General features: G+C 38.1%; 9 protein-coding genes and 1 long non-coding RNA gene across 14 annotated transcripts; 7 read left to right on the top strand and 3 right to left on the bottom strand.

Annotated features, from left to right (window-relative positions):
• The first annotated feature begins 3,032 nt into the window (after positions 1-3,032).
• LOC133528452 (uncharacterized) lies at positions 3,033-7,827 on the top strand. The gene is made up of 6 exons (XR_009800998.1): positions 3,033-3,467; positions 4,813-4,886; positions 5,392-5,460; positions 5,757-5,816; positions 6,425-6,498; positions 7,742-7,827. It is a non-coding gene; the product is annotated as an uncharacterized LOC133528452 (long non-coding RNA).
• Positions 7,828-11,179: 3,352 nt separating this feature from the next.
• On the top strand, positions 11,180-30,104 carry LOC133528705 (C-1-tetrahydrofolate synthase, cytoplasmic). Of its 2 annotated transcripts, none has more exons than XM_061866177.1 (15): positions 11,180-11,332; positions 14,779-14,977; positions 16,827-16,963; positions 17,629-17,863; positions 18,528-18,639; positions 21,180-21,405; positions 22,777-22,950; positions 23,582-23,747; positions 24,135-24,438; positions 24,698-24,915; positions 25,143-25,353; positions 25,648-25,796; positions 27,168-27,271; positions 27,950-28,235; positions 29,424-30,104. In XM_061866177.1, the coding sequence occupies exons 1-15, from the start codon at positions 11,295-11,297 to the stop codon at positions 29,664-29,666; spliced, it is 2,802 nt and encodes a 933-aa protein (XP_061722161.1). In that variant the 5' UTR covers positions 11,180-11,294; the 3' UTR covers positions 29,667-30,104. The 2 variants fall into 2 exon arrangements, with proteins under 2 accessions (XP_061722161.1, XP_061722159.1); XM_061866175.1 differs by lacking the exon at positions 11,180-11,332 and adding an exon at positions 13,672-14,406.
• Positions 30,105-38,250: 8,146 nt separating this feature from the next.
• On the top strand, positions 38,251-49,136 carry LOC133528257 (G-protein coupled receptor Mth2-like). Its single transcript, XM_061865562.1, has 9 exons — positions 38,251-38,554; positions 41,066-41,389; positions 41,625-41,798; positions 42,544-42,659; positions 43,562-43,640; positions 43,714-43,871; positions 46,463-46,601; positions 47,122-47,211; positions 47,644-49,136. The coding sequence occupies exons 2-9, from the start codon at positions 41,109-41,111 to the stop codon at positions 47,855-47,857; spliced, it is 1,251 nt and encodes a 416-aa protein (XP_061721546.1). The 5' UTR covers positions 38,251-38,554; positions 41,066-41,108; the 3' UTR covers positions 47,858-49,136.
• LOC133528254 (RNA helicase aquarius) lies at positions 49,123-160,991 on the bottom strand. 3 transcript variants are annotated; one of them, XM_061865557.1, is made up of 27 exons: positions 160,817-160,991; positions 159,318-159,418; positions 157,496-157,649; positions 154,914-155,124; positions 153,697-153,889; positions 151,350-151,503; positions 103,710-103,823; positions 100,253-100,356; positions 99,545-99,656; positions 97,568-97,781; positions 96,157-96,205; positions 94,851-95,086; positions 93,843-94,060; positions 93,254-93,423; positions 92,624-92,755; positions 86,999-87,136; positions 85,990-86,081; positions 84,548-84,746; positions 78,164-78,347; positions 75,667-75,791; positions 69,979-70,139; positions 69,166-69,433; positions 65,015-65,186; positions 63,675-63,845; positions 58,575-58,772; positions 50,115-50,291; positions 49,123-49,711 (listed from the first exon to the last, which is right to left on the bottom strand). In XM_061865557.1, exons 1-27 carry the CDS (start codon positions 160,901-160,903, stop codon positions 49,556-49,558), a joined length of 4,290 nt encoding a protein of 1,429 aa, XP_061721541.1. In that variant the 5' UTR covers positions 160,904-160,991; the 3' UTR covers positions 49,123-49,555. The 3 variants fall into 3 exon arrangements, with proteins under 3 accessions (XP_061721541.1, XP_061721542.1, XP_061721543.1); XM_061865558.1 differs by lacking the exons at positions 157,496-157,649; positions 159,318-159,418; positions 160,817-160,991 and adding an exon at positions 157,308-157,406; XM_061865559.1 differs by lacking the exons at positions 151,350-151,503; positions 153,697-153,889; positions 154,914-155,124; ... (1 more) ...; positions 159,318-159,418; positions 160,817-160,991 and adding an exon at positions 103,899-104,033.
• Positions 61,280-62,879, bottom strand: LOC133528260 (uncharacterized). Its single transcript, XM_061865564.1, has one exon. It carries the CDS (start codon positions 62,717-62,719, stop codon positions 61,766-61,768), a length of 954 nt encoding a protein of 317 aa, XP_061721548.1. The 5' UTR covers positions 62,720-62,879; the 3' UTR covers positions 61,280-61,765.
• Positions 105,383-116,050, top strand: LOC133528125 (G-protein coupled receptor Mth2-like). Of its 2 annotated transcripts, none has more exons than XM_061865355.1 (9): positions 105,383-105,562; positions 107,157-107,527; positions 108,302-108,478; positions 108,684-108,799; positions 108,974-109,052; positions 109,483-109,643; positions 110,036-110,174; positions 110,568-110,657; positions 111,019-116,050. In XM_061865355.1, exons 2-9 carry the CDS (start codon positions 107,220-107,222, stop codon positions 111,224-111,226), a joined length of 1,278 nt encoding a protein of 425 aa, XP_061721339.1. In that variant the 5' UTR covers positions 105,383-105,562; positions 107,157-107,219; the 3' UTR covers positions 111,227-116,050. The 2 variants fall into 2 exon arrangements, with proteins under 2 accessions (XP_061721339.1, XP_061721338.1); XM_061865354.1 differs by having other exon boundaries at positions 105,383-105,566.
• On the top strand, positions 123,045-138,946 carry LOC133528259 (G-protein coupled receptor Mth2-like). The gene is made up of 9 exons (XM_061865563.1): positions 123,045-123,221; positions 133,104-133,330; positions 133,704-133,892; positions 134,136-134,254; positions 134,339-134,417; positions 134,830-134,993; positions 135,866-136,010; positions 137,072-137,164; positions 137,688-138,946. The coding sequence occupies exons 1-9, from the start codon at positions 123,216-123,218 to the stop codon at positions 137,893-137,895; spliced, it is 1,230 nt and encodes a 409-aa protein (XP_061721547.1). The 5' UTR covers positions 123,045-123,215; the 3' UTR covers positions 137,896-138,946.
• Positions 142,457-150,791, top strand: LOC133528256 (probable G-protein coupled receptor Mth-like 5). Its single transcript, XM_061865561.1, has 8 exons — positions 142,457-142,850; positions 143,492-143,636; positions 144,430-144,598; positions 145,418-145,715; positions 146,208-146,286; positions 146,747-146,934; positions 147,389-147,524; positions 148,289-150,791. Exons 1-8 carry the CDS (start codon positions 142,670-142,672, stop codon positions 148,548-148,550), a joined length of 1,458 nt encoding a protein of 485 aa, XP_061721545.1. The 5' UTR covers positions 142,457-142,669; the 3' UTR covers positions 148,551-150,791.
• Positions 158,931-182,804, top strand: LOC133528255 (zinc finger protein 271-like). Its single transcript, XM_061865560.1, has 11 exons — positions 158,931-159,372; positions 161,338-161,718; positions 161,891-162,074; positions 162,200-162,298; positions 162,525-162,700; positions 163,404-163,606; positions 164,412-164,553; positions 165,080-165,205; positions 170,776-170,900; positions 176,479-176,598; positions 182,443-182,804. Exons 2-11 carry the CDS (start codon positions 161,347-161,349, stop codon positions 182,519-182,521), a joined length of 1,626 nt encoding a protein of 541 aa, XP_061721544.1. The 5' UTR covers positions 158,931-159,372; positions 161,338-161,346; the 3' UTR covers positions 182,522-182,804.
• Positions 182,805-184,932: 2,128 nt separating this feature from the next.
• LOC133528662 (uncharacterized) lies at positions 184,933-216,554 on the bottom strand. Its single transcript, XM_061866124.1, has 2 exons — positions 216,001-216,554; positions 184,933-189,238 (listed from the first exon to the last, which is right to left on the bottom strand). Exons 1-2 carry the CDS (start codon positions 216,022-216,024, stop codon positions 188,504-188,506), a joined length of 759 nt encoding a protein of 252 aa, XP_061722108.1. The 5' UTR covers positions 216,025-216,554; the 3' UTR covers positions 184,933-188,503.
• Positions 216,555-227,087: the final 10,533 nt, after the last annotated feature.

Below are 227,087 nucleotides of genomic sequence, written 5' to 3'. Positions count from 1 at the left end.
CGCTTCTTCAATTACCAACAGATTTCAATGAGTAAGGATTACTCCTAATGGTCCACACGTGAGACCCTCATATCCCTCTGTCAGACCTTGAAGAGAACGTAAGAGGTATAATCGTCACCTGTGTTGGTAAAAAGGCTGACGCCAGGCCCCTCTCGCGACCTGGACCTAACTCTACTGGATTCCCGAGTAAACCTGCTTGTCACCGTCAGGTTAGGTGTACTCGGTAGGTTGACCATGCAACCTGACACTGAACTGGCTCTAAAATACAAAAAATCCACAAAAATAAGTAAGTATTGACACTAAAATAACAATTGAACAGTTTGACAAAGAACAGCATAGTAGCTACGCAATGTCAAACATTCAATCGTCAAAATAACAACCTTTGTTTTTACGTCTACGAATAAGCCAGAGAAAGTGACAATCCGACGGTCAAAAATATAATGGCGGTCTTGGCTTAAAACTGAGCTATTTATAACTTTCATCAAACGCTCCAGAAGTGTAAGACGCGTCTCTCGTACTTATCGCAGGGTAAAGGCACCAATAGTCAACCCCTCCACGAAATTTCTATATTCAAGAACGTCTCATTTGCCCACTAATTGATCAATAAGAATTATGAATGTTTTTACTCATCAATAATTTATTAAAGTTTAATTTTTATACAGAATAAAACGTAATTTAATTTAGCTTATGGAAATATTTCATTAAATATAATGCAAGGCCCTTCCGCCAGCAATCAGCCTTCCGTCTACCAAGACACAGCCTTTAAGTACCCAGTCTACAGCCATCCCATTTTAACGCCTGGCTATTGGGTTCCGAGTTCCGTGATTTCAGTGTCCAGTGGTCAGCCACAGGATGACTACTGAGTATTTGATGTATTTCAATGAAATAAAGTCATAATAATGTAGATATTTAAAGGTGCTTGATTTAACGACTTACATTGCATTTGAAAATAAAAATAAATCTTGAAACCTATGCTCAGCCTCTATCGGCTGGCCTCTGAGTCCACGATCCCTTTAAAATTACTGCCTCAAACCCAGTAATCGGCCAGGGTTTACTTTAATATGGATTTATATTAATTTTTTACTTTTTCCAGATAAATTAAGTATTAATTACGTGAAGCAGTGCACATGCTTTTAAAAAAACATCACAATTCGGCTGCTAACGTATGATCAAAATACCATGTGACGCTCCAAAAAAATGGCGCATATGGCATATCCCTTAATGTCAGAAGACAGCACTTCTTTGAAGTAGTGTTGTGGTTTATGCTAAACAATTATTTTAAAAATTAAGTTACTTTTCAATTCATACTTTATTAATCTATAATAACACCTACTTTTGGCACACTGGTGCATGTCTGAGCACTGATGCCTTTACCTTATACGTTTGACTAGTTTATTACCCTTTAAACTCGAGTACCAATCTCCTTTTCTGATTAACGACCCACTACGAAGCATGATTTAGTTAAAGTCTTTGTTTGTTGTTTAAAATTTCTCGTGAGAATATTTTGCTTCTATTCCATTAAACTTACGGAATTAATTTATTAGATATATACATACTATTTACTAGTATTTTGATTAATATTGGAACATAATAATTGAAGTTTTTAGTTTATGAAAATGATATGGACCGATTATTTGTGTCAATTATTTTTATATGTTAACTAGATCTGCTAGTGCGTCTAGTTACAATCGCCCCCTCGAGAATTAGCATTGTATTGTTCCACACATACATGTATAATTCTCGAACCCTTATTCCAATAAAACTGAAAATTATATCCTAAATTTGTTGATATTATCCCTTTCCTCCCCCCCTTGCGTAAATGTAAACGTGTGGTGTATGGTGTGTGTTTAAACCAATACTCATTGATTGTGATTGATTCAGTATAAAACTCGGATCTCTGAATTTTAATAATGTATCATGATTATCTTTTCGTCACGATTTTCCTACCAGCACAGGATATTGGGTCGTGAATCCAATAAGCTCTAGTAGCTCGATCTCATGGTTTCATCCTAGTCTATGGATCTTTCTATCCGGCGACTTAACCACATTGCCCGGTTAATAGATGAACCAACAAAACCTCCCTTCACAAAGTAGGAAAAACATTTGGTATAAGTACTGGGATATTCATTCTCCATTAGTCAAAACTCAATCCGAATTCTATTACCCAATCACTCCTTCCAATCAAGTTTTCTTGGAGCATGTCTCATACATGAACCAGATATTTGACTTCAGACTGACTTCCATATTAACAGTAAAATGTTAAAAAAAAACTTAAATTATACCTTGATAACATCCTAATACTTGTATCAAAACATTATCTTTACAAACATAACATAGATATAAATTAAAAATACTATGTAATGTCTGCAATTAAATACTATTAAAAATAATAAATATTCATCCAGACGAACCATTGAAAAATAATAAAATTTAAAATTATCTACACTACTGTAAACACTTCACCGTTATGACATATGAAAATAAGTCTTACTTGTGAACCGTTTAATACTATTATCTATCTTTTTATTTAATAATTAAATACATATAACCATTTCACACTCAAACCCATATTTGAAATAACTTGATAAAATTTATTTAAAAATAATGCATTAATATCTCTTTAGAATATAAAATTGTGATAATGCATGTTCATTGACATGTCATCATCGTGTTTTGCTGTCAAAGATCTCATTCACTATGAGGTGTGTAATTAGTCATGGTCTTAGCTTCTTGTGAAGTGTATAGTCAACAAAAACTACCCTTTGAAAATGGGTCGAATCGTCATACGATTTTAGCCTACTGATAAGAATTTGTTGACTATTTTGTGTATTTCTTTGTAATAAAAAATATCAACAAATCCAGGTTGATTGCAATCCGACATTTGTCTAATTGTAAAAATCCATATATACAAAAATATTACAAACTTTCACACACTTCTTGCAAAAACATCAAATACCCATTAGTCTATTCTTATAATTAAATAGTTAATCGTCTTTCATTGACTTTCATTTCCCAATTCACTCAATCTATCCCAGACCATTTCTACAGATAGCCAAAGTCACGATATGCAACCAGAGTTAAAATGCATCCAATAAAACTTACTTTAAAAAACAATATTTCAAACAACTCCAAGCTCCCTCCTATATATTGTATAACAATATCAAACGTAATGTGTATTGACAAAACTGTTTATATTTAAGTTGAAGTTGTTTGTTAAGATAACGTTAATACCGTACCGTTTTATTTAAGGTTACGTTATTACATCTTATCATGGCAACACTAAAACTCAATATTTTATCATGGCATCCCCGCAATTAAGCGTCCCGGAAGTGACAGAGGGGATGTGTTAAGCTTCTCTCTGATCAAACTGACCGTTGTCACTGGCTCAGTTTTGAATTTCACCCTGTGTCGTGAAGTGAAATGTAATTGTGAAGTGTAATGAATTTTGTTGCTGAAGAAAATAATTGGTAAGTTTTGAATGTATTACTTTTTTTTTTATATCATATCTAATCTTGTAAATTGGTAATTTTTGTTCATTTATGCTAAATTATTTTTTTCCGCCAATTCTAGCTTAAAATCTTATTTATTTAGTATTATCTTCGAATAATACCATGAATATTATAATTTTATCCTCTCTTGCTTTGTAGTATCAGATAAATATTTAATTAACATACTAATCATATTTTATGATAATGTAACAAGTGTATTTAAACGACTTAATTAACTTTTAAGTAATCAAGAGTAATATTTTATTATTATTTTACTACCTATTTCTAGACTGTTTAATTTTCTTTTTTTCATGTATGCTATAAATACTAGAAATGCCACAAACATATGATAACTATATGGTATTTGACCTATTCGGCCACTTTTGCTGAATATTCAGTATTCGGCCAATACCACTATTCAAATCATTTTTATCAAATACTTGTGTTATTTGTATTCTGTAGGTCAATTAAATAACATTCTATCCTTTACTTGTACTCAAAACCACCACGCATTTTACAGTCCAGGTAGAGAAACCCTCGACGCATCGGCAATTTTTTTTTTTTAGAGACCCGAACATGTGCACTCAACTTGTTCTTAAACTTTTACGTCTATTGTCTCAATTTTTTTATCACCGGCCGCATTGTCGGTCGCAACATTCTAAGTTTTATTATTTCAACATGTTTTTGTTTTAATGAATATTTCCATTAACTTAAACCCGAGTTAAAAAAAAAATCTCAGTAATAAATCAAAGATCATTATTAATACATCGGTAAATGTTTTTTTTTGTACAATGAATTGTATTTAATATTTTATTTCAATTAATTTCTTTACTGGCAACATCAGTAAATACTGAGTATTTCCCTTGTTTTGTCTATGGCGTCGCTAGAGTATAGCGCTAGTGGCGCCCCCTAGCATAAACCACAGGTCAATTTGTTATACACAAAGCCAAACTCCTTTTGAAGTGCTAGCTTGTGATTGTGACGTGTACATTATTTTTCTTTAAAATGAGACTTACTAAGATTGACCTTTTAATTTGTGAGTTCCCAATAATTTGGGATAGTAACGAGTTATATACTATGGAGATAAATTTTTGGCCGAACTTGCTCGCCAGGACTTACTAAAACTGTGCAAAAATGATAAACCTTTTTTTTATTTTTATTTAATATTTTGACTATGAAAATAAGAAATTTCAAGGATCGTCTTCGCAGATTTAAGGTATAACTACAATTATATGTATGTTTTGTCAAATATTTTATTTTAATAATCTTTTAATTATTATTCCAAAACTCTTGTAATGTTAAAAGAAAACATTTCTTATTACAGAAAAATGAAATCGCCAAAAGAAAAATGAATCCGGGTTGCTGGATGAGTTGGGTGACCCTGAATCTACCCTTTAGGTAAGTAATACACTATTTTCTTTACTCTCTTTTTTTCAGAACATTTTTTCCTAAAAATGTCAACTAGGTAGGACACGTTCAGTTATTTCAGTATATATTAGTTTACCGTAATGTTAATTTAAACTACATATTTAGTTTATATCTATGCTATAATACTATCCTGTTGCCATTATGTTATTAGTTCATATATATAGGTATGATGAAAAAAATTTAACTCATTGGCCTACAATCTATTCTTTTTTCTTCTGAAGTCTGTTCTGTTTGCACTATAGATACTGATAAGAAAGTGTTGTTACGCCTACTTACTTGTTTTAAGTGAACTCTATTGCCTATATAATATGAATGAAATTTGATAACACAAAACAAGACGTATTAAGGAGTACCTGCGACCCTTTTTTTCCCCGACCCTTTAAGTGGCCAAACGCGTCTCGCCTTGAGCGTCAGCTATTTTTAACACATGTATTAATTTTACGGTTTTCAAATTTTTGCTTAAATATGATTTCAGATACGTAAGGCGTTTTTGAGTAAGCTGATATGTAATTAGTCCTCCTAATTATATGACGACATTTTATAAGTAAGTATACTTTTCCTAACCTAGCAGTTTTTTTATTTCATTTTGTTCATTTATTTATTAAATAAAACAAACTTAATGAATTTCATCGCAATAACCAAATATTTACTGTAATTATTTTCAAACTAATTCCGCATAACCAAATTTTTTTTTGTTCCAAAAAGTGATATTCTCGTATATATAATTAAAATTGTTTTGATAATTTTAGTTTCTTTATGATATATTGAAATCTTAATCTACGAAAATAAATACAAAACGTCTTTGTTCTCTGTTTAAACTGGATACTTTCCAATTTTCAGATGTTCCAAGTAACGAGGTATCGAGTGCCACTGAATGCTGTCCTGTTATTTTATTTTGAGGTAATTAAATTGCTTACTTGATATTAACATAACTTTTTTCCCAGATAATATTATGTAATATGATACTATGTATGATTAATATATATTTTTAAAATCATTTTATGAACTAAAAATCATTACTGCTAGTCTTAGTCTCTCTTTAGTTTAAATATATAAATTGTTAATTGAAACTATATATATATATATTTTTTTTCCGAAAATTCCACTAACTCTATTTGTGCCTTCGGGTAACATAAAGTAGCCCAACTCTTTAATATACAAGCTTATAGGGTAATATATGTATTTTTTATGATTAATACACTCCATTTTTATGAACAATACACAAATCAAGTTCATTCATTTTATTTCCTACGCTGTGTATAATTGAATGAAGCGACTTGTATATGTGAATAGTGTTACTTCCACACATACAGACTACTATTAAGCCGGATGTGGATTGAAGACCCTATTCTAACCTACCTATTTAATTTACATTTAAAAAAAATTAAACCTAATTTGTCGTTTGTTATTTATTTTTATAAGTAATTATTAAAAGACTCTATAACAATATTACTTTTGTAAACATTTTTGGTAACACTAAATAATAATAAAAATATTAATAATTTCAGCTAAACTACCACATTCAGCATCTCTACACTCGACCCGCGACCCCAAGAACCAGTGTTCTTCTACTCTAGACTTGGTAAGTACAAAAATATTACTTTTATTTTTAAGGATACAAAAATATGACTTAATATCTAATACACTTATCATTTTAATATTTATTCTATTTTATAACTATTATTTGATTCTAACAATTATTTTTCTAGTCTAATCTTTTTATATTGAACCACAACAATATGAAGTATAAATGTTTTTATTTATAATCATTAATTTCAGTCAAACATTACGTTCGCCGGATCAGCTATTTTTACTCAATTTACCTTTATAATATCTTGACAAATGAATTGCATTATATTTCCCTCTGAATAAATTCGTGTATGGATCAACTAGAATATATACGTTTGAATAGGGAATTGCTGCAATTACATAAGGACCTTCATAAATTGATTCGAACTTTTTTGTAATCTTTTGCTGAGCATTTGATTTATTTAACTTTTTTATTTTAACCCAATCCCCTATTTGAAATTGAATCAGTCTAAAACTTTGATTAAACTTGGGACGTTCAATATTTGCGTTTTTAATATTGTATATAATAGTCTTCTTCTCTTCAGCAGATAGCTCGTTTTCACTGCCTGAAACTATTTCAGTACACTGTGTATCTTCTAATGGTTGTTGTGATGTTGTATCTGCTGTTTCTATAGCTTCCACTTGTACAGGACTAATTGCCGTTGCAAGCTCGTTCCGTAACTGACTAAGCCCCTCTGTCATTTTCTGTTCAGTCTGTTTCAGCAAGTGATAGAACAATCCACGTCTTACATCCGATTTCTTTTTTATAATTCCACGAGCTACTCGTGCTTTTTGATTAATACGTTTAGTAATGCTTTTCTCGACAGATGGCGTAGCTTGTTGTATGCTTTGACGCGTAGATTTTGATTTAGCTGCGGCCGTTCGCTTCCTTGTGGCCCTCTCCATTTTATTTATTTTTAATAATTTTATTCACTTTATAACACTGATTTAACACTTATTTCACTTATTTAAACACTTATTAAACACACTTATTTAACACTTATTTTATACATGAATTTTTAATTTTATAAACTAAAAACATAATTTAGTCACTTTTTAAACACTCACTGGATTTCTACACTGTGTTGGTAGAAAAACGTATATGTATACATCCGTACATATACATATATGCACATTTGTTTAATGAAAACGAAACTATCGCACGCTATCTTTTTGTTTGGACTCGCATAACGCATTTTAGTTTTAGCAATTTTTAATTGACTATTTATACTAATGTATTTTTTTGTTTGTTTCAGGTAATATTAGTCCCTACAATGCAAGTTACATCGATAGAGTGAAGCCAAGAGGAGAAAAAATTATATTGATAATATTATAATATATAGATATAATTTAAAAATTTCAAGAGAAATCCAAATCATATTGTTCACATTCTAGTTTTCTTATGGCAGCAAAAATGTAGCCGACGAGGCTACTCTATGTAATAAACTATTTATATATATATAATCCTGGTCATTCCGGCACCAAAAATGTACCTTACCCCATCTACTACTAAACTAATTAACTAAAATTCAACCAGGATTAAATAAAAATAGGAAAATAAATAAATTTGGCCATGTGATCGTCTAGTGTATTTACGTTGTGAACCTTAGTACCCTTCGTCTTTTATGTGAAAACTGATACGATTTGGATTTTTCAAAACTATCCCTAAATATCCTATGAATTTGTAAATATTCCTACTGTATATTTTTATTAACACTAGTTAGACAAATAAAAAAATAGTAAATAATATATATTTTTTAGAATTTATCTCCTACCGGGCCCTACCGTGACCAGTTACCGTGAACAGTAGTAAGCCCTTTTTGTTTGTAATTTAAAAACTTATATTTTCCTTTTAATATATCTCTTCGCTAACCTAGCTAGCTAAAGGAAAATATGTATATGTAACCATTGTAACCATAAGTAAATATTGCAAAGAATAGTACGTACAAACATACTTTATCTACTGTCACGCCCGGATGAAGACGGGTCTCTAAGCTAATTAATACCCATTTTATTTTATTTTATTTTTAATAGGTATTCCTAAGCACTATGTAATATTACTCTACCAACGTTTCGTAACCTAATTTCAGACGAGAAGAAACGCCAAGAAACTCATCTGAATGTACTATTAATGTATGGAATACTGAAAACAATCGTCTATTAAATATGACTTTATTTACCCTTTAATTCCCCAGTTATAGAAAAGCTCAATTGTCACTAGTGAACTGCTCCGCCGGTCACTAGCTCCCTATAACAAAATTATTTAGTATGTCCTCAAATAACTTTGTTCCCCTATCTCACCCAATGTAAAAATATATAAACCTTCAATCATATTTAATGTACGAGCCTCAGTAACCCATCCATATGCTACTGAAGATAGATTTTAATTTATTTTGTAATTAAAAACAGTTAAAACTAATGATTTTAGTTTTGTATACAATCAAACTAAATGTGAAAGAAAATAAATAAACCTAACACCCAAATAATGACTCTACCCTAACTCTACCCCAAATTCACCTATTCTAATGTGTGTAAAACTAGAGGCGAACCTCTATTTTTACAGGGAGGAGTGTGTGTGTGAGGGACCCTAATTTAAGCTCTAAACGTTCGGCCGACAAAACCGAGGTATAGCAAACCCTAGTGTCTGTGTGATTGCCTCCCTCCATCTGTGTTAGCCGAAGCCTGGGTACAGATGAATAAGGCGCCCTAACCATGTATATAATGTGTATAAATAAATATATTTAACAAGACAACGCTTCTTCAATTACCAACAGATTTCAATGAGTAAGGATTACTCCTAATGGTCCACACGTGAGACCCTCATATCCCTCTGTCAGACCTTGAAGAGAACGTAAGAGGTATAATCGTCACCTGTGTTGGTAAAAAGGCTGACGCCAGGCCCCTCTCGCGACCTGGACCTAACTCTACTGGATTCCCGAGTAAACCTGCTTGTCACCGTCAGGTTAGGTGTACTCGGTAGGTTGACCATGCAACCTGACACTGAACTGGCTCTAAAATACAAAAAATCCACAAAAATAAGTAAGTATTGACACTAAAATAACAATTGAACAGTTTGACAAAGAACAGCATAGTAGCTACGCAATGTCAAACATTCAATCGTCAAAATAACAACCTTTGTTTTTACGTCTACGAATAAGCCAGAGAAAGTGACAATCCGACGGTCAAAAATATAATGGCGGTCTTGGCTTAAAACTGAGCTATTTATAACTTTCATCAAACGCTCCAGAAGTGTAAGACGCGTCTCTCGTACTTATCGCAGGGTAAAGGCACCAATAGTCAACCCCTCCACGAAATTTCTATATTCAAGAACGTCTCATTTGCCCACTAATTGATCAATAAGAATTATGAATGTTTTTACTCATCAATAATTTATTAAAGTTTAATTTTTATACAGAATAAAACGTAATTTAATTTAGCTTATGGAAATATTTCATTAAATATAATGCAAGGCCCTTCCGCCAGCAATCAGCCTTCCGTCTACCAAGACACAGCCTTTAAGTACCCAGTCTACAGCCATCCCATTTTAACGCCTGGCTATTGGGTTCCGAGTTCCGTGATTTCAGTGTCCAGTGGTCAGCCACAGGATGACTACTGAGTATTTGATGTATTTCAATGAAATAAAGTCATAATAATGTAGATATTTAAAGGTGCTTGATTTAACGACTTACATTGCATTTGAAAATAAAAATAAATCTTGAAACCTATGCTCAGCCTCTATCGGCTGGCCTCTGAGTCCACGATCCCTTTAAAATTACTGCCTCAAACCCAGTAATCGGCCAGGGTTTACTTTAATATGGATTTATATTAATTTTTTACTTTTTCCAGATAAATTAAGTATTAATTACGTGAAGCAGTGCACATGCTTTTAAAAAAACATCACAATTCGGCTGCTAACGTATGATCAAAATACCATGTGACGCTCCAAAAAAATGGCGCATATGGCATATCCCTTAATGTCAGAAGACAGCACTTCCTTGAAGTAGTGTTGTGGTTTATGCTAAACAATTATTTTAAAAATTAAGTTACTTTTCAATTCATACTTTATTAATCTATAATAACACCTACTTTTGGCACACTGGTGCATGTCTGAGCACTGATGCCTTTACCTTATACGTTTGACTAGTTTATTACCCTTTAAACTCGAGTACCAATCTCCTTTTCTGATTAACGACCCACTACGAAGCATGATTTAGTTAAAGTCTTTGTTTGTTGTTTAAAATTTCTCGTGAGAATATTTTGCTTCTATTCCATTAAACTTACGGAATTAATTTATTAGATATATACATACTATTTACTAGTATTTTGATTAATATTGGAACATAATAATTGAAGTTTTTAGTTTATGAAAATGATATGGACCGATTATTTGTGTCAATTATTTTTATATGTTAACTAGATCTGCTAGTGCGTCTAGTTACAGCGCTACATTTTCTCAAGACGTTTGGGCTGTAGAGTAACAATTAAATAAACAATCATACATTAAAAACGCACAAAATCGTATCTTCACTTCACATCGGCATTTAGTAAAAGCATTTTTCGAATATTCTTCATTTGTTTCACTTAACTGTCGGGCTTCGATTTGTCATACAAACTCATTAGTAATTTCTCATTTACACAAATGTCGCGTCCACGTTATGGCCTCCGTCGGAACCAGTTTGTTATAAACTACCATTAAGGTAATGTAGGCGATCAATCTTCCGCCGGCGGACGGCGCTCTCAAACACCTTGTATATTGTTGTATTAGTTTTTTTGGTGTTTTACGGTTGCATTTGAAAAGCATACAAAAGCATGTGGAAGACTGAAGGAGACGTGGAGGCGGTTGTAAGGTAAGACAGATTTATTTGTATATACCATCATCTTTTGCTAGTTTTGAATATAATCATGGCATCAATCGCATATAATATTCTTACCTTCATTATGTATGACTTAGCGGGTAGTCTTAGTAGATATTTCTCGCCGGTCAATGGTAAGATTAATAGTTTGTACCTATTTGTTTGCATTATCGTACCTTATTTAAATTACACATTAGTTTTCTTTAAAGTAGCTATTTGTCTTCAAGGTGCTAAATAATTAGTAGTAGCTGACAATAAAGTGTTAATACTTCCTGTGATACGATTTATTCATTACCTAGTACAGAAAAAGAGAGTTCAGGGGCAGATTGTATTGTAACTTTTTGTTGATTATTAACAATGAGAAGTCTTTCCAATAAAATAATACAAAGACTGGAGTAGTTTTAACAGTTATAAGTCCTCATCTCAACCCGTACTTGCGACAGCGGCATTAGAATTAGGGATGTACGGACTAGTCGGATAAGCCGACTATCCGGTCACATTTGTAGTCGGTGGGTCCGTCTCGCACTTGGGAGGTTTTTAAATATTCCTATGCCGCCAATCTTTGGTTCCTCCTATGTTGTTACAATTTGTTAGTGTATTCTGAATGAAATAAAACTGACAAAATATTGAAAAAAAAATTTTTTTTCTGGTTCGAGCATTTAAAAAATAAGAAAGCATAAACCATCAAATGAAGTTTATATCGTAGGTACAGGAGACTAGAGTCTCGCATTTTTAGGGTTCCGTAACAAAAGGGTAAAACGGGACCATATTACTAAGACTCCGCTTGTCGTCTGTCACCAGGCTGTATCTCGCGAACCGTGATAGCTAGGGAGTTGAAATTTTCAAAGATGATGTATTTCTGTTGCCGCTATAACAACAAATACTAAAAAGTACGGAACCCTCAGTGGGCGAGTCCGACTCGCACTTGTTCGGTTTTTGTGTACTTTCCTTCAGTTCGGTCGGTTACAAATGGTATCAATACTTATACCGATAGTAACTGATGTAATTCATAAAAAGCATGATATGTATATATCATAACGCGCTAATATCTTTCCCCCTTATTCATAAACGTGTGCCGCTAATAATCGCTTGTCCCTTTCCATCATACCGATACGTCGGAAAGGGACAAACGGTTATTAGCGGCTTCGTAACTTTAGTACACGTTTAGGGGGTTTAAATGTACGGCTACAAACTTCAGCTTGCATACTAGTTTAGAACTTTGTATAATTTTTAAACGAGAACTGAGTCCTTAGCTAATGTGCCGATCGTTAACGCTCCCTAGCGTAGCGTATACGCTATGCTATAGTCATCTTTCTCTATCATTTCCACATTAGTGCGACAGTGACGTTGCGTTTCGTTCGCTACGGGGCGTTAACGATTGGCACGTTGGCTACGCACCCTGGCTCATTGTATGCTGTTAACTCTTGTGTTAGGGTAGCTCCATATTATAAATATTGAATACTGGTAGCTCTAAGTACATCGTCGTCGTATCATAGATACTTTTAATTTAACACATAGTTACGAGGCACAGAAAGAATATTACGAGTATGAGAAACCCATAATTAAGCAATGCATAATTGTAATGACGAGATCGTTAACTTACTTGAACTAATTTAGGTATGTAAACATCTTAAAATCTGATGTAAAAACAAAACAATATTTTTAGTTCATTGTTTATCACTCTTTAAATATTAGTTCGGGCAAACGTTCAGTCAGCAATATTCGTCCATGATTGGATCACATTAACGGTTCAGCTCGTAAGATTACAATGATTTTTAACTTAGCAAGATTAAAACCTTTGAAGTTGGTTAGATATTTTTCCAAAGACACTGTAAGGTAAGTTTTTTTTAATTATACCTATATTTTAAGCGTATATGTATAGGTAATAAGTTGAGTACTTACCTATTTATATGTTTCTTACTATATAAACCGAGCAAAAACATACGGCTGTGATATCGGTAATTATCATTTTTCCATTGTTACGACGTTTGACCCAGGTCTTCTCGATTAAAGGAATATCATGCATATCTTTACCGTGGTTGTTTAAGATAAAGAGTAAATGTATGGAGATTGACTTATTCTGAGTACCATAAATGGTGTAATTGTTCAAGACTGTAACGTACAAGACATACTTACCTAGTAAATTTCTTAGATATTCTTATATATATTATTGTAGGTAAGGTAGAAGTACTAGTGCTCGACGCTGCACTAGTCACCGACACGGGCACTTTATTTCATGGAAATACAGGTTTAATTTGATCAACGAAGATTCTTCTGTATTCGAACTTAATCCTTGTCACTTTGACATAAAGTGCCTATGTCGAGTATTAGTGCAGCGTCGAGCTCTAACTGTAGTTTGTTCTGTACATAGTGTAGTGTTCATATTGTTTAATAGTTGTATGAAGTCTATTAGTTAGTCGTAATTTGTATTTCTTTGCAGATCGGATACTCCACCGAACACTGTCTATGACCGTAATAAGATTCATATACTAGCCGTGTCTTATCCAACCTCGACATTGGCAGAATCATCAACACCTTGATGGAGCCATAACACGAAAAATTGATTGATTAGTACTTCTACCTTACTTGGTCGTCGCACGTTAGCCTGTCTAATCGTAGAGAAAAATACACCTAGGGTGTATATTTGTGTGTATATATTTTATCGGTCAAAGCATTTCGCTATTTGTGGGGCTTCTTATTATCAGTAGTAAGTAAGTTCATCAATACCAAATATAAGTAGGTAGGTATCTAGAACACGTTACATAACGTTGATATCTACACCATATCCCATCAGTATGACGACAGCACCATGATTGCGGGTTCTAGCTCCGCCATAACCTGGGGGTTATCTCAGGGATGTTATCTGTAACCTGCCCCTCAACAATATTATCTCATTTACGAGTCTTTCATCTCTTTCGTACTTACGTCTTGTAAGAGAAACGGGTGTCTGCAAAACGGTCGAGCCAAGGGGTCTGTGAAGTTGGGAGTCACAGTGGACAGCTGGCTCTCGACCGGGCAGTGGCTAGCAAAATGACGGCTAAAGTGATTTCAGGACGCGATGTGGCACGGTATGCATATTTCTATTAACATGCATATTGAATTAAAATAATTCCTTAGATTTTTTGCTAAACATCACAGAATTTTATCTATCTCCTGCTTACAAAAACAGACTTAGACCATTAGTTACCTAAATACATTTTAGTAAATATACCCAAAGAGGCTTTCATTCACAAATAGGTACCCATCTATTACAATATTTAAATTGTTTGCTTTAAGTGATAATGAGGAAGAAAAAAAATACATTAAGGTACAATTTTAAATATTTATACTAAAGGATTAAACCAAGATCCATTAATTTATTGTTCTACGTTAGATTAGTTTATAAATAACCACCGTTCATTAAGTTTACAACTGCAGCTTCACATTTTATCCATGTCCAGAGCTATTGAAGATGAGCTACGGCAGCAGGTCACCGAGCTGCGCGCCGTCAGCGCGACGTTCAAGCCGCGCCTGGCCATCGTGCAGGTCGGCGGACGCGAGGACTCCAACGTCTACATCAGGATGAAGCTCAAGGCCGCCGAGAATATCGGCATCACCGCTGAACATCTACGTCTGCCACGTGACATCACTGAAGGCGAGGTTAGTCCAGATCATGACCAGAATGGTGGCTAAGTCGAAATCAGGAGTTTGGGCATTGTCGTCGGTAATAAACGCTTAACAAACCTGCGGTTTGCTGATGATATTCTCCTCTTCTCCGACACCGCATCTCAACTGCAACACATGCTACAACACACACACACACACACACACACAATGAACAGAGCGAAAACTCAATTGATGACCAATGCAGCAAAACACGGGGTCACGGTTGATGGGCAGTATATACAGTATGTTGATGACTACATTTACTTTGGCCAAATATAGATAGCCTCCTTCGAATACAGGCAAACCATAGAGGTCAATAGATGCATTGACAACGCCTGGAAGAGCTTCTGGTCCATGACGGCGCTATTGAAGGGTGACATTCCCCTGTGTCTCAAGCGCAAACTCATCGACATGTGTATTCTGCCTATCCAAACCTATGGCGCTCAAATATGGTTGTTAACGGAGGCTCTAAAGTCCTGGACTGGAGATGTCTGCCGCATGCGCCCTGAAAGGTGGGCCAAAATGGTTAACGAGTGGGACCCACGGAACACCATAGATGGTGCTGGCCGGGGTACAGGCAGGCCGAAAAGGAGATGGTAGGACGAATTGGACGTATTTTATCCGGATTGGCGAGAAACTACAAGAGGCAGGGTTGAGTGGAGAAAGCGAGGGGAGGCCTTGCCCAGCAGTGGGACAATAAATTAGGGAAAAAAATAGTTATAACACTCTCCAGATATTTTTTCATATTATTTTCCATAACTTTCTTTAAAATCAGATAAATTATGATAAAATCTTATCTTAGGTACTACGTATCTAAATATGAAGGTGAATCGAAATTTTTTTTCATGTGCGTATTCCTTATTACAGGGGTCATGATGATATTACTTATCATCATGACCCCTGTAATTCTAGCAATTTTCTAACAATTTTTTCAGTTTTTAGTTTAAAAATAACGAGGAAGAGTACCTTGGTACTTCAATTAAAACAAAAGTCGATCCAAAATTAAAAAAATATGCTTGCCTACTACCTACTAATTTTTTACTATAGTTTTTACTTAAGATTATCTAATTTCTCAGCGTAACTGATGCAAACAACGTATGTAGTTTGTCTCGGTAAACAAGTTTTCGATTTAGCATTGTAGTACATGACCATCTGACCTGTGATAACGGTATCAGCTGTTTACGCTTGTTATTGATGTGATGTAATCATCTCATCATCTTGCTTATGTTATGGAGAATATCAATGGCGAATTATATGTAGAATGGAATATGCTAAAAAGGGATCTATGAATAGTTTAGGGTACGTTTTTGTATACGAATAAAATACAAGTAAGATTGGGCTTTTTGCAAGTTCAGTGAGCTGCGATATTGCATGGAGAGATAAAAATATGAATTAATTAATTCATAAAGTCGCCATGCACTTTTACGGTTAGTGGTACTTACCTATTACCTATGAAGCCTAACTTAGGAAATCTGCCAGAGCGGAAACATAGTAAAGTGTATGACTACATTCTTACTAAAGCCCGACCAGAAATATACCTATGATCATTGTCAAGAGGGTGCTGTTATGCTCATGTGCGAGGTGACGGTTCAGATTAGTATGAAAAATTTAGTTCCAATGAAATTCCGCAATATGGCGTGTGATCATAAATAACTGGTCAGGCTTTACTTTTTTTCATGATCCATATAGGAAATAAAAAACTAGGTACACTGAATATTAACCTATGCAAGTTTTCAGTATAAAGAAAACAAAACATTTATTATTTTATTAGGTTCTTTACGTAATTTATTAATTCTAGGATTCTATCTTCATACTTGGTTAACAACACTATGTCTTTTCACAGTTGCTAAACCAGATAACGGCGCTGAACGAGGAGCCGTCCGTGCACGGCATCATCGTGCAGATGCCCCTGGACTCCACACACACCATCGACGCGCACGTCATCACAGACGCCGTGTCCGCCGACAAGGATGTGGACGGGTAAGTTCATCACGCGTATGTATCTTAGTGTACTTATACATCGTGCAGCCGCTGGACTCAACAGTATGAAGTCCAGTCATCACCGACACCGTGTCCGACAAGGAAACCAAACTTTACCCGTGCACGTCATTGTCGTGCAAATGCCTTTGAACTTCTAGCTGGGTGGTCCGGCCGTAGGTGACGAGTGCTAACCGAAACTTGGCTTATATCAATAGCCTGGAAAGCATTGTAACCGTTATAGTCTGCACTTTCTTTGCTCACCGCAAGCTGGCGGTATTGATTTCTAATAACCGCACAATGTTGTTTAATTAAAACAAACAAAACTTGAGGTGACTACGGAACTGTTAGGTACGTTATCATTTTAGTTTCATTCTGTAATATATTCTTCCAAAAACATTTTAAGTAAAAAAAAAAAAAACCCGTTTTTGCTAGCCCCTTCACGCTACGACCTTCCTATGTATGTACCAAACCAACAATGGATTGGGTATAAAAGGTACCTAAACCTTCAAGTAATTAAACTATACCTAGTCCATTACCAACTTACTTCCGTAGTTTTTTTCTCTTTCATTGCCGATCCGTCATACCAAAATATAGGTTTTTTATGATAACGAAATCTGTAAAGATTGTTTTTATTTTAAGCTTCATTTTCTCCTTCACAATTTCAGTTTAAACACCATCAACGAAGGTCGCGCTGCAGTGGGCGACCTGAGCGGCTTCATCCCATGCACGCCGGCGGGCTGCATCGAGCTCATCAAGCGCGCCGGCGTGACCATCGCGGGCAAGAACGCGGTGGTGCTGGGCCGCAGCCGTATCGTCGGCACCCCGGTCGCGGAGCTGCTCAAGTGGGAGCACGCCACCGTCACCGTCTGCCATTCTAAGACCAAGGATCTGAGCGAAATTGTAAGTTTAACGGAATTAATAATAATGAGTTCAAGTATATGAGTTTGTAAAATGTCGGACACTGTGCGGTTTCAATGGAATTTCCTTCCGTGAACGTTCCGGGTGCGGATAGAACTACTAGCCGAGTTTACAGTTATAACTGCAATGTGGCGTTAACTTAACCGCTTACTATCAGACGTATTGTGTTTGCTGCCGATGATGGTATACATATAAAATAAAATAACTAACTTGCACAATTTTATTTCTTTTGTTTCTACACGCTAAGGTCAATCTCAGGCTGACATCCAGCTTCGACAAATTTTACAGTAGTGAAAAAAGTTTAGCTTAAGATAAAGATGTCAAATAAAGCTACACCGGCTCTAACCCTACACCTCTGACCCGAGAAGATTTAAATTCCTCCTAAATTGTAGGAGGGTATCCCAATATGGACCGGCATGAAGCTCGACGGCACACCTCTTTTCAAAACATTACATCTTATAACATGTTTGTTTAAGTATTAAATAAATAAAAGTACAATTTAAATTAATATGGAAAAAAATACATAACATAACATACAGTAGGTACTTTCCTATAGAAATTTGATGCACTAGATTGCTAATGCAGGACGTTATCTTTGCCTGAAAAACGAACCCTCAAAGTCTAAATTTTGTATTGTGTGTTACAGACGAAGACCGCTGATATCTTGGTAGTGGCAATCGGACGCCCTGAGCTGGTGCGCGGCTCATGGATCAAACCAGGCGCCGTAGTCATCGACTGCGGCATCAACCCCATTCCGGGTAAGCTCATTAACTTGCATCCATTTGGCATTTCTGGCAAGTATGCCTGCTTGTGTAAGATTTGCATGCATTACCTACGCGCAATGTGCAATTTTGCATATGGTTCGCTAGCGCATGTGCAGAGAGTCTTCACTCGCCTCTGAGATCGTTCCTCGTGAAAGTGATCCGTAGATTGTTAACAACATTATACGTCCTGCCGGAGTAGTCAACATCCCAATCGTTAATGCTCCGTAGCGTAGTGTAGTCATCTCTCTCTATCACTCTTCCATATTAGTGCGACAGTGACAGTTGCGTTTCATTCGGCAATCGCGCAGCATGTTGGCTACGCGGGCTGGGGATTTAATAATTTACGAGTCCGATGTACTTTAACCCCCTTATTCATAAACATCTAATAAAATTAACAGCCGCTAATAATCATTTGTCCCTTTCCGACTTATGGTTATGACAGAAATGTACTTTAATTATATTAGGTATACGTAAGTTAAGTTTAAGTCACATACATTGCTTGCAGGGCGCATGATGATGTATTGTACAACATGTGTGCAAAGAAAGAACTTTAAATTTATAGTTTATACAATTTGAACCGTAATGAGATTTAAAGATTTCAGTACAATTGTTAGGAGACATTGCCACAGAAGGACTTTGCTTTAACACTTTCATGCCTTAATCATATCTGATTCATTGCGGATTGATCCTTTAATGTTTGTTTTTGTAATTCAAAGTACAATAGGCGGAACCAAGCACCGCATTGAGTCGGATCAATGAACCAATGTAAACAGCCATTGTAACGTACAGATCAAAGTGCCTTCACAGGTCGTGCGCTCCGAACGGTGATGATAACCATCCGATTAAAACTTGTCATTATTGATTGCAACTTAATGGCATACCTCAGATTATACACATAGGTAAGAGTTTTGTAGACTTTAGCATAAGAGCCCCGCGGCAGTGTCCTATGCGCGAGATAGACTAAGTACCAATTTTTCTAACTGTATTAGTTAGAGAGGGACGGCTAATCTCGCGGGCGAGATACTGTCGAGGCGCTTCTGTGCTAGGCCTAGTGTTGGTTGAGTGCAATGACGTAGGTTTTGTTATCGTGGTGGGCTATCGGATTTCGATTTCTCATTCCCAAAGTCGGTTTGTAGAGCTAGAACGGCTTGATATTGGGACAGGCATTTCCTATGCCTAGATTTAATAATAGGTACTTATTTTTATTACATTTCAATTTGTGCGATTAATCTATATGAAAAGAACACATACAGTAGTAGTAAGTGGAACTTGCATAAATCCCGTTATGAGCAATGCGTTGGCGGAATTGGATAGTCTTATATTTCTGGCCTTTGTCTTGCTGTCTCACAAACAATTTTAATTAGAATAGAAGCCTAGCCTTACTTACTTACTTACTACTGTGGCGCAGCGACCCGAAGTAGATCTTGGCCTCCGATACCAAAGACCGTCATACTTCTCTGTCCAAAGCCGTTTCTGTCCAGTCGACGGCGCCGAGTTCGCTAAGGTCTTTTTGCACTTCGTCTCTCCAGCGGTACCTAGGCCGTCCAGACGGCGCGGTCTTTACTGTTATATGTTCCTTTGTGCCATCGATATAAAAATACCTCTATTTTTTACCCGAGAGCTAGGGCCAGGCCTCCTGCTCTCGGGCTTCCTTTCCGTAGGCCGCATAGTAAATTAAACGGGTGCGGTTCACTCTATGTAACAACTAATGATATATTATTTGGTCGATATAACGATCAAGGGATATAATTATTAGGACGTATACATATTCAGAGGGACATATTCTTATCAGATAAAACTCTCATGCTCATGCAAACTCTCATATCAGGAATTTGATATATCTTTAAGATTAATACTAAGGAAGTAGGTATAACGCACATTATAGCAACTTTCGATATAACATTTACTGGCTGTTATATCAAAATCAAAAATCAAAAATCAAAAATATTTTATTGTATGGTTATGGGTTCTACAAAGATCTTAGGTAAATGAGTCATGTTCTCCATATCCTGCCTTACACAGGCGTACAATATTTGGTAAGGTACTTATCTTAGATCTAAATTCAATGTAAAGTACATTTATTAATTACAGTACATTTATTAAAGTACAATTATATTTATAGACATATTTTTTGATTCCCATTCGAGCGTCGTATCGAGTACGGTATAGGTTAGACAAATATACACATGTATATGTATAAGGTATCCCTAAAGGAGAAGAGGGGCTTGTTTAAGCAAAGAGGAGCAAGTACAATCGGTATTTAAGTTGGGTTGGTTCATTAGTTGGAGTTCATTAGTTAAATATACCTATACTTACCTAAATGTTTTTCTGTTACTTAGTTAAAAGATAAGGGTAAAATACGTTTTCTGCCAACAAACAGTTTTACAGTTTGGCAGATAGTGGTAAATGTGAATGTAACACTTACTTTATGAATAAAAAAATAAATAAAAAAAAGTTACCTTTTGTCCCTTAGAGCGGAAACCGTAGTTTGAAGACCCCTGCAGTCATGAGTAACACACACCCTTCACCCACAGACCCATCAAAGAGCAGCGGCCAGCGGCTAGTGGGCGACGTGGCGTACGCCGAGGCGCTGCAAGTGGCGGCGGCCGTGACGCCGGTGCCCGGCGGCGTGGGCCCCATGACCGTGGCCATGCTCATGCGCAACACCGTGCAGGCCGCGCGCCGCAGCCTGGACCGCCTGCGCGCGCCCGCCTGGCCGCTCAAGCCGCTGCGGCTGGTGCCCATATCACCGCCTCCCAGGTAAACATAGGGACAGTGACAAGCACTCGGATGTCGGATGGACTTACTCCTTACCCCTTTTTACGTATAATAAACAATCTCTACAAAGGCGTTTGATGTTGTCACCATATTCTATAATGTTCAGGATTCACGTATCTTAAATACTACTTAAATGTAATGCCGATGGAGATTGTCAATATGCTCAACATGCTATAGAGCATCATTGTTCAATTCTCACGGAGACCGAAGCGTAATTCAGCATTTTTTTTTACCTCTGTCTACCCAGATTGAACGACACGAGTACCTTCTCTTTGAAACCGGCTTATAGCGGAAAAAAAAACGCAGCTGCATACGTAAATTAAGCATTGCAACATCTGATGGATACCCACCTCTAACCATCCAATCAAGCAATTTTCCAATCTAGATACCTATTTGCATCAACATCCGCTTGAACCTACCTATACCTATTCGTTTGACATATTTCAAGAAACACTCTCACGGTCAGCATATAAGACAGTAAGGTTACACGATGTTTTCGTAATAAACGTGACCACTTTACAGGAAGGACAATCATCGAATTTGTGACCATTTCTTAGAACTGCTTTAAAATCCTAAACTCCGAATGACGTCATGAATAGCATGTGTGTCTCCAAGAAGTACGAGTAAGGCAAATTCAGTTCTTACTTGTTAGATGACAGAATTACAGAGTCATCTGAAATTATGATTAATTGGCGGGTTTCAGGAAAAGTCCCGATCGTAAATAAGTTCAGAACAAACTATCAGTAGAATGAAATTGTTATTTGCGTCGCCAAAACAAAAGCATTTCGTTTCACATACTAATGAGATCTTTAATGGGGCCCTGTAATATTAGAGTTTTTTTCTTACCCGATTTGAGTGTCCCCCTGCTGGGCACTCGCCCCTTTACCGATATCCACTTGGTGGGTATTAGAGTTACGAAATATAAAAAAATCTGATTTTCGCCCCTTTTATATATTTTTTTATTTATTTTGCGGTCTAAGTAGTTTCTTTTCTATCTTAACACGAGCCTAATGACATTCTTAAATAAATAAATATTATAGGACATTATTACACAAATTGACTAAGTCCCACAGTAAGCTCAATAAGGCTTGTGTTGTGGGTACTCAGACAACGATATGTATAATATATAAATATTTATAAATACTTAAATACATAGAAAACACCCATGATTCAGGAACAAATATCCATGCTCATCACACGAATAAATGCCCTTACCAGGATTTGAACCCGGGACCATCAGCTTCGTAGGCAGGGTCACTACCCACTAGGCCAAACCGGTCATCAAAATTACATATACATTCTTAGATATGGTATATATAGGGTTTAACAAAATGTTAACTTCTCTTTCTACAGCGACATCGTCATTGCGCGCTCGCAGAAGCCCAAGGACATCAATCAGCTCGCGACGGAAATCGGTCTCGCGCCGAACGAGGTCTCCCAGTACGGCCGCACCAAGGCTAAAATCGCTTTGTCCGTGCTGGAGCGGTTAAAGGACCAGCGCCCCGGGAAATATATCGTCGTTGCTGGGTAACTACAACAATCCTAATAATACATACCCATTTTATTCATAAAACCTCAAGGACATCAGCTTGCGGTGGAGATCGGTCTCGCGCCCAACGAGGTGTCTCAGTACGGCCGCACCAAGGCCAAAATCGCCTTGTCTGTGCCGGAGCGATTGAGGGATCAGCGCCCCGGGAACATATCGTCGTTGCTGGGTAATTCATACATTGCTACTTATATATGACTAGACTGATATTCAGACAGACAATGCCATACTTACCATAAATAAAATATTCAGAAAATAAGTAGTAAATTACAGTACGTAATCCTTAATCGGCTGTCTTCGTTTTAGTAAGAATGACGAACTACAAATTAACCTATCAATTGCAAAATCGGGTCCTAATATTGCATGATCAATGTGAAAAATACTCACTCTTACCATGTATGACATTTGAGTTACTGTATGTGTAACGCCTCATTTGCCTCCGCTGTTATATTTGTTGTATGAAATGCAATACCTTAAAATCTAGAGCACGCTCCAATGATAAGTAACTTCCAACAAGCTACAGACTTTTTGTAACACTGTAAGTAATATCTATCGCCTTTAACTTTCACGGATTTTGCTTTTGAATTTTACCAATTTATCGTTACATAACAGGATCACCCCAACGCCACTGGGCGAGGGTAAGAGTACGACACTGCTGGGCCTCGTGCAAGCTTTGTGTGCTCGCCGTGGACGTAATGCGTTTGCCGTTATGCGTCAGCCAAGCCAGGGGCCTACGTTCGGCGTCAAGGGTGGTGCTGCTGGCGGTGGATACTCGCAGGTAATACAACAATGTCGTCAATGTGACATAATGTTACAGTTAGTGTAGGTTTAGTGTTGACGCAGCAGCCCCGGCTACTGGTAGATATTTACACTTACATCACGCTGCTGGGCCTGGTTTACCATAAGCTATTCTTTTAAGCAGACGGTAGCTTAAAGCTCTGGCTTAAAGAGGTCAGTCTTTCTTGGCTGGCAGCAGCTAGCAGTCAACCTGCTTTACTAATATACAAAAGTCAGTTGTAAACGTTTTAAACCTAAACCGTAAATATGCAGAAGTAATCTAGCATACCATTTAGTACTTTCACAACAAATAAGACACCATCAAAACTATCCTTCACAGCAGTCCTAAACAGCGAAATTAACCTTGTACTTGTACTTTTTTGCGCAGGTTATTCCCATGGAAGAGTTCAATCTCCACCTGACGGGCGACATCCACGCCGTGACGGCTGCCAACAACCTGGTAGCCGCGCAGATGGACGCACGCATATTCCACGAGCTCACGCAGAAAGACGGGCCACTCTACGACCGCCTGGTGCCCCGTATCAAGGGCGAGCGCAAGTTCTCACCCATACAGCTGAGAAGACTGCAGCGACTGGGCATTAACAAGACCGATCCGGATTCTTTGACTGATGAGGAGAAGACTAAGTTCGCGAGGCTCAATATAGATACGTCCAAGATTATGTGGAACAGAGGTAAACGTGAGCGGTGTAATCTTATAGTTATGATGGTGTTGGAGGCCAATTTTATTGTTTGTGTTGTTTTCCTATGTTTTCCTCTTTAATATACTTATGTAACTTCCTATGTAATGTTTGCGTGGTTCATACATCGATTGTCATGCTCAATGCCGCTGTATTCAAAGATTAATTTCTCCAAGCAGACCGCCTATCTATCGCAGTCTAACGATTGAGTTGAGTGATACCACGTATATAGTGAACATCATCGTTGTTTCAGTGGTGGACCTGAACGACAGATATCTGCGCAAGATCACTGTGGGCCAATCCCCAACGGAAAAGGGATTCTCACGCGAGACCGCCTTCGATATCTCCGTGGCCTCCGAGATCATGGCAATCCTAGCGCTGGGCACAGACCTCAAGGACATCAAGCAGAGGCTGACTAACATGGTGGTCGCTCTCGACAAGAGTGGTAATCCCGTTACTGCCGACGACTTGGTAAGATTTCTTCGGGTCAAGACAAAAAAATAAAATACATAGTCGAGCCTCGCTAATTCGATGATCGCTGTTATCCGGACGGTCTCGTCGCGGGCGCTAAAACATTTCCGGTATCAAACATGTCATTAGTCACAATGCATCAAAACCTCGATGAGAGTTCAAAATCATGATCGATTTTTTTTATTGTCAAGCTTATTCAGCCCATTAAAACGTGACATGTGTTTCAGGGCATGACTGGTGCGATAATGACGTTGCTCCGCGACGCCTTCGAGCCAACCCTGATGCAGTCCCTCGAAGGCACGCCCGTGCTCGTCCACACCGGGCCCTTCGCCAACATCGCGCACGGCTGCTCCTCTATCCTAGCCGACAGGATCGCGCTGCAACTCGCCGGCCCGGCGGGTTACGTTGCTACTGAGGCTGGTTTCGGCTCCGACATCGGTAGGTAACATGATGACTAATTAGTCAAATTCTTCCGTTTGAGGCACAGGCATACCTATTACTTCGTAAAGATGGGCCTTACGGTGATGGGCCAGTAGTATTGTTGTCAAGTCGTGCAAAAAATCATTTATTAAGTAATTACACTCCATATCCATGTTTTTTTGATCCTAGTTTTCTACAAGCAACAAAAGCAAGGAGTTTTTAGTCCTTCACGCGACAAAAAAGAAAACATGTGAAAGTAGTAAGCATTTTCAGCCGTTGCTAACAACTAATGTCTAAACTGTATGTACATAGGCATGGAGAAGTTCTTCGACATCAAGTGCCGCGCGAGCGGTACTACGCCACACTGTGCAGTGATTGTAGCGACAGTTCGCGCCCTCAAGATGCACGGCGGAGGCCCGCCCGTGTCGCCCGGCGCGCCGCTCCACGACGTCTACGTCAAGGTAAGTTAGACGTCAACGGACTTTATGGACCTCTACGCTGCATCTTAGCGATAGTGCACCATACGAGGACGGTCGTGAGCTCCACACCGGGCTACGCACACGCAGTGACCGACAGTGCGCTATTCAACAACGTACGTTCCACGTCAACTCAATGTGAGCGTACGCTGTTGCGCGGTGATCGTAGGAACGATTAGTAGGCAACGCAATCTACGTCCTATGTTGAGGCGTATTCTGATTGTAATAATAGGTTATAAATTTCATCTGAATTAGTTATGGACAGTGCCGGTAAATTTCATTCCGTTGACAGAAAAATGACGTCACGCTACATAGAGTATGATTCCAATTAGTATTTTCGTAATAAATTATCATTTGTCAACCTCTTTAGGTAACTAATACATATACTTGACAATCAGTATAGAAACGTCTAACTGACTTTCATTTTATTGTCACACAAATAAATAGTAGATTATTAATTTATGAAATAATACATATTTTTGGTTTTTAACAGCGTAACAAGCTTTTATTCACGAAACAAGTATTTATTATGATACCCATCAATAAGTAAGTTATCTAAATTTGTAGTAACTCATGAAACAGGCAACGGCATGAAAAGTACGGGCTCTGGTTATGGATATGATCTGTCAGTGTCAACAGTGACATTTATTCAACCAACAACTTTTTGACATTAACGGATCATATCCATAACAAACTCATAACCTGTTATTACGATCAGAACACGCCTCATGAAGTCCGCGTCAGCAGATAGAAAAAACGGATATTTTACATGCATTTGCGCATCGAATAGTGATTAGTTTATTGTTTAGTTAAATAAAACTAACCACGTTGTGTCCTATACATTCCTTATATGTAGTTATATAGCTTTGATGCTTTGCCTCATCATTGTCGATTCATGTTTAATCCCAATAAATTTGATAATATCATTGCGCAAATAAGAAAATCAACAACCGACCACTTATTTGATCGTCCGATTTGAAACCATTCATAATTGTATGCAGACGTCAGCACTTACTAAGAATTAGTTACCTAACAATTACTCAAGTCATTGACTCAGTGCCTAAACTGGTTCTAACGACCTATCCAGCTATAGGTACCTACTACGTACATCGATATAAGTCGTGCTAATATTCGATGACACTAACATAAAATCGTTAAAAGTCTTAGGAGAGATTTTGCCTACTTGTTAGTTTTCTACCGCTCAGATACAGTACTATGGCTTCTATAGCTTGAGAGAGTTGTAAGAGAAGTTTATCTGTCTTCAGCACTAACAGGATCAGAACAGTTGCCTAATAAAAATTAACATAACTTAGTTCTGTATGGTTTTTTATTTATAAAATTAAATACCGTTATCAGGAAAACCTGGAGCTGCTGGAAAAGGGTCTATGCAACCTGCGCAAGCACATCGAGAACGGCAACAAGTTCGGCGTTCCTGTCGTCATTGCCGTTAACAGACACGGGTCAGTATTAAGTCTCTCCCTTTCTCTCTCTTATCTTAGTGTGCAAACCGAGTGTAAGATCGCGTGAACATCGTGGCGTGCGGCGCGGCGTCTACTTATTTGAAACAAACGCAAACGTATGCGAGGGGCCGCAGTGCACGCTACTCAAATCCCTTGGATACTCGACGCCACTCTGCACGCCCCGCTGGACGTTCATCGTCACTGACGTACACTACGTTACAAACCCGGAAAAACCATGATGATCTTGCAACCTGATCACGCCTCTTAAATTATACGCCAACGTTTTCTCAGATATTATTTCTTACTAATGGGTCGATTTGATATTATACAATATGTAACTTTTCCTTCCTTGTTTTCTATTTAGCCGAATGCTGCAACTTGTATTAATCATAATAACGGAACTCTCAGTTTGTTATGCTTTAGATATATATCTATATTCTGCTAGTGCTAAGAGTACTAAGTCTTCTAAACTTAGATGTATTTCTTTGTACCATTACGGTACGGTACGGTACTTTGTACGGTCAGGTAGCAGTAATCGATGTAGAAAAAGGTATAAAATATGATCAATGGATTTCATATTGTAAAATAACAATTTCAGGCTTCACAAAATGAACGAGCCTAATTTATTTTAACACGATAAGATCAAGCAATACGAGTAATAGCCTAGTTTCATTTCAGAAACGACACAGAAGCCGAGCTGAAGCTCGTCCAACAGTTCGCCGAAAAGAACGGCGCCTTCAGAGCGGTGGTTTGCGACCACTGGGCCCGCGGTGGAGAAGGCGCGCTCGACCTCGCCGACGCCGTCGTCGCCGCCTGCGACAGACCCTCTTCCTTCCGCTTCCTCTACCCGCTGGAGGGCTCCATCCAGGACAAGATCCTCACCATCGCCAAGGAGATGTACGGTGCTGGAGACGTGCAGTATACGGATGAGGTGCTTCAGAAAATCAAGATGTTCACCGAAAAGGTGGGTGTTTACAAAATGTTAATATTTAGTAATTTAACAAGGAGGATATAAGGATGTTTAAAGTCAAACTGTCAATCTTCTGACCGTAAAAAACAGATAAACACAAAAACGATAAACTCCAAATACCCTTTGGGATTACTACTTATTTTAGGCCTTCGGTGGAATTATAGTAGTGGTTGGCATTATAGTTGTGGTACTGATGATCTTACTGTGGGTTGAAACATTTTTTTTACGCTCAGGATAAGTGTATCTATGACTGACGATATTTTAATCATGACAGTTGGTAAACCGCATATTTGCATGTTGTCCGATACATCATCGATACACTGTGGAGAGGACGCCAATAGAACGCGTTACGGGGGTGCGGGATCTGGGCGTGCACTTCACAGCTGATCTGTACTTCAGAGATCACGTTGTTACGATTTGTAAAAGGGCATATAGAAACTTAGGTTTTATCATGCGGCAGGCACAAGGTTTTTCGAATGTAGTCGAGTCGCTGTACGAGCATTATACGAGGCTCTCGTAAAAAAGCCACCTCGAGATGAATGCTAGTATCTGGAGTCCGCACGAATCCAAATACAAATTTATGCTGGAGCGCATACAGAATAAGTTTGTGAGGATTCTATACCTGAAATGTTATGGTGTTTACCCGCTTTACCTTCTTATGTATCCAACTTTATTTGTACTAGGAATGGTAGGGTATAACCAGTTGGAGGTTAGGAGGGAGCTTGCTCTAGCATCCTATATATTTAAGTTGTTGCGTGGTAGGATCAGTAACCCAGGGGTACTGGCCGCGGTGAGATTGTGCGCGCCCCCACGGTATGTGTGGCGCCGGCGCCGACCGCCGCTGCTAGCCGAGCCGCTCGCGCGCACCGGCCTCCTGCGCGAGGCTCCGCGGACGAGAGCCACCAGCACGCTCAATCAAGTTGCTACACGGATTGATGTATTCCATTGTTCTGAGAATGAATTCATTAAAGTCGTTTTGTTTTTAATATGTTATAGTTCTTTGAATTAATTATATTTATGCACCTAGGCTAATATTTGCTACACTATCGCATTGGGCAACTGTCATGATAGCTGTAACGTTATTGCAAATAAAAAAAAATGTTCGAGATGTGCGAGTTCGTGGACAGTTGAAACATAAGATTTATGTTAGTTCCGTCATTGGAATATTAATTCCTATTCCAGGGCTACGACAAGTTCCCAATCTGCATGGCCAAGACGTCCAACTCACTGACGGGCGACCCGGCCATCAAGGGCGCGCCCACCGGCTTTACGCTGCGCATCAACGACGTGTTCGTCTCCGTCGGCGCCGGCTTCGTCGTTCCCATGGTCGGCGAGATCTCCAAAATGCCTGGCTTGCCCACCCGTCCTAGCATATACGATATCGATCTAAATACTGAAACCTTGGAGATTGAAGGGCTGTTCTAAACTATCTTCTATGGGTCGCGGTTTAATCTCTTATTGCTGTTGATGTCTTCTGGCTGTCACTCATTTGTCGGGGACGGATCCACAAGATAAGCGACAAAATCGCTAATGTCAAATCCCTCCAAAGCTACTATCCGCATACCAAACTGACGAGTGCGACTTAATTACGACCGCGAAGGTGCGAACGAGAAGTTTCCCGGTCCTGGTCGTCAGTTTGGGTTGCGGGTAGTATAGTATAACTGTCCACATTTTATCCTCGGTTCCTTTTTTGATGATTTTTACTTAAAATTAAAAAAAACGGTCAGTTTTTCTAGAAAAGCGATATACCTATAGGTAAGTATTCGAGCGCTTAAAACCTGAATATTGTATGTGTCATGTAATCATTGCTATTAGACGTTTTGTAATGTATCAAATAAAGCTATTTGTACTTGTTTATGTTTACGCTTTGTTTCTTTTTATCCTCTAAATTTAAAATGTATGGGTATAGGTAGTGGTAATAAACTCATCAGCCGTCCATTAGTACTAAGAACGGTACTTACCCAAACACTAAATAATAAAAATGGCAACTAAGATTTGGATCTTTAAAACTAAGAATAATATTGTATAGCATATTTATAGTTGAACAGTTATAAAAACTCGTTTCTTGTAGCAATTCGAAGAACCGTTTAAAAGGCTTTGCAGAAAAACCGGTTGGTAATAAATAAACAGTAGAGGGTTCCTTCCCCGCTTTTCGATAGTTACCTAGTCGATTCCATTCGAATCTTAAAATAATATACAACAGACGAACATCACAAGAAACAAGTACCTATGCCAAAAAAAATTTTATTTGCCCATTGATATAAAATATCATGGATACAAAATGTACTTCATTATTTACTGGTAAGTATCTTACAATGAGCACAACAGGAATATGATACCTACTGACCTACAAGGTTTTCTGCTAGGAGGCCGAATCGGACATGCAAATTGATGTCAATGTGATTCTTCGAGACTCTATAACATAGTGGTTAAGGGAGATGTAGGTACCTATATGTGACGAGTAAGTAAAGTCCGCCGCAGCTACATGTTGCTATTACCGGTAAAGAACCGCGGCGTTACTGTACGCCTAAGTACCTAGTTAATCTGTTTAGTTGAAAATAATTATTGTACCCACTGCGAAGGCTAAAAGAAGTATAACCATTACGATTCTTACAAAAAAGTAATACCTCTACACTGTACGGACCCCTGCCCAATTGAGTTTGAGGAAATTATTCTTTAAAAAGTTTGTGAGTGGGTAATACCCCGCACCTAGACCTGGAAATCCCCCAATGGAAACACGAAAAACGAAATAGATTTTTTCATAACACGAAGACGTGATATACGCTTTTTAAAAAATATAGAGGTGATAAACACAACTCACCCGACTGATCACAGATTAGTACGAGCGACATGGAGTTTGAATAGTAAACAAAACAAATCTAGAGCTCACTTTAGACGAAAACAATCCGAATTTCTACCAATCGAGAAGGAAAGTCTCAAAAACATGTTTTTAGAAAAATCGGATATAATACCTGACCTAAATAATATTCAAGAGGCCTATACAACAATAGTAGGCACCATTAAAGAATGCGTCAGTATATTGCCCCCCTTACAAAAGAAAAACAAACTGGATCTTATCGTCACTGACCATGTAAAATGCTTAATTAAAAAAAGGTCAGAATTAAAACAAAAATCTAATTTATCTACGCTAGAAAAGAAGGAAATCAAACGGCTGTACGAAAAAATCAGAAAAAACCTAAAACGAAACAAATGTCAGTATAACTACAATGTACTTAAAGAAGAGCTAAGCAATAGAAGGTCAGTAAAAAGAGGATACAAGAGAATAAATAATGCGAAGCAATGGATCCCGGCACTGAAACAAGTAACAGGACAATCTACAACAAACCGACATACTATCATACAGGCAGCAACAACATTCTACCAAAATTTATATAGTGACAGGCAACAGTCGTCAATGTATACCTTAGAATCAAATCAAGACTCGAATAATAGTGAAGAAGACATCCCCATTATACTGAAAAGCGAAGTATGCCATGCAATAAATTCTTTAAAAACAATGAAAAGCCCTGGAGAAGACAACATAACCAACGACGTTATCAAAGCGCTAAACGAGCCATTAACTCCTTTTCTGACTAAATTATTTAATGAGATCCTAACACAGGAAAAAATACCTAAACAATGGGAATCGTCTGTAATAACCCTACTCTACAAAAAGGGTGACCCCCACAATATAAGCAATTACCGTCCAATAAGTCTACTTCAAAGCACATATAAGCTCTTCACAAATATCGTGCTCTCGAGAGTGAGGAATGAACTAGAGTTTCAACAACCAAAAGAGCAGGCTGGGTTCAGACGCAATTACTCTACCCTGGATCACATATTCACAGTTAGACAAATAATTGAAAATTATACAGAGTATCGTAAACCGCTCTACCTATGTTTTATAGACTACTCGAAGGCGTTCGACTCTATATCTCATCAAGCGCTCTGGGTCGCCTTAAAGGAACAGGGAATACACAAAAAGTATATAAACATCCTGAAAGTTATCTATCAAAGCAGCAAGGCGCTGGTGAAACTTGATAAAACAGGGGATACCTTTGAAATACAGCGAGGAGTCAGGCAGGGCGACCCCATTTCACCAAACCTTTTGTAATTCTCTCTTAGAGCACATTTTCAGGAAAGTAGAGTGGTCAAAAATAGGAATTTATATCTACGGCGAGTATTTAAATCATTTACGCTTTGCGGATGATATTGTTTTACTATCTGAAAGCCACAAAGATCTCCAGTACATGATCGAAACGTTAAATTTTTACAGTAAGGAATGTGGCCTGGAGATGAACTTAGAGAAAACTTGCGTCATGACAAATAGGAAGAAGGAGAGTATACATGTAGAAAATACCATTATCGAATACGTGACCGAGTATAAATACTTGGGACAAGTCATCTCTTTTAGTGGTCACTATATAAATGAAGTGGAACGTAGAATTCAGAAAGCTTGGAACTCATATTGGTCACACAAACATATTTTTAAATCCAAACTAGAAATCACACTAAAGAAAACAGCTATCGACACTGTAGTGACACCGACCCTTCTTTACGGATGCCAAACTTGGGCAATAAACAAAGAAATTATTGACAAAATACAGAAATTTCAAAGAGCCATAGAACGAAGCCTACTCGGTATAAAATTAAAAGACAGAGTAAGAAACACTGACATTCGTAAGAGGACAAATATAATGGATGCAGCGGAAATGGCATGCCGCCTTAAGTGGCGATGGGCCGGACACACAGCGAGAGCAAAAGACGACCGATGGAGCAAAAGGGTTCTGCACTGGTACCCACCAGATGGCGGGCGAGGGCAAGGTCATCCGCTCCGCCGCTGGCGAGACGACATAACCGAGCAGGCAGGAATAGCCTGGGCCAGTCTGGCCGCCGACAGAAAGCTATGGTGTAACATGGAGGAGGCCTACGTCCAAAAATGGACAAACCCACATAATGAAACTTAGTTTTAATTTCTTTTTTTGTATTGTAAATAAATAAAAAATGTGTTAACTCTATAATATATTTGTAACATTTATAGTTGGGTAATAAAAGGCTTTTATTATTATTATTATTATTTTATTAATACCCCGCACATCAATTATTCTTTCGTATCCTTTGTTTCCAATCCAAAGCCATAACCATTTAGGTTTTAGACTTTAAAATAGTTCTAGGTAGCTTGTTTAAACTATATGCACAAGTTACTCGTGTATTGTATATCAGTGTAATATTCGAAAGATTCGAGCGCGGATTCGATGCTAGCGGCGTGCGGCGTGGAGAGCAAGGCCATTAATGGCCGCGCGCCGCTTGCGTCCAGTCCACGGCCTTAGTGGCGACTTGGCCGCCAAGTCTTGGCGAGAGTTAATTGCGTAAGCTCACGCACACACACGCTCGTAAGTACATGGGGAAGACCGGTAAAGCCTAATAGGCAGTACTTAGATGGCACTTTTCCAGATTCTGTACGATGGTGACAGGAGTGGTCCAAATTTTTTACGAAAACCATATATAGGTAAACCGTATATCAGACTACAATCAGAGGTTTTTCTTAGGTACAAATATTCTCTTTAGCCTTAATAATTTCGGTAGAACCCCATTTCTGAGCAATTAAAGACGAAAAATTGAATAATTATCACAAAAATACTTACATAATAAACTTGTACCCACCATAAAAATTACCTTTACAGTACATAGGTGTTTCTTTGAGTGAGCACTTTCCGTGCCTATGTCGAAAGTTAAAAGGGCCAAATGTACTGTAAAATGTTGTACGATACACGTGCGAATTTCCTACTTTCCGCATTTGTATCATACATATTTTCGCACTGTGCGCGCGGGTTGCGTGCTCGACTATTACTACTTTATTTATACCGTTGTTTATACGAGACGATGCATTACAGAACCTGTCTAAGTACTCCAACGTGCGCGAGTTAATTATGCCATGTGCAAAAGGCATCAATCAATTTAATTTAATATTTGTTTATGGAAAAACTAATGTAGGAGTGGTTCTATATATTTACATAGCAGTTTTTCCACTTCTAAATATTTTCTCCATGCTATTTTAGTATGTTATTGATACAATTAAAAACTTAGAATAAGAAGTTTATTTTCAAAATTAGCCACCCAAAAAAAAATTATTTTACAAAATATAGAAATCTATAAATCTAGAATATGCTGAAGCGATCGACATTAAAATCAAAGTGATTTATTAAGATTAAGTTAGTGGAAACTATTAGGTTTCAAATGTTAGTTCAAAGAGGTTTTATCACACCAAACATAATTTATAGATTAAATTATCTCGTAAATTACATTAATGAATAAACGTAACATTTTATCGATTTGATCTCCATCCGTCGAAAAGAAATACGAAAATATTAGCTTTTTTACATTTTTTTAATTGGCTGTTTGGCGAATTCGTGCGCGCCTTTGCCTTGCGCGCGCATTGGAATCGTGCGTAAAAAAAATAACGCGCCAGCCATTTTCCGTTATTGTCATAAAATTGGAATAGTTTTGCATGTTTTAGTGTATATATTGACGAACATGTCATTTTCAAGCATTGAAAATGAATAACACATAAAATTGACGCTGGCAGTAATACCAATAGAGGCAAGAGCCGAGAACGATAGCTTTTTACCATCAAAATCGGGTGAAAAATAATTGGCGGCATATGAAACTTTTATTCAATGGAAAATCAGCAAAAACGCCCAGTCTTTCTTGGAAAACGTGTTGGTAGCTTATTCCAATGAACTGGCGAATAAGTGCCTACAAGCCCAGCACGCTTTGCTGCAATTATTCGATGTTAAGACTGTAAGCCACCATTTTGAAAATTGTAGGTACCTTTACTGTTTTGACAAAAAAAAAACTGATTTATTAATTTTGTTTTTTCCTCGCAAGTGTGTTGAAAAACGTCGGTCATTACCCACATCGGCGTTCTTATTGCGCGCTCGCTTACAGCTCGCGCGCACAATATCGCCTCGTGTGTAATGACCAACTTAGCACACTTGTATCATAATGTACTATTACGATACAAGTGCGAAAAATAGGAAATTCGTAACGAGTGGCGATAAATTAAACACGACCGAAGGGAGTGTTTTAAATCGACACGAGTTGCGAATTACCTATTCGCACGTGTATCGTACAAAGTCTTACAGTACATATTTATGGCTCTTTAAAGTTTCGACATACGCACTAGTGCGGAAAAGTAGCACCATATGTACTGTTACTACAATCAAATTTTGACTTTACTCTGTGCGTAGAGCACTGAGGGCCTACTGCGAACCACGTTCGACTAGTTGCCTCTATGTCGCACTAGTAAATACGTACACAAGTGTGACAGGACAGGGAGGTAACACGTCGAACGTGGTTCGCGGTGGGCCCTCTGTACTCTCCTCGATTTAAATACCTCCCGGGCGGGATGTTCCCACTTTTTCCATCACGGCTTGCCGTCCTTTGTGATAAGGAAATGAATCTTGTTCAAAGAATTCTAGGTAATTTGAATTTTAAGAACTTCGGGGTAGGTATTACACTCAAACACTTGTCTCACTGAGTCATGTTTCGATTGTTTCGAAACAATAGCTATGTAACATTTATATTCCAAAACCGTTTGATATATGGATGTTCGTACTATAGCAGAATTTGTAAAATAGCTGGGGGCCTAGCTAAGATGACAAACTTAAATAATGTAATTGAAATGTCCATGTTACTTTTCTTAGCATCTGTCATTGTATTACATTTTTTCTTTTCGTTTGATGTTCGACGATTTACGATTCTCATTTCGGGTAGTCCAGAACCCCTAGTGTAAATTTATTCGATAGCGTGACGTGACGTACGCGTTTGCGTTAAGTCTCATTTTGTATGGGATTTAGCAACAGCGCGCCAAGCGGAACGTTTTGGAAACTCAAAATCCCATACAAAATGAGACTTAACGCAAACGCGTACGTCACGTTACGCCATCGAATAAGTTTACACTAGGAGTACTGATTACGGGCCTGATAACTGTTTTCCTTTTCACTGAATATTAGCACATCGGTAACAATATTTGAAATGTAAATAATACTTGTGTCTAATTGCCAAAAATGTTCAATGTTTGATGTTTCTGCACCATTTTGAACATTTAAAATACTGTTAACGATGTGCTGATATGTGGTGGTCGGGCCTGATATCAGGCCTGGTAAAATGTGGATGTAATTGGCACATTATAGAAAAGATGCGTAACGCAAACGCAGGAGGTTACCCACTGTTGCAACTGTTGCAAGTGTTGCAACGGCACTGCTGCAGCGGTAACGATGTCACTGTCATTGATCAATTTCGTTGCTGTAGTTGTCGCATTGCTGTCGCGATTAGAACACTTCGAAACGTTACGAACGTTAACAAAAAGATTCACATTATATACCTAGTGACATCGCCCACACATATGCACATACGGGGATGTATAAAAGTTAGTAATTAGCTAATTAGGATAACGTATAAAAAAAATTAAAAAAACATCTGTACATAGAGGAGGGGTATCGAAACCAGATTTACTTACATAACGAAATTAATGTTACTTATCTATTTTGTTATTATAGGTACTTAATACTAGAGATACCACGAATATATTATATATAGTACCGAATAAAGGTAATTTTTATATACTTATAGGTACATATAACTTTACTGTATTATGATTATTACGCTATAATTTAATTTCTTTCAGCAGTAATCAATTAATACATGCAGCGATACAGTCAACCGGGGTGAATTGGGATGAAAACGGGTATGACATTTACCTATTGTTGTTTTCAAACTGCTTACAGAAAAAAAAAATTATGTACATTATTTTAGGAGATTTTGCATGATACAATTTGTGGGGGTTAAGAGTTGAATCATTTTATTCGGAACTGAGGACGGGGGGTTGGGGCAATCTTCACATAGCTTTAACTCGCAAGTAACAAGGTACAACACGTAACAACAAGGTGGTTACAAGAAATTAGGAATACTACAGCGGCATTGATATACGGGACAAAAACGGGAAGAGAAAAATACGGGACGCGATACTTATGCGACGGATGGCAGCACCCAACTTATCTATTATCTTATATCTTATCTATTACAATTTCCATTAACGTGTGATCAAAATAAATACATTACGGACATGTTTTCTTAAGGACTACTAAGAAATATAAAAAAAAAATCCAAAAGACCGAATACCGCTTAGTCGCCGAATATGTATTCATGTGGCATCTCTTCAATACGCCCATCACGACTCGTATTCGTATAATAGGTATATTGAACTGATTATGTATGTAAAATAGATCAGTTCCGTTACATAGAATGCCGATAGACAATACACACTCCGGTAAAGACTACTACTACTACGGTAGAAACTAATATTATTTTTAATGCTACATCTTATTCAGTAAGAAACATTATTATCCACGAGAGTGACAAATTTTGAGTTGTTTCCTCATTTTAATAACTGGTGGAATTGACTTTTAAGAAATGATATTAAGTGATAAATATTTATTAGTGTTCATTTGCATTTGATTTCTAATATTTTACAGTTAGTATTTTCCTCTCGTTTTGTGTCTCACTCGGTGGCAAAGTTTGTTTAACCCTCGAGCTTCGAAACCTTCGCAACGCTCAAGATTCCATTTTCGAACCACTCGCCACCCTCGTGGTTTAATTGTGCAATTTTCGCTTGCTCGGATATCAATATTAGCAGAATAAGATTATACGACAAAAATAACCACTCTATTAATTAAAAGACACATAGCGATTTATAAGAGTTGGAATTTATTATCGCAAAATTGAAAGGAAAGATGTGCTCCTATTCATAGCTACCAAAGGCGATTTTATTCAATAGTTTACACGTGTGAAAGAGAAAGTATAACAATATTCTTGTTAGAGTAAGATAGCTTTAGTTTTGTTAATTCCAGCACCTACCTATAACATCATCCTTTTGTATTTTTTTTTGTTAACAATCTACTTTTGTAAATTCACTCTATTGGGGTGAAAGTCGCCCACTGCCGCAGCAGCCGCAGGCGGGGGCTAGTATTGCATCTATATGAATCAACGAGGCATTATTATGGTAATGCACTTGTTCAAGCCGCTACATAGACATTAACGACTCTGAGAAGTCTGAGTCCAGTCCGCCACAGCCTATCTCGACAAGTGCACGTCAGTCTAAAACATAATTGTTACAGATCAGTATAAGTATAATCATATTATAGCATTGTAGAAAGTGATAGGTATGCAGTGGTTTTTAAATTTTAAAACTAATAAAAATACTGTATTATTATTTGATTTACTTTCGAGGAAGTTTACGAGAAAAAAATAAGGTATGTAATCTACACGGCTGTTGTATTGTTATCAAACAATCACTTGGTCTTCTAGCCTCCTTAATTTTATTTGTACGAGTATAGTAACAAATATGGACTGTATTAATTGTCTGAGAATATATATATATATTTTTTTGTTTTTTTTTTGTATAGTGTAAACTAGTACCTACTGTTTACTGACTAGTTACTCGTACTTTTGTTTATTGGCCTTTGGATTAGCCGGCTGATTCGAACATAAAAATTGACATCATTTTGATATATGCGCGCTTCTCGTCGTACCTACCTCATACTTCAAAATGCAGATATATTTAGCGACGGTCTTGGTGCGTAGCCAACATGTCAATCGATTACACTCTGTAGCGAAACGAAACGCAACTGTAATTGTCGCATTAATAGAGAGAGATGACTACACTACGCTATGGGGCGTTAAAGATTGTTAATTTGTTATGTTGGCTAAGCACCCTGAGGAGAAATGTGAGGTCGAAGTGTTAGGACCTATAATAAAAATAAATAAACTGGTTTCACCGCCGATTAACGCACGTGGCAAGGTCATTTACCTATAACATGCTACGGATAACGTGCAATAGGAATATAACGAGACCGGTCTAGCGTAGTGGGTGCCCATGAAGCCGATGGTTCTGGGTTCAAATCCCGGTAAGGACATTTATTTCTGTGATGAGCACGGAGCACATTTGTTTCTGAGTCATGGGTGTTTTCTATACATTTAAGTATTTATACACCGTGTTTTTAATGAATTCCGTTAACTCCGGGGTATGGATAAGTACGTTTAAGGAAACTAAATGGAATAGTTAATTTTCAAAAAAAAAAAATTTTTTTTTTAGTTTTATAAAAAGTAATATAGCATTGTTGTGGCAGGAGCATTACATTTAATTCAACCAAACAATTTAAAAAATCAATGTCATTTCGAACATCAATTGTCCGAGATAGTATTTACGTTTAGTAGCAAATGTACAAACTCGTACTAAACACTAATCAATTAATATGAAAACAGGCCCTAAGACAAGTGTATACGGTCGTGAGCCTTATAAGATAAAAATAAATTATTGATTATCTCCAAAATGGAGTTAATTAGAGTACCGGTGTCTTTGAGAAAGTTACTTAATTTAAGCTCAAGAATGCACCCTTGAAATTAACGAAAATTTAAAAAAAACACGATTTATATTATACCTATATATTGTTGTTTAAGTATAGTCGTTCAATTTGAAGCTGGCCCCGAGCGGCTAATCTTTTGTCTATTGTTAACTAAAACCGCGCGTGCCACTACCTGCAAAAAAAGCGGCCAAGTGCGAGTCGGACTCGCCCATGAAGGGTTCCGTACCATTTATGACGTATTAAAAAAAAACTTCTTACTAGATCTCGTTCAAACCAATTTTCGGTGGAAGTTTGCATGGTAATGTATATCATATATTTTTTTTAGATTTTTCATTCTGTTATTTTAGAAGTTACAGGGGGGGGGGGGACACATTTTACCACTTTGGAAGTGTCTCTCGCGCAAACTATTCAGTTTAGAAAAAAATGATATAAGAAACCTAAATATCATTTTTGAAGACCTATCCATAGATATCCCACACGTATGGGTTTGATGAAAAAAGTATGGGGAACCCCCAAAATTTATTGTTTTTTTTCTATTTTTGTGTAAAATCTTAATGCGGTTCATACAATACATCTACTTACCAAGTTTGAACAGTATAGCTCTTATAGTTTCGGAAAAAAGTGGCTGTGACATAATCGGACAGACAGACGGACATGTCGAATCATATGGGTTCCGTTTTTTGCCATTTGGCTACGGAACCCTAAAAAGTCACGTCAAGATAGCTTACCTCTTTTCTAATGCTGAATAAAACGAACAACAACAAGCAGGACAATTAATTTACTAATTTATCGCCTTGTAACTGGACCGGTCTACTTTTACTGTACCGGCGATCAGATTTTAACAATATCTTATTAATTTGATATTAATTACTCTTTGATTTTTCTATTTTGATTCGATATCTCTCATCAAATTATTTTAAAAAAACACGACACCTGCTCGTAAAGGCTATCTTTATTCTTCAAAAACTGGTGAGAAAGTTGCGTTTAATCCACCAGAGTAGCAAAGTAATTTAATGCAAGTTTTAAGTTATTTCCTAATCAGCCATGTTTATTTCGATTTTATTTGTAATGTTAGTTAGTGTCCATATTTTGTGTTTCACTCAGTAGCAAAGTTTGTTTAACCCAAGTGCCTTAGAACCCTCGCAACGCAACGCTACAGATTCCACTTTTCGTACCACTCGCTCTCGTGGTTCAATTTTGGAATCTTTCACGTGCTCGGGTCAATATTAGCACGAGGGGTTAAACAACAACTTTACCTCCTTGTAAAACCAATTACTATTACAAATCTGATTTTGCCGGTATTGTTTTTGCCCCCCGCTGCGGCACTCTGAACTTTTCGTGTGTTTCGTATACTTAGTTAAATAGATGCATTTATTCATGTTTTCATTTATATTTCAGATATATTTAACTAGTCACTAGCCGGTAAGAAAAGTGGTAGAAAATGAAGATAATTATTATTAATCTTATGCTGATTAGTTCTTCACTGGCACTTAATGGCAGCTACTGTTGCTCCGAAAAACATGAAATATGGGTTGATGACAACAACTTTAATCATTGTTTGGACACGAGGACCAACGCCACCATGAAGATTACACTGAATTGTTTTGATAACTTGACATTTATAGTTTCAAACGAGTTCTTGCCATATAAGCTGAAGCCAGATGGAAGCTTAGGTATCCTAATGGGAGAAATATCAGAAGTCACATCAGTTGCAGTTGGCGAGTAAGTAATTATAAGCATTTACATTTTTGACTTCAAAAAACGTCCATATGACTGACGCTGATCTGACACATATCACTAAAAGTTATTGCTTCTCCATAAATGTAGATACCCCGCCCGCAGCACTGATCCAATACACAATTTCCTGCTATTAATGATTGGTCAATAAAAGTTTTCATTGGCTAAAATAAATCCGTACTTTCCCCCAACTAAATAAATACACCACTCACAATTTTAGCTTCTGCGTCGGGCGTCAGACTAATGACGGGGAAGAGTCTGAGGTGGCGATCATATGCCTGAGTGAGATGGAGCCTGAAATAGTGAGCGAGGAGGTGCTGGGGTACTGTATGGCGGTGTCCAGCGTTTTCCTCGCATTCACGGCGCTCGTGTATATGGCGTTTCCAGAGCTCAGGTAACCAAAAATTTTTCCACTCACATTTCTAACTCAAGCGTCGGGCGTCAAACTAAGGACGGGGAAGAGTCCGAGGTGGCGATCATATGCCATAGTGAAATGGAGCCCGAAATAGTGAGCGAGGAAGTGCTGGGGTACTGTATGGTGGCTTCCTCGCACTCACGCCCTTCGTGAATATGGCTTTTCCAGGGCTCAGGTAAACTCTGAATGTGACTGTTCTATTAGCTGTGTCAGAATAATATTTCTAATTGATGGCCACTTTGTGCGTGTATTGCAACCGAACCAACAAAATACAAGTAACAATTTTACTAGTCAAAAGATTCGCTGGTCTGGTCAAGTACCTACCGATGTACGCAGAGCTGGTAAATTACATAGGTACCTACTTTATAAATATAATTAAATTATAAAGTACCTAGATTTGCACTTTTGCAGCTCGCTTATACATGATAAAAAAAAATTCTCTCGGTGCAATTTCATGAAACCATACCTACAACATTAATGTGATTACACTCAAGGTTTCGCTCAACGAACTCCTAACCTCAACGATGCTTATCTAATTAAACCTTGAGCGTTAAGAGAGTTCAAAAACACGATGTTAGATAATTATCGTATCTATATGTATGTAAAACGTATCGTATTATCCTAAGCGCGACTTTTATTAAAAATAAAATAAACACAGTGCTTTGTTTGGTGACTAGGAAAAAATACTTTTGTGTAATAAGGGATAAAATTATTGTTGTTTCAGAGATCTACAAGGAAAGAGTATCACATGTTTATGCAGCACGCAAGCTGTAGCCAATGCATTATTTTGTGTGATGAAAGTGATGATATACTCTCACATGGCATGGTGCGCGGTGCGAGGTAAGAAAATCAATCAATAATCGGCCAATATCAATTAATTCAATACCTGGGATGTAGAAATTTATTCCCAATAATAATTTTCATCCCATAATATAAACTAGTGGGTATGTAAGCTGTAGAACTCGTGAAACCGCATAGTTTTGACATAAAAAAAAACTAAATATTGAATCGATTTTAAAATCTATGTAATTATCCAACTTGCTCACCAAATTTCACGTGATTCGGTTGAAAAATGCGACTGAAACGGAGACCTTCTCTTTTGTTCGGTTAATAAAAGAGAAAGAAGAATGGTGACTCAGGTCGGAGTTTTGGGATTTCCTGAGTAATTTGAAAGCTGAATCGAAAAAAAACCATGAGTCAACCGATGTAACCTTCACTGGTGAAAACACGCTACGACGTTAAAATACCTCTAAAAACTAGCTCCCTTATTCATAAACGTCTACTAAAGTTGACAAGCCGTTAATAATAGTTTGTCCCTTTCCGACGTATTGGTATGATGGAAAGGGACAAACGATTATTAGCGGCTTGTCAACTTTAGTAGACGTTTATGAATAAGGGGATTTGTCTCTATTTCTGGCTTTCTACACCTTAATCCTATTTAAAGAACGAAGTAAGATAGTGGAGTGCGGGTACTAAGCTAAGCTCTAAGAACGAATGGAAAATAACAATATACGCGATAGCAAGGGCGGATCCTTGGGTTGGGAGGACGGAGCGGTCAGGGAGGTCATGACCCCCCTGGGCTGGGTCTAGGACAACAGTAGATATTTTATTTGCGAAAAAACAGTAAGAATTTGACCGTGCAACCAGGTTCCTGACTATGAAGCTGGATCCACCCTTGAGAGATAGTTTGACTAATGCTCAGTGTTTTACACATTAGTGATCAATGTAACCATTGTTTTCAGGTTTCCTGGCCTATTACTTTAACATCTCAACGTTCTTCTGGATGAACGCATTAGCTGTACAAATTCTTATCAATATAAAGTAAGATTAAATATTTTTACCATTTCTTATGTTGTTGTTGACTTCGGAATTCAAAACAATATGTTCTTTTTAGGCATTCGTCGAGTAATGAAAGTTGGAGAAAGTTTATGTGGTACGCTTTGTATGCGTGGGGTGCGCCCGCCGTCCTCACCGCGGTACTGATCATCGTCAACTATCACCCTGGAGCCCCCATGCGGCCTGGAATAGGCCACAACCAATGTTGGTTTATTGGTACGTTGAAGCGCAATCAAGAAAATAACACGACTAAAAAGAACCGGCTTTACTGAATAATTTCAATCAACAGTTTCGCCTCACCAAATGGTGATAAATGACGATAAATATCTACAAAAACTATTAATAAAATATCAAACCACTATAGCTGAATACTTGCCTTCGATTTCTTCAACACCATAAGCACCGTAATCAAACCCTCACTGTATAATTTAAAAGATACAAATCGGTCCAGCCATTTTCAAGTAATTTGGGAATATGACATAAAAAAAGAAAAAAAGCGGCCAAGTGCGAGTCGGACTCGCGCATGAAGGGTTCCGTACCATTTAAGACGTATTAAAAAAAAAACTACTTACTAGATCTTGTTCAACATTTTACCACTTTGGACACACATTTTACCACTTTGGAAGTGCCTCGCGCAAACTATTCATTTTAGAAAAAAATCCGTAGATACCCCACACGTGTGGGTTTGATGAAATTTTTTTTTTTAAATTTTATGACTTATTAAAAAAAAAACTACTCACTAGATCTCGTTCAAACCAATATTCGGTAGGAGTTTGCATGGTAATGTATATCATTGTTTTTTTTTAGATTTTTCATTCTCTTATTTTAGAAGTTGCAGGGGGGGGGGGACACACATTTTTTCACTTTAGAAGTGTCTCTCGCGCAAACTATTCAGTTTAGAAAAAAATGATATTAGAAACCTAAATATCATTTTTGAAGACCTATCCATAGATACCCCACACGTATGGGTTTGATGAAAGATTTTTTTTTTAATTTTATGACGTATAAAAAAAAAAAGCTACTCACTAGATCTCGTTCAAACCAATTTTCGGTGGAAGTTTGCATGACAATGTATATCATATATTTTTTTTCGTTTTTTCATTCTGTTATTTTAGAAGTTACGGGGGGGGGGGGGGGACACATTTTACCACTTTAGAAGTGTCTCTCGCGCAAACTATTCAGTTTAGAAAGAAATGATATTAGAAACCTCAATATCGGTATCTATACCCCACACGTATGGGTTTGATGAAAAAAGATTTTTTGAGTTTCAGTTCTAAGTATGGGGAACCCCCAAAATTTATTGTTTTTTTTCTATTTTTGTGTGAACATCTTAATGCGGTTCATAGAATACATCCACTTACTAAGTTTGAACAGTATATCTCTTATAGTTTCGGAAAAAAATGGCTGTGACATAATCGGACAGACAGACGGATATGACGAATCTATAAGGGTTCCGTTTTTTGCCATTTGGCTACGGAACCTTAGAACCTTTTTAAACTGTGTACATATGTAAGAATTCTCAATATAAAGTCGCGTACCTCAACTGGTTGTGCTTCATCTTTTATTTAAAGCGCAGAAATAGCGGAGGTTAGGTAGTTAATTCAAGCCTTCGTGACGCTCGAATGTACTAATGAGATGTCCTATGAGAGTCAAAAGTTATAATAATAAGCCCCCAGGGCAGCCTGTGGCGAGCTGAATGGAAAGTGACGTCCCTTGGGTCCCATACCCCCGAGAGTCGGTCAGGCCCCTCTCTCCGGCTTGCCTTCATTGGCCGGCTGGAGTGAACACTGAGCAGGGGCCGCAGGACTCTCACCTCTGGCTTGCCTTTACCGGCCGTCCAGAGTGGGGTGTCAGAGCTATATGCTCGCAGGGTGGAAATGAAATATGCATAAGATGCGAGTTGGCACAGTGGCTGTAAACAGCCACTGGGTAGAAAGCGGCGTACACCTCTCCACACCCTGAGCCGCTCACGCAATGTTGTCCCCTTGTCGCTCTGTGCGAGCGGCCGTTTTCGGGGACTCATATTGTGAGTTGGCGAGTCACCACCTGTCCATTTTTTCGTGTTTTTTAACATATGATTAGGGCAGGTGCCATAGTCACCTCCATAGTCTTGGTTACCAGTCCACTAGCTACTCAACCCAATAGCCCGGTTTCTCTTTGTACCTTTTTCTTACAATAGTCCTACACTAACCGGGGCTTTTCCTTGGGTGCACTACTATAGTGCAAACAGAGATAATCGTCGGTTGGTGTTACATTACTTTTAGAGTAAATTTTCTTATTACAAGGGGCCTCTATGTGTTGGATTTGTCCCCACGCACGCCTTCCAAATGCCCGGGAATTTGTAAGATACATACAAATAATAAAAATAAAATACTTTTTTGTACACTACAAAGAAAAATACATGTTACAAACAAAGAAAGGACATAAGTGAGTAGGTAACAACAGGCGGACTTATCGCTAGAAAGCGATCTCTTCCAGACAACCTTCAGATAGCGATTCAGTGGCTAGAAATAAAGTTGTTGGGCAGTGCAAAACCACATAAGTGTAAAGTTTATAAAATAAGTAAATATAAACTACAAACAATGAGAAATAAACTACATATATTATATAGGCAACAATAATACACTACATATACCTACACAAAATACATAATGAGAATTCAAGCAAGAGAAAAATAACGACCAGGTAAGATAAAGATATGAGTGTAAGGACCATGACTAAGACTATGACCGAGTTATATTACTTAATTCTAATTTACATTGCGAAGTAAAGGGTTAAACCTAAGTCATCCTTCCTTATCTTTCCAGATATGAAACGCACGTGGATTTACATGTACAGCGTGCTCACGATTCTAATGGCGGCCAACTTGGCGATCTTCGTCTACGTTTCCGTCTTCTTGTGGAAGCACACGTTCTCGTCCTCTCACCTGCAGGCGCTGAGATATAAGTAAGTACCTACTACCGGCATCATATTACAAATATAAAATGTCTAGGAGGAACCCGAAGGATTTTATTCGTGTATTTTCGCTCATGTGCCCAAGCATTTCTCTCACCTAAGACGCGAATTATGCAGAGTCGGCGTAAGATGATAGTGCGGTGCAGGCATGATGGCGCTTCAAAATTTTCGCTTATCGTTATCGTCAGTCGTTACTTAACTAAGAAAGGTGTGTGAGAATTGGGAGTATACTAACACATTTTTTCAGCGCGGAATTTCTATGTAAATATTGACAGCTCAGTACAAAACTTAAGCAACTATCTTTCGCATTTCTTGGTATTTGCTGCTACTGTGTTATCGAATTGGATCAAATGTCGAATTGTGGGCTTAAAGTACTACCTCATTTTATCTGACTTAGAAGTCTAGATCATGCAGTTTATTTACGAATATAAATAAGTATGTATCAGATATTTGTAATTTGATCAAATTTTATTTATAATTTCAACTATTTCTATGGTGAACATGATTTCAGGTCATGGATGATGTTTCGACTGTTTATAATCATGGGTTTACCGTGGATATTCGAAATGGTCACCTCATTGACGCCTGTTCACACGTTTTGGTAAGTTTAAACTTTGTTAACGATTAGTTTATGCTTGACAGACTGTTTTTTCCATTTAATATTCCAACTGCATACAATGAAATGAATATATTTGGTGTATTCTCATTTGTGTCTATCCCACGTGATCACCGCCATACGGGAATGATTTATATGAAAACACCGATTCCCAACTTTGCTCGGCGGGGAAAAATGAGGATACACTGAATACTTGAAGCACGCCGCCGAATATATGATGCTCGTAATATATATTGACTTTATCATTGTTACAACAACCTCTATATGAAGCATATAAAAGTAGGTACTCAAAATTATTCCCCTCAGGCGGCGTACGTTATTTTTAATCATTGAAATGTCAACTTTAATTCAATATCTTATGGTTCAAATTTGATCAACTGAACCTGCCGCTCAAATAACAATAATTTAATATTCCAGGGTTATAGTCGACATCGTAAATTGTCTGCAAGGCCTGATTGTATTCCTAATACTAGTCGTGTTCCGTCGGCGCGTGATCAAGGCGCTGTACAAGAGGAACGCGCTGCTCTGCCTGGGCGGTCTGGCCGAGACCTACCTGAAGGGGGCAGACGATGAGGAGAATATCGTCACACCCACTGTAGGCGTGCCTATGGACGAAACTGGAGCAATATAATACGTTGCCTAAAACACAAGTTATCGTCGTATCAATGAGGATAAACGCAGAACGCTTAAAAAACATGTCATTAAAATCCAAATCCAAAGAAACATACACCACAAACTACAGACTTTTGGGGTGCCGATAGTAGGAGCCGTTTATAACCTCATTGTAAAAACCAATGTTATGTATGTTTCTTTGGATTTGGAGTTTAATGACATATATGTTTTAAATGATTGCAGCGCCACCTGCAGTAAGCTTTGCGCATTTGACCTCATTAGTTTCAGTGTCGCGAAGTTGCGCCGGCGGAAAAGTTATATCTGCCTCCCGTCGTGGCGTATCGTATCACTCCATTTCATACAAATATAATGAATTAGAGGTTTATGACATTTAACCCTTTAACGGGCAAACTTCAATTTCATATGGCAACAATGATCACCTTACAACAATGATTTTAAAGTTAATTTCAAAATGACTGGGTTACATTTTCCGTAATTACTGATACTCGTAAGACCGTTAAAGGGTTAAAAGCTCCAGGATTTGATATGATGCAGCTAACTCTACACAGACTGTGTAGTGACGGAGTGTGGTGGTGCCACCATAAACGCCAGGCCTGTTAAAATAGGATGTAATATAGTGGGAGTCCACACTTTGTTACTTCAAAGTCTGCAGAGTTAACTTGGTGCCACTCTAGTAGAGGTCTATCCTCTGACGCGCTTGCGCTATACCTATTTGGAGTACTTATTTGAGATAAACTTTTAAACTGTGTGCCCCCTCTATAGCATCTAGTGGCGCGCGTTTAAAAATAGTCCATCTCTTTCAGTATATACGTATTGAACTATAGATAAAACAATACTAGTCGCATAAAATAGTGATAAATATTAAAGGGGCCATAGCCAAGAAAAACTAATGCTAATTGAAAAGCAAGACTGTTTCGGATTGACGAACGAAAAGTGACGGTAATTTCCATACACACATTTACGATAGACATTAACGAGTGCTGGGAACCCGCTCAGTCGGTTCTCTGTTCGTAAGTAGCTTTCCTCTAAAAAGCGGGAAAATGCTTAAATCGGCTACGAGCGTAGCGCTACGAAAACATTGGTACTGTAATGTAGCAACGATATGTTTATATTAAATTAAGTGAAACATGGCCTCATGTTTTTCCCTGATAACATATAAAATTTTTATATGCTAACCTGGTAAGTCTAAACCGACCTTTGCCTTTTATCGTATAAAAGGCAGCTATTTGAGACAATTCCTCATGTTTTACAAATAAAAACCTATTTAAAAATGACAATGTTTATTTATTTAATCTTAAATTTCTATTTATTTCTAGATACAGCACACAATACAAACAAGCATGAAAATCACTGAATTAATATTCTAATCAGAATTCGTACGAACAAAACAGAACAAGTTTTAATCAAGTTTTAGTAGCAATGCTACTCACAGCTGTGCTAGGTAAGGAATGGTCTATGCCTTACTCGAAGCGTCAGTTTCGTCGCAGAGTCGAGTAAATCGTAGGCAATATAGGCATCTGGTCATAGGAAACATGCTCACAATGTGAGCCACAATCTGATTACGTATCGTATGTTGTTCACTGTCGGACTGTGCATTTGGTATTACCAAATATGTGAGACTTGGAGAGCATTTGCCTGGTAAAAGTTATCTAAGTACCTTGCCATTCGTGGGCCTAGGCTTCTCCGCTCATGTGGTCTAGTTGGGTTCGGGTTCATCGACCTCGTTGACGATCTGTGTAGGCTGGAAGTCGTCGTCGTCGTCGGCGCCGGGGTGCGACGGCACGAAGTGTCGCGGCTCGCGCGACTTGGCCGCGCGCGCCGTGCCCGGCGCCGACCAGGTCTGCTGGGCCTGCTGAATATTTAATCATATTTAAATAAGATATTTCACATAAATAAGACAAGATTTGGCACCGCAGGCAATTTGACATTGCAAACTATACTGATGTGCGACACGCGTTTAACGTTGCTCTAACAGCGTTGTAATAACGCAACGGCATTGCGTACTTAACAACACGTACTATGCTGTCATAGGTTTCCTATACTAGCACAGATGTGCAGAATTGGAACTAAGTTATAATTACAATATAGTAGAACATAATTCAACCCCGCAGTGTTGCTTTTTACGTTTTTACACTATTAGAAGGGAATGGCGCCCGTAAGTCAGTCAAAAACGGCCGCCTTTTTAAACTTAGTCGTTATTGGTCCGATTGCGTTTATAATGGAAGTGCGTACCAATTAAGTGGTGGAGTACGTACCTCTTGTCGTTGGTGATCACGCACGCGCTCGAGGTACATGTCGTACACGAAGCGCGCCATGTGCGGCATGTCGCGTGCGACAAGCGACAGCTCCTGCGGCACGGCGGCGCCCGCCGCGCGCTGCGCCGGGTAGCGCTCGCCTGGGACTAGCACCAGCTCCAGCGGCCGGGCTACCAACTGCAAACAGTTATCACATTGATATGGTTTTCGGATACGGCGCCAGTGTGAGAACCGCTTTATTGTACATTGTATGAAATGAAAAGACAAGCAAATAAAGAAACGTCTTGTTTCTTGAAGAATTCCTTCAATATATGTTAGTAGTATACAAGCATATGTTATAACTGACGCTGGAGCCATGTGAGTGTCCAGAACCAATTATATTGAAAAAAGTGCCCAGACATAACAATGTGGATTAATCAATGTCAATTGTTTCAACGACGCATAAACGTTAAATTAGGGTTAATACTCGTTGCAATGGAAATTGTTTTGGTTGTTTCGTGTAACTGTTTTGAACATGAAAGTTTAGGTATATGTAAGGTTGCCATACATCCCGTATATACGGGACTGTCACCGTATATAAGTATCGCGTCCCGTATATCAACACCGCTGTAGAATACGTATATAAATTGTCACAATTATCTCTGTTTAACCAAATTGTTTCTATACCTGCACGGTAACGACAAATTTTCCTGATTACTTCCCCATTGACCCGTATCCATTCCGAATAAGTATGGCAACCCTAGCTGTATATGCACCTAGACACAGACGAATTGACGACACGAATAGGCTATTTTACTAACAAACCAAATTACATACTATTTAAAACGATTTTTAAGGATTTTTTCAAATTCAAAAGAATTACCTAGTTTCTTCATGTAATCTTCTTGATTTCATGACTGCTGCGTAACTCTTCCTTCTCGCGTTATCCTGGCATTTTGCCTAGAGGGTAAATATAGGCCTTATTGTACCGTCTTCTTCTTTGTCCTCGCCTTTGTCCCGCTACACGTGGTCGGCTTTCTTAACCATGCCACGCCATTTGTTGCGGTCATATACGTCATTGCATCCTAATGAGAGAATTTTCATGTCCCTTTGGACAGTCGTTAGCCATGTGGCTAGCGGTCTACCACTTCCCCTTTTGCATGTTGCGATGGAAAGGCACTTCTTCACGACATAATCGTCTGGCCTACGCATCACATGGCCATACCATCTGAGTCTGGTTTCTGCGAGTTTATCAGCAATCGGAGCCACCTTTAGACTACCTCGAATATATTCATTGCGAACTTTGTCTTTTAGCGTGACACCACTCGACCATCTTAGCATTCGCATTTCGGCGGTGTGAAGTTTCTGTGTGTGTATATTCTTAGCAGCCCAAGTTTCCGTGCCATATAGTATTGCCGGTCTTATTGCAGTCTTATACACTTTGCCCTTGGTTCTTACTGGCATCCTTGCATCACACATAACTCCAGTAAGTTGGCGCCATTTGTTCCACCCTGCTGTAACTCTGTGCGTAACATCCGCGTCTATCGTACCATCGTCTGATATCACCGATCCAAGATATTTAAATTTGTTAACTTGTGGTAGCTTAATATTGTCTAATGTGATATCAGTATCGGTTGGATGCACGCGGTTAAAGTGGCAGACCATGTATTCTGTTTTTGTCCTACTTATTTTTAATCCATTATTTTCCAGGGCTTCCCTCCATTGTTCCAAACTTTGTTGAATGCTGTGCTTACTGTCAGATATCAACACAACATCATCAGGCCTTATTGTACCGTACCGTACTAATAACCGTAACCGGCTGGACTAATGTCCGGTTTCCTTCACCGAAAGCGACTGGTAAATATCAAATGATATTTCCTACAGTTCCGAAAACCTCATTGGTATGAGCCGGGGTCTGTGCCCGCGCCATTGCTTATTGCTTACCGCTAGGCCACCAGCGCTTTAATATCTAAAGTCTGATATATTAAAATTATACACACAGATTGCATATGTAAATATTTAATATGGTTTGATATGACATTTATATATATATATATATTTACCAAATTTCTATAAAGAGAAGTAGCTACTGTATGTAATTGCATGATTTCTATAGTAATCTAAATTGTATTTTTTTTCTTATTTAATGCATGTTAATTATAAGATGTAATGTTTTGAAAAGATGTGTCCCGCCGAGTTTCTTGCCGGTCCATATTGGGATACCCTCCTCCAATTGAGGGGGGACTTAAATCTTCTCGGGTCAGAGGTGTAGGGTTAGAGCCGGTGTAGCCTTATTTGACGTTCATAAGCGCATTGTAATATGCCTATTTGAATAGTAAACTATCTTTATCTTTATTTCTGTGATAAACTCCAAGGTCATACAAAACCAGTTTGGCTATGATAGCTACACCCAAGTAATTTAAAAAAACATGGACAAAACGATGATGTAAGCTTATATGACTTTGCGAATTCCTTTTGCGAACGGAGACGCACTCGTAGATGGTGTGTACATATTTGTAACAAATGACGCCGCTATAATAGCAACAACACTCTTAACTGATCATTGCTGTCGCTGCAGTAAGGTTTATTGGTCCATTGTCAGTTCACGAATGTGGTTGAAAGTACAGTCAGCATCAATAGTAGCGGATGAAACAACTCGCCTAATGTATCTGCCACCCTGGATAACTTTTCCAAATAGAGATAAATCTCTACACTTCGCGTTCAAAAGTATGTATCTGTTACAATCTAATTGCGCCTTCAGTTAATTTATTCTCAAACACATGTCAATTGGTTCTGAATTAAATACAATACCAATCCACAAAGCAGGCTTCGTCACACAAAAGTAGTATCCACAACAGACTTCGTAAAAAAAAAAAAGTTTTCTAACGGCCCAAACGTCCATATATCTACCTGCATATAGAGACCATTGACGTATATCTAAGGACGGGTCTTACGGGTACGGGAATTCGAGCCAATCGTGCAGTCTAACGCCACAACGCGATTGGTTGATGAGTTCGCATCATGCGCGCGATTGGTCGCAACGCGTTAGACTGATTGGCTCGATTCGTGAGTAACTCCACTGAACTACCATTCTTAGGCACGTAAGGCCCGTCCTTATATACATGTCAATGTTAAGGACATATTTTATTTCATTTTGTTACGCTGTTATAGAACAGTAGGTACTTTTGACGTAGGGTAATCCACTACCTTAGATGCTGCCTGTACATGTACGGTAATATACATATACTATAAACAAAAGTATGTCGGCCCTTCCCAACGAATGTTTGGGTTTATTCGGCAACGAATTACGTAGCAGCGACTATTTTCAGTTCAGTACGTCCGGCACTGTAAAAAATGTATATTAAACAATTTTATCTTCTGTAAAATTTTAACGCTTTCTAGTAAGTAAATTAACCCATACCAAGGCAGAGCCAATGTTTAGGCTATTATATATTTCTTAGAAATCTAATTCGATTAATCTAGGTACCAAAACCATGCTTTCTGACGTGCGCGCCTAACGCAAGTTACACTACCGCTTTGATATGATTGCTATATTTGGGTGTGACTGAATAAAAACAGGACTTGTATTATTTAATCAATTGTATTCAAATGACAATTAATATACGCACCCGTAAATGTTAGTTTACATAACTATTCCAACTAATTGAAAATACGATTGTACAAAATGACCTCCCTATTAATCTCTCTTTAAACTTTATAAGACATTCATAATTTATCTACTTAAATGTACAGTTAGTATGCTAACTTAAAAAGCTGTTTTCGATTTGATACTACTGCCATTATTACCAGTGAAGCACTAACACCGATAACGCCGAGTAATATCCAGAGTCCAAAATTATTATGGTATTTTTGAACTGTCATAGGGAGTTCTCATTTATCGACTTCCGAATCTTCCAATACACATCTATCGATACAATGTAGAATAACAAACATTAAAAAGTTATAATAGTTCACGCATATTTGACTGTAAAAGAAGTAATTTAAATAGATAATATGGAGAAAAGGGTGAGTACTATTTTTTTTTAATTTATTCATATCACAACAAATCACACAAAGGACTTAATACTAAGATACACCACTGAAACTTGTTAAAAGAAGTTTATGCGTGGTGCAAATGCATCACTCCGCTCAACTACATGCTTAATGTGTAGTAAATACGTAAGTACAATTAAGGAAGGTGTAGATATATAGGCAAACAAACGTATAGCAGGCAACACTCGCCATCACACATTCCCGTCCGTTATGTAAGATGAAAATTCTTGAATCCATTTTAGAAGTATTTTTATTGCCGAGGCTGTTTTTATAAATATCTTCTGGTAGGTTATTCAGTATACTAGGTTCTATAAAGATATTAATGGAATATTTGCTAGCTCTAAATATTTTTAATGTGAAATTGAAAAAGAAAAACACGGAACTGAAGTAATTAAATGTGAAACTATAAACTATAAGTTTTCATTGCTTTTATTGCACATCTCTATTTCGCATTTTCAACTACTTAAAAGTTATCTGTAAGAGATCGCTCTTCGGCGATAAGACCGCTTGTTGTTTACGTTTACTTTAATCTTTTTAATGTGTTGTATTCTATATTGTATCGATATGAGTATATCGAAAGTCGATAAATGAGTTGTCCCTAATAACAATTCAAACTGCGACGCGAATTCTGGCCTCTGATAATATCAAATCAAGTTCAGGTTTTTATGCGTCTGGTGCCGCTTCTACTCAAAGATAATAAGCTCGATGCCGTCACCGCCTGAACTAAGACTGCCTGTCATGATTTTACGGTTATTACTCTGACAGAAGAATATAAAAACCGGCCAAGAGCATCTCGAGTTATTTTTGAAGGGTTCCGTAGCCTCTAACAAACCAAACTCCGAAAACATACCACCGGGCACAACCTAAAGGTCCTAACAACCTAACCTAAAATGCCGGGACAACGCGAGGAAGATGATGAGAAGTATTAGAACAAATTAAAATATTTTCAGGAAATAGTAGAAACACGACTATATAAATTATGAACTGAAATAAATGTCATATACCAAGAAAAAGTGACCAAACCCTCCAGTGCCCCAGGTTGGAATTGAACCAGCGTCATCTGCTATCGCGGCAGGTACCTGAGCCACTCGGCCACCGGGGTCACGGCGGCAGAGGTCGAATTACTTTCTGGCTTTATTTTATTATTTAATCTTTATTGCATAATACATGAAGGTACAAATGGCGGACTTAATGCCTTACGGCATTCTCTACCAGTCAACCAATGGGTTAAACCAGAAAGATTAAGTAGGTGCAGTGTCTTTTATAAGGCTTATGGCGCCTCTGGCCATTAACAACTCGGGTGATTCCGACCTGGTGACTCAGCGAGTAGACTTGGTGAGCGAGTGGCTCAGGCACCTGCCGCGATAGCAGAGGATGCTGGTTCGATTCCAGCCTGGGGCACTGGAGGCCTTGGTATTTTTTTCTTATTATATGACCTTTATTGCAGTTTATGATATTAGGTATTGCTACTTTAAATTCTATTGATTTTCCTGGGCCCTGTGCTGTGAGAAGAGAGGATGGCAGTTTTAGACTCCGCAAAAATTGAAGATCTTGTGGCTACACCCAATATTGTCGGCGAAACAAAAGCTCACCGTCTCTGCTGGCTTGGCCACGTTTTGTGAATGGAGGAGGATCGCGGCGCTAAAAGGGTATACCTGGGACGCCCGTTAGGGCGCAGGCCTATCGGATGTCCCAGATATCGCTGGGGCGATGCTGTTGAAGCGGACTTGCGTGATCTCCAAGCCGATAACTGGCGGGAGATGGCACAGGATCGAGACAACTGGCGTGTACTCGTGTCGGAGGCCAAGACTCATTTTGGGTCGCTGCGCTATTAATTAGTAATAGTAGTAGATTTTCAGCAGAACGAGTGGACAGTATTTTTTTTCCCATGAAAGATAAATGAAACAGTAAGTGTAACCATGTAACAGAACCCTTAAAATTAGATAATCAAGAATTTGGCGTGCCAATTTGTAGCATGACCCAAAGGAACTAAATGAATAGGGAGTATTACTGCAATGTTTTGCCGCCAGAGTGCAGCACTAGCACCTTTCGTAAACCATAGAGTAACTTATACATACTGTGCCTTAAACTGTTTTTGACAAGTTTTCACAGATAATAAAATATGACATTGATGCATCAAGGCGGTTCGTTTCCACCTACAGGGAAACGCGAAATCGAAGTTTAGTTATCTGTCTCTTCATCGCTCGAATACTCAAAAGTGATAGAGAGGTCAGATAACAAAATTTCGATTTTCTTGTTTCGCGGTAGACCCTCACATTGTGATGGATTGTGGTAATGGCGCCAACTACGCAAGAGTTTCGCGTAATATTTATTCCCTATTAAGGTGTAGCGGGGCAATCCTGACTGCAAGAAATTTCAACTAATAGAAATATCTTCCATGTTTTAGGTTAATAACCACAGTGCCATATAATACGAGGGTGAATAAAAAAATGTGACCGCTGACTGCAAAACGTCCCACTTTGTCGCTTGCCATAAGGACCAGATTTGCTTGTATGTTTATACGAATAACTTGTCTAAGCGTCCTTATGGCAAGCGACAAAGTGGGACGTTTTTCCGGACACGGTCACAAATGATGAATGAAGTATGAAGGCAATTAATTGTCAGTAAAAACACTGTTCATAGTAGCTAGCGGTACTTTATAACTTACTGGTCGAAACTGCCCCGCTGTACCTTAGTCATCGGGTACAACATTATTGAACCCTAACTTTTTATACATTACGTGGAAGACGAAAATAACTAGTCGTAATCAAATATTTACTGACCGACTAAAGTGCTTAAAGTTCATATGCTAGTTTATATTTTATACGTGGAAATACCACGAACAGGCATCTGGCATTTAAGCAACTTCTAATAATAAAATAATAATTCAGGCTATATACGTCCTACTACTGAGCACAGGCCTCCTCTCATGCGCGAGAGGGTTTGGGCTATAATCCCCACGCTAGCCCAATGCGGGTTGGAGACAACACCTTTGAATTTCTTCGCGGATGTATGCAGGTTTCCTCACAATGTTTTCCTTCACCGAAAAGGTAGTGGTAAATATAAAATGATATTCCGTACATAAGATCGGAAAAACTGATTGGTACGAGCCAGGATTTGAACCCGCGACCTCCGGATTGAAAGTCGGACGTCCGATCCACTCGGCCACCACCGCTCCAAACAACTTCTATTTGAAAATATCATGATATCATATTGCATCGAAATGTGGCGATGGCCGTTTAGTGCCGTTATATATGAACTTCCTACAAGCCATAAATAATGATTTGTCGGTCCTCATATGTTAACACTCCTTGTCCTTATCTAAGATTTCAAAAGTAAGGATAGGCGCGGATTCATATAATGCCGAGCGAACATGCGCACCAAGGAACTAGCCCATTTCGTAGTGTTTTTTTTTATACTACGTCGGTGGCAAACAAGCATACGGCCCGCCTGATGGTAAGCAGTCTCCGTAGCCTATGTACGCCTGCAACTCCATACACATGCGCGTTGCCGACCCTAAACCCGCCCCCCCTCGATGAGCTCTGTAAACCATCTCACCAACCAACCATCAACCAACCAAACCATCGGTCAACCATCTGATGATGTGCTGTGTGATGGTGTGTTCGTAAGGCGCATCTTTACGAAGTAATATATAAGTCAATAGTCCTTATGTTACGTTGACATGTATGTTTGTTAAAAATAAAAGGTCAACTAATAGAGATTATGCGTTTATCCAAGGACGGCGCACCGACGACTAAGGATGCGTCATGCGTTTTGTTCTTTTATCAAGGAGTTATAAATGGTAAGAGATCTAAAGTTTAAGATGATGTCACGAATTTGACAGCTGATGTGGATGGCGCTCAATGGCCAAGTACATTTTACTGTAGCTCTGGTTGTCAAAAGTTGATGTTTGTTAATTCCGTATCTACCACAAAACATGGCACCATATGGAATCAAAGCATCATGTAGTTCAGTTGTCAAATTCGTGGTCGGGGTATTTTATTTTTGCTAGAATTTACACCTGCTTCGTCGTTGTATTTGGCGTCGGCCTCTGCTCAGGCTCCCCAAAAGACTGTCCCCCATTAGATCGTAGGATTACTTCTGATCCTTGTACTTAAGTCTTCCTTCGCTTCAAGAACACATTTTCCCAAAAGTCCATTGAAATAACGCTTTATTGTAAATGTATGAAATATGTGACGGGGACTTTCAAGGGGCTGGTGGAGCTTTCAAACATTAAAAAACAACACACACAAGGATCGAATAATTAATCATACGATGCTTTTCTGAGGAGGTCATATGATCCAGCGCTGCCTGCTCCTTGCATTTTTCAGACCGTTGATCTTGGCTTTTACAAGGGTATAATTGCGCTGCGCTATCAAAGCACAACGGTCTCAGTTCCTGACAATGATACTGGCACTCGGTACTGACCTGGTTAAAAGTGGGCTGCAGTTCGAAGCAGTTCCGGAACAGGTTGGCCCGCGCGAAGATATACAGTCCTAGTCGGGCGCGAGACGCTGCCACGATGAGACGCCGAAGGTCACGCACGTGGCCCACAGCCTTCGTGCGCACCAGTGACACCAGCGCGATGTCGTTCTGCTGCCCCTGGTATTTGTCCACCGTCGTCACCTGATACAAAAATTATGTAGCTGTTAACAAAAAGGGAACCGATATAACGAAATGAAATATAAATATTTTATTATCTACGAGTACACCAACAGTTCAGTCAGCAACAGCAAAGAGGAAATGCTACTATGTATAGGAAAAAAGCTAAAGGCGCGCACTCCCATCCCCCTCCCTGCGAGCGGATCGAAAGCGTGATGAGTACATTGAGCACACGAAGCCTAAATCGCTATTCGCTATGTGCACGACTGACACGCAACCTAGCAGCCGCAAATTTAGGGGAAAACGTCAATTCACTACATCTTATAAAACTACTCCAAAACCAAAAACTACTGAACGGATTTTTATACGACTTTTATCTATCAATAGAGTAATTCTTGAGGAAGGTTTAGGTATATAACTTGTTAAGGTTTTGTGTAACTTGGTTGAAATATAACGATGTTGTCGGTAAAAATCACACTGGCTGGGAGCTTTAATCGTTTAATCGTAACAACATAATGTATGGCGGGGTTGTCTCTCTTTTATGGGTCTACAAAAAAGTCGCGATGTTGAATGTCTATCTTTTAAGGAAAACATACTATACTCATTCTTAACTTCTAGATAATAAAGATCACATAATATGTGGCGTTTGCAAAAAGAAATACGTTAGTTATATTAAGCATTCCAAACAGGTTACAATGGTCCCCTACACCATACAATTTAAATGAATATTTCAGGAGTAATTGTAAATTAAAATTTCATTTCGAGCCATATAACTTGTACGAAACGTTAAACACGCTATACGCAGTTAGTTCTAATTTTTAACACCTTATGCGCTGGGATCGCTTTATACTTACCCCCACCATGCACTTCGCACGGTCCCAATAAGAGTGACTATAATATTTGAGTATAAGTTCATTCGAGTTTTCCTGGAACCCGTAAGACCAGAAAATAGTTATTTACGATACATGTGCAGGAAATAGGAAATTCGCACATGTATCGTACAACGTTTTACAGTGCATATGACCCTTTAAATTTTCGACATAGTTACATAATATGCTAATTTACGTACTAGTGCGGAAAAGTAGTAAACCTGTAAAAGCTTTTTTCAAATAGTCCCGCCGTTTTTCGGGGACTATTGTCTGAATTAGCGAATATAGAATCAGGACGAAACGAGTTAAAATATTCTGAAGGTGGCTAAAAACTTAATCACGTCAACACACACGTCAATAAAGACATAGACATAGGTGCTAATTGATGCGATAATATGGATGTTTACAGTAGTAATTTTCATCATAAGTTCTTGTTAATTTCTTTAAGTAGGAAGTGCCTTATAACAAATTCATACTTTTTTGGCGATGGGTAAAGTCCAAAGGAAATAAGCATTGTTGTGTGTTTTGTACTAATGTGACTAAATAAGAAGTACACGTGTCAAAATTACCTTAATCTAAAGGGACTGTCTCTCATTAAATGGGTAATGAATGAAAAAGTAGCTTTTGTGTTATTTGAAACCTTCCTGTTACACATGACTGATAAAATCATGCATTATTGTAACCATATGTATTTTTATTTTTACAAATAAAGCGCCGGTAAATATTAAAATTACGTGTGGGGAATTCATAAACCGACCCGGGAAAGACCTAAGTATACCTATATCATTAAACCATCGTAATGAGTGTTTTAAATAAACAAGAGACATTTCGGATAAAAATATGCATTATTGTTTTTTAGTCAAATTAATTAGGTTGACCGGAACGGCAATAAAACCTCAGATAGCGCTATCCACAGGAATTCCTAAACTCAGTATAGTTAATATTTTCCTTTTAAGTATGTATGTAGTGATAATATAAAATGTAATAATTGAAGTATTGCAATTGTGACTGTTCTTATAGGGAGAGCCCCTAAGGGGGATTTAAAAATATGGGACATATAGTTATTACAGAAGGTTAATGATACGAGTATATGTGATTTACATTTATTGATCGATCTTGCATTTTTATATCGCGGAAAAAATAGTCTTTTTACAAGCATAATCCTACTAATATTGCAAATATGAAAGTTTGTATGTTTAATAACGTATGGCACATAGATAGTATATAATCTAGTAAACTTTATGCCGAGATTCATATCCTAAGGGGGTTACAATTTGGTAAGAGAGTTCTTAGGTCTCTCCGCCCCTTAGTACTCTCATGGGGTGCTAATTAACGACTTCTACGAGGACAAAGTCACGGGTAGAGATAGTTATCTTAAGAACTTATCTGTGTTTTGAATTGACACATTTTTAGTTAGGCAATCTGATAGAGCTGGACACCACTAATCGAAAAGTTAACTTCGTTAATCGTTAATCCGTTAAATAAAAAGTTAACTTCGTTAAACATTAAAACGTTTCGTTTCAAAAGTTTTATCGGAAGTTAAAGTTAATCGTTAACTCGAAATCGTAAATATCCGCACAATAGGAAATAAAACTAGTAGATATAATGATAAATTTTGATTTTAATTAACGACTATGGTCTCGAATAGTAAGTAAATTTAAAAAAATCTTTATTCAACAAAAACACGTAAATTATGATCAAAGCGATGGAGCCTCCCTGTAAGCAAAATAAATGCTTGTGTTGGTTAAAGTAAGGTAAGTAAGTTGTTATATTTGCCTCGCTCGCACCCGTGTATCTTATATGGCAACTTCTCAGGTTGCCGCGATCGACTCTGTCATACTCTCGTAATAACAAAATTAATACGGCGCACGGGGTAAGCAATATTAGACTCTTAGTCAGTAGTACAAGCGCGCGACGATTCGCGCTATGTAAAGTTGCATTGCATACAAACCTAACGCAAACTAGTCGGAACGTGATATTTGTGTGAGTAGGTACTTAGGTATTCAATTCAATTCAATTCAATTCAATATTTTTAATTCGAATAATACAATCCATATTAGTGTTAGTACATAGCACAGCAAAACTTATAAATCTATGTTAGTGTCACCTATAACAACAAACAAAAATAAAAATAATAATAAACATTAATTAAAAGCGGCGCGGTGCGGCGAGCGACGGCGCGTGCAGCCGTAGCCGTACCCAGCGCGCGAACAAAGGCGAGTCCCAGCGCTGCGCCAGCACGTTTAGAATACTGTTTGGGCTACTGCGAAGACGGTTTAGTAATGACGCACACCGCTTTCTAACTATTGCGTCGAAACTATCAGTGTGCGCCTCAGCAAACATAGTTGACGCACTGCAGTAACGCGGCAGCCCAAACAGCACTCTAAACGCGTTATTGTATTGCACGCGCAGTGCGTTGTATGCCCGCTGCGTGAAATTGACCCACAGATTGCACGTGTAGAATGTTTGGCAGTATGCTTTAAAAAGCGTTAACTTCACTTCAGTACTACAACGAGCAAATCTGCGGGCCAGCATGTTACTACGAATACACAACGCCCTGCGCTCCCTCTCCATGTCATCATTATCTGACATGTTTTCTGTTACCCAGTGGCCAAGGTACTTAAACTTCTGTACAACTTTTAAAGCGGTACCACAAAGGGTAACAGGTGTCATTTTGTATGATTTTGGTCCGGCTTTAAATTGCATTACCTCGCTTTTCGAGGTATTGTACCTTAACCCATGGGCAACTGCATATGATTCACATGTCTTCACCAATCTCTGCAGTGCACCAACCGAGGGGCTCAGCAGCACCATATCATCCGCGTAGCTGAGATTATTAACACACACCCCGTCTACGTGACATCCGACATAGGTACTGCTGAGCTCCTCGATTAGCTCGTTCATGTATAGATTGAACAGCTTAGGTGAGCTCAACCCCCCTTGCCTAACCCCGCAGTTCATCCTATACACGTCAGAGTGCACGCCGGCCCATTTTACAGTATTCGACTGGTGGCCGTACCAATATTTAAATAAAGCTGTGACCTCACGAGGTACGCTGGTACGTTCGCGTAACTTATGCCATAGCTTGTCATATGCCACCATGTCAAAAGCTTTTGACAGATCCAAGAAGCAGGCGAAGACTGGCGTCTTACGAGTGGTGTAGTAATGGACAGTCTGCTTGAGACACAACACTGCGCTTTCAGTAGATAAGCCCGGCCTAAAGCCAAACTGATCATCATGAATGTTCAAATGGTTGGTGGTTGGTTGGTGGTGGATGGTATTAACGATTAACGGACTTAAGGAAAGTTAACGGAAGTTGACAAGTCCATTACAGTTTTTTAAAGTTAACTTAAAAGTTAATCGGTTACTAGAAAACTTAACTTCGTTAATTAACGATTAATGGATTAACGGACTCCTGCCCAGCTATGCAATCTGACTAGCGACAATGAGGTCGACCAATGATGGGATTGTCGACGCAGCGCTTGTCGATAACGTCCCGTATGAGGTGTGTCTGTGTGTGTACCTGGTCTACAGATGAGGTAATCTGACTAGCGACAAATGTTACCTTATGAGGTCGACCGATGACGGGATTGTCAACGCCAAGCTTGTCGATGACGTCCCGTATGAGGTGCGTCTGTGCGTGTACGTGGTCTACAGATGAGGCAATCTGACTAGCGACAAATGTTACCTTATGAGGTCGACCGATGATGGGGTTGTCGGCGCAGCTCTTGTCGATGACGTCCCGTATGAGGTGCGTCTGTCCGTGTACCTGGTCTACAGATGAGGCAATCTGACTAGCGACAAATGTTACCTGATGAGGTCAAACGATGACGGGGTTGTCGGCGCAGAGCTTGTCGGTGATGTCCCGTATGAGGTGCGTCTGTCCGTGTACCTGGTCTACAGATGAGGCAATTTGACTAGCGACAAACGTTACCTTATGAGGTCAACCGATGACGGGGTTGTCGGCGCAGAGCTTGTCGATGATGTCCCGTATGAGATGCGTCTGTGCGTGTACGTGGTCTACAGATGAGGCAATTTGACTAGCGACAAATGTTACCTTATGAGGTCGACCGATGAGGGGGTTGTCGGCGCAGCGCTTGTCGATGACGTCACGTATGAGGTGCTTCTGTCCGTTGTACGTGGTCAATATGGATATCCTCTCTGCGGGCCAGCCGATGATCCGCATGTACATGAATACTGCTACGACATATTCTGCTTCAGCCAAATTCTGGAAAATATTGATAATACATTATTCACCGAAAAATACCAGCGATGGTAGCATGGTCGTGTTTTTTTTTGCCTGTCGTGTCATGACACGACACACTCACCTCACTTTCGCACTTACATACACATACTTGTTAGAAATACGAGGCGATGAAATTTGCGACCATGCTACTGCCGCAGAGGGCGCAGAGTAATATTATTCTGGCTCTGGACGCATTTTACTGTCCTCTACGTTTTGGTTTTTTAATTTTAAAAGATAAATTGTTGGACGCTTTCCGTATTTTATTTACGAATACAATGTGGATTTTTCATAACATAAGAAAAATAAAATCTTGTTCGTTTGAAAACATCTTTGGCGACGTGCATCTTGACATGTATACACTTGTATAGATATACATTTATATACGTGATTCATTTTAAGGCTTATCAGGAACAAAGGCCACATGTTACCCAGATGGAATATCATATTTTCATATCTATGACTTTGGTGCACGGATATATTTATGTTGTGATAGTCTGAGTATTTTTTAATTGTTTTAGAAGATTACGATGAAGTGTAAATCTATTAATGTTGGTTATATCTAATTTAATAACACTAACGATTTGAAACTAAAGCCATTAATTTTAGACGTGAAAATAATAAGAAATCAACATCAATAACATCGATGTTTAAATAATTGTTATACAACTCTAATAACTGTGTTGTTGTACAACTGTTGAATGGGGGAACATTTAGGTTTAAATTGTCTAAAGGAGCCCATTTTAATTTAACAGAGCAATATCCCAGGTGTGTACTTAAACTACGTCCAAAAGAGAGGTATGGGCGCTTTGTGTGGTAGGGCGCAGCACAGTGGATGCCATTCCAGATCTAGAGCAACTGGGGAAGTGCCTTACATAAAACCGCAGCCGATTAACACTAGACCCTACTCATAGTGTTGTGTTCCTGCCGGTAAGGTTGCCAGAGCTCAACGAGCACCTCTGCACCTCACGCTTATCATCAGGCGGACCGTATGCATACTTGCCACCTACGTTGTATAAAAAAAGGGTAATTGTATGCACCACGGCTTTCACTTTACTGTATTGTTGTGTGTAACTATTGTAGACAGTTGTGTGCTATGCTGGTACTCGAACAGTCGCGCGACGTGGCCCAGGATGTTAGTGACTAGCACAGACCTGATAGAAGTACGGACTGGGCTCAGTCTCGCCAGCCCCATTGAAGTCCTCCACGTTGACCAGCTGGAAGTCGTATCGGAGCCCGGCGTTGGCTGCGCGGTACTCAGGTAGTCGGGTCACGTGGCCCAAGTCACCCAGCGCGCGGTACCGCCATCGGTATAGGTTGCATATGCTGTATGGAAAGGAACAATTGTTATAATAGGATCAAGACATACTGTAACATGGCAAACCTGCATGGTGCAGTCACCTCGCGCACTGGCCGGTAATAAAAAAATATGCCCTTTTCGCTCGTCTTTTGTTTTCTTCGGTTGAAATTGCTGCCAGGGTTCATCGTTTTGCTCGATGAAGATTCATGAACGTTAAGGCCAGTGACGATATTTTATTGTTTTAGAGTAGACTCGCGCACTGACAGTAGTATATTTAATAGTAGTAGTAATAGTATTTTATTGTACATATTTTTACAATTATATTTTTACTATAAGAACCTGGTTTCATTTAGTTATTACCGCTTTAGTTAGCCGGCTACATTATTTGTACTCGAAATCTAATTTCTATGGTAACTGTCGGCGTTACCATAGAAAACTCAATTAAGCTTTCAGGCCGTCTAGCTCCTTGGGTAGGAAGGAAGTTTATTGAAATCTCAAGGTTTGAAAAAACACTTAGATATTAACCAAGCCTGAAAGCTTGTAAAAAACTGGGTATATGACACTGGAGTCATTGTGTGGTGAAGTTTGATTGTTAAATGACATAAAATGCTATTAAAGAAGAAACAATATTTTACGCTTTTATATAGTTTTATCCGTTAAAAACCACTGGCTTAAACACCTATGATACCGTTAAACAGAAAACTCCAAAGAAAATAAATTTTAGTTGTCTCATATATTATCAATAATTCCCAATACTGTATTTCCTAATTTAAAGTCGAAACTTTTATGGGACACAACCGTCCCGAGTTTTTGCCTGTACCAAAATTGTAAGCATTGCAAGCAAGCACTATTCCCGTTCTTAACTTTCAGGAACAGTAGAATAAACTGATACCCAATTTATATGACCACAAGGGTCATTCGTGTATTAGTGACGTTACAACAACTTCTCCCGTTTTCGTGTGCGACAGTTATCAACATCTGCTTCGTGGATGGTTACGTTGAGAAACCAAACAATAACGATAAATACTTATTGAAACGAGGAAAACTGGGACTGTTCCGTGTATTACCGAAGCTTCGTTGTAATGAATAGTAGTAAGTAGTATTTGCGAAATGAGATGCAATGAATCTACAACTTTATTGCAAATAAAACTATGTAAGATCACATACATAATATACTGATGATAAAACCTAATGTTAGCGTAAAACAATACTAGTTTAGAGACATATGACCGGTTATTATTAAGCTGTCATGAAATTAGTCAGATAGGATAGCGCCCAGGTTATTTTTCGTATTTTACGAGATAATAAAAAAAACATCTGGAAGTGATGACGTCCATTATCCCGGCTTCGTCTCGAGATTTAAATTTACCATGTAGTAGCTCCGCTACGCGCTATTCCACTCACCGTCCACAATGACTCACTAAATACGCAAGATTATATCATCTCTCGTGATATTTACTGAGATGATTCAGCTCAGACTTTTACACTAGGTCATTCTTGCAGATATCATTCGTGCGATGAGATTTAATTAATAAGTTAGTTCAAGATGCTAATTAATGAGTAATAACTTGATCAAAGATCAAAGAGCGAACCAGATGAAAATAAATCACTGTGGTTGTATTTGATTCAAAATAAAAAAGTTAAAGTGAATCATTTAGGAGAATTCATACGAAAATGTCATTGAATGAGAATTTTAGTAAAATGCCCGATTTTGAGTATTTTAACCTGTCATTGAGTATAGGAAAAATAGGGAATAAATATATATGCTTGCTTGCAGAGTTGTGGGTCGACCTTAGAGTTGGCCGTTGGCTTAAATACGAGGGCTGATCCGAAAGTTGTTAGTTGCTTAGGCTGTACTTATGCAAAAAAAAAAAAATATTTATACTATTGTGAGGGATATTTCAATGCTACTTATGACCAGCATTTTTATTTTTATTTAATGCAAATAGTTTTTTTATTATTATTTTCAACTGAAAGCTGTTTTGTATGGAGTTACGAATTGCTTAGAAAAAACGGCAATTTTTGGCACAATTAAATGAATTTCGTATTGAAATCTTTGAAAATTGAACTTAAATTTACCCAGGACTGATTATTATCTTCCTTCTGATATTTTCAATGTATAAATAAATAATTAATCTTATGTGCATATATATCTTTTTTAAATATCAGAAATTTTTACTTTTAATGAAAGGACTCATCGTTGACACGTATTAAATCATAATAATATTTACTCAATCAAAACAATTTATACGTAAAAGAACGGCCGAGATTCGTCATTAGTAGCACCTAAAAAACTTTTGTTTTTTTTTTTACAAAAACTGTCTACAAAATGACAGCGCATATGGAGTCTCAATTACTGATTTTCATGACTGATGGTTAGGCTTCGACGCCTCGAAGTAGAAATAAAATAAAAACAAAAATAAGCGTTTTCTATAAATGTATTTACACCACTTTAATAAGTACTGAAAAATCCCTCACAATAGTATAAATAAATTTTTTATCGCATGAGTAGAGCCGAAGCAACTAACAACTTTCGGATCAGCCCTCGTACGTGTAGTTTTTCAAGATATACGAGAAATTTTAAACCATGTTGCAGTGACCCGGCTGGCATAGAGGTTATGACGTCAGCCGCGACTGCTGAAGAAGCATATTCAATCCCTGCCCTGGATACTGTAGGCCTTAGTCACTTTTTGTTTCGTACAAGACATTATTTTAGTTTAAAGTTTACAAGAAACGCTTTATTATGTGAAGTGAGTACAATGAGGTATTTTAAATATGACCGCATTGACTCATTGTCAAATTAAAATAAGTAAGCGGGTTAAGCCCAAACAATAATTAACAGAAATAGCATCATGAGTGATATCTTCTCACCCTTTTCACAATGCACTGCATTGTAAGAGCGGTTTAGTCATACAATTAGTGTACTGTGTTGTTAGTAACAAAGGTAACGACTGTGGTTAAGATAGCCTTGCTGTAAAATATAATTATACAATATTAGAGACCCATTATTAAACATAATTATGCTTTACAAGATAAACGATTTTTTTTATCTACACTCCTATTGTTAAATCAAAAATTATTGGTTAACTACCAGCATTAATAATTGTTTGTAGTAAATCAGTGCGAATTTATCACTCATTTACAAAATTTATATAATGTATTCGAACCACGAGCCATTAATTATAATGATAACTAATGCACCATACTAATCGCATATCTGGTTTTTCTCCGAAACGTATTTAAGGATTCAGCTACATACCTACTGAGTTTAAATTATTTATTATCTACACACGTAGCTACATAAGTATGCATGGCTATACAGATACACTCCGTTTTTTTAAATTTACAACAGATTATTTCTAAAAAGTAAATCAATCAGGTGTATCTATAAGTATTCAGTACCAGCCGTGAGTGGTGTATCTATAAGTATTCAGGACCAGCCGTGAGTTATCTTAATTTATACAATACAATACAAAATATACTCTTTATTGCACACCTCAATACAGAAACAGTACAAATAATACAACACATAAAGAAGAGGTAAACAACTGGCGGTCTTATCGCTAAAAAGCGATCTCTTCCAGACAACCTTTAGAAGACAGACAGCCTTTATAGTTCAATATTTAGGTAAGGTACAATGTCTAAGAATGGCATGTTTCTTAAGCTCAACAAGGCTTGTGTTGAGGGTACTTAGACAACGATATATAAATATATAAACACATAGAAAACACGCAGGACTGAGGAACAAAAATATCCATATGTGCTCATCACACGAATAAATGCCCTTACCAGGATTTGAACCCGGGACCATCAGCTTCGTAAGCAGGGTCACTACCCACTAGGCCAAACCGGTCGTCACATATCGTCAGTATATTTCAATAAATAGGATCAGGAACCAAGAAGCATATCCTCCGGAAATGAATAGCCCAGGGTACCTATATGTGACCCAAACAGACCACTCCAGAAATAATACATTTGTAAATAGTAGGTTAGGGGATATCTGACCTTGGCCTCGCGCGGCCCTGCGCGTCGAGCTCCACATAGGGCACGCCCAGCCGCACCATGCGCGTGAACAGGCTCTGCTCCATGTTGCAGTACTTCTGGAAGGCCATGTTCTTGACCACGGGCGGCAGCTGGTGGTGGTCGCCGATCATGATCCAGCGCTTCAGGCGTGAGCGTCCGTCTTGAGGGTTTTGCAGTAGGAGCGGGATGAATGTTTCTATCTCGAGGATTTGGGCGGACTCTTCCATTAGGATGTTGTCGTATTTGAAACCTTTGACAATGTACGATTTTAGTATTTATTTTTTTGCGATTTTTCAGTTGCAGCCTAAAGGGTTATTCAATTTATAACGAATTATTTACATGGTGTACCAGTAAATTTTCGGGGACGATCGAAAAAAACTAAAAAGAAAAAAGAAAATTGGCTTTATTAAATGAAAATGGAAACTTGTATTAGAAATTCTGGCAATTTACAGGTTTGATGTGCCTTTCCAAACATTCAATCAGAACTTAATCTCTTTAGACGCTGAGTTTGGGTATTAGTTTAGATCAAAAGATCTTATTAGACATGGACGGTCTTTTCGAACAAAGCAGTTTAAAACTCTCGGAACTGCAGCTCTTCAAAGATGTGGTTGATCATGCAGGAACCGCACCCGTACGAACCATATTTAAATAAGATAAGATAAGATAAGAAGAATTTATTTATACAAATACGAACTGTATTTATTTATTTACTTATCCTTGGGGGAGGCCTTTGTGCAGCAGTGGACGTCTTTCGGCTGAGACGACGAACTGTAAACCTTTCCTAATAAGACTCACCCATCTGCACGAGCTCTGAGCGCTTCAACGCAGCATGAGTACAGGTCATGGCTATGATCTTGGCTTCCTTGACTAGAAGATACTTGGATCGATCCAAGCCTGAGCGAAGCAGTTCGAATGCTCGGAACTCCTCCAGCTCTTCGAAGATGTGGTTGATGTATCTGCGAACAATATTTTGATAGATAGCGGACACGTTCACTTTTACGTCGTTATACTACTACGGCAAGCTACGTTACCTTAGCATAAGGGTGTCTGCAACTCCAGAGGTGTGACATGTGTTATGAGGGACAAAAGCGGTTGATCCCTATGACACTGAGTTATGCAGCATTGTCAAGACTACGTTGTAACCACAACTGGTAAAGTAGCGTTAACAATGCATAATATTTTCATATGTTATTTTTATGGCAATAATAACGGATGTGGAGTGTCAGTAAAAAAAATGCTAGTACCTGTGTTCCAAATTAGACTTAGATTATTTTCCTGTTAGGGTGTCAAGCGTTTGATAATCTAGTTATAGTATGAATTAAGTATGTCAGATTTTTTCCAGGTTCGGCCTCTGATCTGTTAAACAAATCCTAAGATTCTTTTAAGAGCGGTCGTCAGGGCGTGGCAAAGCAACCATTTCGTTTAAAAAACAACTATCGTGATAGTAGGTATTAAGGTCCAAATTTATGTGACAGTTCAATCAGAGAGCAACCAGCCACCATACGGGTGGTCATTGTTTTGGAGATAACACGTGTTATCTCCGAATGGGCTGTTACATGAATTTGAACCATATTAATAGCGTTGTAAATTTGCTTTTTAAACGGGCTTTTTCCAGTTACTTATGTCGGAGTTTTTAGCAGTAGCCACTGCATAAAGGAAACAATACCTTTTGTTTTACAGATTAATTACAGATTAACAACTATGGCGCCGGGTAGTGTCATTTCTTCAGTTGATGAATTTGCATGTAGGCACTTCAGTTTACATTACGCATCTTAAGTAGTATTTACCTCTAGGAACGGGTCCATATTGGCTCATATACAATTTATTATTCGAATATTTTTAATGATACCGCTTTGTAGTCATAATCATCGTTTCTCCGAAAATTGTTACTCATATATTTTTTTAATGGTTTTTTATACTACTACCTACATTATTCATAACGATACATATTCCGTTTTTTTTTACTCATAATGTTATTACTGAGAATGTATCGGTGCCCATAATGTTATTACTGAGAATGTATCGGTGCTCATAATGTTATTTGTATGAATTTCTTGATTTATAAACTTATTTCATACAATTGTTTGATCAGAAGTTATATTACTTATTTTAAGTGAACGTATATCGGAACGTACACGGAGATTATGATTTACATAGGAGGGTATGCACTACATAATTCCAACATAGTCTAGTTTGACAGCGAGTCAGGTGTATTGTGAACGCAAGATACCTAACACTCCTCCTCGCTTCGCTCGTCGTCGTACCTAACGGTGACTCTGGCACTGTATTTCGTTTTTGTCAGCGAGTCAGGTGTGTTGTGAACGCAAGATACCTAACACTCCTCCTCGCTTCGCTCGTCGTCGTACCTAATGTTGACTCTGGCACTGTATGTCATTTTTAAATAGCAATATCCTATATCTGTTAGCATAAACTTGATAATGTTTAATGAATATACTATTGTGAAATGTTAAAAAAAACCTTATTGTTATTTACCCAAATATTCATAAACAATATATGCATAAATTTTTATGTATGCATAAATTAGGATCCAAAATGTTATTGCTTGAAATCGATATTTCGAGTAATAATATATGCATAAATTTTAGTATTAGAGATATTTATGTAGAATGACATTATGGATATAATAAATTCGAAGTTCCAATGAGTATTGTTTAAAATTAAAAAGTATAATGATCATTAGGATGTAAAATTGTATGAGATACATTTTCGGAGTTTCAATAATCGAGTTTGCAATTTTATATGAACTTTGGCGCACCCTCTAGGAACACAACATGATATGCCTATGTTGATCTAAATTTCTAAGGTTCTACTCATTTACATATACCTAGGGACGGGCCTTACAGGCACTAATGAGGCAGGAATGTTGCTATTTCAGTGGTGTCACTCACGAATTCGAGCCCATCGCGCGCGCAACTAGTTGCAACCAATGCGCGCGTGGTGCGAACTCATCAACCAATCGCGTTTTGGCGTTAGACCGCACGATTGGCTCGAATTCGTGTGCGTGACCTTGCTGTACTAGCCACATTCTTAATACCCGTAATAGGCTCGTCCTTAGATATATGTCAATGTATCTAGTACAGTCGCCATATCGGAGCGGTCAAGGTGCTCACAAACATCTAAACACGCCTCTATTGTCAAGGCGTTAGAGTGCATGTTCTGATATTAATGAGCACTTAGGCCGTTATATTTGATAGCGACTGTACGTACAAATTTGAAACTTTAATGGATGTCGTTCTTTACTAACAATATAATAGGCCTGTCACACACATGACAACACCATGCTTTGTCTATGTAAACTTACTCGTACCTAATAATTAAGTACTTAATTTTAATTATAATACTTAGATCTATTATTATAAGTGGACCTTTAACGTGATTCCCTCAGGCCATAGACTAAACAGACACCACATTAAGAAGCGTTTACGAAGAGAACTTGTAAAATGCTCGGCCACTAGCAGCGTTACTTACCCTAGACTATTTTATACTAAAACACCCCATTATCCCTAAAACACGATTTGTTTAGATATATTTTTAACCGAGCGAGATCGAATATTTCCGCTTCAGCTTGGGCAATAATGCTCGTATATCTGTATGTCTGACCGGATTTTTTTCTCTAATACATGACGCTGATTCTCGTGAAATTGAGCGAACAGGTTCGATGATTGTCGTATATTGAATTTTTTGTCCACTAAGTTTTTGGCAATTTTTAAAAATGGCGGAGCCATGGGGGTTTGTCTACAGTTCAAAGCCACTAGTTTATGTACAGGACATAAAACTGGACTCGATACTATCGCGTGACCGCGATTTGTTTTGCTCCATCTTATAGTTGAGTTACTTGAGGTGAGCAACGCCTAAGGCGGAGTCTTATGCTAATAACTTGCTTACAAATCACTATCAATAGTACATGACGTCTACCTCGAGATGTTTTGTACATATCTATTGCGAAAAGCGTAAATTCTCAGACATTATTTATTCAGCTTGTTACGAAACATATGCATGAACGTCACGTGCGAATAGTAAAGTTGCACTCCAATACAGATATGGCTAATAACGTTCATTCTGATCTTAATATGTTAAATCAATCAGTGATCTCATCGTAGCTTTAATAAGTTGAAAATTATAATAACGATATTGCTCACATCTCTAAGAAACGCCCACATATTTAGTGCGAGTAATCTTTATAAGTGTCAATAGAGTTTGACTTATATATTATATAAAACACAGAAAACAGACATAGCTCGTGTAAAGTCTACGACGATGCCGGGCGCTCATTTGACAGATCACGCAGAAATGTGACATATGCTAAAGTAAAGCTATGAGACGAGATAATGAATCTGACCGTTACCGAGTTACTCCTGAGTCTATCCTAGCCGGTAGTGACCTGGCCTATTAAGCTTGGGTAGTAGATTAGTTAGTGGGTAGGAGGAAAGAATAGACTCCATAATTAGACAGCTGAATGATAGAAAAAGCCCAGGTATTGATGGTATTCGCCCAGCAGACATTAAATACGTTAACTCACAAATCACGCCGATCATTACTCACCTAATAAACGCGTGTATAAAATATTCATACTACCCAGACGAACTAAAAATAGGAACTATAAGACCCATTCATAAAAAGGGATCATACAGCGACATAGACAACTATAGACCCATCACGCTACTATCATGTATCGATAAAGTGATTGAAAAGTACCTGGGTGCCGAGATTAACGGATACCTTACTAAAAACAACATTATACACAACAAACAATACGGTTTTCAAAGGAAAAGAAATACGTCACAATTATTAAGTAAATTTACTAACGAGATTAATCAGCATCTAAATGATAAAAAGTATGTATTAGCCATTTTTATTGACTTTAGTAAGGCATTTGAAACTCTCCGGTATGATACACTTTACTCAAAACTTCAGGTAGTGGTATACCCCCTACTTGATTTTTTCAAAAATTACCACCATAACCGTTACACTACAGTAAAAGTAAACAATATATTAAGTGATCTAATTCCAACCGAGGAAGGCACAGCACAAGGCTCGATTTTTGCTCCAACCGAATATTTATTGTATGTAAACGACATGTGTAATATATTTAAAAAAGGATCGGTATACCAATTCGCAGATGACACCTGCCTCCTAGTGGCGGACAGGGACATGGAGAAGGCCAGATGCCTTATGCAAAATAACTTTGACCTCCTTTGTAAATGGGCCCACGACGTGGGTCTCGTCCTGAATTACTCAAAAACGAAATTAATGAACATTCATTCAAACTATATGCCCAAAAAATCTAATCCGGTAATTAGAGCGCACAGACATCAATGCTTCCATAACAAAAATTCTAACAATATAACAGGTCCATGTAACTGTGAATCATTAGAAATAGTCACTGAACACACGTACCTCGGATTAATCATTGATAATCACTTTAATTGGGGGCCACATATAAACTACGTATGTAACAAACTAAGAGCACTTATGGCAAAATTTGTAGTGTTAAAATGTAAGATACCGTACAAGATACTCAGAATGTTATATCTGGCACTAGCACAATCTGTTATTGACTATGGGCTAAGTAGTTACGGTAGAACTTATAAAACATACATAAATAAAATATATAGATTACAAATAAGTTTATTAAAGACGATAGTTCCAAATAATGTAAGAGATAAAATAGGCAACCATGAAGAATTATTACAATATTGTAAAGTCATTAGTATACACAAGAAAACCGATATAGCAATAATCAATGATGAGATTGTAAACATAGGAAGTTTAAATAAAAACCGTAGGCCGCAACATTTACGAAAGTTATCATACTTGCCTCGATTCGTATTACCAAAGTGTGCCAATGCATATGGAAAACGACGATGGGAATATTTGCTACCACATATCCTCAACGAATTATCCGAAGTAACTTATAATAACATTAGTAACAACCCACATAAATGTAAACAAATATTGAAAGCCGCATATCTTAGGTAAGATAATTAAATGTATGTCACACTTATAAGAATATCTCATTTCACGAAGGCGGGTATAAGCGGAACCGAGATCCTAACACCTTAGAATAGGGATCAAGATTGCCGACTTCGTGATATGAAACACTCCATGGTTTTTAAATGTAAATAATAAACCTACTTATATAATATTATAGAGTGTAAGAGCGATTACAGCGACAGTTAAGCCCTAGGAGGCTTTGTTCGCTGGAATTATCTTGAAAATGTATAAATTTTTCTTGTGTTAATAAATAAAAAAAAAAAAAAAGTTTAGAGTTTTAGTAAACCAGGGCGGGTTCAAATAACGGTAAGGGCATTCAGTCGTATGTAGTTATGGATATTTTCAATGTATATGGACAAGACTGTTTCCAAATTCATGTATATTATATTTAAACAGATGTCCAGAGAAATTGTCACTTAATATTGTAGGCCATAGTATATCTATATGTTTTAGTGTTATCTCAATTACCTGTAGCAGCTAAGTGCGATCTCCAGGTCTTCATCATAAGACTTCCCGGGGAACAGAGGTTTTGGGGCGTCATCGAAGAACTCATGGAAAGGGAACTCTTTGCTTATGGTCTCGACTGACTTTGTCTGAAACAAAATGTCTGAATGTAAATAGAACATAAAGTACAGAGGCCAAGAATTAGGGATTGCCGGCCAAGTAGTTATTAGATAGGATAGCGATTAGAGGTTGGCGGTCCCATTTCACGTCGAGGTATAGTGTATCTATTTCTCAATAAAGTGCTCGGAAATACGATTTAATAGCTAATACTTTATAACCTAAAAGGTTCATGTTCGACATATATGTAGAAGTTTGATGTAAGCGAAACAACGTCTTTGCTGGTGGGTGGATATATCGGCGCAGGCACACATGACCGGCTCGAGTCTTCGACCAACAGAGCACATGTCCAGCGAGGGTCAATATTGCTGGCCTACGCCGGAAATCTATTTCCGACACAACACACGAAATAATTACAATACATATTTCTGCGTATGTTCGTTTTTATTTGAAACGCATTCGGAAAAAATGGTAGGTATTATATTTCTAACAATCTTGGATCTGCAACAGAGCTTAAAGCAAAAAAAAGCCGTAACAATTACTGATCACGGTTCAAGAACCATCCTCTCGAAATCAATTCGGATAATCGATACTTCATTCAAAGGGAGTCTGGCCAACGAATGACGCAATGACAGACGTCAATGCATAATTCTAAAAATATTCTTAGGCGCGGCGTCGATATCTGATGTTGCGAGGTCAGTCTTTAATGCATACATCGATCGCACGCGCGCCGCGCCCCTCCAATGTTACCTACGTGACGGGGTGCACGCGCATCAGCTTCCGCGTACTTGACTGATAGATTACCGTAATATCGCGATAACCTACTGACTAAAATAAATGGTGTAGTGCATGATTATTTGTGACATTACATGTTTACGCATTATTATTTACTGTCCACGTAGGTTTAACATCCGCAGCTTAATACAGAACAAATGGGATTACCACAGAAAAAACAACAGCTTCCTAAAGATAAACTGTTATTCTTGTCAAACTGTCACCCATTAGAAGGTTAGCCCTTACGTTACAATATAAAACATATTCTAAGAAAACCCCTACCGCTTGCCAAAATCCGCAGAAACAAAAACGACCAATAAATCCTCTGGAAAGCGTCCAAGATATTTTTTGGGATTGGAAATACCCTGTAACGTGATCAATAGGTATGTAAACAGGTGTGGGTTAGATAGGTGCATGTGGGTGGATGTTGATTTTAAGAGGAAAAGCTCGAGTTGGATGTACATTGTACAGCGAGTAGCAAAATTCCATGGATACTGGACACATTATGAATGGAATACATTCATAAAGGGGCCATGCGCTTTTGGTACCTGGGTGTATGTTCAGCTACAGAGATAGTTAACCCCATAGAGTAAAGATATTATCAGAGGTAATTTGACTTGTGACAAACTGTGACACTGGAATGGCGGATGGTTTTAAAGTGTGCGTGTAGACGAATGATACCATGTAAAACATATTCTCCCTGATTAAATAATTATTTTTAAGATAAAATGCGTAATGTTACTTTGTGCAAACATATTTAAAATAATAATATTTAGCATCGGGATGGTATCGGTTCGTTTTTTTTTTATGTATACTTGAAACATATCTTTAAACCATAAGTTTTAAAGAAATATATGTTGCAGATTGGAAATTATGATAAATTATGATCGAAAATGTATAAATATCGATTATTTATAAATTTATAAAAGCATAAATAATCCTGAAATATGTTTTAATCAAATATAGACTAAATTACAAATATATACGTAGGTATATGCTTTTATAAGTCTTAACACATGCGCACCATATCTACGGACTCAAATTACATGCACCGCGTGCAAACACGTATAAAATCATAATATTTAACATTAGATGGATCCAATTGTTAAAAGACATTAGAGATATTTGATTTTGAACAAAAATATAATATACGCAACAAACAAAGGTTTACTATCAAATATTAGTCATAAAAGTGTCTTTAATCTCATTATTTTCGGGAAATTACCATACGTACTTATTTGGAAATACGCAATAAGTACATAACGATTTAATAAGAAGGGCATCAATTACCCTACTTTCGAGAAATTACCCAATTCAACATACTGGTCATAATCCTGTTCTGCAGAAATTGAAATTAAAATATCTTGATTTTACGTACGATAACATGGCTGTCAACACCGCCTGCCTACCCCTGTTGACATGCCCTCATCCCTTGTATCAAATCATGAGAAGGCCAGAGCCTGTTTTATCACGTTGCAAATTTATTGTTGCCTGACGATGACAACTCACCGTATTTTCCAGTAAACATTGACCTAGCGCCTGAGCCAGCTCACACGACGACCCTGCGTCTCCACCGACGTTCAGCGTACATTGCAGTCGCCCTCCACCTTTAGCTACAGCCTAAGCCTACCTTATCCCGCTGCACGGCGTCCGTGAAGGTTTGCCACCTGGGCCGCACGTGGTACACGTGGAAGTGATGCGCCAGTTCACACGTGGCGCCTGCATCTCCTCCTGCATCGAGTGTGCGTTGCAGTCGCCCCACTACATCTAGTAGCTCTAAACGCTTGGCCAACACGTAGTTCACTCGGCCGTATCTGTGTGAGAAACAAGCACGTTAACGTTTCACGCAATGAGAATTTAATCAAATACGTTTTATTTGGAAGACCGGGGTTCCGCTCAGGGGGATATGGAACAAATACAGATTTGACGGTTGACGTCTGTCAAATGGTACAAAAATGTTCTACCACACCGTATATTGCTGACGCTTACATTTCCTCCACCAAATTCGCATACATCCAGTACTGAACCGCAAACTCACGGGGTCAGGAATATGATTAAGAAGGCACAACCATAACTCAACCAACACATCGATATCTAAGTTGACGAATACGGCAAACACACAACAATACGTACAACTGATCAATATGAATACTCTATTATGTGCCAGCTAGAAAGATCATATCAAACAATAGCTATCAATCCAACTTGTATTGTGTTGTTTTTACTTTTACGGCCCATGAATTTGCGCGATGACCTTAATCTGACCAATGGGCCGTGTCAGTATACCTCCAGCCGGGAAAATGCAGTGACTGTATTGTTCTTAGATATGCGTTGAAATATTGTCACGACATTACATAAGTAATAGGCTGCGAAACACCGCGTAGCCCCATTTTCCTCTCTGGATGAGAACATTTTAGAAAGTATTTGTCTACAATTTGACGTAAATTAACCACAGTTATGCCTCTCTGTTTGATTTGTTTCCATTTTTTTTTATTGTCAGAGTTAGAAGCAATAAAAATTTTGTATGGAATTTGTTTGTCGCTTCTCACTTTTATAGTAATAAAAAAACCGAATAAATTCAAAGAGGTATTGCTATGGTTAATATACGTCAAATTGTGTAAAAAAACCCATCATATCTTGATATCCTGAATATCCGCAGAAGAAAATGAGGACTACGTCCGCCCACTTAATGACTGCATCTGGATGGCGGTTCGAGCATGCAAATTGATGCCAGCTTGATCTCAGTTTGACATCACTCTCCCTTTCAGCTCTCTCGTATTTATATATTAGTGAGCTACGACTAATAAACACATCAATAACTGATTTCAAAAGTTCGAATGCCGATCTAGGACTTTATGACGGTGTAGGCGCACTGATAAATTGTGCATTTTCGTGATTCAAATGGAACTGCCAAAAAAAATATTTGAATAAATATTTATTTCCTTATCAAGTAAAGGTTTACAAATTGGCATAAGTGGTTGGGACTTCCTTTTAGGTGAATGAACCTGTATCAGGATGCCCCGCTCCTACAAACTCTATTAATCTCTTTTGAGCAACAGTTTTTCTCCCAAACATATTTTTAATACAAGGTTTTTTTTTTGACTTGCCCTGTTAGTATGTATGTACATATGTACATAATGTATGTATGTATGTATGTTAGTGTGTCTTGGAAGCTAAATTTGACCCACTTCCCGATTTTTGATTGAGCCGAAAATTTGCATACGCATAAATATGCAGGTAAGTCGGGTGACAATGCAATATTATAGTACCGTCGAGCTGATCTGTTAATGGAGACAGGTGGCCATAGGGACTCTGTGATTAAACAAACCAATCTAATATTTTTTTCGCCAAATTGCTTATGCAGTTTCTTGGCGAGACAGCGCTCTTTTTTTACATTTTTATGCACCTAAAAAGGTCAAGTAGGTACCGTACTTAACTTAACCCCTTACAGCATATGCAACTATATATTCAATGTAACCTATTAACTATCAACATCTCGAAAACGAACTATATAATTTTTGCAGCCAAAAATAAAAAAATACCGGAATTTCAACCTCTTAAAATAAACAACGTAGCCATTCAAAAAGTAGAAAAAGAAAAATATCTTGGGTTAATACTGGATAAAAACTTAAATTGGAAGCCACATATTGATAAAGTAAAATCCAAACTGACGTCATTAAGTGGGGCCTTGCGGAGCTTTGCAAAAAATATTCCAACTCAAGTACGGTACACCATATATAACTCGCTTATAAAACCGCACATAGACTACTTAATTGAAGTGTGGGGTACTGCCGTTAAAACTAATCTTGAAGCACTGCAAATTGCCCAGAATAAACTCATAAAAGTGCTATTTCAATATCATTATCTCACTCCAACAAAAACCTTATATAGTGAAACGAAACTCTTGAATATAAATCAAACCTATGTGTACTATAACTGCCTATTAGTAAGAAAAATACTTAAAAACGATATACGAACTCAATTAAACTTCACTAGGAAGCACCATGTGCAAATAATGAAATTACGTAATGCCAACGACTTAATTTTACGTCCATCGCGAACAAACTACGGGCGAAAAAGTATTTTATACGAAGGTGCTCAATTGTTTAACAAACTTCCTATAGTTATTAAAGAAACAAAATCAATGTCCCATTTTAAATCCTTGCTTAAAAATCACGTTTTAAAGAATTTCTAAATTAAAATATTGCTATATGCACCTAATACTTACTTGTATATAATTTCATAAATCGAACTTATCACTGCAGCCATAAAATATACAATTCAATAAACATAATTAAGATACAATGACATAATAGTATGTATTTAAAATATATTTATAGACCTAAGTAACGCAACTTACCTATGTTATACTCAACTACGCTCAGTGTATGCATGCCACATCTAGTATTAACCTTTCTGTGTACCCAATAGTAAACTTGTTTCGCATAGATACTCGTGCGTTATCGCCGCCCGCTTTGCGGGCGGTCGGTTATTAATAAGTATTTTGTAAAACTACCTGTTTTAGTTAAGTTAAATGAAATATTTAAGTTATTTGTGCGCTCTAAACAAAATTTAATATACTGTTTTGTATTTATCTCGATAAGTGAATTGTAAATTCTTATGAGAATAAATGATCTTAAACCTAAAAAAAATATATGGCTGACATAATATTCTACTCTATTGACAGCTATTCAAGTTCAAATTGAAATATATTTTTATGACATTCGTTAAGGGATTATGTTGCTATCATTCTATGCTTACCCTAAATTTTACAAGTACATAATTTTACAAAAAGATAGACTGTGCAAACACAACCAATCTAATAATAATACACGGTAGCTGAGGTCAAGGTAAATTATCTAAAAGTATTTTTTTTTATTTGTTCTTTACTTCCATTATGCTATATTTCTTTTCCTCTCTTAACCATTCTATTAATTCCATTGTGTGTGGTGGTTTTTAGAATTGTCTCGATGAGTATTAGTTGCCTGTGGTAAGAAAGGTACAGTCAGCGATAAAAGCTTGTACTAAAAATGGAATTTTTACCAAAAACTGATTCCGCCATACACTGCTGCTCTTTACAAAGACATTTACCTCTGTTTGGTTTCTTCGATAGCATTGGCTACGGCCCGAATTGGCTAGCGAAACCATAAATTTGTGTTTGTTTAGGTTTTGTGGAGCAGTGGAATTGATCTAGTTGCTAAATATAGTTAATTGGGAACATTCGCATGGGTTTTTCAGGCCACGAGGCCAGTGACGGCTGATGATGAATAATGAGTGATGTAAAACAGACTAGCTGTTATCATGTTTCGGAGAATTTTAATACAATAATTCGAGGAAGAATTGGGTTGGTATAGTTTCATGTTGTTCGTAGCATGTTTTTTTTAAATGTATAAATGGAAATTTATTAATTACAAACAAAATAAAACACACTGTTATAACAAAAGCACAAAGTGACCTAGATTTTCTCAATGCGTGGTTTCAACGTAATTTACTTACCATCAACACTACAAAGACTAACTATATCATATTCTTAGCAAAAAACAAGAAAATTAATGAATTTCAACCACTTAAAATTAACAATAAAATAATTGAACAAGTAGACAAAGAAAAATATCTTGGACTAATTTTAGACAAAAGTTTAAGTTGGAAACCACACATTGAAAAAGTAAAAGCTCGAATAGTTTCCCTGACAGGAGCCATACGGGGAATTGCACGTTTTCTGCCCAAACTAACGCGTTATATGATTTATAACTCCCTCGTTAAGCCGCATATTGATTACCTTATTGAGGTTTGGGGCTCGGCGGCAATAACAAATCTACAGTTACTACAAGTAGCCCAAAACAAATTAATAAAAGCATTATTTCATTACGACTTTTTAACACCAACAACTAAAGTATATAAAGACACAAAGATACTAAATATAAATCAGACATATATATACAATACATGTTTATTAGTACGAAAAATTATCCATAAAAATATACGCACTCAAATAGGTTTTTCGGAAAAGAATACTATACAAAAAATGAAATTGAGGAATGCAAATGATCTAATTCTACGACAAACCAGAACAAAATTCGGTCAAAAATGTATACTTTATGAAGGCGCTCAGCTGTATAATAAACTTCCCAAAAAAATTAAAGAAAATAAGTCTATGTATAGCTTTAAGAAACAATTGAAAAAACACATAAATAATGATTTGTCATAAAACCAATCTCAATATTCAGAAAGTACATGTATGGACACTTTAAAAATATGTTATAATGCTGTTATAAACTGCTTATCAAACCTAGATAACAGTCGTTTAAAATATAAATCCGGACGTAAATAAATAAAAAAAAAAATAAAAAAAAAATATATAAAATAAAATATCAAATAACATTGTTTCGTAATGGGTAAAAATACAAAAATAAAACATTTTAAATTTACTTATATTTATAAATAAATAAATCATAACACCTTTATATTATTATTTTATCTATATTGCACTATCAAGAAAGCTCAGATTAACAAAATAAAGTAAATAAAACCAATAACTTAATACTTAAATTATAATAAAAACATTACCACTTCCAGTATCTGTAAGTCAGCGTACTTGCTGCACTGTATTATAATATTATAATACATGTCTATTACAAAAAAAGACCCTAACTTAAGTAACTAATAGGATCGATATTTGCATATTTAATGAGCTCATGGCAACTAATGAACCGGTCCCAATATTCGTAATACCTACCATCTACGGCGTCTACCTACGCGGTATATTGACCAGTACAGGGATGATCCCCGCCGACGCTTAGATATTACGAATTTCGGAAACAAGTTGCGCTGGCATTAGCTTACTAATAATTACAAAATGTTTTGTGTATATCTGAACAGACGGAGTGTTTACCATTTACCATCCATGCACCACTAATCACCTTGTTTTGTTTAAGTGTATCGGCAGATTTTATTTTACTGTATGTTTAAATACCCTCTATATTTTTAGTTCTTTCGCTAATTTCATGCAAAATAAATGTATTTGTATAGCTTTAAGTTCTCATGTAAGTGAATTGTCAAATTCTTAGTGAGAAATAAAGAATCTTAAACCTAAAAAAACATAAATACTAAAACAGAACCATCGTCTAAATCAACAGCACCTGATTTTGTCCAAAGCATAGGTACTAAACAAAATCCGCAACAAACCTCGTTCAAACTACATAAGTGGTAATCAAAAATGTACAAGATAAAATTCGCAACAAGCTTTGTACAAGGGAGAATCAATTTTTTAGCGTCACTCATTGCCATGGTTACGATTAGTTGTCCAGGGGACAAAAGTTCATTGAAATACTGATTTTATGGTACTTAAATGTATCAAACTTGTGTTTTTGTGGTCGTTATAACCAATGCCCATAATGGGCCCCCTACTAAGCATGTTAATAGAACGGCATACAACGTCTCTTCAAACAAACTGTGCCACTGTTGTCCCTTGGACAACGGGACAGGATAACAAAACAAAAAAAGTTGATTCACCCACAAAAACCTAAATTACATATTTTATCTACATCTTGGTTACGAGCAAAAATAAGGAAAACATAAATTCTTTACCTATATTAATACAGGGTGATTTTTAAGTCGTGAATAGTAACTACATTTCCCGATAAAGCTTCCTTAAACTAACGTCGAGCGCTCCAAATAACAATTTAATAGCTCCTTTTCGGTACTGCTCACCTCTAGTAGGTGGTTGAGTTATTGTTTAATATTCGTCACCATCATGCATGCTGTACCGCCAATTCCCTTCGACAGAGTAGGTTCAGATCCTACCGGCTGCGCCATTTAAACTAAACATTTTGTGGAATCAGTCTACTTGCCTTGAAAAGTCTACAACTAGCTCTGTCATTTCTTGAGCTGGTGGAGGGCCTAGTTACTATTTGTCAGCACTAGGGTGAGTTAATACGAAAAGTCATGGTAAACAATGCACCACCATAGCAATAGCGAAAAGCATTTATAACTTGTGTTGGACAGATCGAATTACCTTGAAAAGTCTTTATCAGTCTGTAACGCCTCTTCTCCGTGACCCAAACGCAGCAAATGCCGTTCATCAACATCCAGCTCTGCGACCTTCTCAAAGAGCTGATTGAGAGCCTGGTTACTGTGCGTTACCACGAGGGTTCGTTGCCATGGGAAGTTGTGGTAAAGGTTGGAAATTATTTGTACGGCTACGTCAGTTTTTCCTGTGGCAAGAAAATGAAAATGTTTGTAAACATTAATAGGCGGGTCCACAGGCGAGGTGGCGCGCGCGTTTTCCTAGCCAGAGCGCGCCGCCTCGGCAGAGGCACGTCTGCACTGGCCGGTTTGTGCGTGAGGAAATTGACTCGCGCGTGTGCTCGCTCTGTGTGGACCCGCCTAATAAATAACGGCATATGAAGTAAGGCCTCATGACTCCTATTTTACTAGCAACAGCATACAGTACCTCAGTCATGGAGTATATAACAGAGCTGGCGGTAACCATACATACTCTCCCGTACTAATTTAATACGGCAACTCATGACTGGCTGCGACATTATGTTCTATTTTTAAAATATCTACAAAAATGGACACAGGGACAAAGGTTGTTTAACGATATGAATAACAAGTGTTATGTCAAAAAATATTTAAATTGTATTTAGTGGTGTAGGGTGAAACTATTATATCGCTAATAACTTGGTGAAATTAATGAATACGACCAGATAATAAGCTTTATTTTTGAATATATAATATATGACAGATACCAAAATCCATAATGTCGGAAAACTGCTGAGTTGCCAGCTCCTATATCAAAACTCAGTAGTGCTGCACACGGCGTAGCATTTTACAAATAAAATTGCAACGATCTCGGGCTCTTTGTTATACGTTAGCAGAAGTGCAATCTTTGTTACCAATCCAAATAACCCAATCCAGACGAAACAAACAAAAACTAGTAATAAGCGCAGAATATAAAAACTGAGAACTTCACCAATGTATACATTTCGTGGAGCCTGTTTCAAATTCTTTAGATTGAGATAAATCAGTGCTTCTTTTTTGTTTAGTTCTTAAGGGGCTCGCCGCGGCTTTCATCGATTTTTGACTAGTTTTGCGTCGTTAATCCGACATTTGCAATAGATAAGACAAGCGGCTATCGGTTTTTCAAATCTTTTATCTCCATTTTGCTCTGACGGATTTTGAAAGAAATGAACACTTATTTTTATTTATTTTTATGAACAATGTCTAATAAAAACATTTTTTTCGTTACTAAATTGCTGTGAATGATTTTACATGTACGAAATCTACACATTTGGGTTCGTCTTTGACGTCTCTAAAAACTGGTCAGAGATTTTAATAGCCTTTACCGTTAATATGATAAGCAACAAAAAACATTAGAAAACTAAGGGATTCAGATCGAAGGTCATTGGCGTTAGGGACCCCCTTAAACCTAAAAATAAGGTATTTATACAATACCTGTTCCCGGCGGTCCGACCACTAGCGTTAGCCCAGGCTGCATTCCCGAGCGTATGGCTTCCAGTTGGGTTGGCGTGAACAAAATGTTGTTCCTGTTAAAATATTGACTCATATTAAAACAATCAAGTTCTTAAAAACCCTAATCGTACCCATCCATCTCCATTTAGGCTCCATTTAACCTAAAGAGTGAGGTTTTCAATGTCAGTTAGGTACTTAGTGATTCATAGTGACGTAAAACTTACGTGCCTAAAACAGATGAGGTTAACGAATTAGGTACTTCCGAGTGGGATGTGACTTGTTAACCAAATAGTCATCAATTTAAAGTTACGAAGGGAAACCTCAAATTACGCTAATGTAAGTATTTTAGAGTAGTAATAGGCCAAAAAAAGAAAATAGATTATCGAAGAACGATTTTCATCTTGTTCGGTATTCAGCAAGATGAAAATCGTTTTAATACCTTCATTTGGCACTAATAGTAGTAATAGTCGGTGTGCAAAAATGTTTACTTTTTTTCCGTTTTTTGCTTATAATCTAAATGATAGCTAGCCGAGTTTTCACTTAGTGCTCGGAGCAAACATTTTGTTTTCAGCAAATGTTCACTCTTCCCATTTACCTACTATTGGAGAAAGAGTTCTCATTAACCGAACGAACGAACGGTTGCTTGCTCAGAACTGTTCAGAACACTAAGTGAAAACGCGGCTTTATGCGTCGCGCATGTGTGCTTCAGACTGCGCGCCTATTGCACAACTTTTTTTTAATACCACGACGGTGGCAATCAAGCATACGGCCTGCCTGATGGTAAGCAGTCACCGCAGCCAATGGACGCCTGAGGTCCAGAGGTGTTACATGCGCGTTGCCTATTGCACAACTCACATAAAGCGTGCAAGCGTGCGCACTCGCACCGCATTCGCTAAATTTGAACGCGCAGTGCACCAGTGCGTGCAGTCAGCGCCAAGTCGGTACAATATAAACTTAGCGTAGACGGAAGTTATGCTGACGATTTACTCACTTCTTCGGTTCATTGTATAAGTATGGTCCCCGTTTCGGCTGCACGTGTGGTTCCACGATGATCGACTTAATTTCCTCGTCTTCATCCATTGCATTTTCGCCAAGCTCTTGCTTGCGCAGAACGTTCTCAAACGTAACTCTGAAAAATAATTACAATCAAACAAATTGTTTTAACTGTGCTGTATGGATGTGATAGTCGTATTTGTCTACGTGACAGCGTGATAAATGACAGTATCTGTCTTTTTTGATAGCATGGTGTAAAACGTAGTGATTATATGCTCTTTGGCGTGGTGTTACAAAGAGACACTTATTTTATCACGTGGATAAAGCCATACACAATACGCCTGCTGGTTCATTAACGCTAACCCATTATGTACAGCTTTTTATTGCATGTGTTTCCAAGAAAAAAATACATTTCGATAAGTGCTAAGTGTTAAAAAACTAGTCCTTCAGCAAAGTTTGACCAATATGCTTATCATAAAACTCAACAAATGTTGATTTTTGTGTCGCATATGTATGTCGAAGATAACGAGGTTTTTCCTTAAAGCAGCAATATAAGTCAGTATATGTTTTTTTTTATCTTAAACAAAGGTAAAATCGTATGTCCAAAGCAAGTCATTTGTCCAATTCACGTCTATAGGTATTATACTTTATACATAACATAAGTGTTAATAAACTTTCGCATGGTGTTTATAGTGCCTGCATTTCATGACAATCTTTTATCATTGACATTAAGGTATGATCTCACCTGTGTGGCTCCCACCAGTTCGGCACTGAGATAAACGCTATTGAGAACGTTACTTACTTTCTATACATCTCGCTCGTACTCGCATATAATTGCGAGCGAGATGTATAAAAAGTAAATTACGTTTTCGATAGCGTATTATGTCAGTTTTGACAATGTCAGTGACTCATGGTACGGGTACAGGATATTTTAATTTTTTTTTAAACTACAGTAGAGGTTAATCTTATACCGCAGACCGCAGTAGATCCTGCTATTTTCATGCGTGAGATGAATAATATCGGCATTCCTTTGCTTAGTGAACTATTAAAGGCAGACGGAAAGAAGAGGATTGGCTGACAAAAGGCAAACCATGCATATATTTCATGTTTCGTAAAAAATGCGATGTAATACAGGGTGTTTATTTAGTCATCTGCAATAATTTACAGGATAAATATATAGGTTATACGTGGTTATACTAAGCAAATTTTACTATGGCACCAACCCCGAAACGCGAAAAAAAAATTGGCCGTTTCATACATTTTGGCTGTCTAATCTTGACATTTTCTATGGAAGAGTAATTTTTTGTTCGCGATTTCGGGGTTGGTCCCATAGTAAAAATTGCTCAGTGTGACCTATATATTTAACTCGTAAATTATAGTTTTTTTATACAGTAACGTAAATTAAAGTAACATTTCAATTATCCATGCTGGTGCCTCTTTATAAGTATTCAAGATACCTGTATTAAGATAAGCGACATTAAGATTACAGACTCACTGTAGATGATATCTTTCGGCAGGCAATAGTGTCCTAAATACTGATTTAGGGCACTCTATAGTCTATAGTCAACTATTTGTGCCGTTCTCGAAAACGTTATCTGCAAGAGAACATTCCCGAGAAAACGTTTTTCCACTTCTAAATATTTTCCATGATTTTTTATTATGTTATTGATACAATGAAAACCTAATAGGTTTCGCTTTAAAAACCTAGGATATATTATGCTGAAGCGACCGACATCAAAATCAAAGTGATTTGTTAAGATTTAGTTAGTGGACGTTTTCTCCAGAAATGGAATTTCATAGAAAAAAAATACCTTTATTTCGCTAGGATCGCAAAGCTAACCTTCCCTCTTAACGAATGCGTGTGGCACGCACCGTAAGCTATGTACTATGACGTGCTCCATTACACATGTAAGTGTGAACACGCGTTTACATTACTTGCAATTTCTATTGAAGTATATAAAGCGGATACTTTGAAATATAATAATATTGAACATTGAATTGACTGCTTACGTTGAGCTACAAACTAATTGTGACTAGTTATGCCACTCCTACGTGCAGCTCTAATCAAAAATAATACGAATTTGATGACAAAAGTATAGGAACTTACGGAACAAGTAGGTAATTAACTAAAAATGAGTCACAACGGATGAGGGATATAGTCTACAGTTGAAATAACAGTCATTCAGTGTCTATATTATCGTGCAACGCTCCCAACATGTAAGTTTTAATATTTACAATTTTATTATAATCTCCAGCGTCCCACACTCCTAATTAATGCTAATTAACATTAAAATAAGTCCTAATTAATGCTTGAGGAAGGAGACCTAAGCTCTCCGAAACATGTCGCGCGAGTGACTAAAAACACGTGAGTGTAATCCGTAGAATTATTTTAACGTTTATTAGCTAGTACAGACCGGATGGTGCAAAGAGTGCAAAACGCCTGCACACGTTACTGTTTTGGAGTCGCCCCACGAGAGCACGTGACGCCATATTTGAACTCAGCACGTATTCTTAAAATGTCATTACGCAGAGAATTGCATCTTTCATCTCTGTTATTTGGTGTTTTTAAAACGTCTAAACCAGAGTATCTATTTAATAAGTTTAAATTTCGTGGTAGCAGGTCAAGCTTGTATGGAATCAGATCGGTTTGCGATGATTTGTTACTGCCTCGCTGTCACTTTGCCGTTTTCAAAGGTAGTTTTAAATACTCAGCAACAAAATGCTGGAATAACTTACCGCCACCTATCAAAAACTTAAATACAATTAGTACTTTTAAATTAAAACTCAAACAACAACTTCTAGAATTTCAAAGCATGCTACCTCCTGGTACTAGAGTAAAGCCGTCGTATCTGTAGTGGTCGAAATCGTTCTTATGCGCCGTTCAACTTTGTTAATCTCGGTACTTACTTATAGTAAAATTATTACATTCATGTTATTTATTTCCTCAATATATACTTTATTACCCAACGTATTTATTTAGCCTAAACATTAAACCTACTATCACATATGTCATAGTATCATACAGTATAATCTTATAAATATATCCTTAAACATAAACATATATTTGCATACCTATATTACTTATTTTCTACACAAACTAAAACAGTCTTAGCCATACAGTTTCCGACAAGCAGCAAGTAAATTCGTATTGTACGAAGGGTCGGCCTGAAAACCAGCGTTGTAGTAGGTAAGCCTGCTGCAACACATGCTGAGGTTCGCTCCTTTTTAGCATCATAATTTTAAAAGTTTAGTTATCTACATGTAAACATAAATTTGTGCCTAATTAAGTTTCATTTTAAGGCTTGTAATGTTTTGTAGTATTGCCTGTAAACATGTTTCAATGTGGTGTTAAATAAATAAATTCTATGTCTATGTCTATGTCTATGTTAGTATGTCTCACAACAGTTTAAATTCGATTAATGTTAATTGACTTGAATGCGATTTAATTTTTGAAGTTAGAACACACTCGATTTTTTTGCTTGTTTTTAAAATAGAACAAATCAACCCGAATTTTTTTAAATAATTATTTTCACTGTCAATTGTTCTAGTATCTTGCACCGCTAAATGATAATGCATTTGTAACGTAAGTATTAAGAATCTAAAGCCTCGTCCTCATTTGAACCACAATTACAGTATCTTATCCTCATCGCGTAATGTAAGGGCTCGTTCACATTACACTCATAGTTCGCGCTATACGTCTATCAACGCCCAGTACACAGCGAGCCTAATTTCGATAGTTTGCTGCTTACTTTAGATACCGTAAACTCAGGTAACTATCGTCCTATAATACAACTATGGTCCAATTTTTTATTCTTTGTTTACTGGAAAACTTATTTGATTTATATATATTATATTTATTTTAGAACTTATATATGTATGACTTATTCAACATAATTTCATAAATCGAAATCTGTCGATGGTTATCATGGTTATCATGATATATCGTTGTCTAAGTACCCTCAACACAAGCCTTATTGAGCTTAATGTGGGACTTAGTCAATTTATGTAATTAATTATGTCCTATAATATTTATTTATTTTATTTATTTATATATAGAGTTAGAACAAGCTAATTGGCAACCATTTTGATAGCACATGACGTGCACGTGACGTGACGTGACGTGTATTTCATAAATATATATACATGTTTTACACGAACTTGAAGTTGGACCATATTATGTGATGTAGAGTAAAATTACCACCTGAGTTTACGGCAAGCCTAATGTGAACGTTATAAAAATACGCGACCAAATCATACAACGCGCCGTGGGTATGTGAATGTGACCCGCGTGTCTTTCCAAACAATCTCCACATTCCTGATGACAGTCGTCAGTGCGCACGTGTTCTTACACGTTGCAATTACTTATATTGGGGAATAAACGCAAATTGGCAAAAAGTCTCAGGACATAAATACTACATTGTGCAACGAGGGGGGGGGGGGGTGAAATTTTGGATACGAGGGTGATAATTTAAAAAAAAAAGACCCGAGTTTGCAATATTCTTACCCCCGGAGTTACACACAATGTTTTTCATCACAGTTGCGAAGAAAAAAACTAAATTTCAAGCGAAATAATTCTTAAACACGGTGACATATCAAACTTTTGTCCGCCATTTTGTAATTTCTCGACAGGTTAGGCATCGAAGGCACAGTAGGCAGACACCTGTTTGGCATTCAGCCACAATTGAAAATTATGTAAAAATATTTTAAACGGCTGTTAAATTAATCAAATTAAATAATTTTAAACATAAACAAAAATATTAAATTACAAACGTCAGTATTTTAAAAGTAAAACTCGTTTATGCTATTTTTTTTGTATGACTAGGGAGTTATAGCTTTTTTCACAATCCATAACTCCCGTGGGAACAAAATAGACCATTGTCCTTCAGTACACCTGCATGAAATAAGATCTTTTTCGAGCAAGTGTGATGATAAAACATTTATGTAACTTTTCTTGTATGGTGGACACTAGTAAGATAGAATCATGTGTATGTAAATCATCATAAATCATAAATCATAGCATTTATTCGTGATAAACTATGACATACAAAAGTATAACAACATGACAAAAGGAAGAAACATAGAATAAATAAATAGTTTACCACGAAATGGTCCCGCCTCAGCATTAATGCTAACCCAAAAGTCAGCGCTGATCTTCCGGCGAGACCATTTGTGGGTCACGAACGCAGCTGTACGACACGGCATAAACATAAAACATAAAACTGAACGCGGCTTTGCGGCGGCGAAAGGGCGGCGATCAACGCCATCTAGTCTGACGGCGAGACGTCATGATGAGAAAAGAGGCCATGTCGTACGCGTGCTGATAGATACAGATAACAACGATAACAAGACCATTTATTACTTACTTTTTTAGTCTATTACTTACTATTACTTACTAGCATCAGTGCAAAACATGAACGAAAATAAACGTGTTTACATGGCAAGAAATTAAACAGAAATTCAATTAAATCTTACAATATTAAAACTAAGGATACTATGTGTGTGTCATTCGGTATTACATGGTCATTCTGAAGTTTTCGGAACTACCCGAATACACTTTACGTTTCTGTCTGTTTGTAAATAATACTTTTCCTGCAAAATTAATTATTTTGCTATAGGTACTTACTTGAAAGGTCTCACTAGTTTCCGTGGGTCGTCGGTTTTCACTTTGACCTCGTAGCCCGGAAAACTGTTTCTCAAGTGTTCCATATCCAGAAACGTGTCATTGAAATCCAACGTAGGGATTTCATTGGGCATCCTATTATGAGAAAAAAACAACAGTTTATTATAACATCAGTAAAAATCTGCGAGCTCAAGTAGATGTTTTTATTCCGAGGAAACTTGATACATATTTTATTGCTATGTACTTTAATCATTGAAACCGACAACAATTAATCTAATCGTCAGTCATGCCGTGTCAGGCGTGTGGGAAGCAAGCAAAATGATTTAAGCTAAGACATTTTTTGAGCACTGCAAATTTTCAATTTGGTAGCAGCATTGAATTTAAAGTGCTGAATATTATTTAGTTCAGCCATTCAACTCAGATAAAAAAAAACCAAGAGCCTTTCAAATAAATAAAAGTGTTGTGGGTACGGCAAACATTTATCAACATTCACTCAAAGCTTTGTCTTGTTCAGATATTTGTACGCACTTTATTTGCTTCGATGTAGTTACATGAGCACGCGAGATGTAAATCAGGTATTACAAACGTAATTTTACGAAACGTAGCTTTTGAGTGTATAATTAGTTCAATTACCTTGTATAATGTGCTTGCCCCGGATCGCCATATCCCAGCACGATATCATGTAGCCACTCCGGGACCACGCATTCCGTATTCATCAGCTCCCTGATGGTCTCCAGAACTGCTTTAAAGTTGTTCTCCTTCGGTTTTCGGCGCATTACAATGTTAAACGTTTCATACACATCCTGTCGGAGAATTATTATAGTACGTCAGCGGAAGACAAACTATTGTTAAGTAAACAATAAGACAGGAAGACAAAACATTGTTTAGCGTCTTAGGAATTCTGAGAATAAATTACGTGCTAAATGGACTTTGTGGAATAACAAGAGGAAATTCTACATTAAGTATTTCATTTAACAACAGTAAAACTTTTACGTAGTGACTCTGCTTTTGATAGTAGTGCAGAAAAATTTCGTCAATATTTTCTTCCCGAAGATTCTGACTCCAAGAGCGGCAGGCGAAACGTGCCCGAATCGGCGCCCAGCAACTGCCGCGGTTTAGTGATCTAGAATTGCAGTCTAAACATGGACTTCCTTCTTCTTGCTTGCGTCACGGTCCAGGTTAGGTTAGGTTAGTCCTAGTTGAAGTACATGCCAGAACTCACCTCTTTTCCCTTACTGGCGCGGTCCAAATCGAGCCGGTACTGGTTAGGGTCCAGTAGCAGCCGGAAGGTACGCGAGTCGCCTTCAAGCTGTGGGCGAGGTTCAGGCCCCTCCTCAATGACACGCCCTGCCGCGTCAAGCATCCCCTCTACTTCGCACCCTCGGACGTACACGATGCCTGCTTGTTCTACCATGCTTTTCCGGTAGTCATATTTTGTACCTAGATGAAGAGAAAAACATAAAAAGGTTACTTTTATCGTCATGATAAGTGGGATTTTTGGAAGTTAAGCACATATATTATACGGTAAAAACATATTTCCTTATTTGTTTTTTTTTTCAAATTAAGCCCGAGCTAAAATTCTTGAAGGAACTGTATGAGAGTTCAACACGCAATTTATCTTAGAATCTTCAACACTTATTTTTCTAGAGTGTGTGAGTTCCCTAAGAACGATTTACTAGGTTATGTTAAACATAAGCATGCATTAGAGATTTGTCGTGGTCCGTTGAAAGCTGTATTTATCGTTTATTATCTATTGTTGTCTATGTGTCATATCACGACATAACTTCGATGGCTATTAATTATAGACCTTTGCATAGTGAATCATAAGGTAAATCATCTTTTCATAAATCATTGAAGTGATCTTGTAAGCATAAGTTATTTCCATTTATTGGTATTGCTTGGTTTGAACATTAGCATCTTCTTTATGTAATTAAGTTATATATTTCCTAAAATATCAGCGATAATATGCTATGATCTAATGGATTTTCCTTACTAACTTTCTAACTTTACCGTAGACTTAAATACGCATCTCTTTCACGTAAATAACTTCAAAACCTAGTATTCTTTATGGCTCGTCCAAGGTACATGACAGGCCAAGTTACCCAATTTGGCATTGGTTTTCAACCCCGAACGCCGATTACTGTGCGTCATTCTACTTCCATTCCATTTATCTCGTCCATTCACACATTTGAACACTAACTGTAGCAGTGAATTACCAAGCTCGAATTACCTATGCCTTGCGTGGGTCGCACAGTGATTAAGAAGCAGACGTCATGTTTCCGAAGACTCTCCCACTCGTGTTTGATCTCGTTCCGCACACTGAGAGCCACGGTGACGTCTGCCCGTACTCGCGAAGGGGCTTTATCACCGATGTTTGGCTTGGCGACTTCCACGACAGCAAATGTTTGGATCGGGTGCGCCATGCGCGCCCAGCCGCCGAAAAATACGCTGCCATCTTCTGCTCGCCTGTTGAAGGAGTAGATGTGTAAACATGGTCGTCGCCAAATCGGGCAGGGGGGTGCCCCCTAGAGAACAAAATTTCTAACTATATGTATGCCCCTCCCCCTTGGCCATTGACTATATGAACTATCCCAGCAGCATGGCGACGCCCTTGTGTGTAAATTTCGTCGGTTTGTACTATTTGTAAGAAACGCCCTCAAAGATTGCCAATTCTTTTATATGGGATTTGACAGACTGTCAAAGCCAATTCTTGACGGTACTCTCAACAATTTATGGATATCGGCAATGCCATGGGCAATCACTTCACATTACTATTTACTAAAACGGGATTAAATCGCAGCGGCTTGTCCCCGTGGTGTCGGAGAAGACTGATAACGCCGTCCTCGAAATGTCGGACGCAAACTTAAATATTTAATTATACGCGATTAAGCCCTGTTTTAATAAATAATAACGAATAAAAATCGTGAAATATTAAATCATTTTAACAGTTGCGTTCCCCGTTGAGCAGGGCGGGGTTACAAAATGGATTACAGACTTTTGTTTGCTTCCAAAGAACTGTATCTAACTGACATCATAGTCTGTAGTGTTTTAACCCCAGTAACATTTGTATGCGCGCCTACTTATAATTGTCTGCAACTCTGCACTTATTCTATTAGCGGCTGTCGTTATTTGCATAGTATTTGCATTAAGATAATACTCGCACTCTTAAGATTTTTATTAATCTCACATACATGCAAATTGCTTATCGTTTTCACATCAATGTAGTACAGTCACGGAATTAAAAGGTTTGTCACTTTTAAACTTTAACGCCATTACATAGAATCGAAAAATGAGAAACTTTCAAATTCCGTGACTGTACATTGAAATATTTTGTTTTAACCATCGTAAAACAATAGGCTATGAACATGTCTGCAACTCTGCATAGGTAACTGAAGGCTAAAAATAATTATAAACCGTATGTTTACAATAACTGATTGTGTTAACTAAACGGATCGTGAATAATGGTAGTATACTTACATATCAACATACACTGATATCAGACAGGCAAACCGTGAATAATTATACGTAGTACTTACCATGGAGCCAATCTGTACACAGCATCCTCGATGTCTTGTCTTATTTCATCTGAAATAAAAGTTTGATTAAATATCTAAGTATGTTTAATTCGCTGTCTTCGTTGCATCTTATGACAGTAAAGAAAATAAATTCAATTTATAGGCGTGGCCATGAGAACATACAGAAAACATCCGCATCTCGCTGCGCACTCAGCTCGGTCGCAACGCATGCGTCTCGTCCGTCTAAACTAGTCTAAAGGCGCGTCCAGATCTTGCTAGCACGCGCGCGTGCCCGCAAGTACACAATCCCCCTCAATACATCCCCCTGGCGTAGCGCAGCCTGTGTGGTCAAGACTTAACTTATTTCATTTGTTCCTAGACGTAATTGATTTCTCTCCATGTCGATGTCCGGTCAAATATATCGTTAATTGGTTTGTATCAAGGCACCGCCAAACCGCAATGACAAAAGATAACGCAATGAAAGGGGTTAATAGCTTCAACGTACCCAATGAGAGTAAATACAAACCAATTAAGGGCAAAGACGTTAATAGGTAGTAACGATGAAGAGCCCAGGTCTACATTTTTAAGCACTTAACAGTGCATGAGTAGCGCGCAGCGAATGCAGCTATCGTGAACGTGAAATACTGAAGTATATTATTTAAAAGTGGAAAATTTCAGTCTTGGGCGAGACTCAATCTCGCGACACTGGATCACTAGCCCATGCTCCGCCAACTGAGCTACCGAGACCACACCGGAGGACAGCTAATGTTTTCCCCAAATAGTGCCTTATGGAGGCGCCCCTAGCAAAATCTACCGTAAGAGCTTTACACTTCTTTAACGTCTACCGGAGTTACATTAGTAACGATGCGCTACCCCATACTAAAACTAAAAAAATAGAAATGTTTCAGTTTGAAAACGTTATTTAATTTAAAAAATACGTGATATAAACCGTAAATTTAACTTAATGTTAGTCTGACTCAAGACAGCTTGAATTCGAGAGACGAAACTAGTAACAAACGAGTAAAACGTAACAACTGCCCAAATACCTGTGTAGAGTGTGCGATTATTCTAAAGGTTCCCGCCGCTGTATATATTCATGGGCACCACCTCGGGGAAGTTATACCACGGCTTAATTTAAACTTACATGTGTTACATCAGATAATCGTGTAGCGTGAGAAACTGTAGGTTAAGTACCAGCAGCGAGAGGTAATTTTTGTGGGCAGCACCTCGATGGGGTATACGGAGGGTTCAGCTTTGAAACTTACATATGCTCTCCAACTGGAACAGACTGAAGTTCCTCAGGAGACAATCGTGTAGTGTGAGGAACTGCAGATTAATTTCGGCAGTGCGAGGTAATATTCGCCGCTGTATATTTCCGTGGACAGCAATCGGTGAGGTATGACAGGGAAATGATTTTAATTTTTAAACTTACATGTGCTCTCCAATCGGAACAGATTGAAGTTCCTCAGCAAATAATCGTGTAACGTGAGAAACTGCAGATTAAGCTTCGGCAGCGCGAGGCAGTTCTCTCCGCTGTATATTTCCGTGGGCACCACGTTCTCGTCCCAGATGACTTCCTCGGTGGGGTACAATGGCATGGAGTTTAGCTCTTCCAGCTGTGATATACGCCGCTCGTGTCGGGAGATCTAGGGAAGAATGAGATTATGTTTTATCCTTTTCTATCAAATACTTTTTGTTTTATTTATATGTATTTGTTTTATATTGTTATTTGTTGTATATGCTGTGTGGTAATTCTCTATACATATATCTATTCTCTGTACACTACATGTTCGTTATTATTAAAATTAGCCTTTAAAGTAATGAGAAGAAAATACCAAACATTGTGGGTGGTAAAACACAGCCTTGGTGTACACCCCTCTGCATTTCAAATTGCTGGGATGTTTTGCTGTCATAAACACAGTGCCCTTCATGTCACCATGAAAAGAATTGACTATATGCAAAAGTTTGGGGGGAAACCCAATATTCTCAAGTGCCTTATACAGTCCCTCAACACAAGCCTTATTGAGCTTACTGTGGGACTCAGTCAATTTGTGTAATAATGTCCTAATATTAAAAAAAAAAATTAAAAAAAAAATGAACTGATACTAAAATAGAATGAAAAAACTGAATTTTGCGTCTAAAACACGATAAAAGCATTATTCTTTTGGGAACAGGTGGAAAAACAGAAAAATCCTAATTAGAATATTTATGTATGTACCTACTCGCTTTGAAAAAATTAGCAACAAAAGTGATACTTAGGCTACGTCCGGACAGACAGGCGCCTTGTTTAGCGTCTAGAGCGTAGCGAGTACCTTAGTAAAACGAACATTCTATAATCTTCGCGACTGGTCGCACTGCGCGCTTGGCGCCTAATTAGTCGCTTAGCGTGTACCGAAGTAAACAAACGTCTAGACACTTAGTTAACTACTTGCGCTGTTGATTGTAAATATTTAAGTTAGTTACAAAATATCACAATTCAGGTGCAATGAGCAGGTAAATAAGACGGTTACATAATATGAGCATATTATGTGACAAATTTTAGTATTCATATAAATTTTAACCTTGAGTCACCTGTTTTAGTCAGTCTCAGTATAAGAGTGTCGTTATGCTTGTTGATTTCATAATCTATATATATTTTTAAACATAATTGTACTCTGAAAAATAACTTGAGTTTTTTTTTCTCTAACTACACGACAGCATTTACAAGTTCAACGGCGGTAAACTTTGGATCTGATTCGTCATCGGCGTTAATATTAAACAACATATTACTATGAATTATATACAATAATTTTATACCAACAGTCGATCATTCTATCAACTTGGAATTATTCGAAAATCTGAGTTAATTATGGGCCTTGCACGGTGTGTAGATGTCAAACACACAACATCGGCTGTATAAACATAAAGTGCCAGCGTCATTTTCAATTATTTTAAAAATATTTCTTATTTAATTTTATCAAGAGCGCTGTTGGCCTAGCGGTAAGAGCGCGCGACTTTCAATCAGGAGATCGCGGGTTCAAACCTCGGCTCGTACCGATAAGTTTTTCGGAACGTATGTACGAAATATCATTTGATATTTACCATTCGCTTTTCGGTGAAGGAAAACATCGTGAGGAAACCGGCCAAATCCCAATAAGGCCTAGTTTACCCTCTAGGTTAGAAAAAAAGATTTTCGTAAAAACTAGTGCCTACGCCAATTATTAGGGTTAGTTGTCAAGCGGACCCCAGGTTCTGATGAGCCATGGCAATGCCGCGATAACGCGAGGAAGATTTCTTATTTAAATATTATTTTGACGCTTATGTAAATTCACTCATTTCAATCACCTTTCCAAGTTTCGATACCTATAAATTCACGCTGATTCAGATTTTACCTACGCTAGGTCGAATTAAAAAAAGAAAACAAATATACCAGCAACTCCTTGAGGAACTCCTTGTCCACTCGATAGTGAGGAGCTTCATGCTCCTTCCCCTCCGGAGGCACGAGGTTCAGGTGCGTAGCTATAGCTCGTAACGCTTTGTCACTAAACAAAAATAAAATAAAAACAAAATTAAATTCAAAACTTTACTGACTGTCAATGTCATTTAAGTGTATCGGCGGTGGCAGCATGGTTCCATTTTTATCACTTGTCACTATGCCCATTACTATCGCGCTTGCAGACTTGTTAGAACGTGACAGGCACGGTGACAAATGATAAAGAACCGACCATCTTAGCACTACAGGTCGTGATACGATTTACTTTATACCCACTAACTAACATACCTACATACATTAGGAACGTATTTAATTGTACCTAAAAGTGTTTGTTTAATACCTATTTTTAACTTATTTAATGTCACAATAAAATACCGAGAGACTTACGTATAGTGTATGCCTTAATAAGTGATCATCATACAAATACAATCATCATATAAAATCACCGCACTGCGCGAGCGCGCAACGAGGATTGACGACTGTATAAATGAGTGTGAATGTCTACGGACTGATTTATTTGTCTATGATTTCTGATTTTGAAGAGACGATACATAATAATCACATTTCAGAGACATTAGATTCTAGTTTTTATATTAAAATATCACAATTTTTAATTAAAGGCAAATGCAATGAAAAAATGTTTACCTTAAGCTGCCGAAGTGCTTCTGTAATGAGTCGCGAGTGTCGACGCTGGCAACATTGGCTAGAGCGAATAATCGCAAGTCAGGAAATTTTGCAAAAGCTGCCTTCTGCAACAAATTATTACATATTTTAATAAAAATTACGTATTGTACTAAATATTAGCATTAATAAAACTGAACAAAGATAGCCTGACTGCCTGTGTTTCAGAAAAATTATAACTAATTTATGAATGGTTATTTTGTTCGTCCGTATTCAGCCCCCATGTCATGATGGTCAACCTAACGACGATGCCTGGTTTACCTCTTTAAGAGAAACGCATGAGGCGCCACGAGCAGGCCTCTAACCTCCGCCCACATGGGGAAGCATACACCTGCCGCGTGTGTGGACGAGGAATCCTCTCTCGCATAGGGCTATACAGCCACCGACGCAAGTGTCGTTACCAGGATGCTGCTTAAACATCTGATACAGATGAAAAGGCCTCTTACTATCCAGAGAGAAACTGCAAGTTTAACGAGGAACAGATTTATTGCTTAGGGTATACGATATTTTACTCGAATAAATAATTGAATAATGAGTCACCCGGACCCGGACCCCGGGTATGTCCTTAAACTACGTCTAAAAGAGAGGTATGGGCACTGTGAATGTCACCTCGCTTTGTGTGGTAGGGCACAGCACAGTGGATGTCATTCCAGATCTAGAGCAGACCCCAACTAGGGAAGTACCTCCATCTTACAGAAAACTGCAGCCAAATAACACTAGACCCTACTCATAGTTTTGTGTTCCTGCCGGCGAGTAAGGTTGCCAGAGCTAAACGAGGGTTCGGAGTGTTAGGGTCGGCAACGCGCATTTGACTCCTCTGGAGTTGCGGGCGTACATAGGCTACGTAGACTGCTTATCATCAGGCAGGCCGTATGCTTATTTGCTACGGATGTAGTATAAAAAAAACAGTTATTCCTTGGCAGTATAGTCGTAGCTCTATCTAACCATTCCTGTACAATCAGAATGCAATTTGAAGCATAAAAATGGGCAGAAAATGAAAAAAAAAGGCTTTAAAAGGCTTGTTTTCGATTATATTTTAAAGTTACTAAGTAAGGAGTTAGGAGCGTACTGCTGAATAGGTGGTTGACGTTGCGAGTTTGAACTAAAAAATAAAATCAGGTAGCTTTAAACAGACATGACCGTTTTTTACCCCAAGATGTATACGGAATCAGTAAACATTTTCTTGATGACAAACCGACATTTTATGAAGCCGAACAGTTAAAACTTAGTTTAAAAGATCCTATTAGTCGTATATATATATAATTTTCAAATGATATTGCTTTAAGAAAGGAAACACCAAGGTAAGTAACTTGATCTACATACTTTCATTATACCTTACTTGGTGGTGCCCAGACTTTTCTTGGAAAAATCAAAACGGTGCAGAGTGGAAGATGGAGCGTGAAATATCCCGCTCATTCATATTTGCTCAAGACAGCTTTTGGCAGGGATGACATTACCATGGCTGTAGTCGCCACGTGGTACAGTCAGCGTCAAATACTTTGTAGCAGTCAAAGTGGCCAAATAGTTCGGTACACCATACTAAATATATGGTGTACCGAACTATTTGGCTACTTTGGTTGCTACAAAGTATTTGACGCTGACTGTACTGCGACTACTTTTATTCTATTAAGTGTTTTGCGAGCATGAGCGAGGCGGCGAGCGCTCTGGATTATGAAACGAAACGACCTACTCGCCTATTTTCTGTAAGTAATTGGAATTGCACGTTGCTTTGCCTTGGCTTTGGCCTTGCCGAATTGGCCACATGGCGTAATTCTATTTGTTTTATTGATAACTCGCGCTACAACCGTAAGGCGATAAAAAATATAGACACTTTTGACAAACACTGTGACGTAACCGGTGGTCTACCGGGTTTTGATAATCGAAAGAAGTGTAATAAGACCTAAAGCAGACATGTGGCTTGGCTCATGTGCTACCACGACCTTGACACAAAATTGGCGATGCCACGATGTCCACGATCTATCAGGGTGCTTAGCCAACATGCCAATCGTTAACGCTCCGTAGCGTAGCGTAGTCATCTCTCCTTAGTGCGACAATGACAGTTGCGTTTCGTTCGCTCCGGAGCGTAAACGATGTTGACTACGCATCCAGAAAGAAATACGACGCGTTGCGGCCTGCGGTTTTGCAGCATTGTATTTTTTGCACGCGGTGCGTAATGCGATAGCGAATATTTGTTCAGATTCATTTTTTGATAAGAGCATTTGTCACATGCAGCGATACTATAAATTATAAATGGAACGTCATACAAAAATGTATGACTAAAACTGCCAAGATAACGGTAAAGAGGTTTATTTATTTAGTCGTATGGCATATTTCAATTCTTGGTCGCTTTACAAATTTACAAATTAATATCTAAGGTCTTCACCCAATGGGCTGCGTTTTCGCTTAGCTTAAGTAACTCCAGAGGATCTCCCTTGTACTTTCTTTTTGGACACTCATGGACAATGTGGTAAATGGACTGTACAGGTGCTCCACAGTCGCACTTCGGTGTATCTCGCCACCCACACTTAAACATAAATTCTCCGGATCGCCCGCTTTCAGTGCGAAGTCTATTTAGTTGGCACCATTGCCGTCTCGGAGCCGAAAAGCCCTGCGGTTTGCTGGTAGGATCGTAGCTGGCATGGGATGCCCTGGGCAAGTTAGCAATCCAGTCCTCCCTCCATTTATCCTTGATGTTAAAACTGCTTTCTTTAAGTTCCTGTGCCGTATTGGCCGGTGGACGTCGGGATTTTAAGCGTAGCCTAGGCGGACAGAAAAAATCAGAAAAGACGGGTAGCTTTGGATTTGAGGCAATTTTGTTTGCTTCCTTTAGCAGGGCTTGTTGTCTCCTGAGATGAGGCGGGGCAATGTGGCTCAGAGCCGGCAGCCATTGTGTCGGAGTGGACTGTATGGTACCGGTTATGCACCGCATGGTTTTTCGGAGCTGGACATCGACCTTCTCCACATGTGCACTATTGAGCCATACGGGTGCGCAATATTCACCAGCGGAATAAACTAGGCTGAGTCCCGTCGTACGAAGCACGTCAGCGCTGGCTCCCCAAGTAGTTCCAGTCAGCTTGTGCAGAATATTATTACGGGTTCCTAGTTTTTTGCTCAACTTACAGAGATGGGAACAGTATGTAAGAGAGCGGTCTAAGGTTACGCCGAGATATTTTGGCTGTGGATTGTACACAAGGGTTTTACCGTCAAAGTTTACTGAGGGGGTGTATGAGGCCAGTCTGTTATTTAGGTGGAATGTGGAAATCTCTGTCTTGCTAGCATTTGGTACCAATCTCCACCTTTTAAAGTACAAGTTAAGTAATTGCAAATCTGTGGTGAGTTGCGTTTCGGACGATTCAAAAGTCCGATAAAGAGTCCGGTAAAGAGGTAAAGAGTGATAGCTCAGGAAAGTTGTGTGTTTTACCTGTAGTGAGGTTATTCTTGAGTAGTGGAGCAGCGTCATATCACGGTCTGTTAGAGGGTCCCCTGTTTCATCGCTGATCTCAAAACGTGTGTAAAACTTGAGCATTTGCAACAACTGAAACAAAAAAGAAACATTAATACCAATATCAATGACCAATAGGTCAATGAAATGTATATAAAGCAAAAGAACCTGCCACAATTGGCTACTTGACAGTTTTTTTTTATAAATAATATAGATGATAAAATCTCTGTATAGGACTCGTGGCATTTAAGCAACACAAAGGTCAGAAATGAAAGTTAAAGTCTGACGCTCGCACGCGACGATTGAAACGCCTCTAGCAAAATGATTGTATGTAACATATATGGGTATGCAAATAAAGATCTCTATCTATCTATTGTAATGTGACGTCACATTACATTAGTCTATCCTAAATATATGGAAGATCAAGAAAATTACTATTTCGACCCTGAAATATTGCGTTTATGTATATAGTTGTCATACAATTTATTTTTCAATAAAATGTAAGGAATCGAATGGTACCATTTCTTTTTGAAAGTATTTTTTTCTGTGACTTTGGAGCCTTGTATTTTTTTAAATCTCAACATGTATTTTTATATTCCACTTTTTTTATAATTGATGGCTCATTTTCTATCCATTTAGCTAAATTTTGTTATAATATTCAACATGCGTCAAGTACTCAATTCTATTTGCGGCGCCATAACAGCGTGTTAACTTATTATTGTGGGGTTTGTTGTGTAAGATATCATTGCAGGTGGCCAAGTGTTTCTATGGTGGCGGGGCTGACTGTACTGGCTTTCGGTTAGCATACATACGATTGCCGGAGCAATCTATTTTTTAAAGCTTTTATTTAACTTGCTCTGTAGTATGTATGTATGTTATTTTGTTAGTGTCAAATCTTGGAAGCAAATTTTGACCCACTTCTCGATTTCCGATAAAGCTGAAAATTTGCATAGGTACATAATGTAAGTCGGGTGACAATGCAATATTATGGTACTATCGAGCTGATTTGATGATGGAGGCAGGAGGTGGTCATAGGAACTCCGTGGTGAAACAACGCAAGCTAATTGTGTTTGGGGTTTTTAGAATTGTCTTGATGAATATTAGTTGCTCGTGGTAAGAAAAGTTAGCTACAAAAGCTTGTACCAAAAATGAAATATTTGCCGAAAACTTTGGACCCGGGTATGTCCTTAAACTACGTCCAAAAGAGAGGTATGGGCAATGTGAATGTCATCTCGCCTTGTGTGGTAGGGCACAGCACAGCAGATGTCATTCCAGATCTAGAGCAGAGCCCAACTGGGGAAGTACCTCCACCTTATAGAAAACCGCAGCCAAATAACACTTGACCCTACTCATAGTGTTGTGTTCCTGCCGGTGAGTAAGGTTTCCAGAGCTCAACGAGGGGGGTGGGGTTAGGGTCGGCAACGCGCATGTGACTCCTTTGGAGTTGCAGGTGTACATAGGCTACGGAGACTGCTTACCATCAGGCAGGCCGTATGCTTGTTTGCCACCGACGTAGTATAAAAAAAAAAAAAAACTTTTTTTTATTGGAAGATATTATGTTATTTATATTTAGAATTACGCGCAAGCTCCTAATTTAATACCTAGCCTACAGGAAATTTGCATACCATAATCGCGATTACATGCCAATCCTGTTGCGTTCAGTCTAGAACTTATAGTGTTCGGCATCGGGCGAGTGTACCGCTCCGCTTCGTAAAAAATACATCGTTAATAAAAAACAAAACACCTTAATTACAAAGGTTTATTTTCATACAATTATTATACAGTTGTACTAAAGTGTACTCAAGTGATTTTAAAAGGAAATATTAAACCACGTAGGTATGTTTTAATGATTTATTTAAAAACTTTGTATTTCACCAAATAACCTAATTGCAGTTCATGACGGTAACAAGTTGTTTGTTTTATCTGTGATTTTCGAGGTTAAAATATTTTAAAATATTGTTATTTTTTAGTAATTTTTAACAAAAAAAAGTTATCGGTGACCTTGATTAAAAGTAAAATTGCGCATTTTTAAAGCAATGTTCAGTTTTAGCTATTGTGCAAATATTGTTACAAAAAATAGTGCGTTTTAGACCTATGTTTGTGATGTTTCCTATCGAGCGAAAGTTGTTTAATCAGGGAATGGAGTTACTCGTACAGTCACGTCTGAAAATATCGATACGAAAAAAGTGCCAAAAATAGTGTATACCAGTACCTTAATATATGGACAATAAAGTCGTGTATACATATTTTTGGCTGACTTTTTTCGTATCGATATTTTCAGACGTGACTGTTCTAGAGAAATGCATTAAGATTGCTGTTCATATTTTTTGGCAACTAGGTCTCATTCATTTATTACGTAAGACGATTTTTGCCAGTTTTTAACCCCATCCCACTCTTATATAAGAAAAATAAGAATAGGGCGACCCCTCCCCTGTATATTACGTAAGAACCTAAATGTATGAGAGTTTTCAGACCCAGAGTGTACCCAATTAGCGTGAGTTGTTAAGAAAAGTTTATCACTGTCAGTTTTGTAACGATATTTAAGTATGAAATCTTTATGGGAACAAATTTTTATACTGGAATATCGTTTATAGTTTATGACATGAACAACAAAACCAAGTTTTATTGTAACTTAATGCTTAATTATCGTTACAAAACTGACATTGATTATTCTTAACAACTAGCGCTAATTAGGTAGACTAACTTTCTATGATCTGAGGTAGACTATTATCTGCCGTATATACGTTTTGTTTCTTTCAGCATTTATTTTTCAATAAAATTATTTTTGGAAAATGTATTTGTACTTACAAAGGTAATGGAGCCCGTCTTAGCTAATTCTGCACCGTGTTTGATAGCATGGAGTGTGGAAGTATTATTAAAACGTCTCAATTTCATAGAAATTTAAAATTTTCGCATCTTTGCGATCCTACGCAAGAACTATGAAAACCCCCTCCCCCCCCTTGTAACAAAAATAACATGTTTGACCCCCTCCCCCCAAAACGTCTTACGTAATGAATGAATGGCGCCTTAGAATCTAAGAAATCACAAAGATTTTTCAAAAACTGCTGGCTGAATCCACGGCACCTTAACAAAACAAAATCTAGAAGAGAAAGTGTACAATTTGTTGTTGCAGTTGTTTACGAAATTCTATGGCAAAAAATTGCCGGTATGAACTTGTATGTCTGGTTTCTTTCTATAAGTAACTGTATATATTGTATTATATATTAAAAAAATAACATTACATCCTTGTACTTTTTTCAATACTTAAAAAGATTCGCTAATATTATTACAGCCGAAAATTGTTACCAGCGTTCGGTGACTATTTTCAGATATTGGGTCCTGATATTCCTGACTGACTGGTGACCACCCGCGTTACATTTCTCTCCCAGACACGAATTCATAACACGGTTTATTTATGCATTACAGATTTCCCTGCCAACGTCAAAAGAAAGTTATAAGCAAAGCAGCTAAAATATTACTCACTTAAAAATGAAGAACCGTATGATTAGAAAAGTATGCTACCTTCTCTTGACGGCCATCAGTGTGACGTTGGGAATGAATAACAGTTCCAGCTACTGCTGCTCCGGGGATGAAGAAATCTGGGTGGACGACGATGGTTACAACCAATGCTTAGACACCAAAACGAATGCCACGACGAAGATAACTCTCGCGTGTTTTGACAACATGACTGCGATATTGACAAACAACTCACACTTCCCAGTGAAGCTGGGGGACGAAGGTAGACTGATAATTATGGAGGATGAGCTAGCTGAATTAACTAGTGTTGAAAAAGGCGAGTAAGTATAGGTAATAAGCATGCAATAGAATTAAGGCATCGTAGGCATCTGCCTGTACTAAGTATTATTGTAATGACATACCAAAACATGGCAAACTTATCATCATCATCATCATATCAGCCTTTTATCGCCCACTGCTGAGCATAGGCCTATTTTGCAGTACGCCACTTATCCCGGTCCTAAGCCAATCTCATCCAGAAATGACCCGCAATCTTCCGAATATAGTCCACTCAACGAACACAAACCAAACTTATAATAGTTATAATGTCCATATTTCACACGTAACATCTAAAAATACGAAATTAAGGTAAATGGCCAAAAATAAACTACGCGTCGTCGTTGTGATCGTGGAGAAAGCAAACAAAGTACCGGTTTTCTGATTCATATTCCCGTACTGAGGGTCACAAGGTATCTAATATGACCTTACTGGTGACATAGATTTTCTAAAAAGTAGTTTATCTTCATCGATTCTTGCGTCAATGGCTCAAACGCATCATACGCAAGAGAAGGTCATAGATTATATTGAGATAAGATATGCCATAATTTTGTTTAATAAGATTAATGCTCAGACATCCATCATTGTCCTTACTTTATTCCAACTTAATTGGATTCCCTTTTACTAGATAACCTTTCACATAAAAAAAAAACTGAAGCAGCCTATTTGAAATTCAATTAGTTGACATAAAGTTATAGTTACAATAAGATTAAAATGATGTGCGCCACCTGAAAGCTTACATTTCTAATTGTAATAACTGTAAACGTTTACTCTTCCAGTTTCTGCCTAGGACAGCAGACGGACAATGGGACCTTGATACCGTCAGTGGTCCTGATCTGCTTAGACGCAGAAGAAGAAGAGGTCGTCAGCCAAGACTTGCTGGGTTACTTCATGGCAGTGTCCAGTGTCTTCCTTGTACTGACTGCTCTAGTCTACTTGGCTCTTCCAGAACTTAGGTACGCAGGAAAACTAGTACCTAAGTAGTTTTTAGATGTATTGTTGATCAGATATAAATACTCAAAAGTTGACTTGGTAATTGAAAATAAAAATATGCGTGATATTGTAAGCTAAGCCAGAAGAAGAAAGGAGAATAGTTAGATATATAAGGAAGGTAAATTGAGTAGCGAAATTTAAATAACGGTATGATTATATGCTTTTCAGAGACCTGCAAGGAAAAAGCATAATTAGCTTATGCATCAGTCTCGCCATTGCAAATATACTTATGTGTATACTTAAGGTGATGACCTACGAGAACATGGCGTGGTGTGCAATCAGAGGTAAATAAAATGTAATAATGCCTAAAAAAATTACATAGTCGGCCAAAAATACACTCTTTAAATTCAGGAATTAATAAGAACAACATAGTATGGCATGTTTTGTATATGATGCTTATATTTTAGGATTGTCAATGAGATGTTAACAATTCATAACTTGAATTTCTTATTTTTCAGGATTTTTTGCATATTACTTCATAATATCAAGTTTTTTCTGGATGAACGCGATAGCTATACAAATTTTACGTAACATCAAGTAAGTTTTCAAAGTACGTTATATCTAAGCTAATAATTATTTGAGTACTGAGAATCTGAACTGAGATCTTAAATATATAAATATATATTACAGGACATTATTACACAAATTGACTAAGTCCCACAGTAAGCTCAATAAGGCTTGTGTTGAGGGTACTTAGACAACGGTATATATAATATATAAATACTTAAATACATAGAAAACACCCATGACTCAGGAACAAATATCCATGCTCATTACACGAATAAATGCCCTTACCAGGATTTGAACCCGGTACCATCAGCTTCGTAGGCAGGGTCACTACCCACTAGGCGAAACCGGTCGTCAAAATATTAAATATATTGTTAGCCAAAAGCCAGATTTCAAAGCCAAATTAAAAGAAACAATGTTCAGTGCAGTAGTCATTATCACTATTTTTTTTTTTTTTAAGGCGTTCAACGATTTGCAGTTACGGCTGGAAGGATTTCTTATGGTACGCCCTATACGGGTGGGGGGTTCCCGCCCTCTTTACAATTATATTACTTATCGTCAACTACACTCCAGGTCGCCATGAGAAACCGGGCATAGGACACACTCATTGTTGGTTTCATGGTATGTTTCAGCTGGTATCAAATTTACAAACTATCTTGATCTTAAAATATGTATCTAAACTGTCAATTGCATTTTTTTGTTGTATCAGTACACTGCCCGAAATCTCTCCTTTGTCATAAGTTTTACTGGTAGAGAATGCCTTATGGCATTTAGTACGTCTTTTATACCCTAACGTTTTTCTTTCATACAATAAGTAAATAAAATTTGTACGAAATATATCCTTCTTGCTTCTCAAGTAACGGGATCTTTTCAATGCTCGACTTGTTTATCGGTCTTTGAACTCTTATGGGGGCAAAACATTCCCACTAACGTTCACTTTAACTTATAGGGGATAAAGATACTTTAAATTACCTATACAGAAATCTAAACAAGTCTGTTATATCTCTTCACAGATCTAAAACGCATATGGATTTACATGTACAGTGTTATGACGATCCTCATAGCGGCGAATGTTGGCATATTTGTGTACGCATCAATCTTTTTGTGGAAGCACACGTTCTCCTCGACACACTTAAAGGCTTTGCGATACAAGTGAGTTTTAAATTGTATATAATATTTTATGCCATGTTTTCCAGTAATGTCACCATACACCGACTCTGGACGCTGCATACGGGGATAAATCGTAGAACAAACCTAAAAACCGACTAAAAACGTAAAATGCGCTGCTTGGTAAACAAAACGTCCACCGCTGTGGTTTTTGATGTTTCGGTCACCACTGTCATCCGTGTTAGAATCGCCGGATAAGGGCAAACATGTTGGTTATAGTTCACGCTTCGACTCTTTAAAGATGGATATATTGTCATCTGTCTAACGCCAACAATATAATGCTCAAAACCACCACACAACCAGCTAGCGCAACTTCAGTCACATGTAAAAAAATTATTAAAGAAAAGCATTACTAAAAAACATTAATTATAATTTCAGGTTCACGATGATGTTACGGCTGTTTGTAATCATGGGTTTACCGTGGATATTCGAGATGGTCACTTCATTGACACCAGTTCACATTGTTGGGTAGGTTCATAGTTTAAGCGTGTGCTCAATTTTGTTCCGCGGAAAAATCTCTTTCTTTACACCGAAACTCAAGAAAAGAACGGACTCCAATCTTGATGGCTCGCAACGCACTTATAACTCCTCTGGTGTTGCGGGTCTCCATGGGCAACATGGGCATGGGCATGGGGTCGTTTGTCTCCTATATCAATAAAAAGAAACTCAAATTTACTTACGGATACTAGATAATTATATCGTATTAGTTATATCGATAAAAATATTTGGAGGTTAGCCTGACATTGACGCTTATGACACATGTTACCTATTTTTAAAACGCCTAAAATATACAATCACGTGTAAGCTATAAAAAAACTTCTCATTTCAGGGTTGTTCTCGACATAATCAACTGTCTTCAAGGGCTAATAATCTTCGTGATACTGGTGGTGTTTAGACGGCGGGTGATCAAGGCACTTCATAAGAGAAAAGCACTGTGTTGTCTGAATGAATGGGCTGAAAAATACTTGGCATTGGCAGACGATGAAGAAAATGATATAGTAACGCACACCATAGTCGTGCCTATGGAGGAAAAATGATATTATACAATATTTATTTGACATGAACATGTTTTAAAAAAACGGCATAGGAACGAATCGGAATGTAGATACACTACTCGTACCACGGATGTATCTCTATCTATCATACTATTCATACTCGATGTTTGTCAAGAATTACGCCGGTTACTTATCTAACAAAACATATGCTGTTTTAGGATTACAAAAGGATTCTACGCAATCCGAGTTTATAATATCGTCTGTCGTCTGTAAGACAGAGTTCGAGATAGAAGAATTTCGAATATAGTTTTAACGGGTGCGGGTGAGTTACTACAGACCGTAGCGAATCATTGGGTTCAAAATGTTGTTTTAACACAATGATAAATATTACCAATGTTAATTGTATCAAAATGTCAATAATAAGTGCGGTACCGACCGTTTGAATGTAATGAAAACATAATGTCGATAACGAAACACAATTGAATATTTAAAACACTAACAAAAAAAACAAATACCTAAGTGAAGATGTTGAATAATCTAGCTGACTGATGGTAGCAACGATAACGACAACACTCAAAAAGCGGCCAAGTGCGAGTCGGACTCGCCCATGAAGGGTTCCGTACCATTTATGACGTATTAAAAAAAATACTTACTAGATCTCGTTCAAATTAATTTTCGGTGGAAGTTTGCATGGTAATGTATATCATATATTTTTTTTAGATTTTTCATTCTGTTATTTTAGAAGTTACAGGGGGGGGGGGGACACACACATTTTTCCACTTTGGAAGTGTCTCTCGTGCAAACTATTGAGTTTAAAAAAAAATTATATTAGAAACCTAAATATCATTTTTGAAGACCTAAGATACGTATGTGTTTGATGAAAAAAAAATATTTATTTTTATGACGTATTAAAAAAAACTACTTACTAGATCTCGTTCAAACCAATTTTCGGTGGAAGTTTGCATGGTAATGTATATCATATATATTTTTTAGATTTTTCATTCTGTTATTTTAGAAGTTACAGGGGGAGGGGGACACACATTTTACCACTTTGGAAGTGTCGCTCGCGCAAACTATTCAGTTTAGAAAAAAATTATATTAGAAACCTAAATACCCCACACGTATGGGTTTTTTGACGACCGGTTTGGCCTAGTGGGTAGTGACCCTGCCTACGAAGCTGATGGTCCCGGGTTCAAATCCTGGTAAGGGCATGTATTTGTATGATGAGCATGGATATTTGTTCCTGAGTCATGGGTGTTTTCTATGTATTTAAGTATTTATAAATATTTATATATTATATATATCGTTGTCTAAGTACCCTCAACACAAGCCTTATTGAGCTTACTGTGGGACTTAGTCAATTTGTTTGTGTTTGTGGGTTTGATGAATTTTTTTTTTAATTTTATGACGTATTAAAAAAAACTACTTACTAGATCTCGTTCAAACCAATTTTCGGTGGAAGTTTGCATGGTAATGTACATCATATATTTTTTTTTAGGTTTATCATTCTCTTATTTTAGAAGTTACAGGGGAGGGGACACACATTTTACCACTTTGGAAGTGTCTCTCGCGCAAACTATTCAGTTTAGAAAAAAATGATATTAGAAACCTCAATATCATTTTTGAAGACTTATCCATAGATACTCCACACGTATGGGTTTGATGAAAAAAGATTTTTTGAGTTTCAGTTCTAAGTATGGGGAACCCCTAAAATTTATTGTTTTTTTTTTCTATTTTTGTGTAAAAATCTTAATGCGGTTCATACAATACAGTTTCGGAAAAAAGTGGCTGTGACATAATCGGACAGACAGAAGGACATGACGAATCTATAAGGGTTCCGTTTTTTGCCATTTGGCTACGGAACCCTAAAAATGTAAAGGAGATTGAAAAATAGAATCATATCCCTTATAAAGAGAAACAGATGTCAATACTAAAGAAAAAATTACCGTACAGTGACCGAGACGGGATATTTAAGTGATAAAATAATTTATTTTGTTCTTTCATGAAGAACTCATAAGTGGTTCAGTAAAAAAGTAGCAGTGAATTATCTACTATATTTTTTTATTTTTTACTACTTAGGTAGCAGTTTATTTTTTTCAGTAATCTGTAGATAAAATACTATATAACCATAATAAAAACATATTGAGAAATATCAGATTGTTTGAGTTTTCTCATTTTTATTGCAATGTACTTCGTAACTTTTTGTACAACACAATTTGTCAATCTTCACCTGCCGTTTTCCGCAATGCCACAATTGAATTTCAATTTTCACAAGTATATGCTTTAAGGAATATCATCTTACGAGTAAATTATACCAATAAACTGGAGTTCATCTTCGGTAGTCAGCAAGTCTCTCCAATCTAACCTCTGACAGAGGTTTTTCTATGGGAGACAAATTTCTGTAAAAATCGTAAAGACACAAAAATGGAACTTCCATATATGATACGAGTATAACTACCTCAAAGTGAAGTCAAATCAAAAAAGTGCAATATCGAACATGAGACAATTTAATAATGTATTAAGTAGCTTATCAGACTTAAAGAAAAAACTATGTTTATGAGAAATACCTCATAAATTCTCTTCTCTCAAAAGACGCTGTTCAAAAAGTCTTAGGAGACATGTAATATAAAAGACGAAAAAGTTAATTCGCCCTTTTATTTTAAATACGATTGTATTTCATTGTATAGAATAGTATGTACAGATTACTACAAAAATGCTCTACTTAAAAATTATTACTAAATAAAATGAAAAATCCACATAATGTGCTGCTATTTTTTTTCTGAACCACTCCGTATCTATGGAACAAACTGCTAGGGATGACATTCGCACTAATGGTTTCAGAGGAGGAGAAAAAGTTGGAAATTGATTCTGAGGTCCTTTCCAGATAATCTTATAATATGTATACATCTTAATGCTATTAGTGCAGCAGATCAAAAGGATACACATGGTATCATGAACGTATTATGCATGAATGTATCGCATTGCATGCAGTGCGATGCAATTTAGCGGCTGGGTGTAGATCAGAAACTTCACAAATTCTAATACCCTTATGCCGAATATATGATGTAAGTAAGATATATATGATAACGAAGCTTCCAAAATTTTACAACATGTATACGTAGCTACTACTACTTATGACTTTTTTTAGTTCCGGAGTTCAGTATTTAGAGGATCGTGCAACCAGCATATTTTTTAAATTTTTTAGATAAGTACTTAAGCGGTCGGTTGTTTTATGCGATAAACGCATGCGTTAACGGAATGTCTGAAAAATGACTATAGCCCGAGCCCTCTCGCGCATGAGAGGAGGCCTGTGCCCAGCAGTGGGACGTATATACATAGACTGAATTATTATTATTTGTATGTCTCTTACAAATTCTCGGGACCATGGGGTCCCAGGCAATTGGAAGGCGTGCGTGGGGCCGAAGCGAACACGTAGAGCCCCTTTTAATTAGACAATTTACTCTAAAAGTAGTGTGACACCAACCGACGATTGTCCCTGTTTGCACTATAGTACTGCTGCCAAGGACAAGCCCCGGTTAGTGTAGGACTATTGTAAGAAAAAGGTACAATGAGAAACCGGGCTATTGAGTTGAGTAGCTAGTGGACTGGTAACCAAGACTATGGAGGAGACTATGGCACCTGCCCTGATCATATGTTAATAAACACGAAAAAAACGGACAGGTGGTGACTCGCCAACTCACAACATGGGTCCCCGAAAACGGCCGCTCGCACAGAGCGACAAGGGGACAACATTATTATTATAGATTATCTGATGTAAAATGTCATTTTTCCCACATTCCGTTGTTCGCATACGTTCAACGCTGCGTTTATCGCATAAAACAACCTCGCGCTTTAATGATTAGTACCCGTACCATGAGTCACTGACAATGTCAAAACTGACATATATGCTATCGAGAACGTAGTTTACTTTCTATACATCTCGGTCGCACTTATAATTGAGTACGAGCGAGATGCATAGAAAGTAAGTTACGTTCTCGATAGCGTTTATGTCAGTGCCGAACTGGTGGTACCCACATAGTTCAATAGACGATAGCAATGGTTATTGTTAGGTCAAAAGATAAATATCTCTATGCATTGAGTTGAGTAAGTACAAGTTATGAATTAATTCAAATTTAGCAAAATTTTATTTGCTTGCTTCGTTAAATCACGAATTAAAACATACTAGCTAACTTTAGGGTATTTTATTTTTTTATGTTTGATAAAGATTATCGATGCAAAATATTAGAATGTTTATGTTCGGGCGTAATATTTTGCAAGCTCTTTTTCTTATAAAATGGCTGTCCAAGGTTTTTAGTCTACCTAAAGCAAAAACTATACATTCTTTAAACCGTAACAATATTCCTTTAACCGAAGATTATACATAGTTTAGGTCTAAGTTAAGTTTAAGATCTAGTCTAATTCGAGCTTAAAGCAGTAACAGAATATGAATTTACATGACCAAGTACGTATTTTTTATGTAATTTTACTAATTGTTGTTGCATTACATTGCAGTCTTAAAAAAATATTTACATGTGCTTTTATATAGTAGAATTGTTGTTGCATGGTTACTAGAATTAATGTATGTTTGAAATTCTTTACCCACTTGTTTTTTTGTAGCTTTTGTTGTAAATTCTGTAGGTATTGTATTACTTTACAAAATAGAGGGCAAAATAGTAAATTACCTATTCGCACATGTATCCTACAACGTTTCACAGAACTTTAAATTTTCGTCATAATTACGTAATGTGCTAATTATCGCACTGGTGCGGTAAAGTAGCGATTATCTTAAAAAGCATGATTAAAAAAAAAAACAATTTATTATGTTTCTTTTTGAGTTTAACAAATAAAAATATTTTTCTATTAAAACGTTATTTTCCTCATAACCGATTATACCTACTGCTAAGCGAAGATTTATCTCACGAAAACCCACGAGTTTAAGCTGCTTTTGCTTCTTGTTCGCGGCTATGACCTTCAAATTGAGGACAACGGCCCGACACTAAAGGCAGAGCCTTTGTAAAAAACAAAAAACTCCGCCACAGCGACGTTAAAGGTTTCCTTTTTGGGTTATAACGAAAGAAATAAATCTTCCCAACCAGACGAGTGGATTAAGGTCTTTATCGCATTATTCACATTTCGTGCAAAATGTGACCACAATTAGAATAGAAAGCACCTAATCTCGTGCCCAGAATTAAGACAGTTTATCGATAACAAAACGTTATTTATCAATAAAAAATAATGTATCAAATATAAGCCTAAACCGAAAGTGAACTATTCTAGTTATAATTTACTAATAAATTATAAACACACTGAATCGATCGGTTCCGGTTCAACAGTAGTGGGCAATACTTTATGGCGGGCCAGAAAGTCTAAGACCTTTTGGAGGAGGGCCAGCATTGCAGCAAAATTTCATTTGGAATGCAAGGATCGGCGCGGACCGGATAGCATCCTATCGCGGGCCGGAGCTGGCCTGCGGGCCGTACTATGCCCACCACTGCACTAAAACGTTGATGTTGCTAGTCATGACTTTAGCTGTAAATTGAATGAAACGCTATATCTCGGACTTTTACCGGTCAAAATCATTAAAGAAGGCTAGTGTCGCCATCTACCAGAAGAATTGTGTATTTTTACGGAAAACTCGATAGCTAGATTCACAGACGCTGACTCAGCCGTGCAGTCAGTTGTCTCGTCCGTTCACTTATTCTATTGCTCTGCTAGCGTATGTTAGTGTCGCATCTATCAATCAGTAGATGGCGTTGGTTTGAAAAATAGGTGAGGTACATTTGAAAGATACGTTTCGCAGGCCTTATGGATTGGGTTCAGGCAGGAATTTTTGAGAATCGTAGCGCTTATTTAGATCGTAATTCCATGGAAAAACATATGAATCTTTAGGCTCCCTAGTAACTTCATCGATGCTAAACCTGATCAACTTTCACCCAATAGAAAAATCACGCCTCTTTTTACTTAAGAACTATTAACATGAAAATTGCTTCTAAAAATGCGTAATTTTATTATTTTATCTTTGTTCGAAGTCATCGATTACTTTTTTTGTTAAGTAAATTCATAATAAATAGCAATGATATCAGAATTATCAGAAATCTCGAGCATGCACTGCGCCGTCCAGTGCTCCGCGAGCTGCATTCGGAAAAGGACCCGAACTCACGGTGCTTTAAAATGCACTACCTAAACAGGAAATTACAATACTGAGTTTTCCCAATGCGGTGGATGCAGCATACAAAACTGAGGTTGCCGGGCAACCGACATAACATTGTATGCATGCGGTGTTACTGCGTTCAAACTGTTATGTAATTGCATAACTTTTATACTCGGTAAACTTTTGAGAGGATATAATATAAAAAAAAGGAAAGAGGAAATATTTGTATAGTTGAATACGTATGAACTAGTACTAAGTTTAAAATCTTGTAACAGTATCACGACAATTAAAATATTGATTGATTGTTTGAGGAAGAGCTAACCGTAGAGACATTACTATTCATTTTAGGATTCTAAAAGAGACTACTAGAAATGCTATATTGAGTGGCCTAAGAATCGTACCTTCAGAGAGACGCATGCGGCTCACGTGCCCACCCTTACATACTTACTTGTAGAAATCAAGATACTATTTTAAAAACGGGCAGTTTCCGTAGATTTAGGAGATTATTGTTCATTTAAGTCGTGGTATGTTGCAATGTAAATACATAGTACCAAAGGATTGTTGCGAATCTTTACTTCATCGTTATGTTATGAGTCAAAAACCCTAATACGAGTACGTTACAGCGATTTACAGAGGAAACATGAAATTACAAATTAGTCATGGGAAAATGACGTATAGTGCGAGGGACACGTGCGAAATATTACACATGCGGAGATAACGCCCTAGTCATGTTGTTCTTTACCATTAACCGCTAATGTTTATTAAATAAAAACCTATTTAATATACGATAGTTTTTTTTTAAACATGTACTCTAAGTGTCATGTGATTGACAAAGAAAATTTTGTATCCACAGTAAATTTACTGCCATCTTTCGACACACGATTAAAACTTTTAGAACACCATTTGACTTTGATCCTTATTCTTTTATTTTCTTTTTTTATTTCCCTAGGTGTTAAATTTGTTAAATATCAAAAAGTGGCGCCATCTTACCGGGCATAATCTAAAGGTTGTCGCAAAGGCATCGCTCGAAACGATTCCACCATACCTTTGGCCTTTGATTTATTCGATGGCGCCTCTTTGATATTTAACAAATTTAACACATCAGTGAAAGAATAAGGATCAAAGTCACATGGTGTTCTAAAAGTTTTAATTTTGTGTCGAAAGATGACAGTAAATTCACTGTGGAATTCTTTGTAGCCACAAAGTTTTCTTTGACAATCACCTCTATTGCAAATTATCTTTGCTTGTACCCATATACAATGTGTCTAATAGCTATAGCAGATGTTTGGAATAAGTGAGGCGCTCAGTCCAATAGGACCAACTAATTATTCAATTTTGTATACCAAATTTATGTCCAGCGTGATTTACGTAAACATCTATTCTAATAAAAATATTACGTTTAGGAGGAATTCTCCTAAATGTAATTAAAATATCGGGAGTTATAGCTTACTTCTCAATTGTGTCACTAATTTATACAAATCATACATAACCATAAGGTATAAATGACTTTTACCATTAAAATACTGAAGATTCTAATTTTATTTTTTGTTTATGCTAAAAAATAATCAATTTGATTCATTTAATAGCCGTTTAAAATATTTTTACAGAATTTTCAATCGTGGCTGAATGCCGGACAGGTTTGTGCTGTGCCTTCGATGTCTAACCTGTCAAAAAATGTCAATGTGGTGGACGAATGTTTGAAATGTCACCGTATCTAAGAATTATTTTGCTTAAAATTTAGATTTTTATTTGCAATTGTGACGAAAAATATTGTGTGTAACTACGGGGGTAAGAATATTGTGAACGCGAATGCACGTCTTTAATGCACTCCAGTCGGCGGCTGTCGTGCATCTAAAGACCTCGTTTGCAAAATTTCGTCACACAATGTACTATGAACTGTAGAATAAAGTCGAGCTGTAGATTCATAATTTAACTGCACCACATTAACTCATTGAAACCACTTGAAACCAAAATTAAATTTAATTGTAGCTATTTTTACAACTTGGTACGTTTACCAACATTTACTCACGGTACGATTAATCAATTCTATCAATCTGACGAGAATCGTGACGATCAGTGTTTTCGAATATGCCAGTCAAGTCAACACACGGAGGAATTGGTCGTTACTATCGATGCGCGATCGAAGGAAGCAATACGTGCGGCGCCTGCGCCAAGAATGAGACAAAAATCAAATCGCTGGTTTATAAAATACATACAATGTCGATTCATCGTTACGATATTCATGATAGCATAGCACGCGTTTTTGTTGCGATCTCCGATATCGTCTTCGATTAAGTAAATCGTTGACGAGATTGACATACACTATCGATCGGTCGTTTCGATCGGTTTGAACCGATGGATTGTAAAGATGAATCGTACCGTGAGTGAACCCCCTTAAGGCGCTTTTACACTTGGTGGTTAGTTTGTTATAATTACGAGTACTAGCGAGCAGCCCCGCCTCCTGACGTGTAAACAAATTATTCACCTAAACCTTCCTCAAGAACCACTGTATTGATAGGTGAAAACCGCATGAAAATCCGTTTAGTAGTTTATCGCGACCATACAGACATACAGACCGCGGCGCGGGATTTTGTTTTATAAGATGTAGTGATATGTATTTAATTATTCTGGCATTTATCTCATAAACATATGAACGGGAGAATCAATAAAATGAAAGTAATTTTAATTCATAAAATATACCAGTACCCCTAGTGTAAATAAATTCGATTTCGAAACGAGACGAAACGTTTGCGTTTAGTCTCATTTTGTATTGGATTTAGAAAGAGCGCGCCAAGCGGGACGTTTTGGAAACTCAAAATCCTATACAAAATGAGACTTAACGCAAACGCGTTCGTCACGTTATGATGTCGATCAAATTTACACTAGGGGTACTGAACGCGCGCTCACAAATTTCCGTTTTAGTCTTTGCAATGCCGAATACTATAGTACTTAGTGCCTACCTTCGAAATGGATTAAATCATATAGGTACAGTCAAGGTATTAAATATCGATACGGAAAAAGTGACAAAAATATGTACACACTACCTTAATAAATAGGCAATAAGGTCGTGTATACATCTTTTTGGCACTTTGTCCGTATCGATATTTAATACCTTGACTGTACATATATTACATGCAAAAGGAAGATGTTTATTGTAGTCGGTTATTTTTTAAAGTCATTATTTAAAAAAATAATAATTGTTTAAGTATGAACCGGGTTGAAAGTGATACGTTTCTGCTCTAAGGTGTTTTATTTCCCAAAACTTTTTTTTTATTTTATGATACGTTGTACAATTTCCATATACTGATATTTAACTCCCAATGCCATAATAAAGGTCCTTTTGCCTACTTAAAATGATAATTTAAATTTACCTACCCTCAAAAATACTATAAAAGTAGGTATACATACTTGGAAATGGCAAAATAAACCTTAATTTACCTTAATTTCTTCGTAATCTCGCACTTTTTGTGGTCAAGCATGATTTTATAAACAGTTTATATAGTTAAATCTGTTATATATATCAATAACTATTTAGAATATATATTTATTGACCGAGCGTTAACGAAGGTCTCCATTTCAGCTTGCGCAAAAATACTCTCATGGTCTCAATTTTCAACCGATTCTCGTGAAATTTTGTGAGCAGTTTCGTTTATTTAATAAATTCAGTTTGTGGTCACTTTTAAAGTCCCGGATAGACGTGCGAGTAAGTTCGCGAACTTACAGCTCGACGACCTTTTTCGCTCGTGTGTGAGCCTAAGTACGCGTACTTTACAAGCGAAAAAAGTCGTCGAGCCATAAGTTCGCGAACTTACTCGCCCGTCTATCAGCCACTTAAAAATAGCCGAGCCTTACAATTATTGAGTTTTATTAAGCTATGATCTACAGCTCACAGAACCACTAGTTATTCATATTTTAATGAAATCAACCGTCGTAAAGCTTGTAGGTTATTATACTTCAAATGCTAACAAAATCTGTCATAATAATACCTGTTTTTATTATTTTCATCACACTTGTTTGAAAAAGATCTTATTTCATGCAGGTGTACTGATGGATAAAGGCCTATTTTGTTCCCGCGGGAGTTATGGATTGTGAAAAAAGCTATAACTCCCTAGGGAGTTTTTTTATTATTATGTCACTTGTTCTTACTTTTAAAATACTGACGTTTATAATTTAATATTCTTGTTTATGTTTAAAATTATTTAATTTAATTAATTTAACAGCCGTTTAAAATATGTTTACATAATTTTCAATCGTGGCTGAATGCCGAATAGGTCTCTGCCTTCGATGCCTGTCAAAAAGTTACAAAAAGGCGTACGAATGTTTCGATATGTAATTAAGAATTATTTCGCTTAAAATTTACTTTTTTCTTCTAGACCGCGAGCCAGGAACAATTTCCATGACCAATCGCCTCCCGGCTGAAAACTCGTGTAGTGGTTAACGGCTAGGTATGATGAATCCTCGTGGACGTCAGCTGCCGCTCCGTTGGTGGGTTGAGGAATGGCAGGATATTGCAAACTCGGGTCTTTAATTTCCTCCAGCCTGCGGCTGTCGGGAATTACCACCCTCGTATCCAAAATATCACTTACCCCCTCGTTGCATAAATGTATTATTGCCATTTCTATTGAACTCTACTTTAGAGTGTGTGTTTCGAGTGTTACTCGGATGAAAAGCACCCATTCTGACTCGAACTATTGGAAATACCTTGTCAGAAATGATACCTTGATTAAAAATCTACTAAATCTATTGTTTTCAGCCGTGTAGCACTTGGAATCAATTACGACTATAACACCAAGCTAACAACGGCCTCATGTCAAAAACCATAGACAAACGCGCCTCAGCAGTGAAAAGTGCGATATTTAAAACGAGTAGAATCATTAATTGACTTATTGAATAGGAATTACGATCAGTAGGGCTAAGATGGTCGGCTCTTTATCATTTGTCGCCATGCCTGTCACGTTCTAACAAGTATGTAAGCGCGAAAGTGACGGGCATAGTGGCAAGTGATAAAAATTGAACCATGATGCCACCGCAGCTCAAAATAACACAACCTCATGTCAAAAATCATACCGTAGACATTTAGATGTTATTCTAGAAAGTTTCTAGTATGGCAGGTAGAGGTAAGGAACAGAAACTCCTTAGGCAGAATTGTTGCAAAATTGTCCAGCTGTCAGCTATAAATAATAGTTCTATATCTCTCCAGAGTAGCGCTAGAGTAGCTAAGAACCTAGGCGTTATTGACGGAGTGAAGTGCGCTGTCCATGATTCGATTTTTACCTCAAGTATTCTAGGTATTGTAGCGCCACCTATTTATGGTTTTTTTGTCGGACACTTTTTGGTATATGGAGATTTTGTTCCTTGCCTCTACCTTTCATAGTTTCTAGACTAGATTTTTTATACAATTTTGGTGTTTGACGATCCTTTTGTGAAATTCTTATTATTGAGTTTGCCATATCTATAATAATTCAATGTTTTTTTAGTGCAATAATAACTGCATCAATAAATTGCTCTGATAATTAGATTAAGATGATATATGTAAAATTTGACGATTTAAAAGTGCTTGTTGTTAGGCCTATTTTAATAAAGAATATATTGACTTTGACTTTGACCATAGGTAGTCAAATAACGCGCCTCAACAGTGGAAAGTGCAGAAACGAGTGTGATATTTAAAACGAGTGGAATCGCTAATTGCCGGTCGGCGACTCTAGCGGGGGGCGTCGTCGTGTTTACTCCGTCGGCAGCGCCCGCGCGGCACGCATCAGTTTCTTTCCTAAGTCCCTTATATTTTAATTAACCTTTTATTTATTCATTAGTCGTATTTAATGTTCATGTGACATTAGTGGGTGTTAGATTTTTGTTGGAGTTTATACTATTAAAATTATAATGAAGGTAAGTTCTGTGTGGAAAGTCGAAAGGAAACGTTAGTTTGAACGAGATTATAAAACTGGAATTGTTTTAAATTATCAACAGTATGTTTTGAATTATTTTTATACATGTGCAAAATATGATAAAGTATGGTATTTCACGCGAAACCAATGTTTTCGGAAATTTTTAGTAGGTACCCTCAAATGCTAATAATGTGTAAAATCTGCACTATTAATTAAAAGACGCGAACTCAAGAAAATTTATCACTTCATTAAACAAAACTGTCATATTAAGCAAATATTTATAGTTAATTATAAACAAAGAAGGGTGAATAACAACTTGAACTAAATCCTTGACGTACCTCCATTTATATACCCACATGTAGGTACCTTATGTAGGAACTCTGTTCCCAGTTAATAAAACAGCTAAGGCTCTGTAATATAGATGAAAATTATGCATTCAACGACCAAGCATCTCTTTACATTACATTTACAACTTAGTTATGTGTCAGTTGTGTTGTACATTCAAAGTAGGTGCGTGTGACCCACTATCTATCTAAGGTAGTCTATCAACACGTGTCTTGTGGACTCATTATCGTTATATTATTATATTTCAAACTACATTTGAAATATTAGGTATAATTTTTGATCACATACAGTAAAGAAAAGGGGTGTTTAGGCAGGTATAGGTACTAAATTCCGGTCTCAGGATTTGGTACATCAAAAATTACATCTACTCCAATCAAATCATTTCACAACTACATTATTATCACATCATGCACTATATGTTATATTTCCTCTTTTTGCATTGGTAAAAGTTTCCTAGTAAATTATTTTAAAAGTATTTAAAATTATTAATAGTCATAAGTCGCATTAGTCTATTGTAATATGGAGGGTAAAACACGGTAGTTTTATTAAAAAAAATTGACAGCTTTTCGAATGAATAGTGGCCGTTAATTACACGTTCTTGATAACATAATAGTATAAACACTTGATACGATACTATAATAGCTCATTAACAAGGATCTAATGTGCGATTACATGTGCTCTATCGCATACGAGTATATACATAACACAATAGGTATTAATTATATGAAAAAAAGTTCTGAAATCCGTTGACTATGATTAATAAAGGATTAATTAATCCTATGACAAATGCCTAATCTTTTACGCTAAATTTCTACGACATTATCTATATTAAACTGCTTGCATTTTCTCATAGTCTACCCGACAACGGGTTATTTATTTGTATTTGAAGGTATTCAGTAGAATTCGCCACAATTCACCAAACAACTAATTAAATTATAATAAGATGTTTGGCCGGAGTCCAATGCAAGAAACACACATACTATGCAGTAGTATATATATTATATATATTGCACAACAAACTGATGGAAAATATCCGCCTAAACACGACCCACCCAATGTCTTACGTCACATAATCACATAATAGTAGATTTTGGGTTGCAGGTTGATTTGAATGCACACCGAAAAAGGAAAAAAAAACGATCAATGTCAAAGGCATAAGTTTTGTCATAAAACTGATGAGTTAGACGTGATGTAAATATAATAAGCTAAGTTTAACCGCACAATTTCATAAAGTTGATCAGTTCGTTGATTGTTGTGGTGCAGGTGCAATCCGTTCTTAGTTTGATCTACTTACATTGATTTCAATTCTATTTTATACAATATTTACACATTAAAATTATTATTATTTTTATACATTAAAATGTTATATTAAATAAATAAATAAATATTACAGGACATTATTACACACATTGACTTAGCCCCACAGTAAGCTCAGGAAGGCTTCTGTTCTGGGTACTCCGACAACGATATATATAATATTTAAATACCTGAATACATAGAAAACACCCAAAACTCAGGAACAAATATCCGTGCTCATCACACAAATAAAATGCCCTTACCAGGATTTGAACCTGGGACCATCGGCTTCATAGGCAGGGTCAGTCTAGGTAGGTACTGTTTTGTATTACACATAGTAATTATCTGCCTACAAATTCTGCAGATAACTGAAGGGGTTAATAGACAGTTCGCTTTATAATTTACGTAGAACTAATGATTATGAATGTATTTACGAATACATAAGGTGAGTAGTTCAATGTCTCTGACAATAGTTTAGTCTAAAGATATAATACAACTTTAAATATATCTTTTAACAACCTTGAAGATTTTACTTTGAAAAAATTGCCTGCATCATCATTCGCTTGCCCTTTTCCCATCATTTGTGGTCGGCACAGCATGTTTTTTTCTCCATACCTCTTTGTGGGTCGTCATCTTATCATACACCGGTTTTCTATTTATTTCATCTCTCACACAATCCATCCTTTTCCTTGGTTTTCCTTTTTTCTTACATTCCTCCACCTTCATTTCTGATACCTTTCGCGTCACGTGACTTTCATCCCTCCGCATCACATGCTGCCTACATATGGTACAATAAAATAATGTGAAACAAAACTACTTAATCAAAAAGCAAAAAAAAAAAGTCTCGTCGTAACGTGTTTTTAATCTTACGTATAGGTACGAACTTGTGACAGACTTCATTACATACCTAAAAGATAATTTTGTTGTTTACTGCTTATGTTGGTTAGTGGGTTTGTTTAGTTAAGAAGAACTCATAATCATGTTACTTAGCCTTCTTTTTTTGATTTTCTTTTTGTAGCATACAAAAAATAAGGTTCTGTTCTCCTGCTACTTATGATGAATATATGTTAGCTGCATCGTTTTTTCAAACATTTTCGCTCACTTACGTACTTTTAGGTTGATAGTGTAACTTCTAAATTTCAATTTTATTTGTTTTGCTAATAATTATGTAATAAAAGAATATCTATAAATAACGTAATTAATGGTCGTGAAATCGTGAAAAAACCTTCGTAAAAAGTTAAAACCAGAAGAAGAGTCACAGGCAAAAAATGCAGGTGCTTCGTGAAAAAACGATCCTAAAAGGCCAAGCTGCAAAAAGTTTCAGAAACAATACGCTAATTAATTCACAATTATTGAAATACAGTACTGCAAAAATTCACCGGACCATACATCGGGCCCCCCAACAGAGCTACCGAATTTTTCCATTTGCCCCGAATATTTTCACAATAAATGTCCTTAATGAAGTCACGCCGAAAACTTGAATTTTTGAGTTTTTTCTTTAATAATAGATATTCATATTCTTGACCACAATATAAAATAAAACGTGTGGTTTCCTGTATTCGCTTTTTATACCACGCTATCAGTGCAGAGCGTGCTGCGAATGATAACAGCTGTAGTTGTACAACATGGTATGATAGCGGCGTGTGACCCTTGCCGCTTTAATGTGAACATTAACACATTAATAATTACTACATCTTCTTTATGTTCAGGAATTACGCATTGTTTGTATTATTCAAACCTACGCATAAACCCCAACACGTGGAAAAGGACACTTCCAGATGTCCTACTAATCTGAAAAACCATCACGAGATCGTTCTTCACTTAGGAATTAGGCATTGTAATAATATTACGCAAAAACCTAAACACGTAGAGGACACTTCCGGATGTCCTAGTACAGTCGCGGACTTTAATTGTTGCCATTTAGGGTTCAAGCTAATCTGGTTGTCAATACTAACGGTATGAAGTGTCCAATGTAAAGTAAACTGGCTCAACAATTTATGTCCGTGACTGTACCTAAGCTGAAATTGGTATGGAGCATAGGATTTATTCTTCACTAAACACGTGAATAAGGAACGGGAAACAAAAAAATATATTTTGCTCAATCTCAGCAGGAAAATTTGCGTTTTTTGTCGTACCAATTAATCAGTCAATCAAAATTTTGTTCGAACATCACAGGGAAATACCTACACAAACTGGTAATTAATTGTTGTAAGTAACAACTGTGACGTGCTTTTTGGCGTACAAAATAGGTAGTTTCTTATTATTTATAAACACATCATAAAAGAGATAACTCTCCTATGTAGAAGCTCAATCTCTTAGTATTGTGTCAGATTACATAATATTGTGCGTATTAAAAAAACAATAAAACAATAGATTGATGACATGAGAGATCTAGTATTCAATATTTACACCAAATCGAATAATAAACATATGAGTATGTCCATGTAGGTACGTATTCGTCAAGTGGAATATATACATATATTCCTAGAAATTAGGCGATAATGTATACGCATCTAGCCCTTCGTAACATCACATGATGACCAATCACAAGATGCCTTTCAAAAATAATAACTAGTAGATAAACATAATATACCTTTGAATATACGAGATTTTTTTTAAAACCCGAATACCGTTTTTTATCGTAAATAAGTAACAGTGATTTTAACCCTTCAGGTGCTTATTACTATCAGTCCGTTAGGACTGCTCGATTAAATTTATTTTATGACCACCAACTGTCAGGAAGTTAATAACTATGAGGATGAAGTCAGCAAAGGGGTTTTTGATTGGTTATATATCAAAAATCCTTTTGCTGTTAAGAACCACTGGTATCTATAGAACTTCCGTTAAAAATGTAGACTACGACACCTAAGATGTAGACCACAAAATGAATCGATTGACATTGATATTTTATTCATCAAAATCCGCTTGGCAATTTTGAAGGTGGAACATACTACATATATAAATATAAGCTGCTAAAATCATAATCATAACCCTTTCCGGAAAAACTTAAAGACACTTTATTTATAGCATGTCCGTTCTGTAGGTATCTGAAAAGAAAACCCTGACCGAAATATTAGAACTGACTGACTGTGCAATTTGATAACTACAAAGTATCAATATCATCATTACTGAAATTTATCAGATACGATTGCCGAATACAGAGGCACCTGCTGCCTTTAACTGGGTAACCTGTATGTTTTTAGGGTGTATTCTTATTTGTCCCCCGCCCTACGTGACGGCCGCGATACATGAGGCGGAGACAAATAGAAATGATTTACATATATGAAAACAATTATTCCTACCTGTGCCCGGCGGGGACAAAGGGGAATACACCGTTTTTAGTTATTTAGTTTTAGATTAAATAATAAATTAGTTACTATAAATATAAACACTATTTATTAGGGACTTAGCTAAGATAAAATAACGATTCGTGTGTCCGGACGTTCTCCTCTGCAGTTCGCATTTCTCAACAGTTTCACGTGAAATTTTGTGAGCAGGTTAAGTAATTAGATAGAATTTACTGTCGTTTAATTTTTTGGAAAAAGTTCAAAATGGCGGAAATTGGCATAAAGAACTTAAGCGCCAGTACGGTCTGTGGCACTTAAGGCCATTATGAGTTCGCTGTGATAATGATAATGACTCAACGAAGTAAGTAAGTAAAAATCCTTTACTTTTATATTTTTTAAGCTCATAGAACCATTAGTTTAACATCATCAAATAAACTGATTTAGTCGTACCTAAAGTAGGCACGGTTGTGGGCCAGTAGTAACTGGTAAACCGAACAATCTCTTGGAGCGAACACCGGTTTCTTTACCCTAGGTCGTTCAATGACACGCTCAGCTAGCATACAGGATGAACTACTTATTAAACAGAACACTATGAAGCCTCAATCTTAGAGACGAAATGAAATATTTATACTAATTTTGTATCCCCTTACACAGACATACAGGCGTATTCTAATTTGTTAGTCAAAAGTGACATTTCTTCAACCAAGAACGTCACTTTTGACACAGACAGATCCGATTCATATCTAATCCAGATAGAATTCGTATCCTATAATTAAAAATTAGAATAGGTACGCCTGATAGACAGAATCATCAAATTCAACAATATTACTATGTACTAAAATTGGTAAACATGAATAACGTAAAAAGTTATCTCTGAACCAAACTTCCAATATTTTTTACACTTGTCCTTAAAATGTTTGTCGATTAGCTTCCCCTATTTAGATAAGACGTCCACTATATTGACATTATTTTGGTTCTGTTTCACTGAATAATAGATACGAACAATAATGACGATAAACAATAGTGTTTACCTATTCAATTACTCATCGCGGTCGACTGTCTCTGTTGTTAATAAATTTGCGCATTAAAATTGACAATAATTGCATATTTAATGAATATGGTAGGACACCTACCTATTAGTCATCAATGCGATACCTGTTACGCAAATTTTATGTTCTACATCATACCTCAAATTACCCCGGCGCGGATAAACATCTGATAAAAAAACATGTTTTTAAACATACTTCCGAAGGCTTTTCGTGGAATTATTGATGTTTTTGACGTATGTGACGGTTCAAAAATGCCACTAATATTCCGGTCTCCGAATATCGTGACGGCACTTTCAAAACTATAATTTCCCTATCAAACATTTACGCATCTTTATTGACTAATACGCCATTAAGTGGTACTTCTGTTTAAATCTATTAAATATATTAAAACGGCTCACTGACGTACGTGGGCAATACTGTAAGTTCGTAGAGCCACTTAGAGATGACGCAGTGAAATAAAAAGTTTATTGTTTGAAAATACAACTCTTTTTCAGTTTTAGAGGTGTAATTTATTTGGATGTGATATGTATTTTAGGAACACTGGCAGTTTGAAAATTTTCAACAAAATTTTTTTTTTGCTAGAATTATGTGCCCTCAGTCGAGAACAAGTTTATATCAGCCTTTAAATATTTTCTTATAACAAGGTCCAGTTCTTCTGGGTCTAATGTGGTAAGTTTTATAAATTTAGTTATTTTTTTATTAATCTTACGGATGATAATCTAGAAAGAAGTCTTTCAATACTGATTCTCCAAATTAAAATGCTGTTGTGTGCTTAATAATAATAAGTTACAAAAAAGTCGCATGTCAGCAAATTCAGACAACCTTAGGAAACCAAATAAGTCAAGTAAAAAAAATCTCACGTACACTTCATACGACAGGAATCTTAAATATCTTAATAGATGCCCCAAAAGCTCCATACAAAATCACTGAGGGCCCCAATTATCATACAAAAACTGCCTGTGGGAATATAAATAAATAAATAAATATTATAGGACATTATTACACAAATTGACTAAGTCCCACAGTAAGCTCAATAAGGCTTGTGTTGAGGTTACTTAGAAAACGATATAAATAAAAATATATTTTTTTTTGACTAAATGACCTAAGTATTATAAGCCGAAGATTGCTCCCTTGACGTGCTTGATTTTTTGACCCACCCGTTTTAGAGTCCAACCAAGATAAGTTGGCAGTGATTATAGCCCAGACGGTGCACGGGTTACTTAAAACGTCAAACTTCTATGATTTTATCAAGTTTACTTGACACTTGCACCGTCTCTATGGGCTCTGGCTGTAGTAATGTCTGTGGCTCACTTAAGTTTTGTCACGTTTAAATCTGTTTACTCAGATGATTTAAACCCTTTTTAATGTATAACCAAAGTTTAAATGCAATGATGGTATTCCTGAAATCCACGTATAGTTAACAACTTTACCACCAAATATAATCATAAGTTACAGCAGATCTCTAGTAAAGTATAACCGAGAGAAGCACTATCTTTGCGCGTTGACTGCATCTCCTGCCCTTGATCAGACAATTGTGTGCACTGGTTTACAATGAGCGGACCTTTTAACCTTAGAGTAATAATGACCTTCAAGTTCAATTTGTAATTGAATTAGCCTAAATACATATCATTTCTGATCGCTAAGTGTCATCTGACCTACATATCCAGACCACATTAAAAGGATGATATATCATACCTAGCACCTTGAACCTTGTGGCTAATTCCTAAAAGTACGTACGGATAGGTCTTACCTACAAATTAATATACTTAATTATTTTATTTTATTACGGATACATATATATGTATATTAGAGTTTAGAACATAAATCTAATTAAAAACAAAAGTTGATCACTAAATCTAAATGTATCTGAACTTATATATAAATATGAATTAAATATGTATAATAAATATAATAAAATAAAATAACTACCTACCTGATGATAGTGATGATATAAGTCCATCACGCTCGCTGCATTACCGATACCGCGTTGGATTGCGATGGACAGCCTTTGCATCAGGATAAACCCGGAATGGGGGTCAAGGCCTCTTTCTAGCAGGCGACAACCCTGGTCCCGGAGGAAGGTCCCTCAGCGCACCAGTATTCTGAAGTCTCGACAGTGAGAGGAAATAATACCCGCTCAGTGCCGAGTATTTATGTTTTGTAAGGGACGCCGCGTGGTTAGCAGCCGCACTTGCCGACCGCATAGAGCGGCTAAGATGCGATTCGGCAAAGGTACTGACGCACATGGCGTCCCATTAGTAAGCACTTACCTCTTTCTCACGGCACCAGGGTCAAGCTGTCTGGCCTTTTGCCGTCCGAGCGACTGAGGCCAATTAAGAGTTTAGAATATATTCAAAGAATTATGGAAGGGACGCTTATTTAATCAATTTCATTGAAAATATTAGTTTGTACCAAAAAATGAATAAGGAAAGAAGAGCCTACTGGCATCTAAGTTTTAAGTCCAAGGTTATGTTTTGGCTGCCACTTTCTTGAGATTATTAATTTATTATTTACCTACGTAGTTATAAAACGCCAAGGTCAGACGCTCCCTGTATATTCCATAGTGTCTGAACCAGACTAATAGCTCCGGTACCTACGAGTCTAATACCTGTTCTGGAACTATGCTAGATATGGATGGTTGTACTTGGTTAGCAAAGTCACATATGCAAAACATCTATTTCCTCCTTCCTATTTTCTATAAATGGTCTCCGTTTTTATGATCCTGCGCTACTAATGCAAATCTGTTTGACCCCTAAATGCGTCAAGTCGACCATTTGTGCAATTAAATATAAATATACCTCTTTCTACTTTCTACACTTAGCGTCAAACTACTGGGCAAAGACCTCTATCTATCAAAATGTAAATAAGATACCTTCGTAATAAGACATAACATAATAATATTTACTCATTTATTGAAATATCTGCAAGATGAAGGTGAATGTCCTCAATACTAACTGGTCGCGGCAAGGTGAAATTTTACTTACTCAATGACTAAATTTAGACCATTCCTTCGCAAAAAGCTAGGTTGAAATACAGCCCTGCCTGCAGCTGCATGCTTAGCTTTGTAAAATGAGGTTGTTTTAGTTTAGTAAAGGCAGGTATCTAAGTTTCAAATATCTCACAATCTGTTATTATTATATTATAACGTAGGTAATAGGATATTACTGTTACAAATTTGGTTTTACAGTCTTAATAGGCATATTTTTATTTTTATCAATTCTAATGCTAATCCGGAATCGTGGAAATCAAGGGGAGAGGCCTTTGCCCAGCAGTGAGATACTCAAACAGGCTATTAAAAAAAATGCAGGTACCTTCTAATGATCGTAAAAATTTAGGGAGCAATACATTTTCGTTTTTTGTTTATCTTTTTTTAAATTTGTTTTTTAACCAAATTAAGGGTAGGTTGCTACGCATTAAAAGAACTGACCAACGTTAAATGACTGCTGCAGCTGTCATCCCATAGAAAACTTGAAAACTTTTCGTAAGTCAATTCGGCCAATTCCGTATACGAGCGTATATTTCTTTTTTTTTTTCAACCGTAGTAAGAAAGCTCATCTGCTCTTGATTGCCGAAACTAAAAACAATCACTGCTTTGTCAATGAAATTACCAAAATTTTGTACTATTTTTGTAAAAAACGCTCGTGTACAAAATTGTCCTGCACTTGCGCATTATTTTATTTATAAAAAAAACTTTGGTGGCTTTCGGCAGGTGGTCAATAGGTACGCAACGGTAACGAATTGTAATTCGGTAATTTAAATTAAATTAAAAATATATTTATTTCAAGATTGGCATTACAAGAGAAGCAGTACAATTATCCCCACACTAGGCTCATCCTGTAACTTGAAAATCTCAGAGAATTATCGAAATGGTGCGGTTATATTTAGCTGAACGAATTTGTTTTTCAGGAGCTGATTCTCCTGTTAGTGGTGTTCTGCCACGGCGTGGTGAGCGTGAACTATTGCTGCCCAGACCATGAGATCCTGCGGCCAGGAGGATACTGCGGAGAGAGCAAGCACCGTGTCCATCTCAACTGCACACTTGGCCACATGCTGCTTAAAGAAGTGATCGTCGATGGCACTAAACTTTACACAAAGGATGCGCCGAATTTCGTCATTGTTGAGGATCCCGCTGAGTAAGTTGATACAGATATCTCGATATATTAAATGTCATTCACATGTGGACATTTTAAGATCAATGTTTTGAAAAATGTAGCATTAATTTTGAAACGCTTTTCTTGTTTTTCAAAAAGTGCGCCTGATATACTTGTTTGATCTATTTAATTTGCTTAAGGTATGCATATATGCCATAAATGTAAATAATAATTATGGTGGATATAGCCTGGTTACACCTTTTATCCAATTACAATAATAAGTAGGTAATAACGAAAAAAATAACTGCGTGTCAATAACCTTATAAAACATTTATGATAAATCAACCGACCACATCGAATCATGTGTTTAACTAAATGATTCGTTTGACAATCATTTTCATTTACTGTTTTTCAGATATTGCACCGGCCAGATGTATCTAAACGCGTCTCAGCCAGGATTGGGCACGATCGCAGCCGCCATCGCCTGTTTCCAGGAGTTCCACAAAGACTCCAGGCCGATTGAGGTTACGGGCTTCCTCACACTGGTATCAGTGTTGTTCCTGCTCGCCACTTTAGCCGTATACATGTACCTACCAGAAATGAGGTTAGTTTGTTCTAAAGATGTAAAGGTTTCCCAAGTAATCGTCTAGCGACCTGGCATTAGACATATCGTACATTTTTAGGTAAATAATAGTCAATCGAATCATTTAACTTTACTATTGTCATGGAATGTTATAGTTCTATGATTTAATGGGGTAAAATAAAGGTTAGTTGTAAAATTTTGCACCTGATAATTTTACACACTAATTTCACGTATCCTTCAACGATTTGATGTATTTTTTTTCAGAGACCTACAAGGCCAATGCTATATGTGCATGTGCATTAGTATGGCGATTGGATTCCTATCTTTAGGCATCTTGCAACTGAGCCCTGGACACTACACAACCGAAGTCTGTGCAGTTACCGGTAATAAAAATAAATATAAAATAAGATCCTTTTAAAATGATCGATATTCGACGATTTAACACCTATTTGTTTTATATTTTTCAGGGTTTCTCGTGTATTTTTGGATGATAGCTACATTCTTTTGGATGAACGTTATATGTATCAACGTGTACCGCAATGTGATGTAAGTAGACATAATGTTTATTTATGTTATCTACATTATACATAAAACGAGTTCTAACCTTAAACACCGTTTGCTACGCGTAATCATCATATAAGCATTAGATTAATACCTTCCGTCATTGCACAGTATTATACCGACCGTTTATATAAATATCCCATCATTCGATCGACATCACATCGATGTGTATTTATTTGAATTTTGTATTTTTTGGTCCTGGACACGAATTTAACTGCTTGGTACAAAAATATACTCGTACGAAATTGCAACTATTGTCACTGGCTGTATAAGACCGGTAAATAAGTACCGTCGTTAATTAGAAAGTTTGGGAATTAAGGTCTTCTTGGCGTAGCAGCACGGGATCTGGTAGCTGCTCTCACTGACAAAATTAAAAAATTCAACCTCCATGTTACAGAGACTCCAGTTACTTGAAGAAAACTGAAAGGAAACAGTTCGGCATCTACAGCATTTACGCATGGGGCTGTAGCATCATATTCTTATTCGTGGCCCTCATAACCAACTTTGTGGAAGGCGATCATCTGAAGCCAGGCATCGGGACGTCAACTTGCTGGTTCCAAGGTGAACATCTAATGATAATTTAGCTTATATTCCTCACAGTGGCCTATAATCCTCAGGCTACCCCAAAGGACTTCACATACATACACCCATTGAATTAATTTGCGGATGTAGTAGCTGCAGGTTTCAGGATGTTTTCCTTTACCGACAAGCTAAGTTATAAATATCAAATTACATGTAGTACACAAATATTCGCCGAAAAATCGCGATCTTTTTATTGAAAGCCTGGACCACTCGGTCCCCACATTTCCTTGATGAAGTATAAAAATAATATCTGAGAAAGTTAATTTCGCACGCCCTCGACATCTATTATTAGGAGTGCGCTTTTGCTCGCATTCTTGTCATTATGGGTTCCGGTTAAATTGTGTTACGTCGGTATCTTTTTTTTTTTTTAAATAACTATAACGCACTGAAATGTGTTTAAATAATGAATAAACATAACACATGCCTCATGATCAAGGATCATAAATATCAAGCGTAAAAATGACCGAACAATGCATACACTCCAGTATTTTGAATAGAATTCAATGACACCTTTAATTTGGCATAAAAAAAGGAATGGTTCAAACTCTTTGACGATCAATACTAATCATTCTAAGAAAGATTTTCATAAATATTTAGTATTTTTGAAAATAGCTACTTACATACAAACATAAACAAAGTACACATACACCAGGTGAATGTGTTTGAATTAGGTTAATATATATTATCAGCGTCAAAATAAATATCCTTTTCTTAGATCTTTACTAAACAATTTTCTTGAAATTTGGTTAGTAATCTGGCCTAAGTCAGAAGCCCAGAACATGAACCTCTGGATTTGGATGGACCTTCTGGTTACAAATAGTAAAATTAATGTACAAATACTTTTGCTTCAGGTCGAACCGAGACTTGGACTTTCTTCTACGGGCCCATCGCCGTGCTCATCTCTGCCAACGTGGCGCTCTTTATACTGTCTTCGATCCATTTATGGCGCGACACCAGACAGTACGAAGTCAACAAGCTGAATATCCTCAAATACAGGTAAATTTACGTCCTTGTTCTACAATCGAACGTACCAAAATAAATGTATTTTTGTACCAATATTGTATAACGGTGTGTAAAATATACTTTTTGTTACTTTTTTTATCGCTAACTATACTTACATAAGAAACATTAATCGTCTACTCATGTAGACAAATCTGGCAAACCTAAACTATGGAATCTAACCCATAAAGTTCGCATTCGATGTCCATCACCAGATCATTTCGATGGTAGCTTACACTGGACTTATGTATTTATGCTAAATTTCAATCCGGATGCCAAAAGGAGATAAAAAATGATTTGCAAACTTTGAACAACATTCATGCGGACATTGAAAGTAAAATACAAGCTTGTAAAATAATGTGTGTAGTACATTTAGTAGTATATAGTAGTGTAGTAGTAGAATAATTATTAATTAAAATTTAGCTGTTACTAGTAAATTCCTTAGCGACTAGCATAATAACTGGAAATTTTGGACAAGTGACTTGCTGCGCCTAGTGCATGTGTCATTGCCAATTTGTAATAATATCTTACATTAGATACCGTTTAGCTATGTTTAACTAGAATGTGTTTCTTTGACCATGTTTTGTTTATGTTTCACAGTATCAATAAATTATTTTCAAAATCAAAATATATTTATTTGTAAACAAAGGTTAAATATAGCTCTTATACAATAATTTATGTTTCACTATGTTTTGCCAGTTGGCATACAAATTCTAAATTCAAGAAGAGATGGAGCATGCATTAATTGTAACATAATGTCAAACGAAAATAATATGTTAAATGTCAAACAATAATAAAAGTGTACTTAAAACTAAACTAAATTAACATAAATTCAAAATATGTCCAGTAAATATTCCATTATAGAATAGTATGCATTTTGTACCAAAAATCCATACAAGCATTTCTTAAATTCAATTAAATTATGTATTATAATAATGTGTTTTGGCAACTTATTGTATATTTTTGATGCCATCCCAAAAATAGTTTTTTGGAGGTAGGTAGGTGAGTAAAATTTTGGTTTTGATTATTTTGATGAAATAATTTGTACTAATTTTCAGGTTCCTGCTTTCACTAAAACTGTTTCTCGTCATGGGAGTTTCGTGGGTATTTGAAATTGCCAGTTTCGCTCACGGAGAAAGTCTTATCATATGGTAAGTACCTAACAGAGCATGTGAACTATCAAATTGTCTTCTACCTGTACAAGCTCCTAACTAAGAGTATTTTAACTATAGTGCAACTCCTTCTAGATCCTAAAGACAAGGTTAAGCCAAGTGAATGCAACTATGGGGTTATCGTGTATCTTCGTTATTACTTCAATACGATTGGTCGGAAGTCGGAACGCCTTCTATGTTAAGTTTCATTTCCAACTAGTTCAGGTTTGTATCAATAGATGACGAGAGCTTTTGTAATCGACGTTGTTTTAAAAAATAATTCAAACACAATGACCCCATAGTTGTAGTCGTTCATAAGCTACGGAGATTGCTTACCATCAGGCGGGCCGTTTGCTTGTTTGCCACTGACGAAGTATTAAAAAAAAACTATACCTAAGAGATTATATTAAAGAGATTAATTGAGGACGCTATAATAATACAGTTGCATTTATATCTCTTATTAATCTTATCATTGTCATGTTATCTAAATAGTACTTATTACTTATAGTTATATTCTTTCCAGGGAAATTATGGACGTATTCAACTGCCTACAAGGAGTGGTGATATTCCTCATACTGGTGGTATTGAGGAGGCGGGCGGTGCAAGGACTGGTAAAGGAGAACTGCTGCCTAGCGGTTCTGAGACCGTTGTCTGACCGCCTGAGCCCTCACGATGATCCGGACGATCAGCAGATACTCTCTGATGATCATATGGAAGTTAGGCTCAACTGAATACTCTATAAAACTCCACCAAATTTAAAACAGACAGATTTAGATGCCACTTCGTCGTTGCCTTTCCTCAAAAAACATGGGCAAAATTAATGACGTAAAACCTGCCTAACTATAGTCCAGTGGTACAACTTTAGGCCAAGAATTTAATTTAATTTGGCCGCAAAATAAGATATTTAAAAAATAATTACATCTAAATAATGTAGTTAGTTTTGGACCATGTTTAAGATTTTTTTCCAAATTTGAGTGGTTTTACGGTATTCCTGGGCTATAACCGCGACAATCGAAGTTCGCAAATTGCGGGCCTCTTTCTCTGTTACTCTAATTACGCCTTCATTGGAGTAAAAGAGAAAGATCCCCGTAATTTGCAGATTTCGGTTTTCGTGGTAGGCCCCCTGGTCATAGATAAGCCAAGACACAGTAAGTCACAAAAAAAAATTTGGGTCTCGTGTTCTTAACCATCGAGAACAAAAGAGATCCTTTCTGTGTCTTTATAATTATTAATAGATACTTAGTTTACATTAGAATGCTATCCAAATATTACACTTAAGTAATTTTAAAGTCTAATCGTACTTCTAATCAAAGACGATATACAGACTGGTTAAATAAGATGTTATTTCCGGAACGCTAAAAGCTGTTCGGAAGTTATCATAATAATGTTATAATTTTAATTTATAAGTAATATAAAGTATCAATTATTTTGATATATTTAATATTGCTTAGTTTTATATTTTTATCTATTTCATTTTCTTTAAACAAGTTTTAAGGAAAAGTTTTCATTTGGTGCTAATGTTTTACTATAAATATAATTTTGTTTTAATTCTTATTTTACGCCTAACAATCTATTGAATTATCTCATATAATGCTCTCAACTCGTGCCATGAAAAATTATGTATGTTCTTGTTTTTAAATAATTTAGATACTTTCTCTTATTTTTACTTCTCACATGCTGTAAATATTAGGATATTTTGAATATGAATATTAGTTTCAATTGGTTCCTATGAAGTGTTATGAATGCATGGTTTGTGTACAAGAATAAAATTAATTACATAAATTGTTTTGTTTTAATTATATAAATTCACGATAGATTAGTCCCCGCAGTGGAATAATTAAAATCATTATTGCTTTATCCTCTATCAACCGGGTCCTACATGTAGTACATAAGGCTCCAATCAAGTTGTGACGTATTGTCTACTTGACAGAGTTAAATTTAAACTAGCAAACTTCAAAAGCCGGTCGTCAGGAGGTTAAAAGATTCATATATTAGCTTAATAAATTAATAATAGATTTTAAAATGAGCAACGTTACTGACTGGGCTAAAGTGAAACCTGGGGTAAAGTGGAAGGAGGTCGTAAAACCCACTGATTATACAATGATACCAACTGTCAGGAAGCCAAAAAATATCTGTTTGTTTCATTGGATTTGGCTTATTTGATTAGCATTGTATTTTAACGATCGCAGCGCCTTCTGCGTTAACCTTTGTGCGTTTTTAACCTTTGTGCTCCTCGTCGACTGTCATAGTTGAATTAGGATTTCGCATACCAAACTATAGTTGGGAGTTCATAAATGAAAAATACGTACATAGTTTTATAACGAATACGGGACTTAATAGCGTAAACTTACGTTTATTAAGCCATATAATAAACGTAAGTTTACGCGATTAAGTCCCGTATTCGTTTTAAAACTATGAACGAAAATCGTGTTGGTTTAAATCAATATATTGAAAAATACGTACTTGTCATTTATGGACTTCCAACTCAACTATAATTTTCATTTCTTTACGCTGTAGCCAAATATAAAGAATTTAACCAATCACGTGCCGAATTACATCCACTCTCCTCGATATCGGGCCTGATAATCGTTTTCAGTTTCACGGAATATCAGCACATCGGTAACAATATTTGAAATGTAAAAAATGGTTCATATGCAAAAATATCAAACATTGAACATTTTTGGCAATTATTGACAAAGTATTGTAAACGATGTGCTGATTTGGTGATACGGAAACATATTCTTGCTGGGGCCCGATGTCGGGCCGCATATCAGGCCTGATAAAGTGTGGATGTATTTGGCACTTTTATCTTTTGGTTTTCATCTGACAATGCGATGGCAAAGGGCATCAAATGGTAAATTAGGAGCGCTAGTCACAGGGGCATTATACAGGTTGTCCAGTAATTAATCGACAACCTTCTAACCACCGACAAGGCACCCGAGGCTGATCCAGAAAATGGAGTTATATGTCTAGTACAAACTTCGTGGCATTCGAACTAATGGAAGTTTTCTTTCTTTTTTAATACTTTATTACTTCACTTTAATCACAGTGTATGCCAGCAGTTTATTCGTAAAGATGTAGTTAGCATATGCTATATCATTTTGGAATCAGTATTAGACAAATATTTTTTTTAGAAAGCTGGTCACTCTGTTCTCCATAAGTACATTTTTTAGTCGCCACAGGCGATCAGTTTTTTTAAACGCTTGTGGTGAATAAAAAATCTATGGGGTATGACCAACCTTCTATAAATTTGTTTATCTAATACTGATTCTACAATGGTATAAATCATGCTATTTACATCTTTTCAAATAAAGATATGGCCTAGATGGACATTAAAGTGAAGTAGGGTGAAAACGAAAACCACTTACTAGATCTATGTCCATTTTCTGGATCAGCCTAAGGTGCCATCCTATCGGTGGTTAGAAGGTTGTCTATGAATTTCCGGACAGCCGGACACCCCGTATTATATTCAGTCACCGCGAACCATGAGGGTCATGTTAACAAAAGTATTATTTCGGGGCCAAATTCAAGTAAAAACGAGATAATGCCGAAGTATTTTTTATTCATTCGTGCTCATTAATGCAGTTGATGTCGCTATAAAGAAATCCGGCAGGCAGCCGGCGGTTTTGATGAAGAGAAGCCACTGGCCTTCTATGGTTCACTGACCTATAGAGACTGACATAATTCACCTTGAATATTTCACCCAGTATTCGGTCAATAATCGTTGTGAATATTCATGTGTTGGAAATTTGAATACCAACTTGCTCCCCAATAGGGTTGTTTCCATCTACAAATCTTAGGGCAGAATTGTATCCCAATAAATTCTTTTGGATTATAAGAACATGTTAAACTACTTTTAGGGGACCTGTAATGACCATATTTTTGTAAATATTTAATTTAAAGTATTTTTTGGCACACGTCACGTGACCAAACTCGAAACGTCATTGAAGATTCTGATGACGTCACAACTCTCGGATTGACACTGTTGGCAGTTAGGCGATATACAACAAATGACAAATGTCAGTTGACAGAACGTATCTTCTACGTATGTATGTAGTTATGTGTCAAACCGTAAACTGTGACGTCACACAATTTTCAAAGAGCGTTTTGGGCGCGAAAGCATCTGTCAATATATATTTTGTTAATTTAACATATTTAAAGCCGTTTTTAGTATAAAAGTTGAATTTTAGGGCAACTTTTATTTATTGTAGAACATAATACAAGCGTTTCAAAAAATTGGAAACAACCCTATTCCGTAGACATGTTTGATCACAATACCTCGCGCTTCCAATGATGATCCCTATGACAGTTCATTTTTATATGGAGTAGATGTCACATAAAATTTTAGTAGATATTTTTGAAATTACAAAGTATTAAATAAAGATTAGGTATATTTAATATATAAAAACATATTTTTTCAATTATTTTATTAACTCAGCTCAACCAAGAGGGACTTAAATGAACTGTCATTATGTCATAGCCGTCATAGGGACCACAGGACCAGGGTAAATAAAGTACTGCCCGTATAAAAGTTTAGGTTTACTTTTCTCGTTTTTTTATTATTTTTGTTTAAGTAATTGACACTGACAGACAGTCGGTTTCGATAACGAACCGATTTATTTACCTACATATTTGCTCAATCGCACCAAAACGGTCAAACATATGTGAATGAAATTTAATAGGTATAGTTTTTAACCTGGAATAGGACACGAGGACAAGAGGAAAGGAGTACAAATTACGAAAGTACGGGAGTTCTTAAAGGGAGGGGTGCGGCAGTTTAAAGACGCGGACCAAGTCATGACTAATACAGATAATACTCGTTCAAGTAAAAAAAGTTATATATCGATTCTACTATAACGGTAAATAACTGAATTACTAACTCTTCAATTTACAAGTCGGTTAACAATACCCACATTACTCAAGAAACCAAACTTAAATCATGATCACTAATCAATATGCTAGCATTGCCTTGTTATCAGGATAAGCTTCCACTCAAGGAAAATACAAATGAGATACGTATGAGTCATCAATCATTATCAACGTCTCCGACAATGTGTTATGACTACGTTGAAGTTCATTTAACAGTTGCACGCCATATCTAATTTTAATATTAATACTTTTATAAAAACCCTACCCTACCTACCCTACTTACCCTAATTCATCTTTTATCAAACAGCGGAAGCCATTATACAAATTTGAAACTAAACAACATCGAAGCGTTTATTAAGTTATCTGTGGCAAATGATGACAGTTCGTTCGTTGACGTTTACTTTGTAGCGTTTGGGAACGAAAAACGCCTCGGCCGGTCAGCTACCATGCCATGAATACTCTTTGATCATGAATGAAGCAACGATTTTGTAGTGAAGTGATTCTTACTTTGTATTATTTTAGTTTTAAATAATGTACGTGCCTTATATAGCTCTCTTTAAAAAGAAGAGTTATAGCTGATGAAATTGTGTGTAAAACTGTTGTGATGTTACTGAGTTGACTGTGAGTTGGAACAAAATGAGAAATATAATAGTATTCACGTTGTTGATATTGCCGCATAAACTACTTGCCGAAGTCGGGGAAACTGATCTCAATGATTTGTCGGACCAGCAGAATTCCGTTCTAATAAACAAATGTTGTGAACCTGATCAGATAGTAGTAAATTCTGTATGCAGATTAGCCAAAGATTACAATCAAAGTAAGTACTTCTTCTGTTCTGCACAAATGTTTTGTCAGTAGAGCATGAATTGTGATTGCAACGAGGTAGCAGTTTTATACCGCATGAAATTTATTACCTGAATAAACAGTTGATTGATACCTAATTTGCCTATAGCTTATTTATTCATTATAACCATAAATTAACTTAACTGATTTATATAAAATATGTTAAGTATGTACAGTCTAAGAACAAAAATATCAAATTCATTATGAGTTGACTTAATTCATTAAAGTATGTATCACAAGAAATGCAAGCAGTATACCATTACAAATTTAATCCTTGTAAGGTTTTTTGTATTTTCTTGGAATGTATCTGGAACAGATTTCCCTTTTTGTATCTTTTTGTACCTTTTTGCATTCTTGCTAATAAATGTATGCTATTTCTAGAGTCAAACCAAGATAAGTTGGCAGCGATTTTGATAGCCCAGATGGTGCATGGGTTATTTTAAATGTTAAACGTCTATGAAATCATGATGTTTACTTGACACTTGCACCAGCTGGGTGGGCTATCAAAATTGCTGCCAACTTGGTCTGACTCTATATTGATCATTGAAAGTCATCCTTCAAAAATGTTATTCCTTATTAACTTAATATTTTCTGAACATGTGAATATAATTCCAGCTCTATGGAAACCTCACTTTAAGACAGAGGATGGGAAAGATGTGCAAGTTAAATACTTCAGATACATCCATGGCTACCCGGATTGTGAGACAACACAGCACCGCGCTATATTCTACTTCAACAATTTGAGAAAATCTGAAGATGAGTATGTATTGTCTTTTAGCTGGCATTACCAGATAAAAATATGTAATATGATCATTAAGACAGCAAATGGCATTCTCAGTTATGATAACAATGTTATCTTTTTTTAACTAATTTGCTTTTTCTACATACTTAACTTTGAACCTAGATGAAGAGTTCAATAGAAATTGTAAATAATGTAAACAAACCAACCTCTGTTACCAATGTAACACACTTTAATAATATCACACTTTAAGGACATCCATGATCTTATCAAATGTTTAATTTATTTAAATAACAATGAAAACAACCTTTATGGCTATATGTGAAATGCTAACAATAATTTAAAATTGCTCATGTTATTTTTCAATAATTTGATGACTGGTCTGGCCAAGTGGGCAGTGATCCTGCCTATGAAGCTGATGGTCCTGGGTTCGAATCCCAGTAAGGGTATTTGCATTGCAGCTATAATTGTGTGTTTTTAGATATATTATATATTATAATAATATGTATGCTAGTTTATAAGGTATTTATCTATGGGCCAATAGTTGACTGAAAATAAAGATTTTCAGTTTCAGTTATTCATTTGTGTGATGAGCACAGATATTTGTTCCTGAGTCATGGAGGTTTTCTATTTATTTAAGAATTTATATATCATTGTCTGACTACCCAAAACACAAGCCTTCTTGAGCTTACTGTGGGACTTACTCAATTTGTGTAGGAATGTCCTTATAAAAAAATATTTGTAACTATTTCTGTTAAATGCAGAAATAATGCTTTAAAAGCATATAGGTAACTGAATTTTCAAAACATTCCAGGCTAAACTTATTATCAGATGGCCGCCTCCTTCACATCATCCACCATGAGCCCAGTGCGGACAGTGTGAAGGAAGACCCGTTGATGAGGATACAGGGAAGCATTGTTATCCCAAGTGAACAGCAACAAGCTTCTTACACCTACATACAAAACAAATACTGCATGGATAAGGTATGCTATGTATTTAAAATAGTTACTTAATGTTATTAGTGTTTTTTTCTAAGTTTAGCTTTCTACATATTGAAACAATAAAAACTTATAAGTATTAAAATACTACGCGTGCCAAACTTGGAAATTCTCATCAAAGGCGAAAAGGATTATAGCTATTATGTAACATGACAATACAATATTGAATAAAATTGAATAGTTTCATGTCAAAGGATAAGATCAGGTGTTTGATAATCAAAAACAAGACTAAGATTATAGATGCCCTAAACCAAGCCCAGAAACAAAAAATGGAGATGGGTTGGCCATGTTGCCAGACTCCAGGACGAGAGATGGACCTTACAAGGTCCAAACTGAAAAACTAAAAGAAGACTGCCATGGGCAAGCTGGGCTAATCACATAATTAAAGTAGCGGAGGCCAACTGGATATGGGGGGCCCAAGATTGCAAACATTGAAAAATCTAGAGGAGGCCTATAACTCTTAAGAGGGTTCTGGTGTCATTTTATTTTTATATAAATAAGAGGTTTAATCCTATATTATAAATTGAATTCAATATTTTATATTTTTGTTCTGTTACCCAGAAATAAAAGGCTTGTTATTTTTGTTAATTTATTTTATATAAATATTTAAATATATTTTGCATATCAACATTTCTCTCCTTGCAGCCTAAATGATTAAAAGTTATTTAAAAATATAAGTTTTTGAATATGGCAGGAATAATATGTTATGATATTTAACGTAGGTGACCTACAAAATAAAAACCCTATTAAGTAATGATTATGAATTTTAAAGGTAACAACTAAACAAACTCATTTCAATTTCAGATACTCATGACGGCAAACTCTACAAATACTGGGGAATATGCTTTAATATGCATACCGGATGTTAAAAACTGGACCGATGTTGACTTCATAATCAAGAAGATAGTAAATCCATTATTCCATGCTATTTCTATGACACTTTACTTAATCGTGGCCATCATATACTTTGTACTTCCGACGCTGAGAGATTTAGCAGGAAATATTATAACGACGATAAATATTTGTCTTATAGTTAGTCAAGCCGCAGACATGGTCAGGATATTCACTGAATTTAGCAATCATGTCAGCTTTATGGTCACTGGTTAGTAAACAAATTAAATACCTATAAATATTTAAATCAGTTGCTTAGGATGAAAAAGGGTTAAATGCTGAGATAAAAGAGAGTAATATATTTACCTCAACATTTGTCTTCTTCTTCTTCCTCGCGTTGTCCCGGCATTTTGCCACGGATTATGGGAGCCTGGGGTCTGCTTGACAACTAATCCCAAAAATTGGCATAGGCACTAGTTTTTACGAAAGCAACTGCCATCTGATCTTCCAACCCAGAGGGTAAACTAGGCCGTATTGGGATTAGTTAGGTTTCCTCACAATGTTTTGCTTCACCGAAAAGCGACTGGCAAATGATATTTCGTACATAAGTTCCTAAAAACTCATTTGGTGAAAACCCGGGTTTGAACCCGCGACCTCCGGATTGCAAGTCGCACGCTCTTACCGCTAGACCACCAGCGCTTCCAACAGCATAACACCTCAACATTTGTGAACACGATAATTAATAAATCATTTATATTTTCAGATATTCTTTTATATATCAGTCTGTTGGGTGCATTCTTTTGGCTAAACAGCTTTGGATTCTACATCTGGAAGACATTCAAGTGAGTAGATGATTGTTAATTTATTCTTCGATTTAACATTTATAATCAAGATACACGTGTTATCCATACAAAAGAGATATAATGACCTGCGGCTGAAATAGGTCTCTGCTAACAATTGAGAAAAGGTTTTTGCCAAATAAATTTGAATTATTTCGGTTACTAGATCTGAATCCGACTGCTGAACAAGAAACGCCTCGTCTAAATATACCATACACGTCATTATATGATATGGCAATAACTTCTTAAAACTTCGATACTTACTTCATTCTTTCCACTCGCATTGAAAGCTGGATCAGCTCATATGGTTCGTTTATGAAGTCAAAAACTTACCAAGAGATTCGTCTATATATATTTCGTCACTGGTGGACCTTCAAAATTTCTATGGACTATTTTGTTTTTAACTAAAATTCCTAAAGAATAGCCAAGTTTTCTTTTAGACACGTAATTCCCGCAATTCCAGATCAAGAAACGTATTTCTCCGAGTGACCGACGTACGGAAATACTGCTACTACTCATCAGTGGTCTGGTCTAGTGTGGTGCTGATGGCAGTTATGGCTATCGGGGCGCATTTCCTGCTCGACACGGGGAGCAAGCTCAACCAGTTCTCGTCATCAGTTTTAGTGGACGACATAGAACAAGAGACTATTGGTTTGTAAATAATTATTTAAGTCATAATTTCACCCGGACCCGACAAGTCACTGTTAAAAAGTTTTTTTTATATATGTATACTTTTATTGCTGACTGTATTTCTTCTCCTTTACGTAGCATATTTTGAAGTACGGCTCGAGTGCTTTCTATCCATTGACATATACCAGTACAGCGGTGTCACGCACACGAATTCGAGCCAATCGTGCAGTCTAACGCCACAACGCGATTGGTTGATGAGTTCGCAATACGCGCGCGTGATTGATCGCAACTAGTTGCGTTAGACTGCACGATTAGCTCTAATTCGGGAGTAACACCGCTGATTTATTACCATTCTTAGTGCACGTAAGGCCCGTACTTAGATATATGTCAATATGTCATCTAAATCTAAAAAAAATGTTAATGGTGAAACCATAAATAATTAAATTGTATTTAACTTTATTTCTTATGTTTTTAGGGTGGCTTGGGATCGCTATATTCTTCACTCCAGTGGCATTTACAATAATTTTCAACATAATATTTTATGTTACAACTCTCAAAGTTATAAAAAGGATAAATATCTATGGAAGGATTCATTACAAACTCAAAGGATGGTAAGTGTTTGATATTTGAATTTCAGTATTTCTTAACTCGGCAGAGCTAGGGATAGTTTTAAGATATAGTTTCGTGATTATGTTATTCGAATTAGTTGATCAAGCAATCAGTTTCATGACTGAATTACTATTATAAATTGATTAGAAGTACTAACATAAGGCTAGGCCCTTGGTTTTATAACCCAAAGTGTAAAAAGAGTAAACGGATGATCAGATTTGAATGTAGTTTTTCTTTAAACAAATATCTGGTCCCTATACATGGTTTTTAGCTATGTTTACAAATGGATTCGGGACTTCTTCCTCGCTTTGTCCCAGAATTTTGCCACGGCTCATAGGAGCCTGGGGTCCGCTTGGCAACTAATCCCCATAATTGGCGTAGGCACTAGTTTTTACGAAAGCGACTGCCATCTGACCTTCCAACCCAGAGGGTAAACTAGGCCTTATTGGGATTAGTCCGGTTTCCTCACGATTTGTCCCTTCATCGAAAAGCGACTGGTAAATATCAAATGATATTTCCTACATAAGTTCCGAGAAACTCATTGGTACGAGCCGGGGTTCGAACCCGCGACCTCCGGATTGAAAATCGCACTCTCTTACCGCTAGGCCACCAGCGTTCTAACTAACTTCCTACATATATATTTTTTTTATTTGGTGGAATTTGGTGTAGTGTAGTTTCACACTAGTTGTTCAGAGTAGGATTCATTTTACTGTTCCACCTACACGATATACTACATGATTACTTAATAGTTTTTCTTTTGTTACAGTTTCGACCTATTCCTTCAAATGTTTCTCATAATGACCATAGCCTGGTTGTTCCTGCTGCTGTCTTGGCTCAACTTCAACGGGTTGCTGTACGCACATGTTTTTGTCAATTTGATGCAGGCTATACTAATGTTCTACGTGTGTGTGGTGAGGCAGGCTCACGTTACGTTTTTGTTGAAGAAGAGTTGCTGTTACGCTGAGCCCGTGCCTACGGGGGAGTGGGGCGATGAAATGACACATATGAATGGTAATTATAATTACTAAAGAATAGCCATATGATTTTTGAGATAAAAAATGTAACAAAAACTAAAATTAAAAATGTAACACAAAAGAGGGTGTCACTGCTGATAGATAAATACTTGTAGCAAGTATTTAAATGAAACAATTAATCACTTATATTTTCCTATCTTTTTAAATCAAATGAAATGGTAACCTCGGTTAATATTTAGACTTAAAGTTTCTCACTTACAACTCTCTTGTCTCTGTTTCTTCTGATTTTCATACTGCTGTAAAATCACTTCATTTTATTAATAATCTAAATAAGTCCAATAAAAAAAAGTAATTGCTGTTGTGTATTTATTGATACTAAAATATCAACTTTTTAAGTATTATATCTATCAGCAGTAGGGACCTCCGGCATGAATCGTTTAACCATTGTAATGGTTTTGATTCTTCCTTCGATAATGACTAAGTTCTCACAATTAGATATATAAGTTGGAGTAGACAAAATCTCAATAGCTATTCACTATTGATTGGCAGCTAACACAGTTGTAGTTAGTTTTAGTGTAGATTATCAGAATCCTTATAAGCTAACTCTAAACCGTCTTGACAGCGACAAAGTCTGTCAGCGCCACTATTCGCTTCGTGCATAGCGGGCGGTGGGGAAGCTAAAAATGACACCATTTGGGACTGTGGGCCTACCACGAAAATCTAAATTTCGCTATCTGCCTCACTATCGCTCTTGCATATTGGAGCGATACAGAAAAATGACTACATTCGTTATTCGCGGTAGAACTTGTGGTGGGTGTATTCCCTGTCATATATAGGTTTTGCAATAAATATTGATGTGTTGTTGCGAATTATAAAGAAAACTTTAATTTATAACTGAAAACAACAATGTTGTATTGTCCAGAATTGTCTCAGATACGATTTTTATTCTTGCTTGACAGTTGTAACAAAATACACCTATAGTTGCAACCGTTATAACGCGCTGTCGTCCTGCACGGTGCTAATAAAAGTCACGTTTTCATCGTGTATCCCCATTGGTCCCCGCTCCACGTGACCGACGCCATACATGAAGCGGGGACGGATGCATGATTCATATGAATGCACATATTTCTATCTGTGCCCGGCGGGGACAAATAGCATATCACGTTTTCATAGAAATTTGACGGTGCTCCTACAATGTCGCTTGCCAAGTTGGTGTAGAGTAACTCTATGCTTAGACGGAGTCTATCAATCACTGTGATTATATGACCACTGAATTGACTGTTGTAAAATTAAGAACTCAGTATCATGACATGTATGTGCTATTTTTATTACTTATTTGATAATTGGTAAAGTAAGGTGCAGGCGTAAGAGCGCTTTTGATTGATTTTATAAATCTAACGCTTATATCTGTAACGTAGTTTCAAGTGTAATGAAAAGGGGTATAGTTTGTGCCATTTCTGTGCAATTTTTACCCGTTTTGCACTACTTTTGGATGTAGTTACAGATAATAATGCAAATAGATTATATTGCATTGTATGTCTATTATTTTATTAGACTTGTGCTCAAAACGATACTTAATTTGATGAATTTATGGACCAAATTGCATTATTTAAGTTTATATGTATAATAATATGAGTGCAAAGTTTTAACTTAATATATTAAGTGTGTATTTTATTTTAAACATCTTGTACCAATGGCCATACTGGTTATAACAGGGTTATAACACTAACATAACAAAATAACCCTAAGTCACGGTTATTATGCATGCAACTCCGGTGTGGAACTGAGATAGCGCTATGCATGTATGTAGCTATATACCTCTCACACACCGGAGCACCCAATGTAAAGACCGGTAAGGTAGCACTGAGAACTGTGTTACTTAGTATTTTAATATTAATTTTGACATTTTATGTAATTAATTGCATAGTAATATAAATTTATTAACATATCCTTGCTATAAAGGAGTAGTAAAATGAATTAACCGAAAGACTGTATGTTCAAATATTCCCTTGATATAAAATGATGAGCCTCGAGTAGAATGTAATTTTCAAATATATATATTTTAAGTCCAGTTTTAGTAACTAATGAGCCTAAAAGTCCGTCCAAAAGAGGCATCGAATAAACACCAGTAGGTTAGTGATTTTATCAGCATTTTGAATTGCTCTCTGCAAGTAGAGCTTTGTATTTTTTATTTGCCTTGTCCGTGTGAATTGTATGGATAGAATATTCTTTTTATATGCATTACAGCTGTATTATATTTACCTTTACCTATTCAATAAATACTCTTAGTACTGACAGATTTGTTTTATTTTACGAGTAATATTTACTTAAATATGCAATAGTAATACGAGTAATAAGCGCTGCCTTAAGCACGAAGGGAATAATTGTGGTCTATAACTGCCTTAAAAAAATCTTGCTTAATTCATTAGAGGCCTGTGCCGATTCAACTAATGGTTTTAACAAGTTGATCTAATCTAGATATAGCGAAAACATCATTGAATGAGTAGGCACAAAAAAGATTCCAACAAATTATGTTGTATAAGTGTTCACAAGACTTCAACTTGCAATAGCAACGTTTGTGTCACTAATTAGCATCCTAACACAACACGTAAACTAATATCAAGTGTCAAAATTTTCTAGGTAGTTGAATCGACGGCATTAGGTGACCACGTCAAGGTGGACTAGCAAAATACTTTATAACTGAATTTTTGGTAGTTTTATCCCCGTTCACCAATTGGGCGTGGTTTGGCCATATACGGGTAAATTTATGAAGAATCAGGTGATGAATTGGATCACACTGCCGTTAAGCAGCATATAAAGCGAGTCTATGACGTAGCATAATACTAGACTCACCTGTGAAAACAGCTGTCCTTCAGGTCTTTGGGTCAGCGGCGCGAGCTGGCAACGCACGACGAGGTGGCAGTCGTCCATAACCGTATTGAAGAAACGGCGAGTTGGCAACAGCGCTTCCAGGTCTATCATCAGCTCCAGGAACCGCTCGCAGTACCTGCACCATTATGGATGCAATTATTTTAGTAGAAAGTGTCAAAAATTAACGGCCTCCTAGCCTATTAGAAAGTAACCCTACCCATGAAGCAAGAGTCCCGGGTTCGAATCCTGGTATGGGAATTGATTTGTGTGTTTATCATAGATATTAGTTTCTGAGTTATGGATGGTTTCTATGTATACTACTATCTATTATATATATCGTCACCTACTAAAACTAAAAATGTCCCATAATAATATTTATTTATTTATTATTTAAATATAACAAAGGAATACAAAGAACGCCAATTAACAGTGTCCTATCAGAGATTAATATATTTCAAAATTCGCCAGACTAATAACAGGATTACATACATACCTATATGAATCACCGTTTTATTGTTAATGAAACCTTTATTCATGGAAAAACAAATATTGTGTACTTTTTCAAATTCGTCACGAGTTTAGTTAGTGTGATTTCGGTACTTAACTAATTCTGTACAAAAATATATTTCAGCATTTCTTCTACGATCAATAACTCTTCGGTATAAGTTTTCTCTAAGTATAAGTATTATTAACAATACATTCAAGACATACCTTTTTAGTCATAGTCACCACCAAAAATACTAAATTAAAACTATTGGACACACAATTCATAATTATAAAATTCAAAGTCCAGATAATATTTAAGATAAGTGATTGTAATATAAGTAACTCAGTTTATATTATAAGTACTTGAGAATCGCGAAGTCACTCGCGAATAATATGTGCACGATCGCTAACTCATAGTCGACGGATTTATCCGCGCTTTTTAAACGTCTGGTTGCAACTCGTACTGAAGCAACGAATGAATGAATACGCGGAGCACGTGCATAGATATGATCTCGCGGAGTTCCTGGAAACTGGGCTACAACCGCGAAAGTCGAAGTTCGTCGATTGCGGGCATTTTTCTCTATCACACTAATGACGTCTTAATGAGAGTAAACGAGAAAGATCCCCGCAATTTGCGAATTTTGGTTTTCGCGGTAGGCACCAGGGGGGTGCCGCGACTAAACAGTGGGGCGTTAAGCCACATATGTAGGTGTTAAGCCAAGGCATGCTCAGACTGATTTTTAGTATTATGCCATATTTATGGTGTTGTCCGAACCTGTTGATATGAATCTTTATTGGCCGTAATTTAGGGAAAAGGATCCAACATACTAACTTTACTCTTTGGATCCAACCCACAAAAATCTATCAATGAAAGTAGAACTTTCTATTTAAAAAAAGTCGTTTTGAATCGTGACATCTTATCTTAAGATGTAGGTGTTGAAAGACGTGATGCGACAAGTAGGCTTTAGTATAAAAAGCAGACCAACTTAACGCCTACCCGGACCTTGGAACCGGGTATGTCCTTAAACTACGTCCAAAAGAGGTATGGGCATTGTGAATGTCATCTCGCTTTGTGTGGTAGGGCACAGCACAGCGGATGTCATTCCAGATCTAGAGCAGAGCCCAACTGGGGAAGTACCTCCACCTTACAGAAAACCGCAGCCAAATAACACTAGACCCTACTCATAGTGTTGTGTTCCTGCCGGTGATTAAGGTTTCCAGAGCTCAACGAGGGGGGTTTACGGTCGGCAACGCGCATGTAACTCCTCTGGAGTTGCAAGCGCACATAGGCTACGGAGACTGCTTACCATCAGGCGGGCCGTATGCTTGTTTGCCACCGACGTAGTATAAAAAAAAACAGTAACTTCGTCAGTAACTGAGATAACAGCGAAAGTCTAAAATCATAAAATAAATTCACAGCAAAAAATACTTTTTTCAAAAGGCAAGCAGTTATACTTTTACAACTATGTATATGTGACCGTGGCCAGCAAAACGCCCCACTTTGTCGCTTGCCATAAGGACGCCTTGACAGGTTATTCCTATAGATTCAAGGAAATCTCGTCCTTATGGCAAGCGACAAAGTGGGACGTGTTGCCGGCCGCGGTCACTTATGTTAGTTTTCGCTTGGTCTCTTAAATGACCCTACTAAACCCTTTGAACGCAAAGTCTATAACTCGCCACCGTAAGCCTTATGTGAGTGAATGAATGTAAATAAAACACTAACCTTGCGCATCTGTGGCCATCTTTGGTTGAAGGGCTAAGCCCTTTAAGAACTCCAGCCATAAAATAACATTGAATTTTAAAAGTATAACTGCTTCGTGTTAGAATGTTGGTTGATACCCACCTTACAACATTAGGATCCATATCCCCCTCCTCAGGCACCGTCTCCAGGATATTCATGAACTTTATCATGAGTCTCTGCAGATATCTCCTCTCCCAGTTCAGTTTTTCCAAAAGCTCTGGTTTGTCTTTCTTCTGAATCGCTTTCCAGTACTTCTTCCATTTTGGCACGGCTTTGAATTCTTGATTTCTCCGACCTATTAAAAGAATATTATGTAGTGTTGAATTCACTGCTATGAGATCATTGGTATTATTATTTGGTGAGATTTAAAAACGACGTGACTAACGAATAAATCAAGCGTTTCATCAATCTACTTCAAATGCTTTTGCACTTCCTAAATAATCACTTAGGTATGCGAGTTAAACGCGCTTTTTTTATCATCCGACATATTTGAACTTCAATGAAGGCAATTAATTTAACGTTTTCGTATCCGTTAACGTACTTACTACCACTATCACTAAGAAACATACCAAAAACCGTTCACTTTAAAAAAAAATCACTTCACGACTTCATAATTTAAATGATTAAAAATACGTCAACACTCTGTAAAATATTATTGCTACTGCCCTGCTTAGCGTACACCACTCAATTCTTAAACTCCATTCAATTGTATACCCTGTTCTTGTACCATAAAGTACACAATTAAATAAGGTTCCAAAAGTAGTTACCTACTGCACTTTTTTAGTGGCACGTATTTTCATCGCGACTAACGGAAAACTACTAAACGGGACACAGCAGTTAGTAATGCTTGCTTAGTTATTCGGATTTACATCAATTAATATTAATAGATATGAAGGGCGTGTTACTAACTTTGTTAAAAACAGATGTGGTTATTGTCGTTTAACTTACACATAATCATGGTACCTACTTTTATTAGATGTAGGTAATTCCAGTTTATTTGCGTGAATAATTGTTTATCCTTCTACATTGCTAATGTACCCGAGTAACGTATACTGTACGCGTATAAAGAAGTTTTTAATTTTATACTAAACTTATTTGGTGAGATTTTTCCTGGAGATTATTACTCATTTCGCAAGAGCAAATTGATAGAGAGACTAAACTACTTGAATAAACACATAATACTTACAAATAAAATGAGGATAGATGAATTTCCCTTCGTATCTGTTTACATGGTTCCGGCATATCCAATCAATATCCGAAGCAATGGTTTAGGGGCAGTAGCAACATGGATAATATCTCATGTAGCCCTTATGACTTACCTTCTTGTAAGCTGATCCACATACTCAACGACACCAGCCTCTTCACTTGGTCTCGACACAGCTGGACTTCCATGCTTCCGAAGCAGTGGTTCAGGAAGAGAAGCAGTGCAGTCTGTTCCCTCATGTTGCGGCTTTCATTGTCCTCGGCCACGCTGGCTCGCAGCACTTGCTCGAAGAACGCGGGAAACTGCTCGGGTTTCTTGAGAAATGCCTGGAGATTAAACGGAATATTATCTTAAGATAATGGAAATTGTACTGTACATTGGTAAATTATCTTTCCAACAGCTACTAATATTGTTTGCGGTAGGTATAAATATATATTTCTGAGAATAAATCGATAACATGTAGGCAAGTTTCTGGGTAATGTCATGTAAAATATGGGCTGTGTCACTTTTTAACGCTACCTACACGGTTTAACTTCATTTAGAACAATTCAAATTTTATTTCAAGAATACTGTGATATGAGTTTCTATTTAAGAGGAAAGGGGACGGCCGCTTTTCCATACAAATGTAGTCCCCATTTTCCTCTCTGCATATTGACATTATGGAAAATATGTTTAAACAATTTGATAGATATTAACCATAGCTATGTCCCTTAAATTACGTTTGTCCCTTTAAATTTTTTCGATTTTTTTAATTATTGTAAAAGTTAGGAGCGAAAAACAGATTTCATGCAATTTTTTAAATGCTGCTATCAAAAAAATCAAACGCTGGCATAGCTGTGGTTGATATACAAAAAATTGTGTAAATATTTTCAAGAATGCAGAGAGGAAAATGAGGACTACGTTAGTATGGAAAGGCGATTTCGCACGGGTCCTCCACTTTCGTCTAGGCCATTCTAGCCCTTATTCTACAGTATGTTAGAACATTATTAGTATTATTTTAACTTACAAGCAGCGTAATTAATGTAATTGTCAAATCGTGTGAGCCGTGTCAATGATTGTAACAGTCTGTTCAGGGTTAATTGAGATTAATTAATCTTTCAATTTACAATCATAATTTGCCTAGGGTAAACGAAGCAGTTCCCCTAGTTTCTTGTATACATTTAGGACAGACCTGCGTGTTATTATTTAGACACATACATAAAAACTACATTATGCACTTTAGATTGTATCTGGGGGCAAGGTAGTGCCACCGCCTAGACGAGTAAAGCGAAGCGCAAGGGCACTACCTACCTTTTCTAGAAGCGCTTCGTCGTTTTATTAAACCCTCATAACTTATGTTTAGATTATACCAGATAAACAAAATTTTCGAGATATAATGTCGATAGTTGACTTGTGCTTACTACTTACTTTTTCGTACTTTAGATTTTATTCATATCTAAAAACCCCGATTTTGTCACAGACTCACTCACTCACTGATGATCATCAAAACCCTTAGGGTAATTCCTGAAGTCCTAGGAAGCTGAAATTTGGTATGTAGGATAGTATTAGCACACAAACAACAACAAAAAAAAAACAAACTAAAACAACAGCCTCAGAATAAACTTGAATTTTTTTGCCCCTAACGACTTATTTAGTTGAAATTTAATATGAAGTAAGTATGTAGATAGGTTGTATTATGTGGAAGGATATAAAATAGTTTTTAACCCCAATATCACCCCGTATGGGTGAAAAGGGGAAGAAAAGGGCGTTACCCCTAACGGGGTTGAAGTTTGTATGGGGAATTAGATACGTATTTCAGGATTTTTAATAGTAAATTACCCCCAACCATTTAAATTAGGGGATGGAATATTGTCATATGCAACTTACAAAAGGAAGTGAAATCCCATTAAAAACATTTTCATGTAAAAAGTTTTCAAGACGAAACCATAAGGCTCGCACTGTCAAAAAATTATCAGATCTCTTGTAGAGCCAAGCTTCTAACTCTACAAGCCGTAACTTCAAAACTCAGCACCTTAGTCAAAATATATGGCTTGGCCCTTTCGCTACCATCACATGGGCATAAGGTGAAAATTGTATTCATTATTATTTACATGAAAATGTTCTTGATGGGATAATTCCTTTTTCAGCGACACTTTCTCGTAGTCTATCGAATTTTCTTTTATTACATAATAAAATTGCAATGTTCTGAGGCTGTTTTAGTATTTGTTGTAGGTGTGGGTCTAGGATTTAGCTCAACGCACAGAATGTGGTCTCGCGCCTTACAGGTAAATAGCTGAACACCTGTCTGTGGTAAATACCATTCACCTATTTTGAACTGGAGAACGCCACTGCGCATCGTGTGACCGCATCTTGGAAACAAAGTTTTTGGTTTTTCTAGCCACATTAGAGCATTTCATAATCCGGACATAAACTGTTGATGGAGTCGCCATTGCCAGATACGGCAAGGAAGATTGATAATGATTGATGATTTGCAAGCTTAAAGTAGATGAGATATTAATTTGAATTTAACCTGCCACGCGGGCACTCTCTCTCGGAACTTCTCGTTGATCATGAGTATGATGGACATCATGTGCGCGCGCGACGCGCTGACGCTGTACTGCGGCCACAGGTAGCAATCCAGGGACTGCGACTCGAGTATCATGATGTACTAGGAGGAACCGTCATTAACGACCTAATATAGCTGGAATATTGACTCACCTGCCACGCGGGCACTCTCTCCCGGAACTTTTCGTTGATCATGACTATGATGGACATCATGTGCGCGCGCGACGCGCCGACGCGGTATTGCGGCCACAGGTAGCACTCCAGGTACTGCGAGAACTCCAGCATCATGATACGCCGGACCGAGAAACTGAAGATAAGAGTATAAAAATCATGATACTAGTTTCACCCGATATATACTCTGATAGGACATCTAAAAAGCTGCGTACTCGGATAATTTTTACCTCACAATACCCAAATAGAACTAAAACATGGCACAAAGTGGCCTATAATTCTGATTGGTTGACTGTATGCTACGCACAAAAGCAACATTAACAAAAGATGTCCAAGAGGTGGTGTTCATTTTAGGAGGTAGTTAAAAGCGGCGGTGGCCGAGTGGATATAACGTAAGACATTCAATTCGGAGGTCGTGGGTTCAAATCCTGGTGCGTACCAATGAATTTTTCTAAACTTATGTACTAAATGTCATTTGATATTTCCCACTAGCTTTTCGGTGAAGGAAAATATCGTGAAGAAACCTGCATACATCTGCGAAGAAATTCAAAGGTGTATGTGGAGTCGCCAATACGCATTGGGCTAGCTTGGGGACTTATAACCCAAGCCCTCCCGTGCATGTGAGGAGGCACAGGTCCAGCAGTGGGACGTATATAGGCTGAATTATTATTATATAATATCGAAACCGAATTATTACTGCCAAGTTGAGAGGAATTAACCTGACGCGGCATAATTATTACTACTTGTATATTACTCGTGAGCCTAATCATAATTATCAAACCTATTTCAGCTAAAATTCGTTTCTATATATTTTTGCAGGAGTTAGAAAGAGCTAAAAAAAGATTAATACATTTTTAAGTAATGAAGTAATAGGTAAGGTCTATCTTCATGTATTATATGTGTTTCAATGTACATTTTTCGGAGGTTGCGCAATAAAGAGGATTTGTATTGTATTGTAAGTAGTGGCATAGACTCAAGATTACGTTCGCATGTTTGGAGCAGATTTTAGCGCCAATGTAAATTACCTGCACTGTAATTCAATTTATTTTGGTTACATTTGAACAACTTTAAATGTGTTTTTATCTCAGAAAAAAACAGTTTGTATGGTAACATCAGTAAATGAAAAAATGTACATAGAAAGGTCAGGCCTTCTTCACTAATCAAACCATGGGAGAGTTAATTTTTAATTAAAAAGTATCCCCAAAAACTATATTTGTTACGTTATTTGTTATGTCACAGTAAGAAAAATACTGTGGCAGGTTGAATGTGTTTAATCAGTAAAAATAATTTTGATGATGATATACTCTTATTCATAAATAAATATATATTTTATTAACTTTATTTATAAATAACTTTACTTACTTTACTTACTTTTTACTTATTTATAAAGTATATACATACATACATAACTTAAATAAGTAAATTCATTATAATGTAAAAAATATCTAAACACCATTGATTTGAGTCAGTTATGTTTGTAAATGTTGTTATTTATTCAAGACTCAGACACATTTTTTAAACTACCTTATTTAGGAAAAATAGCTAAAATACGTTTATAATAACTTTTCATACAGTATAGATTTTTAAATCATATATTTAGATTTATTTTTAGCATTTTCACCCAATATTTACAACCATATTCGAGCAGCTGCAGCTACTGGCAAATTTGAAAAAATAAAAAGGTCATTGCACTATCTATGAGGCTATTGACCCATGCATTTATTCATTTGTTAAAATCAGTTAGGCTCAGTCCAGTTTGGAATTTTGCAAGTGAAACTTTGTGTGTGATAAATGTGTGACTTACTTTGATCCAAGGATTTCTGCTTGGTAGATTGACTCCACAATAGCAGCATCATAAGGCAAGTGGCTTTCCTCAGTTTGTGGCGACCAGTACTGGTTTGCAAGCTAAAAGCAACCATGTTGATTAGTTATGCAATTCAAGGTGGAATGTTACATAGATTTGGGTGATACCAGTAGGCTTAGTTTAAATTGTGTTAGCCATGGTTAATCTAATTGTAAAATCCCTGTAGCTGTGAAACACATTGAATGCACTTGAATTAATTAATTGTAATACTTTCATGCATGAACCTATTAGGTCTAGTGAGGTTTCCTAAACAGAACCATGATCTCAATTGACACCTCCCATTAAAGCCTCCCATTTTTGATATGAACCACATACTTCCAATAGTTGACGATTTTAGAGAATTCTGTTGTAATAATGACCTTGAAGTTTAGCTCGAAGTCCAGATATGTATAGCTTAGGACTAAAACTGAACTAGGTATTCAGATTAACACTTTCAGTGCAAATGCCCCATTTCCAATACAAAATAAACCCGATAGTGGGTTATTGGCACTAAAAGTGTTATGCAACAATTATATACTCTCTCATTGCCTTGTGGTTGACAACTGATTGTTTGCATTATTGCTTGCTGGCCAACAAACCAGTAGATAGCATGGGCATAAGAGACATTTATTCAGTTAATATACTTAATACAATTACATAATACATACAATAGAAATACAAGAATCAAATTTATTTCTTTTGTTGGGAAGTAGTTAGTAAAAAAAAAAACAACTTTGCAAAGGTATATGCATTTTACTTAATGTTGAAAATACATAGCTGCGGAATTAATTTTCTGACTGGGATATTTTTTTTAAAGTACAACCCTATTGTTATGAGAATAAGGGATGGGACTAATCATTTTGAGCAATAATTATTTTTAAATATTTCTTATGTTTATTCTTAACCCTTTAGTGCCGAGTGACATCATATGATGTCAGTATAAAGACATATATTGTTGGTATAAGATATTAACAGAAAGGTAAGGGATCCCAAGGGTGATAGTTGCTAGTCTCAGAGTGACATACACTGAATTTAGTGTCACTTTCCGTAGAAACATTTCCGTTTTTCTTCACGATGGAAAGGAGTTTGCAGCGGACAAAGTGTTTACCAGCGACCAATGCCATAATGACAATTTATGTTTACTAAACATTTACAAGGCATTCTGGTAGGAAACCAGCCTATTTTCGTTATGAACAGCAATAATACGAATTTAGGAGAGTAAACAATATCCTGTTTGCGTTTTTTTTTTGCTATTGTAATGTAAAAACATGCGCCGATTCGAAAATTATAACCTGACACGGTGAACCCATTTTAAATACCAATAAGTATAGTAGTCCTATTACAGTTTCTTTGGACTAAATGGTTATTTTAACAGCTTTTATTGTTTAATAGTAGGCGTATAACGGAGAATATTATCTAATATTACGAAATAACAATCATAACCCTACTTTTACACGTACCTGAGTTATTCGATCAGCGTTTATTTGAGAAAGCGTCGGCAAAGGGATTTTGGGTTTTTCCGAAGAAGATGTGACCTCGGCCTTCATCTTTTCGGATTACAAAATCGGTCTGGACTGGAATTTTGATAGAAAATGATCTCTCACTGAACATCAACAATAACAAGCAAACGTCAATGTCAAACTAAACTTTTTTTTAACTTATGGCTTGACAAAGTAAACTGCCAGAAACGTTTTACAACATCCATTAAGCATGTGTGTGTATGCCGGCTATGTTAATCGCATGCACAGTGCACACGCCGTATGTTGCTGAAATAAGTAAAATCACGCTGATCGCACGGGCACTATACTTAACAGGCATAATATTAAAAAAATGCGCGTAATGTTTGCATTTGTAGCCCGTGCCCCATTATGTTCATGCTTCATGCGCCGTCAGGAATAGCACTTTCACACTCTGCTTCTGCGAAGTCTGTATAGAAACCATCAAAAGATCCGACTCTAAAGGTTTAAAATCCTCTTTACAGTTGCTGAGAATGATGTTCGACCCACCGGATTTCCCCTACAAGGAATTATCGGACACGTTACGAGACCACTACGACTCAGACTATCTTCTTTTCAATTCTGATGCAGTTGCAACAGATTCAACCAATATCGCTAGAGATCTAGCCGATGTTGCTGATCAAATGCTTACAAATGTAGGCAATCAGATAGTCTTTGATTCTACTAAAACCTTGAATGAAGGAGAATCATCTTTTCTGACTGGTACTACGAATATTGAGCAGAATACAGAACTGTTTATTGTTCAGTCGGATAATTTGCTAAATAATTTAGAGCCAACTTTACTTGATGATAATACAGTGAATCAATTCCTATTGCCGCTTCAGGTTTCAGGGAACGCGAATAAGGTTTTTATTTTCCATCTATTTTTGGTAAATTATTATCTTAACTAAAATAAAAATAAAAATAACACATAATGATGCCTATGCCTAGTTGCATACATAGTTAATTTGCAATTTGAAGTGCCTACAGAAAAAATAGCAACCATATTCACTAAACTTTGCTAATAACTTTTTCCAGGACACTGATGACACTGGGCCCGACTTATTGGCATTACACTCGTGCGTCATTTGCCATGAGATATTTACTACAGACTCGGATCTTCTAGACCATACCATTTCATTCCATACATCTGACGCGGCCTTGGAGGCTCTTCCTAGCAGTTCATCAGCAGACGCTATAGATCTGCAGCCAAAGTTACAAGGTAGACCACAAACATAAATAACAAATTTTATGAGATGACACATCTATTATACTATACCTAGGTACCTAAGTATATAAAGATTATATTAAGACCACCTGTGTTTATCAAAAAAAAAATTGTTTCAGACATAAGCCATCCTAATGACATAGATTTTGAATCCTACTGGCTTGTTTGTGGCATCTGTGAACGTGTATTATCTACAGCTTTAGAAACAGAACCTACTGGTAAGAGCCAAACAATTATGAAATATCGCATTACCTACCTAAAAAAGCCTCATTGGCTTATACTTTAAAAAGCCAATCTGCCCTTACTGACAGGATAGTTGTTTGTCCATACATTTCCATAAAAAAACTGCGAAACTTAAATTTTAGATTCCGCACCTACAATAAGAATGACGAAGTTAAAGTTTATAATCTGCTGAACTTGGTACTGACTGCACCTAATTTCCAGAACAACTGTGCTGTACCACAAGCGATGGTAAAACCAGTGTGTCACCGCGGAAGCTTCTCACCATGTACGTCTGTGACTTCTGCAATGGACTTTTCGCGGATGCCGATGCCTTGGACAGACACCGGCTGACCTGCTTTGTTTCTGACCAGAGTCAGAGCTTCTATGCACCAGCAGAGGTATGTTTCCAGACATTAAGTTTTTTTTTAACTAGAACAAGTAAAGGCGCGCTTGAACATGCGGATGCCCCATGCGCTATGTGCAAGATCAAAGTAATCAGACTATTAAGTTTAGTATAGTCTGGTATAGTCTGTCAAGCTATTTCCGTGAGTAGAAAACAGCGGCAAATTTTAAAAATGTAGGTATGTCTATCATTCCAAAGAATATTTGAATTTCGCGCTTTTTTCAACTGACAAAGTTGTTTGACAGACTTTAGTATATTCCAGTTGTCTCCACCTATTACGAGTATATACATAAATATCTGGAAAACATATAAAAACTCAGAAATGCGCGTTTTCCCTGAGATAAGACCTAGCTAAATCGATTTTTCGTTCCCGAAAACCTCCATATAGAAAATTTCATCGAAATCATTAGAGACGTTTCCGAGATCCCCGAAATATATATATAAACATACAAGAATTGCTCGTTTAAAGGTATAAGATAAGATATAGTTGTTGTTGTTAATATTTGATAGTTGTTAGGTTTGAAAGGTAAATGTCATTGCTGCAGTCATTGTCAATCCCTGAAAATCTGTCTGTATCAACACCTTGATGCTCCATCATAACACGTAAAATTGATTGATTGATTGAAATCTGTCTGTATAATGCTTACCTAAAAACTTTATATTATTGCTTGTTTTATAATTATATCCAATGCAACTAGAACTCAAGCGCCACCACAAATGACCAGCTATGCTGCGCCTGCGACACTTGCAGCAAACGCTTCTCGACCATCGAGGAGCTGAAGATGCACACCATAGGATGTCTCCAAGTTGTCAACAAGAGGGATCGACGGTCCTACAGTAATGCGACCAGCAGCAAGATGTGGAATTGCGGGTCTTGTAACCAGCTATTTGCCACTGCAAGGTGAGTGTAAAAATATTGGATTAGTACCAGAGGTACTCGTATTTGTTAATCATAATCGAGACCACCCGCAAAAGCACTCTAAGAAGGTTTGCATGGGTTTTTGAAAGTTAGAGTCACACTCACACTACAATGTGATATTTAACTTGAAGATTTCAAAATGTTTAAACGCTTTGTCGAAAAAGAAAAATAGGAAAAGGGTGTCGAGTTCCGACGGTTCTGAGCTGTAACCGAAGTTCGTAAATTGCAGGTATCTTTCTCTGTCACTCTACTTACGCCTTAATTGGTGCAAAAGAGAAAGGTGCCCTCAAATTGCGAACTTTGGTCTGTGCTTCGGTGTTCGCGGTAGACCCTCTGTAGAGACTATTCGGAAAGAGAAGAGTCATGGAATTTAGGTATTGGGCCCCATACATTCCACGACTCTTTTCTTTCAGCACAGACTTTAGCCAACTCCTCTCCGACACTGCATTTTGTAACGCGGTTGCGTAACGCATTGTTTATAATGTGTTATACTATAGTATTTTACAACACGATGGGTACGCTGACAGGTGTCATCCATATAATTTATAACCTAAAAACGCCAAATCTCGCATACTACTGAACTGACATCTGCCAGCGTACCCTTCTTATTTGAAAAATAGTATATACGGATATGTATGTGAATTACTATATTTTAATGTCTCGCTTTGAAACTTAGGCACTATAACTCATTGCCTGCCTGATAATAAAGTCTGTTCCGGGCATTTAAAGATCGTGATTAAGAAGACCATGACATGACATCGTTGATCAACTTTTATCTAAATTTCAGGGAGCTATACCGTCACAAGCGAGGGGAAGACCGGCCGTCGGGCGCGCCTCTCATGGCGTACGTGTGTGAAGAGTGCGACAAGGTCCTAGGCAGCATGTGCGCGTTGCACACGCACAAGAAGATGCACAAGGTGTCTAAGCCGGTAAGATTCTATTCCTATAGTCCTTTGCATCTGAAGGCAGGGATTGCATTGCCTGACCTCGTAGAACACCGCGAAACAATGAAAATCGAATCTCTCCTCACATTTGCTCATCTAATATGTCCCTCTATCACGCACGATTATGGAAGCGCGATTGAAAACGAAATATCGATTTTCGTTTTTTGCGGTAGGCCTTCTGTCATAACTTGTCTTTTAGGTAATTATTAGGTAACTGACCGAAAACCATAAAGTTGCGAAGTATGTAAATAACTGTGTCTTTTTTGGTTGAACATGAAGCGCTTCATGTACATGGCTACCTAAACAAACGCAGGTTCTGTTTAACAAGAACCTAATATCTATTCTATCAGCCTTTAGTAGTTCCTGAGCCCCGACATTACGGTAAAAATGGAACACAAGTTATTAGTTGTTGCAAGGAAAGCAAAATCATGAATAAGGGTGCAATAAACCATACACTTGTGAAATATGTAAAAAGTCTATTACAGTTTCATATGGAAAGCATTTTATGCAGGGCTACCCGTGCCGCGTGTGCGGGCGCCGCTTCAACCAGTCGGGGCACCTCGCGATCCACATGCGCATGCACACTGGCGAGCGGCCCTACCCTTGTGACCTCTGCCCAAAGGCCTTCAAAGTCAAGGTAGGTATATTACTTAGGTTTAGATTTTCAGACGATTTATATATATACGATTTTATTAGTAGCTAAATTATTCGTAAAACATGATTGATGAGTCGTGCTTTTCTATAATTTGTCGGATTTCATACGTTACTAAGGAACATAAATATACCCTGACTTACGTTTGGTCATCGCTGAGCAACATTGCAGGTAATCGCTAGTTGTTGAGCGTGCACTTGTCGCATACAAGTGAACTATGTTATTTTTTTGTTGACTCATAATATAAATTTGTATAAATGTTTTACTAAATGTGTACTCTATTGGAAATAATATCTTTATTTTAGTGTACATAATTATAACATATAGGTCTATTTTAACATTAGTAGTACGGGATTGTTAAATGGATATACATATTTATTACTATTTTACCATTGTTTTATTGTTTATTTAAAATTCGCCTGTTTAAAGTTTAAAATTAGCAAACAACTGTTTAAACAGTTGATTATAAAAATGAGTATATCTCGTTATTATTGTAATTACACAAACCCATTCTGTTAGATGTGTACCTACTATTTAAATAGTGTTATGTTTTATCTCTTTAAATTAAACAACGTAAAACCACCCAAATATATTTGTGTGAAAATCCGGCCCTGTTTTTTACCTGCTCCTTGAGAAACATAACATTGCTTCCTTGGCGCTAGCTAGCCGTGCGCTCGCATTACCAGTGCAAGCGAGGTCTTCGAATACGTATCTTTGTTTCGGATCGCAGTGTCACAAGTTAAGCTGGTTTGAGAGCGTTTAGTCGCCTACCTTAGACGCACCAATAGAGATCAGACAGCTATTCTGTTAGAATTCTGTATTAGTTCATAATGAATCTTATTCCGTGCTCAATAGAGTAGTAATTCAATAAACGCTACCTATGCGGCTTGACCATTTTTTCATAGTGGCACGCGCCTTTTCCGTTTTTAAACAATAGATAAGACGATAATCCGTAGAAGCTCACGGAGAAAAATAGAAACTATACGGTCGAAGAGCTTATGCCTGCCCATTAATTCACAAACAAGTTCAAACAACAAAGGTGGCGGACAAAAAACTTGTACGAGGAAAAACTTAGCTATCGGTGGAAAATATAAGAACCTAGGGTGATCGCTAATCAAACACAAAACACTGCAAGTGCAAGTAATCGTTACCTGTATAAAAAGTGTGCACTTGTCGCGAACAGGTGTACTGCCTTGTTTACGGTCGAAGGGCTACGCATGCCCCTATATTTATAAACAACCATAGGAAGTGGTTGCAATCGTTTACTAAGCGAGTCTGACGCTTAGGTAAACCAGTATAAACGCCAATACACAAGTGTTTAAACACCAAGGAAAGCCAGAAAAAGCTAAGGTTAGGTGGGTACAATAAACACGGACAAAAGAAACACTTGTAGGGAAAATGAACGGAGGTACTTAAAGATATTTAAAAACTAATTAAATTTTAATACTAAAAATAGAACGTAAACAAATAGGCACTTACGTTTCCTCATACGGTTTCTTTTGCCCCAAGCAAAACAAACTATGTTTCTCTTAAATGCGTTTTGGAATGACGAAAAAATCCTCTTAATGCCTCTATTTATTCAAAATTGGCCTCGTTGTTCAAATAAAATAACAAGATAGGATCTCCTACAGTTTCTAATTTCCCATTCAGTCCCATTTGGATTTACCTCTACATTTTTGAGTTTGAGTTTAAATATACCCGTAACATTCTCCTTGACAACTTTTGTTCAAGCCGGAATCCGGCCGCACCGGGGCCGTCCGGGCTCATTTCCAGAACTTTATTCCCATTACCCTAAACAAAACCATTATAATTTGATACCCGACTAAACATAGTTGCTACAGAGCCTTAGTTCAACACTAAGCTGGTGTTAAACGCTTGGTAAGGGGGAAAATGGAGCTGGAGCAAGGCCGGGCAAGGATCGATACTGGCTAATAAATTATTACCTTCGTTTCTATGAGAAAATAATCATGGTAAAGTTAAGTTAAGGCTCTTCGAGGTATTAGAAAGCCTCTACTCTCTAATACTTCGCGTGAATATTGACCATAATTGTTAATATTATCATTCTCATTTGAACACTACTTCAGCCTAGTTCATTTACTTACCTAGAAAGAAAGAAAACGTTTGTGTGTTAAGCACGATGTTCCTAAGTCTTGAAACTATTGAACGTTTTCTTTATGTAACGATATTATTTTATAAACATATCTATTTTTATATTTATTTAAGTTTTAAATTATCATAATAGATTTGTAAGGACTTCAGTGCTATGTTTCGAATTTTGATTTCGTTTCTCTCGCACCGACATGTAATTTATTAACGGCACCAATCATGGGACATTTAAGAGAAAATTTAGAGTATTTTTGATATTTCACTGACATCTGTAAAATTTCTACCGCTTTATGCTTTAAAATATTATATTTAATGAAGGCTACTATAATTGGTTTCAATATAATTAGCCAATTAAAACTATGGTTTTCTACTCCAGTTATGGGATGTATGGCGATGGCGCCATTACATTTCAAACTTGCAAATATCAATGAAAAATTAAACTTTAGCAGCTCTTTGGCTCTTGTTTATGGTAAAATGTTTAAAAACATATGACAAATACTTGTTTTACAGGATTTATCTATACCATCCCATTACTGGTGCTTGTTCCATTATAGGGGTGTTTACTATATATCTACATTATATGTAGTACAACGCTCATTGAAATCAAATCATGTATGTATATGCCTATTTTTAAATATTTTCTTGTTTAAAAATACCAATATTGAAGTACGTGGGTAGGTACTTTTATTTTTCTCAATAGCGTTATCGAAGGCGAGGTCTATCAACCTTCACCTCATAACCTAGCACAGAATCTAGCTAGGGCAGCTAATAGGCTGCTGGTGCAACGACCACGGTTCTTTCTCAGCGACAAATATTATCCATCTCTTTCTTACTCGTCTCTGTCTTTCGTTATAAAGGAACGAACGATATGGCTTATTGGGGTTAAGGCTTATTCCCCCTTTGCAAGATAAAGTTTAATTACATAAACAAATGACGAAGTTTGAGACAAGAACTAAAACTGTCCCTATCGCCTACTTGCAAATAAATTATATCTTTGTTTGTCATCTCTTTCTTCATCCACATCTACAAAACATGTGCACGCGGCGGGGGCACGCGGAGCAATGAGATGAATCTTGAGAGCATGTAGTTCGCTTGACAAGCATTCGATTGGACTTAACTTATCTTGAAATTCCTTTAAAGAAAATATTAAAGCCTAACTAGAAATTACTAAATAAATTGTTTTCTGAACACATACCTATCTATATACTTAGGTATGCTGGCCCTAAAAATCGCTGTATTAAGTAATAATTTTTAAGATCCCATAACTAGTATCTACCACCATGCCTGGGAAATCTTAGCTTAAGACCGTGATGGATCGAGCAAGCTTGTTGTGGAGGGGAAAAATATATTCTACCAAGCCTGGTTTAATGCGTTAGATAGTAAAAGATGTCGGCATAAGCTGTCTCTGCTAAAAATGTGGAAGGTCGTGCCGCACACGCATCGGCCTCCACTGTCACCAAACCCATTGTCTAAACAGCAATGCATAAATCGTCTGCAATAGACGCAAAGACCTGTGATGATAATTAGCATCGTAAGGTTCATCACCACTTTCCACACTTCACTTTTACTACTTAAACGCATGTATAGTATGGCAAGAGTTGTTTGTCAGTGGGTCATAGGCAGAGGATCATGCTGTCTTTATTATGCTAGTACCTCTTCTTCTTCTTTGTCGCCACACTCTTGTCACAGTGGTCGTGGTCGTGATATCAGGGCCGGTGGCAAACTTCACAATCCGTCGCCATTATTTCCGTAGGTACTACCTACGGGGTAGGTTCTTATTATAACCCAAAAAAAAGTGATGTGTTTTTTTTTATTCTACTGTTACTGACAAACCTTGTTGGCCACACTATATATTAGGCCTTCCAAAAAAGCTCTACTTTGTCGGGCATGTGATGCGTATGGCAGCTGTCTTAATATTCTGCAGAAATCTGTATTATTGTATCGTTGAATTGAAAGCTAAGTTATCCAACAAATATCGGCTTCTTAGCTTTTGATGAACTGTTAAAAAAATAGCTTCACGTATCTGACACTTTTCTGGTATAGTTTCTATTTTCCTCCGTGAGCTTCTACGGGTTATCGTCTTATCTATTGTTTAAAAACCGCAAAGGCGCGTGCCACTATAAAAAAATGGTTAGGCCGCATAGGTAGCGTTTATTGAATTACTACTCTATTGAGCACGGAATAAGATTCATTATGAACTAATACAGAATTCTAACAGAATAGCTGTCTGATCTCTATTGGTGCGTCTAAGGTAGGCGACTAAACGCTCTCAAACCAGCTTAACTTGTGACACTGCGATCCGAAACAAAGATACGTATTCGAAGACCTCGCTTGCACTGGTAATGCGAGCGCACGGCTAGCTAGCGCAAAGGAAGCAATGTTATGTTTCTCGAGGAGCAGGTAAAAAACAGGGCCGGTTTTTCACAAAAATAAACAATAAAACAATGGTAAAATAGTAATAAATATGTATATCCATTTAACAATCCCGCACTACTAATGTTAAAATAGACCTATATGTTATAATTATGTACACTAAAATAAAGATATTATTTACAATAGAGTACACATTTAGTAAAACATTTATACAAATTTATATTATGAGTCAACAAAAAAATAAGTAACATATACATAATAGTGTATGCATAAAATAAATAAATATAAAACAAAATATGCATATCGTTTAGAGTCAAATCACGCTAACTCTTTCAAGCAAACCATACAAACAGTGTCAGTTTGTTAGAAGTCTGAAGAACGCTAACTCTTCAGACTTATTTATTACTATTTTACCATTGTTTTATTGTTTATTTAAAATTAGCCTGTTTAAAGTTTAAAATTAGCAAACAACTGTTTGAACAGTTGATTATAAAAATGAGTATATCTCGTTATTATTGTAATTACACAACCCATTCTGTTAGATGTGTACCTACTATTTAAATAGTGTTATGTTTTATCTCTTTAAATTAAACAACGTAAAACCACCCAAATATATTTGTGTGAAAATCCGGCCCTGTTTTTTACCTGCTCCTCGAGAAACATAACATTGCTTCCTTTGCGCTAGCTAGCCGTGCGCTCGCATTACCAGTGCAAGCGAGGTCTTCGAATACGTATCTTTGTTTCGGATCGCAGTGTCACAAGTTAAGCTGGTTTGAGAGCGTTTAGTCGCCTACCTTAGACGCACCAATAGAGATCAGTCAGACAGCTATTCTGTTAGAATTCTGTATTAGTTCATAATGAATCTTATTCCGTGCTCAATAGAGTAGTAATTCAATAAACGCTACCTATGCGGCCTAACCATTTTTTCATAGTGGCACGCGCCTTTGCGGTTTTTAAACAATAGATAAGACGATAACCCGTAGAAGCTCACGGAGGAAAATAGAAACTATATGCCCCTATTGCTAATTATTTTCGCTCGCAAGGCATCAACCTTCACCCCTCGCTGTGTGCCGCAGGTGGAGCGCGACGACCACCGGCGCACACACACCGGGGAACGTCCTTTCGCGTGCGCGGCGTGCCCGAAGACGTTTACTGCGGCAGCGCGGCTGCGCGAGCATGCTAGGATACATACTGACCAGAGGTAAGGTGTTAAGGTCAAAGTGTAGCTACTAACTAAACTTATGTGTAACACTTTATTGTACAGTCACGTCTGAAAATATGGATACGGACCAAGTGCCAAAAATATGTATACACGACCTTCCTGCCCATCGATATATCGATATAAAAAAGGAACAAAAAATTTGTGTAAGATGTGGTTAAATTTGCATTGATTAAGAGTTCAAGGGTGGGATGCCCTAAAAGTTCTACCATGCTAGGATACATACTGAATTACTGATCAAAGGTGTGAAAATCTGGGGGTAAGAACACAAGACCACAAGATCTTTTATGGTTATGACGCGACTAGGATTTATTACACCTGAACAGATAGTAGGTACTCATACTCATACTACGCTTGTGCGTTAGATTCGGTTTGATAAGGCGTCATAATATGGGTATTACGTGGTAACTGCAACAGACGAACCAAGTCTTCAATGACTACGATACGACTTTCCGAGAATGCTCTAGCAGGATACATACTGTTTGTACTACGCTTAAGTGGTAGGTTGGATTTGATAAGGCGTTATAATATAGGTATTACGTGGTAACTGCACGAGACGAACCAACTCTTCAATGGCTACGACATGACTTTCCGAGAATGCTCAGGATACATACCGTTTATACTACGCTAATGTGGTACGTTGGATTTGATAAGGCGTCATAATACAGAGAGCGACGATTAAGTACTAACCACCACTCACTTTTGCACGTAAGCTTATGCGTTAGTTTCGCTTTGAAAAGGCGCAGTATATGGGGTAGCATTACAAAATTCACAAATGCGCAGTGTACCTCGTTCACCGCGGCTTTGCGCCTGCGGGAGGGTATATACATCACAAGTAAAGTGTTCTACAGTCATCCGTTAGTACGTCTTTGATAAGGCGTAACATTATGGGGTAGGACATGGCGGGACGACTTGGACGCATTCTATTCTATCCAAAATGGTGGGAAGATGCCAACGACAGGGTCTAGTGGAGAAAACGAGGGGCGCTTTGCCCAACAGTGGGGGGCACTGAAGTAGTACAAAAAAATATGGTGTAAAACTCTCAAGCAAATCTAAACCAACCAGTGGTAAGGTGTGACAGCCACGCTTAATTCAATTCATTTCATTTATTTATCAAGTAACATGACTCATACAATTTGTTAGTATACAATACAATATTAATTCTTATATCTAATGTTAGTATATAATTAATAAATTAAACATAATAAGGGCTGCAAGACACATGCAACTCACAGCAACGCCTCAAGTATGGACAGTCGAACCTGTCCGCAATTGAGCGCAGGATGGGGTTGGGGCTGTCCCGCGTTAATGCGTTATTTCGGTTTTAATTTGGCTTATTAATGTGGGGTAGCGCGAATCAAGATTTTCATCGCCTGTGCGCGACTGCGCGAGCATGCAAGGATATACATTGATAATAGGTACAGTCATGGACTTTAATTGTTAAGCCATTTAGGGTTTACTTTACATTAGACATTTCATACCGTTAGTATTGACAACCAAATTGAACTTGAACAGTCTGCAAAAAGTCCGCAAAAAGTCTGTGACCGTACCATAATATTATCTATGCGTTAGACCAGCTTTTGATGAGGCGTCATAAAGGGGGGGTAATAGCATTAATGCGTTACGCCAGCGCCACCGCCGCTACACGCTGCACGATTGCGCGGGCACGCTAGAATGCATACTGATCGAGTGTTTAGCCAACGTGCCAATCGCTTACGCGATTAATGATTGGTACGTTGACTACGCACCCAGATGTAAGGTGTGACGTCGCGTCGTTTATACCTGCCTTAAGCGCATATAAAGTTGAGTTCAATAGAAATGGCAAATAATGTAGATAAATTTTACAGACATTTTAAGCATATAAACTGTTGATAAAATTATGTTTTTCCACAAAAAGTGCGAGATTACGAAGAAATGAAGGTAAATTTGTTTGTTTACATTATTTGACATTTTTATTGAACTCTGCTTTAGTTTAGGTCATTTGTCAGATTCACTCTAAATGAACAGTAAGAAAGCATTTAGAGCGAGAGATTTCACTATCAATCTCTTCTGATATCCTGGCCATTAAGCTAAGCGTTAGGCTACGCTTTAAACTTCTTCGCTTCTGACAACCGACATTAATTTCACCCTTAAGTTCTAAAACTGCACATAATACCAACCTATCAACAAAAGCTAGGTTATTCAATTCATTTAGGCGTAAGTACAGTGAACACGCGTGAAAAACGGAAAGACGTGGGTTCTTAATAAAACATAACTTTAGCAAACTATGACCTCCCAAAACAATTAAGTCAGAAATTAGACCTTATGAAATTGAGTTAAGGTCTAAATTCTAATAACAGTAGATTCATTATACGGTGTTCTGAATGTTATTGACCTATAAACAGATCCATAGCGCGTGTAGGTAGCTTCACCCACGGTAGATTTATTTTGTTCTATGTGGGAAGGCATAGGGTGTAGTTATGGTTACGTAATGTTATGAAAACTTGTTTCCAACTGAAATATATGAAAGTTTTGAATGGTTCAAAAATCCTAACAGTTATGCATTGCCATTGTTGATTTGTAAGGTTGGAATAAATATGGATGAACGTTATTTACAAAAAAATATATGTTATAATTGTAATTTGAGTCTTCTTAACTCAACAATAAGCGCTATATTTCGATGGAGTATTCTGTGTAGTTCGATAATTTCATACAAATCAGGTCATGAACTGAACAATGTTGCCATGCCTTGCATAACAGCCGGTAGCTCAAAATTACGTTGATATTTTTTTATTGAATATTGTTGATAATACATACCATTATTACCTATACCTCTAATTAGATAAGTATCAGTCCTGATTGTCATATAGATTTAAGAGCATGTAAGATGTTTTGTCTGTCGGTAATCCTAAGTAAAAATAAACTAAAATAGGTAAATAATTTTAGCAAAGGTTTGTATTAGTGTATCAAAGCCAAAATATTTTGACGATAATACGTTTTGTTTCAGTTAAACGATTGTAGTTTTTAATTGTTAATAATATTAAGTACAAGACATATATATTCAATTGGCAATGTATTTTTGGTCCAAACTTTATGTGTGGATTTGTGCTATTGTGTATTTGTACCGCAATACGGTAAACAGTTGAATGCATTTTCCAATGGCATTTACAGCTGTTATGCAAAGTGGGGCAAAATGACTTTGTGAACGAAAGCTACGAACCATATGACCATGGTTACACTATTTATTTCTTTATTTTTATATAACTTTATTGCACATAAAAAAGGTACAATGGCGGACTTAATGCCTCATGCATCATCATCATGCAATTTCATCTGACATTATTTAATAATTTATTTATATATTAACGCTAAACGTAGCACAGCACGTTATACATACGTGCAGTTTAGTTTGTGATAAACTACGCGGCGGTGATTAGCACTACTGACTTTCATCCTAAGCCTAAATCATACCACACAGTAGCCCAGTTTACCCCTAGATTTATGAAAGTCCCACTTCCATACTAGATTAGGATGGTAGGACCTACATCTGGTAATATATGTAATAACTAGAGTCAAACCAAGATAAGTTGGCAGCGATTTTGATAGCCCAGACAGTGCAAGTGTTATTCTAAATATCAACAACTATGAAATTATGACGTTTACTTAACAGTTGCATAGGCTGGGCTGGGCTGCAAAATCGCTGCTGACTTAGCTTGGTCTGGCTCTAGTAGTAGTTCTCTACTTGAATAAAACAAGAGAATATTCTTGGCCTTTCCTCTTAGCATAAATATTTGCATTTTAATATTATCAAGTAAATTACTAATGTGTTATTTCATATCTTAAAATTTTATTTGTGTATAATAATCATTACGACTGAGTAAAATACTTGGTTATTCCATTCCCCAATCCCAATGATTACTCACCGCGATATTGTATCCAAGTCCATCGACCTGAATAGCTAGCAGCGCTCCCCGCGGCCTAACACAAAACATTAGTTCATCAACCTAGTTACAACGCTATCGCATAGATGGCGCCACGTACCTCACCACGAAACTAATAACAAAGACACTTAGAACTTCGTCACTCTGATATTTCTCTAGAACTATAACTTTTTTAAAGAAGTTTTATATGCCAGTTGGACGTATTTTGGCCATAAACTATCTTCGTAAAAGGTTAATTGCTCTCGAGTCGGCTTTGCGAGCCGTAAAATAATATAGCCCCACTTATCCCTGTTCCCACTCACCTATTTCGCTTTTTCAACTCTAATTATTTTCCTCCATCGCCTCCAATTTCGAGGTCCAGACTACAAAGGACCTTTAATACTCGAGAATAGTGTTGGGTTCAGAAGCATGGAGAGTGTGAGGTTTAACCTCGTAAATCTTAAATCTACTTTGTGGACAAGTAATGTACCTAGTGCCTACCTAACTACAAATACTCTTAAAAATTGGGGTAGCTTCTGAAACGGTGGTAGGCGTAATAAATCACTTAAATATACTAAACCAGAAGCATTTTCTTGGCAAGCGTACCAAGACATCTTGCTTACCCTGCTACCTACGTACAGTCGCCATCAGATACATGGGACCGGCCAAGGTGCTCACAAATATCTGAACACGATTCATTGTCAAGGCGCTGGAGTGCGAGTTCAGATATTTGTGAGCACCTTGGCCGCTCCGATATATCTGATGGCGACTGTACCTAGCGTAAGTGTTAGAGCTTCTGTCTTAGTAATCATTTCGAAGTTAACCCAATGCACCTCACATTCTATCCATTTCGTTTTAATATCAAAGGCCACGATATACTTCAAAAATATACCTCGAAGGTCTATATACTAGGTGTATTTCTTGTCCTAAAATAGACCGTTGGATTTTACAAGGAAAAGAGCAAGTCAAGCGAAGTAACTGACTGCCATCCTACACATGTTTTGATGTTTTAGGGAAATTATACGCCCTATAAGTATTTAATTAGTTATATCAAAACATTATACGTATGAGGTACATAAATAAATATTATAAGGACATCCTTACACTTATTGACTAAGTCCCACGGTAAGCTCAAGAAGGCTTGTGTTGTGGGTACTCAGACAACGATATCTTTAATATACAAATACTTAAATACATAGAAAACATTTATGACTCAGGAACAAATATCTATGCTCATCACACAAATAAATGCCCTTACCGGGATTCGAAACCAAGACCATCGGCTTCATAGGCAGGGTCACTACCGACTAGGCTAGACCGGTTGTAAATTAGGTATTCGCAGAATAAAATATTTAAACTTAATAAATAAATAAATACTGCAGGACCATTTTACACAAAGTAACCTAGTTAGTTAGTTAGTAGAGTAAGCTCACCAAGGCTCGTGTTGTGGAGGCGACGATATATGTAACATATATCTGTATATATTAATACTTATATACAAAGAAAACCGTAATAACTCAGAAACAAATATTTGTGGTAAACACACAAATACATATATGCTATGCCATTATCAGGATTCGAACCCGGGCGCTCCTGCTTCGTAGGCAGGGTCACTTATCGACTAGGCTAGGAGGCCTTCTTAATGTAACATTTGATTGCAGGCCATACCGGTGCGATATATGTGGGGCTGCCTTCCGTCGTCCTTACGCTCGCACCGTCCACACGTTGATCCATACTGGAGAGAAGCCGCACGAGTGCGATGTGTGTGGTACCACGTTCAGGTAACTGATCTGATACAGGCCATACCGTGCGATATATGTGGAGATACATGGCAATGTCAACTGCCCGGACCATCCACACTGGGGAGAAGCCGCACGAATGCGACGTGTGTGGTACCACGTTCAGGTAACTGATCTGATACAGACCATACCGGTCCGATATATGTGGGGCTGCTTTCCTTCGTCCGTACGCTCGCACCGTCCACAGAGGCTATGTATGAAGAGATACATACCACTGTGAACTGATCAGACCATCCACACCTTCATTCACACTGGGGAGAAGCCGCACGAGTGCGACATGTGTGGTACCACGTTCGGATAACTATGATTTGATACAGGCCATAGCGTGCGGTATATGTGGGGCTGCCTTCCACCATTCATACGCTCGTACCATCTACACGTAGAATCATACTGTAGAAAAGCCACATGAGTGCGATGTGTGCGGTATCACGTTCAGGTAACTGAACTGATACAGGCCAAACCGATGTATGAGGAGATGCAAGCCACTGTCAACTGCTCGGACCGTCCACACCTTCATTCATACTGAAGAGATGTCACACGAATGCGATATCGATGTGCGTACGTATAGTTCACACACTCATTTATGCCGGGGAGCAACACCAGATGTCCTAGTATAATTTCGAGTTGGGTACTGGTTTCTTCTACTTCTTGTTACAGATAACTAGTTAACGACACTACTTATGTGCTAGATCTCTCTGTAAGTAATATTATGTAGTTTTTTCATTTTTAACTGCAACTGCAAATACGGGCACACCGAACATGTTGCCTGTGTACTGTGTAGTGTTGATTCTGCAGTCTGTATTTCACAGCTCAATCCTACTATAGGATCAATACCTATAAGTAACATGGTCACAATACCTAAACTGACAGCTGACGGCTGATACCCTTAGGGCCTTTATCCAGCTACTTCGTAACAGCTATGAGCGCGGCTTCCGCGCGATTTTGAAACCTCGCGTTGTGTAACCTGTGGACAAAGGCCTTATTCGCAAAGCAGACACGCGTATTAAATACATAAATAAATAAATATTTGGGGACAATCTTACACAGATCGACCTAGCTCCAAACTTAGCAAAACTTATACTATGGGTACTAGGCGACGATATACATACGTATATAGATGAATACATACTTATACATAGAAAACGCCCATGACTCAGGAACAAATATCTGTGTTCATCACTTATCACACAAATAAATGCTCTTACCGGGATTCGAACCCGGGACCATCGGCTTCATAGGCAGGGTCACTACACTCACTACCCACTAGACAGACCGGTCGTCAAATATACTTAAGAGTAATGAAAACGCGTCACATTATATGAATTTTTGCATACAGAATATACTGTATTGCTGTATTATTATCATTACTGGGCAATAAAGTAAGCAAGTAAGTGCTTATGTATATTTTCACCACACCAACTGGTGAAGACCCTCTTGATTGTTCAAAAACTAATGAGAAAGTTGCATTTTGTCCACTTGGGGGCAATGTAATCAGATGCAAATTTTGAGTTGTTTCCGTATGTTAGCTGGTTGAATTGACTTTTGAATGATAGATTTTTTTATTATGTTCATTTGGATTTGATTTGGTTTGTGTTTTTTTTTCATAGTTAGTATTTTCCTCGCGTTGGTGTGTTGAAAATGTTGTGTTTCACTCGGAGGCAAAATTTGTTTAACCCTCGTACCTTGAAACCCTGGCAACGCTCAATATATGTAATTAATAAGATTAGTTTTAAGTATAAGTACTTATAGTATAAGAATAAATTGTTGTGCCCTTACAGGGTCTGTATTCATTGTAATATATGAGCAATAAAGATGTTATGAGTTATGAGTACATTCCACTCTCGAACCACTCGCTACGCTCGTGGTTCAATTTTAGAATCTTTCACTTGTTCGATTTTCAATATTAGCACGAGCGATTAAACAACAACTTTGCCCCCTTGTAAAACAAATAACTATTTTTCCTTCGCTGGAAAGCTTTTCGGATATTGTAAATCATCATCATCATCATCATCATTCGCTTGCCCTTATCCCATTCATTTGGGGTCGGCGCAGCATGTCTTTTCCTTCCATATCTTTCTGTCACCCGTCATCTCATCGTTCACTCGCGTTCGTTTCATGTCATCTCTCACACAATCCATCCACCGTTTCCTAGGTTTTCCTCTGCCGTTCCATCCCTCCACATTCATTCGTAATACCTTTCTCGTCACATGACTTTCATCCCTCCGCATCACATGCCCATACCACGCTAGGCGATTCGCTCTTACTTTTTCTATTATGGGTGCAACTTTCAGACTTCCTCTTATATACTCATTCCTTATCCTATCCATTCTTGTAACACCACACATCCATCTTAACATTCTCATTTCCGCTACATGCAATCTCTTTTCATCCGTCACTTTTAGGGCCCAACACTCTGATCCATACATGACGACAGGTCTTATAATGGTTTTATAAATTTTACCCTTCAGTCGGAGGGGCATCCGGGCGTCACAAATTGTTCCCGTGACCTGTCGCCATTTCATCCATCCTGTGCTAATCCGGTTTTTCACGTCACGGTCAATATCGCCATCGCACTGCACGAGCGAACCGAGGTACTTGAAATCGGAGCAGACCGGCAATGTAACGCCATCGAGGTCTATGGCAGCGAAACCGGAGAGACCGCCGAAGTCGCAGAACATATGTTCAGTTTTAGATCTGCTGATCTTCAGGCCAACATTCTCCAGTTTCCGCCGCCACTCCTCAAGTCTGCTCTGTACCTCGAGTCCGTCTTCACCCACAAGCACAATGTCATCAGCGAAAAGCATACACCAGGGTGCCTCCTCCTGTATATCCGACGACAGAGCGTCCATAATAAGTAGAAAGAGGTAGGGACTCAGAGCCGATCCCTGGTGCAAGCCTACCGTGACACTGAATCTGTCGGTGGTGCCAGCAGTTGACCGGACGCGTGTACAACAACGGTTGTACATTGACCGAATTAGCTCCACATACTTCCCAGGCACGCATTTCTCTTTCAGAGCCCACCACAAAACCTCTCGGGGTACTCGATCGTATGCCTTTTCGAGGTCCACAAACACCATATGCAAGTTCTTTTTTCCACGTCTATATCTTTCGCACAGTTGGCGAAGTGCAAAAATGGCGTCTGTTGTACCTCTTCCTGGCATAAAGCCGAATTGGTTTTGTGTTATATCACTCTCGTCTCTCAGGCGTCTCTCTATCACTTTTTCCCATACTTTCATGCTATGTGACATGAGCTTTATTCCTCTATAGTTGTTGCATTCCTGCACATCCCCTTTGTTTTTAAATATGGGCACCAGCAAACTGTCGCACCATTCGTCGGGAATGGTTTCTTCATGCAACAACTTATTGAAGAACAAAGTCAGCCACTTACATCCATCCTCACACAATAACTTCCATACTTCTCCTGGTATATCATCTGGTCCTACTGATTTTCCATTTTTCATACCTCTCACAGCCGCTCTTACTTCATCCATGGATATTTCTCTCACTACACCCATATTTATCAATTTGTGATGCAATCATTTTCTTCATTCATTAACCTTTCAAAGTAGCCTTTCCACCGTTCTCTTATGACTTCATCTTTCGTTAGCACCTTTCCTGCATCATCTTTCACACATTTTATATAAGATACATCACGGGAACTCCTTTCTCTTGCTTTGGCAAGGCGGTATAGCTGCTTTTCGCCTTTAGGACTATCTAAGGAGTCATACAATTTGTCTTGTGCTGCTGTTTTGGCTATAGCAACTGCACGTTTTGCCATCTTCTTACATTCTATATATTTCGTTCTTTTTATTGCCTCTTCAGTTCCTTGTCCAGCTTTAGCCTTTTGCCATTCTCTAAATGCTTGTTTCTTTTGCTTTAATATTTCCTGCACCTCCTCATTCCACCACCACGTTTCCTTATCTATGATACCTTTGCCTTTCGATTCTCCCAAGACATCTTTCGCTACTCTCCGTATACAGTTTGCCATTTCTTTCCAACATTCGTTCGCATTCAATCCTTCCATATCTTTCATCTCTATCATTTTATCTATCACACGTTCTTTGAACTTTTCGGCACATTCATTCTTCTCTAGCATTTTCCATCGTATCTTTGGCGGAAGCCGTTCTTTTCTGTTGAGTGAATGGATTTTTATATACAGATCGATTACGAGGAGCCTATGCTGTGAAGTAAGATGTTCCCCTGGTATGATTTTAATGTCCTTGATACAGTTGATTTTATTTCGCTTTACAAGGAAATAATCAATCTGCGTCGTGTGTTTGCCACTTTTGTAGGTGATCAGGTGTTCATCTCTTTTTTGAAACCAGGTGTTAGCAATTGCCAGGTCGAAAGCGGCGGCTGCTTGTAACAATGCTTCACCCTGCACGTTACGGCTTCCAAAACCGAAGCCCCCATGCACTCTTTCATACCCTACATTCATTCTTCCCACGTGTCCATTAAAATCTCCACCCACGTATATCTCTTCATTTGCTGGTATATCCATTGTAATTGTATCAAAATCCTCCCAAAACTTCTCTTTCGCTACATCGTCACATCCACTCTGAGGAGCATACACACTTATTAAATTGAGTATGACGTTTTCCAGCATCACTTTTACAGCGATAATCCTGTCGCTTTTTCTGTTAACATTTGTGACACCCTGTTTCAACTGGCTATCTAGTACTATACCGACACCATTTCGTTTGCCGTTACTCCCACAATAGTAGAACTTATATCCTTCCCCAATCTCTCTAGCCCTTGCACCCTTCCACTTCGTCTCCTGTAAGAAAGCTACATTTATACGTCGTCTTTTCATCACATCTGCTAGCTCTCTTCCCCTCCCAGTCATAGTCCCTATATTCCAGCTGGCATACCTCAATCTCACATACTTAGGTTCCCGGGCTAGCTTCTTACGTCGTCCCCACCCGGGCTGGTGCGACAACCCTTGTCCATTTCTCACAGAAGCCGGGTGCTGCCCCTGCGCGTCGCCTGCGGGGTACGCCCTAGCCCTGTCGCTCATCTCATTTTCTCCGATATACATGCTACTAAAAGGATTTGGCATTTAGATTTTACAACCGGCCGCCTGCCTGACGTCAACCCTCCTTGGGACTCCTTAGTTGACTTAGATGACTGTCATTTCCCTCCTTTAGTCGCCTTTTACGACATCCATGGATAGGCACGGAGTGGGCTATTCTTAAGCCGGCAACCACACGGCATGGCACGGCACATTGTAAATATTATTATAATATCATCGTAACATTAGTTCATTTATTTGGTTTTTGTCCTATTTACAACAGCTTGGTTGATTTGGTTTTGTGGTAGGTATGTATACTAATATTTACACTAAAAATGTCTTACCTTATCTTATCTTATGATTTTCGGGGGCCCTTGGCCCTTCGACGCATAGCGATCTTTTGTGTAGTTGCTCCCTGTTAATGTTTACCTAATTGCAACTTATTACTTTCATGACAGGTACTTCATGAAAAATTTAATTAATTTATTTATTTAATCTTTATTGCACAATACATGAAGGTACAAATGGCGGACTTAATGCCTTAAGGCATTCTCTACTAGTCAACCAATGGGTTAAACCAGAAAGATTAAGTAGGTGCAGTGTCTTTTAAAGTAAATGAATTTGTAACCGAGACTATATATGAATATAAACTATATATTGATAAACTTACACATATACTTAATACAAATAAACATACATATATTAATACATACATACATTTATGTTTGTACTAACATTTTACTATTCTCCTACTGCTAATTTTCTTTCCTTTTTAATTCTTTCCTTACCTATTGTGTCCTTGGTGTTGGTTGTAGGCGTTCTGGCGACATGTGGAAGCATAAGAGGACTCTCCATGGTGTCCAAGCAAGCGGGGAAGCTGAATTGAAGAGCTAAGAGATGCATAAATGTACCTGTGCCAAAATGATCTATCCTTCCATCGGGTTTCTCTCTCGCACACTTTCCATCCCCGATCATGATGTCTATTTGGTTTTTTAAGTCGCCATCAGAAAGATTATTTCGACTCAGGTTATTCTTGTATTATTTAGTAAGTTACTCGCAAACTGTCAGTATTTTGCCCTAATTTATGATCTCATATTTAGTCTGTACATTTCACGGCCTGTAGGCCTTCCATAGTTGCCATATCTTTTAAAACATTATAATTATAGTTATTTTTAAAGTTTTGTTTTATTTACAATGTTTCTTTATTTCGATTACCTATTTAGTTAAATTATTGTTAGCCGATATTTAACCATGCAGGTTTTATTGTTTTATGATGCATCACTTATTTATATATATATGCCACATACATCTGATAGAACTAGTGGCTCAAAATATCTGGCATAGTATCTATATTTAGAAATAGAGCCTTTTAGGGTGTGTCAGTTATATTTACCCCTGACGGAATTGAAATGGGATCCGTTTAAACTAATTATGTGTTTATATGCGTGTGCATGCAAACGAATGATTCTGTATCTTTAAAATGGCTTGACCGATTGAATTGCTATTATCTATTAAGATTATGATATGAGAGTGTGTGCTTTACCTTACCAAAGGAAGCTACAATAACTTATTTTTGTTGGTAATTTAATTTTTAATTAAGTTTAATTATAAGGTTTTAAGGACTTTTATTTTATGGATTCTACTTTAACTTTACATTACGAGTATAATATAGTTCGTGTCACCCACGATGACGCCCATAAAACACACATAAGAAACTGCGGTACATTGAAATCCAGGGGCAGTTTGATATTGGAAGACCACAGTCCTACAACTACTCAGAAACTACCTATTGCTATTGTTGTCAAAACTAGCACAGCAGCAGCCCCTAGCTTGGCTCGTTATTTAAAATCACTCTAGTGTACGTAAACATAAAAAAAATAAAAGCCAGTAGCGTGATTCTTATGATAAAACAATCGCTTTAGGTATTTCATGATCTCACCAGCCGGGCTTGGCCTGTCTCACATGCTTAATCTACTCACAAAACTTCACTTCTTTAATGAAAACCAGTATAAGCTAGGCATCCGACACCGTATACTTTTTTAGGAAGTTAGAAGCAATTTGAGCTGGACTCGCTCGCAAAATGAAAAAGGTTTCGAGAATAGATAGGATGACGCTTTACGTAGCGTGGGATGCATTGTTCTTTGCATTTGTGCCGCTTCTAATAATTGTTATATAATATTAATTTACCGAATAAGTGTTTTTATAACTAAAAATTGTAAAATGCGTTTATTAGGTACCGAACCACTTTTTGCCCTCTCAATGTTCACTTTTTGCCCTCTCAAATTCAAAAATCATATCTAAGACATTCAATTGCAGATACCTATAATACTTACTCGTAATTCTCATTCATTACATTGGTGAGGTAATAAATGACACCATGTTTTGTGCATATTATCCTAGGCGTTTTGTCATGTCTAATTTCACTTGTTCTAAGAGCAGTTCTGCTTCTTGATGATGGGTTTGCTTCGACTTGGGCCTATTCTGGATCAATACTGTATTCTTAACTTGTTAGATATAAATACTTACCTACTGCTGAAGCGGTTTCCAGGGTACTGTTGGAATGGTTCGACTATCTGCCACTGTCTGGCATTTCAATTTTGTAGCACCTTAAGGTTTCCCTCAACATTTCCCCAAAAAATAAGTCAAGCCCCAAGACGTTAGACGGATCGATAACTTGCATACATACATATTTGGTCTACCGAATGAATTCATCGTATTCTGTAGTTAGCAATGTATCGTATATTGCATGCAATTTCTCGACCCGTCTAAATGTGGTTTCAATGTCCATAAATGCCCAGTTGAAAGGGTTTACAAGCCTCTGACAAGAGGTGTTTAGGCTATATTCCACTATAATATTTTTGACTGGCCTCTTTGCCCCTCTTTCTCTCTTGTATACCCTAGACTTCTTCCAAAACGAATGGTTGGCCGAGTCCATGTGTACTTTTTATGGTATAGAAAAAATGTCACCAACAATGCGACATCTGTAGACATGTCGCTTCTTTCACTCCTTGGTTTGAATGAGACATTAATTCGGTAGTAGGGGTATGACTATTAATAGCCTGATATTTAATTCAAGGGCTTGTTGATATATATTCGTATGTAAAAGTAACACAAGTTTAAAATAACTGCACAGTGATTGGATTAATTTATTTTCCATCTTTTCGATGAAAAAGTTGCCAAAATCTGTGGATTAAATGGAATGGTTTTTTATAGGAAACGTTCACACGCGTTTCGTTAATTCGTTATTTGATCAATATAGTGCTCCGGGCGCCGCACGCCGATGAAAGCTAAATAAAACTCGCTGGTTCTTCAACAGTAAATATTTATTATAAAAATTGCTCTTATAGCGACATTTCTGTTTTTATAATATATATAATTTTTATGTTCATTCTTTGTGCCATTGTTTCACAAAATTATTCCTGTTCTTGTTATTTCCGACACAACAGCTTAAACAATAATATATTACAATTATATATCATACATTAGACAACCCGCGAAACGCGTTTTGAACAACTCTCAACTTGAGGAACGATTCAACAATTCGATGTGCAATATCAGTTTATTCAAATCGGTTTCACAATTCTCTAATGGGAGTATTCTTTCTAAAATATCTATACACAAACGTCTCAATAAAAAATCCTGTCATTTTTGGTAACCAATGGCAATTAAAAACGCTAAGGATCCACATTCACGTGTATTTATATTACGTATGATGTTGCGAAGATTTCTTTGAAACATTCGCAAGGAAGAGAAGACACGAGAAGTGCGATCGTCAACGTCATATAACAATTATTGCTGAGTCACAACTAGGTACCCGATGCGCTCGCGGCGCTCGGCTTATGGCAAATGAGAATAACAGTCGCGTCCGGGGCACAAGGCGGGCTCGGCTGCGGGCCCTCTAGGTCACTCTCTTCTTTGACATGTCTCTTTCAAATCGATATCTAAAAACGCTAAATAACGTAGAATGACCATAGCAGGCTCACTGAGGAAGACTTGAGTGCCGGTATCAAACAGTTGGAGCTTTGAGTGTTCTACTTACAGAGGCAACAACGTCTTCACTTTTTCTGCTGTATTCTAGTAACGTTGTGCCCCTGACGCATCTCTTAACACAGAAATACTTAGTAGACAGGAAAAGTACAACAAAAGCCTTTCTTTGCATTGAGCATCATTTTCACAATACTTAACAATTAGATGTATACAATATTGGTGACTATTTTCAAGAAAATGACAGGATGACACGGTAGTTCGTATTGTTACATTTATTGGGAGTACCAAATTCATCTGATGCCTGTAACAAAGTCTGTAAAATGATTTTAAAAATATTATTACAAAATTATGGTCAAGACAAACATATTCCAGATGACTATTTATTAAGTACCTTCCAAAATCGTACAAGTACATGCGACACAAATACATAAAGTCAGAATTCCTTATACATACTCTGCGTAGTCCATAAATATTAGGCATAGGTCAGAACATGGCAGTTCGCCGCCAAGTTAACTTACTTAAGTAAACCATCACAACCATACGGACACGTTTAACAAAATATCATTTAAAAGTAAACTCAAAAATAATACAGTTTGAGCTGAACATGAATTATCCAGTGCATCCAGGGTTCAGAACCCGTTTATATCTAGAATATTGTTCACATCTGTACTGGCAATTTGTGACATCTTATTTGATAAAGTGTAGCGGTAGAGAAGATGTACTGGACAGAATAGGAGGTGGTATTTTACAACACTCCGCGGGCCGGTGGCCATCCGCGTCGATCATTAAATTATTACTTTACATATATATACAACGGCCGCGTCGCGCGCCTAATGCCCAACTCCGTATATTATGTACACTAAATTTAAGAACATAGAGTTTTCTCTCATTAGCTACCGAATCACAATTCAAATATTTGAGTAATTGACAACGGTGGACAACACGCGCCGGGGCACTAAATGCATTTTACTCTATTGAAATTTGTACTTTGCTCTATTTATGTTGTGTTGGGTATCTTGGTCCATGCAGTCCGGGTCCGTGCCGAGGACAGGGTGGTGCCGCGAGAAGTGTTCTCGGTATTCACTAATTACGTTAAAGAGTTCTGTGCATTTCATTTTATATTTGTTCACCTTAGCATAGAACGTCTTCAAAAAAGTAAAACGATCACTAATCCTCGCAGCACCTTTTGAGCCTCTGCCCTCGACGCACGTTAGCTGCATCCTGATTCTATTAAATACTGAATGAAATAATGATTACTTAAGTATATCAGATATTTTGTCTAGGTAATGGTAAAATTTCGCATAACATTGCGTTATAGTCTTGTCAGTTTTTAATAGAGCAGAACAGCTGGACTTGCTAATCCGATTAGTTACCATAGGGAGAGGCTGTGTCCCTGCGCCGGCCGAGCTTACATTGTCAGCGGCCGAGCCGGCGCACGCGCAGACACCATCCGAACATAGAAGACGGGTTGTTCTCCTATTGTAACATTTAATTATCCAATAATACCGATGCGCGCGTCTATATCAGTGTCTTTTCCGCTGAATTCTACATTGTCTATTACCAATGACTTGAACCTACTTTAAAATCAGACGCCCTCTAGCAAACGATGGTTTGATACTAAAATTAAATCACTTGTACCTCTGCGTCTAGATCGCCCGATTACTTTTATCTATTTTATAGTTATGGAGAAATAGGAACTGTTTTTCAATGTTTAAAATAGTTAATACTTATGATCACTTATTCGATGAGAACGTTACTACATAGTTTGTTTGCCGATCTTAAGTAAGCGATCGTTCACTAGAGGGCGCCCGAGGTATGGACAGAGCTTTATGTTATGCAATTCCGATTTAAGGATTGTCGTGAGTATAAAACCAAGGTGTCCTGTTCACCGCCAGCTCAAGTATGGGGTCAGTCCCAATTAGGTAATGCGCGATCCTGCTGAAGCGTAATTTTCACAATTCTCAGCTGGTAAGGCTATTTAATTGACACCCAGTTGCTGTCACAAGAAACTGTGGATGCGATACTGATGTAAGTCCAGCAGTTTTAAGTACATACTTATATAAGATTTGTTCGTCTCGGTAAATGGAGCCAATCGTCGCATACGTCAGCAGTTCTAGCGTATTACTCGCGTTCGGCACATATCCACACACAGCTCGGCGCGCGGGAGAGAGGCCTCCGGGGTCAGACTAGTGAGCCGGGGGCTGCGACGGATCTGGACTCAAGGAGGTAGCTAGTGTGTAGCGTCATCAACATGTGCAGAAGTCGGGGGACGGAGGACTGGCTCCCGCGCGCGGATGTGCCCTTATAACATAACAGAACTCAGTCACGCTCGTTGTACGGATGCATCATTGAAAATATCAAGACAGAAATAATTTCAACCTATTACTTTACCCTTTCAACGAAATAATAAATATAGCATTTTACCTAATAATTACACAATAATTTCAACAAAAAATTTAAACACCCGAGTTTTTAATTTAAACGATCATAACGTCATTAGCTAAGTCACTTCAGTTTCGGCTTGGAATTCACTTAAAGAAATAAAACTATCAAAAATAACTCGGCTCGCATTTAAGTCCTGCGTCACGTCCGAAGCTAGCACCTTCCCTTTTGCAATTATATAATACTAACTACTGACTGCGTGTATGCGTCGCGTCGGCGTCGCTTCGTGAAGAGGAGCCGGGCGCCGAGCGCCGGGCACCGGGGCCGGCGCCGTCCGACGCCGGACCGGCTTGACCGACTAGAAGAGCCGCGCGGCCGCAGCGGCGCGCGGCAGCCGCGCGGCGTCGCCTCACCTCGCGGCACGGGCCGTGGCCGCCGCCGCCGCCCGCGCGGCCGTATCACAGGCGCTCAGGGAGGCGCGGGCGAGTCCTGCCCGCGCACCGTGCACTAACTCGTCGGCACTAGCAGCCGCACGAAGCTGTCCTCGCTCCAGCCCCAGTCGTCGGGCCACGCGTCCTCGGGGGGGTCGAGCGCCGACCGGGACGACAGGCTCAGCACCGAGCCCCAGTCGATGGTGCGCTGCTCCTCGTCGCCGTAGCCGGAGTCGCGGTCCGGCGGCGGCGGGGAGGGGAAGGGCGTCGCGCGGCCGGCGGCCGGGTCCCGCGCGCCTAGGAGCTCGCAGCGGGCGGCGCCACCGGGCACGCACGCCGGCTCGAAGGGCGCCTCTTCGGCGCTCTCGCGCTCCATCTCGCGTTCGATGCCTCGCAACGTGTTGCACACGAGCACCGACCGCCGCAGCGAAGGGTCCGCCGTCTGGCGGAATCGCGCCAGCTTGAGCGCGCACAGGTTCATCATCTTGAGCCGCCGCTCCCGGTAGCAGCGCCGGGAGGCGCATCGTCCGGCCGCGCGGCCGTCGCAGCAGGCGCGCGCCGCGGCGCCGCCCAGCTCGAGGTAGGACTTGCCGTTCTCGGCGCGGATGGTGTCGTGTGCGCCGCACCAACCGCCGCACCAGCGTCGGCGGCACGCGCGCCGCTCCTCGTCTTCTCGCCAGCAGTCCCCGCCGCCGGCGCCGGCGGCCACCGCCTCTAGCCTCGCTATCGAGTCCTCCCAGCGCGCGACCTTGCCGCCGCCCTCGCACGGGGAGCCGCCGCGCCGCTTGGCGCCGCACCCGCCGCCCGAGCCCTGCAACACCAAAGGCGCACATTTAGGTACAAAACATAAAACTCCAACTAAAGTTACGCTAAGAGCGGACCGAGGTCGACGCGAGGTCGCCTAACGCGAACCGACTATTCGTGCTATTGTTCAAAACATGAAGTTATAGCTGTATGAAGGTGACTAAAAATGATTTCCATCAACAACTCAAAAGAGATAGAGCTCGGATTAATCAGTTGACAATTGATTGGAGTGTAGAACAATGATGTTCGAATATGAACAAAAGACGAGTGAAGAATTTGGTTCAGTGAGTAGTGGAACAGCGATCGCGGCCGCGGCCCACGCGCCGTCGAAAGTACCGTAACCTGCTCCGACGCTCGCACCGCTCGAGCCATGAGAAATTATTACCAATAGCGTTTATTACCGCATGGGATACGAGAATGCAAAGTGCCTAGGTAATCAACAATTACGACTTTCAGGAACTAGGAGTACTGTTACTAAACTAATAGAAACTATTTCTAATTTCCTTATACAATTCTAACTCAATTTTCTCAGGTTACTCAAGAACATTGAAGGAGTAATTTTAGAATAATGGAGGAAGATTTAAGTTTCATATTATCACAACATCAACATATGTATATTATACCTAGCTAAAAAATAATTACCCAGATAATAATTTATTCAAAGAGTAGGTAGATCAAATCCTCAATTCATTTCACAAAAGTTCTTTCACCGAAATATTCTCTTTCCCAAACGCAAGAATACACGTTGTTAAAAATGCATGGGACAGAAGAGCGGTATATGGTTGGGTACCGGGTACCTGGGGTCCCGCATTGTGCTACGACCCTTCTCGTTTTTTTGGGGTACGGGCCCCTACAGCCGGCCAGGTACCCGGACTTACCCGACTGCAGTACAACGCATTCTTTTCTGCGGATATTTCTTACAAAAAGGAATCTATTTTGTGAACTCTTTTCTAGTGTTCAACTATTCTTATTCAGCTGGCTAAGGGTAATGTTCTGCGAGTTTTTATTATAAAGTTAATGCCTATTTTTCTGCTCTATTTTGTAAGAATTTACAGTAAATAATACAGATTTGTTTCAGTAAATGCTAGTGGCACAGGATATCATATTTATTCTAACCTGTTTAGTAGTTCTTGAGTATTAAATCGGTTGCACTAGGTCTACTGGGAAGCTATAAAATTTATAATTAAGCTAAATCAGCGTTTATTTTCATTCTAGTTAAAGATGTAAACGCTTAAGTGTCTAGCGAAAAGGATGAGCCGACATATAATTGTGTACATTTGAAACTTGAAATACTGGCAAGTATCATAGCAGCTGCAGCTCATAACGACAGGCGAGCGACAGCGACGCAGTAATGCTACTTATTAGAGTGCGTCGTATACATTTCTAGTTTAGCTAACAGCCTGAGGGGAATTCGCTGTGTTTCGAGTCGATGAACACCGCGCACGGCGGGATAGCTGACTGTGGCGAATAAATAAGCGACTTGGTAAAAGTCAAAGTCCAGAAGGCGGCAGATGCTTGGGCACCTGCGCGACAATTACGAGGTGCGACTCGCGCCTTCGCAGCCCACTCATATATTACCTAGACGTATATAGCTTGCAAACATCTGATGACAGGGAAAGGTGTAGAGTCCCGAGCGAAAACAAACCGACAATAATTATACCATTTATAGTTCGTGTTAATATATAGAAAAATTTTCCTGCTAGGTGAATCGTGTCAGAGCTGAAAGTTTAGTTGGAGCGCGCAGCGAAGTGGGGTAAGGAATGCGGGACAAAGCAGTGCTAGGCGGCGCCGGCAGCGGCTGAGTCAGCGGCCACTCATCGCAACGCTGCGAATAATCATTAACTCGGTCGCTTGCCTGCTTTGCGTCACCCCTTTATCGCAAGCGAACCGCTCTATTGTGCGCTCCGAGCGACCCTGTTAGCCGCAAAAATATTACCGGCCACTACAAGTTTCAATATGCAGAAATAGAATATCTACATAATTCCACGGAGTTTATTCGCGGTATCACGCGCTCGGCGCTCGAGCCCGCAGTGTCATCGCATTGCCAGCGCTGGCAGTTGGCGCTCATGAAAATAAATTTAGTAAATGACGTTGGCGCGCAACGTTGCCGCTCCGCGCCCCTGGAACGCGGTTGCGCGCCGTTGCCGCTCCGTCCGCTCTTTCTAATCTTGTCGTAAAGTTCTTTTTCTGATGCGCAGCGCGTCGCTCGTTCTCTCCGCTAGAAACTTGGAAACGTCTGACGTTTATTTTATCGCTAGTCTCGGATATGCGGCGTTTTATAACCGTACCGTTGGCAATAGCGTAGAAGCGAGGAGTTACTGCTTATTTAAAATTACTGCCATAAAGAATTCCACCGTCCACCTAAGATTTGATTGGTCGTGCGGTATGTCCACAGCGGGGCGATAATCTGTGAGAAGGTAGGAAAAGTTCGGCGAGGCGAGTCGAGCCACAGTCGAACGGAGACTTTCTATGGCATTGTAGAGACAGAATAGATGGCGGGTCGGCTGGCATTGCCTCACAGCGCACGGGCGGGGGAGTCGCTAGTGTGCGCGCACACACACATACGCGCGGTAATAACATCGCATCGCAACGGCCGCTCTATCTAGCGCTACACTCGGCTACCTACGCGCGTCGTATTATAACCAACTCTATAAAATGGGGTAGAGCCGTGGGGTGAAACCAGCTCGCGTGGCGCTGATCGAGGGGTTATAGCGCTTTGCATTCGACCTTACATTTCTTATTAAACTTTATAAAACGCGCCACAGATCATTTAAAATGGAATTTAGGTCATCCATATTTCTGTACTCCGCGCGCTCCGATCACACTTGTAGCCGCGACTGGAGTTTTCATGTAATATCATCAAACAATCGCAGCCCTTTATCCGGCGTTCATTCATAAAATCGCATTAACCGTGAAGAATGTTTATTCCGCAATATCGAAATCGGACGCAGCGATCGGAATGACCGATTAACCATTAACGTCCACAATAGCGGAGGGCTGGTATTTCAATAGCTTTTGCATTCGCCTTGAGTGAGCCAGCATAATGATGACCTTACGTAGGTATCGTTGTAACGGGCCTCGAGGTCGCAGTTACTCTAGTTAGCGTTTTCAGTGAGCGTTGGGCATAGGCAGGGCGGTTTCATTCACAGGGCTTGTTATGGACCTGCTCAAGATCTCTGAGACGCACGCACTTTGGCTACAGGTGCTCTTTTATGAGATTTGAAAAAGCTAATGCAACCGCTTTTAAAATATCGCAGCTTAGGCAGCTGTATTTACTGACAATTTTTGTTACAACTGACCAAATCACTCTTTTAGTCTAATTGGATTAAAAAACAATAATTAAATCGACCAACCAAAAATGAACCGTCCTAGTTTTTCGAAGAGAAGTTTGTATAATTTATTCGTTTATACTCAATCTCAAGTATGGACTAATCTTAAACAAGATCTCTTCAAATTATTGAGAAATTACATAGATTCCCTATTTGAAAGAGGACCGTGGAGAATAAGACAATACAATAATCACACCATTCAGACCGTCCTTATAAAGGGTTTGCACTCGCATCCTTCAAACCCAGATCAGCCTAGACCACCGATAAGGCTATCTAGATGACGGCAAGCTACGTCTAATTACTAGCGAGAATTATTTGCATTTATCGGGCCATAAAAGGAGCCGCTGGCGAGCCGCGAAATGGCTCATCTTTGATTGCAATAATCAAAGATTTACGCATCTGATCAAATCACTTGAGAGTTTCCAATGCAATGACTATTGCAAAATGGTTAAAATTAATGGATTCATGTTTAAAATAATCTTACATTATATGGAATCTTAAATTTTCGCTATACATGTATCATTATGTTTTTAGATATTTATAACACCAAACATGTTGCTGTTGTTCATTAAAGAGTAAATTTCTTGAAGTCTTTCTTAAAGTCACTGAAAGTTCTGTAAGCCCTCAAAATGTTGTACGTTAATTTGATATTTATTTTGTTCTAACATAGCTCAAATTTGACAACCAATGTTTATTTAATTTCATAAAATATGTTATGCACTTGTCAGTACATAGTGCGTTTTCAAAATAAATGTAGTGACAAAGTATTTGACAAAATGTAGTAGGTAGAGCAGTCAGCGAGTGAGGTCGAGTTACCACTTCACTGCAGTTCAGCCCAATTGAAACCTCGTCAATTAAACTAGACACTTCATCTCGACTAGTATATGTTTCTAGTAGCTGGATGATGGAAGAAAATAAGTATATCGTCCGCTTGGTTCTATATAGACTCTTTAAGTTAGGAAACTTTTAATAAACTCCAATGCGGGTTTTTGCTGCGGCACGGCTACGAAATGCCAGACGATCTGAGAAATTGAGACGTGCTATAATAAACCTTACTGCTTTGAGTCACAGTTTCAATTTAGAATGCCTTGAGATTGGAATTTTCATTTGTTCTTCCCAAAGCAAATCTACACGTATGATGAACGTAAATGAAGGTAAGAAAAGAACATGTATCCAATTTGTTTCAACTCAAAAAGCAGTGCACGTACGAGTATTTTATATATAGTATATTTTTTCTGAAAGAAAATATTTCTTAGACATATAATTAATAATTATTCGAACCTAATAGAACATTCGCCACATGAACAATTTGTGGGTCATACGGCGACCGAAAAGCCCCGGTTACAACGCTACATTACGAAACCAAAGAGCCAGCCCTGAGAGAACAGAGTAAGTGAGCAACAGCAAGCAGAAACCCTGAGCGCGGCATGGCACGCACATTTCCGTGAGCGGCGCGGCGAGGCCGCGCGCGCCTGTGTGCCGTGCGCACGCGCTGCGCTGCGCCTGTGTGCCTCAGAACCAGTCCCACATCCTGTTTGGTGGCCCGCCGCTCGCGCAGCTTCGTGCGAGCCGTAGAGCTTTTTATTTCTCGCCTGTGGCCACTTACTGCTCGGACGGGGGACTTCTTTAATTCTTTCGATAATAAGCAGAATTTTATGTTTGTTTTAACACGGATCTCATGACTAAAGGCTTTATTTATAATATGTAGCTCTTGAATGTATTTAGATGAGTAAAGTTATTGAAGTAACAGAAGTAGCTGTTTCTTGAACTCAATGCGTAATATTTGTTTTACAGTTCAATATACATAGTTAGAAGCAAAATTTCGTTCGAAATATGACCTAGACATATGTAAACATTAGTAGACATATTCATAACAGCGGCATCACGATCGTAGTAGCTTTTTGCTTGTTTGTTCTTGGTAGACAGTTCGTTGTATTCAGATGAGCGAGTACGTTTTTTCTGTTAATATAATGTTGCGCTACAGACCTATTTGTTTACCGCTATACGCGTTCAAAGGGTTTCAAGGTGACGACGGACAAGTGGAACAAATAAAGCGTAGAAAAGCAAACAAAAGGAATCCCTCAGGAATGTGCACACAAAAAAGAGGGAATTCCCGAAACGCATTGTTTACAGTGCGCGGACGCGTGCGCGGTCGGCGTTATGCGCTTTTATTTTATGATCACCGACTTGCAACCACTCAATGCATTGAAAGGGAAAATTGTAGTTTTTGTCGGTAGAACGCGAGATGAGATGACGCACGCTTCCCCGAACCGCCTTCGTCTGAGCGCGCCGCGTGGAATGTCGGCTGCCTCCATCAGATCCACACATCCCTGATCAATACCAACATTCACCTCTATAAAACTTTATAGAGTTTTTCGCGCAAGGTGCCTGTATAAACCTTGGTATCGAGAAGTTCTCGGAATCTATGAGCCGCGTCGCCGTCGCGAGAATTTCCGTAACATGAGGAACTAACTCAGCTGGAGCGAGCTATCGTGTCGATAAATGGGCAGTGCAGTTAGCGATTGATTAGGTGCCGACGCGACATAACGTGTGTCGCATGAACCGGTTCAAGGCACTGCGATTAACACTGACATTGCGGACGGGCGAGGCATAAATCACACGAGTGCGCGGTCGGGGTGGAAGTTTACACCGCTACCGCTAGCTTTTAAGATAATAAATCAGGGCCGCGGCCGTACGCGAGCAGATTATGACGTCACTGGCACGTATCTCGGAGAATCCCCGGAAGAGAGCGAATAAAATAAAAATGTCACGTAGCGATCAGCTGTCGGGCGCGCGGCGTGACGGGCCGCGGCGATACGCATAACGACGCCGCAATAAAACTTATTTTTATGTTTTTCGCACACAATGGCCGCGCGAAGGTCGAGCTATCTAAATGGGTCAATACACTCGGCGTAGTACGAGCGCGAGCACGTGCTCCCGCGTTTGTAAATAGCGAGATATCGGCCGATTGTTGCAGTGATTAATGGGGGCGCGTAATGACTCTGCGGGCCCGCCGCCGCCGCCGGCGCCGAGCGCTAATGTGTTCATTCACCGTTCACAACTATTATTGTTGTCCGATGAAGATGGTTTGCATGCCCGGTGCGACATTAGGGCGGTCAGTGTCAAGGCTGCACTTGCTACGCCCGCTGCTAATTGCTCCGCTACGACTTGCTTTATGACTCTACGAAAAAGGACGCGTCTATTCTAAGCTTTCGCAATCTTAATGCTACGAAATATAAATCTGTATCGTCATTTCAAAATATGAAGCTGCACAAAGTTTTCAAATAAAACATTGACTAGAATATAAGATTGTTGTAATCGTAATAAAATAACCAAATACAAAAACCATGTTTCCAGTAGCTACTTCTATTATTTTTTATTCATAAAATATACCTAAAGGAAAACTGAGCTGGCATATAGGTATAAATAGTGAGACTAATACTCATAATTATAAATTTGAATATTAAAGTCTCTCGAGGAACGAAACGTAACCTCGTGCAGAATGCTACACTCGTATGTACGAGTATCCAGACCGATGCGATGATTTCAGACCATCACGATTCGTGTACGATATTTGCAGGTGCCTGGGCTCGGCGGCCGTTGGGCGATAAGCCGCGTTATCAATGGTGGATCTCCATACGAGCACGTGGCCACGACATCTCGCGCCCATTCACTATGAAGACGGCCGCCCGCCCCCACCCCCGGTGCATCCATGCAACAAGTTAGGGCTCACGTTCCGTCTTGTAAGGAGTTCCGGAACTCGGAAATGTATAGCGTGATTGAAGTTTGCTGGAATGCGGAGTCATTGACTTGAGGGGATGTCAACATTGCCCTGACTTTTCTTACGTATATCTGCACTACATCTATCCAAGGATGAAACATTACAAAGCTCAGAATAAAAGTCCTTAGACACAAACGTACCTTATTTAGTTCCACTTTATTTATTTAGTTCGTACCTAGTTAACTCTAAATCCCAAAGCGGAGCAGACATAGCCTAAAACGTAATTTGAATACCGAACCTGTAAAACATGGCATTTGAAACACATTTTCAGCATCGTGATGCCCAATTAAATATGTATGTGATTGAAAAACGCGTGTCCGGTAACGAGCGTGTACATAATTGGTGGGTGGCTGGCCCGGAGTGACCCAGTTTCACCCCGCCTGCCTCCACGCCCGTACTAAATAACCTGCCCGAAAACGACACCTTAACAAAGGTCGTTCAACCGTCTGAAACGTCCCGCCACATGAGACGTCGCAAGCACTAACTCTTGTATAGCTCTAGCATCGAATTAAGGTACCTATACATAAAAGTGCTCCACCCCGTACGTTAATATGCCATGCTTCCCCGGTAAGCTTTGTTGGCGTGATTAGGAGCGCAGCCATTCTTTTTCTACTCAGAGTTTAGAAGCATCCGACCCAGCCTAACTAACTAAATCCTAAGTATTTTTGCTGAAGTTTAGACACAAACTTTTTGTTTTAGGTAACAAATAGAAAGCCTGCGAGCGAATAAATTTAATTGTTATAAGCCACGTTCGCTGCCACCCTCAAGTTTGGGGGCGGGGGAGGCAGCGGCAGTGTTATATTTCTCCGAACTTGTGCTAAATTTCACTTTCTCTGAAGACGCTGTGCGTAGACTTAGCCCCCACTCGCCCCCGCTCTTGCTAAGAAACTTGGGACTTGTTCTATCTTTTGTTCTACAGTCTAGTATTCTATGTTTCTGTTAAATACCTACTCTAGTTTCAGCTCTACATAATTAAAGAGGTATCTATAGGCTTATATGCTTATTTTTCGAGAGCAACGTAAACATGCTCTTTTTTTCAAACAGCAATGCAGCAAACATGTCTCTCCTGCTAGAACGCTTTTCACCCTCTGTGAGACGTCGTTATCTTAGCGAACCCTAACCGAGTAAAACATAAAAAACGTACGTCAAAAAAGTCCTTCCACTCACAAAAACTCCACCGCCTCCTCGCCTTCTCTGAAGTTATAAAACACTGAAAGCGGGGGTGGAGCGAGCGGCTTAAAACCTTATCGCTGCGGCGTAAAGTCTAAAGTGGGTAGGGTGAAGGTGCGCACACCGACGTGGGGCGCCTGAAAGGCGAGCACACGAGCTTGGAAGCTTTAGCAAAATGAAAGCCGACTCGCTCTTAATTCACCAGCACACGGACGCAGCGTACATGGACGTCGATAGAGCGCCCCCGGCCGACCCTCCCGCCCCACGCGCCGGGCATAAATAAGGGGGGCAGCCCGGGTTAACGAAGAGGGGAGGCCGCCCCCGCCCGCGCCCGCCGGGGGGCTGCGGCGAAGGACGAATTAAGGAGATGAGAGAGCACACGCTCTCGAGTCGCGCCACCTCGCGCCAGGGAATTAAGGGAGCGATCGGAGCTGTGTCGCCTGCCGAGCCACCCGGCCGTCTAACTAAGCTAGAGAAAAAAGCATTGCGAACGAAACTCGTACTTTAATTTCGCATTTTTCATGCACGCCTTTGTTGTTAGGTTCAAGAGAATCAATTTCGAGTAGTAGTATAGTCCTAAGTAAATTTAGTAATTATATAGACAACTATTGTGTGAGCTATGTATTGTATAGTATATAATCACTAGCGTCGAGATGGATATTCTGAACAAAACTTAACATTAGAACTAATTTTGAGTTAACCTATGCATTCATAATCGAGTTGCCTACGAGCTATGTGACGTCACAGCTGCGTTTTCGTGGTATATGACTCTGTTTGCCACATAAATTACAAACTATATCCCTCTGGAGTTACGGTTCGTTTTTGGCAAATTCGGCGTTGCTCCTTTGTCTTGAGCGTTCGATACGAGGGAAAACGTTCTTTGATGTTCCAAGATAAGGTCGGATTTGGCGGGCCGGGGTCTAATGCTCTCGAAGAGAGGGTGGGTATAAATTTTCCACGGGGGTAGACGGGGCGACGTCGCGCGAGGGCGCCGCTGAGTCACGGCGGCGGCGGTGCGGAGGCGCGAGAGGGGTTCATATTGTAAGTATCTACCACTCACATGTCACAAAGTTTTCCCCGCATCGGGAAACTTTGTTAACGTCAACAGAGCACGTGGCCTTCGCCGATGTGATACTCCTTTCGCACATAATTGGCCGGGCGCGAAAACTTTGAAAAGTTTCGCGCCCTCAGATTTAAGGTGAAGAAAACTACTAATTTTGAAATTCAACGACAGTATCGAAACAATAGATTTCTTCAGGTATGCGGCAAAGTCGATTGTGTCGCTGCTTATCAATTCGATACGATAGCCGACGATTACTATGTACAAGTACCGTGATAAACGTAAAAATTCTAAAAAGTAACAAGTATTTTATCTAGACTATACGGTATATAAAGATAAATAAATTCAAAAGTATGCAAAAGTAAATTCTCCTAATTGCAGGACGTTAAAGCTGAGAACGTAAATGTCGAAAGGCGAAGAAATGATTGTGTGCTATCAGTAGCTGAGCAATCGCTCCAGGCCGTCACCTTGGTGCGATAACGCGTGATAAGACGCGATACCGCTTCGTATCAAAGTGCGTAACATACTGCTGAAGCACCGCGCTGATTTTAATCGTTGAAGAACAAATGCATACGCCGATCGAGTACTTACTAGTAAGATAATGCGACATTTAATTTTAAAATACTTAATATTTGTGACGCATTGCGATCTGATTTTATTTCAGTTAAATTTTGAACCCTCTTTTATCAAATATATGCTTTTTTATAAATGCTATATTAAATAAAGGACGATGTTAAAAATAAAAATTTAAGCCACGTTCTGAAAATCATTACGTCGAAGGCTAAAAAGTTAGAGGACAAAGGTTCAGAGGCAGCGGAACGTGCAGCGGCGGCCGCAAGCGCGCCCGCAATGCTCCAGACCGTCCAATTTACATTATATACCGGCGGGTATGGTATATACTGCGGGGTAGCGGTGCCGCGGGGTGTATACCCGGTAAACTTGGTTATAAAGCGCGGGAGTTTTGCCGCGTAAAGTTTATCGCGGAAGCTGCCCGCTGACACACGATGATGTGGCGGTTTACAGTAACTTTGACGAACTTTTCGTTCGCACTGTATTTAGTTTATTTTTAAAACACTTAAACCAACCTAGAACAGGTTGGTTTTAGTGTTTTAAAAATAAACTATGTTGCTAATGATTTTGGTTTAGTGACGCTACAAAGGCATAGGAGAAAGTAGGTAGGTAAGAAATGTTTTACAGACTTTTACGTAATCTTTTGAGACGGTTATGATTCACAAAACATTAGTCTGAAAGTTAAATCGTAAAAGCAGTTTCAGATTATGAGACTGCTTAAAGTATCTTTTTCCCATTTCCTTACCCCAGCAGAATTCACAATGGTCAACTAAATGCAAAATTAGGCTACAATTATGAAGCTCATAGTCGAAATTGCACCTATTCAGAGTCGCAAAAGTTTAGGAGCGGACCCGTCCACGTGAATAAATATTAACGCGGGTATTCCACAAATGAAATATTGTAGCGAGCCGGGCTGAATAGCGGAGAGGAGACAAAAGTCAGGGGCGACCCTTCCTGCAGCGGGTAACGAAGGGCCCGCCGGAGGGAGCGCACAAAGACGGCCCCCGAATTCAGTAATGGGCTCCGTTAGTCTATTGCCAACTTGCAGATTAGGGCCCTTTCTAACTTTCCTATACGCTTTATAACCCTGCCCGAATGAAAAGTTTCCAATCCCGCTTTATCGGGCGACTGAATTGTTGATATTTGAATGGTCGGAGTCCGAGTCTTGGGTCGATTAATCGATGTGGAGTTAAGGTCAGTTCGGGGGCTGCTGGCGTGCTGCGGTGTGCTGCTCGTGCGCGCTCACTGCTGCTTTGCATAAGTAATGAGCCGCCGCCGCCCGCACGCCGCGCCCCCCGCCCGCCCTCGCTAGGCCTATCGATTGCGGCGGCGCGGCGCGAGGGCGGGCCGCATCGCCGTAATTGTCACACCGACCGAACCGAGCTGAATTTCAATCTCGCCTCACAATATCACCCTTGCTTCTATAAAAATAAAACTCAATTTGGGCCGCCTCGGCTCTCTTATCGAATACCGAATGTGTTGATAGTCTGCTCTAAGTTTGGAGGCGGCTCGTAATAGAGCCTTCGAAGAGTCTATGACAGAGCTTAATTAGACAGGCGCACGATGCCAACAAATGGATTTTACTTGTTCGATGTTTCTGTGCGAATTAAAGCTGAATTTAATATCGCGAAATAAGCCGGGCTATTTGCATTACCGGGCCGCTCCGACCTCGCTCCAAGCGGCTGCGCGTGTTGTTTGCACGCCGAGTTAGCGTCGTGCTGGCGGCGCGCTCGACCGCCTGATTCACCAGTCTCCTACCTAACTATTCCTAGGCTCTAAACCAGCTGAAGCGTAGCAAACATACTCAACTATATCATTATAATCGAACGCTAGTAGCGACGAGGGAGAGTCGACGCTCGCGAGCATGCGAGGTACATGTAGAAAACAATTCCGTATAGTTTCGCGCGACAGAGCGTGCGACGTCGCACCGCAAGTATTAATAGTCTTCGTCTAGTCGCTCTGTTTTTTAGCGCGCCAACGACGAAAGTATGGAGAAAGTGGCGCGTTGACGTCACCCACACACGCGTGGCTTACGCCTCGAGTCCGCTCTCTGTACTGTGTATTGCCCACACCGTAGCCTCCAGCGAGTTGCAACATTGCATGAGAAACCAGCGAGCGATACGAGCCGGCCCCTCTCGACACGTTCCGTTACTCCGTTACCCAACAGAGTGACTTGGAAAAAAATACGAAACACCGAAGACTGGCCTTCCCTTCTGTTCATAAATTGATACTTATACGGGCTCGTTGTGATGCGGGCCTCTGTCACTTGTTGAGGCGGGGTATTTATGGGAGCCTAATGCCGACTGACTAAATACGATCCCATTAAACGGACACCTGTTAGGATTTCTCGCCGAATAATCGAACAATGAAAGCGAAGCTTCTGAAAAGATTTTTTGTCGTTAATAAAAACTGTGGCTCGTGCCCGGACCGTCGCAAATATTGGATAATGATAACAAAAAGTTGTATTGAGGTATGACGTTTTTTCTAAGCTAACCCTAATGATTACGGTAGTTTATGACTTCTTCATTCATAACTACACAATACGATCTTTATCTTTATAAAATTCAAAATAAACTTCCCCCGTTTTAACAATAGAAGTCACCGCGCGGTTCGATGTCCGCCGGGCAAGTAAGCAAGTAACTAAACAGCGGATAACCCGCGATCAGCATTCGCGGTGAGTATCGTATCTACTAAGCAGTGGAGGATCAGCCCATAAGCAGTTCATTCATGTAATCAGTACGTGACTGTCATAAATCGAGGCGTCTAGTTCGGAGACCCCGCGCAGCTTGAAAGGTCGTAAGGACGTTCGAGGTTTAAGGCGCGTAGTATCATGAAATGTTCGTTGTTGGGCGTCATGCTCATGCTCGAACCTAGTCTGCCAAATATTGTTTTAATTAAATACATTGTCTACAAAATTAATAACATGAGTAAAAACTTAAACAACTTCCAAATTAAAATTAAGTTAGGTATTTAAGTAAAAGGGGTTATTTTTTTAAATTACTTTTCTCCATAGGCAATAGTAGATGTTTGGTGTAGTTATATATATTTTTATATCAAGGAAGTGTTACACCAATTATAGTCTGTGCAGAAAGAGAAGAGTCGTGGAATGTATGGGGCCCAATACATTCCACGACTCTTCTCTTTCCGAAGAGACTCTATCTACTTCTACTATTTTTTCGAAAGTACCTACATAACATATCAAATTTAATGTAAATGATCGCAAGCTGGTGTACCATACTAACAGCAAGACCCACCCTTATCGCGTCACAATAAAGTTTCAGAATGTTCAAACTGTGTTACCATTGTACCCATACCCATATTTCCAAAGTCATCTCCGTACTGCTCGCCTTAACGGCGCCTACGCCTATTACCAACTGCGTCGCGCGAGCGCCCGCAGCGGGCTATTAATTACATAAAGTACGAGATGAAAAGGAAAACGGCGATCAGCTGATCGTGTGATTGATGCCCACCCCGCCATTCACAAACCTGTTTAGTCCCGTTATCGTAAAAAAACGATGTTTACGATCATATCGAGTGTCAATTAAAATATTGGGTTCGGTGGGATTTATGGAGTTGAGTTCGATAGGTGTCTGGGCACGTGGCAGGTAAGGTACAGGTCTATAGAGCCCGTATTTTAAACTAACCTTGCACCGATTTTAATAGACCAAAGTGAGGAAGTGTCATTGTAGACGTCATGTTTTCATAGAAATTTGACATTAATGATGTTACCACACTTTGTGATTGTGAATGCCCAGCAGAAGATCTTGGTCTGACTGTAAGCCTGTAAGGCCTAAAGCAAGCACATTTTACATAGCTTATTTTTTCATGTCATAACTTTAAATATTGTTTACGTCAATTGTACTACTTTAAGGAGTCTGACGACACCACAAGCGTTTATACATGTCAAGCCGTTTGTAATGCAGAACGCACCAAAAAAATATCTGTACAAACACCAAAAACATTACCCTTCTTCGACACTCGAGTAAAAAGCTTCGACAGCCCCTTGGCAACCGGCGCTATCAGTCTACGAACAGTAGGCAAGTGGAATCAGGCCAACTGATTATGCGCATATGTTTTTGGAAACAAACAAAACAATGACCTATATAACGCCGTCTCGTCTCGCACGCGACTGTTCGAAAAAAGTGAAAAACGTATAATCTGAGGGGGCTTTATCATTCCTTTTTCATTGCCAAAAAACCTATGAGTGGTGACGTCACGAGGGGGTTGGGGAGATTAGGTGGCCGAGGGGGCGTCGGGCCCTGCAGCGCTACCATGCGAACTCGATTCGAAAGCATGTCGCATTATATAATTCTGGATCGACATGCTTAATACATATTATTTACGTCTATAAAATAAACATTTAAACGCCTAAAAATGTTTTATTTTGGTTAATCATTCCAGAGTCTAGCAGTACCTTTTTCCAGAGTACAATATACTAGTAAATATATTAGTTACGCAAATCCCTGTTTTGATATTTAGCTGGGATATCAGTTATTTGCGACGACGACCAGTGAAACCTGTGTCGAAACGTCGGATATAAAGGTAGCAACATAAATTCGCGATCGTACTGGGTCTAGTTTAAATATCTAGTAATATGTGTTTAAAACGTGAAAGTTTTAAATGTTATAATTTTGTCAATTCTACGACACATATGAGCTGTATTAATTATTAGTTAAACCTAAACTAAAATAAAACAACAAGTACCTACGGCTGTTGCTTACTCATTTCGAGTTTAATTCGGATAGTCATGAATACATAGTAGAGATCAAAGAACCAACGGAAAGGGGAGTCTCCTGCCACCCGATAGGGAAAAATGTCGAAACCGACATTCGAAACAATATATTAACATTTCTTATCAATCGCAAAACACTACAATTAAATTGAACCCTTTAATTGCCAAGAACGTCATATGGCGTCGAAGAACGAGCGTTTTCAGACGCCACAACGTCATTTGACATCAAGTGTTAGGCTCATACACATTTTATAGAAAACTCGTTCGCATCGTTTCCTGTAGACATCGCAAATTTAAGGGAATCTAAAGCTAAATTTCTACCCGGCACCTACTAATAATACAGGCGGGATGCATTTCTTCAGTTTTGAGACTCAAACAAGAAAAACGGGATATCCGGGATATATATGTACCAACTTTTATTGTATTCTCCACAAAAGTGACCTTTTTCTAAAATGTGTTTAACCCATTACTGAAAATTCAACTACTAATGCAGCATAAGGTACCCGCAATTTTTTTGGTGTAATGATCTAATGATTATACTTAGCATTAAGGAAAAATGATTTCCTTTAAATGCTTGGCGCTTAAAGGTTAAATAGTAGGTATATCGATAACGTCAGCATAACATTACAATCTATAATTAGAACTACAAAAATGTAAACAAAAACTATACATAAGTATAGCTAGCTATAAGTCATGATAGATAACGAAGAAAACAGAGCGCGCCTCCCCGCGGCTGATTACGGCGCTCCGAAATACGAATGAATTTTTAATGAACCCCCCACGGGCGGGCCGGGTACGCACTTAGGAGATTAGTCCCTGGAGCCAGCTAGTTAGCTTACTCGTGCCGGTGCTCTTGCGCATTTTAGGGTTAGGGTATACCCGGTTGAGACTTAGAGAAACTAAATTAGTGCTCGGACGAAGGGTGGAATGCGTTTTTTGGACAATATAAGCAAATACAGAATGTTTTAAAATTTAAATGTGTTTAAAATTAATGATTATCCTACATTTCAATTTTTCCCGTGTCGTTTAAGATTCCTCATTTTTTAATTGTAAAATGCTATGAAGAGTAAGAAGGCGATTTTTATCAGATGATATTTCGTAGTTTGGCATAAAAATTTACCAGTGTAAGAACTAAACTTGGCTTCCTAACATTATCAAAAAATTCAAGATTTAAAAAAGGCTGAGGTACAATACACCAAGCATATTACTTGTGTTCTGCTATAAATAATTTACTGTTACTTATGTTAATATATACTTACTGTATTCTGTAAGTATATAACGTTTTTTCCCGATTGATATTATATCTTGTTCTGTTAGTAAAAAACTACACATAAAAAGACCACCACGAAAGTCCACGGTACGGAGTTACATATTGCGAAAAACAAGTCCAATTGTACTCCGTCCCGTTGTTTCTAAATATAGGCTCACCCTCGGAAGCCTTTAAGCTGGAAAAATGTCGTCACTGCAATTGCATCACTGTTTTCGCAAATAGCCAAGGTCGAACCACGCAACAAATATTGAAATATACGTAGAATTTTGAATAAGACGTATGTCCGTAGTAATACTAATCGTAGTATACAAAACAGTTGTTCAAACACGATTACATAATTAACAGCTGATAAAGTCATAAAAGATAATATTATTTTAATGTCACTAAGCTAACCTTTGAAGTTTTAATTTGAATTTATAATCACTTGCCGTTATTTAATATTTGTATGTAATACAGTGCAAACAGGTTTCCCCGCACGCGCTCAAAACCGAATTGTCAAACACCGGAACAGGTAGCGCAGTCATAAAGCATAAAGATAAGACGTCGACCCGAACATTAATACAAGTTTTATAGTGTAAACATAAGAATGTTAATGTTACGTAGGTCGTACGTCAGAGGGGCGCGGTGCGACGTCACGGGCGGAAGTCCGCGGATGTGTACAGTAGACGGGTTCAATGTCGATCTATCGGCCATCAATCAGTCGCGGGCGGGACGTCCCGCCCGTGTGCCGATGCCGACGTTGCCATGTGCACGATCTCTTTATTCATTGCTCTCTTTACTATGGCGTAAGATTTCACTTTTTATGTTTATTTCAGGAATACGAGTCCTTATTTAAAGTTTTGTAAATTTTTTTTAATCATCGATTTTACTCTAGGACATTTCTGTGTTTCATGTGAACCCTTTAAGTTCTTAAAGCAGTTTACTCATGCCTCAAAAACATTGTGCTGAGGTAAACCTGAAATTAACTGCTATTTTTTTTTGTTCTTCATATCCTGCTACCCTAGGTTGTCTGGAAGAGATCGCTTACAGCGATAAGATCGCCTGTTGCTACCTTTATTTATATTGTAAATCTTGTTTGAATTCGTTTTGTATGTGGTACAATAACGAATATCTACTTACGTTTATAACTTTTATAAGATTAGACTGTCAAATTTCAATTCCAAAATACACATAGGTTATTTTGGAATTGTAATCTGACAATCTAATCTTATTCAATCATTCATTTAATTTTAATTTTTAAGTACCTGTGAGTAGCCCTGTCTGACTTAAATGCTACTTAAGAAAATAGTAATTGAGAAAACTTGGTTAAACTATATTGTACTTATGCATATCACAGTGCCTTAGTGCCTCACTGTAATACTGTGTAATCTGTTTGAATAAAATAAAATAGTTAGAACTTTGTGCCTAAATAATTCCAAGTTACTTTAATGGTTGTGTAGGCTAGACTGCAACTAGACGGCATCTACAACTATTTCTATCAGTCGTTTCCATAAATCGTTTGTATGGAACTAGCGGCAAGTTTGTTGCGTCAATAACAAATCGTTTAAAGTTCGTTGACGCGTGATGTTATCATTGTTTCCATTGATAGAGCGGATTTGAGAAAGTGTAATCTGTATCAGTATTGGCATCGCTGTGCGTGACTATCGGCCGCAGGTCGCAAGGCCGCCTCTGTTTACAAACTTCCGTCACGAGTTGTCACTCCGCTCCTCGGCACACGTGTCTACGCAAATAATAGCGAGCCCTCACCGCTGACATTGTCCCACTTAAACTCGACTGCCCGCCCGTCTAGACTTGAGATACGATCGTTGATATGCTAACGCGTTGTTTTAAACTACGGCCGATCGTCTCCGATCTACCGACTAACGAATAAACCTTACATCACAGATCAACGACACAATGTCGCCTCGTCTAAAGCATAACAGTTCGATTGGCAGATTGTTAAATAACGCTGCAATTTTCTACCGTCTGACCGTTGAACTTCGCATGGCGTGCGGAGCGTTAAAGAAAATCCGTATGCACGCACGAATGCGCCAAAGGACTATGATAGATCACACAGTAGAAGATTGTATTCTTAAATTTAGTAAAGCGTGCACCCTTGTGTAAGGGCGCGGGGTAGGGTGAATGCATTGGGGTGGCCCCCTCGCCCGCTGCAGTAGGCGCGTAGTAAGTGCAATAACGGGCAGTGAAAGTGTCGCGGGGTGCTTCAACCGTCAATGGGTGAAGACGTACTCCCTGCCCCCGCCGTCTTGTAAACTTGCAGCTAATAGTACGAGCGCCTTCGGAACTAACACACTTCCTCCTCAGAGTTGGACTGGACGGCTGTAAAACGGTTCATCTGTGACTTTTTTGTGCAAGTTAGATTTATTCTCAGTAACGCGGGCTGGCATTCACGGTTAATGAAAGATATCGTTAAAGAAGCGAAATGTATTGCTCTTGAGTGAGTGTGTGGCGCATCGGTGCACTGTGACGGGCCGGCGTTGGCAGCGGCCCTCGTCGAAGTGCAACGCGGTAGATGAAGCCGATCACACGTGAGCGACAACTGACAGGCGAACAGGCGAGCGGAACGACGCCGTCATTATCTTACTCATGAATGAAACGGAACGTAAATTGAAACGTATCGCGTGCCATAATCCGCGCATTAATCTCACTCAAACGGCGATTGCGTAACGAGCACATACAAACGGCTCAAGTTCATTGATCCACTTAATGCGCGCTAAATGTGTCGCTGTCGAATGTCAAAACATTGTTACGCAAGTGTGCGTTGTTTCACGAAGTTCCGACCTGCCGCTTCCGATACTACGTCACCATGTTTATTTATGAGCTTATGATTATAAAATGACGTTTACATCACCCTGATATCGTTGACCGGTTGCCGTATAATAATAGCATTCATTCACAATTCACGAGTGATTAATGTGCGGTATCTAGGAAACAGATTTGTAGTGGTAATAAACCATTATCATAGTAATTAGAATGAGATTTTACGCTACTACTCGCTCGTTGTAAATTGTTTATTTACGTTTACTTGTCTGCAGCTCGGCTACATTACAAATGAGTTTTATCGTAAAAAGTAGATAAGCTTCAGTTTTTAGTACAGTAGGTATTTCCCACGCAAGCTATTTATGCACCGTGTATTTTAGTCACATCTATAAGTAAACTGTTTTAATTCCATAGAATCACTTTGATTCGTCGAATACTACAATTTGAATAACAAACGAACAATCTTACCTACATTAGTTAATAATTGAATAGCTACTTTGTTAATGCGAATAGGACCAGTACTAAGATTATGTCTAGCGTAGACTTAAGACCGAGTCATTACTAGTCGACATTCATTAATAGAGTTGCAAAGCAACCGATTAAAATGACTTATGTAGTTACTTCACCCAGGCCTAGCGGGCCGAATAAAGTTACAATGTCTTGAAACTTGTCTCGCCAAAGGTGCGCAACAACTTAGCAGGGAAACTTCCAAGAATTGTACTTAGATACCTACGTTGGTAAACTTTCGCGATCTGAACTTGACCGTCAAAACAAGATGGCAATAAAAACATCACTTACTTATACAATGACGCGGATTTACATAAATTATTGGCGTCGAGTCGTCTCAGACGTGTTTACCGAAAATATGCAGTGTTTCTGTTTACATAGGCACACGAAAGTGGGTTCATTGACTCGTATATTGTTTTATGCGACGTAAATGGGTCGCGGGTCGCATCGGCATGGGGATTTATGCGAAGACGGGACGCGTCGCCGGGACTTCATCTGTCAGTCGCGGATGGGATCCCGGCGAAAAGGATTTACTACTTAGATTCTTAGGCGACTTGTGCAAATGTATGCCATAATTGAACTAAGTTTAAGATCACTCAAGTTACAGTAGAAATGTTGCACTGCCGCACTGTTTGCTGTTCTTCAAGCAAGCTCCCTTTCATTCAACTCTTGCTTGTAAAGAAGTTACCTACCTACATACTATAAAAGAATAATACAACAGATTTACTACAAATGCGCAACGAACAAACGGAACACAGTAAATCTTTTTAAAATAAACAAACAGGTGGTCGTTCTGTGTCGCTCGCACAGTGCCGGATTAAGACATTTTGGTGCCCTAAGCATTTCTAGACCATGGTGCCCCCTCATCAAGATTACATTGAATTTTCTTGGTAAATTGAGTGACGTTTATTGCCGCATTACTTCTGAGAATAGAATTTTCAATCCGTCACATCACATTATCACGGAAATTGACAGAACTGCAGTATTAATGTTCCAAGAGTAGGTAAGGTCAAGTGTAAGCAAATTCGAAGACCGTGCTTCGCATAAGTCCGGAGGCCAAGCCAACCATGGTCCAAGCGTAAGCGAAGTCGTAAGACATAGGCAGTATTCCGCACAGGATTTTGGAACCTCTAGAGCTTTCCTGCGAAGCTCATTTATGTGAGGGCAAAGGCCGAGCTTCAGTAGGGGCTTAGCCATTGGCCATTGGTTTTTGTCAGAACAAGTACCAATGGCCACAAATGTTTTAAATAGCAAATTATTGTTTACGAAAACGGGACTTAATAGGGTAAGTTTTAAAATTACCTCTGATCCGACGTTTCAAGGACGGCGTTGTCCCTATGGTCTCGGAGAAGACTGTGTAAAGTCGACATCATTATTTTGACGTTGGAGGTAATTTAAGAACTTAATCAAACGCGAATAAGTCACGTTTTCTTAAATAATAATGTGTCACAATTAGGCCAATACAATTAGATTTTTTCGACCTAAAAATACGTGTAATCCGAGTTTGCTCCACTCCAGGAGGTGTGCATAAATGTTTCCTCTTTTTCAGTTTTTTTGCTTGTAAATCGAAAACGGTACGGCCGACGGAAAATTTGTTCTAATTACAAGTATTATTAAATTTGATATCTGAGGATCCGAAATGTAATTTAACTATGTTCTTGCAATAAAATATATTGATTGATTGATTGATTTAAGGTACTTTAATATGTATTCGTAGTACCTAAATTGTAAATTAGGTCGACATTTTTTATGACGACCAGTTTGGCCTAGTGGGTAGTGACCCTGCCTACGAAGCTGATGGTCCCGGGTTCAAGTCCTGGTAAGGGCATTTATTCGTATGATGAGCATGGATATTTGTTCCTGAGTCATGGGTGTTTTCTATGTATTTAAGTATTTATAAATATTTATATATTATATATATCGTTGTCTAAGTACCCTCAACGCAAGCCTTATTGAGCTTACTGTGGGACTTAATCAATTTGTGTAATAATGTCCTATAATATTTATTATTTATTATTATTATTTATTTTTTATTTTTGGTAAAATCATGTAAATAATCCGAAAACGCTGTCTTACCAGTGTCTGATCCACCAAGTGCTATTGTAATTGATAGTGGGTTCCTTCTACATCGAGTGGTTTGGCAATCCAAAGGAAAAAATTATCTCCTAAGGATCCCAAAATGTATGCACACCTCCTAGGATAGAGCAAAACACTTTCCAGATCATATTAAAACAATTTCCAGCTTGCTGGGAATTAATTCCTCAAAACGCTATTTTTGGATCTAATTTGATTGGCCTAAATCGTGAAGGTGTTTTTAAAGGCAAAGTCTAAGGCTGAATGCGCGGAGCGTTCGATCAGCGCTTACGGATGAGGCCAAAGGTCGAGCTGGAAGAAAGCAAGGCTTGAATTTAACCAATGGCGAGGTATGAATAGCTGGACGTCCGCAGCGTCAGATCGCGGCGCGTTATCATATAATACAACTAATGGCAAGGTGTGAGCAAGGCAGCCCAGCTGCGAAAGAGGACAGCATGGATTTGGATCCATGGCCAAGCGAAAGTGGGGCAGTTTGCATAAAGTAGAAGGCCTGGCGTCGCATGAGACCTAACGCCGAACTGCAAAAGAGTGGCTTGAAATCGAACCTATGTAATCACGGTCCTCCTACTGCTCGGCCTTTGCCTTAACTCGAAAGCGCAACTTGATAAGATGCTTTTGTTTTTCGGCCTTCGCAGGGCCCTTTATTACACTTTGACAATTAGGTCGCAGGATCGTGGCTCTGCAGCAACTCGGCCTGGCCGACACATCTGGTGTGCAAGAGACCAAAATACGCTACAAAATCGGTAATCTACGTCGAGAAAATCGGTTGGCCACAAGCCCGACGGTAAGATTTTTTGGCCATGAGCTTTGATGGCCTCCGCGTAAGGTTGGAGATGTGCTTACGTGTACTCACTCTCTTACGACCCTTCGTTATTAGATGGGTACTTGCACACGTATCAAAAAGTTTCGTGTACATAAGTACTACACTACGACTGCGATGCTGATGCAGCCTGCGCGTTTTTTTTTCCTATGATTTTGGTGCCCCCCTAGACGTGGTGCCCTAAGCAAGTGCTTATTTTGCTTAATGGTTAATCCGGCACTGCGCTCGCATCTCATCTCAATGCATCGGTAATAAAAATATAATGGTTCGCATTCAATTCGGGATACACCTGACATTTGAGCAGTCTTGAAACAGGTGTTCGGCCATTCATAGATGTCGATGCCCTATATTATTATAGCGTTCAAGTTCATTGAGTCACACAATGGCCATATAATTGGTCGTTAGCGTGTATGTCAAAATACGGTCGCTACGGTTCATAATGCTTTACATAATTAGGTTCGTTTGCATAAGCGATTATTATGCGTGTCTTCGATGACTCGTATGGCTAATTCATTCTCGTGGCTATTTATTACATTAACAAGCACGTGGTGGATTGTTTACTACGCTGGAATGTGTAAGTGCCGCTATTATGCACTAGCGGCGCGAGATGACTGTTTATTGCTCCGAATTAGGCACGTCGCGCTGAAAGTAACAGCTGATTACGGTAATTGTTACCATCTCGGTGGTTTACTTTCCGTCGTTCAACTGACGCCTACGTCTATACAGTATGTAACAGCGAAGAAAATTTGTCTGTTTCATACATTTTACTGGTCTAATGTTGAACTTTCCTATGGGAGAGTCAATTTTTTTCGCGTTTTCGGGGTTGGTACCATAGTATAAGTCTTTCTTTGTCTTTCCTTCTGTTATATTCTGTATAGGCGCATAGAGTTATAGTCCTAAGGTTAGTTTAGTTAAAGGTTCTTATCTGTCTTTATACGGTTGACTAAAAAGGTAAGTTTGGTTTATAAAATGCATTGCCCTGACTTGATTTTGAATTTTCTAAATTGGGTAAAAAGTTATGTTCACACAATCATGTCTGAACATTAACTTTGTACCCACACGAGTGGTCTCTGTTATATAAGTTATGCCCTTAGGTATAAGTAATTATGTAGGTATCTAACTAAAAGGAGAATTATTCATATGCATTACCATGTAAATACCGTAAAGCCTTAACTATGAAAGAGTAAAAAACCTCTTGAATATTATTATCAGACAGTAGGTACCTAAGTTTTAAATTTTGAAAGGATTAGTTTTCTATAAGATTCTTCTCAGATAATTTAAAATAAAGATTTTTTTTTGTTTATACTGACAGTAACCTGATGCCATTAGGCATTAAGACCGCCATTTGTATATTTTTTGTATTGCGTTCGATAAAGTTTAAATAATAAATAATTTAATGAAATAACACTTGGAGGGAATCCTCATAGTCCTCATACTGTGTCTCTTGCCCCGAGCCATATATGCTACTTATGTTACTACAACCCCCTAATCACCCCACATTATTTTATACATACCTTTCTCAATTCGTAGTTTGTAGTTAACAGTATGTTATAAATCAAGGTTCGGGACATTTAATTGATCTATAGATTTATTTGAAACAGCCAGAAAGGTTTCCGTATGCAATATAACGCATGTCGACCACACATGCACAACTGCAACAAGTCTCAGCCCGCGTTGCACCCTCAACCTCCCCATGCGAGCATGTAGCTGGCATGTAGGCCTAACCACGGGCCACGTGAGAAACTCCCGCTTTCGGCAAGTAAATAAATACACGCTAACATGTGGAATTTTTCGGAGAGTTTACAAGTGAATGCGGACGTTATAATGTAGGTGTTAAGGCGTATTATAATTTTTATATAAGTTTCTTAAGTTGAATGTACGCATTAAGATTCAATTTGCTGAGTTTTCGTATGATTTTGTTGTGTTTGTCATTTCTATAGGTTTTAAATGAAATGAAAATTAAGCATACAAATTATAGTTTGAAGTTTTTTAAACTGTCAACTTTCGAAGAGGAATAGATAAGCTTATCCTGTTGTTCTTGCTTTTCATAAGTATCTATGTAATATGAAAAATAGGTAATTGGTTATCATTGACCGAGCGTTAGCGAAGATCTCCGATTCAGCGTGGGCAAAAAATGCTCGCAATTCTCAACCGATTCTCGTTTTTGCGAGCAGGATCGATGAGCAAATAGATTGTTTTGATCGATTCTTCTTCTTCCAGTGTCATCTCCTACCGGAGGTCAGCTATTGCTATATGGATTTTAAACATAGCTGCGCGGAATAATTTAATAATTTGTCGATTCAGTTTTTGAAAATTTATAAAATGGCGGAGTCATTATTTATTCAGTTTTAAGAGTAAGTTAAGCACGCGTGTCGGGTTTGCAATTGTCCGGATCTGGAGGCCTACCGCGAAAACTGAAATTCGCAAATTGCGGGGAGCTTTTTACTACTAAGACGTAATTAGAATGACAGAGAAAAATGCCTGCAATTGACGAACTTCGATTTTCGGGCTATAGCCCTGGATCCGGATCCACGGATCTTCCCATACATTTCAGATCCGTCATGCAGACCTTACTCGCGTGGTCTACAGCTCACAGAGCCGCTAGTAGTATCATATAGTTTTAGGGAGTTCCTCGAGTTAGGAAGCTTAAAAGTTTCTGTTTAAATATAATTCGGCAACATTCAGACTGAACTTTCATTCTGGTTTATTAGAAAAGAGTTTTATATAAATAACTTTTAAAAATCTTATTTCTTGTACAATACTATTGCTAATTCTCTATAGAAGCTATAGACTAATATATATACATAGCTATATAGGAAACGGATCATACCTGTATATGTATAATGAGTCAAACGGACGTAGACAAAATAAAGGACTTCTATTTTTAGAAATATATTTCGGGTCGCCCGTTGAATTCCTTTTTTTTTGTCGTAGCACTCGTCGCAGTTATTGAGTTTATATTGAATAAATAATATCGAATATAGTTCGAAATATGTATGGATATACTTTCGTGATACTTGACATACATTTAGATAATATACTTTATTGTACATAGAAATAAAAACACGAGAAACACAGTTACAGAGTAAATACAAAAAAGGCGAACTTGTCCTTGTATGGTATCTCTTCCAGTTAACCTTTGAGGAAAAGAGTAGAACAGAAGTAACGTGTTTAATTACTAAAATTAATGAAATACAAGTTTTGAATACACATTGCTAAGAAATATAAATAGAAATATGTATACCCAACAAAAAAATGTTTCACACAAAGGAAATATTGCAAAAAAGTGTATTAAGTACATGGAAAAATTTAGTCAATTTAATATTGAATAATAGTATTCTTGCTGGTCCTATTTTAGGAATTGTGAATCATTCAGGGGGCGGAATAGACGGAGAGGAGATGGTAGTCCAACATAAAATAGCTGAAACCCCAAATAAATTTCATCCATAACATTCGGGTATTTCATACGCTCAAGTTTGTACCCTCAAAGCTAAACTGGGATCATTTGGAAGACCAGGGAGTGTAGTCGCCATTGGCGATCCCAGTCTCAAAGTAAATCTCACTAAGTGGCGCGGGGGCGGCGCTGGGCGGGCCCAGCCGTCGCCCGGCAACCAACCCCGCCCGCCCCCGCTCCTCACACATGATTGCTCCGTTTCACTACAAATTCTTCATTAATTTTTAATTAATTATTGGTCAAAGCATATCTATGCGAGTTTTTCAAAGGCTTTAAAATGCGATATAAGTTTAAAAAAAAGCGGTTCGCGTCCGAGCGAGTCGAAGGCCTGCAGCGAATGGTGATGTAGAAAGTAAACTCCGCTCTGTGACTTCAGTAATTAATGTACGCCGCGCGGCGCCAGTCGAGCTCGGCAAAAAACCCGCTCTGGCATAAAAACAGCCGCGCGAGCGAGACAGCACCGCGCGCCCGAGTGGGACGCAGCTACCCACGTATTCTGCCTCGCGGCCGCCGCGCACTCACAACGAGAATAATGCCGATTTAAAACTCTACGAATGCGCCCTTCCATCACATGGCGTTTGACAGATCGCCGGAAACGACAACTGTCAGATTTGAAAAAAAGGCGCCATCGCTCCCGCCACAGCTGTTATGCAAAGTTTTTAATTTAAACTTTTTAATTACATATGCGTTATGTGACATAAAAAACACTGAGAATCCAGAACAAATGTGTATATTCATAACTTAATAAGTTATGACATAGATATTAAGAATCTAATTTTAGAATCCATTCATATATTTTAAGAATAATGGAAACTTGCATCTTTTCAAACATCATTCAGTGACAATGTCACCTACCTATCTGTATATAAATACTAAAGTCACATTGAGGAATTTCGTTATGTTGCATTTACTTTGCATTAGCTTAGAACGAAAAGACTGAACGAATTACACCAAACTAAACGATTCGCACGTTAAAAGCTCCAAAACAGTTCAAAATTATAAATTTGAAAAAGTTACCTAACTTTTAAACAATCCAAAAATCACAAAAAGAACAACCAATTTAACGCATTAAAATACAAAATAAGTCTACCCTCATTCAAAGACAACTCGGAGAACATTGGAAAGACCAAACGAACAAGGCTGATTTCAACAAGTCGAATTTATCACAGAACCATGACCGTAATTCTAAAAAGCTATGCGATGCCTTATAATAGACACTTACCTGGAAATCACTCCACATTTTCATGGGGATACACCATAGTTCCGATATGAAAACATCACACGATCACGATAACAACTGTCAAAATGTAGTTTACGCCGTCAATTACACAACCGGGTAGGATGGAGGCCGATCGTAGACTGGTTGGGTGAGTCGGGTCGGTCGGCGGACGGCGCTCGGCGCTCGGCGCTCGCGAGCCCGCGCCATCGCGGCGCTTACGGCCTTCTCGCCCGCTCAGCCTTCGGGCGCGCTCGGCCAACATCGGCCGCACTCGGCGGCGCCCACCTGCGACTTGCTTCCACGAACAACAAAACCGAGTCGACTGCGACTGGCGCGCCAACCACCACAATGCCAGCCAAAGGATGCCTACTATACCTACTATGAGAAACCTGCAATGCTCTTACTGGTTATATTTTTATATCCAACTGCAATTAATACAAATTCCTAAAATAATACAATCCAAATTGGTAGGTTGGTTGTATGAAAGTTATAGAAGACTAGAAATACGGCCAATACTTTAAGTATAACAGCAACGAATGTTGCTTGTATGCTTGGACTGGTTTGAAGTCGAGCACATCGAAAGCGTCATAACTGTGAGACATAAAATGCTCAAGTTTATACGGTTGATAACAGAAAGTGACAAATAAAAAAGCTTTCAAAACAAAGTTTTGAGTGCGCGCTACGCCGTAGCAGAAAGTTCGTAGCCGTAAAACTTCGTAGCGAGCGCGTAGCGTGAAAGTTTTGATTTCAACGATTTGCGGCGTGGAGAGGCCGCGAGCCCGCACTAGCGCGACCCGCGGCCGCTACCATAAAAACCTCTGCTTTTGTCACGCGATCGACTACGCCGGTTTGTACGCTATCCATCGACGTTCTACCACGCTACACATTCTACGCGGTACTATTTGATACTGCAATGTATATCAAAGATTACGATTAGTTACTAAAATTATATAACGCATTCTTAGATTTATCTGTTCGTTCATCTCTCACGAGAGTGCGCCACTTGCTTGTGCTCCGACTACGCCCTTACCGTGTTACGTTTTGCAAATCATCCGCTGACAAAAGAGCCGTTAGTTTTTCGCGTTCCATTTCGCGTGCAGCAGGAGCGGGCGCGGCGCAGCGCGGTATGCTGCCAGCAGTGGGGCGGGTGCGGATCGATACTGTGGTATAGTGCTTGGAAAACCCAAACCACACTTCAACTGTTTATCCTATTATCACCGTAGCACGTTGTTACTGTTTGTTCAGAGCTGAAACCTCGGGGAGTACCGAAGACAGTGGCAATACGTTGCCATTTTATAAATAGCCGGGTGACGCGCGGTCGCGCCGCCGCTCGGTTTTAAATTTGCGCTTTTATACCAGATTGTTAATGAATGTTACCAGATTTCGAATATTGGATGATTGCAATTTGAATACAATGAGTGCCTAATTTATTTCCTAGTGGATATAAAATTAATGTTTCATTTACAGACTCGAACAATTCTCGAATTCAGTTATAATTAACTACCCTAGTACTTAATTGTACCTTCGTACTATTTTTATTTTGCTGTCATAATACAAGGTGCTTAAGCTTAACTTAAATTACTTAAACTACAAGAAAAAGATACTAGCTATCAACTACTTCGTTTTTTTTATTTGGATTTTTGCTAGTAATTATTTTCCAAAATCTACCTAGGAACTAAACTCTTAAAATTCAATATGTATTTACTTATTAGTACAAAATGTGGCGTAAATCGCCATCTAATTAGGGTCCATTTTCGGAATAACCCGACAATTTTAAGTACCTGTTCGGATTTACCCGAACTAATTAATATCCTAATTATTGCCGCAACGATATCCTTTTTAAGCTAAAAAGAGTAAATCATTTAAGCAGTAGTATCACCACCACTTTCCTGTCTAAAACCAAATAACAAAATGTTTTCCATGCAAGGAAAACTATTTTGTTAACAATGGAAAGAAGACCTTACTGCGCTGCATATAAAGTCTAAATCAGTTTTGTCATTAATATGTAAAATCTAGAAGCAGTAATTAGGTACTCTGATTTTCATTGTCTAATGTTGATTCTTTTGGAACTTTCGTAACATTTTGTAAATATGTAATGTACGAGTAGTAAGTATAGGTCATGTCATCCACGATGACGCGCAGATTTGTCAAATCTGACCTTTATTAACATGACATTACGAGTGAAGGCAGGCGTCTTCGTGAATGACACGATCTATAGTGTTAGGTACTACAATAATTATAAATCATGCGGAATTTATTTTATAGATAAGTTGAAATATGTAAGGCAAAGTAGTTGTAACTCCTCGTGCTAAAAATGATACCCGAGCAAGCGAAGTATTCTTAAATTGAACCACGAGAGTAGTGAGTTAAACAAACATTGCTAGCGAGTGAAACACAAAAAAAATCGCAACACCACCGCGAGAAAAATACCTTCTAACTGTAAAACATCACAAATCAAATCTAACTTTATTAAAAATTTATCATTCAAGATCATCGCCCCAAGTTAATTCCACCAGTCAACATGAGATGCCAAAATGCCAACTAAAAATTTGTATCAAAGTAACTTGATGAGTCATTCTGGTGCATAAAATGCAACTTTCTCATCAGCTTTAGAGCTTTTACGAGCTGGTGTGAAAATAAATATCCAGCTGCATCTATTTTACTGCGTAAACGGTGCGACATTGCGTTTTCTGCGCCAGTGTGGCCTATCACTTGGTTTTCTAAGTTAAGGTGCAGTAGGTCCAGAGAGCGGAGTTTTTGAAAGGTCTCCGCGCTTTTTAGTTCAAAATACGGCTGCCAAAAACCTATTTAGCAATATTAAGAACGTTCTCGAGGAACTGTTTTCATAGAATGAAAAGTAATATAAAAAAATGAAAATTAATCCTGAGTTTTTGATTATTATTAGATAATAAAAATTACGAACATATGTTTAAAATGCACTTTTAAAGTTCATAACAAATTTTTGCACAAAAGCTTAGAATATAAAAATTGTTTCTACAAATCGGCAATACTTATCATGTTTGAGGGAACTTATTGATTACTTTTTTTTAATACTACGACGGTGGCAAACAAGCATAGGGCCCGCCTGATGGTAAGCAGTCTCCGTAGCCTATGTACGCCTGCAACTCCAGAAGATTTACATACGCGTTGCCGACCCCCCCTCATTGAGCTCTGGCAACCTTACTCACGGGCAGGAACACAACACTATGAGTAGGGTCTAGTGTTATTTGGCTGCGGTTTTCTGTAAGGTGGAGGTACTTCTCCAGTTGGGCTTTGCTCTAGATCTGGAATGACATCCGATGTGCTGTGCCCTACCACACAAAGCGAGATGACATTCACAATGCCCATACCTCTCTTTTGGACGTAGTTTAAGGACGTACCCGGGTCCAATTTCAACGTATAAAAAAATAAAATTCAAAAACATGATTTACACGCTCTCGGGCACGCACATTCATCTCGCTTACACTCAGTGAGAGTGAGAGAAGAACACGAACTTTTTTTTTATACTACGTCGGTGGCAAACAAGCATACGGCCCGCCTGATGGTAAGCAGTCTCCGTAGCCTATGTACGCCTGCAACTCCAGAGGAGTTACATGCGCGTTGCCGACCCTAAACCCGCCCCCCCTCGATGAGCTCTGGCAACCTTACTCACCGGCAGGAACACAACACTAATATGAGTAGTATGTTTTATTTTGTTTTAGTGTTATTTGGCTGCTGTTTTCTGTAAGGTGGAGGTACTTCCCCAGTTGGGCTCTGCTCTAGATCTGGAATGACTTAATGGGCCTTAAACACTAACTACTACCCCATAAATAGATCCATGAATTTACAACTATTACTGATATCAAGGTCATCCTGCTTTGACCTTCAATTCCCACCAGTTACTTACGGACTGAGGGTAAAAAATAATGTCTCGTTAGCGACACTGGCGGAGCTGCCGCGAAATATTACTGGACCCAAAATAGTCACTCCAAAAAAGTAAATTTCAGCTAATTCAAGCTAGATCCTGGAACAGATCCCTTAAAAGGCTAAATTCACCTTTGTAATTATTATTAACTGATTATTATGTATAAGACTGAACGAAGATGTAGTGACAAAAATCGAGAAAAGTGTTTTGAGATGGTTTGGACACGTGGAAAGAATCAGTGAAAGAGTGTATAAGGGAGTAGAAGAGGGAGCTGGAAGGGGTAGACCTCGGCAGACTCTCTGATCAAATCGGGGAAATACTGATGAAAGGCCAGAGCACTCTAAACCGGCGAGCGTGTATGAGGAATGTTATGAAAGTGAAGGAAGCGAAAGAGGTATAAATAAATATTTAAATATTTATAGGACATTATTACACAAATTGACTAAATCCCACAGTAAGCTCAATAAGGCTTGTGTTGAGGGTACTTAGACAACGATATATATAATATATACATATTTATAAATACTTAAATACATAGAAAACACCCATGACTCAGGAACAAATATTCATGCTCATCACACGAACAAATGCCCTTACCAGGATTTGAACCCGGGACCATCAGCTTCGTAGGCAGGGTCACTACCCACTAGGCCAAACCGGTCGTCAGGTATGCCAGGATTGCCAGGGTCGTAGCAAGTGGAAATCCGTGGTGTCTGCCTTCCCTTCCGAGAAATAGGCGTGATGTATTACGTATATGATTATGTATTAGTTTCCTCTTGCTTTTTGCACAGTAAAGATTTAATTCCTCACTTAAATAATTCTCAGTTAGTAAAATTTTCTGCTCTTTTTTTAATACCACGACGGTGGCAAACAAACGTGCGGACCGTCTGATGGTAAGCAGCCACCGCAGCATTCTTCAGGATTTTGTTTTGTCAGTTTCTGATTTGTTCGTGGATTAATTATTATTTTAGAAGGATATCATAAAAAGGTGATTAGGTCCTCTGTGGACTTAATTAACTGTTTATCACTCGATTCTTTACGAATTCATTTCTTCAACGAAAAACGTCACTTTTGACACTGACAGATCGGTATCGTATCGCTGTGACATCTCATAAGCATTGTTCGAATTGAGCCATTTGACTAGTTCCTAGTCAGCTGGTAAACTCGACGCAGCATGTAACTTCTACGAGAATCGTAAACTTTCGCCCTTGACTTTACCTCAAGGTTCGAGTGTGAATTTTTACAAGTTACCAACTTGGATAGATGTTATGTCGTTAGCTAGTAATGAAGACGTATTATGTTGTTCACTATATATGTTGGAATGAATGTGTTTTTGTAACGTTTTCTCGGTGAAACTATGTTTTATTTTATTTTTCATTTCTCATGGTCTGAAAGCGGGCCATTGTTGTTCTAAAAAGTGTGAAGAAAATGATACCTTTCTGGTCCAGAGCATTTTACCTTTCAAGTACGTTTTTTTTTCTTTTTTTACAATAAGCAATTACATTTTTTTGTTTTAAATGGATTTGTTGTAAAATTTCCATTCTGATAATTCCATAAATGATGATATTTTTATCTAAATTGATAATTGAAAGTACCCTCAAGAAATACTGCTGAAGTTTTTACTTAGGCGTGTTTTTTAAATGCACAAGCATTTTACTTTTCTTGTATTGGAAATGAAAATTAGAGTGTTTAACTTGAGTGAAAGGCACCATTTCATCCCTTGGTTTAGTTGCCTGAAAATAAATGATATTTAATTAAGTTAACAATCAACTATATACTACCCTTGAGTCTAGTCCAATGTTTCCTAACCGTGAAATAGTCCAAATTGTAAGAAGAGCTCCTGTTGTCTGCCTCTAAATTTAATCAATGGTTTATTTTTCTTGTATATTTTTACTGAGGTGTGCCAATAAAGAGTATTCTATCTATCTATCTATCTCTAGGTACAGTCGCCATCATATATATGAGCGACCAAGGTGCTCACAAATATCTGAACACGCCTTTATTAACAAGAGTACGTGTTCAGATATTTTTGAGCACCTTGACCGCTCCGGTATATCTGTTGGCGAGCGTACATAGTTCCAATATCCATTTAAAAAGCTGGCTACAAATTTGAAATCACTCCAAAGTGGTTTCAAATAAAGATGCCAAACCGAAGAACGGATTATCAGACACTGCAATGCGTCTTTGAAAAAGTTTGGAGCCGACTAGTTAGGGCCGCGCTCTCTGGGGAACGTAGGAGTACTAAGTCTACTAACGCTTCATCATTTAGAGATCTCTTGCTGGAGCTGGCTTTTGACCAACAACTCTCAAAATAAATAATGTGTTTTGTTTTGTAATTTGTGTGTATTTTTAATGTAATGATTATTTAGTATTTGTATGTCTTTCCGTATTTCGGAACCATAGGGTCCCGGACCTTTGGGAGGCATGCATGGGGCAAGCCAACAGCGCAGATGCCCTTTTAGATAAATTTGATGTTATGTAATGCACCAGCTAGAACCGATTCACGGGCACAAATACCCGTAAATCGATCCCAGCTGACGTAGGAGCTATTGTAAATAAAGTGGTGAAGAAGGCCAGTTATGGTGTTGAAGTTTGGCTGGTCAAAAGATTGCGCTATTGTAAGGAAGTCCTGACTCCGGACACCTGACATAGCAATCCTAAAACATGCTATATTGATTATTTGTTATTATTATTACGAGCCTATTGTGTCCCACTGCTGGGCAAAAGCCTCCCCCCTCTCCTTCCACTCGTCCCGATTTTGAGCTACAACTGGCCAGTCTTAAAAAGGAGGAGGAGGAAGTTATCCCGCCATCGCCGACGGGGCCTGTCGAATCCCTAGTTTGACACGTGGGGTACCCACCTCGTGGTTATCTTGGCCGACAAGTCATGCGGCTGACATGCCCAGCCCAGTCCTACTTTAACTTGGCCGCTTTTCGAGCTACATCTATAATCTGAGTTTTAGAGTGCAGCGTGGTGTTCCGTAATGATTATACATAATATACTTAATCACTTGTTAAGAAATTTTCACAATTGACATAACGGTAAAAATTATTTCATATAAACAGGGATAAAATAGGATCATGCCATTCTAGATTTTTCCATCTTTTTCCTCAAGGTTGTCTGGCCGAAAATGCTTCACAATTCACAACAGCAAAATTTAGTTTGCGTTGTATTTTTGTTTGGTGAACAAAGGAAATAATAAGAGAATTTCCCTTCCTGATGCATAGTACGAGTATATTCACATTTGTTCAAGAATTATCAAGTTTGCGTGGTATGTTCGTCGCGTAACGTACTCAATGCACTGCTGCAGCTGCGCTGCACCCAGACATTAGTACCTTACATTACAGGTAGGTCAGTACATTGTGTATAATAAGGGCGGTAAACAGGAATATACGAACGAGTGTGAATTGAAGCCCGAAGCCGAAAGCGATGACTTAATTAACACGAATTCGTAATTCGAGTACCACCCGTGGCACACACAATGTTTTTCATCACACTTGTGAAGAAAAAAAGGTAAATAAATAAAATATCTGCCGAATTCCGTAGGTCAAAATTTAGGATTTACGAACCGAATCGCCTAAGTGTAATAACACATATTACGAGCAAGTGTCATAAAAATGATAATTGCGTTGTTGTCGTTGCCGCTTTGCTGTCGCAATTAAAACAAACTACCCTTCAATCGTTTCATCAAGGTGATTGACAATGACATCATACGTTTACCGGAGCTGCAACGGGGATAATACGGCACCAATTCCTGCTGGGGATGACAAAATATGGTCAAATAAAATAAATCGGTACGTTCGAATATGTACCCCGTGAAAAGGCATTTTAGAATCTATTTTTTACTAGGGCGACGATATCCATGCTATACGCCGACCCGTGTATCCGCGCGTGTTCTTAGCCCCGGCGGTGCTAAGCATCTAGGTACACGCAAACTACACGAACCCGTCAAAGTCCGTGCCCATGTAAAGGATGACACGCTAGACACATGCCCGGACCGGAGCGTCGGACACGTCATTTTCTATGCCGGCTGATCGGTGATCACGTGGTGCTTTCCATAGAAAACGAAGAACCGGAAGCGCCGGCCCAGCCCCGGCCCTGTCTGGCGTGAGTCATCCTTAATGTGTTCGGACCCGGATCTGCGTTCGGAGCCGCGATTCTCTTTTTACCCCCGACGTAAAAACAGGGGTGTTATATGTGTGACGCCATCACGCCAATGTCTGTCTGTGACTCTGTGGCATTGTAACTCTCCAACGGATGGTCCGATTTCGATGCAGTTTTTACGTGAAAGCGAGTTTCCTTGCGGTGTTTCTTAGCTATGTATCATAGAAATCGGTCCAAAAATTTGGAGAGTATCGCAGCTCTGTTCCAAAATGATGTAAGGCATTTTTGGCATAAAATGTATTTATAGGTATATAGCGTGGGGTTATTATATTTTTAATATAATATATTATTTTATTTCAGACTCTGGGTCTGGGGCGGATGGTTGGGTATTTAATTTACTAGTTATTGTTGAAATTAATTAGCCATAAACACATAAGTAATGATAATGTGTTTACAGTCCGCTCGATACCTACGGCGTGGCCTGATTCCCCGTAAGACGACACCACACTCCCAACGTCAGCAACTGCAGGCAGTGCGAAATACTGCACCTCGTGCGCTTATGCAACCTCAGACTGGCGAGCCCGAATTATTCATTTAATATACTTTGTTTTCTTGTTCAAAAGGACTATTTTTAACCCATGTATAGCTAGAAACCTCTCGAGGTTACAGGGTATCTATTACTGATGAGTAGGTAAATAGGAATGATAGGAGGGAGGATATTTTGCGGGTCGTAAAAAAAATTGACATCGGAAAAAATATATGTTTATTTGTTAATACGAGTAGTACAGGGTAGGTACAATTATAAAGGTTGGAGTCTTCTAGTAAGTATAAAATATAGTTCGTGTCATTCACGATGACGCGCAGATTTGTCAAATTTAACCTTTAATAACATGACAATAGAAGTCAAGGCACGCGTCTTCGTGAATGACACAATCTAAAATTCTATACCTGTGACTATATAAAAGACCCCACTCTTCCATAACATAACGTATCTAACAATATTGTAGGGTACAAACATTGACATATATCTAAGGCCTCACGGGCACTAAGAATGGTGCTAGTTCAGTGGAGTCACTCACGAATTCGAGCCAATCTTGCAGTCTAACGCAACTAGTTGCGACCAATCGCGCGCGTGATGCGAACTCATCAACTAATCGCGTTGTGGCGTTAGACTGCACGATTTACTCGAATTCGTGTGCGTGTAACTGCTGTACTGGCCCCATTCTTATTAATACATGGAAATCATACCAAAATAGAGGTGTTGCCTTACATCAAATGAGGTAGTTCTGATTTTTATACATATTGGTAGTGATGAAATAGTATTGACCGACATTGAAAAACCATTCATTGATGATCCACCATCAGATGACGATTTCCCCTGGCAAAAGGAGTGCTGTGGATTCAGAGGACCAGCCTGATTCATCAAAGATATACAAGTAATACGAGTTATAACAATTTCGCTCGCTGTACTGTATATTATACACACAATGATCCCAAGGGCTTTCGAGGTCGAAAACTTGGATTTGTTATTACCATTTAATCAATACCAACATATTAAAAAAACAGAACTACCTCATTTGATGTTAGGTAAAAATAATGTACCAATTCCATGGACTAAGTCGAATAATCAAAGGGAACGCACTGAGGTTGAACAGGCTTCAGAAACATGCACACCAATCTCAATTCTGTTCGCCAGATATAAAGTTGAAATTCTATGTTAAAGTTTCGAGAATTTTCCTGCGAATCATGTATTTAGTATGTATGTTGGTTATCAAAAGCCAAAAACAAATAAATGTAGGTACTGAAAAATCGCATCATGACGTTAGCGAACTGATGCAGTAAACAAATTAGTAATCATAAATATCAGGGAAAATTTAAATAAAACTTATCAGATTGTTACAGTCTCTTCAAAATGAGACCTTAATGAGTGGTGTTAAAGTTGAGTTTAAAAGTGAGAATTAGTTAAAGATAGGAGCTAGTGAAGATAACTTGTCGATGTGCATCGAACACAATGGTTGACGTAGCGGTCATTGTCAGTAAAATAATGTTCGACGTAATGACGGAGCCCTGAAGCCCTGAAGATCCTAAGTAATTTACTAGATGCCGATATGAACTTACACAATGTTAATATTATCTCATTTTGATCAACTAGGGAACAAATCAAATTATTATATTAAATATTTTTACAAGCTTTTATCTAACTTGCAATATATATATGTACATTGTACCTATGTAACTATCTTTATATGGGTCAAATCTTGCATGTTAAATTTGACTCAAGTTTTCGAAAATTTGCACAAATGTAAGTTTGGAGACATGGTAATATTATGGAACCATCGATCTGATTTGATGATGGAGACAGGGGGTAGGTAGCCGGAACTCTGTGATTAATCAATGCAACCTATTGTTTGGGGTTGTTAGAATTGTTTCGATGAGTATTAGTTGCCTGTGGAAAGAAAAGTACAATCAGCATTAAAAAAAAATTTTTTTGGGAAAAGTTAAGCATTTGACCACAATCTCATCTTATGTTAAGTGCCGATGCAGTCTAGGATGCTTACCTAAAAGATGTCTATTCTACTTGTATCAAAATAGTTATTTACGATACAAGTGCAGAAAAAAAAAATTCGCAACGAGTGTTCGACACGAGTTGCGAATTACCTAATCGCACGTGTATCGTACAACGTTTTACAGTACATATGGCTCTTTAAAGTTTCGACATATGCACGGAAAGTGCTCATTCCCGCACACGTGCGGGAAAGTAGCATCATATGTACTGTAAAAGAATTTTTTAACAAAACCTTAATTTGATTTGTGTTTAAGTTTGGTCACACAAAAAATATCGTTTCATGGCATTTTTTTTTCAGGTTTTTTTTTTTGCAGTTTGTACGGTCACGTCTGAAAATATTGATAAGAAAAAAGTGCCAAAAATATGTATACACGCCTTTATTGCCCATATATTAAGGTAGTGTATACATATTGTAGGCACATTTTTCGTATCGATATTTACAGACGTGACTGTACCTAGTATGTATATTTTAATCACTTTACGGTGCTGTCCACAATATTACACATATTTATTTCC

Source organism: Cydia pomonella, chromosome 19 (genome assembly GCF_033807575.1).
Source record: "Cydia pomonella isolate Wapato2018A chromosome 19, ilCydPomo1, whole genome shotgun sequence".
In the NCBI taxonomy this organism is placed as follows: domain Eukaryota; kingdom Metazoa; phylum Arthropoda; class Insecta; order Lepidoptera; family Tortricidae; genus Cydia; species Cydia pomonella.
The sequence above is the reverse complement of the archived record's forward strand: the minus strand, read 5'-3'. Positions and strand labels throughout refer to the sequence as shown.

What these genes read in the sequence shown, in the direction of transcription:
- LOC133528705 (XM_061866177.1), top strand. Translation starts at nt 11,295, where the DNA reads ATGTGGAAGACTGAAGGAGACGTGGAGGCGGTTGTAAG. An exon ending in CAAGATTATGTGGAACAGAG is followed by an intron (nt 24,439 to 24,697) that starts GTAAACGTGAGC and finishes TCGTTGTTTCAG; the next exon opens with TGGTGGACCTGAACGACAGA. An exon ending in TCCACGACGTCTACGTCAAG is followed by an intron (nt 25,797 to 27,167) that starts GTAAGTTAGACG and finishes TACCGTTATCAG; the next exon opens with GAAAACCTGGAGCTGCTGGA.
- LOC133528257 (XM_061865562.1), top strand. Translation starts at nt 41,109, where the DNA reads ATGAAGATAATTATTATTAATCTTATGCTGATTAGTTCTTCACTGGCA. An exon ending in GGCATGGTGCGCGGTGCGAG is followed by an intron (nt 42,660 to 43,561) that starts GTAAGAAAATCA and finishes CATTGTTTTCAG; the next exon opens with GTTTCCTGGCCTATTACTTT. An exon ending in CTGCAGGCGCTGAGATATAA is followed by an intron (nt 46,602 to 47,121) that starts GTAAGTACCTAC and finishes ACATGATTTCAG; the next exon opens with GTCATGGATGATGTTTCGAC.
- LOC133528260 (XM_061865564.1), bottom strand. Translation starts at nt 62,719, where the DNA reads ATGGTGGCATATGACAAGCTATGGCATAAGTTACGCGAACGTACCAGC.
- LOC133528125 (XM_061865355.1), top strand. Translation starts at nt 107,220, where the DNA reads ATGAAGAACCGTATGATTAGAAAAGTATGCTACCTTCTCTTGACGGCC. An exon ending in CAAATTTTACGTAACATCAA is followed by an intron (nt 109,053 to 109,482) that starts GTAAGTTTTCAA and finishes TTTTTTTTTAAG; the next exon opens with GCGTTCAACGATTTGCAGTT. An exon ending in ACACCAGTTCACATTGTTGG is followed by an intron (nt 110,658 to 111,018) that starts GTAGGTTCATAG and finishes TTCTCATTTCAG; the next exon opens with GGTTGTTCTCGACATAATCA.
- LOC133528259 (XM_061865563.1), top strand. An exon ending in AACGTGTACCGCAATGTGAT is followed by an intron (nt 134,418 to 134,829) that starts GTAAGTAGACAT and finishes TCCATGTTACAG; the next exon opens with AGACTCCAGTTACTTGAAGA. An exon ending in GGAGAAAGTCTTATCATATG is followed by an intron (nt 137,165 to 137,687) that starts GTAAGTACCTAA and finishes TATTCTTTCCAG; the next exon opens with GGAAATTATGGACGTATTCA.
- LOC133528256 (XM_061865561.1), top strand. Translation starts at nt 142,670, where the DNA reads ATGAGAAATATAATAGTATTCACGTTGTTGATATTGCCGCATAAACTA. An exon ending in AGCCAAAGATTACAATCAAA is followed by an intron (nt 142,851 to 143,491) that starts GTAAGTACTTCT and finishes ATATAATTCCAG; the next exon opens with CTCTATGGAAACCTCACTTT. An exon ending in TTGAGAAAATCTGAAGATGA is followed by an intron (nt 143,637 to 144,429) that starts GTATGTATTGTC and finishes AAAACATTCCAG; the next exon opens with GCTAAACTTATTATCAGATG.
- LOC133528254 (XM_061865557.1), bottom strand. Translation starts at nt 160,903, where the DNA reads ATGAAGGCCGAGGTCACATCTTCTTCGGAAAAACCCAAAATCCCTTTG. An exon ending in GTGGATCAGCTTACAAGAAG is followed by an intron (nt 153,890 to 154,913) that starts GTAAGTCATAAG and finishes TTCTTTTAATAG; the next exon opens with GTCGGAGAAATCAAGAATTC. An exon ending in ACTGATAAAGACTTTTCAAG is followed by an intron (nt 78,348 to 84,547) that starts GTAATTCGATCT and finishes TTTCTCACACAG; the next exon opens with ATACGGCCGAGTGAACTACG.
- LOC133528255 (XM_061865560.1), top strand. Translation starts at nt 161,347, where the DNA reads ATGATGTTCGACCCACCGGATTTCCCCTACAAGGAATTATCGGACACG. An exon ending in CAGCTATTTGCCACTGCAAG is followed by an intron (nt 163,607 to 164,411) that starts GTGAGTGTAAAA and finishes TCTAAATTTCAG; the next exon opens with GGAGCTATACCGTCACAAGC. An exon ending in GTGTGTGGTACCACGTTCAG is followed by an intron (nt 176,599 to 182,442) that starts GTAACTGATCTG and finishes TGTTGGTTGTAG; the next exon opens with GCGTTCTGGCGACATGTGGA.
- LOC133528662 (XM_061866124.1), bottom strand. Translation starts at nt 216,024, where the DNA reads ATGAAAATGTGGAGTGATTTCCAG. An exon ending in AAATGTGGAGTGATTTCCAG is followed by an intron (nt 189,239 to 216,000) that starts GTAAGTGTCTAT and finishes TTGGTGTTGCAG; the next exon opens with GGCTCGGGCGGCGGGTGCGG.